Here is a 259,074-nt window from a genome sequence, read left to right as displayed (position 1 = left end):
TGTAAGGATGGAAATTCCACAGGCTTTCCAAAGTACTCCAGTGCTTCACTATTTATATAGTTACAAAGTGTCCATAATGTCTAATGTGAACTTTTCCTATTGCAATTAGAGCTCAGTAGCACTTGCCCTCTCCTCAAAAGGTACATAATACAGATCATTTTATTCCTCTTTGAAGCAGCTTTTGTGTAGCTTTTTACATTTCTTCTCATGCTGCACTTCTTTACCAAACAAAATAAAAACACAAATACACATGTTGTTTAATAAAAACACTTTGCTTTTTTAGGCTAGTTTTATAAGACAAAAGGAAGAGAAACATACAGAGCGATGGAGTGATTACATTGAAAATTCCAGTGATAACTTACTGGCTGTGAATTATTACCTCAGCCATATAGGTAATATGACCTTGGCATACAGGTCTGAAACTTATTGCATGCATGATATTTCAATTTAGTGTCAATTCAACAAGCAGCATACTTGCAGACATGAATGGCATTGCCAGTAGCAATGAAAAGATCTGGTTTCTCACAGGTTTGCATGTATGTTAAAAATAAATAAATAAATAAATAAATTCTCTTAAGTCTCTTCCTTATCACCAATATCAGTCATGGCATTACTCTTTCCTCTCCTACTTGGCTGTCGTGAGGCCATATCTCAAATCCTGTGTTCAGTTTTGGGCCCCTCACTAGAAGAAGGACATCAAGATGCTGCAGCATGTCCAAAGAAGGGCAATGAAGCTGGAGAAAGGTCTAGAGAACAAGTCTTATGGGGAGTGGCTGGAGTTGTTTAGCCTGGAGAAAAGGAGGCTCAGGGGAGACCCAATCACTCTCCACAACTACCTCAAAGGAGGCTGTAGTGGGATGAGGGTCAGTCTCTTCTCCCAAGCAACAAGCAATAGGACAAGAGGAAATTGTCAGAAGTTGCACCAAGGGAGGTTTAAGCTGGATATTAGGAAAAATATCTTCACTGAAAGGGTTGTGAGGTATTGGAAGAGGCTGCACAGGGAAGTGTTTGAGTCACCACCCCTGGAGGTATTCAAAGGGCATGTACATGTGGTGCTTAGGGACATGGTTTATTGCTGGACTTGGTAGTGCTAGGTTAACAGTTGGACTTGATGATTGGAGAGATCTTTTCCAACTTTAATTATTATGTGATTCTGTGATTCTAATTCTATCCACCTAATGATGAGTTTATATAGTCTAAACTAATAATAATAATAATAATAATAATAATAATAATAATAATAATAATAATAAAATTAATTACATAATACAATACACCATATTTTTGCCAGTACCTGTAATTATTATTTGAGATGATTTTGGAGGCCTAAAAAACTTGGTAAGTGAATTGAAATGGTGGTAGGGCTCAGGATCTGCTGCTGATATAGGGAATCTTCTGACAGGGAGCTGGCTGGAGACCTGCACTCGTGGGAGCATTAACGTGCTAGTCAAAGCTAAGACCCAGATGAAAAGCTTGGCACTGTGGGGCTTCGTATTCCTTTGGGAAATTAGGGTGCCAGTTATGAAATTACGTCTTGTGAAATTGGGTATTTGGGGGGATTTAAAATATTATTTATTCTAGAGACTTCAGACAGTGGTATTTCACATATAGATCATCTTCTCTTACATACGCAACTGAAAGTTTTAGCAGCCGTTAAGGTCCAGATTGCACTTACTTAACTTCAATTCTGGGTACCCAAAAATAACAGTTTACACTACCTGTATCATGTACTATTGTTCTCATGAGCCTAATCACTATACCCCTTGTTATTTTTTTTCTTTTTCTTTCTGGCAAGCACCTTCCCCCTCAAGTCAAGTTCACTCTACAGTCTCATATTTCATTTTCCCTGGTTTGAGGAAATGTCATGTTGTGTTGGAGTCTAAGAATAGAAGGGGCTCATCAGTCAACATTTTTATAGTGTGCTAATCATCACTGCAGTGAGCTGATTTGGTACTCTGGATTTTGACCACTGCCTTGGTCAATCACTGAGCAGTTCTATTCATCATCTACCTATTCTTTTGGATTTGTTTCCATCGTGGTCACCTAGAGAAAAAAAAAAAAAAAAAGAGAGAGAGAGAGAAAAAAAAGGGCAAAAATCATTGAAAGTCATGTCTTCTGTGAAAAAAAAAATAATCAGCATTCACTGGATATAATAAATGCTGAAAAACGAACCTTGAGTATGAATAAATATATTTTATGAATAAATTAGGGAATATGATTATATCAAATACAAATTTTGTTTCAAAAATAGTCCATGCTTTTTAGAAGAATTGTTTTCTTTTCTCAAGGACATTCATGGACAAAATTTATGCAGATGTTACATTTTCTCTCTATAGACACCCTTTACAAAAACGAAATTTTGATACAGAATTTTAGTGTTTACCCCTGCTCATTGTACTGTAATTAAGAATCAGCAGTGCTACTCTGATTTTAGCTTAAGTTGCTGTTATATTATACCTGTGCAATTTGTAATATGAAAAGTAATGTTATAAACTTGTTTGGCAGAAAGCATTTCGATCCTGATACACGAATGCTCTCAAATTCTTTTATGAATGTCTCATCTACTTTTAGCAAGAAAAGATAAGTATACTTAAAAAATAAATGTATGGTAGAGAAGACAATATAGAACCATATACATTCATATTTATAAAGTATATATGAGAAAATGAAGACAACAAACTCAGAGACTGCTTTCCAACCCATTTCTTCACCATTACAACCTCCCATGAAGTATCAGTTTTTCTAGTTAACTTTGGTTTCCCAGCTGTTCTGAGGAGATCACACATGCACACTGCATGGAAAGGGTGTCCCTTTCTTAGAGACAAAATTTTGTTCTGTTTTGTCAGACTACACAATGATTATTGGGAGCAGCCAAAATCACTGATATTTTCTTCCTTAGTGGGTTGCTATCAGCAAATTGGTCCTTTCACACGTGCCTCTATGTCCCAGTCATGGTGGGCAGAAAATAAAATTAATGAGAATCCAAAGAATTTGCTCAGATCTGAAAAGGGAAAAAAAAAATCCCTGACATGGTGTGCAGGTCCTTCTCTGGTATATTTGGCAATTGAACAAGTATACCCTGTTCCTGTGTGGTCTGTCTTATCAGTTGGCAAGAGTCTGCCCAAGTCAAAGCTGGTGTCCATAAAGTCAAGGCTGCTGACCCACAAGACAATGTCTGTTTGGGTATGGAAAATGCTACATTTTAAATGAATAAGGGCAAATTCATGAATGAAGATATTTTCTTTGTGAAGGAAGTTGAATTTATGTCCAAGATTTAACTGAAAAAAAAAATACGGGAAAGTAACAAAGGAAGACAACACCATTAATAAAAAAAAAAAAAAAAGGGGGGGGAAAATCAGAGCATGAGCTAGTCAGGTCTACTATAAAATATAAGATGTCATGCCCCATTTGCAGAAACAAGATAAAAATCTGTCTTGGAAGGGATGTCTAGAGGTGATAGCCTAAGACCTGCCTGAGACCAGGATAACTCAAAGTGAGAAAAGGTTGCTCAGGGCATTGTCCAAGCCTTGTCCAGACTGAAATTCTCCTAGAATGGACATTCCTGTGAGGGATTCACCTTTCCATTTCACTTTTTCTTTTACCTCATTTTGGAATATTGTTTATCAAAATGATTTTAGTTTTACATTGAACTTCCAAATATTTTTTCAAAAGTCTCTCATTTGAGATTTGCTTCAGAGGCCTCTCATATATAAGTTGTTCATTTCATTGTGAAAAATGAAGACAGAGAGGTCTGTTGATTGATTTCACATTCTGCTGCAGTGAAACATAACAGTTTAAACCCTGGTCTCCACTTGGTAGCTCATCCCAGCATTTAGATAGTTCTTTTTCCCAAGGGACAGGTGTCAACAAGAACAATTTATTGTCAAGGAAAAGGATTTCAGATAGGACTTTTATTCTTCCTCCAGGAAGAAAACAAAAACAAAATCAAACAAACAAACATCCACCCCCCAAAAAAACAAACAAAGAAAAAAAAAACTGTAGGTGCCCTCATCTGAATACAGATTAAGATTACATTGCCATTTGTAACCAGTTGGCTATGTGGAATTTTACATCTGTCTAAATGTAAGTGTGAAAGTAACTATTTGCAAAACCCATGTATTTGCACTGAAGACTCTCGAAAATTGCGTTTAAGTGTCTGGGGCTGGGGAGACAATTAAGAAGAGACATAGTGAGGGTCCATGCCCCAAAAAGGCACACTAATTCTAAGCCTGAAGTGAGCCTAGTCCAAAAGTAGTCATAGGCAGAGGAAGTGGGTCATAGTCAGAGGTTCCTGGATGTTCATCCAGCATTTCTGGGCACATTGCAGAGGTGCTGCTACTGCTCTGCTGGTGGTAGAAACCTGAAAATGTCACAAGGCCCTCAATATTTAAAAGCAGTGACTAGCTGCCAAAAGGGTTAGAATACGAAAACGTTAGCCTGATGGCGTCCTTCAGTGGCACAAACTCTTCTGGCTCTTTCTGCAAGCCATTACATCTGTGCTACTTCCCAGTATGCCAAGTAGCCATGATAGGAGGATGCAAAATGACTCTGCCCTGTTATTGCTGATTTATATTCTCAAATAAAATATTTTAATTAAATTATTTTAGAATGAAATGTGATAATTTTTAGTAGACAACAGAGTAATTGGACATTAGAAGAGGAAAATGAACTGTGACTGGGGCAGCAGTTTAGTGCTGCAGGAAAATACCAGCAATCCTAATGAGGTGCTAAAAAGCAAAATGAAAGCAGTTCCAGTCAGATAGTTGATTTAAAAAAACAGTTGCTTTAGGGCTTTCATGTAGAATATATCACCCTCATTCTTATCTGCAACACTTTATCTGTTATTGTCAACCACTGTCATGACAGTGTGAGCTTCAGCAAATGAGCATAAAGACAAGGGGAAGTTGAAGTTAATTAAAAATGCAATATTTTTAAAAAATTAAATATTATTTAAGTCCTGGTCAAGTATGGACTCTATTTTATGATATTCATTCTGAAAATAACATGTACAATTGAAATAAACTCTGAAAGGCCTTGCTATTGCATAAACAAAGCACGTATACACGATATCTTCCAGCACAGCTGCCTAACTCACAGAGAAATATTATACTAAATATTCACCAAAATAAATTAACTTATACATTAAAAACATTTGCCTGGCATAATATATAGGGCATTCATACAGAGCTTTAGTTTAAATGCATTAAGCCTACCTAATTTTCAGTGTTTAACTCCACTTCATATATCATTATTTTCTTTGCATCTGCAGTGTTATCTGTTGGCTGAGTTTAAAAACTGTTTTCTCATGCACATAGGTATATGTTTAACCACAGCAATGCAAGTAGACTCAAGTCTTGTGGTTATAGCTGGATGCTGTCAGGATTGTTCTACAGGATCTCCCTGAACCTCCATTATTTCTGGATGAGAATGTGAGAAGTTGAAGAGCTAGGACTCAGAAAAATGAGTTTCAAGGGGCTTTGCCACATTGTATTAATGAGTCTGCAAACAAAGTGAGATGAAAGGAATGTTCTGCTAATTTACTACATTTGGGAGAAAATTAAAACAAAATCGGGGCATGAGTCTGCATATTTTCTACACACTTTCTCTTTGTGTATAGATCATCCCCTGCAAAAATGATTTTTTAATTAAGATGTGCCAGTGAACTGTTGATATATTGTGAAGCCAAAGAATGTCTGACAGCATAAATATAATATGTAGACCAATCAAGTGAGAAAGTGAGTGAACTTGCAAAAAAGATTATAGAGTAAACAGCAAATCATCTTAACTGTCTCTCTCACCCAAAGATTATCTTACATTCTGGAAGACAAAGCAAAGACCTGCCATGCTGCTGAGTACAAACCAATTGCTGGTTGTAATGAATCGCAGGCAAGCTGGTGTTGTGACTCAGCAGAGCATCTGATAAAGGCTGCAGCTCCCACGGTGGTGCTAGCCTGACATCTACTGTATGCTGCATCTCAGGAATCAGCTGGTTATGCAGTGGAAAGTGCTTTTCAAAAAGAAGGTGCTCTTGAAGATACTATTCGTTTCATACACACACACACAAAATAATTATGATTTAAACATTTCTCTTCTCATTCTCTTTTTCCTGACTTGACTCTCCCTTCTGAGCCAGTAAGTATTTCTCAGGTAAACTATGTCTCAGTACGGAAGACTTTATAGTAATTCTGACATTTTCATTATTCAGTAGTGATTTCATAGATATGAAGTATCTAAGGTGAAGAAGATTTCAAGACGATTCAAACATAACTTCAAATCTGCAATTGCGAAATCAACAAGTTATTTCAGTTTGAAATAAAAGCTAATCTATCATTCAGTGAGCCAGAGGACACTGTGACCAAAAAGAGCTGGCCCTGAACCCTTCCTGACCCTTGTGTTCTTCACTGGCTGAGGACCTAGAGCCGGCTAACAAGAAACAGAAGACACTGGATATAATATGGGAGTGAAACTGCCTAACCCCAGCTGGAAGTTTTGAAAATGCTGCAAATTGTCTGCCATATCTTCAGTAGGAAGATACTCTGATGCTTTTAAAGATCTGAGGCCAATGTGTCCAGCCCAATTCCAAAAAGAGTGTAAGATAAAATTCATGAAAGGAACAGCAGAGTTTAAAATGCATTTAGGACATAGAGGTACAAATTGGCCTCAGGAGAGATAAATCAGACTAATCTTAATAGCTTTTGAAGCTTTTTAATTGTTTTAACTTATGTGATTAAGATACCTAAACACAGTTGAAAATTTACTCTCTTGATTACTTTGACATTCAACTCCCACCTGGAATTCGTTTGGATTCCCACTTGGAATCAGCTCTTAACCAGGTAAAATAAATACGTACCTCCAGAGGCTGACTCATCCCCTTATAAGCACTTAGCTTAGGATGGGTTAAATTATCTAAGGAGGTTCTTCGCTTTTTATCTTTGACAGCAATAGGAGAGTAGGTAACTACTTTGGCTCTTATATACATCTCACATACATGACTTTATATAAAGACCACCCAGTTGCCTCAGGAATCATATTAATCTGACAGTTAGTCTGATTGCTCACTACCAGAATAGGGCTCCTTGAATCAGACGATTTCTTGGATGTCCTCAAGTGATATGGAGAGCATGCCAGTTTCTGAAGTTTTTCTGAAGCCCCATTTTCTTGATGGGGCTACTTTTCAGAAAAAAAAAAAAAACAAAACCAACAACAAAACCGTGAGCAGACCCATAAACAAAAGATAGGAAGAGAAAATCCTGCAAATTGACTTAGATCTTATTGCCATAAAAGTTTGTAAATTCTGTGAGCACTGCTCAGTTAATGTTCTGTCGTGATGTAAGGTAGGTAGCTCTGCAAGGCTTCAGCCTTCAGGCTTGTCTCCCATGCAGAGTGCAACCAGCAGGTGTGCAAAGTAGGGATTTTGTTCCTTGTTCTTTCCATTTGGACAAAGAGGAATAAAGCAACATTGAAAATTTTGCCCAGTATGTGTTAAAATCTTAACAGAGCAGAATAACATGTAGACACACACATAAATGTATTATTTAAATGAAGTCATCTGTAAATGCTGTTCTTCGAACCTAATTCAGACTATAGCACAGCACCTGGTGCCATTAATCACTTCTGCTGTTTTCATAGCTGACACTGGGAATAGTCTTGAATAGGTCACAGTTCCCCAGACTGATACTTTATGGGACAGGCCTAATGATTCACTTTAATAATTTTAAATTAATTCTCTCTTTTTTCTCCATTCTCTGATTCCGTTTTCCACTTTCCGGTAACTGTCTTACACTTTTATCTCGATCAATAATGTTGTGAGTAGTCAGAGTACCTGACAGATGACAACATCTTCATTATTTAAGGAGGTCTCTTATGACATGTGACCATCTACAAAGGGCATTTTCAAAAAAAAAAAAAAAGAGAGAGAGAAAAAAGAAAAAAATAGCTTTTACTTTATAAAATACTGCAGATGCAGATGGAAAGTGATGTATTATGTGAAGTACTAAACAAAGAAATAAATAACCAGCTATAGGAATATCTTTTTTCTTCTTGTCACAAAGCAATCTAAATTTTAGCATTTATTCTACAAATGTCTTAGCCTCTTAGAGGCAAATTATGCATGAAATAATGCAATTAAAACTGAAATAAAAGATTTAAATGCAGCCTCTAGAGGCATCCAATGGCACCACACTGTCTCACTCTTTACTGCCTCTTAAAATGAATGTTCAATTTATAGGAAAACCTTTCCAGTCCTAGCTCTTACAATTCTCTGTTTTTGATGGCACCAGTCATAATTCAGTTTCCCTATGCCATAGTAACACATCAACATTTCCTTCATGTTCAAAACCAAAACAAAACAAAACAAAAAACACCAACAAACAACTCCATGACCAAACACAACCTTATTACCCAGTGCAAGAGGAGCTATCTTTAGTCTTGATTTCTTGACTGTCTTATTCCAGCTTTTTCAGAAGTTATTCTTATATCCCTCCTGATGCTCTCAGTCAATACTTTTCTCAAGGTCATTGGCACCCTTGGGAATGATGTTTGGAAAATCATTGATAACACCACAGTGAAGTGAGAGGTCTTTGGAAGTGATGGTTGCCACCTTCAAATCTATCTTAAATGTTACACATCCAACAGTATCAATGACAAGGGTGGAAAAGCCATGCTCATTTGCAGTGGTGTAACAAGTTTCAAGGAGTCTTAACTACTCCCTTTTTACTCCTTTCTTGTTCTGTATTGCTAAAGGGTTTTGATGACAGATGTTCAACACACAGAAACATCAGCAAAATAAGAGCTGCTTTTTTTTTTTTTTGGATTCAGTGGCTAGAAACAATGACTTCACCACTTCTTTGGGGAAGGAAAATTCGTGACAAAAGAGGAAGGGGTTAGGTTAATTGTCAGTTCACAGAACTTAATAAATAGGTTATATTTGTCTACTGGCATGCCAAGATTGTAAATAACTTCACTAAATTCTCCCTGACTGTAGCAAACTGCATTGCATAATCACAGAAATTGATTTTCTCAACAATAACTGAGATCAATCCATGGAAACTTCTCTCTCTGACTGTAAGCAAAGAAGGGATATGATGACATCAGAATAACTTCAGACAATGCATTTATATTGTAGAAAACTCTGTTTTAGAGTATCACAGGCACATCTGACTGCCAGCTTCAGTAGCTGAAATGTCACAGAGGAACATCAGGATTTGTTGTCAGACTATTACCACGGTGCTGAGTTTCTAGAAAAGATTCCAACAAGAAGAAACCTCACAAAGTCTCAGTGATACTATTATTAAAACCAACAAATCTGTAAGACCGTCTGGTTAGAGAATTTCAGAACTTATAACATGGGAATTCTAAAATAAATGCCATAATCATGGTTGACATTTGAAATAGCTCAGAAAGTCAGATTTTACTAGCTTCCAGCAGAAGGGAGTACCGCATTATAATACAAAGACTTGACAATTTAAATACACCAAATGGCAGACCATCAATTCAGCTAGTCTTGTGTGCATTGACTCACCATAGCCATCAGAAAATCTATTTGCATGACCTACTGTCAGTCATCCAGAAGCCTGCTTAATTATGTCCCCATACATTGGGGTAGGAAATGACTGCTGGCAGCAATAATTTGTTGCAGCTGTGGTCAGGTTCCAGTTCTGTAATGCCTGAACATCACCATATGACCATCAGTATCACCACATGCTGTTAACCGTAGAATTACAGGATGGTTTGGGTTAGAAGGGACCCTAAAGATCGTCGAGATCCAACCTGCCTGCCATGGACAGGAATGCCACCCACCAGACCAGGTTGCCCAGGGCCTCGTCCAGCCTGACCCTGAATACCTCCAGGGATTTGGCATCCACAGCTTCTCTGGGCAACCTGTTCCAGTGCCTCACCACCCTCTGAGTGAATAATTTTCTCTAAACACCTAATCTAAATCTACCTTGTTTTAGTTTAAAACCATTCCCCCTTGTCCTGTTATTATCTGACTGAGCAAAAAGTTGCTCTCCATCTGCTTTATAAGCCCCCTTTCAGTACTGAAAAGTTGCAATAAGGTCACCCTGGAGCCTTCTCTTCTCTAGGTTGATCACCCCCTCTTAGCCTTTCTTCATGGAAGAAATGCTCCACCCTCTGATCATCCTCATGGTGCTCCTCTCCACTCTAACAGTCCCACATTCTTCTTGTGCTGGGCACCCCAGACCTGGATGCAGCACTCCAGGTGGGGCCTCACAAGGGCAGAGTAAAGGAGGACAATACCCTCCTTCCACGTGTTGGTCATCCTTTTTTTGATGCAGACCAGGGTGCAGTTGGCCTTCTGGGCTGCAAGCACACACTGCTGGCCCATGTTGAGGTTTTTGTCTGCCAGAATCCCAAGTCCTTCTCCACAGGGCTGCTCTCAGTGGGTTCTTCTCCCAATCTGTTCTCATGTCTGTGATTGCAATGTCTCACAAAATTTTGAAGCATACGAAAGAATAACAGAAACAACTTCCCACATTGCAGAAAAATCTAAACTGGTGTCCCCTTCATCATACCAAGAGGTAAATGTTTGGTAAATATTGGTTTAGCTGGTACATACAGAGTATGTATGTACAGAATTTATTTTTAAGGAGTTCCTTTTTTAATCAATCTGCATTAAAAAAAACATGTTTAAATAATTTGCCTGTTTCAAATATTGCAAAATAATGTTTTAATTGTTAAGTATCATCTCTTTCGCTTTTTCAAAATTAATATTTAAGGACAGAAATTTGTAGAGTCCTTTAAGCAAGACTGTCAATTAAATGAATTAGTTTTTTTTATGCCTAAATGTGCAGCTACAGTATTAGCAAATATGCTAGTTAGTATATTCCAAGTAACATAGTTGAAAGTCTTACGCAGTGTGCATTGCCTTTAACACTCAAAAAGTTAAGTTTTTGACTCCTGCATACAGTAAAATTTTTCTTTGATCAGACAACATTTTCCGAATCTGATAATTAGAACATGCCCTCTTCTGCTTTGTTTTCTTGCTGTGAAAAAAGGCCCCATAAAGCTGCAGGTCTCCACCAGTGAGAGATTCTAAAATGTGGAAGGACAACATTATTAGATACAGGGAAGTTCTCAAACCACATAGAACCTACCTCTAACCCATAGTTAATGGCAAAACTTCAGTAGTGCCAAAACTTCAGTGGATATCATAGAGGAGAGGGAACAAAGCAGGCCAAACATGATGATCCATATTACAGAGAAGTAGGACAGAAGGTATTATTTATCATGCCTGACATAATACCAGGCATTATTATGCCAGCAGCTAGGAATCAATGTGAACTAATGTACTGTCCTTGTCCATTATAAAACCTGTGTGCTAGAATAACTGTTGTTGGCATGTGGCATTCACCTATTACTCACCTGTGGAACTGAAGCAGCTAAAATGCCAATAAGAACCTTGAGGTCATTACAGATACAACCAAATTTATATTGAAGTCAGTAGTACTGACAGTACATAATAATGAGAAACCTGATTTATTGAACATGGATTGCTCTACAAAGGTAAGCAAACAATGCTACAGACATGGTGGGTTTTTTTAGATGTTTTGTCAAAGAGTGTATATATAAATATCAAAGAAGATCATAGAGTGTTTGAGGGTAGAGCTTGATGATGTCTAAATAAACAATTTACAGTGACTCGTGTCATAAAACTGAAGGACAATGCACCAGCAGCCATTCATGTTGGCAGAATTATGCTTGCTTGACATAGCTGTATATTAAAAATACAGATGTATACTGCCAGATAGGAATAACAGAGAAGTCAGAAGAGCCTAGGGGGTTAGTTGGTTTAGTTTTCTGAAGAAGCTTCTTCTCAGCCCATGGGACTAAAAACAAGGTCTATAAATATGTGGGGATTTGGTGAGTCTCTGTAGTCTATAATATTTGCAGCTGAGGTCCACAAAGGAATGAGTGAGGAAACAAGATTACTAAATACAGTTAAAGTTGAGACATTATTATCAGCATTTCCCTCTTGCTGTCAATTTTTCTGCAGAAATACTGCACCAGTACATCCTACAGGAACTGGAAGAGTCACAGCTAAAACTGAAATACACACACACAAAATATTAATTAAAAGAAAAAAAAAAGAGAGAGAAAAAAAAATGCTTCTGCTTAAAGTGTTTCAACTCCTGAAACAAAGTAATGTACCTTATATATTAATGCAGCTAAAGCGTACTGGTGTGGAAAAAATAATCATTGGAAGCAACGACTCTAAAGTATGAAAATTTTCTGTGTTATGCACAGGAATACCTATTTTTCTCTGAAGAAAATTCAACTATTTTCAATAGACATAGAAATGAGATTGGTACAGTCATTGCCAAGGATTTGAGACTGCAGTAATTCATAGCTAAAAAGTTAGAAGCCCTAGTGGTACCTGGGCTTTCATGTGCAATTTCAGCATTACTACTCAAGTTACAAACAATGACAAAGCTCTTAGTCTTAGAATTCTTTATGCCAAATAAGAAATTGGTGATGTGGCAAAATTATTTACTGGAAACTACTAAAGATCTTCCTTATGCAAGCTGAAGTCAATACCTGTCTTTTCAACAATCTTATGAGTGATTGTCCCTTACAAAAGCAAAAGAAGATATGCAATCAATGAAGATGACCATTTCTATTCCGTGTTACCATTAACTATTTGTTATTTTGTCCCCATGCGTTTTGGCAATCTTTTTTTTAAAATCCTTAAGGCAGAAGTGGGTTTTGAGAAGGATCTGGAAGAACAGATGATACTATTTGTAGCGCTCTCAGTACTGTTGGTACTATTTGTTATCATTTCTATTTATCTGTATTCCTGGCTTTACGATATACCTCTGAAACATGAGCACATCGCCATTATTTTATTATTACTATTATTACCATGACTATTACTCCCACTGTATCAGTCTTGTACAACAATCTCATTGTGCTTGGCACCACACAAACATCCCAAAAAGTTGTCACAAAACTCCTGCAGAGGTAGCTGCTTGGCAGTCATCTATACCCTGCAGTTCTTTCTGACATGCAAAACCCTGGGCAGGACGTGGGGCACTTCGGCAAATGTTACAGAGATCAAATGCACTCTGGAATCTTAATCTTTACTCCTTTCCATGTTTCAAATGAGAATTTCATTTTCTTTATTTTTTTTAATCTGTTTTGCAGTAGCTGAGCAACATCAGGAGCACTTACCCTATTTTCCATTGTTTTGACTGGATGGATTTGTAAAGTCACCCTGCTGCATGTTCTCTCACAGTACTTACTATGGAAATACAGAAGCATTTCATTGATTTAGCTTTTTCATTTCAGTCTGTTGGGATCTATTTTCTACCAAGTCATTCTGGCATTTAGAATCAGGGACGTTATCAATTTAAAACAATCTGTGTTTTATTTTTTCTTAAAAATAAATAAATAAATAAATAATCACTGCTTTAAAAACTGGCTTCTCAACCACTTTCCTGCTCATTTTCAAACTCTTCCTCCACATATACTCCTATCTTCAAGTGCAACTGTGACATACTGTATATAACTCATATTCAATTATGGTCTTTATATTTCCCTGTTTCTCCTCATGATTTAATGCGAATGAGGGATTAATGTCTGTAGGAGACATATGAGCCTGCCCTCTCAAAGCAATTATTTTATTAGGCATTTCAAAGACTGCTTTATTATTTTTTTTTTCATAAAATTGGAAACAAATATCAGGCTCACTATGTCTGAGCGGAAGGCACTGTGGATCTTTATCATTCATGCAGCCATTAGGTGGGCTTACAGTTCTTTAGTTACAGTTTCCTTATGCATACTGCCACTGCATCTTCAGCTGATTAAGGTATATTTCATTTTGAGCTTGGAGAGAGTGGAGGGGTTAAAAAGAAGAAAGGGAAAGAGAAGGAAATAATATATGAAAGGAGTGAATTACAATAGATGAAAGGATGCAGGAAGACATCAAAGTCTGCTGGGAATCAGTCAGGATCTTGCTTCCTCTTGGCAAGATTAGAGCTGGAAGACAAATTAAGAGGCAGGAACTGGAAAATGAGTAGTTATTTTCTTGTAAAAAGATTATACCAAAAAATTAACAAAGGAATTGTATGCCTAAGGGTGCCAAGAATCTTTCACATAATGGATACACAGCTGATGTTTCCACATCATACTTTAGGAATACATTCTCTCTGAAACATACGATCTGTTTTCTTATTATTTTATTATCTAAAAAAAAAAAAATCAATCTTTGAATCAACAAATGAAATAACTGCTTAGAAAATGTGCACACAGATGGTATCAAGAAAGCAGTCCATCCCTGCATTTCTGCTGAAGCCAGATCAAGTTATTAAGGTAGCTGCTACCTGCTTCCTCTTTTCTCTGACAGTTTTCCCTCTCTACAGTTCATCCAAAAGCTATGTAACAATTAAAATATAAATATATAAATCCATTTAACAGCACAGTTACAAAATGTTTCTGAGAGTCAACAGAAAACCTTAACTGTAAAATGTGTAATGAAAATATTTCTTCCTGCCATCCATCAGATATGAATGGAAAATAATAGTAAAGACCAATATCATCTGAAAATGTTAGGTGAACTTCAAAACTGATATATAACTTGGTAGGAAAAAAGTGATCAGACAAAAATCTACCCTTTTCTCAGTAGCATGGCTACATCAATGCCTCGTAGCAGCCCTACAGAGAAGAATATCAGAAACAAGGCAAGTACAAAGATAGTTTATTTATTTATATATTATTTAACTCTTGGCTTCCAGCTATAATGACATGGACTTTCTGAGCTACAGATAGAATCTGTAGATAGATCTGTACAGATAGATCATACCATCTGACAGATTTACCCTCTCTTAATTTATCTAATCCTATTTATGTTTTTGGCTTCCATGACATCATATAGCAATGCATTTCAAAATTTCATGATGCATCAAGTGGAAGGCAACTCATTTCTGTGTTTGGTTTTGTAATTTTATTATGTAACTTGTAGTGCTTTTGTAATAAGAAATGATAATGCAGCATTTCAATTCACCTTCTCTATGGTGCCAACAACTTTATGAGACTTTTCCCCTTAAAAGCACCTTTATCATAAGCTGAAGAGTTGTTTATCATATGGGTTTTCAAGCCATACCCTTCCCCCTGCATTATTCCTACCTCTATTATAACATTGTTGATCTCAGCACCTGAAGAGCATGCATAGGTGCCTTTAGTGCAATGATCCATGTTTCACCCTGAAATCCTTTCTCAGCAACTCCTATCATTTAATTTGTCTTCTAGACTACAGCTGAGAACAGATTTGATATTCTCAAGGATTGCCCAAAACTACCCCAAAATTTCTTTCGCAGTGGAAATAATTTGTAAATAATGGCACATTTTCTCACCTCATTACTCATCTTTGAGGAAAAGGATGTCTCAATAAGAGCAAATCCTATTGTAAAAATAAATCAATAAATAAAAAATATTACTCCTACATAAATTGTTATGCACGGGAATAGATTAATTTGTTTTGGTCATCCCTGACTTAGATTCCACCTGAAGACTGGGCTTCATCATCAGTGAATTTGGACAGCCCTATCTGGCAAATTCTTGCACATTCATGTAGTTACCAACCACTTCTAGGCAGATGTCTATAACAATATGTTTCTGAGGTACAGTCTTTATCAGTTCTTTAACTAGCTGACAACAATAGTGAATATTAATGCATTTCTATACATTGAATACTGAGAAAAGTAAAATTCCCATCTAATCTGAATTCCTGCATAGCACCACTCACTGTGTTTCATTCTGACCACTCTGCGGTCCTTTAACAAGCATTATATCTGTTTTTTAAAAAAGACATATAGTCACTGGATGAAATCTACAGCTATCTTCACTTTATTCCCAATTGTTATACCTCCCCCCCCCCAAAAAAAAAAAAAAAGAGTTTAATTTTGCATACTGTTCATCTACATGGGGGCAAAATCATTTTCATGTTTCTCTGTCAGGTTCATGAGTTGCCTGTTATCAGATCTACTCTCTTCTCTCTACCAAAGTCTCAGAGACTGCACAGAATGTGAAATAAGTGTCGTTAAGACTATTAAAACCAGACATGGTTTGTTTTCCCTGAAAGGATTACTTGTCCATTTACTACTTTCAAACCTGCTGCAGCTGATGATATGGGACCATGTGGAGTTAGCAACTACATATTACAAAAGGCTTTAGAAATCAGCACAGATTTCAAAATGGAGCGATACAGGAAATAGTAATAAGCATGTCTACAGAAAGAAAAGGAACCAGGCTTTAAAGGCTACTTACAAAAGTAGCTAGATTTGTACCTAGCAGAATGTACAAGAGCAGTTTTATCTTACTGCAATGTTCCTAAGACATTTAGGCAATTCTGTAAATATCATTAGGCCTCCCTCTGCATTACACCGGCATAGATTTCATCTGACAACACTGACTCTGAAATGAAATCTCTTTTTAAAAGTTCTCACAATGAAATTTATTTTTGATGTTCTCACAAGGAGATCAGGTACAGGAATAGGTGGAATACTCACAAAATAAAATGTGAATGACTTAGTAAGAGGAGGTAATAGAGACTAATATACCAAGACCAAGACACTTTGCTCAGAGATTTTTCTTTTAACATGTGTTGAAATAACCTGAAGTGAAAAAAACAGCTGCTTAAGAAAGAAAGAAAGAAAGAAAGAAAGAAAGAGAAGAAAAAGGAGGAAGGAAGGAAGGAAGGAAGGAAGGAAGGAAGGAAGGAAGGAAGGAAGGAAGGAAGGAAGGAAGGAAGGAAGGAAGGAAGGAAGGAAAGAGAAAGAGAGAGAAAGAGAGAGAGAGAGAGAGAGAAAGAGAGAGAGAGAAAGAGAAATAGAGAGAGAAAGAGAGAGAAAGAGAAAGAAAGAGAAAGAGAAAGAGAAAGAGAAAGAGAAAGAGAAAGAGAAAGAGAAAGAGAAAGAGAAAGAGAAAGAGAAAGAGAAAGAGAAAGAGAAAGAGAAAGAGAGAAAGAGAAAGAGAAAGAGAAAGAGAGAGAGAGAGAGAGAAAGAGAAAGAGAAAGAGAAAGAGAGAAAGAGAAAGAGAAAGAGAAAGAGAAAGAGAAAGAGAAAGAGAAAGAGAAAGAGAAAGAGAAAGAGAAAGAGAAAGAGAAAGAGAAAGAGAAAGAGAAAGAGAAAGAGAAAGAGAAAGAGAAAGAGAAAGAGAAAGAGAAAGAGAAAGAGAAAGAGAAAGAGAAAGAGAAAGAAAGAAAGAAAGAAAGAAAGAGAAAGAGAAAGAGAAAGAGAAAGAGAAAGAGAAAGAGAAAGAGAAAGAGAAAGAGAAAGAGAAAGAAAGAGAAAGAGAAAGAGAGAAAGAAAGAGAGAAGGAAAGAAGGAAAGAGAGGAGGAAAGAAGGAAAGAAGGAAAGAGAGAAGGAAAGAAAGAAGGAAAGAAGGAAAGAAGGAAAGGAAAGAGAAAGAGAGAGAAAGAGAGAAAGAGAGAAAGAGAGAGACAGAAAAAGCTCTAAGTTATCTTTTCAGGGAAAAAAATTACAAAGTAAGCAAAGGGGTTGGTAGTAGGTAAACAAATGTATTCTGTGCAGGCTGGACTAAAGCCTGCAAACTGAATGCAACACAAACTAGTATTATTATCCTCTTCAGAGTGTATATTATATCAACTTATACTCCTGTTTGGGGCAGAAAATATGAAGAAAATTTATGGCATAAAAAGAAGGGATATGAACTGTTTCATTAAGAATGAGCCTCAGATGACCTGAATAGTGTAGAAAGAGAAAATAAAATAAACATTATGAATGAGGTGACCATAGGGTATGAATTATAAGGGCCACAAGTTTACATTGTGTGAGTACTGACTGTGCAGGAGGAAGTTAGCAGAGCCATCACACCATTTGGATGTCCTTCTCCTAAAACTTTGAGCTCCACTGTAGGTGGCTCAGATTTGCAACATTTTAATGTATATTTTATGCAATATATCTACCAAATTCAAGAGTGTCTGAATGAAAGCCAGAATTTTCCCTCAGCACTAAACTCTATTAGGAAAAGTTTTCCTTCTAAATTAATTTCCTAAATTAAAATATAACAACTACATTGGAAGATCTGACACAAATCACTCTGAAATAAAGCATTAAATATGGGTATGTTTCAACGACTGTTAATGAAGAAACGAAGAGCTCGGTGTGCTGCAGCAGGACTGGGAGCTGCGGCTGATGCATGTGCAGCATGGAGCCTCCACACCCTAATCTTCTCCTGAGCTCCTATTTGTATCTACTTAATATTAATTCACAGAAGACAGCGTATCACCAAAAAGAAAACACCCTTATACTTTACTGCACTGCCACTTTCCAAAAAAAAGTATCTTTTTCTTCTAAAGATTCCTGTGAAATCTTATTTCTGGGGCAATAAAAAAATCAGGAATTTTTAAAAGCGTCAGCACCCAACTCTTGGCAGCTGCCCATGCTTGTGCCCAGAAGGGACAAATATTATAAATCCTGTCCTGCTGAAACCAAACAAACTGAAGAAATTTTGCAGGATGGAACTGGAGTTCTTGACATTGAATGCTTTTTAAAATTTCATTCTTGACCTTTGTCCAGATTGCAGAATTTTTCTTGCTGAAGAAGTTGTCAGAGGCAAGCTGAAACTAAGCAAGGTGCTAAGGTACTCTGCAGAACTTGCTGTGCCTGTGGCAGGAGGACAACCTTTTGTTTTTATAAGATAAACTGAAAAACAAAAGTCTTAGAAATGAGCTCTTGCTGAGTATGTAGGGCTTCCATTAACATATCCTACCCCTTCTTAGCATATTTTTCAAGATAAAATTTTGTCACTTCCACTTTCCTTTATCTGCACAACCAGAAAAAGATGTTTTGCAATGACTTCTACGCAATGCAATATACTGACACTAACACCTGCTCACACTAAGAAAATTGCAAGATGCCTAAGCTATCTCCTGGGGTGGCAGAGCCTATCCACTGTGCGTGGCAGAGTCTACCATTTTTACTCTGTTTTTCTGAGGAAATGGTTTCTTTATTATCAGAAAGAGAGGGGGAAGGGAGAAGAAAATTTTTTTTTTGCCTGTTTCTTTCCATTCTTTATTCTTTAAATTCATTATCTCAATTACTTAGGCAAGAGGTGATCAGTTAGAACTGGTGACACCTACTGTGAATTTGAAGTTTATTTAAATGCACAGTTTAACAAAGGACACTAATTTGCTGTGATGTGCCAGAAAGGTCTGTTCTGCTGTACGATGCTGGCTGGTGCCTTTTTCTAGTAAAGAGTAAGATCATGAACACTGTTTTGGCCAAAATGTCCTTGCCTCTTCAGAGAACCCCAAAGTTCCCTTGCTGCTCAGCGTGGAAGCTGGACAGTACACTGGAGGTTTTGTTAGACTACTTCATTATGTTGTTTAATTGCAAGGTGCCAGCATCTAGGAATCTCACCCACAAATCAAATTCCATTATATGAGACATCCAGATGCCCAGTATCAAAAGCTTGCTATTTCATGTTCATTCTGTGTCCTGCCTCCCAGACTACTACTGCCTCCACCTTTGCATTAATGATTACATTTGTTTCTTGGATGTATTGCCTTCATGTGGAACAGCTTGTAGTACTCCACGCTTGAGGAAACTGGGCATCATTTTATTGCTCAGTGCCTCAGTTTCCCTTTCTCTTAAATGGAAGGCAATGATAATACTTCCCTTAGAAGTACTGTAAGTAAATATTAAAGTAGTCTATATGTTCATAGATATGATTTGGTAAAAATGATGATGATGTAAGTAAAGAAATATCTGTTAATGAATAAGACATTACAATCAAAGCATTGCTACAACGAAGACGTCCTAAAAGGCAGTAAACATTTTTAATTAAGAAAGATGAGAAACAAATAGGATGTGCTGTGGATTTCTTCACATTTATTTATATAGTTACAAAGTATTTTAAATATGACTGCCACCGTATTTGAGCATAGTATATTACTTATTTTACCTTCAAGCCATCTAGATCACCTGGCTAAATCTGTGTCCTCAGAAACACTTTGAAGTGTGTATGTGGTCTTTGCACTAGCTCCATACAAGAGTATGTTTAAAGTGAACAGATATACCTACTCTTATACCCTGGACAACAGCTCCAGGCTCTTAAAGATAATTTTTAGTTTTATCCACTTTCACCACCAGTCTTTCTTTCCTCCCCTTTTGAATATACATCACTTCAACTACATACCTGTAAAGAGAGAAAAAGGATTAATCAGGGGAAACCTAATGACAAACACTAACCACAGAGTGCTTGGGAGTGGCTGTCTTGTACATCATCATTTTTTAGTTATGTAGTGAGACGGTAGCACATTTTGGAAAGCCAGATCTACTAAATGCATCTCATAGTATTTCTCATGCAGATGTCAGGGCCAGGCTTTTTGTGGTGAAACCCTTTTTCTTCTTTGCTGCTGTTTAATATATACAAATACATGGTTATTTACTGGCATAACAATATACATCTAGTTGATTTTACTTAATTTAAAGATCATTGTTAGTGTTCTTTCCAAATAAAATAAATAAAAATACTGTGAAATAAGCATTCTCTTAAAGTGTAAGCTTTATAAATGTCCAGGTTGTAAGCCACATCATGAGTCTTAACTGGTATCCTCTTGCAGCCCTATACCAGATGATGTCTTGGTGAAAAGACAACACTTGTTCTTATACTGAAAGAACATATAAGAAGAATTGTATCATATTACATGACAATCAAATATCTCTGGGCTAATGCTGAAGGTAGATGAAATAACATCAGAGGTTTTTTGAACGGTCCGTTTCATAGACATAAAAAGTAAATATTCAGTTATTCATACACATAATTTATTTTACCCTTCTCCAGCCAAGAAGGTGTATAAATCATTTGTGCTTGATGGCACTCTCAAAGATTTATAAAGTCAAAACCTAAACCTAAGGGCTTATGGATCCTTAAAACCCCCTGTACTTAAGTGCTTACACATTAAATGTATTTTGGCCATACCGCCTGTGGCTAAATGCCATATCTGATATTGTTTTTCAATGCCTCAACATAGCTGATAATGATAATTATCAGTTTACATAATTCATTAGAGTAATAAAAATAGAGCCAAATGACCAAAATTTACACTGGTAGGAAGAGGAAATAGTATCAGGTCTAATCCCGCAGCTCAGCAAATTTGGAAGAAAACTGCTACTGTTGCATATCTCATGATTTCCCATCAGATAAAAATACCTAATAAAACTTAGGAATGCTCACTTATCTACTTTTTTTTTTTTTTCCCATTACCTGTGCATTGAACAAATATTACAACCATGCAAGAGATCAAGGATAAAATTATGTTTTTAATACATCATTCTGTGAGGAAGCAAGCAAAATTTTAAGTATTAAGTAACGTATTAATATTTTATTCAGGTGATAAGAATACTTTTCTGAGCTGGTTTTAAAGGCATAAATGAGTCCATATGAAGAGAAGGAAATAAAAAAACTCAAAATCTGAGCTTCAGCTTTATAGTCTATCATCATTCCTCTTTCTTCTGACTAGTGCTCAGGAGAAATTTTGGAAGTCTAACAAGGTCTTGGTGGAAAAGCTGGGATTACAAACCAGAAAGGTACCTTAAAGGAGGCTGTAGCGAGGTGGGTGTTGGTCTATTCTCCCACATGCCTGGTGACAGGACTAGGGGGAATGAGCTAAAGTTGCACCAGGGGAGGTTTAGGTTGGATATTAGGAAGAACTTCTTTACCGAAAGGGTTGTTAGGCATTGGAATGGGCTGCCCAGGGAAGTGGTTGAGTCACCATCCCTGGAGGTCTTTAAAAGATGTTTAGATGTAGAGCTTAGTGATATGGTTTAGTGGAGGTCTTGTTAGTGTTAGGTCAGAGGTTGGACTAGGTGATCTTGGAAGTCTTTTCCAACCTAGACGATTCTGTGACTCTGTGAAAGGCTGAAGACGAAGGTGACAACTGGATCTTAAGAGTCAAACAAGAGTGAGCATGTTCTGGTATGATGTGTGGAGACAGTTGCACCCTGTAAAAAGATATCATAAATATACATACAAACCGAGACTCACTTAAAATTGGTTATCAGAAAACACGAAATGGTATATTTTTCAGAGATTAGATATCTGCTGGACAGCCACAGTCAAATATTTCTATAATATAGAGCACCAAAGGTAGGTGTGTTTTACATATTATTTTAAACAACTGAGCATGACTCATTTCCTTCTTAAAAAGACTGTCAAAGATGATGCTGGCTTTTATGAAAGCGCAGTATAGTTTTTCACTAGCAGAAGGTTTGGGTCTATTGTTCTATTCCTTAGATTGTGGCAATTAATAAAATAATTTCTGCTCTACTGTGAAGAACATACAAGGTTGTGGCAGGACATATTTCACCTTTTCTTTGGCATGACATAGCTCTCAGGCTGGTAGCCCCCTGGGAGGTGCTGAAGGAAGGTTCGTCTCTCTCCTCTGGGACTGCCCTGCTCCACTGGTGTTAAGGCAGCTGAAGGAACAGCTCTCTCCTCTCTGCTGGTGCAGCCAACACAGCCCAGAAAATACTTTCACTTTTAGAAACTAAAGAAGGTTTGGGGTGTTATATAATAAGCACTCACCTCACTTTCTTTTGGGGTATATTACACATATGGTCTCTGGGCTGACCTCCTTTCAGAGTTGTGTGGCATGGTTTTGTGTTAAGTATGACTTGAAAACTGCTGCCATGCAGCAGGTGAAGGGTAATGGAAAAGCTATTGAAACAGAAGGAAGCCCCCAGATCACCTCCTGTTTTTCACAACAGGATAAATTGCTACCACCAGCTCTTGCGCATTTGACACGGGGTTGCGTTTTGTTCAGAGATTTCTGCCCTTTAACAGGCACAGCTTCTTAGAGACATTCCCCCATATGTGAAACATGCTGCATGCACAGCTGTGGGAAAAGCCTGGGCTTTCGAGGAAGATCTCTCTATCACCATACACGCATGCAGAAGCTAGTCTCTGTCCTGAGCTTAGGATGTGCAGCATGTGTTTAGGGGGCTGTGGAGTAAACTGCATGGTGCATTCATGTCACATAGCACTGATGAGAATCCAGATCTGATTATTCAGATGTAAAGAAGGTTTGAAAAGAAGTGACTGAAAGCTCAGTCTTCACATTTTTGCTACTGCAACGCTGGTGTTATATCTCAAAACAATATAAAATACATATCTCATATATTACTGTGCTAATTCCAGCAGCGACTGTACACATCCAACTTATTTTCTGTTGGCTTACATTTTTTTTTCCACATGGGAAGGTGAATCATTTGTCTAAAAACTTGTGACTGGTGACTGCTATTTTGGTTATAAGGAAACCCAGCTGGAGCAAAGGCCTGTTTGAATGTGAAACACACACAAACAAAAGAGGAGGGGGAGGCAATGCTACCTAGAGTGAACACAGGGAGAGGTGATTTTAAGCCAATAGAGATTGCCCAGGAAAGGCAATATGGACATAGCTAGGTGACCTTTCCCATTAGGTGTTCTCCATCATGGAGTACATCTCCAGCACAGCATTAAAAAATATATATTATTTGCAAATATTTCAAATGTAAGCATAGTACCAAGTGTTTTCGTGAGCAAGAATGCATGCTTTGCCCCAGGACAGCCTTCAAAGCTGCTGGAGCTGAAATTTAAAATAGTTCAGCTTTAACATCCTGAAGTTAGACACCAGAAGGCAAAGGCAAAAATAACTGGGCAAACAGGAAAAGGTGAAAGACCCAGTGACTCAGGTATGACTGGAGATAGCTCTCAGTTCAGACAGAATCTGAGACAATGGCCAAATTTACAGGTATGCTCTCTGGTGTGTCCTTTGGGAAACACTAACTTTGCACACCAAAACAAAACAGCTTGGAAAAGCAGTTCTCATTAAGTCTTTCTCATACTGGGTGTCTGGTCCAGTATGGAGGCTGTAGGAAAAATCCTGTAAGTAAAACTTCTTCCTCATTTAAGCAGCCTTTGGGTGGTTGGCCCAACATTCAGAACTGAAAAAATCAAATCAAAAGTAAATATCCGGAGATGATCTCACGCCAGTAGAAAAAGGAAGGAACAAATTTCACTTACTACTGAAGGAGCTAAGTGAAACAAAATCAAAAACAAATGAAAAAAAAAATCTACCACCCTTCTCCAAAATATCTCACGCTACAGAATGATTTTCATCAAGTGATCACATTATGTTGATTAATCACTGCAGGAAATGAGTACCTCAATTCAGGTTTTATGCAGACCAGTAAGAGGGTGCAAGGAAGTCTGTGTTGCATATTGCTACTATACCTTTCAAGTTTTTATGGCCCTCAAGAGAAATGAGGCATTCATAATGTGGGGGGGAAATAAAAATCATAGAGTACATCATAAATCTAAGGGACTAAGTTGTGGAAATCACATCTTTAAACTGACACAGCTGTGATTAACTGGCAATGGCTTTTACAGTCAGAAAAGTTTTTGGTTATAGTTATGTGCCCAGAGAAAGTTTCTGGTGAAAAAGAAAAAAGAAAAAAAGAAGTACAGGTATTTAATCAAATCCCTGTTTGGGGGCTGGTGGGATGGAATATGTTAAACCACAAACCTTGCACCTCAAGAAGCTTAGTTTTGAATCTGTTCTTATCATACAGACTGAAATTTCCAGTGGATGTTGGCTCACTTTTTTTTTTTTTTTAACCACCCACAGGATTCAGTAGCCTCTGCTCAGCAGAGCAGCGGAATAAATCACTTCATGGCTGAGCCCTACTCGCCCAGCTGTCTTTGCTAGTTTAGATGATCTCTGCCTTATATAATACAATGGTCCCAAATTTCCTGTATTCAAACAATGTCTTGCCAGTCAAAATTAAAAAGGATATATGCATATGTATGTATGTATATTTCGTTAAAGAAAACAAAGGTAATTGTTGTTGATATTGAAGTCTTTATAGAGGCCTGAATCATAATTGACTTAAATGCTGTGGAATGACTTGTATTTACTCAGGAGGTAGGAATAATGCTATAAATCAAAATAATAGCATCCTTCATCCATTTTGCATTTGCTTTCCCCACAGGAGACTGTACAAAGTGAAAAGTGAGCATAGCACTGCCTTAGAAATGTAATTTTCCACCAAGGAATAGCTTCACTGCTACAGAGCAGGCAAAAACCTAGGTCTAGACAAACAAACCTCCTGAGTTTGATCAGGATGGCCGTGCCTACACAAGCAAATTGAACAGACTTGAGAACATTGCTGGGCATTGAGGATGACTGTATGTCTCAGAGACTGCTATTGTGATCCTTTGCACGGTTTTATCCTCTGTAAACACTCACAAAACTTACAGGCACAGCTCAGGAGTCAGCACGGACTATGAACCACATCCTTACTGTAGCTTTGTTTCTTTCGTTGCATTCATTAACTCTGGAGTTGGCACGAATATCTGTGAGTATAGATCCACAAAGAAATGTCCAAAGATCCAATGTAAACAAAAGATTTATACAAAATAACATTATTTACATATAACAGAATTAGATCAGAACTGCCAGATTTTTTAGCTTTAATCAATATGTCAATGGTACCTCCCAAAAGACAAAAATAAAAGCAGTCCTCATTTGGACCAATTATAGGTTGTTACAGTACACTAAAGCATCTGCTGCCCAGGCTGTGGGAACTCCAATTAAAAAGAAACAAGTAAAAATTCTCATAATAAAGCTCATTCAAACATGCCACCAAATCTTTCAGTCCTCTAAGGAAAAGTTTGATTCAAGTAAATGGACTTGGGGTTTAAAAATGTAAAAAAATCTCTGCAGGAATAAAGCAAATGCTTGTGGTGGCTGATTGATGAAAAAGCCCGTTTCAAATGAATTTATAAAAATTGTCTAAGCAGATTAATCTAGCAGATCAATAACGTACATTAAAGTAACTAAGACCACAATAAGGCTTCCTAATAATAACACGGGAAAAGAAGAATCTGGAAAAGACCAGCAATCCAACCTAAACCCTATTTAAAGATATAGCCAGAACTTCAGGTAGGGAGAATTTGAAACTTACACCACCAATTGTGCATAGAGGAAAGGAAATTATGAGAGGAAATTGTGTATATAAAACTCCTTAGCCTTTAACAGCATCCTCCTCTGCAAACTCTTGCAGCTACACAGTCTCATTCACTTGTATACGTAAATGGTTTGCACACATGCTTTTCATATTGCAGGACTGTAATTACAATAGTTTTTTTTATTATTTATGCCTGCACATTTTTGCATTTTAGCTGAAATATCCTCAGTATTGCAAGTTAACAGTAATATTTAGAGCTTTTCTAAAGGCTTGACAGGGAAGAGAATTGCAATGGATTAGAAATTCGGGTCATATTAGTTATACAGAACATAAAATCATTGAACAACAAAAAAAATAGCAAAATGCTTATCCCTCTCTAAGTCCTCAATTTTAATATAATTTTTCAACATCAAAGTAGTGCAAGTGATTACAACTGAAGACTTTAAAACAAACCACAGCAAAACAAAAGAAAACAAACAACAAAACCTGGGCAAAAACATAAGCCAGCCTGTGAGAGAGAGAGATAGAGGCAGTGCCATACCTCAGGTTTAGTAAGTTGTTAGCAGACACCCAGATCTATATAACCAGGGCATAAAATGGGCCAAATGCTATTGGTACTCTTAGGAGGTGATGCTGGGAAAAATAAAAATAAAAATAAAAAATAAAATAAAATAAAATAATAAAATAAAATAAAATAAAATAAAATAAAATAAAATAAAATAAAATAAAATAAAATAAAATAAAATAAAATAAAATAAAATAAAATAAAATAAAATAAAATAAAATAAAATAAAATAAAATAAAATTGTTCAAAGCAAACAATCTGAAGGAACCCAAATAAAGGATGGTAAGGGAGACCTTGGAGTTTCCTTCACAGACAATAGCCAAGAATCAAGATGTTTTTAAAGCAGAAAATGATAATAATCATAATAATGCTACAAGTAGGAGCAGCTCAGCAAGCACAGAACAGATTTTAACTCTCTAATATTTACATCCTACTGAGTAGCATGACAGGCATGAAATGTAAGTTTGCCAAAGATAGTAAAGAGGCAGAGTGGAAAAATACACAGATGGAATATTGCATGAAGATCAACGCTCCAGCTAAGGAGTCGCATGTACAGAAAAGGCATGACTCACCCCCTGAAACACCTGATGGGCAGGAATTTAGAAGCCTCTAGCACGACATGCCCTCACCAGAAAACAGCAAATCATATCTACCAAAAGCTACCACAAGTGAGTATTTGTTAAAAAGCCTGTTCTTGTAACAAACTACATTTGTCAAAAGTGTTATAAACAGTCATATCCCAATCCTTACTTTTGAGTTAATAGAACTATTTTTTATTTATATTTACATATTACAGAAGCACATATATTTACATATAAATACATTTAAATTAGTTTGGGCTCTGACCCCTCTCGTCCTCAAACTTCCTCATACTGAATTAATGTCAGCAAATGGTTGTGAGCAGAAGTCCCCCCAAACCCTTATTTGCCTGGTAGGGAAGAAGGGAACAAGATTTTTTTCTCGACCAGTCAGAAAAATTATTTGTTCAACAGCTCACATGGGATGAATGAGCTGATCAGAGCTAAAAATCAGTGAGGAAATTATCAGCCACCAATTCCCCTTCTGTACAGTTTTACCTGTCCAGACTTAACCAAATTTGTGAATAAAATACAAGACAGGATCCAAGGAATTGTCAGCTAATGAGCCATTCTCAGGCTAAATAAGCCTGAGATCTGTAGGAAGGTTGCTGCTGCTGTAAGTACCTTAGCCTGCTATATACAAGTACAGTAGGACATTGCCCCAGGCATGGTATTAGACTGAGCTATACAGCTACAGGATAGGAGCGTGAAGAAAACAAACTTTTTTCCCCCATTTCTCCTAAACAATGGAAAGCTTTCTCTTTAAAAGTTACAAATTAGAATTGTTTTGCTGATGATAAGCTCTGGCTTTTGTTGAGCAAACCTTAAGCCAGGAGTTCCTGTATTTTTTTCCAGACATGATCTCTCGAGACTCATGCTGCTCTTGCTTCTGCAGCAGTCACTGTTCCTGCTGCTAGTGTTATTCCCACTGCTTCAGCGTTTTGCAAAATGCCAGTTTTCTGGAACTGGCTGAAATCCAATAGCTGATGCCTCGCACAGGGGCTTGCTACATTTAGTACTGCTACTAAAAGGGTCTTATGCCCCGTTCAGACGCTTCAATTTCCTTGTGTTGAATTACACTTCTAAACCTCATAGTGGAATGTAAAATGTTTGCCACATTTAAGAAAATCATCCTGAGGGAGCTATTATCTGGGCTAATAAAAAACCCCAATTTAAAATCTACTGTATTTTTTTCACATGCTGTTGCTCTTTTTCACCTGTTTTGATGCTAGGCTTTTGCAAGGCACTGAGCCCTAAAGTAAGCTTTTGTTATACTCCTTAAGACTTCTTCTCTCCTGTAATCAGAGACCTTGCACTGTGCTGAGAGCTGGGGCATAGCAAAGTTGTGTCCCTCACCTACTATTGACTTTATTTAGTTACTGCAGCTCTATTTAAGCAGCCTCCTAATATTTCAGGTTGACAAATCCCTCTTGGAGGGGGTCCTGGCTGTGCGACCTGTGCAAAATTATTTGTTGCAATCTGCACTGCACAGTAATGCACAAAAAAGAAGCTGGCCAAACATGTAAATACAGCTTTAAGAATATGGCATGTACTCTTTCCAACAGCCATCAGATCTTTTCTGCTTTTCCTCCTGTCAAAAAGGTAACATTTCCATTTGAAAGCAGCTCTGCTCCACTGCAATAATTTTGTACTGCTGTCAGTTAATATTTGGATTATTTATCTCTCAGGTCCCACACCAAACTGCTCAACAGGTGAATACCATTGACTATTGATTAACATCAAGAGAGCATGAGATACAGCAGTGTGAAAACAGATCAGCAGTTAAGCCAGAGCTGGTACAAATCCCGTACCTTCTGCTATCTGTTGGTACTGATTTTAGAGGAGCCTGAGCTTTCACTAATCATACAACTCTTGGCTTGTGAGCTTGGAAGTCACCATTTCTTCCAAATTTAAGGTCCCCAAAATAGGAATAACACCTCCATTACAGAACTCAGGTTCCACCCTGTAGCTTCCAATCAAAGGCATGTGATCGGTCATTTGTGCAGCAATGAAATTCTTTCTTCTCTTTTTATATTTGTGTAAAATACTTATCAGCATTCAGAATAGTATCACTTTAACATTTCCAATCCAAATTTTGCAATAATAAATGAATAAACTTTACAAAGCAAAAGCTAAAACTTTCAAAAGATACAGTATTCACCCATATAATTAAAATGAGCTCATAGGCAGAGGGAAAAAAAAAAAAAAGTACACTCACTGAATCAATAACCAGTCCCACAAATGTCTGCATATTTTATGAGTTGCAGATGTGCATTTATACTTAAAACATACCCACATTAAGTACGACATGGTTCTTCATATATTTGCTGTGTTTTCCATGACAAAAACAGTTCTACAGAAACACAGAGAACTTCTTTAAAAGCAGTTATAAAATGCATCTTAAGACATTCTTGTGCATTTTATATGACACCATACATGCAAAATCCTGCTTTAATTCCAGTATCTCTATTTTGAACCAGTCATGTAACACACTCAGATAAACAGAGCATGAAAATCTATTTTTACTGATCATCTAAGTGTTTTTAAAAAGATTACTGCAGAAAAATTTTACTCCAATCATATGTGTAGAAGCATGGCATAAGCTTTAGGTTTTGTTGAGACTAGCAAAAGTCCAGAAAAGGCATGAGACTCCTTTTAATTCTTAGAAGACTGTTTTAACTTCGAACAGAGCTCTCAAAATAGTGCCCAAATGCACAGTGCTTGTTGAACAAATTCTGATTTATTGAAAGTAAACATTTACATTGGCTACAATGTTGTAACTGTTACAAAGCTGGATAAAAGAGGCTTAAAGAGCAATAGAAAGCAAGTGCAGTAAAAAGTGAATAGAGAAAATATTTGGCCTTAGTGATCTTTTGGCAGTATTTACATTATGTACATTTTGTTAAATATTTGTAGTAACTCTAAGGCACCATAGGCTAAATAGCAGGCTGCGGTAATGTTTTGTGCACAGAATTTAACAAATTTATTTGAAGAAAAAAAGGCTGCAGAGTTAAAAGAAACATAGGCATATTTTATGTTTACATAAAAGAGTGGCTGCTTCTTAAAATTCAAAGACACAACACATACTGGGTAAATTTAAAAATTATTTTTAGAACATTAAATGATTTTGAATGTGTATAAGGACTATTTCTACTGACTTGCTGGTAAATGTTTAATGTAATCTATTCTTCAACAGCTTTTTCACACATTACATATGTTCATCTAACTACTACTTTGTTTTTGTTTGAATTCTTTGTTTTGTTTTTCCTGACAAAATGTTCTACCTAGTATATCATACTGTGTACAAAATCCCAATGCAAAGTGTAATGGGTCATAATTTACATCATCGCTATTCCCCAGCAGACGAAAGTGTAGCAGGAACACCCAGCCAAGTATTGCGTTCATCACACCAAACAGCAGCTCAATATTTTATTCTGCACGCTTGAAGCAGCTGCAGGCCTGGAGGTGGCCATAGCTGATGCCATGGTGAGGCAGAGGAGCCTGGGGTCTTCATACCCAAAATGTCCAAAACCAAATCAGGAGACTCAACCTCCTTGTGATAGCCTTGTGCATTGTACATGATGCTACATGTGCAGAGCACTGCTTTGCTTTAAATCTTTGCTTTTTTACTTATCTATCCCACTCTGAAACACAATCCCTCTCCTCAGTGCTTTAAGGAATAAATTTGGTTATAATTACAGCCCTGACTGCCTGAATTCTAGATACTTTTCAAACTGCTTTCACCCTGCATGCTCTGCAAACAAACAGCCTTGTTCACTTTAGTCCACAGGCCCGTCTTTCCCTTTGAGGTAGTGTTTGTAACAAGGAAATCCAGCAGGACACCTGACCGCCCCCTCGGTTTTGTGCACACCATGCCATAGGCCCCGCAGTGCCCTACCAGCCAAGCGTAGGCCCTGCAAAGCATGGGGAGGCTTGGGCCTACCTGCCGGGGTCTCTCCCACCTCTTCTCCCCACCACCTTCACCACTGATGCCTCTGCTGCTACCCTAGCCTTGGGCAGCCAAAGAAGACCTGCCATGGCCCACCAGCCATGGACTGGGCACGCCGATGCCAGCTGCCATAGGTCTTTGCGTCACAGACGCATGTAAAACACCATGAGAGTGAGGAACGACGAGTACAAAAAACGCCTCTATTTATTCAAGGGCCTAGCTCCCAGCACCTGCAGTGGGTGTCAGCACAATGTGGGATCAGCCCCCAAACCTGTATGTTTTGAAAATGCTAAGATTAAGGAGTGCTTCTGCTCTGGTAGAGTTTCTTCTCTTGTCAGTCACAAGAAGTACTCTATTTATTTATCTTACATTTTCTACAGCCAAGAAGAAATCCATTTAAACTAATATAATGCTAAAGTAACTAGACACTCTGTATTTGTTTAGTTTTTTAGTGTTTCTTCTAAAATTATGATTCTCTTCATTCAGTTGTCTGCTAATTATTTCCACAGTAAGAAGTGGTTTATAAGCATAGTATAATTGATCTAAGCACAAAGTATTCTTTTGGAAGTGGTCTTATATTTGTATTAACAAAAGCATAATCTTAGCATTATTTCATCAGATGCATTTTTAGTACCAACAGTTATAATATTAAAATTATACAGCATCAGTAAGAGTTTTTTAAGGGCTTTAGAGAAAACACAAGCATAAACAATTCTGGTGTCATCAACTAGTTCCTGTAAAACGTTAAGCAGAATATTACACAAACTGACTATTTGATGATAAGTAACGCAGAGCCAAAGACTCAGGTGATCAGAACAGTGTAGCACTGCTGAAGAAAATAGAGCTATACTGATTATAGATATAGTAAGAAAATAACCCAAATTGCTTAACCCCTTGAATGCTAAATATCAGTCTGAATTTCAAGAAAGGTTTAGAAGTATCTTTTTTGATTCCTTTCTCAATATTTAAAATACTTATAGAAGTACGAATATGGCAATTTATAATTAGGGTGCAACATTAAGGGATTAACAGATTTTTTCCATTTAACTTTCCATATTTGTGGGCTTGTAATTTGGTGTCTGATGTAGAAGGAAGTTACAAAGCTCCTTCCCAAGAATTCCCTTGGTTGCTCCATGCTGGACATGGTCACTGCTAGATAGATATGGCTTCATGGAGATTTCTACCAAGCAAATAGTAAGAGCCCAGGGCTCTTTTTTCTCAGAGGTTAAACGCTAGTTTTGAAAGGTTTATATTTTTACAGTAGGAGTTATAAAGATTACTCTGTCATCAGTACATGCGCATGACAGCAGAGGAAGGCAAATGCAAGGGCTTTATGGATAACACAGGGCCTTTTCTCAGATGACCCTGGCTTTTTGTTTCTCATCCTCTGGAATCCATGCAAATTATTATTTGTAAGAATTTGACAATATGCAACTCCAGCCTTGGATAAAAACTCTACACAAAAATCATTCAAATAAAAATCTCCTCCTCAGGCGCACTCATTCCAGTTCTTGGTGAGCAAGTATTTGCTTCAGTTTTGAAGTCTGCTACAGAAGGGCTATTTGTTTTTGACTAACAAATCCACAGAGAACCTCTCTTTTTTCCTTCACCTTTAAAAAACGAGAATTAACATTTTGCTAAAGGAACGATCTGAAGATTCGTTTTCACCAGCAGGTAACATAACACCAAGAAGTTTCTCATTAGTGTTTTGGCTCAGGAAAAAATTGACTGAGTTATTGTGTAGCAAGTGAATTGTTGTTTAACTCCACTGCTTTGTGTGTGACACTGGGCTTGTGTCCTTGCAGTGTCCCAGGCATCCTTGCCACCTCTCAAGGTGGCTCAGCTCCCCCAGGGCACAATGCTGCACTTCTCCCCATGCTGCAGCTTTGTTACCCCCATGTTTTCTCACCACACAAAGGGTGGGACCTCAGCTGCTAACACTTTTTGTTGTTGTTGTTTTTAAGCTTTCCTACCAACAAATTACCTGCCCCTTCAGATCCACCCTTCTCCTTTAAAGGTTTTGCCCTGTCCCATTGCCTGTGCTCATCATATTGTCTTTTACTCTTGGTCATCCTCCTTAACCCCCATACTTCAGCCAGGCCCCTTGATAATCCCTGAAACAGGCCCTCTATAACAGCAAGGTCTCCTCCTACATCTCTAGGGCCTGCTTGTCTCCACTTTCCTTTCCTTCCTCTCATCCATTTAAGAAAATCTTCTGAGCAGTCTTAAAATTTGGCAGACGTGTTTTCTCTCCCTTTCCAGTGGTTGTACTTAGGGCACCACACATGGTCAGCATCATGACACCACTGTGCAAAGCAAGGCTAACTCACTCCAATAGCTACACTCAAGGTTTCTTCGAAAGGCTTCATTTATGACCCTGCTGTAACTTGAGGGGACTGGGAAGGGGACTGCTTACTTGGCTTCTCCAGTTCATTCATGGTCATCTTCTGTTCTTTTTTATTTTTTTGGGGTCTCTCAGAGAGGTGAACGGTCAGCCAGCAAGTCAATGCAGGACTTGCAGGGCAATTTGTGGACTTGCTTTCTAGTCTCTTTCCGTGTTCTGCAAAAAGAGAGATTCAGACACATATTGCAGGACAAAATATGGGGGGATGGGTATTCCAGGTTTTCAGCTCTACTTCTGAATTATGCTGATTTTGTGCAGCTACATAACCTAATGCAGTCTTTACGTAGATAGATAAATTTCAGGAATCCTCTTTGTTTCAAGAAGTAAACCTGTGTCACAAAAGATAACAATTAGAGTAGTGGTTCTCACATGAGGTATCCACCAAATGAGAGTGAAAGTCAACAAAAATTCAATAGCAAAATGGGTTTTGAAAATAGAATTGGGTTGACAGGTCAGGTGTGAACCCAGAAAAATGGAGGTCACCAGCAAATAAGTCTGGAACGCTAAAAAAAGACTTTAAGTATGTCCCAATAATATTATTTTACTTGCAGGGCATTTCAATTGCAGCAAGGAATATGGGCATATAACTTGGGACTAAAAACAGGGAATCACCCATTACCAGTAAATGTGAACATTATCTCCCTAATGGAGTTCTGTTTAAAAAAAAAAAACAAAAACACTAGCTGGTCTCTCTGCTATGCTTCTACTTGGCTCTTCAGTATCTTTATTAAAAACAAAAACCACTTAATAGGTGATTCAGTCTCTTTTTACTATCTCTGATGGCCTGTACCACCAGGTGCAGGATGACTACTACTGCGAGAGCTGCTGAGGGCACAGGATATTCTTTATGCCATGGAGACTAGGCCCTACCTATGTTGCCATCATGTTTACTTGGAAAAAAAAAGATTAGTTTAAAGGACAGAGATATTAATTGATTTGTTTTTCCTTAGAAATAAATTAATAAAACTATTTCACATAGAGAAAGTCAGTAAAATTTTGCATTTTTTTATAGTTTCTGATGTACCAACAATCAACCCAATCATATTAAAGCTCTAATTTAGCAGGTACTTTTACTTATTTGGATAAATTTAGCCACAGACCAATCTTGCTAGTGTTAGGATGAAAACATTAAAGAACTTTGTTGATCTGAAGAAACCGTAAAATCCTGTGTATAAAAACCAAACTTGTAGAAAGAAAGAAAGTTAACAGCTTCTGCATTTCCAGGTGTTTGCTAATCTTGTTTAATTAAAAAATATAATTGAGCTGCTTAACGGATAAGACAGAGTTTCCAGAGAGGATAAAAAAACTAAACATACATCGTCAGAGTCATTGCTTTACTTTGTTTCATTCATTACGTCAAAAATATATTGTTGTTTTAACCTTTTGACTCTAAATCCTGGCTATACCTTTGTGAAATAAAATGAATCAAAGATAGCTGCAGGTAACCAATCTCTTTAATTTGACGTGTTCCAGGCAACCTTTTATTGTGTTTAAATATGAGAATATTTTACTTATTGCAAAGTATCCTGTATAATGCAGGTTCTCCACTATAAAATCTTCTCTCTTGCTTATAATTCTCTCATTCTAAATTTAAAATACCAGTATACAGTACTAAAACCTCCAATTGAAGAGTTTAATATAAAAATATCCGCACAAAACTCCTTTTTTAAAGTCTGTTTATTGTGAGCAACCCAAATGCCTGTTTAATTACTATTAGTTGTAGTATGTACTTTGCACCCTACAGTTGCTAATTCATACCATCTCAGGTATTTTGATGAGATAAGAAATACTAAGTAAGAAAACAGTAAGTATTCAAAGGGTTAATTTGCTTAGAATAATAATAATAAATTAGTTTTTTGCATCTTCTTCAGTTCAAAATCCAGCTTTGAGACTGAGGAAGGCTTCCAAATCATCAATTAAATAACAGTGGTCCTTTTAACCAGTAGCAGTTTGATTGCCAATGACTCGAAGAATCTCTTTATGAATGCTTGGTTCCTGTGTATTTATACTTGTATCACCCACTTGACCATCTTCGTAACTAAAAAAAAAAAGTAAAGAAAATAAAATCAAGTTAGTGTTTTATTAATCTACCTAAGAACATTCAAAACTGTTTTATTCAATAATCAAAAGCATTTATTCTATGCTTTAACATGCTTACTATTCAAATGTTCTATTTCATTGTTATATGCAGATCCTAAACTCTAGAGAGTGAATGGTGGTAGGACTTTCATTGGCATTGAAAACCTTAGGCTGAACAGCCCACTGGGAATTCTGCAGTGCTGCCAGTACTGGGTCCATGGAAACACATTAGCAGCTCCCCTCTTGGTGGATGTATAAAGGAAAGGGCTGTTTCTGTGGCTGCTCCTGAACCACCCTGCACAAGGCTAGTACCAAAGCATGCACAAGGCACTGCAATGCCTGTGGCACCCAAACTCTTGTCACAAGAGGACCTCCACTTAGAGGTGACACCATGAAATCTTCCAGGGTTTCATCCTTGTAAGAACCCATCTGCATTAAGGACTTGCATAGATAAAGAAATCCTGATCACTGCAAACCCTCAGAGCTGGTGAATCTGAAGTCTGTGCTTCTCCACTCGTTTGCATGACTTTTTTTGCGGGGCTAAAATCTATGTCAATGTATAATTACAAGTCATAGCTGAGAGAGAAAACGCTCAAATCACAGATAGGAAGCTTTTTCTCATTAATGAATTCTTTAGCTTTCAATCATACACCTGAATAGAAGAGAGATTTTGCAATAGATAGAGAGACTTACTGCAACATGAGGTAATGCTATAGAGTGGGAAAAATCAGTAACGCTCCACTCCTCGCATTTTTTTCTTTATAAAAGTGACTACTAAATCTTTGTCACTAATGTATTTTCTATCAAAATTAATTATAGACATAAATAAAAACTGAAGCAATTCTCTAAAGAATTAGAAAGAAATATCTTTTATCTATTTCAATTCCAACTGTTGTCAGGATCATGGGGACAAAGGCCTAGAAAAGACAGATGTATGTTAAAAGAAGGTCTGTACTCACACAAAGAAAAATCTTGTACACACATGATCTGTATTGGGAACTACCCATATCTCCCCATGTTTGTGCAGATCAGATGAGGTTATCACTATCAGGGAAAGAATAAATTTCATAGTGATCAAAACATGTCAGGAAAACACTGCTTTAAAATATTTGCTTTTTTACACACTTTAAATAGCTTTGTGGGAATGTTGAGTTTTCTAATACATGTCTGTGGCAAAGTGTAGTATCCAAGCTGGCTGTTAGTACAAACAGGCAGATGAACTGGATTCTTGTTTCCAAAATACATTCTACTTTCCAGAACACACAAATGCTTGATGTATGGGAGCCAGTTCGTTAAGAAATGATTTTAAACTAAGGTTGGCTTTTATGATCATTTGGTACTTCTCATAAACAGAGTCCTTTGAAGGCCCAAAACCTGCTCTGGAGACTAGTAAACAAGAAAAATGAAAAAGTATGCTTATTAAAAACTGATTTTAAATGGATATAGGGCTGTTAAGGAGGATCTGAGTCAACTAATGGCTTTGGCACAGACATGTTTGTGTTTGATGATGTCTGAGACAACAGTAAGATGTAAAAGACAGTGCCTGAAACTGAGATGCCAAAGATTTGGGATTTGCAATACTACCAAATATTTTTAAAAACTTAAGCACACCAAGTATAATCAAGGGGATTGTGAAGCTTGCCAAAACTTGCTCAACATTTAGAAAACAGCAATGTATTTAATGATAGGCTGTTTAACAGCATAATGAGAACAACACAGGATCTTATTTCTAGGTAGTAGCTTTGCTATGAATCTATACTTGAAGAAGTTTCTATAAATGCATCTAAACACTGCCATGAATAACTGCATACCAGATTTTTACATTATTTCTTCAATTAATTTTATTTTTTAAACAAACATTTATTTGTTGTAATTTATTTCAAATCTATATTTGATAGACAACTTCCCTCAAACACTTTGCAAAGAAAAGTGAAGTAATAAATATAGTAAATATTTTTATAATAACGTAAAATTTGTTTTACCATATATTTTAACCCTTACAACATTCACAATCCATTGAGAAATGCAAAGGAAGAATGACAGAGATAACAAAGTCCTACATATTCATCTCTTCTATCCCATATTAATACTTGGGAAAGATGTAATTTATATTTAGAAACTTCAAGCATTTTTAAAAGTAAATTCTAGTAAAGCCTAGATTCATTTCATTTCATTTTTTCTGAAAGCTACAGTCATAGAGTTGTATATTTTCCTATCCAGATCATGTTTAAGTTTCATGTTGACTGACAGCCTTAATCATATTAAATATTTTAATTGAACACCTGAAAAATAATTATTTTTAAAAGTAGCATAAAAATAGTTTTCATTTTGAAAGAACATCTTTTCTACCATGTCTTAATTTTTACTTTTTAAAATAAACAAATGCTGAAAATGGAGGTCAAGCTGAGTTTAACATGATTTATTTTCATTTGGCCAATGAGACTCATTACCAATTGTTCTTACTCAAATTTCATATTTTTATTTTTTTTTCTCAGAAGCTGCTGTTTTCATTAATTACTAAAAGAATAGCCAAGTCTTTCAGGAATAATTGTAATCATATGCAATGGATTTTAACTTCATAAAAATTCTGAAGCAGTCCAGAACAACAAGCTGGCTACCAGATGAACAACACATTTGCCTGAGACGTGCAAAATTAATTGAAATTCGATAGGAAACCTTCTGTTTCTCAGAATTTTGTTTTCAACGTATTTATTAAATGCTTGCAAGAAGTCACCATTTCAAATAAAGACTTTTTTTGGACTATATTGATGACTTAGGAATATGATCATATTTGAAAGACAGACTGGATGATCAGTCACTTTGTGCATATGATTATTTCAGAAAAAAATCGGGATGTGTTACAGGTTTTCTGTGAAGAAGGAAGTGTTCCAAACTGAAATACAAAGACTATTAAACAGGTTGTTATATACCTACCAATTGTTTCTGACCTAAGACCAACCAATTCTGGAACTAAAGTTCACACTGATTTACATACAGTGTCACTGTGCCTATGACTAAAACAGTTTTTCAATGACTTTCAGCTTACCTTCACATAAGGCTATGCATTTTAAGTTACGGCTTTGCAAAAATTGTGACTGTTGTCCTTTCTTCTGTGACTGAGATTAAAAAAAAAAAAACACAAGAGAAAACTTAATTAGTGCTGTAAGGCAAACAGTGAAAAAGTAGTAAAGCTGCTATTGTCAGTGGTTTATTAAAAAAGCAAAGATAGCAAAGATAGAGGTTGTCATTCTAACATATTTCTTTTTTTTTTTTTTTGATTATCATAGGAAAGATTTGAACTCCTTTACCCTGAAAGAAAGCTTACTAATTATTATAGAATCAAGAATAGTACTAGAAATATCAGAGTGCGACTGATAAACAAATTACACAAAAACAAAAGAAACACAGTGAATTTAATCACTGATTCTTTGGCTACTACCTTGATACTGCTGGCCTACTCATTTCTGATGGCTTCTGCACTTACATACCAACCTTTCTTCAAAGCAAGATTATCCTATAGTTCTTGTGTGTTAACAATGGAGACAGATGTAAGATGTAATTTCTCAGCATTTAGTCCTATACATAATTGTTATGAGTTTGCTTTAAATAAAGCAGAATTATAGTGGTCTAATGTGCGGAAACTGAAAAACAAAAACAAATAAACAAAAAAAAAAACACAACAAACCAACACATGACTTGGTATAAGTGAAATACTATGCTAATTTTCCAGCAATAACCATTTTCAATTCTTCTTGCATTGTTTTTCAGTAAAAATTCTGGAGTTCAAAAAGCAAAGACTTGCTAATGGTCATAATGCCATCTGTATTTTGTTGTTATTCTCTTCCCAAATACTTCTGCTTGGAAAAGAAGGGTACAGGGGCCTGTACTACACTCCATAAATTCTTACTAAAAACAATTGGGCTGTATTTGATGGTTACAGTCTCTGGACTTGTCGATTTCATTCAATAAAATAAAATTGTTAACCTTCACAAAGGGAATATTGCCTTCTTTTCTGATATCAAGTTCCCAAACATAAAACCATAAAACTTCCAGAGATGGTTGATATACTACTGTACCTGTGATGTGTTACTGCCCTTACTGCTTGAAGCTGGTTCATCTTTAGCTGACACCTTCTGCTGCTTCTTGTTCATCCCTAAGATATTAAATTAACGTAAGATACCCTGTATATAAATGCAACAATAACCAAAATTAAGTATGGAGAATGCAAGAGGTAACATGGTGGGAATCACACACAGTCCTTTTCACGGCAGCCAGAAAGGTAGTTTTTGTTGGTAGACAGCTCTCTTTGTCAGAGATAATTTGATTTAATCCTGCAAATTATCTGTATACCTGCATGTGTTGCAAAGAGCTTGGGAAAGCCAAATTAGCACCAAGCAGGTAGGAAAGTGAGATTAAATGACACTGAATTCAGCTCAGGATGTCTTAGGTCATTGTTTAACAGAGTTGCATCTTAGAATGTCTTGAGTTTAACTGACCCTACTCAGGCTGAAATAAAAGTCTGATTTTCTGTGGGTGGGACAGTAATATCATGAGAAATAACTTTATATATTCATCTTTAGCATTATTTAGACTTTTAGTAAATCCAAATAAAATTTTCAATAGTAGTTATTTAGAGGTAGTTTTAAAGGTAGTTTTAAAGTCTATCTAGGTTTAAATAATTTATCTACAGCTGAATATATTATTAGTCAGCCAGTTTGGATGAAATTTCCATCCAAGAAATTTAAACATCTACGTTTGTGCCTTAGATGTTGTATACATTCATCACATTGGGTTTATGTAAAATTCCTGTACTGCATGCTATTACAGACATCCTTTCTTTTCCACTCTCCCACATTTCTTGACAGTTTGAAAACAGAGACTGAATTATGGCAAAACGTAAGTCTATGAAGTAATGAGGAGTATAGACTCTGTTGTGTTTTTTATTAGCATAGAGTATTATATCGTTCATAGGTATAGACTTCCTTTCTGGAGGATACTGGACGGAAGGGACTGAGAAAGGCAAAAAGAGGAGAAAAAACACACTGAAATTGACAAAACAATGCTGTCCAAACAGAAAGTAATTTTGTTAGATGATGGTGCTTCAACCTGAGCTTTCAGTGAGTCCTAAAATGCTTCCATACTTGTGTAATCTCTGAAAAGCTAAAAGTGCATTTAAAGTCTGCTGATATTAAAACTCAGTAAGTAGTAGTAAGAAATGCTAAGCTCTAAAAACTAATTGTGACATTACCTAAAATCAACAGAAGGTATAACTAACACTCTCAAAATTAAATTTATCTACATGCACACAAACACTTTTATATATGAGGAAATGGTAAATATAACTAAAGGAGAAAATCACAGCACTTTAAAATCTCTACAAATGTTTCTCAATGTACACATTGGTACATCATGTTTCTGTTACGCTTCTATTTATGATTTTATTCTTATATAGAAAACTCTACATGACTCACTTTTGATTTACTAGTGGGACAAATTATATTTCCCGCCCTTGTCATGCTAACACGAACACATCCTGTATCTTTTATGTGACCCTGACATGGCAATACTTGGGGATATTCTTAAACATATGCTGTAGATCATGTCTGTTGATGAATATTTGTTTTGTCAGATCAGGTCCTAAAATCCTATAACTATATGGATAGTTTTAGATGAACTTAGGCAGATACCAATAAAAAAAATATCACGAAGTTGGAATTCCATGGCATAGTCAAGACCTGCTTCATTACAAACTTTCAAGGTACTCAGCACCTTTGAAAATGAGGATAGGTATTTAATAAGGGAAAAAATAATTTATTAAAAAGAGAGAAAATCTAAGCTTGGTCTGCAAAGATAAACACTACAGTGTTGTAAACAGTGAAGCTGGTAAGAAGAGCAGTAGACTAAGACTCCCCCCTATATTTCTCCAATTTTAGAGTGATTTATAAATATCACCTGAGTAACCAAATGATATGCTTGATAATGGACTAAGGTAGATTCCGCTTCCAAACATTGCACCATGGAGCTGAAAAAGAGAGAGCAGAATGTCTGTTTAATAATTATTTGGTTATCTGGACAAAGTAAAAATGATAAACACACGTCTCAATGTAGATCAGTATCCAGCCCATTGCACTGATTTATTGACTGGTAATAAATGGTGTTCAAAGAAGTCTCTAAAAATAAAACAACCAAAACTAACAACAAAACAAAATGCTGTGAATATACAACTATATATTCTGGGAACTGTATCCAAATGCCCAAAGATAATTTTATATCAGATTTGTACATAAAATTGCATTTTCTGTTTTAAAATCTAACATTACCATGAGGGATGCTTACAGAGAGTGCTTCTGGAAATGGCCAAATACACCTCAGCCTTAACAAGGCTGAGCAGCTCAGCATGTGTCTCACATCAAAACCTTTGCAGGAACCACAGCCTAAGCCAGCCTTTGAGGGGCTAGGTCCAGAAGGTTTTTCCAAAGTACACCAGCTGGCCTTGGATAAGCAAACAATGCAGCAACAGCTGCTTTTATTTTCTTTAAGAAATGAAGAGATGGTGATGACAGTACTTATATGCCAAAAAAAAAAAATAAATCAATAAATCAGTCACTAGTTCAACCAGAGTACTGGAAGAACGGGTTCAACCAAGCTTTTGCCTGAGCCAATTCAGCCATACATACTCTATCGTTTCATTACAGTGTTTTAGCCACAGAGCTATAAAATGTCTGAAACGAAGAATGGAAAGGGAAGAGTCTTCTTCACCAACAAAACTGCTCCATGCTACAGAGCAACAAAACAAGCACGTTTTATTAGTAATCTCCTTGTCTGGAAAGAGGGAAATACAGTTTTCGCTTCTCCTCAAGGGACTGACTGCCTTACGTGTATGAGACTTTCAAGAAACCACACAAAGTAGTTGGTGGAGTATATGCAAGAACCCTGAGTATCTCCTCTGAAGGTAAATGTTATGATCACTGAGCTTCCTAGTCATGTTCACCCTTATTTCTTTGCTCTGACCCCATGATATTTGCCTTGTGCCTGCAATGTGCCAGCGCTCCTACAGGAAAACAATCATGCTCTCACTCCTCCAGGTCCTACAGTGTTGCACAGGATCCTTGGTGAGTAGGTGTTTTTCCTGACTGATTAGTACTGGGGTAAGCAGAATGAACCGGGCTCACAATATGGCTTAGTCGTGTGAGAGATCTAAAAATGATGACTTGTATAAAACAGACTTGTATGAACTGCTTCCTCCTATTTCCATTAAAAAAAGAAAGAAAGAAAGAAAGAAAGAAAGAAACAAACAAACAAACAAAAACAAACCAACCAACCAACCAACCAAACAAACAAACAAACCACCAAGCATAAAGGGGTTTACTTGGGTGTACTTTGGAGCTTAAATCCTGCTTTCTTGGTGAAGTATCTTACAAAGATGCTAAGAAAAACATCCAAAGCGTTAAGAGGAACAGCAGAGAGTTCCATTCCTTTTTTTCTAGTGCTTCCTGTTCCCTAAACCTTAGTAAGCACCCTTGAATCCTCCTCTACGGTATCTAATCAGGATCACTGGGGAACAGGTGTCAAAACTGTGATGCTAAAACACTCCGAATCACAGTCCTCTAGTCCCTCTAGTACTGACTACTTTGCTCTGCAAGAGTGGTCTTGCAGAGAAATCAAACTGAAGTTTGCTATAGATCCCTCCTTACCAGTACGCTCGCATTCCCCTCGTAAGAAAACCTGAGGATCTGAGAAGACACTGTAAACCCGGCTTCTGTAAATCTAGTATGCTCTGGGTTCCTATAATACAGGCATAAATTTTAATCTCAGATTGCTTTTAGGCAGTACTGAGCTAAGCCTCCTGGAGGTGCTGCTGTGCAATGTAAAACTGAAACACAGATTCTACCAATGGGATTTTTTAAAGCTATTTTAGCAGATACCTAACTTCATTTTAATTGCTTCAGAAAAGTCTCTTTTCCAGGAAGTCACCACTTTTTGCCACCTACATGACTACCAGAAACACAACCCTTGACAACTCACCTAATTTTAATATGTAATCAAACATGCACAGGTTAGATAAAGTCTGTTTAGTCTACTATTTACCTGCAGCCTCGTATTGGAAGCAACAACCAAGCCGTTCCTCAGGATGGAATGCCAATTTTCAATGTGTGAACCACTGAAAAATTAAAAAGAGAAAGCATTAAAATCCACAGTGTAAAATTCAAAATGAAATCAGTAATCCTTTAAAACAAGACATTCACAGCTGTAAACCTCAAATGGTAAGAATAAAAAAACAGCATGGCATTTTAGTAACCTTTGATTAATACAAAGATATGGACTCACTGAAATGCAAAGGTACTTCCGTAAAGGTTTTTAGCAGCTCGGAAATTAGATTCTTTGGCTGGTGGACTGCTGAGAAGTAGGAACTGGTGGGGAGTGTGCATAAACTTTAGTTGCTGTAAAATATAACAGTTCATATGTGAAAAGAAATTGATGGACACAAAAGAACTGCATTTCCAGAATAGTAGTTCTTAATATATCATGCTGTTTTGCACAATATATGACTGCATCTAAATACCTACACAAACTAAGTTGAAATAGGTCTCATTACCATAGCTTTTATCTGAAATCAAACAGTAAGAACAGTCTTCGGCATATGAAACATACGGAAGTTTCTGAAACAGAGTTCAGCCTAATATGGCTCTAGTAAGGTAATTAATTTGAACGATTTCATCACAGTATTTTGCTCAGAGTTGGCTTTGAATTAAGATTCACATTTGAAAGGCTGCAGATTACTATGCCCTTAAACAGAATATCAGAGGCATACATACTAAGAAATTAATCTCAGCACCATCCTTCTGAAATTCCAGAGCTATATTCTTTTTATGGTATACTCAAGTTCTCTGTAAACTACAAGTTCACAGTATTCTCAACTTGTGTTCTCAGTTTGCACAACTGGTGTATTGTGTAAAAAGCAGTGCAGATGAACACCACAATTCTGTATTTAACATTCTAAATGGTAACCAAAATAGTGAATTTTTCACCCAATCTCCCATGACTGCAGGTAGACACTTGCATTTGAGCTACTCACCTCAAATAGAATTTTTCTGACTATAATTTGTTTGACTTGATTTAGATATTCACAACATGATTCTGTGAGTCATAACCTGAAACTGCCTACTTCTCTCCACTGTTTGTTAATGGGGTCCACGTGACCAGTTTGAACATGTGGCCAGGAGACTCCCATCGAAAAAGAGCCATGAGAAATAAGAAAGTAAAGAACCCACAGACACTTACCCTATTCACTGGAAGCTTTACAATGTGTGATCTGTTACTAGAAATAACCCTATAAGAAGAAACAGTTATATGTATTAGGCATGATAACGAAGAACTTTCCTTTTTAGAAACATTATGCACAGACAGAACAAAGCACTGAGCTGCACGCCTTTGAATCTATCAGATGAATGTAGAACAAATCTTGACTGCAAGATCAATCTGAGGCCATAAAATAAGCCAGCAGTGTTCTCAGTTGCCCCAGATGACATCCAGAAACAGCCCATAAACAAAGCAGTTGCAAATGTTAGCTCTAGTATTAATTCTTAGGGTGAGCTTATACCGAATTAAACTGGTGAAGTCACTATTCATTCGACTTGGTACTTTAATAATTATCATCTCACATGAGTCAATTTTATACCATTGTAGAAGAGGATGTGCAAGCGGGTCTTGTTTATCCATCTGCTTCTTTATTTCCAAGTAAGGTGCCTAGAAAATAGTAATTATGTTCTTTATTGCTAGTTGAAATCATAAGGTTAAATTTTATGTTACATTGCCCATGATTTCTTCTATTAAATGGGACGAATACGTGGGACTCATTATTAGGCTTAAATCACAGCTTTGCTGACATTTGGTGTTGTACAGTTATAAATGTGTTTTGACAACAAGAAGAATCCATATAGCAATTATTTTCCCTGGAGTAAAATAATAAGCATGTAATTAGCAACAAAATGAGTATAATATAGCAAAACATTGGTGATCTCAGGGATAACAGCAGATGTACTTACGTTCAGTTTCTGGGTTAAGGAACTGGACTGGAACTTCACAAAATCAGGTTTCTCAAAATACCCCAAGATAATCCACCCCGGTTTTTTTAAACAGTTACATGGTATTAGCTGGTAAAGTAAAATACTGTTACCAGCTTAAATTCCCTTTGAAAGCATTTATTAATTTTTATCTCAGTGTAAATCATTCCTTTAAAAATTGTTATTTTAACGTTAAGAAAGGTTAAATGTTGATTATTTTTCTCTTTAAGAGATATTATATTATGTAAAAAAATACCTGAAGTTTTATTTTCAATGTGTTTTACTGCTCTCTATACCTCATTCTTCATTCCAGAATCCCAAAGTACTTGACAAATATATACAAAATACAGTTTTTAAGCTCTTGTGAGGTTACATGTATATAACAGTTGGAAAAGCAAGGTATATGGGAGAGATTTCAATAATCAGTTGTAATCAGCTGGGCTGCTTAGGAAATAAAGTGTTGCAATAAACATAAGTACAGCTATCAGATTCTGTCCCATTGTGAATATTGAGAAATCATATGGTAGTAATCCCATGAGACCCAACCTTCCAAGTCCCCAACACACTTAGCTGAACAAGTGTTTTGTTATAACAGAAATAAAGCTATCATTCAGAACACCATCACAAAATCAATTTCTTTTGCTTTGGAAATAAAAGACCCGGTTTGACTTTGATATTTCCAGAAATGCAGCAGTTGGTGATTATCTTGTTACAATGCCCCATTCTGCTGTTATTATCTCTTATTTAAACTTTAAAAGACCTAAATTCTACTTCATCACCTTAATTTCATTGCTACTGTGGATACTGTAGGTTTTTTATTTTCAGCACACATTTTATTATTATTACAGCTCTATAGAAAAGGGCTGATACTATTGCCTTCCCCACCCATCACAGGCCTCATATAAACATCTTCCTAGTTCTAGAAAAAGCTATTATGTTATGTAAAGATTTTTAAACTCACCTGTGTCATCTCTCTAATAGAAGTGATACTATCCAATGCTTTCATGACTCGGTCATAATTCTTCTTCTGATGTAATATAAAATAAGCAAATAAATTAACAGACTATTGGTCTTTGGCTCTAAAAAATTTATTTTTCTGATGTGAAGTCCTCATCAAAGTTAGGATGAATGTTCACCAAGCCATTCCTTTTCTTTTTTTTTTTTTTTTTAATAGCTTCCTTCCACCTTATCTATACACAGACTTCCTCCTTCGTAGTTCACAAAAATTTCAGGAAAAATATTATCATGATGGCTGTTATTTGAATTTCACTAGAATCTCAAATACACCACAGTGTAACTCAAAAGATTAGGTCACTTTTTAAACAAATATTTGTAACTAAACACAGGCTCTGCCAGTTATTTGGATAATATGCTATTAAGTATGCAATGTACAAAGAGCTGTTAAATAAGATGCTAAATAAGCAGATGTGTTTACTTCGTTAGCTGCTCTAGAAAACATCAGAGGTCCCTCAGCTGTCCCTCTGCTTCATCCTGACTCTTGCTTACCTTCTGCCTAGGAACCGCTACCAGAGATTCCTAAGGTCTACCTTTTCTGAGCAGTCTGTGCTTCACCAGCTCCACATGCAACACCACCTTCAAGAGCTCCAGTTCCCTGTCCCTGGGTCTTGCCAACTCCTGCCCATGGGCTTTCACCTCATCCATGCTGGCATTCTTGCTAGAGGAGATAGAGTGGGCCATGCCAGCCTAGGGCTGTCTCTACTCCTCTTCTCACAAGACACCTTTTCATATTCCTTATACCACTTAAAACCCTTGCCCTACCCAGCTGCCAGTGTCCTCATCAGCCCCTTTCCAAGCCCCTCTGGCAATTCTTCCTTCCCATGCACTACAGAATACATTCACCCCTTCCTCTGAGGAAGAACCACTGCTAGCTGGCCTTTGTTCAGGAAAAGTGGGATGCTTCCCCATGCAGGCCATCCAAAGTTCTCATTTATACCCTTGAGGATGGCTCAAGAGAGTTATAATAGGTTCATGGCTTCCCTAGAGTTTCCCTGAGAAGCAGCATTTGCAGTCCGAAGAGCAAACAATTCTTCAAAATTTAATACTTGTACATGACTCGACTTTTATGTCCAACATTTGAGAAAAGTAAATTTAAGGACATAACAGTTTGTAAAGAGAAAATGAAATAATAGCAATAACCACTTTAAGAACGGAAAGTCCAAAACGTACACTGAGAGAAGACACCGAAGATGGTGTTTTTTCATCTATAATTTGTGTCTTAAAAGAAGTTCTTGGCTTCAGTCTAACTTTCAATGCAACTTAAAGTTTATTCCCAAATACCTTCTCAGAGACAATTAAAAAAAAATAGAGAGTTCTGAAAACAGCCACATGCTTGTGCTATATGCTGGAGCTGTATCTTTTCTAGTAGAGGACACTCATGAATAAGGCTTTGCTTTGAAACCTAATGCATTATTAAAACTAAGCAATGACATAATGGAAGACAACTACTTACCCTGGGGTTAAAGGCCAGCATCTGAGGATCATTAGGATCAACTACAGAAGGATATGGCTCAAAAATGACAACTTTCCTAGGTGACTCTAATGCAGACCGACACATGGATACTAGCAGATCAACCACCTAGAGATGAAGAAAAATATTTATTAAATATATGTACTTTCATATTTCATCACCCAGTCTGCTTTCTTTTCTTTTTCCTTTTTTTTTTTTTTTAGTGGATTATAGCAATACCCGATTTCATCACTAGCTAAAAGTATGTTCTGTGGATAGCATGTAAAGACTGATTTTTTCCCATTGACTTCAAAAGGCTTTAGGTCCAGCCCTACTATACTATTCCAGGTGCCTAGGTAAGACCAATATCTAGTCTTAAATGTACGATCATTCCAGACATATTGCTCATAGTCCTGCTTTCTCTTGTGTACATGTGATAATTCCTGGACAAAATTCATTCTGAAAATGTAGTTGTGCTCGATCTGTGTGCCCTTGGGTGGAAGATGGCAATGAAGAATGCTACTCAAGAAAGAGGAAGGTTTTGTGAACTTGTACCACCACCTGCTGTTCTGCTGAACACTGTAATCATAAAAACACTACTAAACATTGATTTTACTAAAGCCAGAACAGCGCAGTGATTTAAAAGTTACTTGCACATCTCACACTGGGAGAATTTCTTTCCCTTCCTTTCTGTTACACATAACTATAACATGAATTTGATTAACTATGATTTCCAAGATTTCACTGTAAGATCACGTGTGTAATGAGTACAGACATTCACAAAGGCACATGTAGACACATACACAATTTTGCAACAGATTTAAGTGTAATTGTTTCAAAATTAGTAAATTAGAGATTAAAAAGAGCCTACAGCAATCACAAAACAGAGATAAAGCAGCTTTCTAGCAGCTGTGAAACCCAAATCCCACTGATAATGAAATTCAAAGTTGCTATGTAAAAACATCACTGCAAATTGGCTCATTTCCACCTGGGTTCTCTGTACTATCTGAAAACGTTCCTCTGTAAAAATGGACTTTTCCATGAAAGAAACAAAAAGGCAAGAATATTTGTACTTATAGGCATCCCTGGTTCCTTCCACAATTCCAGATAAATCAGATCTCATCTCACAGCTCAAATTCTGGAAGTCATTATATGTCTGCTATTGTATCTGATCATATGGAGGAAATAAAAATTATGGCCCTTTAAAGAAGAATGAAAATAAAAATCATAATGAAAGAGAAAAGGAACTGTGCTGCAGTGAGTCATACTGTTGCCATTCTCCTCCTCTGCTCCTTCAGCATGAATGGACAATTTTCTCTACCTGCTTAAAGATATTCTGTTAGTTTCAGCTACTAGCTCACACATATTGAAAAATGAAGTTACTTAAATAATCATTGCTTTCTCCATGGTGCTCTGATTTCTATCCAGTATATAATAGCTACAAATGTGACAAATGTTTCAAAAATAGGGCATCTGCATTAGTATTTGCAAAAGGGACTAGGAGTCTTTATACACAGCCAGGTTGGGCAACCAGGCCTGCAGCTGTGTATTACCATGAAACTGGGCCCTAGTTCATACTTCTCACAGGCACTTCTTTGCTTTCAGTTGCAAAACACTACTAGGGAAGAGTTGTTTGAGTTTCCAGACTGCTTAATACAGTGATCCAAAGTTGTCTTCCTTTATTACTTGCACAGTGGGATGTTGTCTTCAAACTGGCACAGTTCTTATTAGAACAGCATCCCAAAGCCTTCATTTAAAACAAATGTTGACTTCTATATTGTTTCTCACCATGATAACAGCAGGTTGTTTTAACCTGGGGAAAATGTGCATAGATTAGGCTTAATTAATCCCCTGATTTCCCCTGAGATCATTGTTTTGAGCTGATGGAATATACAGCAGCTGAAACTGCAAGATAAGTCTAAGGCAAACATAATACGAACTTCTGCATGTGTTCCTTGGTAGTAGGAAGTGCTGTGGACCTAGTAAGTGTTCTTATAGCTGGGTGTGAGCTTCTCCTTCCTATGAGTGGGCATTGAAGCACCTCAGGTAGGATTTAAATATTTTCAAGGAGGAAAAAATCTCCCAGTACCTCCCTTGCTCTCTACAGGAAGTCCAAACTACCAAAAAAAAATCAGGTGTTTAATTTTCAGGTATTTTGACTATGACTAAAAGAAGGTGATGTGAATTTGATCTTGAAAGTTTTATCAAGCGTAATCTCTTACCATTAAGAAGGAGCCATCAGAACACAGTTAGTGACAAAGTAGGGGTGTCTACCTTAGGAAACTAGATGAAAGCACAGTAGGAAAAACAGGATGTTATTTCTAATAATGGGAACCTATATTCAGGATTCTTCACAAAATGATTTGGAGACTTGGAGGAAGTTTTATCTGACGAAATGTAGAGATTCACAGTGTGAATACCTACATCTTACTAGTTAGCCTAAACTCTCTTCATAATCAATGGAGAAAATAACCTCTGTGCTGATGCCTATGCTGTGACTCACACCATCCTAAACTATTGTCAAAAATAGCTCTGATGAATCAAACCCTAAAAGCACTGAACTCTTTCTGCAAACAGGAAAGAGAGCTCAACCAGATCAGATGTAGTGAGCTGGATGTGATGCTAACACTACAGTGAGACTCAACAAAATTCAGTCACCTCAGTCCCATAGGACACTCAACATAAGATTTTTCTATCTCTTTTTAAGCACCATGAAGATTGTAATCACTTCAGTACTCTTCAGCAATGCTCTGTAGATGAAGAGGTGCTCTAGAGAGCTAGAGAAAGCTCTGCATATGTCTGTAACAGTAAGACCTACATAAAACAAAGCGTGAGAGTTAACAAGGACCACCTCTCCTCTCAGCCATATTTAAAAACAGAAGTGAGAGCTACTTGCTTGTACCTAAATACCATATAAGTATGGTACATTCAGAAAATAAAGTCCAGCACTACAGAAAGACATAACTGAGGTCTTCAGTTATATTGTCAAGGGAAGAAGACATTGCTCCAAGTTTCTTCCTCTGAGGAAATGCTCAAAGACGTTATTCTGGCACTTAGCCAAATAGTTTATTTCCAGTGGCTAGACTCATTAGTGCTAGTTAAAGCTAACTGAACTGAATGTTTGCTCTTCCAAAAAACATGTTGCTTACCACGGAAGTGCACAGTCAGTGACATATATTTAGGTAATCAGAGAGGAATGCACTTTCCCATAAGATCTGGAAAGGCCATTTTAACTTTTGAACATACTGAAGCCCTGTAACTATTGTAAATTAAGGTTAAATGGTGATTTGAAAACATAGTTTAAAATATTGTTTTAAGACACATACAAAATCATGAAAAAAAAACACAAGTAATTATATGGTTATAAATACATTAATAACTGAATTTAGAGTCAGAAAGCAAGGCTGTGTTAAATTCCTAATCCTTGAGAAGATAGAAAAAAAAATCTATGTAGAAACATCAATAAGGACTTTCCCACTGTTATTTAATGATCAAAATAACAGATGCTCAGGGGATAGCTGCATCCAACACCATGAACAGGAAGTGGCTTATTAATTGCTTGAGAGTAGTAATGGCTCATTAGGTGAAAATAAATGGGAATTATCTGCAGATGACAATGTCTGCCTTTATTAACAATCCAGGTGACCTAACTGAATACAACAGAACAAGAAAAGAGGGTTATTATAATTACATGGAAGGAAAACAATGGAAGCACCTCATTACTAACATCTGAAAATGTCATGCATAAACAGTGCATTTATGGCTATAAGAATGTACAAATAAATAATACTTACCAAAGAATACTCATACAGGGAATACACATAAAATAAATGTTAGAAGAGACTGAAAAAACTGCACACACTATAGAAAATCAGATATGTAATAATTATTAGATAATTCTACCTGAGCCCCAGTTGCAATTTCATCAGCAGCTTCGTTCATCACTCCTAATGTTTGGAAAGCAAATACACAGAGCTCCCGTTCACAAACAGTGGGCTACACAGAGAAAGAAAGTTAATTGTATTTTTGTTCTAGTTTGAGGTTATTGGTTTTATCATGCAATACGTACAAAAAAAAAAAAAGCACAAACACATTTAATGTTAACTCTGTTCTACAGATGTTTAACTGCAACATTAATTTCAAATTATGAATACATGTCAATTATTGAGGAAGATACATTACAGTAGCATTTTAATAACGTGCAAAACAAGTGTTGGGAACTCTAAAACTCGTAAGTACTCCTAAAGACTAAACAAAAACGAAATCCAAATACAAATAGATTACAATATCAAAATTACAGTTACAGTACCCAAATGTCCTTCAAACTGTCCTAACAGATAGAAAATGTCTTATATAACTAAAAATTGTAGAGAACAAATCCAGAAACTAAATGGTGGCATTCCCACTTCAAAAATGCAGGCTTCTTCACAGCTTATTATTCTGCTATTGAAAATAGTCAAAAAATTGATCCGAAAGACAAAAACTTGAAGATGCTAGGTTTATTTTTTTAAAAACTGATTTAACAATGTATTTGTACATTTTTAGAAAATACATTACATTTTCATTGAATAAAAACTGTATCAGGGAAGGTTACATGTTATTTTTATAAATAAAGGAGCTGAACCCTTTTTTATGATACCAAAGGAAAGGAAAAAAAAAAAAAAAGACACTGTTGAATCATTTTTTGCTTTTCAAAAGAATTCAATTCACAATGCCATCACAATACGAGAATAAAAAACATATATAAACTTCTGCAAATTGAATGAGACCTGAGCTTTGTGCCTTCATGAGGCATAAAACAGGAACAAAAAATACAGCTTTATGAATAGGCACGCCTTCATATGCTCCCTAATCATTTACACTCCTTACAGTTACTGCACACTTATTTACTAAAAAATAATTAGCAGATCAACTTTTAAAAAGCTCAAGTAATGAATCATAAAAAGTTAATTGTTATAAGCATTAAAAATGAACAAATAATTGAAACAAATATAAGCAAGAAAAATAAATTAAAGCCTTCCTTAAAATTGACCCCAATAAATGAAACTTTTTATTACAATACTGAAAACAAGCAAAAATATTTTTGTATACTGTTTGCTTGAATCCATGTTATTGAATCCTAACTCACTGAAATTTAAAAACAATCTCTAGCAAGCACTACTGAACTTTTACAGCTAAGAATTCCAAGTCTAGCTACCATGATAATCACTAAAGGATTCGCAGTAGTATGCTTTGAAGTTCAAGTCAATGCCTCTAAGAAGCTCTTGAAGAAAAAAAAATATTGAACACACACACAAAAAAAAACCCGTAAAATTTATTTGAATTCCAACTCAGGCAACAGCTTTGTCATTAACAGGCATACTGCTGTATTTGTAGTCACTTGTTTCATAGCCTTTAAAATATGCATTTGTTTGTTTTCAAAGACTGTAGATTTCAATAAACATCTGAAATGGACTGCATTTTCATATTCTTATATCAATTGCTTTACAAGAGCTATCATCTTTCAAGTCTAAGAGTACCATCCATTTGATTTATTTTATCTGCTATGTTACATTGCATTAGGCAGCAGATGAAGCCTAACATGATCCAATTCGCTGTGCCATTGCACACTAGACAAAAAGTATTTATTATTGTCATTATTCAAAGTCTTTCACATTCAGAAGGTGCCTCAATCACTTGCTTAGCTGGGGAAGCATGGTGGCATTGCCATCTTGTCGATAACATTCAATAGTATATGCAGACTCTCTTTAATTTGACAGCAAAGGATTGATAAATAATTTAGCCACGAATAAGAGGGTTAAGAAAATACTCATTGCTGTCATTCTATTTATAACCTCAACAAAATAAGTTACCCTGAGATTTACAGATAGCAAATGGAACATAGGATTTGTCTTTTTTTTTTTTTCTATTTTATTTTTTTTCTTACTATTGTATGATCCCAGAAATGTCTGAGTAGCTGGAAGATGGAAATTAGGAAAATGATCATTGCACTTATGCTTGAGATTTGGAAAGTTTTTTTCTCTCAGGTGGACACTGGAGCTAAGATCTTAAGGCTGGAGAACTGCAGGTATGAGAAACAAGGCAGCAAAATCTGAGCTCTGAAGAGGAACAGAAAATACTGATAGGTTAAATAAAATTCTTTTGACTTTATGTATTTGATGAACCTGTATGCCTACTAAATATTTTTTAGAGTAAAGACTTGATAAGACAATGCTGATAAAATAGTGTTTTAAGAAATGCAGAATGAAGGATCACTACGTTCCCAAGTTAGCCACAGTCTAGTGGCATGTATTTCAATATTCAGACATTTATGGAAAATACCTTGAAATTGAACACAAAATCATTCAAGGGCTCCCAAAACATTTCACAGAAACTCACAGTCCAGTAAGTGTGATTTAACATATAGTAAATGACATAATAATAAAGCCAGATGAATGGCTTTGTCTATCTCTTTCAAAACACAAGAAAAAACTTTTCCCAGTAATGGAAATGGGTTTCACCAAACTCATTTCTATTTCAGAAACAAACATGTCAGGAAGCCACATGGTTTTTCTGTACAAAATTCTAGTAAATAATAAACAGCATTTCCAGATTTTTCTCTCCAATTTTTTAAACTTGTTATTAAAAAATAATGTATCTCTAGTTTGAATTTGTCTTCTTTGATGCTTTCAAGGAAGTAAATTGTCTACCTTCAGAAATATTGAAATCCCTGTCTGAAGTACCTTTGGTTAAAGAAAAAAGCACAGAAAGAACTACCCAGGAAAAAACTGAACTCTGTACAACCTCTGCATTCTACACACTCTCTTCAACTAAAAGCAGAACAAATATGTAGTTTTGCATTACGTGAAAGTGTCAGGGTTCTGTCAGTTGAATGGGGAAATAATCAGGGCCCTTCAGCTATATGGACACTTCAACAGCCTGCCTTCATATACCCACTCTAGATGCCTTTTTATCTGAACTCTAGACATTTTCAGAGCACTTCTGGGTCTTGTTTCTGATAGTTGTCCCAGTTTAACCCAATCAGAAGCTTTTAACTAAATTTTCCCATCCACATTAGTAGAATGTTCTAAGAGATGTTGGTATGGTCATTTCACACTACTTCAGCCACTAGCTAGGTTCAACCATTTAAACTCTTCCCTTTCCCACCAAAAGGAAAAGTCTGGCTTAAAATTAAGCAGTAGACATTCCAAGAGCCTTTCTTTGTCACATGATGATGCCAGTATCACATTTCCTTATTTCGGTTTTGTCCAAAATTGTTCATGCTAGAATCAATGAAAAAATATGAAAAAGAAGGTAATAAACCAATTCTAGAAGACAGAGCTTAAAGAAAATCATAGGCTTTACGGTAAAACTGTAATTCAAAGGAGCTCTTACACTGCTGCTAGCATTTTGCATACTGCCACTTGTCTCTTTTCTTATAATAAGATGTGAGCCCATCAGACAGGAACAGTCTTGTTCTGGCTTTGGAACTTAAATACAAAAAATGCCCTAGCTACAACACACAAAAACAAGAACAAAAACAGTAACAAATATATAAATGTGATGTTGTTCCAATGTCATTTCTAGATACTCTCAATTTGGTTTAAGGCCACATAATTAGTAATAGTAATTCAGCAAGCTGAAGTTTTTAAGAACTTTTATGTATATGAAAGGACTTCATTTCTGATGTGGACCTGTATCCATAAAGGTATATAATAACCAACTTCTTTTATATTACTAGTTTCCATTGTTTTCAAAAAGAAAATACATTCCTAAATAGGATTTATACACTTAAGAATGTGTTCCCAAACTTGAGCCTCACTTAACAGTGCAGTCTTAGGGGCATGCAGAATTTTACCAATTACAACCACCACCCTGAAGGCCTCCAGAGCTGACCGGGAAACTTCGTTTCCCAAATCTAGTGGGCAGTTGTACCTCCCCTTCAACAGTGCTCTCACACATATACCTTATATTTAACTTGAAAGGAGAAAATTAATGTAAGGTCATTGGCTTACACAAAACTGTTAGCTAAGTGAAGACCATTGGTGCTGAAAGACTATTTAGTAGGATAATTATTTCAGTGGGAAAAAGACAGAAGAAAATAAGAGCTGGGCAGTTAACCTGAGACTGAAAATGCTGAGAAGCAGAAGGCACTGATAGAAGCAGACAGCATTTTTTGAGCAGAGTAAGGCCTTCAGAGTTTTCCTTTAGCCACCCCCAATCTTTGCATGCTCAGTAGCACTCATCTACAGCACTGGGAAGAAAAAAAGGTTCGGTCAGAGTTTCTGTGTGAGATGATTTAAGTATCTCTTCTGACAGCAGTGACCTGCGAATGGCAGACGGGCAAACCATCCAGCTACTATGACATATTCTGATCCCTGGACTCATGCATTACTTAAAATATTTTCCAGACATTCTTTCAATTCAAAAGAGTTGAAACCTTCATAACTGATATTAATCTATCTTGCTGTTTTCAAACGTGTGCTGCTGCTGTGCTCAGACGAGCAATGTGCAACCTTCTCCTGCATTCTGGGGGACGTCACGCAGACACTAATGAGGCTGCAGTATGACTGACACACCTAAAAACTCTTGATCTAAAAGGAGAAGCTCAAGGAAAGCTCGGAGGCTGACTCACAGCAAATGTAACAAATGGTAAAGGTGAAACCATTAGAGCCCATCTCACTTCTCCTAATGAAGGGAACAGTCAGGGGAAATGAAAGCTATCTTCGAATCCATGTTTTGTTTCCTGCTTTCAACCATGGTACATGTAAAGCTTTTCTACAGGAGGAACTTCTGTCTCTCTTCATTACACTTACTAGAAGTTTGAGGATAGAGCAGGAATATTCAAAATATATGGGAGGGGGAGGGGTTGAGTAGAAGAGAGAGGGAAGGACAGAAAGAATGAAGTGAGGAAGGGAGATTGGTGGGTAAAGCTTTCTTTCGGAATGGACCTTTCAAGTTTCTGAGGTTCATTTCTTAGTTTGTGTCAGGTATGGATTTTTAGATGTATTTCTTAGCTATATTTGTACGGAAAGGCGGTTTCTAATTCATTAACACCTGACTCCGCGGTGCGGTACCTAAGAATCAATTATATGCAGGCCAACAAGGATACCATTACCACATCTGAAGCCAGAGCTGCAGGAAAGCTGCTTTCCTGGCTCTTTCATAGCTTACATCTATTAGTCATGCTTTCAAATGAATGAACAAATGCTACAGAAATCTCAGTTGTATCTACAGATGTGACATATGAGGCAAATATGAGCATACCAGGAAGGCCAGCACTAACGAGGTGCTTGCATACTTTCTACCAATGCTATTTCAATGCTGTATGTAAACTCTCATTACCTCTAAGAACACTAGAGCAAAATATGTTTATGAATTCAATACTTTTAAGTTTCCTTTAGTACAACAGAAAGGTCATTTCAATTCAAAATTGATAAAACAAAAAGTTTTAGTTTATGTGTCTCCTAGAACACACTCCCACAGAATTAGAAGGTAAAGAGTCCAACTTGTACAATTTCTGTACTTTGTTAAATCATTATTGAAGCCATCCAGAAATACCATTAACTGTAATGTAAGGTTCATCAAGCTTCACAGCTTAAGCAATTTTAATTATTAATGATCAAGATTATTTTGAAAGGCAAGTTAAATGCACATCTGCCTACTCCACCATGGTTTATAATTCTGAGTGAACCAACTGGTACTACCACATTGTGGATTACAAATATAAGATTTATTACAATTAAAATTGTAATTCAGACTTGTATTTTAACAACTTTTATTGACAGGTTCTTATGTTATAGGAAAATATATATTTAAAAATAAACATATTCAAAATTAAGTACTTCATCATAGAATTGTATGCTATGGCTAAACTTGCACTGATTTAAGAATTGCTTTAAAAAACAGATAATTGTAAATAAGTACATCTGTGTTCTGAATTTTCAAACGAAGTCAAACTACTGACCCAAGATCTATATATAGTGTGTATATATACACACTTCCATAGAGCAGGAATAATTTACTAAATAACCTACCTGTCTATAAATATGTAAGGTAAGCTCTCTAAACAACCTCACAATATTCATGTGAAATATGGAACACACTGCTGAAAGATGTAGGGGATACCACACTGGTAAGCAGATATAATCTGTAGAAAGATTAAAGAATAGACTGAGAAAGAACTCTCACTTCTTTTTGGGTTTGTTTTGGTTGATCCAGATTTTATTTTCTGCTTTTCTTTTTAATTCCTATTCTTGGAAAGATTAGACACTTTTTTTTTTCCTCCATTCCGAATACATAAATAGGTGGCAAATAAACAAACATTATAGAGTGCTATCTGGGCAACGTGAGTTAAGTTCTTGGCTACAGGACAAGCTATACATTTTACTTTCAGTAAACAATAAAATGATTGAAGTCCATTCTGCCAAAGTACTGCTTGTAACTGGAATGGCTTTTTTTATAAAAAGAGATAAAACCAGGCTATATGGTGGATTAAAGATAAGAAAGATCACAACGTTATTCCACAAGAATGAAAACATCTCCCTCATCTTGGTTAAACTCCAGTCTATCTAAATAAGTTTGTATATCTACACTTTTCTCTATAGTTCATGTTTATTGTACTGTAGAAACGTCCCACTCCTAAATGGCATACTAATTCTGGAACATCAATACCACTATGTTATTCACTGGTGGCTAAGAAACATATATCCAAAGGATGCAGCAATCCAAGACCTATTCCAGTCGGTGGGAGCTCACCAAGGCCATGATTTTACTCATCATCAATAAATCACAACTGAGCACTTTGTAATGAAAAACACTCTAAAAATGTAAGGTTACAAATATAAATACAGATATATCATTATTACCCCACTGTACTTATTTTTACAGCTAAATACTAACAGCAGGTATTTCAAATATTGTTTTACATTCATATTTTATGGACAGAAGTTTAAACAGTGGAGATGTCTGCACCAGCGTCTAAATTTCAAAGAAATTAACTTCAATATTTAGTTTTGCTATTTTTTTTATGGCTATTTCCTGCTTTGTTCTAAAGAAGTCTTGGTTTGAGATTTCAACACAAGGTGGCAGTGTAAAGAATGCTTTCTTGACTCAAAGAAAAATTACTGATCTCCAGAGTTCCAGAGGTGTTTTTTGTTTGTTTGTTTTAATGATCGTATTGAATATGTTCAAGGAATTTTTTTTCCTCTGAAATTGTCTGGCACATCTTTAAAATCCATACCATGATATTCTTATACCAATGACTTTATTATAGCAATGGTAAATAAGGAAATCCAGAAGGCATACAGACACTAAGATAGACATTAGCTACACATTTTAAATTATACTATTTAATAGCTGAATACGATAATATATTTTTATAATATTTAATCAGATCCTTAAATATAATAACCAGTTTTGATAATCACTCATGATCTCATTATATTTAAATGTTTATCATAAAAGTAATCACATGCTGAATTCCTAAAACAAGATGTCTCTTCGGTATTTTACCAGCAAAACTGTTGCATTATTAAAATAGTAATTTCATCCCCAGAATATTATTACTAGTTCTAGAGTAACACGAAGAATTTCATATGGCATTTTAAAAATATTAATATTTGGTTCTTTTAATATAGAAACAAATAATGTTGAAGTTTCTTTACTACCTTATGACATCAGTTTTGCAAAACACATTTTTACGGCTAGGTGAACCAAATCATATTCATAGAATCACAGAATATCCCGAGTTGGAAGGGACCCACAAGGATCATGAAGTCCAACTCCTGGCACCACACAGGTCCGCCCAAAATTTTAGACCATGTGACTAAGTGCACAGTCCAAATGCTTCTTACATTCAGACAGGCTTGGTGCAGTGACTACTTCCCTGGGGAGCCTGTTCCAGTGTGCAACCACCCTCTCAGTGAAGAACCTCTTCCTGATGTCTAGCCTAAACCTCCCCTGCCTCAGCTTGACACCATTCCAGCAGGTCCTATCACTGGTGATTAAGGAGAATAGATCGGCGCCTGCCCCTCCACTGCCCCTCACGAGGAAGCTGTAGACTGCGATGAGGTCTTGCCTCAGCCTCCTCTTCCCCAGGCTGAACAGGCCAAGTGGCCTCAGCCGCTCCTCATATGTCTTCCCCTCTAAGTCCTTCACCATCTTTGTCGCCCTCCTCTGGACACTCTCCAACAGTTTAATGTCCTTTTTGTACTCTGGTGCCCAGAACTGCACACAGTACTCCAGGTGAGGCCGCACCAGCGCAGAGTAGAGCTGGACAATCACTTCCCTCGACCGACTAGCAGTGCTGTGCTTGATGCACCCCAGGATACGGTTGGCCCTCCTGGCTGCCAGGGCACACTGCTGGCTCATCTTCAACTTGCTGTCAACCACAACCCCCAGATCCCTCTCTGCAGGGCTGCTCCCAGTGTCTCATCGCCCAGTCTGTACGTATAGCCAGGGTTGCCCCGTCCCAGGTGCGGGACCCGGCACTTGTTGAGAAGGACTCTTGGAAGACAGTTCCTTTTATCCTTTCATACTGGACTAGCTCTATCTAAGCTTTATCTGAAGCTAAAAATAGCATTATCTAAAGCTTTATCAAGCCCTGGCACAGGTTGCCCAGAGATGTTGTGGAGTCTCCCTCCTTGGAGGTATTCAGAAGCCATCTAGACATGGACCTGGGCAACCTGCTCCAGGTGTCCCTGCTTGAGCAGGGTGGGTAGGACCAGATGGCCTCCAGAGATGCCTTCTGGTCTGTGATTTTGTGTAAAGAGAAGCCAAACTATCTTTCACACTTGTATATGTATACCTTACGCAGAAGTGCCTTCTCTTTCAAGCCCAAACACTGTATACAGGAGCAGAGCAAGGATATTACCTCCCTCAGCAGCATCTTCCCTGTTGGTGTTTCTATCATTGCCAGTACTAATTCAGCCAGCCTTCCCCTTTCTACGGCAATTCACACAGAGAAAACCACAGGAGGACACACCGCCTTTCATGCTGCATTTGGTACATCATCTAGACTGAAAATTCTTTAGGATAGGTATTAAAGAATCTCTTCAACTTTGTGCATGGACAACAGGGGAAAAAAAGCCTACAACGTTAACAGGAACAGGTCCTCATTTTCCACACATCTCTAAATTCTGTAAAAATGGACAGTAATCAGGAATCAGAATTTCCTATTCCTATTTCCAATTTCCTAATGTTACTTCTAATGTTTAGTCTAACATGTTAGTTTGACAGAAATCAGGATGATTTTACTATTTTTACAATCTATGTGAGTGAGAAACCAACCATTTGAAAACATCATAAAAAAAATTCAAAATATTCTTGAAACAGTTCAAGTCTCAGGAGGAAAATTTGGCCATTAGTTTACAAACAAGTAGTAGTCTACATTTTACTGACCTAAACTACAACTGTGTTCAGAATAAATTCAAAGACAGTAACATGAGGCACTGTCTAATGATTCAAATGAGCAGACTTCTACTGTTTTCAGGATGTTTGCTGATGCTCACCTGAACACAAGCCAGCAGTGTGCCCACATGGCCAGGAAGGCCAACGGCATCCTGGCTTGGATCAGGAATAGTGCAGCCAGCAGGACCAGGGAGGTGATCGTCCCCCTGTACTCTGCTCTGGTGAGGCTGCACCTCGAGTACTATGTTCAGTTTTGGACCCCTCACTACAAGAAGGACATCAAGGCCCTGGAGGGTGTCCAGAGAAGGGCTACGAAGCTGGTGAAGGGCCTGGAACACAAGTCCTGTGAGGAGCGGCTGAGGGAACTGGGGTTGTTCCATCTGGAGAAGAGGAGGCTCAGGGGAGACCTTATTGCTCTCTACAACTACCTGAAAGGAAGGTGTGGGGAGCTGGGGGTCAGCCTCTTCTCCTAGGTAACTAGTGATAGGACGAGAGGAAATGGCCTCAAGTTGTGCCAGAGGATGTTTAGGTTGGAAACTAGGAGACATTTCTTCTCAGAAAGAGCAGTCAGGCATTGGAACGGGTTGCCCAGGGAGGTGGTGGAGTCACCGTTCCTGGGGGTGTTCAAGGAAAGGTTGGACGTGGTGCTTAGGGACATGGTTTAGTGGGTGATAGTGGTGGTAGGGGGATGGTTGGACCAGATGATCTTGGAGGTCTTTTCCAACCATGGACCTTTTTAAAAAAAAAAGAGTGGTACACAATGTGTTAATGTACTTTTCTAAGACCCCTTCCTCCATATCAGAGAAATGAAAGCATTATGTTTGTGTTTTAAAGTTACAGTGTCTACATACTGTATTTTTATATATGCAAACACTTATGGAGTACATGCGGGGACTGTATATGGTGTTCTTCTGTATGTCAGGGAACTTTTGAAGCTCAAAAGAGAACTGGTTGTTTGTCATCCAAAGTCCATAATTTGTTCCACAAAGAAATTATCAGGAGAAATATAAGAATTTCCTCTTTGTTCATCTTCAGTAAGTCACTAAGAACTAACAACTTCCTAACAACTTCCAAAGATTCCTGTGTTTTGACAGGATCCCTGAACTAGCAGGGAGCACTTGCATGGTTAGATTAATACCACAAGCTCTGGAGTAAGACAGGTGTCCATTGTAAGAACGTAGAACTAAACATATGCAATTGTGCTGTGCAGCTGTTGTACAACAGACATCTTCCATACAACGGTACATCTGACAAGTGGATCTAGTGTCTAAATTAAGCTGTTCAAAAATGACACATATTGTCATCAAGTTCCGCTTACTTTATGGGAAATAAGATGTCAAGATTTTAAGAAAGCAGAAGTAAATTAAAATAGGTACTAAAAACAGACCGCCACCTCTAAAATGTATTCTAGGAAAAAGAGTCACAATTCTCAAAAGAAAGCTTGCACTGAGAGAGACTAATTCAAAGGTAGTGTATAACCAAGACAAAAACACAGCCTGTAGTGCAAATCTGCAGAAAGGAAAAGCTTTACCTCACAACTTTGCTTGGTATCTTCAGCTGTACCAGGGTGGGCACCAGAATTGAGCAAGTCATTAATGATCATCACAACAAATTACACCATGGTATGGGAGTTTTAGGTATCATTAAAGTATTAAAATAGTGTCATTATTGTGTGATGGCAATTGTTAAAATTTTAAACTGTATTTCAAGGAAATTAACTAAACTACACCACAATTCAGAAAAGGTCTCAGGCAGACATAATAGAGGACTGCAAAATCAAACTCTTTACTGGCATCACAGAATCACAGAATCACAAAATGGCTGAGGTTGGAAGTCCAGCCTAGTCCATCTAGTCCAATCCCCCTGCCAAGCAGGATCACCTAGATTGCACATTGTGCAGGATGGCATCCAGGTGGGTTCTGAATATCTCCAGAGAAGGAGACACCACAATCTCTCTGGGCAATTAGTATGTCTTTTTTGAAACTGCATAAAACTCCACTAAATAATAGAAAACCAAGCTAGACTGACAAAAAAAAATAAAAATCAAATACATTTAAACAGAAATTCTCAAGCAATAACTTTGCTAACCTTTTTAAAATTCATAATGCCTTGTCACTGAAAAAAAGATCCATGTCACAGAAGTGAAACTCATCATTAAAAATACATACACCCAGACATGACCCCACCTTGATCTGTGTGGAGGAACTATAGAAAGAGAATGGTGATCCATCTAGGACTATTTAATCTGTGGCATCTTTTTCTATACAACCAACTATAGAGAGAGACTAAGTAATGGTTTTGAGACATGGTTATCTGTAGAAGATGGGATCAACACACAGAATCTAAAAATAAAAGCCACTGATTATTATGACAGCTGATTAACTTACTGTGGTATCAAAACCACAAGGACTCACAACATCTTTATGAAGGCTAGGGATACTACATATGGGATCCATGAAGTGACCTAAAGCTAGATCCCATGTAGCTTTACCTTTAATGACAGTCCTCTCCATTCTACTTAATAAAGTACTGTATTTCTGGGATCTGCTGTTGCAGCAGTATTAAATGTATTCTTTCAGTTGGGTCATTCTTTGCTTCCTTTGTATATATTTATATAAACACACACAGAGTTACATATGCATATGTATGTGCAGATGAAGCAGGTAAATAAACCCTACAATTGACTACTATAAGCTGGATCTATCAGAGCTTTCAGAAGAATGAAGCATAAATTTCCCTAAGATCCTTTGGCAAACTCAAGCTACGTTCAAACTAAGATCCTTCCCTTCTCACTTTCTACAGCACTGCAGAATCATTAATGGAGACTCTATATTGCTTATTGAGTCATTCAAGCATACACAGAGCATGCTAGATTTCTTCCTGCTATCTCCATCTCTCCAGGTTATGCAAGGACACATTTGCATTTTTGCAAAGCTTGTTAGATTATGCTGCTTTCAAAGACACTGAGGAATAGGTGTTTAATGGCAAATATATTTTTAACTTTCTTTTGAAGCACTGACAAACTCAAAAGAATGGCGAAAATGCCCTTTCTTTATACTGAGAGATGTCTGAGAGAAAAGTCATTCTGAGGGATTTTGATCTCTAAGGTGGGAAAGCAAGATGATTTTTATTTTTTGTTTTTTATTTTAGAGCAGGTAACTTTCAATTTTGTTTCTTTTTAATAGTTCAATGGTTGTGTGAACAGGAAGAAATCCTGCAGTTTGATTTGTTCTATGGACAACAGACAAAACCTGGTGATTTAAATAATTATATTACCCAAACTTTACATATAACTCACTTTGTCTTATCTCATTCTGTCACAGACAGCACATGTAGTACATTCAAAGATGAAAGAGCAGGAATTGGTGCCTTTTCCACAGGCTTCTATTCAGGGTTTTGTTGCTGACAGATCTGACAGAAAGCCATGTTTTTAAAAGGCAGATATGAGCTTGAGGGGACAAATAGACACCTGATACCATATTCAAAAAGTACACAGGTTTACCTATGGCTTAAATCAGAGTAAACCCAATACGTAGATGCTTTTGCAAATCCTATTAGCAGCATATGTGCATACCCTGCTTGCAGTCAGAATGCCTGACCATGGTGCCACTGAGAGTCACAGGGAATAACTCTGACATGACTTCTGTGTAAGCAGTAACCTTTCTGAATTTAGTTCCATGGGACTATCATAGATGATGCCTGCTTCAACTCATATGCAGTTGTTGGCCACACTGAAAAACTGTAACGAGGTGTTGGACCATTCACACACTGATATTAAATACAATTTTCCATGGCTTTAGTGTCTTTTTAGATTACACAGGATTCCATAGAACTCATAATAGATGAAATGAGAAGGATTCTGAACTGCAAGGTCAGTCCTAAAATTAAGAAATTTTATCCTCCTATATTTTATCCTCCTCTTTCACAATACTGCACTGATCCAGTAGCTTGAGACAAAGTGTGTCTTTAAGGATGAATCTTATTCTTGTTTACTGCATGCACTCCCAAACGGCATGAGAGGATGCATCATTTAGCATGTAAAATTCCTGGTTCTCATTCATATGGGACTGGAAGAAAGGAAAACCTGTGAAACTGGCCAGACTGTGGGCATACCACCACAGTGCTCCTGGCCTCCAGGCTCCACTGCCTGGGTCACTGCTAGATCAGACAATTCAAAGAACGTCTCCTCATGGCTTTTTATCACATTATAGAGAATGTTTCTTTCCAGAAATCCATGAGCAAATAAGGGCCAGAAGCACTTCAAGACCTTGTAGCATTATCACCAGTGTATCATCTGAATACAGCTCAGATAGAAGCTCAAGGACTGACATGACCCTGAGCTTTTATAAGGGTGCCAGAGGACCATGAAAACATCCCAGTGCACTTCCTGTAGCTTATCTGATTATGGCTACTCTAGCATAATAGCTGTCAGTGAAATATATAATTCTTTTAAATTTCTATGATTACTATACAAGCCTACTTTTCATTTCCCTCACTTGCAACGTGTTTGGTTTTTTTTTCAAATTTAGAGTAAAATCTAGTTAATATGCATTACATTTTTGCATCTTAAATGAACAATAGGATGAAACAGATCTGAAATAATTCAATAGTTTAACAACTTTGTATGGTCCACTGCTACATAAGGCATTAGAAAACGCATTGTTTATCCCAGCAAGCATACAACTTACCCTCAGCATAGGGCCATTCTGGAACACATGGGGTTCATCACAAACAACACAGTATTCATTCAATACTGGTATCCGCTGCTCAGCAAATTCAATAGTCTGAGAACAATGAAAATGAGAATAACGACATCTGCTTAAAAATAATTAACAGTCAGCTTGTGCTCCAGAACGTTTCAAAAATGGGTAAGATATGACATCCTACCTGCACAAGAAAGCCACGGTCTCGTACTGGAATGCATTTTGCACCATAATTTTGCTGCAAGGAAAGAAGTTGAGGCAACTTCAGTTTTGGTAGACTAATTATAAGGAAATGGCAAAACGTTTGTAATGTTTGTATGTAAATATATTAATTAAACAATATTTGCATTTAAAAATATGTCTAATTTGCACAAACCATTACAAATAATCAATCCTTTTACTTATTTGCTGAATGTGGGATGGATTTTTAGCTTTTGTAAAATCTGATAGGGTTTTATATTCTAACATCCCCAAAACTTTAATATCAAATGGAAACACCCACACCTTCACTCCACTCTGATGAACTGGCATTTGGTAACTTTCATTAAATTTTAACTGCATATTGTCTATCTAAATATGGGCTATGTGCTTAGGCTTGAATGACTAATGTAATTCACAAAAGTGTTGAAAATCTTTCTTTTATATCTATTAAAATCTCGCCTCTGTGAGCACCATGCTAACAGGTCTCTGTGCTCAGATCCCACTCAGGTTCCTCCTGCCTTTTTCTTTCAATGTAAAACAGCATAAATTAGAAAGTACTTTTGTTATAGGAGTCGGTAAGGTACAGAACTCCCTCTAGGCTGACATTTATTTTAATCAGCCCTTGTTTTGAATAAGAATCAGATTGGCTCCACAGGCAGAAGCAGAAGAATTAAGTGTGAGCTCGATGTCTTAAAATAACAATATGTGCTACCCTTTGTTTTCTCAATCAGTCATATCTCTGGGGAAAGAATGGTGGGCAGTGTGGGCCTAACTCCTTCTCTGACCTCCAGCTGCCACCAATACATTTGAAGGCTAAACTTTTCACAAAGCACAAATGTGCAAGAGGTGAGCTGAACCATGACTGCATTTCTTCCAGTATGATGTTAATTACAGATGAAAAGACCAGAAGGAGAGGTGACTTGGCACCTTAATGAGCCAAAGGATGGCTGATTCCCCCATGAAGCAAACAGGGAAATTAGTAAAGACCTCTGTGACCATGCCAATTTTGCAGCACAGAAGCTCACACTGTCTCTTCTTCCTGCAGCAAGAAAGGAGGTAGGGAAGGATGTGTGTGATTGAACTTTTCCTGTGGCCAGCAACTGTACAGTGAGTTGTATTCAAGGTGAGTTGTGAACGCTGTCTTCACCTAGGCAGATTCTGGTTTTATGACATAAATGTGTATGCATACTTTAAATCCACCTTAAAAAGCCGACTCCACTGTTCTTCAGTTAATTTTAAAAACTTCCAAAATATCCTCTAACATATCCCCTGAATATTAATACTTTTGCATAATAAGCATAACAACATGTTTGGAAAATAATGAGGGGAAAATAAGCAGAATAAAAAAAGAAACACTACGCACAGCAGCTTGTGAAGGTGATGATGAAGATGGTGTTAAGATACCAATAAGCCCTGAGGTAAGAGAGAGCCTCCTGCCCTCTGCTATGTTGGACTCCTTGAAAGGCTCCATTTTGGATGATTTAGGGGCATTGGAGTAGGTCTTGCTGAGTAACTTCTGATTCTTCAATCCATCCAATTCTTCCATTCTAAGATTACTAGAGTAAGACCTACTTAAAAGTTTATGGGGCTTCAAGGTGCTGTTGTGCTCACATCGAGGATCCCCAGAACATGACCTACTTAATAACTTATGGGGCTTTAAAGCGATGCACTCTTCCTGCTTGACAGCTGCAGAGCAAGAACGGTTCAACAGTTTGTGCGATTTAATAGCCATTGTCTGTTCAGCCCTAGGGTCACTAGACAACGAGCGGCCAAAGGTTCTGTGAGATTTTGTGGCACACACATCCTCCGCCTTAACTGTGCTAGAGCAAGTCCTCCTCAGCAGCTTGTGAGTTTTGGAGATGCCATCCTGTTCTGACTTCAGTTTTGATTTATTTTTACCACAGCCAGGTGGAGGATAACTTGGCGACCTTAAAAATAAAGAAGAGGAAGACATAATTGGAGAATAATCAAAAATGTGCATGAAACAAGCAAGTCCAGATATACGTACAAATTTTTAAGTGCTGCCTGTCTTCGTGTATTTAACTAGTGGCAAACAGAGCCCAACATAAAAATAATATTAATAAAAAAAGAAAGAACAACTGTATGTAGGACCAATTTCCCAATACCTTCTTAGTCCTATATATACACAAACTCTCACTGATTGACGAGATGACTATTTAAGTAGAAGTTAGGGCTATATACTTATAGCTGTTGGTACAGGTCCCTATATCTTTAAACAAACTATTCATTCTGGAAAATATTTTTGAAATGGAAAGTGTGTATTTCACACAAGTTTATAATGCATTTATCTTATCAAAATGTGTCTTTCCATCATGGCATGATCCCATTCAGATTATTGTCTTTTGGGCATGGAATAACAATTTCTATGATGCTATGGAAGATATAATGAGCAATTAAACTTGCAGGCAGTAAATCAAATTTAATTCTTCTGAAATTAACTTTTTTAAAAACCTCACAGTAATCTGGATGCTTTGTGGAAGACCACTTGATGCTCTTCTGTCCTGTTTTAAACACATTCTAGCGCTTTAACACTGGAAATGAGAATGATGGGGCTCATATTTTGAATACAAAAATAAAAGAAAAAAAGACATTATTTTTTTTTTTTTTACAAAACAATACACACTTGATCTCTTACATTTCTATAATGTTCACATTCAACTGTCCTTGCAAAGCAAGAACCAGCGTCAGGTATGCCAAATCATTTTTCTATGGTTTATAAGCAACCCCAATCTTTGTAGTATTTTTTGACATTGATCAAACAAAAAAAGACATGAAACCCCAAGGGAAGAGGCTGGCAGCTTTCCCCACCCTGCTACCAAGTGATGACAGTAGAAAATGCATATGGAGGCTGACTCACAGTTGCAGTTAGCTCATTACCACCCTCAGGCAGACAGAAAGTACGAATGGCGCTCTATGGAGGGAGAGAAGCTCCCACATTTGGACTAAGTGATCTCTGGAACTGTAGTACCAGCGAGCAAATCAACAGGAAAAGGATTGGGCTGTCTTTTGTCTGCCCTTTCTGAATAAAACCAAACCCCACGTTTCAGCAAGCACTGGGCAATTGTGTGGCATGGTAGGCAATGAGTAAGCCTACTCTACTTATAACACCATCTTCCTCTTCTACATTTGAGAAGACAGATCTTCAGTCATCTTTGACATTCCTCCCTTCATCAAATATGAGTGATTTCTGTACTAACCCTCTCTATTTTTCTAAATACGTGGAAATTAGAATTGCAAAATTCGTCAAGAAGAAGAAATGTTCAAAGAAGCACTCAATACAAACTCACAGAAGGGGTGATTTGTCAACCCTTTGTAAGCAGGCAAACATGCTAGAGTAAATAGTCATATTCCTGAAAGGGGTAAAATCATAGCCTCGTTTTACAAGCCCTTAAGAGTATGGGTAACATAATGAATTCCACTGAACTATTCACAAACTATTTTCATATGTTTTTAATGCCTTTGTTTTTTGAAATTCTGTGCCTACATTTCAGAAATGGTGAACACTCATTTACTCAAACAGTGGAGAGGAGTGGGTGCTCAACAGCTCTTAAAATCAGTCTTTCATTAAAGACCGTTCTAGATGAAAAAAAAAATAATACACACAGTTGTGGAAAGAACAGCTGGACAACCACAAAATTACATATATATGTTCTTACTCTTCAAAGTAGCAGTCAAATGCTACAAAGCTAGTAAATATATAAATATAACCAAGTTAAGTAATATAAAATTAATTATTTCCAGTTATAGATGAATCATGGCTGTTTCAGAGGGCAGGGCATTGAAATATTCTGCCTTCAAATAGTCTTAGAAACTGCAGTAGTACCCAGTTTGCCTTTGAAGTCATGCAAGGAAATGACTGGAAACACATGAGGTAAGATAGAAACAGAGCACTCCTCTGTGGAGAAAAGTCAACATTTCACCTTTAGAAGTATGCTGTGGATTTTGAACAGGGTACGACAGTAACAGCTCGTTTTCCTTGCTATTACCTGCGCAACGTAGAAAAGATGTGCAGAGGAGATTTCACCTTTTTGTCAGACACCTTCTTATTGTGCGTACAATTAGATTTCTCTTTGCTGTTCTTCCACTGTTGTGTTACAAATGTTTGCATGATTCTGCAAATTGGGAAAGAGAAAAAAGATTTCCTTATCATAGCCAAGTCATATGCAGTTAAATATTAGGGTTTACCTGTGAACCATGTAGGCTAGATAATGCAACATCCTCACCCTAGAGGCAGAGTTTCTCTATCATATATGTGGACCAACGACTAGGCACTTCGGTTCTTTAACAATCCTTGTTTCCCCCCCGCCCCCAGATAAGACTAATTCACATGGAACTCCTATTGAGAATAAAGTCTGCATAAAATACCACCACAAGACTTAATGGACACATGCCTCTCATGGAAATCTAAAGACAAACTGATTCAGAGACATCCCATTCAGCTTTAGGTATCTCTCTCCCAGTGACTGCAGAGACAAGATACAACATCCGCACTGCTCAAGTAGGGGCACATTCTCCAAAGGCATAAATCTAGGCATGTCAAGTATTACACTACTCAGAGGGGCTTACAATGAAGCTAGAGCCAGACACTTCCCTGATGTGCACAGCAAAAGGCAGTGACCACAAGTTGCACTAACGGAAGCTAAGAAACACAAAGGCTATAAAGAAAACACATCCACAGGAAGAGTGGTTAAGTACAACAGATTACCAAGAAAGGCTGCAGATTTTCACACCTCAACTGCCTGAGGTCCTTAGTGAACTAATTTAACTTTTAATTTAGTGTAACTTGGGCTGTGAGGTTGTACTAGATGACCCCCAGCAGTCCCTTCCAAGCTACATTATTCTGTGATTCTAGTCTAGCATTCAGGGTCTATGAGCACTAAGCTAAAGACAAAGTAGAAGTCAGTATAGACATTATTGAAAATTTAGTGAATCTTCAAATATGAATAACCTGGTGCTCACAGCCACAACAGGCCATGGGATTCACGAGTATTCTGATTTCTGCTCATCTGTGATTAATTTACTTGAAAATGTCCTATGGGAGCCTTTGATAATTACCCAGTGCACAAATCAGAGACAGTGTTCATACTAAAATGTTTTAAAAGAATTTTCATGTGTGGGGAGCTTTTTGATTTTTTTCTTCAAAGTCATGTATCAGAGAGATTTTAATAACTGTTTCATTTGCAAGATTATGAAAATGCTGCACTACATTTCTTTAAACACCAAACAGCAAAATTTTTTTTTTTTTTCTTAAGGGAGTCTTACTGTTTCACGGATCAAATATTAAAGCCTATATTCCTGTCATTTCATTACACATACACAAGCACATAAGAAAAGATTACTCAGCGAAATTCTATTAAATTGAATTGTATCAGGAACACGTGAAACTGCTGCTTTTTTCCTACTATTCTTTCTTCTTGTCCTCAAAACTGGGTGGCCTGATTACTTTGGTAAACCTTAGAGGCCACCATGAAAGTATTGCCTCCTTATGGTATTCGTGATGCTCAGAAAGATTCCTGCTACAGAGAGCTCATAATCTAAGCAGAAACATTAAATCAAACACTTAGCTACTGTCTTTTCAAACTTTTGTAGCTTATTTTCTAAATGACAGTAAAGTGACAGAAAACCGTGGCAGGCAGCACAAAACAGGTTCTCTGCAACAACTGTGAAAACTTAACCTAAAGAGGAAAAAATGGTACTTTTACTTGAATAAAACCAAAACACTTTCATCCAACCAATCTGACAACCTGTGACATGGGCCAGGAACTAAAAAATACATAATGTTTACTTAAAAAGAGGGGTTTACACTTTTCCAGACTTACTTTTTCAGCTGATGTCCCAGCCCAAATCTTTCCTTAGTAGAGATCTGAAATACATCCACAGTTGGCACTATGGAAAATGGAGATATTGTTGAGTTTAAATGAATAATCAAGAACTCATAACCATCCAAGTTATATTTAAGGACCCTGTTCTATTCGGACCTTTAGTATAAGTAATGGCATTGAAGCAATGGTGAAAGCAGTCATGTCACCTGAGTCTATGAAGAAATGAAGGGACATTTTTAGAGTATCAACCAATATCATTTGTCGTCTTAACAAACAACTATTTAAAAATTGGATTCCCTAGAACGTATGTCTTCCCACTAATGTTAATTATGTAAATGTATCTTTGTTACTAGAGAGCTTTGTTACTAACTACAGATTAAATGTATCTGGGCTGGTAATCTCATCTAATCTCTTAATTTTTCTTCCAAGTAAGTAGTCTTTACATACACAGATTAAAATGCCTTATCTGTAAATAAATTTATGTATTGAATATCTTCTCAGTTGAGAAGTCATAGTGCACTATTTGTTACCTTTTGTTAATAGCCATGGGACAATCTCAATGAACTGTTAGATGCAGTTACTGTAGTCCAAAGTGAACTTGCTGTCACTGGAAATGTTTTTATCCCTTTGTAACTGAAAACAAAATTAAGCCCTTTCCCTGAAAGATCTGATATACTTTCTTTAGTATATCATATTGGACCTGATGATCTCTCGAGGTCCCTTCCAACCCTTACAATTCTGTGAATTCTGTGATCAAACATATCAGGTTTTCTGCAATAAAATGAGAGTTTTCACACCTAATCTGATCTTCAGAATTTTATAAAGGTGTAGTTTACCTGAGTATTTCTTTTATTTTTTAGAAGACTATTGTATCTAAGAATTAAAATTTCCTAAATAAAAGTAAACTAATTTAAGTTCCTCATAAGAACTTAGAAACTTAACATGATCTTGGATCTAAATGAGGAGAAAACCCCCTTATCTGATCAATTATTTCTCCACACTGTTACAGTTCCTATGACTATGAGGAAAATGAAAGCGGAATGAACTGAATTAACTAGTATCTGGGTTTTCCTTCTATGGGCATTTTTATAGAGGATCCTTAATATTCATCACTTAAGTGCCTGATGTATGCATTCCAGTGGCCAAGTGACCCTGCATTTTACTCAAGACCCATCCTACCAGTGGTATATCCACATTCATCTGTCAGAAAATTGAAAACATAAGGGTTGGAGGCTAGAAATTAGCTCCTGGTATTACTAAAATATTTTAATAACATTTGCTGGATAGAAGAAGCAGGTGTCAGAAATCCAGCACTTGTTGAGAGACCCTCAGGTCCTTGAGGTGGAAAAACAGCCAACACATATTGCAAACACAAATGAGACTATATACTTTGTATTACATAAGGAACTAATGACCATAGTAAAATAAAAAATGAATGAAAACAAAAAATCTGGGGTTCCTTCTTAGAAAATCAGTATTTTTAAATCTGTATTATTCTGATCACTCTTATCCAGAATGCCAGTTTATCTTTTAATTTCCCTTAATAAATTAATTTTAAAAATAAAATGCAGTGTATCTAACCTTGCCATCCAATTTCACTTAGTTCAAAACACTGTAGATGCTTGCCCCAATATTCTTACTCAAACATAGCCTCATCTTTTAAAGTTAAATTGATGATTTTTTCAAAAGGAAGAAATGACTTGATTAGGGGTAGCAATGTCTTTAGATTTTCAAATTTGGGACGCTTGGTGGGGTGTGGACTATCTTCAGTGAGAATTACCACACTTAGTTTCACCACTCTTAAAATCTGATGTCTAGACTGTAATTCTTGTCTAAACTCTACAATCAGAGGAGACAGCCCAGTACCCTCAAAGGCTGATTAATCCTAACCTAAGATAGGTTTCTAGGGCCCGGGGGAGAAACTGCTCTCAGGTAGAACAATGAAAAAAGTAATTAACTAGAAGAATGACTATGTAAAATCAGGATAGTAAACAGCTGCGAGGTGGTAAAAATATCCCCCTTTGTGCTTTGGAGTATACTGAACACAATAAACTTCTGTTTCTTTTATCAGACAACAGAAAGTATTAAAAGAGAAATATACGTGTCATAGAGTTATGACTTGGTAATCTCAAAACAACATATCCAAGGAGCAAAAGGAGTATTCAGAGAAAGAGCCTTATTAACACAAAAGATGGTGGATTTCATTGTGCTTTTTCTGGTAAATAAAGGGGCACGGCTGAAACAGCAGCCATAACAGAGAAGCATTTGCCTCTGGCCCTGATCTCGCCCCTCAGTACACAAGTGCCACCATAATCAGTCAGCTGCAGGACTGAGAACTAAACTTCCTGTTTTAACCTTGTCAGAAGTGCAGAAGATAACTTCTTGTTACTTCTCATTTCACTAGATCATTTCTTATTGCATGATGCTCTTCACGCCTCAATCTCTCTTATTTGCTGCACTTTTTAAAATTACATTTTGATAGAAATATTCTGAATACTAACACTGCTACTTGCTATGCCAAATACATATTTTAAGATCTGCATATTTACAGAAAAGATCAAAGCGATAAAATACAGGCAAAAGGGCCAAAGTAAAGCAAAAAGTAAGGGGTTGTAATGAAATGCTCACTGGAATGAACAGAATATAACTGATAGTTAGCATCAGCAGACAACATATCCTATAAAAATAGCTCATTGGGACAGATTTTGCTAAACATATTATGATTGGAAATATCTATTCAATTCCCAGAGGCAGAATTCTCCTACGGATACAAGCCTGAACTGACAGCTTGCACTGGAAGTCTCCAAATCCAGGCAAGTTATGATCCAAGTTACACACTTCTTGACTTTCCTCTGTAAAAATAAATCTGAAGTTGACTGTTGCATATGAATGTTTCCAACTCTTCTGTCTCAGCTGATTCTTCATGAGTTGGGATATTTTTACTGTCATAAGGAAGCTTTACTGAACAACCAGAGAGTAGGATGTCAGCACAACATTCAAAAATCTCATTCAAATTTGAAGATCCCCAAGAGTTCATATGTTCATATAAAAATCAGAAGCTGACAGCATAATTATCATGGTCTGGTTCTTCAAAAGGTACATGAAAAAGGGTATATTAATGTGCTCCATAGATTTGTGCATGTACACCTAATCAGTAATATCTGCATCTGTGAAGATGATCCCTGATTTCCAAAGTCAGGAAATCATGTTAGTAGACATTTATTCATAAACCCGCAGGTTCCTAGTAGAAACAGCTGCATTTCAAAGGATATCAAGAAAACGAATTCCTAAACTCAGCTTCCAGGAGTTTAAACTAGATACTCATGCCATTATTAGGGCCTAGTCTTGCAAATACATATAATAATTTCACACCAGCAAGACTGCTCTCAGCAATAGATTTAAGTACATGCGAGGTCAAAGATTTAGCAGTAAATGAGTATCTGTCACTTAGGATATGGCTGAGATTGAGACAACAAATAAGGCATATGAAGAATACACAGGTGACTAACCTGGGCCATTTAAGTACTGTGTAAGCGAACAGTGCAATCGCACTACTATGGGCTCTGTGCGAATTACATCCCAAGCCACAGCAATCTCTTCCTAGTTCAAGATAAAAAGAAAACAACAGATACCATTAGATATCATGAAGAATCATTGCATTTTGTCAGTCTATATTAGCGGTTGGTATAAACACTACCCATCCACTTACCCATCATGGGATATCTAATCCAACTTTAAACGTGAGACTTCAGAAAAACTATTGCCTGTTAATGCCCTTAAGAGGAGTGTTAGGCTGTTTCCAGTCCTTGAATATGCCCATTTAAACTGAGCACAGGTTTCTACATGACACTACATCCACAGTGCAGGCAGACACATTTCCATCTAACAAGACATACTGCTTCAAAGCTGAGAAGCAAAGGAGCAAATAAAGATGGAAAGGACACTGAACCCATAACGTAAGGCAAGGGAAACATTTGCTCCTTCTCAAGACTGGTTAAAATTATTCAAGGTATAGTCAAGTTCTCTTAATTTTCAAAGAGCCCAAGAAAAACTATCTTCTGTGCTGTACTGACCTGAGAATATGATATATTTGTACAGAAGCTAATGATACCCCTAAAAGCACTACTTTTCATTCTACATCTAGAGGACAGGAAGTTACTGCACAGATGAGGTGAGGAAGTATGGAGCTAATGACAGCGTAACAGTTACACAAGCCATGCTGTCAGTCGACAGCACCCCTGCCATGAGTCTCCTTTGCCACTCAAGCCTCTCCCTAATCAGTTGCAGATGTTGAGAAGCACACAGGAGATCTCTAGGCAAGGTCGTCTTCTCTCCAGGACTCTATGAAGTGCTTTCACCTAACTAATGTCTAGGATAGCAAAAAAATAAATGTATTTCATTTACATCAGTTAAAACATTTACCATTTACAAAGCACGTTTGAAAGGAAATATACAAGCAGTAAATAAAAGCCTAGAACACATCTTAACAACATGATTGTAAAATGAAAAGGAAACCTTTCCACTGGGTAGCAATCATTAACGTCACAGCCACTTGTGAAGATCCAGCCTCCGAAAAACGAAAGTCTCAGTAGCTGTCTAGAGTGCCTGATGTGTAGCAGAATTAAATGGGTATTAATGTTCATTATGTAATTTTGTGATTAGATTACTTACATCAAGAAAGCTAACATCAATATGCAGATCAATATCTACATCATCAATGGCTCCATATTCCCTGAAAGGAAAGAATTACATTACATTAGAGCTCTTTAAAATACTCTTCAGCCCAGGAGTACTTACAACAGGGAAGATTTTATATAGGATAATCTTGGCTGTAAAATCAGAATGGTTATAAAATATACATTTACATAGATTGGATCAACATTCCCAGTGGGTGAACATCCGCTGCACTGAAACTTTCTTTCTTATCTCGCTTAAATAGGCTATTTATTTTTATTTTATTTAATAATTCCCCAAAATTCTAATTCCATCACTGCCATGTATCTTTGATGTACTGCACAAACAGATCAAGGAAACAATAATGGTCACATACTGTTGTTATATATGACAAAAGAAAATCCTAGTTGATTTTTAGGTTGACAGCCAGTAACCTAAGTAGAGGCTTGAGATAAATAATTGAAGACAAAAACAACAAAGCCCTGACCATGGCACATTATACCTGTGGGCTTGCTTCTTACATTCAGGGTATTTATTTGTCAAAACATGCCGATTGCCCTGTAACGTGCTCAAGGCAATAGCTACCTTACTTTATCTGTCACCTGTAGTATTCCTGGAATCTCTAAGGTGCAGATTTACTTTATGCTCATAGGTGTTTCATTGCCATATGAAATCTCAAAATGTGACTCTTTTCCCTCTTATTTTCTGACCCACTCTCATTGCCCTCCACCAAGGTATGTGAAGACTTCTGAAAAATAAGGCTAGAAAATATTCATTCTTATACCTAAACAAAAGTTACTTTTATTTTAATTACTTGACTTCATAATTCTATAAAAGTGAAATAACTTCCAGTTTTTCACAGATTAGTTGATACACTCCTAGTCCCTGGATTTTGGCTTTACACTGCATTTACACACTTCTCACAATGAATTCCTTGCTCTTCTATTAAAAAGAGTGCACACTACTAAGAGTGCACAGTAGCAATTGTGCATAAATGAAGTTGACAAGGTAACCTTGAAATACAAAAGTATTTTTGTTAGGAGATAGCTATCTCAGATTTTGTTGTTGTTGTTGTTAATTTTCCTGAAGATCCAAAGAACAGATTGCTTTAAACTCATCATTAGTACTTATGAACACAGGCTGGTGTTACTCACATGACAGATTCAAAAGGTTGGAATAAAGTTTAATTTTATGAATTAAACAGGAATGGAGTTGAACCAACTAAACACAGAAATGCTAGTAGAAGAAAGGAGAAGATAAAAATAAGTTACAACTGTGGAATTTCCATATTCACTGAAATACCTTTGCCTGCACTCCATTACCATCATGGAAAACGGATTTTAGAGACATGATGGTTTACTTCCCCAAGCTAAAAGCAAGGAAGAAATCCTGTTTTCTTCTAGTGCCTGAAGCTTATGATCTGCTGCCCACAATGTCTCCAGGAACACATTTTGATTTTGAAGCTCCAGAGATCCTCTGTCTATCAATGCTTAAGTAATGTAAGTAGATACTGGAGAGTTTGGATCAGTTCGTCCAGATGCCTTTCTTATAGGTTGGTGGCCACCTTTCAAAGGGCTGTGGTGAAAAGCACGCAGGTATAGGAATTCCCCTTCTGTATACACATAAAGTTCGCTCTGACAGTAGGAGACTACTGAATAATAGGGTTAACTCTCTAAGAAATGCATTTTAGTGGGTGTCACTGTCAGACAGGCCTGTTGCAGTCAGAGAAGTGTAGCTGTTGGAGAGGGATGAAACTGAATGCTTAATGCTGTGTTTATCATTTCCAAGAATTAATGTGTATTTTCAACTGCAGAGTACAAGAAGCATGGAAGCTTTCCACACACCAAAAGCAACCACAAATGCCAATTTCTAATACAGTGAGCCTGAGGAGATCACAATGCATCCAGCGAAATAGTTGATTCAACATATTAGATGCATTAAGGTTTTGAAAGGTTATTTACCATTACTCAATTTTAGGAGCTTTAGGAAGCATACTATCAAAGGGTATTCTCAATTTCATAGCTAACAGTTTGGCAACTAAACATTATCTAATTTATTTCCTAAACCCATACACAACCATTTGGATTTTAATTCTCCAGGTCCTAAAAATGTAATGAATTTCCACTTAATTTCAAAAGGCATCTTACACCACAGTTGTACACACACTCTCACGCTCTAAAATAACAAAGATTATTGTTTAGAATAATGGGAATTGTTACTTGCAGTATATGTATGCTTAAGGTTATAAACTCTGTATTTTATTACTTTGTTTATATAACAATTTTGTTATTTTAATTGTAATGTTTCTAACCGGTCTGTTACATCTTCCCTGTTATTTTAATTAAATTATTAATAATTACATAGATGGAAAATGAAGTTATAAAAGACTTGAAGTGAATAAAACATACCATCCAGCTATATGCTGCTGCAGAATCATGTACACTCATATATGCCCTACAGAATTTTTGTGTAATTTCTCTTTGCAATTCACCCCTGACCAAGGTTCCACCATTTCCTTGTGTAAGAGTCTTCAGTTTCCCACCTCATTACAATTAGAAAGCTTTCCTAAAATCTAACCAAATTATTGTTTGCTTCTGACAGACTACATTCTTAACGTATCTCTCACAGTGACAACGGAGAACGCTTGATCACTGTTTTTTGAAGGTTTTTCTTGAAGAAGAGCAACTGTTACTAAATCCTCTGCTTTTTTTTTTTTTTTTTTTTTTTCTCCCCAGACTAGACGAAACCAACTCCTTCAATCTTTCCCTAGGGACAACATCTACTAGATCTCTTATCGTACCTCTTGTTTCAACCCCAGGGCAGAAGACAGAATACAACAAATAAAAAGTTTAACAAGGGTTTAGAGTAATGATGAATAGTAATTTTCAACAACATACAACAGCTTGATCAAATGCCTATCGAAGTGCAAAGAACAATATTTTAGAACAAGCTTCCAGGGCCTGTTCCAAGCAAGTTGTTTGAATACTCTGCCACAAAAACGAAGCCAAATACTGCATTATTGCTAGCTAAGAGTGCCCCTTCCTTTTGTCACAATATGCAGAGCTCAGAGAAGACTTGTGTTTTGGCAGTGAGGGAAAGTACACAGAACAGCCTCCAAAATGTGACAGGTTCCACAATACAGAAGGGTAGATGACATACCTGAGAGATACTGCATTAGGTCCATAGATCTCTCTCACTGCTGTCAAATCAGCTTCCAACTGTGGGTGCTTGTGAAGTTCTCCATCATAGCTAACCTACCAAAACAACAGCAAAATTCTAGGAGTTCTTATTTATTTCATTACTGGCATCTGATCTAGGATCTTGAAAGCTCTCCTTGCAAAATGTGCTGCATAAAGATTTCTTAATGCCATGCTCAAAAAGGACATTGTGTTGATAAGCTGAAGCACTGAGGTGGTCTAGCTCTTCTAAGCAATGAGATTTGCAAAGCAGGCACCTCTGTATCAGAACTCCAGATGGCCCAACTCCTGTTTGTGGAAGAAAAGATGCAAAGAACTCATTCCTCTATCCTATCTTGTCCTGGGGGCTGTTCTGGGCCTCTTGACACTCTTGCATTTTTAACCTGGTAAGTAGGAGGAGAATCAGATATCTCCTGTTACACCATTCCAGTCTAACTACCACAGCACAAAGATTTGCTCCCTCTTGCTTGTTGTCACACTCTCATATATTTTGGACACAGAATGGCGTGGGCTCAAGAAGAGAAGCATGACACTATTCCATGCACTAAGTCTCTCAGCATCTAAGTTACATTTGCTACATTTTAAAGCACCAGTGCAATGACATCAGATTAAAAAGAAAAATAATTAAAGACACGTTCCCATTTTAAGCATTTTTTACCACATAAGGTCTAAAGAAACATGTACTGAGATGTCATCACATTTTTTTTCATGAAATCTACATGAAGAGTGGTTATGGTTATGTTTAGTGTTTATACTACAAAGAAAAAACTTGCATGCTTATCTAGTTGGATTGTATGAAGTCAAAATAATTAAATATCCTCTTATCTTCTGTAAGGACAAAAATACCTTATTAGGCTTGTAACAATCTATTAAAAGTCAATTACTACTTTCTCATTAAGCAATATGCTTGTGATTGTATGACCCTGACTCTACTTCTTTACACCAATTAGAAAACCAGTAATTCCACTAAAGTCAATGATCTCGTAATTTGGACACATTCAGAAACGAGAGTAAGACTTGGCTTGTACCTTTGACAAATTCAGACAGCAAAGCACAAGAGTGGAATTTATCTCTTTAGACACATGAATATATCCTTACACATTAATTCCTGCTGAGAATTCCTGCTATTCCAGAGGTCTATGTAACCGCAGTAATGTTTCTTCAGTTCGTACATCCAAATCTGCTTGACCTCAGTGCTGTAGCACTTCAGTTCTGATATCTGGAGCTGTACTTTTCATTATGTTTCTAATTAAATACATTTCAATTGAATTACAATAATAATCACCTGATCACTTTTTACTTATGAAAATTAGCAAATAATTTGATTAGACCTAGACTTCATCAAATATAAGGCAGTTCATCAGCATAGCACGTGAACATACTTTGAGCTATTGATGATATTCCCAACCAGAAAGGTATAAGCCAGCTATCCCCGCTCTGTATGGATAGGCACGTCAGAAAAATTTCCCACCTAGACAAGCATAGGAACAAAACCTTTACTAATTTATTTTTCTTTTACTTCAGGTAGGAGTAAACAAACCTTTGTATATGTAAATATATATATGTATATATCATTACTCAAAAATTAATTGTTTAAATATGCATAAGCAATTGCTGTTCTACTTCCAAAGAGAGCACAGCAATGTTTTCACAGATCAGAACCGTGGTCCAGCCATCACTTTGTCGCTCCCAAAGCACGTTTTTTTTAACCACTCTAACATGTAAGTAATAATAAAATCCAAATGGAACACTATGCAGAACACCGAATTGCTCAGCATACTGCCTTCTCCCATCTATTTTCTGGTGGTAAGAGGTATTGACCTCCAGAAAAAACCAAAGTGGTGTTCTGGCAAACTGTAAGACCACGGGTATGGTATTTTCCACCCCTAAATTAGTGCCACAGACATGCTGATGTACATAGGGGAGATTGCCAGAGTTTTGTGTATCTAAATTTGCAAGTATGTTCTGTAACTGAAGCACAAGAGAGGGAGAAAGCACCAAAAGTGGTAGTATTACTATTTCAAACTGCTATTCTCTATTGCAAATGTAGAAGGTACAGATTCAAAGTAAGAATTAACAAAGAGATGCCCAGAAAGTGAAAATAAAAACTAAAAATCTGATAGCTTTGCTGTGTCTGAAGGGTCTGTGTTTAGAAAGTCCTGGTATTTAATCTGAGACTTAATTCAGATTATTTTGTCCCATATAATGCAAAAGGTTGCATTTTTAAAGGAGATTAAGTGATTTACAGACCTAAATCCCATTGAAAATCAATAGGACTTAGGCTATTGAATCACTTAGCTACTTGAAAGTATTTATCCATTAAATCCTTAGGGAGGATTACAAGCAGGTGCCTAGGAAGCAGATACAAGCTTTTAATTTATGACCAAAAGGTCATATCTTGTTTTCACTGCCCATCAAATGCAATTTCCCATGCTCCTTGTTTCATCATCAGTTGCTTTCTTTTCTTCCCAGCTGTAACCACTTAGAAATGTTAGTATAAACCCTGACCTCCACCTTTTCCAACTGCGTTGCGCAGAGTTACACTGGTAGCCATTCCCCATAGTTGTTAATATCAGCATTTTTGTCCCCCTTCTCTGTGGGCACAGCAAACACTTGTCTCAAATAAAGCAGCTTACCTTACCTGTTCCCTGCATATACTGTCAACTACTTTCCATATAGACTACTGTCTATTTCCATATTATTGAATCCCAATACATGTGGTGCCCACTTAATAACTCTTACAATCACCTTCTTTGAAAAAGGACTGTTCTTTTATCTCTCCAGGAACTTAGCTCACTACCTGGTTTCCTACTTAATTCCTAAGTCCTTAACCACTTCAATCTATAGATTTTCCTTAAAATTTCATCTTTTTGACCATGACATTTTATTTTTTTTCTCCTGATAAATACATTTTTGATGATGTCTTTTATTGTTGTAGTTGTTGTTTGTTTCTTCTCCTTATATCGCTTTTGGAGTATTCTATTCTAAAGACATTCACAATCATCTAATATATTTTTTTTATTACTGATTTAACTACAATTTTACTGTGTTTTTTTCTCCTGTTATCATTCCTTCAATTAAATACACTAGCTCAAAGAACGACAATGTAATGCAGTTCCAACTTCAAATATAAGGCAACCGAATTCTGACCAGTAGTTGCTATTACACAACTCTTTTACACCTTGCAAAATGATTTACTGTTCTCTCTGTTCATATCTCATAGGCAGTGTTAATATTTATTCATCCATTTGGGCACTGGCAGGCATCCTTTACCAAATGTAGTTTCACTGGTTCTAGAAGCAAGCGCTCCCAGCTGCTTGCTGGCTTCTCCTTCACTTTGAGGTTATTGCTCTCTCAGTAGAGTTGAAAAATGACACCAGTACACACAATTCATCACCACAGGGCAAAACTCAGAAGATTTTTCCTCTCAGGCAGATTAAAATAAGATACTGGTCTTTGTACTGAAGTGTGTGTACACAGCCCTTTCCAGCACTCTGTGGGGCTGTACTAATAGGCAGAGGAAGGGAGGCAACTCCTGCAGTCATTTCTCAAGTGAACATGAGTCTGTACCCATGTCAGTCATTTTCTCATACCGAAAATACATTATTTCAGTTCCAGTTTCAGTATCACTTTCTGTAGCTTTTTAGGGGTGGGCTTTCTATACTTTACTGTAAATATAATGCACTTTAGCTCGTATTTTGTGTTCAAGCCCCACCATGCTACTGGAGGAGAGGCTCAGCTATGCCCTGCTCATCAGCATGCTGCACACCCTGCTCCAACCCAACCGGCCGGCACTGCCGACACACTCCTGCAGCCTCACTCTGCACTCCCAGGGCGTGGATGGCTTCAGCCTCCAGGCGGAGGCAGCAACAACTTTCATAAATGCCAGCTGTAATTCGCTAGAATGTTCATCAAAACAAACAGTTCTAAAAACATAAGTGAGGCATGATTCCTTTGGGGCAAACTTTAGACTAAAAAGATTAGAAAAATCTGAATAAAGGAGGCTAGCAGCATGAAGCGTTCTATTGACGTTGCAAAAGGAAAAGATATAAAGATATTTTATTTCCCATGTACATCACAGGGTGTAATAATAACTAATTCTGCTAAGGGAGCAAGAAGGAAAACAGAGCTGCACATTTATCTAAAAATATGTAGCATTTTTCAAGGTGAATTTAAGTGTAGACCTAAGAGAAAGAATGGATCGTTGCCTAGATTAAAGTTATTTTGTAATAACCATTTTTTACCTTTAAATTGCAGTGCTCTTGACTTTACAAAATGGCAACCCTCCAGCAGGAAACAAATTTGGATCTAGCCTGACTTCCCATTTGTATCAATAATGGGATATGCTGTAAAGAGTAAATGTCTATTTCCTGGAAAAAAGCAACTGGCTTCTATTTTCAAACATCCTGAAGAACAGCTGGATTTTCTGTTCTTGTAGTTTTACAAATGCAAAGGAGCTCTCCTTATTTTAAGTTTGACATGATTATACAGTATAACATACTCAATACTTTTACTATAAAATACTATATATATAGACATATTACATTCACACATTGAATAAACATAATAAATTAATTATAAAAAAAATTATAATAGAATGAACCACAGAGGCTTTCAGATATAAATTTGAAACATTTGCAAAATATCCTTCATTACCTGTCCTCCATAATAAAATTCTTCAGAATCATTATCCCCTTCAGAATCTTCTTCAAGTGTGCTGTTGTGCTGTGACTCCTTAATTACAAATGAAAATTAACAATGATAAAAGCAGTATCTCTGTCTTGCATTTATAGTTCTGAGCACAGGAAGACTATTTTTTGCAAATAAGCTCTATTCACACTTAATAAGAGATGACATTTTAGTATTATTTTTCGTGAGGAGTACTATGGGCCCATTTTAAGAATAGTGAAAGAGCAGACAAAGCTCACACACACTATTGGGGCACGAAAAAACAACCCCGAATGTATGTCGGAGAAAAATACTTGGTCAGAGGATACAGACAGCGTGGTATTTTAGGAACTGGACTAGAATATTCAGGATTACTTCACTCTGTGTACGCTAAACAAAGCGTACTTCACCCACCAAGACAGAGGTTCTGTATTTAATCCATTAAGCATTTCAGTGACCTAATAAAGTTTTAATTAACTTGATTCTGGTAGATCAATTCTAATAGTTTAAGGAAATAATTCAAGCCTAAGAATGGGATCTTTTAAGTCCCCTTCTGTGAAAAACTCTGACAAACCTCTGTTTAATTATTATAACAAAAGTACCAGCCTGTTGCCAGGGAACTTAAAACTTAATTTTCTGACTACCTCTGTCCTAAGACTTTGAAAATTAAAGATTAGAAAGTAATATGCTTACCCAAGTAAAACCTGCTCTAAATAGGCTGCTCTGTGAATAATTGCACTCAAGTAAATAGAACCACTCATGGTACAGACTTCAATTCTGCATGAACTGCAGTGTTATATTCTACTTGTTACCAATGAAGCCTTTAGTTATAATTATGTAATTAATTCAAAATATTAATCCTTGTTTCTCACAATACATTAGTTATTTCTAGGCTCTATTCTGACAAGGATCCCATAAAGAATACCTGATAAAATCTTAACTATTTACTTCAATCCAAACACCATGTACTTTTTGCACATTTTCTGTTTATGTCCTACACATTCCTGTGTTGGAGTTAGACAATCTTTAAAGTCCCTTCCAACCCAAACCATTCACTGATTCCATGATACACAGAACTGTCACAGTGGAATACAAATCAGATGTGTGAATCAAAGAAGAGAAGGTACCCCTAAATGCCCTACATTTATAAATGTCAAATATACTCATCACCAATTTCCATGGTCAGACAATACAATCCCACCTCCTTACCTTTACCTCTAAATTCCTTCTGTAGTTACTACATGTATACATAGAACAAAAATTGTATTTCAGCCAATTTCACAGCGATTTTTTAAGATGAGGCATAAAAATCATATCTGCTTCTACTTTACTAAAAAGAAATAAAGTGACTTCAATCATCTTTGTTTAATAATAACCCTAGCTAAAGGGGAAATTTGTGTTAAAACAGAACCCAAGTGAACAAAAAAATCAATGCCAACTAAAGAGAAACAAAACTCTCACATGAGAATAGTGTAAAACCCATCCTATCCTAATTAAAACTTTTGTCTAGCCAACAGTGTTAGAGACTTATTTAAAGGTTTTTTCAGTGTTTTTATACTTAAGTACCTTGTTCAATTAAAAAAAAAAAAAAAAAGGAAAAACTCAAAAGTCTGTCCCATGGAAACTAACTATATCTTAAGGTTTTAATCCAAACGGTAACTTCTGCATCAAAAGGGTAAATACTGCATTTGAACTTTCAATGTTTACAGAGCATTGCATAAAATTATGTGGCAGTAGAATCAAAATACTTCCAAGTGCAGTTTTTAAAATCGAATAGGGTTTCACCTAATGAAAACAACCAACCATATCCATTATCATATCTGATCATACTTAACCCCCCTTTTCCAGAATAAAATACAGATCAGAGCCTAAAAGGTCATTAGTCATAAAACAAATATTCCAAATCCAGAAATCAACCTTGTCAGAGAAAGTCTTGAAGTTAAGCACTTGAATTTTTGATACAGTGCTCAATCTCTTGCACCACTCATGGTGGGAGCCTATGTGGTACTTTCTTTGAGGCCCTAACACTGTCAGCCCCTGAAGATCTCATCTTTTAGTGCCATTTCTTTCTTAATATCATCTCAGTGAGACTAGTTAGGGGCCCATGCCAGAGGTACAGCACAAATACAAGCATGACTGAAAAGCCTTCACACTCCAGATATTACTTACGGTGAACATTGCCAGGAGAAGGTCCAGAGACTCCAGTGGGATTGCTGTAGGCCACAGTAGTGGCCTAAGTAAGCTAAGACATTTCTTCCAAAATGTGTTGTAAGGGTGCATTTGACAGGAATTTTATTCTATTACATATTATTTTCAGTTGTTTCTTAAAATATCTTTTGTTAAAATATACATACAAGAAATACATACCTCTCCATTCTCCCTCTGTAATTTTGATTTTATGGATAAGCAATAGTTGACATCGCTGGTTTTTCTTAATTCTTAAAATAAAAGGGAAAATAGAGAACATCTGTGAAAAATGTGAAATACTTTTGTATATACTGACTTTAAATACTTAGTTGAAATAAGTAAGTAAGTTACAGGTATGAAGGACACCAAAGTGTTTACAATACAACAGTCTAAAATTAACAAGAGACTATGTTTCAGAATACTCATGTTTTTAACTGTGAAATGAAATTCAGCTGGTCCATTTAGGAGATTTTGTTTTCCCAATCAGTAATTTAAACTTCTGTGTAAAAAAGAATGAAAAGAATGAAAGATCAAAAGCCCTCAGCAATAATTAAATCAGATCAACGTATATACAAAATATAGGTTTAGATCTTATTTTAAATGATAGGCTTTACTTCTTTTCAAATTATGTACATACTTGCAAATAAAATTTAATCTATTCAAATTAATAAAATTTAATAAAATCTTAAAATTCAGGCTATAATGACCAGTTTTTGTTAGGGTGCCACTCCAGTAACTTTATTAAAATTATTGTTGATTTACTACATAAATGAGATCAGAGACTGAAAATCATATTGATTTTCCAGTGGAATTCAAAGTAATTCTGTGTTATACATGCACACAAAAATACCTTAAAGCTCTGTAACAATAATAAAAATACCACAAAGTCAAGCACTCTTATCTGCAGAACTGCTAGATTTAAGACTGCTTTACTCAGTTTCTCCTATAGCCTGAAATCATCAAGGAATTTAGCTGATAAAGTCTAAAAAAAATCTGTGTGGAGTATACAGAGATCTTGGTTATATATTGTATATAAGTGCCTAGATCTCTAAACGCCACTTTATGTATTAAATGTTTTGGGTTTTTTTGAAAGTATGGATGTAATTTCAAATGAAGAGGTTCCCAAAATCACTGGAAAAAATATTTTTTCCTGTAGTCTCACTTGTGAAATAGCTGAACCATTTTGTTTGAAATTTTCTGAAATAATTCACCAGAGGCAATGATAGTTATAGACTGTTTCATCCCCAGTGGTACAGATTTCATAAAGGTTTAAGCAAGTGAGCGTGAAAACTTATAATTGGGAAGTACTAAGCACCTCTAACTGTATTTGAGGAGAATTACTTTAGCACAGACTGCAGGACATTAAAGGAATAAAATACATTCTGCCTACACAATTGTGTTGATCCCCAAAAGAAGTATTTTAATTTATTCTATTCTGAAATGTAGGACAACTTACTACAGAGAGCCTGTGAAGAACTAGTGAACTGGACAAGTACGCACATTAACACATCTCCCTTTAAGTACAGGAAATGTCTTGTCCTCCCTCACAAAACATGAACTTGGTAAAATAATCAGGACATAACATTACCTGTAGCAATTTGGTGGAAAATTACTGGAATTGGCTCTGTTGTAACTAACACATCTTCATCGTTATCAGAACTGGAAACATACGTGTTATCTATGAAAGAAAAACACTTTGCATGTTGAAGTTCCGTGGTGCTCTGCCAGCCCCTTCCCTCGTTGCACAACCCACCCTTCTACCATAATGAATCACTTCCCAACTGATGAGGGAAACCCAACACTATCATATTCTTGCTGTGCTTTTTTCTAGAGAGATTGCAGATAAAAGAAAAGTACCGAAAGGATGGAAGATTAAGAACCAAATATTATACAACCAACCCCCCTGCATTCCAACATTATGGCTTTCATGAAGTGTACCAAGCACTGCTCAGAACTGTCCCAAGACCCATAGGGGCTGGTGCCAACCTTTTCCAAAAGGATGACTTGTTCTACATTTTCTGTCATGCTTGATACCAACATTCAGGCTTAGTCTAACATGCAGTGAGCTGGCTGTTAACAGGACGTTATATATATATATGCCTCATATATTATGAGGCAAAATATATATGCCTCATGTTGGAAAGTTACAAAGGATGTTTGAATTATCTTCTAATCAATGGAGAACATTTCTTGTGCCTGATTCAGGGAAAAAAAAATATTTTGTTCCCTTTAAAAACTTTCGGTACGGGTATGAATACTGAAAGCACACTTCAAACTTTCTTATAAAATGTGGGAATAGACTGTGATTTTTTATTTCCAACCAAACCTCCACTAACAACAAAAAAGGAGCAGCAAGTTTTTATGCAGTATGCACAGAAGCTAATTTTGCATGAACTGCTGAACTGCCTACGAAAGTATTAAAAATTTTGTTTTCTAATGATCTGGGCTAAATTGAACTTTCCACTCTATAGCAGAAAGGCTGACAATTAAGATAATCAGAGATAGAGAGGCAAGTAAGAGAACTGAAAGGGCTTGATCTATCATGCACCAGAGTGCTCAGAATCAGCATCAGCAAAGGGCATGAACTCGCATGCACTTTTAAGCACACTGCTGCAACCCCACATCTCAAAGCTTTTGACCACGGTGCTTCCAGTGGAATGCTAGAAATAATGTAAACATTAATTGATCAGTAAATCCAGCAATTTGCCACCTATACTGCAGTGTTCTGGGAAGTCTGCATCCAGACTGAGCCCTAGGGAGGCTGCCCCCTCCTCGCAGCAGCACCAGCAGTTCCCACAGGTGTGCCACGCTGCCTTTGCAGACTGGCAGCTGCATCGCCATGCACAGACAGGCGCGTGGGGCTTTCCCAGCCCGCCACCTGTGAATCAGCCTTTCTGCCACCTCCATGCAGAGCTACCATGTCTGGCGCTACCCCACACCTTTGCCTACTTCTCACTCCTGCACTGTCCCGTGAGGTAACCCAAGTAGTCTGTGCACAGCACAGCAAACACATACTGTGAGCAGGTAGCTGCTCCTGGAGGCTGACCCCACTTTCCCCCGAGTGCTGCACTCCGTGGGCACCGCAACCTGCTCCATCTGCTCAGTCTGCATCTGCTCGGCTACATGCTTGGCACAGGGACATGTTTTAGAGCCACGGCACAGCAAGAGTAAGAGGTGCTGCCTCCAGCCATCTGCCAGCACTCGCTCCTCCTGCCACTTTTGTCAGGCTGTAAGCTATGCACCCAGGGCAGCTGCTTCTCACCCTCTCCCAGACCCCCTGCCTTGCCTCTATTTGCAGGCTCCACCTTGCCATCACCGTTTCAGTGCCAGCATCACCACGTTGGATGGCTCTGGGCATACAACACATGCCCACTCCTTCCCCAAGTCTGGGAGCGTAGCTTTCTGCTGTAGAGAGCATCATTTAGATCTAAATAAATTTACCCAGCTCTCACTATATGGGTGCAGATAAGGAAATCCATGTGCTAGAACTTATTGCTATATGAAAATGTAGGAAATACAACAATTTGTGCTGTACAGAATATATGATTACCAAGAAATATATATATGGAAAAAAGGCTGACTCAATTAAGGTTTTATTGATTTTAATTATATTTTATGCCCATTGCTTGTCATTCTTTCGTGGCAGCTGGACAATATTTCTCACTGCCAAGCTTTTGTTTTCCTTTTCTACTTGGCAACCACTGCTTTTTTTGTTTTTGTTTCTGTGTGTGTGTGTTTTTCCTTTCCTGTCCTTCTGTCAGTGTAATGAAACTTGAAATGAAGACACTGGTTTTGGTCTTTCTTCAAGATCCCATTTCCAACACAGTTAGGTGGAGTCTGCCTGAACCTGTTGCAGGTAGGCAACCAACTACTCGCTGCCAAGCTGGGTGTCCCCATCTCTACTGCAGTCTAACGCAGTCTAAGAGAGGGATGTTTCTGTTAATGTGTCCATAACCCACAAATCACTGGCATAAAAGACCACAGTAGTTCTAAAAGTTTATGGCAGCTAGCAAGTATCAGTCAAAACATATATTCATTAGCAAAATACCTGCTGCTGTAATGGTTCTCACAGGAGTCATGATCCACTCATATTAAAGGGACTTTAGTCTACTCATTGATGGTATATTCTGTAACTGCTCCTTAGGAGCGCTATTCTCCCCCACTTTTGTCAATGTTGTGAGAAAATGGTTACCAAGATATTTTGCTGGAACTGTTGTTACTTGCCTGTAAAATTTTTAGTTATATTTTCACATTTTCAGCAATGTATAAATAACTTTCAGACATTACTGTCTCAACACTCTTCTGATTAACTTCTTCAGTGCACCATTGTGAGCGTATTTTTAGCTTTCGCTTGCAATTATGAAACTTTCAAACACATTCCATTACTGAAAGTTGTCATGTCATATTATGGTTCCCAGAGGTATGATTTAATGCTTAGCTGTTTGTAACCTTTTGATGCTTTATGAAGCAATTCAGCAGTATCTACACAGTTATCAGTGTCAACGTGGTGATGCTGCATATACAATAGCAATGCAGGGAGCTAGAGTATACAGAGTACCCAAAGGTCTTTTTATGGTATCTAAAATTCAGTTGTGGTATCACTTCTGGCTGAATGAACATTTCTAAAGCAGCACTTTTATCTCTCCATATATTTATTACATACACTAGCAATTTATCTGATGATCATTTCTGACAGTCTTCTGCTGGTATTCAAAGTTTGATCCACTGTGTATTACGCACCCTTGATCTCTAAAGGATACAACTTTGATACAGCTACACACTAATTGACTTAAACCATGATCTGCAAAGACTTATCCAGTGAGAAATTTATCTGATGGGCATATACTGCTCTGAACTCTAGTAACAAGCAACAGTGCTTGAAAGGCATATTCCAGTTGAGGAGGAGGATACCAGCAGAGAGTTTCCAATGCTAGACACCACCACGCTCTGATATGCCCCTAAAATATCCCTTAAAATACATGCCAGAAAAGAGATAACATTACTGCTGATCATGGCTACCTCAAAAGATTGAGTACAAATACAGGGGACAAAGACACTGGCTCACCAAATCACAGTGAGTATTTTCAGGATCAACATTGTAAAATGGCAGAGTCACTATCATTCCTAACACACTAGACATCTCTTCTTCACAAAGCAGATGTACATACTGTGAATGCTTGAGATAGAAAAAAACAAACAAACAAACAAACAAAAAAAAAACCCAGTGCTTCCAAAGGCCCGAAGGGTTAGATTTCGATCAGTAAACATGCACAACTGGTTTGCTCCCCGTCACCAAGTCAGCTACAGTGTAAAAAGATCAAATTTTATCTGGTTTTAAAAAATAGGGGATGATGGCAGAGAATACCCATTAAGTTTCAGGGTGAAAGTAATTTAGGCCTGTAGACCATCAGGGCATGCTGCAAAGAGCATCTGTAAGGGAGGTTTGAGGTCTGTCAGACAGAAGAGCTTGCCAGGAGATGAAATCTCATTTGCTGTAGGAGCACCTGCTGGTTCAGTGCTCTGCACTGTCATTTAGTTTAGGGGTTCCCAGAGAATACGTTCTATGGGCTCGTAATAGCTTAATTGCTGAAATGAATAAATCCATTACTGACACTTAATAGAACAAACCATTAACATTTTTTTTTCAACTATTTGTTCCACTTTTCATTGCCAGGCCAACCCAGTAACCAATCCATCAATTTACTAGTGGTACGACTACTTTATGAATCTCACTTTCTATACTTACTACCTGTTGAATAGATTGTTATTAGTAGCAGTTTTTCCTGGTGAAAAAACAATCTCTCTCCCTTTTAAAGGTTGTAACAGAATCAATTGTATTTATCATCACTGTTGCACTAATTTCTCTCTGAATCTGCTTCAGACACTTGTATTTTGAACAGACAGTCTATTCCTGCTTATTAGTGAAGAAGAGTAAAACCTCACTTATTTAGAGTTTCTAGAAGAAGCAAGAAGTATTTCTTCTGGAAATATTACAGAGATGTTATGGATAATGATAAAGAAAGAGGCTTTCATATAATTCATAGTATTTATATTATTAAATATTCCTAGGGTGCAAAATACACAGTGTGGTGAAATCCAGCAGCACTACCATATACCACTGCTTATACAGTGTCCCGTTTCCCTCTCCTGTTTCTGCTAACCTCTGTGCCATAAAAGGAGCTGTGCAGGCTCTTTGTGAAGGAAATCAGGGAAACAACTTAACTGAATATTAGCTTTTGCTCTTGGCTGGTTGTCTTTCACATGGATAATTCAGAACCATACAGGTTGGCCACATGGTTACAAAAATGCTTTCGCCAACCTGGCTAAGGGTATGGCAGGGAGGCAGAAGTGAGCAGCTGGGAACAGCTTTGCAAGCTTACGTTACCAAAGAGACACCTGTACACAAACCCCAACTCCTGCAGACCCTGGGAAGCATCACTGCACAGTCCACAGGTTTAACTTTAAGAACGTGAGTCATCAGTCTCATTAAGGTTTAACACACTGAACTGCTCTGCTGGCCCCGTGCCAGACTGCTCAGTCTCTTGAAAGATCAGACTTTATCTACCATGCCAAAAAAGATCCGGGCGCTTTCTCCCTCCTCTATCACTGTGTTAGCTCCGAACAGGGAAAGCATCACAAGATCTGGTCTCAGTAAGCTTGTGAACTAGGTTTTCTCACCCTGACCCGGTTGATAAATGATACCTGAAAGGAAGAAATGACTGTGAAAATTATCTGACTAATGGAAAGTGATTAGCACAAGGATGCACCTGGAACACATTAACACCCTTTCAAATATTCTCATCTGAATGTTGTAATTTACAGTAACACGTATACATGTGCCATGGACAAGAATGTTGCACAGTACCTGGGTAGTCCTCAGAGACATGCACTGAATAGGATACACTGCAAAGAAGAAAAGAAAAAAAAAGAAACAACAGAATTAATAGTAAGAATAACTGCTGGCATAAGATATTTTTTTTCCTGTTCCTATATTATCTTATGTTTATTTATAGGAACCTGATGGTTTCCAGAACAGAAGGTAACAGCTGATGGCTTTTGAAGTGCACAGCAAGGAAAAAAAATGTCATGCCCATTTTGAAAGCTTACTTGGCTAAATTGGCATATCCTGATTTCAACCTTCTTAAAAAGAATATCAAGACTGCATTATATTTACTTCAGAGTAGTATTTCACAATGTACTTTTGCTAAAGAAAAAAAAGAAAAAAGTTGCTCTGTGAACATCAGAACTAGAAAAGCCCAGTTTTCTCTACATTTCTTCCTGGGGTTTACTCAAAGCTCAGCATGAAGCCCTTAACATGCTGTATGTTCTTGTTAGCTTCAGCCAAGCTCTGTATTGCTTAGGCTCCTTTCTCTCCTCAAACCCCCATATTTATAAAAATTGTGGCAATCTTATTTGACACCTATACCTCTTTGTCAAGGTGAGTTAAAATCAAATTTTAAAGAGCCACAGTCACACTAAAGAGCATCTTCAACACATGGATTACCAGAGCCTGCTTCATCAGAAAAAAGATATACAAACATATTGTCCTCATCCTCTAGGTCAGCCTACATGGGCTTTTCCTAAGACCCAGCAAGATGCTCACTAAATTCACTGCTGAGAGCAAGAAAAATGAACATGGTGGTCTGCTCAGTCATCTAAGAACCCTTTTATTTTTATTTTCATTATCTTTATTTTATTTAAGGGTAACGTACATCTTCATTTAGCCCTAAAAAAAATTCAACTCTGCAGCATGCTGAAAGCTTTCTGTTGTATAACTCATGTTCTTTCCAATTCTAAATACTATAAACTGTGTCAACATACACATTTAAATAATACATGATGCATGTTCGTGTCTATAGTGAGTTACAAAAACAGACAAAGACACGATGGCACAGTCCTCTTAATAAATTCTGTTGTGTATTGTATGTTGTTGAAAACTGATTCGGTGATCTTTTTCAATTACATGAATATAACTCCCGTGTAGACTATAAAATGAATGCACGTACAATATTTTCTTTCTCTCTCAAGAACTTCAGTTAAATGAGCTCTGTTTCCACAATTCAATGACTGCAGGAGGGAATCAATACGAAAAAGTAGGTCTTATACTCTCTTCCCTAAATCAATCTATTGCAGCACAGCTCTGTCACCTGTTTTTGTACATAATCTTTTCTAGCATAATACATTTTATGTATTGTTTGACTAAGAAGCAAAGATTCCCATTTCTTCAACAGCTGCACATGTTCACATAAATGGAAGCAGAAAGAGTGTTTATTATATCTGACAACAGATTTAGCCACACAATTCTTGATAGCTTCAGTCATGCCAGGATTAAATCCCATCACTGTGTAATGTCAACATTTTGTGATTTTTCTTTTAGTTCTTTTCCAGATTTTTGGATAGGCAGCATCTGCGTCTCATCATCTTGGAGCATTCTGCCTAAAGACTTGGGTATTTAAATCTAATCAATCTGTCATGGCATAAAATGCCACTATTTTAAGTAGGGAAATATTCCAAAATAAAGGAATATTATATCTCAGTGCAGCTATGTGTGAAGAATTTTGTCCTGTGATTAAAAATAATAATAAAATAAATAACAAAAAAGCTGTAAGTTAATGAAGGGCCGGTTCTTACTAAAACTATCCTCTAGATGTTGCGTTTGTAACCATTACTTCTTCCTTCTATTACCTAAAGCTGTACTTCAGCCTTACTCTTTTAGACCGGCAGCTTGTATATCTCTTCGCTGCCACCAGAACTGCTGTGTATGGGTTTGACTACTGTCATATTGTATTATCTTCAAGTGTGGACTTTTATTCCATGAAAAGAAGAGTCTTCCTAGAACCTAGGAAATACTCCGTGTTCAAATTAAAAACCTCCCTCAAGTCAGTATAAAAGCTCCAGCAAAGAAGTGAAATTCCATGTATGTATGTACATAAACGAAGTTCTTCACATTTAGGAGAGGAACAGGGGCTGGAGAAGTTACAGAATTTCCATCCATGACAATATTCACAACTCAACTTGATAAGGCTGTCTGCAACCTAATCTAACCTTGAAGCCAGGTCTAACTCTGAAGCTGGTCCTGCTTTGAGTGAGCGGGGGGAGAGGGGACCAGGTAGCCTGCACAGGTCACTCCCCCCTTAAATTACTCTATGCTTCTATGTGCAGAAACTCTGTGAAAGTGTGTTTCTCTTCCTTTTTCATCATGTGGTAGCTGTGACAGCAGCAGCTGTGGTCACATTAAATGGAAACTAATGTGAAAAAATACACTTGTGAAAAAAAATCTCGTGAGATGGAAATAAAATGCAAGGTTCATGAAGATGCAGGTTAGAAATAACCTCAAACCAGCTCCTGCAATGACTGTAGGCAAGTTCAAGGTCTGATACAGAGCCCACTGAATCTAGTAGTTGTCTCAGTACTGTGATGAATATTACCAAAGAGGGGAAAGAAAAGGTAAAAATTATATGAAGTAACATAGTTCTGTAAACCTAGTAATAAGAAGTCTCCCTACGGGTAAAATTTCACCACCAAAATTTGATGTCACCTCCATCTGAAAAGCATTAACAGAAAACCTAGCTGCCAAACAAAAATCAAATGGTAATATGGTTAGAAATAATAATGGAATCTGATAAGCCCGAGCTGCCACTCGGAGGAAAGAATGTGAACAAGATGTGAACCCAAGATTAAACAGTAAAATGCTTGAAAACGGGATATTTACTTCCAGTTATAACAAACCATCAGTTTTTACTAGAAACACTACTGACTCAGCTTAGGAATCGACCAAACTTAGCTGAGTCCTCAACTCAGCAGAATTACTTGTTATGTTGGGTGTGTCTAACCTGAAATTCTTTACACTCTTAGCCTCTCCCATCTTACCAAAGGAAAAAAAAAAAAAGTGAGAAATTGTCTTCTTCCTATTTAAATTCACTTTTTCAGCACACATTGGGATCTCTGTGCTGCCCTCTCCTCAGTGTCCCCAGGACATTGTACGCTGAGACACATCATGCCAGAGGAAGCTCCCATGGGAGCAGCCTTTTAGACAGGCCATTCCTCTTGCACATACTTAAACTCCATTTTGGAGAGAATAAATGACTTGTCAGAGCCCCCAGAGAGAGGCGGCGCTTTGCTTGGGCTGGTAGTGATATGTTAGCTATGTTCGGGACGCAGAATCAAAAAAAGTAATGAAAAAAACAAAGCAGGACTACCAAATAGCGCAAAACTGTTTTATCTGTCCCAGCTCGCCTCTGTGATTGTCATGTGTGATCACACTTCAGCACGCTTTTCTACACCCAGGATAAACTGCTTCCTACCGCTTGTGCACCTGAGTTGTCAGAAACCCAGCTACACCAGGCTCACCTCTTGAGAAGCTCCAGTCCTGCAGCACTGAAATGTTTTCCCATTGACTTTAATGAGATTTGGAGCCAAGACAGAAACACAAGACACTGATGGCTTAAGGCACCTTCAGAAACCACAGGCTCAGTGAAGACACAGATGTTCACCACCTCTCAGTGTTAAATCCTCCCAGAGCCAAAGAAAGCCTGTACTGAAGCTGCCTTCTTGTTTAAGTACTCAGAAAGGCAACTGGAATTAATTTAGGCCTGGCCTGGACACAGAAGTACATGATTATTCCAGCGAGGGATGTGATTTTTCCTTCTGGCATAGCAGCTCCTCTGTACAACCCTAGTGCAGCTATTGCTATAAATACAGCTTATAGTACTATAATTTTTCCCATTCCCATAAACACATTCTAACCAGCCAACCATCACCCTGGCTAGTTCTGTTACATTGCTTCAAGAGCACATTTAAACTCCTGGGTGTAAACAAAGCTTCAATGATCATGTTATTTCTGTTTTATTCAGCTCAGACCTGCTCCAAAAGTCTTCCTACACTACATGTGTTTCTCTTCCTTTAAGCTCAGAACAACCTTCAGACTGTAAAGGGCCTTGTAAATTTTTTGTTATTTAACAAACAGTAAAGCAACTTACAAGAAATTAGTGAGAAATGTCATGTTTCACTGCTTATGTGATCTTAATGTAAACTTCTTATTGCTTGAAATAATATTCACATGCAGAGGGCTCTAGCCTTACTTAGTAACAATTCTATTCATAAAGTATTTCCTGCAAGCATTTTCTAATGTGTTTTAAACACATCTGTTTCTTCTTCAGAGAGATTATCCTGCAAAGGTCTATCTGCATCTGAGAAGCAATTCATAAACCAAATGGGGAGCCACAACATACGTGCTGTTTTTCAAGTGAATCTATCCCATTTTGTTACAGAACAAGCAGATTCACCCGCATTTGATATTACCACATTTTCTCAAAGTTAGTTAAAAAGGACTTTTAGCCTTTGTAGATTCACAGAGCCATTTGCAGAGTCAGGACTGAAATGCACATTAGTGAGTAGACAGAGTGTATGCAGCCATGACCATCAGACTCCAGCACTCTGAGACCCAGGAGAGGTAGGACTGAATGGCCTTCAGATAGCCCACTGAAGCAAAATTTTTGCGATACTAAACCACACTCCTGTACAAGAATCCTTCATGAGCCATATCTTATGGGGTCAAAGTAAAGCCCAAACTGAATATACTACCAGGCAAAACATTACCCCAAAATGTAAGCTTCTGAGAAAAATAAATACATAAATAAAATAAATAAAAATACACACGAAAACTGCTAAAGGAAGCAAAACAAAATTTACTGAGACAAAGCATGTTCATAAAAAGGAAAAGTACCTGTTTACACCCTTAAATGTAACAGTTTTGTTTCCACAGATTTAGTACAGAGAAAAACTAGAAACAGCAATGTTCTTCCAAAGATCATCTCCCTGCCAAATTTCTACCTGCCATTATGCACAGGTCTATCTCTCTAAATACAATTGTAAGATTGTTTTGCATGCCTTGAACTGCAGCTTTTACCTATCATTGTACAAAATCAGACAGTCAGACATGTATCCCAAAGCCACAACAGTGACACCATAGCAAGAGTGCGTGACGTATCTTCCCATCAAACTCACTTTATCTCAACCCTATGCCAGCTGTAGTTTCTCTCTAGGAAAGAAATCCCTTAAGCTGAATTTCCAGCTGTTTTGCACAGCAGGAACAGCATGAAGCATCTGGCGCAAGTCTAAGATTTATGCCCATGGAGTGGTTCTGACAATTCAGCCAGCTCTGTTCCATGGCAGCTGCTGACTTACTGCCTTATTAAGTGTGGAAATTGTGATCTAGTTTCTATTCCAGTTTTAGCACTTTCTACTAGAGACAGAGCTCCATGTGCTAATGTTGCAGCTCACAACCTTGCTGAAGAAAGGAAACAACATTTTTTGTCACCTTATGATAGTCTGAATCCAATCTATAACGAAACGTAACAAGAGAGTATATAAGACTTTCTTCATCTTACTGCACCTGGAGCTACAAAATCCCAAAGCAACTACTTTTGTTTGCAATAGCCAAAATACAAAATCTAGCTCAATGAAGTTATGCAACAAGGTAATAGGATGCACGAAGCTCTATACATGAAAATCGATACAAACACTCAGAAAAGTAGCTTATGTACAAATATATAAGATTAGATGCTAGCGTGCGATTGATTATGTGCCAGGGTCAAATTCTGAACAAGTTGGTGAGTTGAAAGAAAGGTTAGTGAAATCCCTTCAAGAATAATAAAATTACACTGGTGAAAACTTTGGGTTGAGGGCCTGTATAATATTTCTGAAAGCAGAGCATGAAACAGAACTGATATTTTCACTTTCTACTCTAGGTGAGGCAATAAGAAGGAATAAGAACAAGGTCCAGTTGAACAGATGCAACTGAAATTGTAATCTTTTACCAGTTTCTAGTTAGAGCATATGTACTTTTCTTTAGTATCTACAAAAAAAACCCACATGCAACAGAAGAACAGCATTTCATGCCACTAATTGCACAGAAAGTATTTTCACTCCCACCTTTGCTTTGTACCCTGATCTTCAAAAATTCATCCAAATCCTTCAACGTATTCCTATTACTTTCATGCCCTTTAGCCTTCTCTTCCACTTCAACAAGACCACAACTTGTCGCTGAAGCTAGACACTTCCTAATATTTTAGTCTTTTCACTCAAATGAAAAAAAAAAATCCAAATGAATTCTACAACAAACATGTAACACACTCCTTTCTAGTAGTTCATTTGAGGTTTGAGAACCAGTTTGAAACTGAGTAGGTTGGCAATAAACCGTACCACAAACACACGGTGGAAATAATGATTTTTAGAAGATGTAATGTGGGATCCCATCCAAAAAAAGTCTCAAATTGCATCCCTGAAATGTATGACCTTTGAACCAGTGCCTTGAGAACTGGTAGGAGATGGAGGTATTAAGTTATTGGCCAGCTGAAAAACTCAGCAGGTTACTTCCACAGAGAATTTGGAATATTTAAGAACAAACAAAATCTTTTTTTTTTTTTTTTGTAGCTTATTTCTTATTTGAGTCAGCAAATTTTCTGAAGAGAATTAAAATTCAAAACTAAAAGTTAAACAGGCTGTAAAATGCTTCAATGTCAAGTCTTTCTTCCGATTTCTATGAAGATGACGTACATGCAAATAACAGCAGAAGAAACCCAGCAGCCATAAGCAGCAATTTTCTATGGCAAAAATCTTTCTTCAGCTTAATGGACACTGACAAAAGACAAAACCTCCAAAATCAGATAGGACAGAACCATTTTGTTTTACACTGAAAACAGCACAGACAAAATAACCATAAAAACAACTGAAAAAATAAGCAAGAAGTACTACTGTATTACCTACAGTTAGGCCAAACAAACAATGCAAATTCTTCTTTCAGCATTGAACTGTCACAACCACAAGTGAATGATAAATGTGAGGGGCTTTTGACAATTTGTGAACAAGTGAATTAGCAAAATACTTCATCATTTGGCCTGTACACCAAGTGTGCTAGCGTACAGTTTATTACCTTTCTATGAAACTCTTCAAAAAGAATGCAGTGATGCTATGGGAAAAAACAATCTTTCTCTTCTACACAGGACCTTTTGAAAGAATCCATCCCACTCAGCACACATCTAAGGAAGGGCTCTGCTGAAGCCAATTTTCAGAAATGAAACAATGTCAACATTCTAAATGTGCTTGTTGGGTAAATTATTTAATCAACTATTTCTAATATTCTCTTCACAACGTCTTTAGTAAAAAAATATGACAGTCTTAAAATGCATTTGTAAACATACATTTGTAATAACATAATCTACCCTTTTAATTTATTGCAAATCACATTCATAAATGAAGTAAATACTATTAGTAAATATAAGTGTAAAGATTAGCAAGTACCTCATTATATTCATTCATGGTACCTTTACAGTGCAGTCCCAATAATCCAACAAAAGTATAAATAGAACTGAAAAAAGTTTCTTTTATGTAAAACATTAACCACAAAGGGACACCCATCTCCACATTGACACATGAACAGCAGTAAGAATCATGCAAGTTAGAATCATGTCATGTGATGTGCTATCTTCCATATTTCTGAAAATAAAAGTTTGCATAAGACTTGTTAAAACACAAAGAAATATAGGGGCTTTTTGCTCTTTCACACAGTCAAATAACTAGGTAAGTAGAGGACTTGTGTGCTATTCTTTTTAATTTTTTTTTATACAGTGACATAAAAACTGATGTCATTAAATAAAATAACAATTACTAAAAACCAACATTATTACCTTCCAGAACAGACAATCAAGTCTTTACAAATAAGATGAAAATTTAAGAAGGTAGACCTAAGTTCTCCTGCACATAGGACAGTTACAGAAAAAGTGATAGCTGATCAAGGGTAGCAAGAATATTCGCACTATTTTTTTTTTTAAAGAATTTAGAACTGGAACTAAATCCCACTAAAGTCCAAGGGAATCCTTCATACATGACAAAGAAGATTACATACAGGTTGCACAGAATATACAAGACTTCTGGCCCCTGACAATCACCTGGTATTTCTGCAAGCAAGTACTTAATTCTTTGCTAAAAATTTTCAAGATGTATTCCAAAGGGTGCAAGATTTGGTGATTGCTTGTTTTATACATTTGCAGCTTGCTATACAGCTGGACCTGCCACTTTATCCATGCTCGTGGATTTCTAAACAGCTTTTTAAGTACTGTTTAAAATATTTTGAATGTGCACGGGTGCATCCCAGCAACTTGTTTTCAGATATACAGGCCACCTTAAATGTATTTCTGAAACACATTAGTTCAATGAGTGTTTGTATCCCCTGTGATCCAGTAATTGATGACCCAGCATCAGGCACAGCAATTTTTGCTGCTTGATAGAGCCAGGTGCTTGCAAAGAACTGAAATTTGTGCGTGCACTCTTTCTTCCTTTCACTATGTATCAAATCTCCCTGTGGTGCTGTCCTGGTTTCAGTTAGGACAGAGTTAATTTTCCTCATAGTAGCTGGTAGGGTGCTATGTTTTGGATTAGGATGAGAATAATGTTGATAACACGCTGATGTTTTAATTGTTGCAGAGCAGTGTTTACACCAGGCCAAGGACTTTTCAGCTTCTCGCTCTGTCCTGCCAGCGAGCAGGCTGGGGGTGCAGCAGGAGCTGGGAGGGGACAGACCCAGGACAGCTGACCCAAACTGGCCAAAGGGGTATTCCATACCATCTGACGTCATGCTAAACAATATATAGGGGTGGCTGGCCGGGGTGGGGGGCTGGCTGCTCGGGGATAGGCTGGGCATCGGTCAGTGGGTGGTGAGCAATTGCATTGTGCATCACTTGTTTCTTACACATTATTATTAGTAGCACTATTACCATTATTATTATTGTTGTTGTTGTTGTTGTTATTTTCCTGTCTTAATAAACTGTCTTTATCTCAACTCACAGGCTTCACTTTCCTGTTTCTCTTCCCCATCCCAGAGAGGGAGGGGGGAGGGTGAGCGAACGGCTGTGTGGTGTTTGGCTGCCGATCGGGTTAAACCACAACAGGTGCACCTGCAATTATACGGGAAAGAATAACAAATGACTGAGTAATCTTTTCCTTTGGATGTGTAGAACGTGTATGTGTGATGACATATGAGAAATCCCAGGCATATCTACTATTTCTTTTGATGACAAATGAAAACTACTCCAAAGGGATACGGGCAGTGTCAATATATCAAAACTGGCACTGCTATCATTTCTTGACATAACCTGGAGGAACAGAGGTGCTCAGTCAAAGCTATTGCATGTTTGCATTTGTCACTAAGAATAATTGTACTACTGGTCCTTTCACACAACCAAAGCACATCTGAATCAAATGGTGAACGTTATTCATAAAGCACTGCTTGATTTAGCATGTTATTCAAATAAAGGGGACACAGAAGACTGCAGCTCAACCATTTCCCTTTTGCAAAGCTTCCAATGAAAAAAAGCACGACAACTTCTAGTAAATGCACAGAAGTCTACGGGATTAATCATCACTCCAGCAAACATGAGGGCAGTCCTAAAAATAAAAATAGCACTTACAAAATAAGCAAATTAAGGACACTTGAGGAGAAAAAAAAAAAGCATGTGCTGTTTATCACTTATTTTATACATAGAAAGTTAACTAAAATATGGCAATGTGTAATGCCAGATTGTTCACAACCAGACTATATCAAGAGCAGATTATTTCACTCAGAATTACATAACCAGTGTCTTCTTGCAATCACCTTGTCTGACCAGGTCCAGCTCGACATGACTCGCTTCAAACCCCTCTTCAGAAGGCTCTTCCTTCTCTCCACTGATCACACTGGTTTGCATTCTCTCTCCATCCTCCCCATTAGCTCCCCAGACAAGTTCACTCTTCCACAGCATACAGATCACCAAATAAACTGGACACCAACCTCTTAATCCAGCTCAGCTGCAGCCACAGCAGCATAAATGATCACAGCCTTTGGGCATCATATTTCCAGGCTTGGGCCCATCTTCACCCACAATGCGTTTGCTATATTTTAGTTGGGTTTAGTTCAGGGGAAAAAAGTGTTTTCCTCTCTTCTGCTGCTTTCTTTTCCTTCTGGACCATTGCTGCCAGAAGCAACCACATGATATGTTCTTTTTGGAACCAGTTAAGAATTACCTCAAAGCTGTGAGTTTTTGATCCACATTGCTCCTATTGGGAAGCTATTCTGAGATGTACTCTTTTGCCTATAATTCTAGTAACTCTGTTTTCAATTCACATCAACTGAACAGAAAACTTTTCCAGACCCTCTGCAAGTCCTCTGTGTTGAGATCTTTCAAAATGAGAAAAAAAAAAAAAAAAGGACACAAAAAGAAAAAAACTACAATCCCAAGGCAGACACACGAGGCAAGTTGCAGATGGAGCAGTTACAGTGTACCCGTGTCCCAAGGACAGACAAGAGTGTCTTGTCAGAGGAATTTTGATCCAATCATTTAAGAGACAGTTCCAGCATCTCACCAATAATTAAATACTTAAATGAAGTCTATGTAAAACCTTGGAGACATTCACTGTTTAACACCATCGTGTCCCTAACAAGTGTGTGACTCCTTCCCCCTACATGCAGTCTTTATCAAAGAAAGTTCTAGGCAGCCTTCTTATACCACTCTACACATTCATTAATTAGTTAGAATTTTGCTTGTTTATCTAATGCGGTGTGCGACAGCCACTGCTGCACAATGAAGAAGTAACATATTGAAACACGTTCATGCTCCTCAGTTGTATGAGATACTTGACAGAATCAAAAATATTGTTTCCCCACACACACACACAAAAAAAATAATAATAAAAATCCCCAATTCTTCTTGGTATAGATGAAATATTGTAGTTATGGACTAGAGACACGCAGGGATGCGCACACACAGGGCACAGGTGAAATAACACTTCAAACACAACATTCAGTGCAGTGTGTCCTGAGCATTAGAAAGATGCCAGTAAACCGGAGGGAGTTCAGGAATTATCGAGAAACAATTGCCGAACTGGCTGAACAGGCCAGAGAGGAAAAATATGTGAATCGGTTCAGACAGCTAGGTATACAGTGTGGCGAACCAATGAGCAAGCATGGTAGGATATCTGACAGCCGCTGCAGCATGATTTCCAGAGGGTACATATGATGATGGGTATGATATTTATACGGGAGCCCAAGGGAAAATGACAAGCCATATTCAGGTGAAATTACATGAAAAGGTATAACTCAGCCAAAAAACAGAAATGATGAACCCCATTAAACTGCGAATTAGTCTCTTGGGAAAGTGGTAGTGGTCTAATCCCACAGCCATTTAAAAGTCAGACCAGAGAAAGAGCTTAAGAAAAACCTATGGAACAATTTTGCATTGGCAAGGATACTAACATTTCCCATTGCTAGTTTCAAAGAGCTATGAAAATGTTACTCGTCTTCTCACTGGTAACTCAGAGAAGAAAGTTCTAGACTGAATATGACATGAATGACTCCAAGTGTGACTCACAGCAAACAGTTCAAAGTACACTTGCCTGTACGATATTTCAGTAGTGTGCAAAATCACATTCAATCCAAAAACTTTTCATGCATTTGAAGTGGAAAGATAAGATATGAATGAAGCAGTCCTTCCACCAACTGCTCATGAATTTTAGTTGCTCCCGAACATCACATGTGCTCATTTCTTCTTCATGACAAATTGCAATAGAACTCACGCTGCACAATTTTTGTAATTATTTTTAAGCACATTCAGTATCAGCCCATATAATACAGAATAACTCCTAAATATATGGGCTGTTCTTTGGCCAAAGAATGCCTCCAGGTGTGCAACTGCTCACAGAAAATTATATTCCATGTTATACCCAGAAAATCATACCTGAAAATAGTCTGACAGACTTGCCTGTAGAAAACACTCAGTAAACTACAGAACAAGCAACCGAAGCTAATTTTAGCGCACTACCCCAATACACAGGTAGATTTTGAATACTACTTAAATTCGCAAAGATACAATTAAAAAATCCCTCCACTGGTCTTAATTAGATCCCTGTCTTCCCATAAAAGTAATTACATGTCAGCTGAAGCACTGACTTAGGAAGCCCCAGTATTCTTGCAAAGACAGAGGCTGTTGTATTCTCAGTGCTGTTACTGTGACTTGCTATATGCCTCCCAGCAAGAAAAAATGCAGGCATTTTCAAAAGGCAGTCAGTAACTACAAAATGTTCAGAGACTGATTTACCTTTCATGTGTGCTGAACCTCTGCCTCTCCAGCAGAAATCAGTGGGAACCATCAGCAGTTTTGAAAATGAGGCTTTATAGTCCAGATTTAAAAAAATAATTAGGTAATAAAATTTGAGCAGAAATCGCACTTCGATATTTCACCTGTTTATATTCTCTTGAAAATCCCATCAGTACACATCCACTATTTTAGATAATTCAGTGTACTCAGAAATGTATAAAAATGCCCAGTTTATCGTTGATTTCTGTAGAAATTTAGGTATCTTAACAGTAAGTTGTCTACCTTTCTACAAGGCCAGCATGTAAAATACCCTTGAGGAATTAGTAAAATTTCAGGTGAAAGCACTCAAAATCGCTACATACTTTTCAGAACACACAAAGAAATCCTAGCACCATGAAATTCAATAGGCAAAGATCCTACCAACTTCAAAAAGGTGAAGGTTTACCTTTATCTCAGCTTTTTCACCAGCATATCTGCAACAAAAAAATTCAAAGATGATGTATGCCCTTCATCCTTTCTTCACTACTTGGTCTGTTTGTACTATTTAGCATACTCAGCCACCAAAATGATCACCAAAATTTGGAAAGCATCCTGATGATTGGAAACAAACTGTAATTGCTAAGTCCTGTAATCAGTCACTCTATTACAAAGTATTTCCACCATGACTCTAGAATGAAGAATAAGCATGATCAGAAAATTTTGGTCTTCTGGTAATGTGAGAATAAAACCAGTAACTCTTTCACTAATGCAGTGTTCTTAATCTAAAGATCTCCTCAGAGCCTTTAATAGAGAGAGATACAAATACTGATATAAAAAAATCCTAAAAAAAAAAATACTGACAGCATAAAAAGAACAAAAACCTATAGAATGAAATTAAAAAAAAAAAAAGAGATGAAACATCAAAGAATAATGCTCTAGTGATTCTTTACTGACACCACATGTGCTTGCAATGCCTTGAAAAACTGTTTAGACAGCAGTGCCCTAGGCTGCAGAGAAAGCATAGATGGAAGCAGCAATGCAGCTGCAAGTGCTTGTCACCCTGCTTACTGAGGCCATTGTACTGAGGCACCTAAATATAGAGAACCAGAGGTCTGCTTCAGACATTTGTGACTTAAAATCCAGGCTGGTTTCACTAAGATCCAAAGTGTCTTCTCAGCCATGTGAGGACATATAAAACATACACAGCACTGGCTAAGTGAACTGCAAATAATTCAAAGACAGAGTTAAAATAATGTAAATATGTACACATGGAAAAATTATTTCTACTAGTTTGTGGGTTGGGGTTTTTGGTTTTTCCTTGAATCACAAAGAAAAAACTGCAGGTAATACTTCCCCAAGTGTGTGGGTACGTTGCATTTTAATGTCCTCAGAAAATTTCCCCCAAAAAGCTTACCAGCAGACATGGGTCAAACTGCTCACCTGCTTACACAATTGTCACCAGATACATCAGTGATGCGAGTCATGCGAGTACCTAGATCAATAAATATCCTTCCATGGCCCCATCAGGTGCTACAGCAAACCAGGACCCCAGTGGCGGAATGATTATAGTTCACTCCATTTTGAAAGGTCACTCACTTTCCATCATCTGATAGCAGCACTAAGCCCAAGAGAAGTGGGATAACTGTTCAGAATTACTGCCTGGGGTGAAATGAAACAGTGAAGCTGTAGCACTTATTTGCACCAGAGAAATTAAGGGGAAGATAACAGTCCCCCTTCACACCAGGACATGCACAGCAGAGGCCTGAAATATATAGCAGTGTTTTACTGCTTAATGAAATATTTTCAGTGATATATTAAAGCACCAAAATTACTACTGTGGGAGAGTTCATGATGTATTAATCGCAGCATTTGAAAAGCTTCATCGTGTTTTTAAGTTACACTAGGTTGCACGTGATCCAGTTTCATGAGGACTGGGCCACCTCCCGGCTCATGCTGTGTTCCCAGTTCCTGCTGAGAAGCCCATGGGAACAGAGGCTGCTTAGCACCTTGCAGGATAAGGCCCTCAAAGCATAAAGGAAAATCTATACTAAACGTATCCTGCAGCATTCAGTCCTCAGTCAGATCAAGCAGTATTAACTAACAGCATGTAACAAGAACACAGTTAGAAATGTAAGCAAACACATTTCAAGCTTTTGTTTCTTTACAATAAACAAACAAAAAAAGCATAACTAAACACTGACTAGTTCACTTCCCCTATTATTCAGCAGCAAAAGGCTGGTTGATTTGAAGACAGCAGAAACAAGCCTCTCTCCCCTCTCCTCCCTGGTATCCCCCAATTTGTCTAATTGCTGGACCACCAGAGGACATACCTATTGCTCTCTCTGGGTCTCAGCGCTGGGGGAACACCATTGAAAGTGCTGGGGCAATGGTTTCGTGGGAAAGCTGCTGCTATCCTGTTTTACAGGCAGGAAACTTAATACACAGGAATGACACTGAAACGTTCCAGTTCACACAGACAGTCAGGGGCAGATAACAAGAGACCTTTTGTACCACAAGCACCATCTGGAAGACCACCCTTTCTCATATAACGTTCTTCAGTGGTGGCAAAACTGTTGTCATCCATAGGATACACGTCTTTCACATTGACTGACTCTTGCCAAATACAGCTATCTTCTATACCAACTGAAGAAGTAGAGTTGACTGAGTTTTGGCTACCTTTTATAATCACCAACTATATAATCAAAATGTTGTACTTATTATCTGCCTAATTCATCTAGGTATGTTCAACTGTGAGTACGTCATGCGATGAAATTCCTTACAGATCAAAAAATTCTGCTTTTTCCTTCTGCAAACTGCAGAACTTTGCCACTTTCACAGGTTTTTGTGAAGGCAGCTGCTCTTCATTTTCGATGAAACTAAGATTTCAAGTTTTACCTTTGGAGCACCTACAATACACTTTTTCAACACACAAAATTTCCATAAGACAGTCACAGCAACTGACTGAATGCCACTGCTTTCTAGAGCAAGGCAAATTTACTGAAGTCAAATTTGCTGAAGTGTCTACAAAGAGATGAGTAGCAATCAGTATGATTTTTTTAAAGCTTGAAAATTTTATTGATGTCATGCACTAATAAGTGGTATAAAAGGCAACAGGCACAAGAGGGACTTCCATTAGGAATAAGACACATACACATACCTCCTATTATACATTACATTTATAGAAGAGTTTACTGAGCATAAACACTCTTGCATAGTCCTACCGAAAGGACCGATCCTATCATCACCACAAGCTTTACAATAGCAGCAAAGCCAACACAAAGCCAAAAGTACTGCAGAAAAGTGGTAAGCAAAGGTGGAAGAAACATCATACAAAGCCAGTTAAGTGACTTCTTTAGAAATAAAACAAATCCCCTAATTCTAGATTCTCTTTTTCTGAAAACATTCTTTGCACTACAGACCATTTGAATTACCATTGGAGTACTATTCCATTTGAAACTTGGGAAAGGAAACTACTCTTGTACAAGATGCTTCACACAACTAACGGATCTTAACTATAATAAGAAGTTAGGATAATTCAAATTCAATCTCTAAAGCAATTTATTGTCCCTCACCTTCTGTGAATTTACCATGTCATTCTAACTTAATGAACATCAACGTAATGTATACTACATCTTCCTAACATCAAAACCACTTGCCTCCCAAGATGGTAATTAGAAAGAAATGAAGTTACAGAGAAATAACTACATTTTCTTTGATTTGTTTTAAAAATAAAAAGCAGATCCTGCAGGACACTGGATCAACTGCTAAGTAAGTGTGAAATGAAGCTAATTTCATTTGATGTACTATATTTACTTTATTAGATCAGGAAAGAAGCGGAAATGCAGCAGTATACTGCAAATGCGTTTAATAAAGTAAGCAAACATAGGCATCAACAACTTATACAATGTACTTCTGGTAAGCTCTATGTGTTTTCAACGTATTTGTGCAAGGAGAAGCTACAGTCGATCTAAAAACAAACAAACAAAATTAAAATAAACACAAAACATAAAACACATAATTATATATATGGGTATAGCATGTTCAGATAATTAGAGGTCTAGGAATGTAAAATGTTTAATTTAGGAGTCTATTCTTCAAGGTCATGCAACCCCCCTAATTGACCTTGGTGAATCTTACACCACCAGAAAAACAAAATTCTAAGCCAAAGGTTGTTTGCCTCTCCTTTTAGAGTCTCTTCCTTCAAATCCACAGGCACAGAAACTAACCTCGTTCCTTCTCTAAGAACTGAAAACAACCTGTCAGCCCCTCTTTTACAGGAGAGGCCATGGAAAGAGAGAGGCAAGGATGTTTTAACCCAAAGAGTGTGTGAGGCTGTAAAGATGAGGAGAGTGACAAGCACTGTGAATACTTGTCAATTACATTTGTAAATTAAACTGCTGCTAAAACAAGTGGGAGCCCCAACACCTATTTCCATAGAAGAACTGCCTTCCTGCATTTAAAAAGCTTCATGCAGAATCAGGCAAGTGGATGTTTCAGTAGGTGACCATCCAGTCCGAGAGGTGGAAGTGAACTGGCTCTTTATGTCCCATCAAGAGATTCAGACATATAGAGGGAAGAAAAAAAAAAAAGATAAAAGGATTATTTGCCCAAATCAGTCTGCCCTCAAATCAATTTAATTTAAATAAACAGACAAAAGGGTTCAAGGAGTTCATGTCTGCCTAGGCACAAGCGAAAGTAATGCAAGTCAGTTTATTAATAGACAGCTATAGCCTTCCGGAAAGAGCCTGATGAGTCAGTACAGCGCAGCAGCTGGAGGAGATCTCCATGGCCTTCACGCACACTGGGTGCTTGCGACAGCAAGGCCTACAGCTGAAGGCACCGGCAGCAGCAAGCCTCTGGAGCTGGCAGGGGGAGATGCTGAACAGCTGTAACAAAAAATGGTGATACTTCACGTTTCATGGTTAGAGTTAGGTGAGGGGATTAAAGGCACATCTCCAAGCACACAGAGGCACAGCGGCAGGCAGAGGCAAGCCTGAGTCCAGCCAGCGGAGTGACCCACAGAGTACGTGCTTCCCATTAACAGACCTTCAGCCTGAACTGCCAGAGAAAGAGGGACAGGATTAGGCCATTTGTACCACCAGGGTATCCGAATGCTGCTGCTTATTGAGCCCAGTGGGGACACATGCTCAGCCTCGCCATCGGCTGGACTTGGGGCTCTGGCAGCCTCACCGCTGGCATGCAGCCAGGGACAGCAGCTCCTAGCAGAGAGCACCTGTGTGCGGGATTTGCACAATTAACTGCCAACTCTTCATTTGATTTCCAAATAGGAAGAATTATATACCCACCAAATATGTTTAAGGATATCCTAAAAATAATCCTCACAGCTCACAAACTTCCAACGATCAATTATCATGGAACAATACAGAAAGTTTGCAAATTTGCACAGGGGGAACATCTGGAAAACTAAGAATAAATACTAGCCAACTGAATAACAGGTATAATAACATTAACATTAAATACTAACACAAAAGTCACATTATCTTGCCAGAAAACAAGCCTGGGGTGATAAATAAGGGCTTGTAGTTGTAGGTTTGTAGCTTTATATTCAGTTGAGCCATTAGCATCTTTGAACAATTGAGACTGATAGAAGCATGGTCCAGTAAAAAAAAACAACAACAACAACAACAACAAAAAACTAAGATGAGATCTAAGCTTTGCACCTGGCAACTAATAAACTCCTTTACGTGGCTTTGAGGATTGTACTTCCTGTTTCTCTCTGCAAAATGCTTTGAAAACTACAGATGAAAAGCGTATGTTTATTACACATTATAGCAAAGACTTGTAATCCCAAATTAAATACAAACTAAAGAAAAATTAATGGCCAAATTCTCAGATAGTAAACAGCAGCCTCCCTCCATTCCTGGCTGACAGTTTTCTCAAACCAAGAGGACAAATTACAAATCAATTCTTACTTAATTTTCACCAGTAACAGGGAACTTTTCAAAAGATGTTTGCAAAGCTGAGATATGTCAAAGCCTCCACCTCCAAAAGCACCTAATGTCCCTGGCTGCATCCCAGTGGCAGAGCTGGCGAGTGAGCCCCATGCTGGTAGCTCCACCATGCTACCAGAGGATGGGTGGCTAAAGAGCCCAGGACAATTAATCTCTGAGCCTCTTTCTTCAAAACACAGAGGCTGAGATAGCCCAGCAGACCTCTCCCGTCAGTCATGTCACAAAACTACTGAAGTTGGGACTGCATCTGAGCTGTTTGTGAATTCTGGGCAGCTCAGGTTGGTCACTTGTAGTTGTGCCTTTCCGGTGGTTTAAAAGAAAAGAAGATCTGTGTAAGAGAATGCAAGCAGGATTGAACCTTTTGACTGGTAAATCAATTGACACACAGTTTGTTTGAAGATCAACATTTCTCTAATGTCTGTTGCAAAGTAAAAATATCTTTTCTTGATGACTCATTTTCCACACTAAAGAACGTCTGTGGGTGTAAGAACAGAGCTGAAGCAATTCTATTTTTTTCCTCCTGGCACTATTGTAGCAGTTCTTAACTCCAGTGTGAAATAGAAATGAAGCACTTGCAAGATGTTTTCAGCAAGTGAACTGAGCAGCACTATTTTATACCTCTTCTGGCATCATTTTTATCTAGATGCCTAATATATCTGAATCATTTCAGCACTGTTATGCTGACCCTCTGAATATTACCTTCCAAACACAGAAGTAGAAGTGGGTTTTTTATTGCATAAACTGCTCAAATTGATAGTGTGTTACTTGCAAAAACTTACTCACTGTTGTGAGTCCAGTTATGCTTTAGTTAAGTTAGGACCACAGTTCCTATGAATTTAATTACAATTCTGTTTATCCCCAAGGGTTAGACTCTAAACACCAGTCTCTTGGAGTAACGAATGCCTCAGAAAACCCCTATAACATAGCTGGTCTTGACATCTGCAGAGCTGAGCAAAGCCTCCTGCCCCGGTGCCCACCTACTACAATTCACTCAACGTGGAAATGATAACATCAGCCCTTTGTTATAGATGGGTAAAGGCACCTGGGATACTGACACCTACTATCAGGAAAAGTAGGTGATCACAGCATGCTTAGATTGGAGAAACAATTTTCACACACACTGAAGCTGGGCAAAACACAGCCCACAGCTTCTGGAGTCAGTGTGCCCAAAACAGAAATACCAGGAAGTGTAGGAAGACATCATAAAAAGGAGATTTCCTCGCTCCCTCCTCCTTCCCTTGAGTAAGCTGACTCATGGTTTCTCAGCAGCACGGGCACTCCGAGTCTTTCCCAGTAAAGGCAGAGCAAGCATCCTGGTGTGTTGGAAACTAAACTCCAGTGGGTTGAAATGGAGATGACAGAAAATGTGGGGGTTTCTGGAAAAGCACGGGGATTGAAGGAGCTAGTCTCAAGTGCGATCAGAAAGCTCTGGTCAGGCGGTAAGGAGTGGGCACCTCTTGCCCTCTGGTCTCCTACACTGCCTTAAATACCTCCATAAGAGAGGCAGGGTCTCCCATCCACACATCTCCTGCAGACCGAAGAGCTATTCTGCCCCCCGCCCCCTCCACCCCCCCGTACCCATGCTTCCCTTTACCCTCACGTGCCCACCCCACTGCCAAGATGGGGAGAAGCCAGGCCTAGCTACGGCCAGCCGAGGTCAGCACACCTCGGTCCTTGGACGGGGAAGGAGACAGAAAACACTCTACACAAGAGGCAAATGAAATGCCGATTGCCCCAACAGGTCCTATGCGCTGCACCTAAAGGTAAATCAAGATTTGTCTTCTTCTTAACTTAAGACAAAAGGCACTTCTACTCAGATTTCAGTGAAGTATCACTGTGTATTAGTTGAAACTTAACTATCTCTTGTTAAGACCATTTTCTCTAATGCTTTGCTATGTTGCAAAAGCCATTACATTATAAGGTTGCCTGGGACAACTCAAGAATCCCTTCTCATGCTCTTTTCCTATTTGCTAGATAAACTTACTTATTTATTCAGGTTTAAACATCGCAGAGCGCCAGGTACATGCTCAGCCAGTTAAAAATGCAGGTGTTCAGCTAAACCTGCCCAATAACAAATATTTGACATGCTTCATAGATCTCTATCTGAGATAATACAATCTTGCTTTGATTGTACATTTATAAGGGGAAAGGATCAAAGTTTACTCATGCAACGAGAGAGGAAAGCTGCTTTCAGGCAGCAGAAAATTTTCACAAGCAACCACAGTTATACTCAAAAGGGTTGTGCTTTGAGAGCATTAGTGTGAGCAGCCCTAAAGATACAGGCAGAACAACCAGTCACCTGTGGGTATAAAATCCTCAACCCAACAGATGTTTATCTGAGAGCAGATTTGAGGAAGCCTTTTTACACCCTTCATTGATCAAGTCAGTACCAAATAAACATCTACAGATTTGCTTCTCAGATTTCCCAACATGAGAATACGGACATTAACCCAGGCATTTTTTACTGACCTCAGATCCAGAGGTGGGAAACACCAAACAGATTCAATAATGTTTGTATTATATGATGAAGCAATGAAAAATGACAAATTGAGGTATGAGGCACTATGGTTTTATGTTCACTGCTTTTCAAACTCAAATATGAGGTAGTTTTCTTGAAACCTCCTGATGCAAAGAGATGACAGCTGTCATATATGGGTGGTTATTTCTCTTGGTGAAACTTTTCACTTATTAAACCTTGACACATGCAGGGACTAGGCCAAGGAAATCTAGGATGCATGACTACACAATATTGAGCCCAGTGAGGAAACTACTCTAGACACATCTTCCAGGTTTAGGGATATAGCAACAACAAACAGCGTACATTTCCCATGTAAGCCTACAATCATGAACATGGGCTATATGCTGTCCATATCTGTCTGAGTCTGTGCTACAAAAATACTAGCTAAACACAAATCACCTGCCAAAAGGGAGGAGAGAGCTTTCCTGAAGACCTACAGAACTTCAGAAAGCTCAGGTTTCACTGGACAGTTGTCCAAGACTACTGTCTTCACTCAAGATTCAAATTCCAAGTTAGTCATGAGTAGTCGTAATTCATCTAAGGTATCTGCAGGCTTATCAAACCTCTCCTTATCTGTGAACCTCCAAAGCAATGTAACACAGGAGTTGTCCTCACAGGGCTCAAAGATTAATCTGTCTTTCAAGGTAATTGTATTATACTTTATTTCTTTTAAGCACAGGTAAGAACACAGCCCTCAGGCAAAACATGAAAGATCTGCAAATGCTAAGCTCAGAGGGTTTTTCAGTCCATTCACATCCTACAACCTAACACAAACAAGAATGGAGAACGGTTTATTTCTCTTTCCCTCAATTTCAGACTGATCTAGATGACAATCTTGTACTTTAAGCAATAGCATGCTACCTCTTTCACAGAGAGATAAACTTTTCACCCTTGGCACTTCCTTTAGATATGCTGAGGTCAGAAGTCTGGCAGAAATCTCCCTGCTAATAAGTATTTCACAGTGATCACTATAAGAAACAGAAAGGAAACAAAAAGCACTGGAATAAAAATATAAAAAATCCAATGGCAAGTATGACAAACAATACTGCAGGGGTGTCATAGATTATTTTCAAGAAAATAACTTTGTCCCTCTGCCCCAGTACACATCATTTTGTTTAGAATACATACAACACTTGACTTTCTGAGAAGAATGTCACCTGAGTTCTGCTGAGAGGACATGGGGCTCTGACACTCACCACCTGTCGAAAGGAAGAGCTCTTGTTTTCCACATTGCCACCTAAACTGACTCCTAGGACTGAACTGCCTGAATTTCATAACACATACCAACTTGCTTCTATACCCTGCAGAAAAATCTAAGTAACAATAAATTCAGGACTATTTTTAAGTTTAAAATGCGTATGTTATTATTAATTTGACAGTTTCTAAAATCTGCAGGTTCTGTGGACCACTAACGTTTCCGAAGCTTTTTTTTTAATAGTTTATATTTACAATTTTAAAGTGTACACTTATTTTTGAAATAAATTATTAAAAAGATTTTTAGTAAGAATTCCCGCACTTCAGGTTTCATTGCCTTGAAGTTACTGAAAGGCTAACTTTTCTCTTTGGTCTGTTTTCTAATCACTTGCTAATACAGACAAACCTCAATTCATTCTCACGTAAGGCACAAGTCAATGCCTCCATCGCCTCTCTTCCGTAAGAGACCTTTCCTTCCCAATTTGCCTACAAGGTCCTTTTCTTCCTTCTCAATTGTGTTCTGCATTTTGTTTTTTTATCTCCTCTTCACATCCATTGCTCCTTTCTTGCTTCACATAGAGTTCTAAAAGGGCTATAATTCATTATGCTAAATGGAAAGGGTTTAAAAATTTGTCATTATTTATTTAAACACTTAAAATTATGTCATTGCTAAAAGAAAAAAAAATCCATGCAAAGCACATGCTTCCTACAGATGAGTTTTCAATCAAAATGCTAAACAACTTCCAAGAGAAACATTTTTATATGGCCTCAGAGCATTTTGGAGATTGTAGTTGTGGAACCTTGTGTCGTCTGTAGCCTCAACACTGTAAGCATCCCATTATTTAATACAGTGGCAGAACCTCTTGCACTTGATCTGTCACCGAAGGCAAATACCCAACCAACCAAACACACATTTCATTGCAAAGGGATATTAAAAGGAACTCCAGAAGGAAAACAGAAGCATAAGCTCCATGGGAGCCAACGTACAGAATGTCTTGGGCTGTAGCAATAAGTTTACTCTGCAGCAACTTTGCCCGTTGAGCTGCCAGATAACACAAGCACGAAGAATGCAGCAACAACAGCCCAGGGGTCACAAGGAACAGCAACGCTTGTTTGTTTTGCAGTTTCCTTGCCAATAACTCAATAAGGAAGACAAGAAGTAAGTTAGGCCAGTATCTAAGTTGACATGTTTGTAAACTTTTACAATTAGATGACTTATTAAGAAAAAAAAATCTCTTTAGTTTATGAACAGCTTAAATTAATTACTTGTACAACATTAACATCCCAAATTTCAAGCAAGAGTGCTGCCCCCTCTGCCTTGCAGATATGTTAAGAGAGAACCTACACAAGTAAATCTACAATCTCATTTCAGGTGAGGCTTTGTGGTCTCATGCTACAGAAACACACAAATACACAGTAAATCTGGACTAAAAGTCATGATTTTGATGTAAGATCCTGTATATATGCTGGGATGGAGTGTTCATACCAAGGCTCTGCAAATACATAATGCATAGGACAATGTGACTTTTCTGACATTAACATACGTTTGCCTGTGTATCTTGCACAAACCTAGACATTCTAATTATTTTCCTGCCTAGCAGGATAGATGACTTGACAGTGACAGCCATAAAACTCAGTAGTGAGATTGTGTTCACTGACAGGAGGCGCTAAGATGATCTTTCCAAACTCATGCAGATAACCATGGATAAATTTTCACCACAGTAACTAATACTGCTTAGGAGACTAGGCAGTGAAATCAGTGTAACAGCTTTCAGTGAGGTTTTTTGTACGTCATAAAAAATACTGTGCAACTTGGACCAGTTCTCTCTGAGTTCTTAGTAGATGCCATGACTGAGAAACAAGACATATTACATAGTAAATTTGACTTAAGTTGTTAAGGAGGCCCAGTACCACTCCTTCCCTCCAGTTATTCAAAACTTGAGAAAACTTTTCCCAGCACCTCTTTCACTAGACAAGGACTTTTTTTGTCCTCTCGGTGGGAGAGAAAAAAAAAATTCAGCTGAAAATAGCACTTCACAATTAAAATCCTCCCTGAGCTATACTTCTGAGTATTATAGACTATTTACTCAAAAGCACTAAAGGGGATGAGATGCATGAGCCTCATTAGAGAATACACAGACTTCTGCATTAAATTAATATTCTCCTCTTTCCCCCATTCATATTAGGACAGAATGAGCAACTGTCATCTAAGTGGCAACAGTAATAAATAATAAAAATAAATAAATAATAATGCTAGTGCAAGCCCAGGAAACTATCCACAGGGTATAGAAGGTTTATTTATTATTCCCTTGACATTTGCCACATAGACTATATTGGTCAAGTAAGGAAATAAAGCACAAAACCCAAATCCCACTGTCCCCATAATGACTAAATTATAATACTTTGTGCAAAGCTATTAAGACCATTTAATATGATCCTCCTAGAGTTCCAAACAACTGTTTCACATTTTGCCTACTTACAAATACATTAAAACAGATCCTAGCTAAATTATTGTTTTGGTTACTTTGGAGTCTGTTCATTAGCAGAACTCCTACCTTCCCCATGCATTATTAAAATTACTTTCTTAATGAATCTTTCCACCCATGGAAATATATTATTGACACAACTCAAACACAAGTATATACTATGTCAGGAATGCTAAATTATCTTCATTACACAGCAATGCAGAATGGAAACAAAAGCTACAGCACTGCATCATTTAATACAGCATGACAGGCTAAATGGTCCCACTCCAGTAAATAAGTCTAGAAATCAAGGATTTCAAAAAAGAAGAGCACCTATTGATTTAATACAGGAATCCAACAGGTTTACACAAAAAGAGAGATTTGTAACTCCTTGCTTTCTCTAAAATTCAGGAAGATAGGGAAATAGATTTTTTCCTTGAGGAAAACAGAACAGCTGAAGATAGAAAGCATGAAGAAAACAGCTTATTTTGATCATTCACCCTTCATATATCAAACATCATACAAACATCACAGAATCACATGTCCAAACCCAGAAGCCAAATATATTAATGCAAGAAAGAGTTTAAGAGTTATATTAAATAATACACTCTCTGCTTTAATCCCACCTATTACAGCAGAAGTTCCAAGTGAGTACCTAAAGTTAGGTGGAATATATCTGAATGTCAAGAAACCCATTGAAAAATGAAGGCAAGGCCCTTGCACAAAAATAACATGTATGAAAGTAGTCTTGGCTGAGGGCCCAGCCTGGAGCTCATACATTGGTGTGGCTCTAGTGAAGCATGCAGAAATAGCTTATGGCAGGAATAATCCAGTCCTTAATATGCACAGTAGAAGCTTGCAACCTGTAAATATAAATTCAAGTCTATTTTGTCGTATAGTGCATCAGGCACAAGTATGAAATATATAATCAATGAAAAAATCATGGTGGAGCTTTTATTTTTTTAGCCTCTTGTTAGGTAGAACAGATTTACTTCTACAGTCATTTTTGAGATATGTCTGTACGCCATGTATTGAGACTCTCCATCATCAGAAAGCTACGTAAAATACAATATACTCATACATATGTACATATGTATATGTGTATAGACACACACACATACATGCATATACACATATACAGGAACTTGCCTTAAGTTTATCCTAACATTTCTTTTTTTAATATAAAAGGAAAAAGAAAATTACAGCCATCTCATTAACAACTAGGATAGATTTTCCAGATACACATTTTAGTAGCAGAATTCTCTGCAACTTCCTTGCAGTAAAGTCCTGAGGAACTTATTCACAGGGTCTTCCTTCCACCTCTGTCATTTGTGAGTCCACAGCTTATCAAACTACACCATACGTTTTCATGACGGAACACCCAAGTCTAATAAATGAGATTGTTAGACAATACTAGGGAACACCAAGTCCCTTAATTTACACTATTGTCTTTTAATAAGAACAGATGGTTCAAAAGGGAATGCAAACATTCCCTTATGAGATGCCAGTTTAATGGCTGCCACTTATTCAGTTGCTGAACTTTTTCAGCTGAGCAGAATAAAAGAAACACTGCCATAAGCATGTTGAGGTTTCCTCAGCAAGCTATGGCGTTCAGTTAGAAAACTCTAATTTAGAAGTCTCTTTCTTTTAATCATATGCATTTGTCAAAGGTGGTACAGCTAATAAACATTCTGTGCAGATTTAATAGGCTCCACCTAACACAAAAACCTGAACTGCAAAAAAAAAAAAAAGATGGAAATTTATTTTGTGATCTGAAATCAGACCTCATCTCACAGGTTCTTAGCAGTTGTTCCCAAGCTGAATGATTGGGCAGAGGCAGAATCATCCTTACATGACGCCAAGGAAAAACAAGGCTGAGCTGAGTGTGACATGTTTCTGATGAAGTTTCAATAACAACTGTGTGGACACTGGTTCATTACCTACTCTTACGTCAGAAATGAGAAGAGTTTCTAATAATCTAAAGAAAGGTGTCTGAACGTGTGTCTCAATGTAATTAATTTGCCTTATATGGAGCTTTATATATCTACTAAATGGATTCCGTGACAGGGTCACCTAGAAATAACTTGTGCTGTTCAGTGCTACAGAATCTATCGATATCGATACTCAAAGCTTCAGGCAGGTCTCACCAGCATACACCATCCTCACTAAGTCCACCTCATTCTCAGCTACATTATTAGGTAGGAAAACCCCAAAGCCTGATGTTTTACACATGCTCACCCCTTTCCCAGCTCTATCTTCATGTCTGAGGAAGTGGCTGCCTAGTTATCGCAATTATCTGCTTTAGCAGATACATATAGTTAGAAGTCATTCTATCACCACTCTACAGTGATTAATATTAAAGCTACAGAAATTTTCTGATAGTTAATTCTCAACCTGCCAGCTATAACCGGAGCCTAGTGTGAGCAAAACCTCTCCTGAATGCTTAAACGGTCTGCATGCAGTACGGATGTGCCTGCTCCTGCCGCTGCAGCAGGACCGCAAGAGATTTTCTCAATGTGCGCTCTGCATAAAAACATGAATCTGAAGGAGCAAACATTACAGCATGCATCACCTCTTAGAGGAACGAAACACTCTAAGTGTAAGCCTAAAGAAATCCAAACCAGACCACAGGGGAACATAGCAAGATGCTTATGCCTTACTCTATCAGAATGTGTATGGCATACAGATACATCTGAGATGATAAATGTATAATTACACGGGATGAAGCAAAACAACCTACAACCAGAGGGGAGTGAAATATTCTGACTGGCAGAGGAGATATGCAGGAACAAGGATGGTGAGCTACAGGAGTGCTAAAAGAGCTTACAGTTAGCTAAATATTAGACCCCCAAGAGAGAAGCTTCATATTGTGTTTAATTTGACCTAAAGCCTGGACTGCCACCAAAAAAAGAATTACATTCCTTTCTCTCCCCCCCTCAAGATTCAGCAACCCACTGCACTCCCTCACCTGCACTGCATCTGAACATTGTGCAAGCCATAACCATCTGTCTTCTAAGAAATCAACTCACTGATGTAAGGGAGGAGATATAAATATAGCCAGATATCCCGCTTTACCAGAGGGCAATCAAAAAGCTGCCTTTGAGCAACAGTCTGCGGCTAGATTACATTAAGTACAGTGAGGAACTACGCTCTGGAACTGAACAGCTGCATGTTTCACTCATTTCACCCTTGAATTTGTATCATCTGACTTAAATTTTCAGATCCGGATGGTTGTACACATAAGAGACCATACTAGTTATTAAGATGTTTTCCTCATTTAGTCCCAAAACTATAATGAAAAGCTGTCAGATATATCAAAGGATGTCAAAGCTCCCAAGGAAATAACTAGCATGGCCACAAGCATGAACTATGAAATTCTCTTCTTGCAAATTGTGAAAAAGCTAAGCACTGAAATGTTAAGTCCTAAGGTATATATACAAAAAGACTTAAAGTACCAACTGCATATATAGTTCAAGGAAAAAGGAAATGTAAATGTTGTACAAGCAAAAGCAATAAAAGAAAAAAACACCATGAAGTTTGCTAGGCAGATAAATGGTTTACTGTATAGTTTTCGCGCTAGCCTTAGCAAGCAAGCACACACAGTTCAGCAGTGGGATCAGAGATCATCCAGTGTTGAAACTGCTAGTGCTCCTCCTGCCTGAACTTTGGATATCATAATGATGATTTGACAGTTCTGATTTAATATTGATAAAGCGCTACAAATTAATTAATCTCGGAACACCGCTATGAAGTGAAATTACATTATTCCCATGAAATACTGTTGAAATGGAGATACTAGAAGACTTGATAGTTCAAACACTGCTTTCTGGATTTCAGATGTATACTGTAGACTTGCTTTCATAGGCCCAGAAGTCATACATACATACTGCAGCAAGCTGAACTCACCATACTGATCATTTTTTCTATGCCCATATAAAGATTAAGGACATGACAGCTGAGAGGCACAAAAAAGGAAAAATAACCTAGCATTTTCAGTTTTTGCACACAGCTGAACACTATATAATACAAAACAGTGCTTAAAACATATTAACCTTCCTGCCAAATCTCTATTGTGAAGTCACTGTGCAAACAGTTATGCATATAGGAAAAGAAGCCTTTGAAAAGACCTTCTGTGCTTATCAGATTAATTCTGGCAACATACTAAGAGGTCCTATCCATACAGTAATTCCTCTGAAATTGATCATTTTCTTCTCAAAAAGTGCAATGAGCATATAGATGTAGCATCTTCCCTCACAAGTATGTGAGACTTCCTTTCTTGCCTTCACATATAGAGACTGTGTGATTATTCTGTGCAGTGTTTGCTGTGTGAGATGGCTGCCATTACAATTGGAAGAGATGAAAATTGCATAATACTAGATGCATTCTCCCCCTTCCCACCCTAGATTTCAAGTCCACTCTCAGGGACAAAAAAAAACCAAACTTATTTTCTTAATAAGGACAGCAGAAAGTGACATGCAAGAGAGGAAGGACTTTTTTAAAAGAGTATTTGCATCAGGCACCTGAAACCTGTATTTTTTGCAGATAAAAAACCACACGTACAACTAAAAGCATGACAAAAAATTACAGCAGTGTTCAAACTTAGTTAAGAATGATCAATACAGAGAGAAGGAAATGGCACAAGTAAAACTTGAAAATGCTATCTGTATTGTTGTGGGTGAATCTGTATACACAAAACATGAATTCTGTTTTGCCTTTATGAACTGCCTCTATTTTTGTGTTTAACATCTGCTTTTCACTCTCACAGTGTACAGAGCTGTGTTCCTTCCATTAAAAAGGACAGCAATGACAACTAGTGATTTGTCAGGAAAGATACACCAAAAAAAGAAAACAACAGTAACTAAGAGCAAGCAAGTAATGAGTACAGTTACTTCAGCACAATAATGGCTTTTCTGTTTTCTCTGATAAAGGTGTTAAGTTTGGAGATCAATCACTTCCACAGCAACAGAAAAGGAGTCCAGGCCCTAATGCTGCCTTTTGCAGTCATTGGAGGTCTGAGGGGAAAGACACACAGACAGCAGTGCCAAGCTGAAGACATCCTGAGAGATGGGGCTTTCCTGGCAGGCAGGCAAACCTCAGATTTGGGCATTAGCCTGGGTTCTTGGGAAGCAGTTTACACAGACAAGAGTTAGCACAGAGACCCTGACATATGGTCGTAGGATGCGCCACAGCAGCAAAAAAATAAACCAGGGAACCTATATTTGTAATATAGGTTAAGTTATGCAAAACTGAGGCAAGAAACCCATGTTGAACCTACCCTTCTACTTGTTTACGTTACCTCTCAATGGATAGGTACCTGTTAAAGCATCAATCCACCCTGGAGGTGAAGCTCTGGAAAAAAACACTACAAAGCAGCACAGAACCTGAGGCCTAGGGCCTGTAGGGGCACAGTCCCTGGCCTGCAAGGTTAACAACAGAGCACCTATACTCAGAGAGCACACTGAGGAAAAAAACATTAGCCTCTACAAAACGCAAGGAAACATGGAAGCTGTAGTTTACGAGGCCCAAACCCAGTAAGCACACAGGGCTCACCCCCAACGAGGAGGCAGCGGCCCTGCAGCTCTGCTTGCTGTCTTCCACCCTTCACCCTTCCCTCACTGCCGCCCCCACCGCTTCATGTCTGGGGGAGGACTCACATCTGCCGGGAGATCAAGGCGGTGAGCCTGACCTGTTTTTAAAAAGCCTCTAATGATACAAAGTGCATTCCCCAAAAACGTGCATTCCCCCAGGAATTGCTTTGGTTCTCTGAAAGATTGGGATCTAGCTGCAGAGTCCTATTAGCCGCTGCTCTGACAGCAGTGCTTTGCCAAAAAAACACGCATTGCCAGGTTGAGATCTACATCAAAGACAAAGACAAAACACTCACCTGGGAAGATCTGACTTCCCTAGGGCAGGTAAGCTGAATTCACACTCTGAGTGTCTTCAGGACAGCTGGTAACCTCTTCCTGTCAGACAAGGTATTCCTAACACACCCAAAACAACACAACACAAAATGCCTTCTATGCAAAAGGCAGGGCAGTAGAAAAACTCATAAGCAGGGGACTATTCATTATCAAGGGCTACTTTGTATGGAAGAGCCACATATTCCTTAGAAAAATATCTACAGATTATTGTGTTATATATCTACAGAAATTACATAACCACAGTTAGACTGAGGTCACTTCACAGCACAATCTGAGGACTTATGCTCAAATGGGAGCAAAATTAGGAGTCTAAATTTTGATACAAAGAGTATTTGGTTACACATATGGGCTTTCTGTGCAAGACAGCAAAGAGTCTTATGAATCTGAGTACATCCCACCACACAGATACATCAGATCTGCATGGCAGAAACACAGACCAGCTGCTCTGCCTCCAAATGCGACTCATTACAGACATGGGTGGTCATGCAGGTTCAACAGATCTTAATGAAACACTTTAGAGATATGCTGTTAAGAAACAACACTGGCACCAGCCATGCGCATAAATATTACTCCTCTTTCAGAAAAGAGGAAACTCTTCACAGAATGGGAGTTAGACAGCTGATGTTCCCAATGCTGTCTCCAGAGAGCACACAGATGACAGGCTGTAACCCACAGCCGGGTGATGCTCTAGAAGCATGCATCAGACACTCTTCTTTAAGGAATGTATATAGTAAAAAACAGTTAATGGGATCATATATTTTAATTTTAAAGTGTCTCAGCACTGATAGATTAAATAAATGGCACCATAAAAATGTCATTCATCTTTCTTTCAGGTCCATTGAATATCTCTGAGTTCCCATTGCTACCAGAAGTCTTAAATTAAAAGGAAGATTTGAATTAAATCAGATTCTCTCTCAGACATAGTTTCTCCACGTCTGTCAAACAGACATGCTTGAAGGTTTATTTTAAAGTGAATCAGTGAAGGCAAAATAGCTTTTGGCCAGATAAATAAACCCTTTAAAGAATAAAGTGCAGAATGCTATCCTGACCTGACTTCATTTCCCTGAGCCATGAAAAGTGCCTCTGATTTCTGTCACTTTCCCAAAGGTGACCTTTGTTTCATTCAGATTCAGTGGCTACACCCATGCAAAACATGAGGTAATTAAGGCAATCTTAGGAACATATACAAATATTTAACATGCTTCAATTACACTTTAAAACATTTTTACAGATTCTATGCAAATCCAGGTAGGTAAGAATTGTTATAACTTAGGATCAAAGTGATCTACAGTCTAAGATGTGGGAAAGGAAGCATACAGGAAAATTAAAAGAGAATGAGTTTCTTCTTTTTTTGCGTGGTTATACTGCCATCAAACTTTATTAATTTCAAAGGAAATTGTTCGCTATTTAAAGGTCATTACTGAGGGGAGAAAGGAACTTGCTGAACTGCAAAATAATTAGCAACTTATATCCTTCTTTCTGTGGGGGAAAAAAATCACATAAATGCCAATGTCAATGCAGACTGACACATTCTCATACACTGTATGTTAGATATTCCTTGAGTTACCAGTATGAAAGTATGGTACAATGTTTTGACTCGGGTCATAACAGTATACCCTGGGAGTTTTCACTCCTTGCTGTGCACTTCGATTTCTTGCAGCAATATGACTTCAAACATTTCTGTAAATCTTCAAATCCATCCAGATTACACTTTTCTTCTCTCTCTTCTCCATTTTAACTCATGCAGGTTCCAAAAAAACTGTACTTCTCTAGTTTAAAAGGAACTTTGAAGAGCACTGAGGATTTTACCTGATGATGCCAAGTCTTGTCTTGAGTGTTTGCTTTTGGAATATCATGAGAGCTGCTTTGAAAATGTGGAACTACCAGCACCAGATCCATGCCTCATTGCTGCTTCTGCCAGTAACTGTATCTACCACCATCCCCACGTACTCCTGCAGGCCTCATTCTGATTCCATCTCAGTATCCTCCACTGTAACTTTTTTATAAGTAAATTTATGTGAATCAGGATTGCAATCCATATTTAAAATCCCACTGACAATTAGACAGATGTTACAAACCTCTCCATCTCTATGCATACAAGTGCATACATATTTAGTTTCCAGACTGCAGACAGAAGTATTTTAACAAGAAACTTAGGTCATACACATCCAAAAGTATTCCACAAATGCATCCAAAGTATTCCACATCCAAAGTATTCCATAATTAACACAGTCTAAATTTGTTTGTCTGAAATGAAAATGCTCGTTCTGCCAGGAGTTAGATCTAATGATTGCTGTTACAGTTTGTAATCAAACTCATAGGTTATAGAGACACAAATGAGTTTATAGCCAAATTTGAATCTGATCATGCTACATCTTATGAGCACCATTAAGAATGTCCTACAATTCTGTCAAACTGTGCTGTTTTAGAGGCAGTTTCACAAACAGGGTATCTATCCCTTTTTTTTTTTTTAAGTAAAATCTTAAATGGGCCAATTATTTGTAAGACTAAGAGAAAATATGCTCTCTACCCATATGAAAAGAACATACATGTCTTTTGCAAGACCTGAAGGCATGATGCTTGGGATCAAGAACTTAATGGTTCTTGAACCTTTTGGCAAGAAAGAGGCCGTCATACCAACATTATCCTATTACATGTAGATAATGGACATACATATAGACTTTTGTCCATAATGCACGCTGAGAAAACCTGCCTTATTCCACACAGCTGCACAGAATACATATACAGTTTCATACTGCTCTAAGGGTTTTCGGCTCTTTTTTTCTGTAGTCTATTTTGTCCCTGTGAATACAGCAACTAAATGTACTTTTCCTTTTACTCCCCTTCCTATCCTGTTTTAACTATTCTGATGTGGAATGGTACATTTATTTAGAATATAATGCATTTTAAAATCCTTTCCATCTTTCTCAATAAGGTTTCTTTTTTTTCGGACCTTTTCTCACATGTTCTTAATGTTGGTGCTTTCTCTCTGACTCTAGCTCTCACACCTGTCTTTCCATCTCCCCTTCCAAACACACGTGGGCATCTTTTTGTTGCTCCCTTTGTCCTTCTATCAGCATCCAGCCATCTTCTGCTCCCCATTCTCCCCCAGTTTCTCCACCCCTGTTTCTTATCATGCCCTCCTCTACACCATTTCTGGCTCTCACTGCAGGCAGAAGTGCAGCACGTCCCACTGAGGATACAGGTTTTCATGTATACAGGGTGATCTATGGCCTGAATCAGTTACTGGAAGGCATGAAGCTGGATGTGGGACAGTGGGAGAGCATTATTCCTGCAGTGTCCCTGAGCACTCCTGTGAAGCCAGTGACATCCTCTAATGTCACTAAACTCCTGAATTTTAGACTTCATAGTGAAATGTAACAACAGCATTCCTTTAGTTGTGAGACATATACCAAAGGTACACTAGGGCAGGATTTGCATGATCATATTGTTTTAAAGTTGACCTAACAGAATTTCTCACTTTCTAAATCTCCAGATGTCTGCACTGATGCAACTATATGTCACTTTGCACTATGCCATAAATACCTTGAAATAGGACTTCAAATACCTGAATGCAATTATATTCATTCATACTGCAGAACTCCTCAAGTCCATAAGCTCATGACTGGATTACATTATTTCATATACCCATCTTGTACATCCATATACCATTTCATACACTCATCTGTGAAAGATAATCTAGAGCTACTCCTCTATTATTACTAACTTTTTTTTAGACTATCATCTCAAGAAGGAGAACACATGACAGCAGAAATAGGTTAAAAAACATGTTGCACCAAGGCAGTTTAAGGTTAAGTTGTAAGACTGAGATGTGTTTATTTGAGGATCAGAATACACTGACTTTACCAGTGAAACAAAATAAGCTTTTTTTTATTATTTTTTTACTGGTGGAATATATCCTAGATATCAGGGGCCTGATGTATCCTTCACAATTCAGTGGCTCCCAAATCTCACACAGACGGTATGCTGGAGCTGCAGCTGTCACTTTACTCAAAAGACCACAGCGAAGCAAGAGTCTTACAACTGCTTTGTATTAAAAGATGGATATTGAGGAAAATTCCATTGAAAAATACATGAAGCTATGTCAACTGACATCAGATGAGTTTCACTTCACAAAAGGAACTCATTAGCTGACCCAGGAGACAGAAAATTGAATGGTCATTAAAAAGTCTTTTGATACCTATGTTGCTAACCAGCCGTGTCTCCTAAGCACCTACATTTCTGCTCCGGAACCTGACCAGAGCTGCCTGCGTCCAAGCAGCTTTACACAATTAGTCACTGACATACAGAAAGAATTAGGGCTATTGAGACAAAACTTTAGAAACCTTCACAGATAAAACAGCAAACGAGATGGGTCTTGGACAACGCACAGGTTTTAAAGAACTTTTAGGCACTGGGTTCCTCCGGTGGCCCCAGCTCTGGTTTAAGGCCGGAGCAGCCTAACAGGAGGGCTAGAGGGCCTGTCAGGTCTCACCTCCGAGCATCCTGGTAGTACTGCTACCTTGGGCATGAGAGCAGCAACATGCTCTCAGAGGGGATCTGCCCCACCGATGCTGTGAAGGAAAGGGAACCACTGCCACCAAACATTTAGTGACATTTTGCAACAAAAAGGCTGGTGCAGATACCTAATGCTTCAGGACTCTAGACAGGAGGTAAGTACCTAAATTCCCTGAGAGTGCATGTCCCATCATAAGCCCGGCAGCTTTTTCTACCAGCCACCTTAGGACATTCCCTCTTCATTTGCTGAGGCTTGAAAAAGCCTACTCTCAGCAACCTTGGAGCTGGCTCTCAACACTGGCAGCTCCAATACACAGGAAACCAGACACAAAGCCAAGTATGTGTTGTGACGCATGTGCTATAAGAAATGAATAAACTTCATTCCACAGATATTTTAGGAATGGCTCAGAAGGTCAAAAAGTATAGGCTTCTCTGATAGAAACACCACACTGCACTCTTACTAGTTCACTGGTAATTACTCAGTGTGTTCATCTATCTTCACTCTGAACAGAAAATAAAGTTCATAGAATCACAGAATGGTTTGGGCTGGAACAGACCTTTAAGATCATCTAGTTCCAACCCCCCTGCCATGGGCAGGGATGCCACCGACTAGATCATATTCTTAGATTGTATTCTTAAAGATGAACATTTTCACCATGCTGTTTCTCAGGTCACCTCTGCCGTATCACTTGTTATTTTATTATTTTAACTGTGCAGTAGTTGGTTAGGAAATAATGAAAGCTGAAAGTTCAGTGACACAACATCCCATCATAAATATGAACATATGCTAATGCCAGCAAGATGAACGTTACATAGTACGTGTTGGAGAATCCTGAAGAAAATCTCAGAAAAAGCAGAATCCCTCACAAGTCTAATCAATGGACAGTCTGCTGATCATCTATTCTTCTTTCAAAATTCTATTGACTGTGGCATTAACCACGTGAAATGGTCAATGTTGACGCAAGTTACATTAAAAAGGAAACAAAATATAAGTATGAGGAGCGTTTAAAGACTGTTAGCCAGATAGATGGCCGGAGAGATAGATGGGGTTAAGTTCTTCATTTGTAAATAAAACCAGTATCATAGCTTTAACTTTATGAAGATGACAGCAGCTACAGGTATTAAGACAGCAAAACAAACCAAAGCAATTTAAAGCATAAGTGGAATTATTTCCAAATGAAATTTGGTCAAACGTTAAATATCGGCCTCAGTTAATCCAATCATCTCTAACTGAAAACAGTGGAATGATACAGGCAAAATACAACCATATAAAGGAATTTCTACTGCACTTTCTCTTTAATTAGGCTTATGTCATCTCATCAATTTACATAGTCTTGAGGTGAAGAGGAACAGACTAAATGTAGAAACCTTTTCTGTGTTTAATTTCAGCCAAAATACGAATCAGCTGCAAAATGAAAATGTTTATGCAGTAATCTACTGAAACTTGTCAAGTACAACAATAAAAAATTCAGCAGTTCTGACCAACTGACTTCAAAGTAAAAATAATCTATACAGAAAAGTCTCAAAATCACCCCAGGCCACTCAGCCTTCACCTCACAATTTAATAATTTCTCACTAGAGAACATTACCTAGTTGATCACAAGCATATTGAATCATTAGACACTGAAATCACTGAAGTTTGAGAGCAGTAAAGGATTCTCATTTAGTAACTGCTGATGTCCCAGATAACTTGCTACCACTGCAGTGCCATGTGTAGCAACCCAAGAAGAAACTTCAGAATACTAGAGACAGAACAGCTCCACTGTTTTATCCACCTGAGCCTTGAATGCATGTCAGTCAGATACATAAATTAATTAATTAAAAACATATATATATTAGAACACGACATGATATGGATCAGCCTCAACTCTTAAAAATAAAATGAAACAAAACCTGGCAACACATCTCTGAAGGAAGTAACGCTACCATAATACCTAACACACCCAGCTTCAACTTCTTTAAAGAATTATTCATTAGCATTACAAATAAATGATTAGCAACTCTCAGACAAAAGAGAAGTAAACAAATAATTAAAAGAGGCTGCTATTTACATTGTGCTTATTGTCTTCTTAAGTATTTTATAGGTGAAAGTAGATGGATAGCAACAAATAACATCTTATCCTGTCCTCACTGTTTAACTCGTAATCTCTTTAATAAAGATGCCTTTCCATCCACAGCCCAACAGAGATTTATGACATCGCTTCCACTTTGCACCATTGTAACCCAGACGAATCCAAACCCCTGCCTTTTTTTTTTTTCTTCTTACCACTCCTCCGGATTTCTCTTCTATAGTCCTTCATGCAACAGCAGTGACAACGAAAAGGAAACAGCAAACCCCTTCCTGTTACAAGGCTCTGGCGTGTACAGTCACACATTAATGCTCCCCGAGGCGATGGTGCAGAACCTCTGCCACGCTCCTGGCCATTGTGGCAACTTACCAGGAACCTGAGGGGTTAAACTCATTTGCATGTACATATAAAAATGCGCACAGATTTGACTCAAAGAAAGAAAGAAAAAGAAAATTCTTATTATGGAGCGCAACTGACGTATTCAGGGCTATAAAACCTCTGAGAAAGGGCAGAATGCTAAAGAGGGAGCTGGCAACGTCTAAAACCAACATGCATGCACATTTTTGATATGGTCTGGAGTGGCTGCATATGCTGCAGGTTTGCATACAAGATATGAAATTGGTAATGGAAAAGAAATACTCTCTGCTTAGCTCCTCTCCAGCAGCAAATATTTTATGTTCAACCTGAAGAACTCAGAGCCTGCCAGAAAGCAATAAGTAAGGCCCGCAATCCACCTTAAACCTATTTTTTCCAAATTTCACAGATACTGAACTCACAGAACTCCTTCCGCTTGCCTGACGGTCCTCTAGCTGGCAAGAAAAGGGTGTTCCTCCCCGCACCATTACTTCACTGAAGTATTTCATGATTTATTTCCCCTGGCTGACTCCCACCACACGGGGCCGAGGAGCTGGGCTATCTGTCAGCCCGTCATGCATCGTTCTTGCGCTGGCACCAGCAGAGAACAGTCGCTCGGATGTGCAGTGGTGCAGGCCACAGCGACCCAGTGCCAACAGGCACACCTGGTTTTCAAGCCTCACCCTTCAAAAAGCATTGACATACCCACAGAGCCTGGCTTGCACCAGTGAAACTCCGCCAACTGGCCTGCGACATGAAGAGGGACCAGCTTCCACCTGTCACAGAAATCAGTACAGAACAAAGCAGAAGCCAACCGAGGAAAACTTCAAACAGCATCACAGAGGGCAAACAGTTGCCCTACATTGGTTACATTACTGGATAAATGCATTAAAGGAAGGTTTTAATGATTCCCAAAGCAAGTACTCAACACCCTGGAAGTTCAGAGTGACAACAGCACCATGTACCTAACAAATTGTGCGGTGTTACTGATGGAAATATCAGAATATATCCAAGGGAGACTGAACTGAAAGATAAGTTACTGGAAAAATAATCTCAAAGATCCAGAAAGAGTGCTTTTTAAAGAGTAAGAAGCCTGTAAACTGAGGAACAGGACACAGAGTAAAGCAACATCTATTTTATTTACTTTGCAGTCCTATTTAAAACATTTTCTAATATGCCTAAGAGCACAGAGCAATTATTGATTCAAGCTAAAATACATTCTTATATGTGTGCAGCATCTACAGTGAAAGATCTGAAATGCATACTATTTCTAAACGTCTCTGTTGAGTCTTACTTGGGTACAACAGAAATCATAGTTAGAAAAGTTTTTAAATCGAAATCAGCCAACTACTACTCAAGCTGCAGCTGCAATTATTTCAACCGATTTTTTTCCTATCCACCCACAGATTAGACACAAAAGCCAGAATAATGAACAGCAATGAATAAGTGATCTCTCTGGTTAACAGTCTTATCCTTTGTTATTCTGGTGTAACTTCCTAAGAACCAAAACAAACATCTCGGGATATATATAATGCAAATAGAAGTGAAAGATATGCCATCTATAGCTGTTCTGTGTTAACTTGCTTAGTACTGTTAATAATACCAACTAATTCATATCTGTCTGCTCCAACAGGATGATTACAATGGATATGGTTATTGTCAGAATAAACCAACATGCGAAGCAACTCTGGAAAACAAAAAGCTAGCAGACAGAAAAGAGGAAAATGAGAAGTTGGGAAGCAATGCAAAGACAACTGCATAGAGCCCTGCTCGCCAGTGGCACAGCCAGAATGGAAATGACATGGCCAGGACTGGCATGAAACCTCCAACTTCCGCAGTTTCAAGTTATCATTATCTCTCAAGATGGAGTGCAGAGATGGTATTTTCTGGGGAAAAGGACTTTCCTTGGGACAAAGTGATCATGTGGGAACGATTTCATTGCAAACAGACCGGCAAGGGCTCTGTGAAGCTCATCCTAGCACTGCAAGTGGGAAGTCTTGGCCAGCACTTTTGCTGATGCAGTCACACCACACGCAGACCTACGGCCCTAATGCCACACTGCTGAGAACACATGTTTACCATGTGTGTAAACTTCTTTATCAGTTCAGGCATATCTGCCCCACTTTGCTCTATTTAAGATTCTTTAACAAGATGAATATAATTAGGCAGTTCCTCATTGCAATAAGTTGGCATGACTTTACTGAATTCCATGGCAATTTGTCAACTTAAATTAGCTGAGAATATGTATAATGTTACATCACGTAAAGTACAACAGAGGATTAACTTGGGACAAAATACAGATGGGAATATGCTGTAAGCAACCACAGCAATAGCAAAATGCTCATTAATGCCAGCAATTTATGACAATTTTCTCAGAACTGATGTCAAAAGCTCTACAACTGTTACATACTCTGAAATAAGCCGGAGACATGCTTTAAAAATTGCCAAGCCACAGAAGACATGCCATTTTTTCACAGAGCCCTTCTTTGATAGTTCATCAAAGACCTGACCCGCTGCTCTTGCCTGATGACGCCATTATTAACAGAGGATGTGGGGAAAGACTTGGTAGCCAGGGTAAAAGCTTTTCTTTACCCTAAATGATGATCAGTTTATGTCCTCCACAAGCAAAATTGATAGCCTTTGAAATTTTTATCCTTACTCATGCAGCTGCAATTCCTGCTCACTTCGCAGGCAACAAATGCCTAATCTTTACTAGCACACTAGGAGGCCAGTAGCTTCCACACATCCATGCCTGCTTCAAAGTGAGGCAGCACTATATGTAAAAGGTATTAACACTCCATATCTCTGTGTGTCTGTTGTCCTTGACAAAGGTCGGGTTTTAGATGAACTACAGGATGAATATAATTCTTCATGCCTTAAATAAATGGTAACACCTTTACGAAGCAGTATTTTAAATATCTATTTATTGTTGTTTAAACACAGAAACAATATAGTAAGCAATTGTTCAAAAAAAGAGGGATGACGTAAAACAAATAAAAGCTTATCAGTATAATATAAATTCAGGTACAGAAAGAGCCTTAAGTCTTCTTCTGTTCACCTACTCCCTATAGTGTTGTACATAGGGAGGATGTACGTCTTTTGATTCACTATTCTAGTTAAACTCAAAATAAATATACGAATTGGTACAAAGAGCAAGAATACTAAACACAAACATTCAAACAAACAAACAAAATTTAATATCCAAAACATGGAATTGTAGATGTCCTTTCAGATAGAGATTACCTAGTAAAATACCTTAACAAGAACTAAACTGGTGGCTGCTAATCCCATGTAATTTTATTTCAGTAACAAAGGCAGGGCACCTTTAACCAAGACTGAAGTTTGCTGTGAAAGTTCCTTCAATAGCTAAATTTGGCATGGGGAGCATCTAGGAAGCACAACTATATGCCCAATGTTCTGCTGCTCTCATGTTATGCAGATATTTGTAAATAAAAGGTGCAAAAGGTGTAAATAAAGTGCACACAAGCCAGCTAAAGGCAAGAGAGACTGCATCTTTTGTAAGCTGATGATGGTGACTCTTCACTTCATACTCTAGAGACCAACACTAAGCTACTTTAAAAATTCTATTGGCCTGAGTTAACAAAACTAGTACACACCCAAGGTGATTCTCGCAGAGGGTTACATTGCCCCTGTTGCCACCTAAATATATCCAGTTTCAGTCTTATCATCATCCACTGATAAAACATGAGTCCTTTTTCAACATACAAGCCTACAAAATCTTAATGAAATTTTACACCAGGCTTAACAAGCCTTGCTATATAGGACAGTTAAATCTTCATAACAAAATAATTCTCTAACGTTACAACTTCTTACAAGACAAGAATTAGTAAGCTCAGTTTTCAGTTGGAACTTCATTAGAACTACGGCAAAGTACAAAGATTTGATGTAATGTTCATAGTACCATATTCAACCTGTAGAAAACATTAATTTTTGTAATTATCTATCCATACAGTAGGACCATTGATAGTACCCATAACTGCTATAAAGCATTAACTGAATGTACATTTTCCAGAAGTTTTTAACACTTGCAGGTTGTCTTTTTTTTGTCTGAAGTACTGTAAAACTCTTGTTTTTTTTTAATGCTTCCACTGTTTTGAACAAATATGTAGTGAAATGACCAGTTTTCACACTGGGAATGTCGCTCATTTTTAATGTAGACTAAGTTAATACAATCCTTTTAGGTGTATTCACAGAACAGTTCTCTTTAAGAAATCAGCAACTGTTTCAACTAATGGTTATGTGTACAAAAGGCTCTGAAAACATTTTGGGATTCAGTTTAAGATCTAATAATCGTTCTGAATGAGTGACAGGTAAAGAGATTTTCATGTGGCCTAGCAAACTATGTTCTTAAGAAAGGACTGTGACAACCTGGTTTTCAGATGCTAAAGCTGAAAAAGATACAGAACAGCATAGTTTTTACAAGTGGCCTTCTATCTTTGCACTTTGCCATGACAGTGGCTTGACAAGAATGTACAAATGAAAGCTGTGTTTCCTTGGATAAATTGCTGCTCTCCCACCATCCAGGAACGTACCCAAATATGAGAGAATATCTGCAAAGACATCAGTGTTAAAACAGAACTCTGATCTTCCTGAGTCCCCATCTGAAAAGTCACCTGGACTGCTGCTCACTAGGCGTGTCATCAGGAACGAATAAAAAAAAATTGGCAGCATCGCTGTGGACCCAAGTGAGCCCCATCACATGAGAGGAATTACTCTGGATTTACCCTGCTGTAATTGAGATCAAGCAGTTGATCATTAGCAAGTACATTTAAGACAAGGAAGTGCTTCCTGGTCTTAACACCTCTATGAACCCCAGGCCCTACTCTGACAGAAGAGCATCCTAATTATTTTCCTATCTTTCATAATGATATGATTATTACTGGGTGAGAATTCCCATTAAAGATAAATTTTTCAACATTAAGAAAAAAGAATGAGTAAGAATGAGCAAAACTACAAAACAAACAAGCAAAATAACAACCTTAAAATAAATCATTCTATCATTTGTAGAAAAGCTAATGACCTGGAATACCATGTCTAACCCACGGGCTATTTTTCCTACTTGAGAGAAAATGCTATCTGTTACAAACACCTTATTGGGTAGAAACCAGGCAGTTGAGCAGTGCAAAATTATCCTGCCTTCTAGCTTTGCTCTTGAAATATGAAAAATTCTTACCTAGAAACATAAAGTGGAACATTCATTTAAAGCAACAAGATTTCAAGATGGCAACATGTAATACATGAGAAAAATGCAGAATGCTACACAGTTTGAAAGGAACTTATTCTTCAATTATATACTTCTTTTTACAGATGGCGTATCACCATTTTTTGCACTCCCTTCTGGCAAACACTATATTTCATTACACAGGAGGCATGCTGTTTCTCCTTTTATTTCTGATCACTGCCTTGAGGCTGGAAGGAGACATCTAGAGGGCTTCCTTGTTTCTCTGAGCTTCCTCTTTGCCCTCAATTCTTTGCTCCAGACGGGCTCCTGCTAAGCACTACACGAGTCTCCCTGGGAAGAACTCCATCAAGGGGATTCAGCTAGATACTGATTGCTAGGACGGGCCGTGGTCTTCTACAACAGCCAAGAAAAGCCAAAGCCTTTCTGCAGGGCTCACACCAGTACTCTGCCTTCATGTAAGTCATGGAAGGATACTCAGCCCGCAGCCTTCGCCCGTGATTGTTTCCTCCTTGAGAACTAACCCTATGTGAGTATGTGCGAGACTGTGACCTACTCCCACTGGATTAGACAATGCCAAAAGCATTTATGATGTTGTTTAACCCCTGTAGTAAGGGAACACAGTGTCTGATATAAAGCTCCCTCGATGTAATGGGTCCTCCCAAGAGAAGCCTGACTCATAAAAGCAACAATTGTTCCCAGTCATGATGCAAGGCTCTTTCCTGCTCTTCCTCCCATAGAAATAGGCTGGACGCAATCTGGCATTTAGATCTGGAGCACGCAGAAGGCTGTCAGGGGTAGGCATTGGAAGGAGATGTATTTCTGTACCTTGTTTAGTCCCTCTTCTTTCAGTGAGATTTTTCTAGCTTCTGCTGTACAGGATAGCAGGCTTATTTTTTATGAGTCAATTTCACTCTGTTAAAAGGAGCTCCTTTTCCTCAGATGAGGCAAGTTAAAATGAAACATCCGTAAAAATTTTCACCCTCCTGTAGCAAGGAGGACATTAATTCTTAAAAGCTGTACTCGTAAGTGTGATTTATTTAATGCTAAGGTGGAGCTGCACATTGGACCTTTTCTAGATTTATTCACCTTTCATCCCGTTTTTAGCTGTAACTAAACTAACTGTTTTATCTGTAACTAAACTAAACTCTCCCAGCAGTTTAAAATTTGCTTTCCCTCCAGCTGCTGAAGCTTATTAATCTAGGTGTTTTGGCTCAGAGTGATTTGACTCTGACTCAAATAAGAATTCACATTCTGCACAGTAAGTAGTCCATGGAAGAAAGATGCCAACAGGTATCTTCAGCTCGTTATTTATGAGCGATGAAAAATATGGGTAATTATTAGGGACTAGCATGAAAAATCAGAAATGGCATTGGTCCCAATACAGACAAAAGTGATCTAAATTTATTTTGTCACAATGAACTCCACTTTTAAAATTATTTGTCCTATCACATTAAGACTAACAATGACAGCCTACAGGTTTATTTTAGGTACTTAATATGTTAAAATATGTGATGAAAGCAGAAAAAGAAGTTACTGAAAATGTTTTCTGTAGAAACCTTCAAGCACTTTTCCCAGCTCTGTGCTACTGAAACATTGAAACACCACTGCATACAAATACACCTGCATAAAGAACCTGAAGCTTTTGAAAGGTGCTAAGCAGTACATGGTAATACTGAGACTACTATGTAGTGTGGGAGTTCAGCACTTCTGAAAACAAGGCTATTTACATGCCTGAAAACATGTTTTTCTGACAAAAGAATAGATAATAATGATGTGAATGTATTGTTCTTAGTATCAGTACAGTATGTAGCAGAGAGAGGACAGCCCCTCACTTCAACAGACTAGTCTGGGATCTCCAGAAGACCACAATCCCTGAAGAATGTCATTTTTACCAGATGCAGTGACGGTGATTGGGTTCACTTCAGACACTACTGATTTTCTAACAGCAAGGCTAGAAAAATCTGTCAGAAACAAGATCACCAAATGAAGACAAGCTCAATGAGACCGTGAGTAGAATGGATTTGATTTTGCTTTTAATAAACCCTCAACATTGCATTTAATCACTTTTTTTTTACTACAGTGTTCTACTAGATATCTTTTTAAGATGAATCATTTGTTAAATTACATCTACTGAATCTCTTGTAGTATCATCTATCAAAAGCTATCTATAGGAATATACAGCTAAGTTTCATGTATGTACTACACAGCCAATATTAGAAGGCAGTATAGTATCAGAATAGGTAGGTTAGCTGGAATTCATAGAGGGGCTTGTCTTAAAGAGAGATTTTAAAACTGAAACTTAATTAATACCTGACACAAAACTGTTTTTTAAAAGTATCCATGGCAGTATTCAACATTATTGCATCTACAGAATCCTTAACAAAGAAATGAAAATCTCAGTGCATGTCACGTTATATCTAAACTAGACTTCCATCTCACATCACAGACTTATCTTCCAGGAAATGGTGCAGTCCCAGCAAAAATGTTAAGTCATATTTGATAAGAAAGTTCAAATTGAAAGGCAGTGTACAGTATTCCATCTGTTTTGAAACAGTAATAAACAATTAAGTACAAGCTGCGTATCTACTTTTCATATCTATCTTACTACATACAGTAGGGATAGATTTTAGGAATGCAATTGCATATTAAATAACCTGAACAAAAAGTTAAGTGCAGCCATTAGCAATAGAAGATGAACCGTACTTGCATCAGCTCTTCCTAAGGCCTCTATAAAAATGATTCCAGCTAAACTAAAACCATTCAGAGCAATGGATTCCATCAAAACCATTTAAGTCTTAAGTCATACTTTCAGCGACACTTGCATCTGATGCAAGCCACCACGGCTTCTAAAAGGAACAGTCCAACAGCTTCTTCCCAGCCATTACATTGCTCCCTCCCTTAAGCCAGTAAACAGCGAAAAGAGACATAGGAGCTAGGCTAAAATTAACCTATTCAAAAAAAAAAAAAAACAGACAAAAAAAAGGTCTTAAACTAGATCACACTGGAAATGAACACAGAAAATTAAAATGTTCAGAAAAGTGTTCCATTTTGATATTTTTGTATGGACATATTTTTTATGTCTTGGATTAGAAATGTTTTTCAATTCTATCTCTCCTTTTTGATATAGTATATAAACTGAATGTAAATTTTAAGATAAAAAAGACATGAGGTAGTCTGAAACTACTTTCTTCACTTTTTTTTTGTCTTGACTTTCAGCATTACCAGAATGACACCAGGATTTCAAAACTATTCAACAAATGGAAAATCTGATGTAGACAGAATTTTATTAAATTCACGTAAGTAACACTAGAGTATGAACCTGAAAACTCAAAGGGCATACCACTAAAGGGGAAAAAACAATCATATGAATCTATTTACCAACGAGTGGTTCAAACACGTAGCGGACATATAATGTGCCACAAGTTTGGATACACGGGTTATGTCTCTATCTGTAGATAGCCTCAAACAATTTATTACTCCTTCAGTGCCACAACTTCCCAACTGTGAAATATTTCACTGCTATACTGAGGTGGGAATTAACTCATCAGTTTACATCAGAATCTCTGATGTTGCAGTATTAAGCAGTATGTGTACGCCCTCGAATAGAAAACAAAAAGAAAAATATCAAGTTAACAATTCATCATTGCTTTAAGCAAAAATAAACAATTATCTTAGACCAACATTTAACTTCCCTTGCTTCTGCAGAACTGCCATTAATATGATCATCCTGCTTATGTAGAAAAAGCAGACAACAAGAGCCCACTGTGCAAATGAGAGATGTGAACTAACTAGCTTTTGTGTTTAGTTTTTATACGTGTTATCTAGTTTCTTAACAACATGCTGCAATATAAGACCTGTTCTCATGCGCAGATTACTGTCACTGTCCCTCACTGCCAATGATAGTTAAGTACATATTTGAATAAAGAGATATTTCAGGACTGACATGATGTCCTTGGTTAGCCTCAAAAAAAAAAAAAAAGTGGAGGTGAGAAAAACACTAAGAAAATGAAACATCTTTTCTTCAGCACAACCGAGCACTGCTTTTATGTAAACCATGTCAAATGACACATAAAATGAAAACAACTTCAGGGCATCACGCATTTTTATTTCAAAGATGACAGACCACAATTCTGTTCAGTCTGCAGGGTTTCTGGAGAAGCAATGTTTCATTCAGGGGCAGATAATAGGACAAAGGAAACGAGAGATTCTTAAAAAAAAGAAAGCACCTCAACGTGTTCATACTTTAATATCCTTTTTAGATCCTGCGGTAAAAATCATAAGGAATCCAGCCATTTCCAATATTCTGCCAATTATCCAAAATTCTGTAGTTAAAGAAAAGTAAATCTTGCACAGTCACAGCACCCAAATGAACACCTCACTTTATAGGGTACCTATCACTTTCTGACAGTGAAATTAAAAATGATCAAATTGATAATAATTTGCTTCATGTTTACTACCCATATTATGTACAAATATATGCTTTACTAAAAAATTACTAATTACAACCTCCCCAAACTAGGAAGCATCATCTCCACTGTGTACAACATCTCTAATAATTTGGAAGTGTGAGCACAGTGCATTTAAAAAAAAAGAAAAAAGAAAAAAAGAAACAATGTCTGAACATGAAGTACTGTCCAAAATAATCAATCAAACTACATAGGTAAAAGATTATTCATGATAATTCATGCAATACAAATATGTTTGCACTTACAGATACTTTTCCCTCCTAACTTTTCAAGAAAAATCCTGCAGAAGTACAATCTCCTTTAGGTGTACTTATGCCAATGCAGTGATCATTTACACATATCTTATTTATACAATATATAGTAGCTTAATACGACCTAAAGGTCAAATGCTGGAACGAGTCTATATAATGAATAAAATAATAATAATTCTCAGTTTGTTCCCCTGGAACCTCTGTTCTTGAACAAAAGCTAAGTCATGCCCTCAAGGTTTGGTTCAGGACTGTCCTGCGGGAATACAAATTAACTCTACTGAAGCTACGATGAATATGCTCTGGATCAGGTCTATCTACTTGGTGTGATCTGCAAGGTGGTTATGTACCACCCCAGTGTTTGAACAGAACTAACCCAGGAGGGGTCCGTGCAATCAATATGAGCAGCAGGGAAAATCGGGTAAAGGCTGAGAAGCTGGCTCAAGGAAGAAAAATCTCACAGGTGTAAACTTAACAGCTTAATGAATACAGAAATCCTTGGCCCTTCATATACTGAAACAATACTGGTGCACTGACTTCCATAGGCTTACACTAATTTACTAAGAATCTGGCTCTGACTATGTTAAGACCGCAGACAAATGGACTTAATGTGTACTTGAGGCAGCTACAGGATGAAGACGAAAACCCTTAGAGATGTCGAACTTGGCACTGTTGCAACCTATGTATATACAAGAGTAAAGCCAAGAATTCTTCTCAAACAGAAAACACATCGGCTGTTTTTGGGGGGTTCTGCTCTGGTATCTAAACACTATGGATAAAAAAAAGCCACAGCACACACTGACCTAAGGAACATCCAGAGGAAATGAAGCATGGAAAGGACTTAGCTCAAAGGAAAACAAGAGAGTGCTAAAATACTGTAATCCACCTTACACACCATTCTTACTCATATAAATCTATCTCTCAGTTTGAAAATCCAGCATATACCCTTAGCCAGTCACTTGAAAACCCATGTTTTTGTCATTTTGCAGAACAAAGTCATCAGACTGAATATCTGAAGCAACAGAACTAGGCCTATCAGCTGATCCCCAGTCTGTGGTCACAAGCTAATAGAGGTTTTGTCACTTAGGGACGATTCCAGAATGCAACGCTTCATAAACAGCATCACCACTCAGAAATCCAGGGCTACAGCAATATCAGTAGGAAAAAAATCATGGACAAATGCATGAAAAAAGATCCTTCAATAGCCCTGTGCCCTCCTAATGGGATACCGCATGTAAGTTACCACCGCGGACCCTTCCTGAGACCTTGCTGGAGCCCTGTCTGAATACCACAAAAGTACAGGGTAGCTGGTGTTTCGCCAGCACCTCCTATGAGAAGAAACCACTAACTCATCTTTGATGCGAGAAATAAAAGCTTGGCCCTTGACGGTCAAGGCTTGGAGCTTTCGTTTTATGTACTTCACAACCTGGCCACTCAGTACGCCACTGTACACTAAGAAGATTATAAAACACCTTTCCAAATAAACATAAAAAAGAGCAGAGAACCTGAAATCCATAGCCGAAAGGATGCTTTTTAAGATGTCCTTAAAATGTCAAAAGGAAAGTGAAACTCGGGTATCCTTTATGTAACAACCCACTTTCACCAATTTCTGTAAGTGTAACTTCTGAATATTCAAGATCCTGTGCCTAGTTTCCAGTGGACAGTTTCCTAAGCAAATGCTGACCCCAGTTAAAATTCAAGGCTGCAAGATGCACAGCCATCTTCCGTCTCTCGTTGTAGAAGTGACAACATTTTGTTCCAGCATTTATAAACCGGTTTGTTTTCCATCAGCTATGCCCTTAGGCTTTTTACCTTATTCAGCTTGGAAAAGAGAAACAATAGACAGGTTTCACTTCCTGGTTGCTTGCTGCAATATTTGGTTTAGAGATCAGTGCTAAGTAACTTTCAAATTCAATTGTTTTAACTAAACAATAATACTTTTTGTAAGATAATTTTTATTGTATCAAGCCTTTCAAAACTACCTTCTAAAACAAGACCAAAACAAACGTATACTAAAACCCTAAATAAAAGAGCATACTTCAAGCAAGCCAGAAACACATCTCATCCTCAGCTACTAGTGGAACTAATGTACTCCACCGAACATGGCCTAAGTTGTCTTTCCTTCAGTGAGGAAGGACAGGATCCTGAGTGGGGAACGCATTCTCCTGAGCAGCCTACCAGCCTGGAGCCCATCTGGGAGCCTGGCCCTGCAGCCAGGGCCCGAAGCGTGCACCGAGCAGAACCAGTGGTGCGGGAATGCTGCCTGCACCAAAGGGCTCACTTGCAAAGAGCAGACTCCAGAGCACAGTACTTTAACCTGGCATACCCTGGGAAGGAAAAACAATCACCAAACTGGGAAAATTAAAAAGGAAATAATAAAACAAGGATATCTTGCCAAATCTGATAAAATTCAGCTAAAAGATAAGATGACGACCTGGCATGTACTGTAATTATCCTATCAAGTACCAGGTAACTAAGGTCTAGGGAGACAAAATGATGTGTGTTCAACTTACATGAGCTTTTGACTGTTCATCTAATATTTCCTTTTGAAAACAGATGAACACGATAAATGGTGACAGATTCAAATAAATTTGTACATGCACAATCAGGTTTATAACCAAAACCTCACATCCATTTAGAAATGATATTTAAACCACCATTCACTGAAGACAATTTCATAACCTTATAAGCTATACTGACATTTCACTTAGCGTCTCAGTAGTTTAATTTGGTCAATTGCAGACAGTCTTGCATCTGTCAAGGGACTAAACATGGCTCTCAAATGCAAGAGAATAAGGTGCCAATGTGAAATTTGGCCTATTTTTTAATAAAATCATAGCTTTTTCATATTTTTTTAGGATGCATTAACTTTGTATCAAATACACTGATGCCTTTGCTGTGCTTCACTTAAGCTTACGTATGGCAGAAATTCTAGGGACAGGAGCAAAAAGCCTGAAGCAGCGGAGCGCCAGGGAGCAGCACCCAGGCGAAGGAGCCTCCGACAGCTGGGATCACCTTTCTGATCACCTCCCTCCATGCTTCCTGCTCGGTTCACGTTTGCGAGAAGGCAGATGATTTACGGATGGATCCTCCTCGCAAAAGGAAGGAAAAAAAGCCTGCCAGGGCAGCGAAGCAAGGGAGCTCCCTGAGCGCAGGAAAAGAAGGGTGTCGCGACTGTGGAAAGGAGTACCTTTTGGAGCCTCCAGTGTAGGTGAAGGTAAAGGTGGAGTCAGAGTACCTGAAATCTGAAACACAAAGCGCTGCGTTATGACAACTTGGCATCCCGCTCGCTCCTCATTTTGGCCGAAATCGCCGCGGTTTCGCAGCCCGGCGCTCTGACACCGACGGGGGGAGCTGGGAACGGGGCTGGTGGGTGAATTTCTGCGGGAACCGGGGGGAAATGCACCCGGTCCCCCGGCCCCCTGCAACAAGTGCCCGGTGCTATGGCAACAACGGCGAGGAATTTCCATCGCCGGCATCGGCAACAGGCAGCCGCCCGCCGTGCCGGAGCCCCCGCCGCCGTGCACGGGAGGGGACCCGCCGTGCCCCCGGCCCTGCAGGCGGGTTTGGGGGGGGAACGAGGCTTCGGCCACCCCCTGCGACCACCCCCCACTTAACAAAAAAATGGGTAAAACGTCCACGGAGGGGAAGCACGGGGGCTCTGCGCCAGGCGGCGGGAGAGGGGGGACACAGCCGCACGCACACGCTCCCCGGCTCGGGATGCCCCCCCTTTCCCAGCCGGCTCCTGGCCTCCTCTGCCCTCACATGCCCTCGGAAGGAGCGGAGGAGGAGGAGGAGGAGGAGGAAGGGGGCTCCGCGGCGGCCCCGCTGCCGGGAACGGCAGCGAAGGGCACCGGGCTCCGCGGCAGGCTCCCCGCCGCCGACCTGGCTGGCGCCCGGGTGGGGGGAACTCACCTGCAAACAGGCAGTCCTTCTCCGCCTTGCACTTTTGGATCACAACGTCAATATCCTTCTGAATCCGCTCTTGCCTTGAACACATCCCCATGAAATAGATCCCGGGGGAAAGGAAAAAAAAAAAAAAAAAAAAAAAAGAGAGAAGAAAAAAAAAAAAAAAAACAGCCTTTATTTCCAGCCCACCCCACCCCCCCGCGCTGCCAGGTTTAATAATTCAGCCCGAAAGATGGGCCCCGGGGCTGGCGAGCAGGAGCCGCCCCGCGGGGGCCCCGGAGGGATCCGCTCGGCCGGCTGGAGGACGGCGGCGGCGGGCGGGAGCCGATGTTGCATGCCCAGATGTGCCCGCCCAGATGTGCCGCCGCTGCCGCCGGCTGCCAATTTCCTCCTTCCCTGACAATAGATCCAGCGGAGGGTGGCGGCGGCGACACGGGGTCCCCCCCACCCCCCACGCCCTCTTTTTTTTTTTTTCTTTGGGGGGGGGTGGTTTTGGTTTTTTTTTTTTTCTTCTTGTGGTTGCTTTTCGGATAAAAAATAAAAAAAAAAGAAAAACAGGGGGATTGGGGATTTGGGGTTATTTGGGGAGGGGGGGGCGCCGCCAAGGCTCACATCCCTGCCTCTCCCGCACCCGGTCCCTGGCGGCGCGGCGGGGCTGGCGCTGCGGCGGCCGTGCCGCTCCGCAAAGCCTCCCCTCGCTCCCGGCCCGGCACGTACGGGCCCCGCCGGCTCCCCCGGCGGAGGCGGCGCGGGGGGGAAGGAAGGGGCGGGTGCCGCGAGGCCGCCCCGGGGCTCCACGGAGCCGTCGGCAGCCGGCTCTCGCCTCCCCACCCGGCCCCGGCCCCGGCCCCGGCAGGGCGGTTCGCAGGCCGTGCGGTGCCGGGGCAGCGGGGCCTGCTCGCCCGCCGTGCCAGGGGACCGGGGGAGGCTCCCCCGGCCCTCCCCGGGCGGCGGGAGGTGGAGGCCTGGCCCCGCTGCCATGGAAGGAGCGGCAAAGGAGCGACCGCGTGTGGCACCCGGCGCTGGGCACCGTGACCCGAAACCCCCCCGGTCTCCCATCATCTCTCGCCTCACGGGCCCCGGGGCCCCAGGGCTGTGGGTGCAGCGCCCAGCCGCCCGCCCCGAGGCCGCACAGGTGGCAGCAGCCATACATACAGGCGGAAGGGATGGGCAGTGCTGCAACACCCAGCTTTCCTCACCGGCCAAAGTGCAGGCTCAATCCTACCCATAAATGGGTGTGAAGGCAGTGGAAACAGATCCGATGACAAATCTCAAAATAATATTCATAAAATTCAATTTCTGTGCATTCACCTACCTCTCAACAGCACCCATCGATTGTCCGTTACTGAACACAGTTTTTCTAGTGGTGTCTTCATTAGGCGAGTTTGTATTAATCAGGTATTGTTGATTTCAAGGACAGGAGGAAAACCCAGTCATTATTTGGTTATTCGTTCTTAGGTGGAAATGGCTAAAATGAGAAAAAAAAGGATTCTATATTTGCTCCTATCTGGACAAGATTTCTTGTCTAATGGAGGAAGTAGAAGGGAGACTGTAATAAAAAACAGGTAGTGTTTAAACAAAACAAAAATTGGTCATGTTATATAACTCTCCACCTCTAAGAAAATAATTTATCTTTGACAGGAGATTTCCAGACTACTTTTCAATGCTGTTCAGTAAATTCTCTTTTACTCCAGCATGACTTTTCCAGGGTAGGATATAGAACTTGTCTCTGTAATGCACTAAGGCATTGCCATTCTGTCAAGTTAAGCCAGCATGGTCAACAAGCAATGCTTTTATAGAGTTTTTCTTGGATATTGCAGTTTCAGCTTTTTGCTTTTACCTGCTTGCTATGGGTGCCCATTCTGGTTTCGATGGCAAGGTGGCATCAGCAGCCGTCTTTGCTGCCTTCCACTTCATCATAATCGGATGATGTAATCAGAACTCGATTTATTCGGGTGGATTTTTGGTCCCAAACCTTGCAGAAGATGGTCTATGTTAAGATAGAGATATTAGAGATAAAGATATTTACAGGGAATTCATGCTGGCAGTTTGTCTTACAGCTGATTCTGACCACAGGGTTATTCTCAGTGTCATGTCAATTAACACAATTCCTGACTGCCTTTTTAAGTGTCAGACTTCCCATAGAATCAGTAACAGTGAATTATAAAAACATCCACAAAAAAACACTCCAGTCTTGAGGAAAACTAATATGGTTGTTGGCTGATTTCACAGCATCAGCTGAATAGAAAGAGAAGTCTGGAAATATGGTAGGTTAAGCATTTATTATTATTTGTTGTGAGTGGCTTTTAAATTTCTAGATTCTTGGCCACTTTGGCCTTTGATTTATCTGATGACTCCAGTACTCTTGTAGCAGGAATGGTGTCTTTTAGTGAGGAGAAGCTAGATATATAGTGAGTCCATTCTATTGATGAAAAAAAAAATACTGAAAACAGGTTGGAAAATCTAGGTGAATCTTTACATTTAGAATTGATCCATATATATATATATGGATATATGGATATATATGTATATGTATATATATAACAGATACAATAGGTTGCCCAGAGAAGCTGTGGATGCCCCATTCCTGGAAGTGTTCAGGGCCAGGCTGGATGGGGCTTTGGACAACCTGCTGTGGTGGGAGGTGTCCCTGCCCATAGGGGGGGATCAGAACCTGATGGTCTTTAAGGTCCCTTCCAACCCAAACCATTCTGTGATTGTATGTATGATTCTTAAATTTGTAAAAGTTGACAAGCTGCTGACATACATGTAACCTAAATTGTACTGCAACAATGTCTGCATGTGTGCTGTAATCCCTATAATGATATAGATTATACTACTCCCTTGAAGAAACTTTCCAAAGAGTTTTACAAGTAATTTCATGAATGATAGGACAGTCGGTCTTGGAAATAATGATTTTGGCTTAAGGGAATTTGAGGTATGTCTAATTGCTTTTTCAAGACTCGAAAATCAGTTCTTGTCATTTTCAGGTCTATCTCAAGTTCAGCTCAGCTCAGTAGGTTATACGGAACTGATTACCTCAATTAAATAAAAGAAATGTAAGTAAGTTTTATATTTGTATTCCCAGAAACTTAACCTGATAATATTTATAGTGGTGTAAAAGGGGAAAAAAGAAATTGAAATCTGAGGATTTACATAACTAGAAGGTCTATGTGAGAAGGTTGTTTCAAAATATAATGGGAAAAATACAGGGAGAGAGAGAAACCAAATAATGAAAGTGTTGAAATAATGTGTGAGCACTGACTGAAAAAGTTATTGAGGAAATGCACAGTTCGGCCAATTTCTTCTCATTGATGGGCTCTGTCTGCTTTAGACTAAGCAGATTTTTTTTTCAGTTTATGTGGGGAAAAAACACACCTTTCCATCCATTAATAAAATTGTTAGAAATGCACCAGTTAGCATTAAAGCACACTTTTCTGTCACAAAGTATTTTCTTTATTTATTTGTTTTCTAAAAATATTCCTCCTACATTTAAACATATATTTTAAGTCTTAATAACAATGAAAATATGAGGATTTGCCATTGTATGCAATATGCAGAGCACTGTGACTATTTAGCATCCATGCTGTCTTTGTAATATGGGAGAGAGTTCAAAAGGGCAGGGACACTGAAAAGAATCCAAAACCCTCCAAAATATAAAACCACCATCAGCCCTCTGAAACAAAGAAAAAGTCCTCACTTTTACATGCACCAGCCAAAACTCTAGTACAAAACAAAACTAAATCTGAGCTTTTTCTCCAATTTCAAGACAGTCACCAATATGGCAAAGCCTGCTGACTTCTATAGACATCGAGTTCCTGGAGGTGGAACACATAAAGGATCAATACTATTCAATTCTTACAGCAGGAAAACACAATACTATCCTTCAGTTAGCTTTCTTAAAATGACACAGTCATTTTAAAATGGTACTGTGGCATTAAATTCCAAAAACACAGGTGCTCAGTTGTGAGATATGTAGAAGTAGCACTTCATTGTTCCCAGTGAAGTGATGTAGATCATAACATATAATGTTTTGCTTCAAGCATTGGTGTAATTTTCACCATAATTCTAATATTGGCAGTTTCAATCTAGAATTCTGATGTAAGATAGATCAAGGAAATGCTGAGTTGACAGTTAATTGTCTTTAAGCCTGTTCTAGTCTTTGACAGATTTCAAGTCAGCTGACTTCTACAACAATGCCCTCAGCTGTTCATACAAGTAGTCACTGCCAAACTAGGTAGCCACAGTCCACAGGTATCCAAAGCAGCCCATAACAATATAAAGCCATTCAAATCACTCTGGTATTGTTAAATGGTTATTAACAGATTGGTTTCTTGGGTCAGCAGCACTCTAGGCATGACATGGTTTGGATTAAAAACACAGTAGTGTGATGTACGCATCATAATTTATTGAATTTTACTGTGAATAAAACATTTTAACTGATGTTTGGAGTGGGTTAGCACAGGTCCATTGATAAAAAGCTATAGCTTTTTAAAAAAGAATGCCAGTTAAAATGGAATTAACAACATGACTTAAAATACTGGTATGATACATAAAAACATTAAATATTTTTGTGTGATAAAAACTGAAGTAGTGACTTAATTACATAACACTATGAAACAATACCTTAAATTATCACGTCCAGTTCACCATAAGCTTTTGAAAGTGATTTTAAGCCTTCTCATCTAGCCTAGAAGAGAGAAACCTTCAGCTAGCATATTTTATTGATATGTATTCTATTTGCTATTGTAGAATAATAGCGGAAGAGGGGAGGAAGCACTGAAGTGATATACCAGAGGATCGAGGCTTATTTTTTAAATCCATGTTGAAATTTCCAACGTGATTGTATTTATTTATTTAAGTGAAGTGATTTATTTATTTATTTAAATCTCCTGTTAAAGAGCAGCAAGAGTTACCTCAAACAAAACCAAAGGATGTGTGGGTTTTATACACAGATGTGGGAATTGCTGATAGAGGCCTCTAGCTTTCCATCAAAGATGGGAGTACTCATCCTTCCAGACGTCACTGAGGCCCACAATAGCTAAAACTATGGCTGCTGGCATGATAAATGGCCTCAGTAATGTTCAATAAATAATGCAATCAGAGTCCCAAATAACACTACAGTTTACTGTAATTCCTAGCATTGCATTTTCTAATGATGTTTTCAAAATGTTTTTTCTCCTTCACTGATGTCTTCTCATCTTTAAGTCGCTGCATGCCACTCTCATTTCTCCTGTTTCTTTTTCCTTTCCTCATTAACTCTTACACCATTAATAAGCGTCATTACTCTCTCTTTTCAACTCTTGATCCTGTCTATCATATCCATTGAGTTCATCTCTTCCATCTCGCTTTTAGCAGGTCACTTCAAGAGCAGCTCAAAGAAGAGGGGTATAATGGAATTTTGTCCACAGAAATGGAGTTTTTGAAGAGATGCAAGTGGGAATATTTCCAAAACTTTTATCCAAGACTTTCTGAAGTCAATCACAAGCAAATCCAGACAGGGAACCCTCTGCCTCCCACCAGCTTCTGAAGTGAGTTGCCTCTTGCCAGCATCATCGTTGTTTCTGTGAATCATGGGCACGTTTGGTTGCACACTGGCAGTGCTCTGTAAGGCAAGTAGCCGGGGCCTTCCTCTCAATTACTCTGCAGCCCAGTAGCTAGACTATTGCTCTAGGAGATAAGAGCTGTGAATTTATACTCATAGGCTGACAATATTGTCTCCACAATTAACTGTTATCAGAGTTACACCCTGAGCTCAAACAGTGATCAGTCCTGAAGGTACATCATCCTGCGTGAGCAGAAGAAATGGTTTCCAAATCAGGACCAAGAGGCCTATCTCAAGTGCACATAAGCGCCTAAGCCCAGGGGAGAGGCAGAATTTGAGATCCATTTCTCACTTGGCTGTGTGCTGTGCTCACTTTCCAGCATCACATCTATTCTAAATTCCCTTCCCAAGAGCTTTAATGCCTTCACTCACTGAGCAGGCAGCATGTAAGCATGTCTCTCCCAATCCACATTTAGTCACAGGCGATAATGTTTATTGAATGGCTCAAGGGTACACAGACTATTTCTAAAATCCATAGCATCACTGGTGTAATTTACCACAGCTGAACCTGCTACCTGGCAAATTTCTCAATTGCTGAGCAAATGCATAGTTAAAAAAAACACTTTGTTGCCTATATCCAGATTGCAATTTCTTAATTGCAAATTGTCATGCCAGAAAGTACTCAAACTGTAAAATACTTACCTTGCTAAAAATATTCCATATAGTCCATTTTCTGCAACAGTAAAAATGATTCACCATGTCACCATCTGTTATCAGGTACTGATGCTTTCTTGCTATAACAACCTCAATTGCCACCAACCTGTGCTTGCCGTTAACTAAGAATTTGTAACCCAAACTTAAAAGGAACTGCAAAGTACTCTCAGTTCAGCTGAAACTGATAGGGTGGGAAGCACTCAGCACCTTGCAAGATTAGACCTTTGAAACAAAAGACTAATTCCACCAGAAGACTGCATCACATTTATACTGCAAGCTGTGGTGTACTGTTTTGATCTCTGACCTAACTCTAAATGAGAAGCAAAGAAAGGGAAAATTAGCACATGCAGAGTTTTATGCTGCTGCTACTTACACTCCTTCCTGTACCCATGCGAACTCATTTAGTGTTTGTTCAGCTACTGCTGCACAACCAACTGTGTTGAACCCCAGAGATGTAATTAGATTTGGGTGCCTGAATTTGTTCCCTTCAGAAGATCAGGACCAGGGGTTAATGCAATGTTCAGTCAGTCTTCTTAAACCAAAGCACTCTTTAATCTTAAGGAACTAAACATAAAAGACAGTGACATTTACAATAATTAATGAGTGTATGCATCTTTTACCAAAAGCATCCCAAGCTTCCATACAACAGCCTAACTTTCAAATTCTGCATGCTTGTCTTCTTTACTCACTTTCCCATAGTCTCATGTACAGAACCCCAGTGGCCAGAAAAAGGGGGGGTTTCTTTTTTATCTGTTTATAGGCCATCTTCCCTGGCTGTTTCCCCTCTGGTACAATGGCACTATAACCTGGCAGGAGCCAGAGTAGGTATTATTATTTTTTTTTTTCTTCTTTTTATAAATAGTAGCTCAAGTATTGTATTTAACATTAAACTTGTACAAGAGAGTACATGAGTACATTGTGTGGGGTTTTGTCTATTTCTTTAGCTCATAGGAAACCCAGCCAAAAGTGTACAGTATTAATCCCATTGACCATATCTTTTGGTACTTACCAAGATCATTTGTTTGCAAGCCATGTTCGTGATTATTACAAGTCAATCTGTTCCCTGGTTTCTGTTACTTTAACCCTGAGGTACAGTAGGAGCCAACAGTACCAGAATGAAGAAGTCACTACTAAAAACTAAGTAATGCCATAATCTAAACTAGAAAAAAAATTTGCAGTCTTTCCTATTTCCCAACGAGACTAGAACAATTAAAAAATCCTTAGGCAAAAAGATTGTGGAGCTATAAATTAAACCCACCAGAGTATTTGGAAAAACAAATCATTTCTCTTCTATGTATTTGAGGCAGTTTGTACGGTTTAAGTACAAAAACATGCTTGTCGCATATCAAGTGCGTGTCTTTCCTTCTAAAAACATGTGCTAATTTCACAATTATTTTCAGCAGCAGACCAGCTTCTGATATCCAGTGGTTAGACTGCTGCCTGTCTACAAGATAGGAAATTAATGAAACAGGAAAAGTGGCAATGAAAGAACACATGATGCACCCTCAAAGATAGATAAATCAAATGTAAAGCAAAGCCTGTAGTGCTTACAAGGAAAAGATCCCTCAGAGGTGAATCTACAGTTGTTGAGGGTGGGGAGCAGGGAGAGGGAGGGGAGGAAAAAATAAAGGTGTTAATGAAAAAACGTCCATAAATAACTGGGAGAAAAGGAGCAAGATTGCTTTTAGTGGGAAGAAAAGACATAGTTAAGTACTTAACTTGATTTTTTAGAAGGAGATCATGTCAGTATTCTCGCTTCTTATTTAAAACAAAAAAGGCCATCTGTATTAACAATTAATATTGAAGGCTAAGCCTTCATCACAGATATTGTGAATTCAGTTAGACCTTGCTTTTACAAATCACATCTAGGCTTTCAGCATGAGTAGTCCCATTGATGCAAGCAAGACAAGTAATGAATTAAAATGAAGCAATTAATTATTTTTTAAACACAGCTCTTAGTTAACTCACATCCGTTCTTATTCTAATATTTAAAACCTGTGTATGCATATACAACAAGTGACATTTTCTGTAAGCTTGGTGAAGCTCTACCTAGTCTAATAATATCATTCTAATAATATTATTTCTCAATATTTCTAATAGTTTTATTCAGATAAACACTAAAAACAAGTCTCCCTGAATGCCATATTTTCTTGAAAAAGATACCAAATTAATCCACTGCCTTTATTGAAAAAATGAATAAATGATTTTGTAAGGAAAGAGGAATAACCCCACTAATGAAGCAATGACTATAATGATGTAAGGGCTTGAGCTTTCACAATGCTATTTTCTTCTCATTTCCTTCTCTTATATACAAAACATGCAACAAGACCAAGGTTACATACGAAAAGTAAGATAAAGATGCCCTCTTGCACAATTCCTCTACCATAGCCCAGAGGGATGCCTTATTACTTCAAAACCACAAAATTAATGATGAAACAAATACAAAAAAAAAAATAAAAATAAAAATAAAAATAAATGTTTCTGGACTGTGTTTTTCAGATCTTACATTTAACCTCTTTTTCTTACCAATTCTTCCTCAATTCTGCTTTTCTCTTGCTCTGAAACAAGGTCCAGGCTGCCAGCAGTGAAGTAGCCCATTTTACAAAACCTGCTGGAGCCCCATCTGTTTTGGTTGAACTTTGTATTTATTTTGCCCAATCTAACATCTATAAACAGCAATTCTGTATATTATCAAATGTAGATCAGTTGTCTGATAAGTTTTTTTACAAGTTTTACAGTGTGTTTATACTATACCTTTTGTATTATGAAACCAGTTTCTTCTAACATTCACAATATAAGATATGTACTTGTGTAAATAGACTAACTCAATCAACAACATCATTGCTTTACAGGATTAGTATAGAAAAACAGCCACAAATAAAACTAGGTCATTGTTACTGATTTCTAGGTGGCAAAATCAATTATTACATATTTTTGTACAGTTTTTTGTGTTTAATGCTTTCCTTCTTTTCTTCCAAAGTGGTGAAAACCATGAGGCCAACACTTAAATATTTGGAAACATTTCAAGGCTGGAAAGAAATTACTAGTAAAAATAATTAGTTAGTGTTTCAGTGACCTTTTCTTTAAACATTTGCAGTTCCCCTAAATGAAAGATTAATACATCCATCATAATTGTTATGCTATTTCAGTTCTATAGTGATTCTCTATAATGTTTTGTTGTGCAAAGCAGTGTTAAAATGTTACGTAAGAAGATTCATCTTAGTTGTGTCTTGGTGATTTTTTATGTATCTACTGAGAGTTCTATACTTATAAACCCTATTTTTATTTTTTTTATTAAATTAGTTTTTGGTCTTCCTACATAATTATCTAAATTCTGTAAACTATACAGATATAGTTCTTGGCACAGTATTTCACACTGACAAGAGAATACTAAAAGAGAAATGCAGCTGGGTAGACTCCTAAAATACTCAACACTGATTTAAGCATTTCGGTAAAGTCAGTCACAAGAGAAGAGCTGGGTAAATAGTAGGAAAAATTATTCATGGAGACATTTACAAATCCCTTACAATTTGGCTATCATCCCATTGCTTATACTTGCTTGTTTTCAAAAATATCCAGCAAGACTTTTATTGGATGATGTCAGTATGCAGCCATGATAATTTTGCATGTACATTAATATCTTGTACAAGTATTGCATGATACTTGTATAATAAAGCTATTATATCTTGTACGTATATTAGGTGTCCCTGCCCATGGCGGGTGGGGGGCGGATTAGGTGATCTTTAAGGTCTCTTCCAACCCAAACCATTCTATGATTCTATTTACATTTGATCCAGAAATTTCTTTTCTTCTGTTTACACAATCAAGAAATAGACACGACATCATGTCACATAATTCCCACACAAATCATGGATAAAGTAATATAATTGGTTAAAGATATGATTAGAGTGAACAGCTTTCAAGCAATACAGGATTTGATAGCTGTTCTCACAAAGGTGTTTAAATAACGAAGATGTGATATATATGTTCCTAAAAATGACAGGTCAAAGGCCTTCAGCGTTCAGTGGTCCCTTTGACTGGGACTTCTGCTGTTGAATCAAAGAAAAAAGAAAACCATGTTTGGTTTGGATTAAGCTAAACTTATTTCTGTCATCTCTTTCTTACTGAAATAAGAGAGATGTTCTGGTCCATTTAACAGAATGTTGTTCTTTTCAGCCTGAAACAATAAGTTTCACTTTGGGACATTCATTTTAGGAAAAAGAAGTAATAAAACTGCCCTTAGAAGAAATGCACTTTTACTCTGTGTCATACAAGGCCTCATGTTGTTTGTTTCACATCTTTGCCTCCCTGTATCCACTGAAGCAGATGAAACGGCCTCAACAAGAGCACCTCGCCCCAGAAAATTACTCCATCTTCTAGATAAGATATTTGGCAGAAGTCAAGTTTGGTTTTATTCCTGCCTTGAGTGGAACAGAGCTTGCATTTGAGCTGCATATTAAGCGAGAAGCAATGAACCTTCAGCTCCGTTGTTTGAACACTCACTCAGGAGGATTCCAGCCCCTTGCTCAATGAATGTACTTTTGGTTTAGACAAAGAGAAACAGCTTTACAAGGTCTCGTCTGAGAGCAGTGTATTTATGGCACTCAGTTTAGAAGTATAAGATCTAAGTCTCCTGAAGAGGAAGGAACTCAGTTAAACTTTCCCATTTCTGGAATGAATGCATTAGCCATATTACTTAATGAAAGAGAATATTATTTTCAGCTGGGAAAAAAAAAAAATCCATACAATTAACCAGAACAAATAATTCAAGCTCTCCCTTAGAAGGCATTTTTGTTACTCCATAAAAAAGATCAATTGTTTGTATGTCACTCTGACACTCTCCTAAGAAGGTAGAAGGCCAAGTAAGAGGAATGTCCAGGTAAACAACTTACAGTTTAAGCAACTCTGCACTTTTGAAATCCTTGCCTCTCAGAAAAATATATGATTGACAATCATTAGTGATACCTAAGGCCATGTTTCTGGCATGGTGGTGTAGGTTCAAAATTCGATCAATGAAAAGCGATATGAAACAGGAGATTTTTAAGCATACAAAGAGGGAAACAGAAAAGTGAGCTGGTTCAGGGAATGAAACCAAAAATAAGGTGAACATAAAAAAACAATTTCCTGCAAGAACAGCTCTTCAAGTGGCTTATTAAAGCATATTGACTGTGTTAAGCAATGTGCTGGTGTAAGAGAGGGGACAGGACTATGGCAGACCCCACTGACAGATTGCAGCTACTCCAAGTAGTTTCCCAAGTTCAAATCTGATCTCATATATACTGATTACAGTGAAGTAATCAGTACTTACCCCTCGTAGAGGCAGGAACATAAAACTTACGTTCTAAAACATAAACCTTCTACTGAGTACAGAATATTGCCCTTCACATTAGGGTTCCTAAAAAATGCCAGTTGAGCTGGCATCGTGATCATTGTGACCATCATTGAAAAGTGATGTGAGAAGGACACAATAACTCATCACAAATTGGAGTTTTAGAAATCAGAAGGCCAAATACTGTGGTGCAATTACCTCAGCTATTCTTTACCTTAGTGATGATGAGGATAGCTAAGATCTGGAGGGTGGACCATTGCCACATGGGTATGGACACAAGCTAATCAGGAAATAAGGTGTTCTGTGGCAGGGGAAATGGCAGTCTCAAAATCACTTCGCAAACAGTCTGTGAGCACAGAGCCCCAACTAAAGCAACCGCCTTCTCGTGGTCTGTAATAACAAATGCCACCCTTCTACCTAAATAGATGCCAGCGGTTTGGCTGTGGGGAGCTCCTTGACTCTATGATCCGTGGAAGAAATCCTTGTTAAAACCATCCCTCACTTCTGTCCTCCTACCCATGGAGAAGTAGAATGATACTACCCAATATATTATTTTAAACAACACTTGTGAGGAATATAATTCAGAAAAAAGATATTGCAGAAAAAAAAAAAAGGCATAGTTACTCTCCATACAAGCATTTGAGCACAAGTTCAGAAACTCATTTCCTTTAGTAGCATAAGTCCCATTAAATTCTTTCACATTTTAAAATTATTATCCTGTGGCCATATTACCTTTTAAGAAAGTAATGTAGCATTTCTAATTCTTCAGGAAGAAATGATTGTAGAGACTCATATCCTTGTATTTATTCTTTGTCTGATGCAGTATTAAGCTTTTTTTCTTTTTTTTTTTTTTTGACAGTTTATCCAGGTTATTCTGAAATATTTTGTACTTGTAAAAATTGTGTATTGGAATCAAACTTCACCCAGTGAGTCCAAAGAATAAAGCATATTTTGTGCCTCTTGCAGCTTTATTTAAAGATTTTGTGTATTTACTTTCTGATGTACATCCAGAAATAACTGGGAGAACAGGAGTACATTTATGCTTTATAACTTAGTAATACAGAATATAAAAATAATTTGAAGTGACAGTATTTGCTAAATCCCACCTTGTTCTTTTATTGTCTCTGATATCATAATAAATAATATACATCTGTGTGAGAAAGGAAATGTTTAAGGTGTGTACCACTGCCCTCTAACTGTATATAAACAGAAGTATTCATTTAGACAGCTGAGGCTGTGTACATCCAAAATTTCTGTAAGCTAAAAATTGCCTTTCGGCTGTACAGACTCTTGGGGCTCTAGCACTGTCCATCAAGTTGATCTGTGCAATTTTGTTTTGTTTGGGGTCTTCTGGGAGACAGGTGGGGTTGAGATCTTTGGAAGGGGACAGGGTTAAACACAAAATAAGAGGAAGAAAGTAAGTTTAGGTTTTTTTGTTTGTTTATTTTAAGCAATTGTGCTTTTATAACAAGCTGAGTTCTAGATCATAACTTCCAAAACACTTCCTCTTTTTCTCCCTGTTTGTGTGCTGGTCATTGCTACAGGTAAGAGAACATGGCAAAAATTATTGTGGCAGTCAAAGGAGCTGGGGGACAGCTAATAACAGAGAATGAGGCTCCTGTACATGCCCCAGCTGTTCCTCCAATAACCAGAGGCAAGCTGGCTGTCCTACTAAAGTGCATGCATATGTTCTGAAACCCATCTCCCCTGTCCAACTAGTTGCAAGAGTTCCGAGGTTACAAGAGCTTCCTCTGCTGTGGGCTGGAGGTGTCGTCCCCTGACTACCTGTTCATTTCTGCCTGCCACTGCCTTCAGTTTCTTCTACTCCTTACTGTTCCTCTTCCTCTTGTCTTCCAGTCTGTGAGCTCTGCCAGCAGTTTTAGAGATGACTTAAAATCCATTGTGCAAGATTTCCATCAAAATCGGGAAGGGGGGAAAAACTGTGACATTTTCTTCAAATGGCATGAAGACGGGTAAAACGAAATTCACACAGCTGAAATGTGCAGTAGAACAAAAGCATGGACAATCTGATTACACTGTTTTCAGGCTGGTGGAAAATACACTGGAGGAAGAGTTGCAGAAGGAAGCTACAAATCCCCTTTTGAGCTAGTCAAACTCAGTGCTTTGAGGTTAAGTAAGCAAAGTCTCCTATAGACCCTGTATAAGATGTAGGACAAGATAGATTCTGATCCTCTTTTGCTGTAGTCATAATTTAACTTTGATGTTATAGTTGTACCTTACAACTTATTTGACAGGATTTCACTGGTAAAATATTTGTATATTACCTTCCCCAAATGGTTAAATATCTCAATGTAAGTAAACACCTGTGATAACTCTTTTTTTCCAAATACAGTTTCAGATTCGTTAAATTCATTATGTGCATTCTAAGCTAATACTACTTTATATTCTTATAATATGGGATATTTCTGAATTAGATCATTACTATGTATTTTTCATTTTGAGAAAAAAGTCACTCCTGGGTTTCTGAGGAAACATGACCACTTGTAATTTAAGCAAAACCAACTAGGAGGTGTTTCTGTTAAACTATCATCTTGTGGTTAATAAACAGCCATCCATATATATAGACTGTGTTGCACTGTCTTGTAATAACTGTTCCACTTAATAATGCTGCAGGGAGGACCTAACAAAAGATACAAACACTTTATCCAATTTAGAAGCACATGCAAGATTTATTACTGGCAACTGCTTCTGTATTTTATATAAGGTTGATAGTGTCTGTTGCATACAATTTAGCAATATCGTCTTATAGAATGAATAAAAAATGAATGTGTCGAAAGAAAAAATGGGAAAGAGTGCAAGAGAAAAGCCCGTTCAGAAAAGAGAAAGCATACAAACAAGGGGTAGCTTGCTTGTTTATTGTTTTACATTGAAGATACTAATTTTGCTTCTGTGGTTATATTAATATTCTTGGATGCCTGTTCAGGAAATTGGAATCTCAGATCTAATATCATTCTGTTCATCTCTAAAAATACAGCTGCTTATGGCAAGTAATTAGCTTACCAAAGTTATTGACTCTGTGACAGTAGCACATACTTTATTCCTTCTCCAAAAGATTTTTTTTTCCCTGGTGAAACTGATGTCTTGAAACTATGCTAGGGGGACATGACTCAGCCCAGCTCTTCTCAGTATCTTGGTGTTTCAGTACTTGGAATTACTTAGGATCTCTGAGTTATATGACAATTCTAAATATGGTCATAAAAAGGATTGGACATCTTCAAAAGCATCACCCAGCCAAAATCCTGATATAATTATTGACCTCTCCAAATTCTCCCAGTTTGGAATGATTCTATTTATTTGAATGTTATTTTACTTATACCTTCATAAATTACATGAAAATACTTCCTCCTGGAAAAGTCTGGCAGTTTTTCAACATAATGCAAACATGCTGTGGGTTATTGGACAATTAACATTGTGTCAAAGCTTCACTATATTCTCTGAAAGTGAAATGCCATTTTGCTTTACTTAATAACACTTCTCCCTCTACACCTTCTTATGCCTTTTGCCAAGAAACTTCAGGAAGGAAAAACACTTTTCGAAAGGGATGCTGCAAGTGGAAGAGACTACTGCAGAAATCACTGCCAAGCCCTAAAGAGGTACAAAGTGATGACAAATTACATGCATAAAAATATAAGCAAAATGCTGACGTACAACATATGCAGTTGCTACTGGCATTTAAGAGTAATGGGTGAGCAAAACTGTACATACAGGTGTATTTTTACTCCAAGAATTGCTGAAAAAATTAAAATTATAGGTAGGATTATTTTACTTCAGACAGTTATATGTCAGGGGTAAAAATTCACTTCTGTATTTAAAGTAACAAAATCATAATTAAAGGAATAAAAACTACCATGTTTCTCCTTTGCCATTTTTTCTTTAGATAAAGTGAAATACCAAAATCCTGGACTGATATCAAATCTAGACATCCCTGAATGAGAAAAAAAAAAGTCATTTAAAAACTGAACTATGTAAAAACGCTATAGTTTTGAGGATATTTACAATGACAATAACAAAGTGTTTGACTCTCTCAAGGCAACGAAAGATTATTGTTTTGAATAGATTATTACATGAGTCCTTTAGAGAAAACAATGCTTAGGAGATACGTAATAATCAAATGATAGCTAATATAAACCTGGTATGGATCCAAGGAAGAGACAGGTCCTGCACATAGGCATTAGAGATAAAATACTACTAACATTGTTTAGCTGGCACCTTACCTTGGAAACATCCAAATGCCATGGTGCGCCAGAGAGTATGCCTCAGAAGGGCTGCTGCTGCGCATCACGCGTTAATTTTGACAGGACTGACATGCAGAGCAACCCCGGACAGACTCCACTGTAATCCATGCAAGTGTTTCAGGGTTTCTTTTAATGCTGCTAAGAACCAGCTCCCTTCTTCAGGAGAGTCAGTCCCATGACACTCGCTCCATGCAGGACAGACAGGAACAGCCCCGCCGTCAGTCTGTCCCAGGAGCCAAGTTAATGATCAGTGGCTCGGACACTGTCGTGAGCTGCAGGAAGAGCCACTGTGCCACGTCTGCTCTGCTCTGCATCCCATGCCCAGGGGATGCCCTGCCAGTCCTGCCAGCGAGGCTGCCCCGTGGTCCCTGTTCGTTAACTGGATTTCAGGGGCCAGCAGTTATGTAAAAGGGATTTAAGTTCACAAGAGCCTTTTCCTGGTCTTTGCTCCAAGGCCTGTTATTAATTAAACTGTCATTAGATGAAATTCTCATGTAATGACTGGAGCAGGGCCTAACACACAAATGGCAGCATTGTCTGCTTTCGTGGAGGCCGGAGCTGCCTACCCTGGTGGTCTCGCCCCAGCCTGAGCCTGCAGGTCTTCATGGACTCTGCCCGAGTCATGGTCTCCACCCAGGCTGGCCACCTACTCAAAACAAGAAATGAAGATGTACATGAAAAAGGCGGATTCTGGTCACAGAGCCCACCAGCAGAAGACCCACTAGCCCAGGCCCTCCAGGCAGCCCTGCCAGACAGTCTGTGAGGGGCTCTGCCCTGCAGGACATGACAGGCCTTGCACGGGAAGAGAAGAGAAGGGCACTGCCTCTACCACTTCATACTCTGCTGCTCCTCTGCTTTCGCACCAATGAAGAAACGTTCATTTTCAAATTTGTGCTCATTGCTGCTGGGGTTACTGAGGGTGCCATGCACACCTCGGGGTGGGGACTGGCACTTTCCCCACCTGCTGGGGCCGCTTCTGCTTCTGATCACAGGACTGACAAGTATTTTCAGTGCAGGACAAACATGACTTGACACCTACTGGGTAAGATTGTCACTCTGAAATGAAAATTTGGAATACAAAATTAAATGAAAGATTGGATTCCCAATGCTCTTTTTCAAGAACAGATCCTGAACAAAGCACATGGGATTTAAATTATCTCCAGTCACTCCCTAGCAGGTGCTCTGACCACATGGCCACAATTCTTGCTCCCTTTCAGTCCGTCTCTTCTGCCTAATTAACCTTGAATTACGTTGTGGCAAATGTACAAGCTGTGGCAGAGTGGTAGGGGGTGTGCCAGAGTTAGGGAGAGAGGGATGGGCTGGAGTCTTCCCCAGGGAAAGAGCAAGTCTCCTTTTAGTGTCCTCTTGGCAAGGGAATTTTATCCTGCCGTGAGTGTTGAGGAAGTGTCATTTCACAATTTCTCTTTCATCAGCCAACTCAGGTCAGGGTCAGCCCCAGGGACAAATAGGTCCCTATATCTGCTCTAGCTATAGATGCAGTAAGGGCAATGTAGTCGGGATGTTGATATCAGTAACTCCTGCCTTGAGAACAGGCTTGCAGTATCTGGTTATGTACTTTTAGTGCTGTATAAGAGACAAAGACAGACTTGCTTCTTTCAGGAAATTAATATATTCTGAAGTGTCTGTACAAGGACAGCTACCAAAACAATGACAAAATTCACAGAGAACACCAAATAGCTACAAAATAAGAGCATTGTCTTCATTCTTGGACCTGGGACAGATGAGAGTCTGTTAAAAACACAAAGCTCTTCAGAATGTCAGGACAAGCCTGGGGGATAGGGAAAAGAAATGACAGCCCTTGGTGAGGGGGGGCTGTGGGAGCCCTGAGAAGATACAAATGATGATAGACTACATGCATAAAAACATAGTGAGTACCGTAGTACTGAATAGGCAGTTTTAAAAGCAGCATAAAGGCAGGTGAACAGATTTTCATGTGCAGGTGTACATGAATTTCCTTGCTTCGAGAAAATAAAACATTGAGATGAAATCTAGAACCACATTTGAATTATAAACAGCGAGAGAATTTAGTGCCAGCAAAGACAGGAAAAATGGACTCACGTCTTACTCTGGGGTAGTACTTTCTCAAGTCACAACTTTTCTCACCATGAAGGGAAAAGAGAAGGTTTGGGTAGGTGTAGCAAGGAAAAAAAAAAAGAAAAAGAAAAAGTAAAAAAAAAAAAAAAAAGTGCAGACTTTACAAGCAAGGATAGGCAGGCAAAGAAATAGGGACGCAGACAACAACCACTGTTTCCCAAAAGAGGTTTCCCTAGGTTTCCCACTGGTTTCACTAGATGCTTTCTGCAACATGAAGCACCTAGCACTTAAAGACATTTAAGGTGCTGTGCCAAGCAACTGTTAAGAACCTGACCCACACCTTCCTTTTTTTTTTTTTTTCTTAAAAGAAAGAAAAGTTCTCCAAAGCCCCTGTGCTGAAATTTTTGTTTATCACCATCACTAAAACTCTGGAATTACCAACTAGAACTACTTTGGTTTTACTTTGGTAATTACCAGATTACAGGGATGTCATCAGTAGCATTTAGGCAGATGTACTAGCATTAACTGTACCATTCAAATGTTTGAAACAACACATTTTAATGTTCACGAGGAAAAGCCAAAGAATCATTTCTAAGGCTATCTCTTCATTTTGTATTAATTGCTACATAAAGCACTCTTTGCCAGCATTCACTGTTTAGTATCCTCGCAGATTTCTAAGCATGTAAAACAGATCCAGCAAAATCACAATCCAACTTTCTATTTTAAGAGAGAAATAATGCTTGAAAAACTTTGGGTGATTTAAGCACTATCTGAAATAACAGCAAAAAGATCACACAGATCATGTTAGAACATTTACACTTTATCTAGTCATATGACCTATATTCATAATACAGCTTTCAATCAAGAAGAAATGAGACACTCTAAGATGCAATCCCGAATCCTTACAATGTCCTCGTCTCTTGACTGAGCTAATTGCGAGGGCTGACAATTGAAAATGTTTCTATTTTTCAACCTTCTGTTGAAAACACTCTGTTTAACAATGCTTATTTTGTTTCTTCATGGTTGTACTAGTTCTTCATAACCATGATTTTTTGTTCCTTCTATAAAATTCTCTGCAAGCTTAAGTGCCACTTCTGTTTCTTTATTAGAGCTCATTGTGGAAGATACTGAAACTGCAGTCAGATCTAGGCGTAAAAGACCCCTATAAAAACACACACAGCTCCTTTCTTATTCCAGCCTTTCCCCTCTGTTTCGACTGTAAACTCTCCACACCTCCTTTAAAACTACCTGTTCAAGAAAGTATTCATTTTTAAAATGTCTTATACACTGTATTATAGCTTCAACAGTTTTATGCAATACTCAGCAGAACAATATAATGCAAGACAGAGAAAACCGACACTTCAGAAGTTCCATATTATCAGTATAATTCAGTTATTAGAAACATTTATGCTATGACTGTTATTTACCACAGTCAGTCTCACCTGACTCCTGTCCCCTCCACTCACAACAACAACAAAAAAATCTCCTAAAACAACCAAACATGCAGAATCTTCTATCAAGAAGCAATGAATTTTTTTGAACTAGACAGTAGGTTAGGTATCTCCAGAGAATTATCACCTCTTCTTTAATCTTGCAGGTCAGCAGTGCAAAAACAGCCAGTCTCAGCAATGCTGTTACTGTCATAAAAGTATTCAGTGCTCAATATAATGCACCATGAAGTCTTGTTGTATTTCTAAGCTTTTAACACCAGAACATTCTTCCACTCTACATGAAGATAATTTTAGCATTTTTAAAAACAACTGGAGTATTCATTTTTAGAGATGTCCTAACTAAAAGAAAGAGAAAACTCACTGTTCATCTGTTTTTGGATGAAGATGGCTTTAAAATGGAGTGATAAGGTTTCTAGACCAGCTACAAGAGCATGGGCTCCTCACAGCTTTTGTCCAAACATGGCCAGTCTGCAGGGCATTCAGGGCAGCCAGGCTGCTTGCTGCAAGCTGTGCCTCTGTTGCTTAGAGCTGGGATTCAGAAGATCCCAGTTTACATGGAATATCGGGGAGATGAGGGCTGGCTCTACTCGGAGAGGATTTCTAGTCATAATTGCAGAGGAAACTAGATGGCGTGCCAGGAATAGGATATACCTCCAGCTCGTTAGGCAGAACTCAGGTCCAGACATGCACTACTCTAACCAGAGAGCATTAAGGTGCCCTGCATAATGTGCCACAGGTAGTGCAAAGAGGTCAAGCCTGTACTATTTTCTTTTCTAATTTTATGTCAGAGTGATGATAAATATTTGTAACAAAAATTGGTGAAAACTCACAGAGCATAGATTCTGTATGAATTAGAGATGAAAGTTACTCTCTGTTGTCATTAAAGTGAAGGCTTTTGATTAGTATGTATCATTCATTTATACTATAGACATGTTTAACCCACCAGTTAATTGTTGCAGATATCTGTACTTTTCCCTCTTGTTAGTTTAACAGAGCTCACTGAGTTGTAAAGCAGAGACTCCAATTTAAAAATATGTTTAATGGAAGATTCACTGTGATGAAAGTCAATATAGTTCCCAGCTGAGCAGAGACCACCTTCTTTCCCCAAAATAAAGTATAATAAAGTATCTGCCACCACTCATCCAACCTCTCTGCAAGTCAGTATGTTAACATCAGCAGTGACGTCGCCTAGGGATAATAAGGCAGAATTATAAAGAGGAGGTTTACTTCCCAGCAGAGTTGTGCCCCAGGGCAGACTACTGTTATCTTTGAAAGGAAACTAATGACTGCTCATTATCATACAAAAAATAATTTTGCATTGGATAAAGTTTTCTTGTTTTTCTCTAGGCCTGATTTGCATATTCCTAGTTAGCTGGGTTTTATATAAACGTGGTTTGTTTTGGATATGTCTACACTGCCTTCCAGATACAGGCCCAAACCTGCACTCAAGTCCAAGTTCATCTGTGCCAGAAGTACATGGACTTTGGGCGAGATTTGACTGTTTCTAATTTGACAGTGAATCACACGCTACTGTTTAGTGTGATCCCAAGCCTGTTCTCTGGTCAGTGCGTACTGCCAGTGTAACTGCTGCCTCAGAGACACTGTGAAGAACCTAATGCAGTTTCCTATCAGCTGTTTTTTGTTACCGCAGTTCAAGATCTGTTAGCATTGTACACACAGCATTTTCCCTCTACGTCTATGCAGAAAGAAGTGCAATAATGATAAAAATACTATATAAACTTAGAATGTTTTAGCATTAAGGGGATGATATTCACATTTCTTGAGCTCATCTTTTCCAGTAAGAAACAGAGCTAAGGATTTTACTTCTTCATTGAAATTATACTCATGCACACACCAAAAAAAAAGAAAAAAAAGAAAAAAAAAGAAAAAAAAAGGGGAAAAGCCACCACATGTACATAACGTCTAGAAAGCAAGAAACAAATATGCAGACAATAAACATTACTCTCTAGCTTCTGCTGCAGGAGTGGAAAAGTAGCAAATGCTGCACAAAGTCATTATCTGAATAAGAGAAATAAAAATGCTACTTGATAGCAGTGCTGTTCTCAGTAGAAATCTTCTGGAGAAATATTTGGTCAGTTCCCAGAGAAATCCAGTCCTTTTGTCAGATATGTCCCTTTTGTATTTTTCTTCCTTTCAGAAAGCCCAGACGTTTAATTTTTTTTTTTTTTTTTGAACTACAGAGGATGCCTGTTTAGGACTAAATGTGGACAGTCATACTGTGAATCAGATAAGCTGCATACTTGGCATACAGACAAAGAATTGGGAACCATGATGTATCCGGCTTCAGTTGCCTTCAGGTTGCTATTACAAGATCCTGTTCTCTTTTGAAAAGTTCTTCTTTTGAAAAGCTCAAAGTGTGTGTGTGTGTTTTTTTTTCCCCCCATGTGTTATAAAATGTTATGCAATGTATGTTTTAAGAAAATGTAGACAGTAACGATGTCCCCTTTATTCTGACATCATCTTAACACCAAAGAATACTTGAAAATAGACTAATTTTGGCAGTTTTCAAAAAAGAGAGTGAAATTAACTAATTGAAAGTCCATCACTCAGTCTGTTCATTCATGAGATTAAATAACATGCTGTATGGAACATATTATGTTCCATAGTCCAAGACCATCTACAGATGGAATTTCCTTGCAAGGATCTCTGTTTCTCCAGTAATAACACCTGCAGTACTTCTACCCGAGACATCACAAAGCATGAAGGTCTGGTAAAGAGTGCAAACATCTTCAGGAATGAATATGTAGCATAAGGGGGAAACTGCTAAAAAAGTAATAAATGCACATGAATCCATTTTATTTTATTTTATTTTATTTTATTTTATTTTATTTTATTTTATTTTATTTTATTTTATTTTATTTTATTTTTTATTTTATTTTATTTTATTTTATTTTATTTTATTTTATTTTTTTCTACTAAGAAGGACAGATGTGACTTGTAGAGTTTTGGTGGGCAGAGCAAGTTTTGTAGCACAAAACAGCTGAAAATACACTACTGTAATGAGAGCTCCCTTAGAACTGTTTTCTCTTCCACTGTTCAGGGACGATCCTTCAGAGAAGCTCTAGAAACAGTGATGAGATATGCTTCACTGATAAACTGGGATATAGTAGATGATGCAGGATGTTTGTCCATACTCATACAAGAGCCTGTTTTTTCCTTAGGAAGGTTAAGTAGAAGAGTGACTAAAAAAGGCATATGAAAAGAGGATCATGTATTTTCCAACTATGCTAGTCACAGATTTCAGGCAGAAAGAAAAGAGAAAAATAAAGCTTTGAAGTAATTTTGAATTAATAGGCTTTGAGTTTGCAACTTCGTGAGAAGCTTTAGATAATTTTATGAAGCATTCAGGAAGGTTTAAGTCTGTACCAGAAAGAAACTGTAACTGAAATTTTACTTCTGAATATCCCAGGACAGTCCAATGTAGTAGTGAGCATGCCATTTTTATAATAAGGCTGGACAGTATCTATCTGTAAAACCCAGAAATGACATCTCTGTTAGAAGCTTCAGCTTCAAAAATAGCCTTTTCATAGCTGATATACTGTGGTAGCTCTAAGTTCACAAGATCTGTAACTACCAAGTCCTGAAGATCTACAAACGTTCAAATTCCTTGCAGAAATCCTAGAGGATAATAAACCTGTTGCACAACAGCAGTTTTTCAGGTCAGCTGTACTTGGAATCTGATTTCCAACATAATGCCAACATATAAAAGCATTCAAACTTTTGCTTACTTGAAAATCATCACATTCACACTTTCTGCAGACTTACATGGTCACCTTCAACCTGTGCCAGTTGCCCCTGTGTTAGAGTGGGCAAATCAAATTCTTCCCTAGCCAAGTCCAAACAAGCCGGCTGTACAATAGTCATGGCTTGCTCTCTCCTAAACGAAAGAGGAGAGATAAAATAGGCCAGTAGGGAATGTCCCTGACTTTTCATTACACCCTGAATAGCCTTTTCTACCCACCCAGCTTTATCCCAAGGAATCAAAAAGAACCTAACACAAAGCAGAAGAAGCTAGGAAAGAACAGTCAAGCGTAACACTTTTCCTGGGTTATCTCAGGTGAGCTGCTTAGTGTCTCTCTGGAGTTAACAATACCCACATGGCTGGCATGAGGACAAACAAATGTTGTCAAGCATGTGAATGGGGTCCACATACATAGAACAAAATTTCCTCTGACAGACTTGTTTCCAGTAATATAAGAAGTCAGCCAGAGGAATATATGTCATCTGAACAGTCAGAATGACCCAACATCCTCACATCAGACTGCTTTATGTTACTCTCTGAAACCTCAATTTCCGGTAAACAATTATGCAACCCCTAGCAAGATGCCTTCTAAAGTCTTACAAATATCAAATGTAATATGTTACTTACTGCTTTTCTGAGTTATTTAAAAACCAAACAAGTGTTGTTTTTTTTTCTTCTAAAAAGCTCTCTTAGCAATAATAACTTGCTGCCGAATTAATCAATATGCAATAACTACAAAAAAAAAAAGTTTTACACTGTAAACTGAAATTATACAATAGACTATAGTATTGGTTCCAGTGACAATCATAACCAAGAGAAGGTGAAACAAACTGAAGTAATAGAAACTGGAACAATAAAGAATGAAAAGATGCTTTTTTGGGGGCAACTGTGGGATTTGCAAAGCCTGAAATAAACTTGACAATTCAGCTAGGATAAGTTTATATCAGCTGTCTCTGAAGAAATTCATGTTGCCTTTGTAGATTTTTCACTGCTGATATGTCCTATACATTCTTCTCTTTACAAGGAATCTTTAATATTTTTAATTGTTGTAAAGCAAAACTAAGTCATCTTTGCGTAATCCTCCCCCAGCTTACTGAATACAGAAACATTTCAGAATGTATTAACAACTGCAGAATCAGATATGAAAGTAAAATCTACCTATTAACATTCCTTTTTTTCTTTGAAATTCACAACATACACACTAATGTGTTTGAAGCATCTTTCACTTATATATGTATTTTTTCCCTGGAAATATTGGTAACATTGCACAAGTTATAGTGTAACCCTGATGAATCCTTTGTGGAAGCACCTCCCAGATCAAATCTGCTGTTAAAAAGTCACCTTCAGAAGTTCATCTTTGAACCCTTCTGGTATGACATAAGCTCAGCTGAAAAAGACACTTTAACTTCATTTTCACCAGTGTCAAATAAAATTTAAGTATTAAAAGGATGACATGGATAGGTAAGATGACTGTACAACAGCCCAGTGATTCCTCTCTCACAGATCCCCACTGGACACTTGTCCATGGGACAGTTTACAGCACTGGATGAAAATATGGTCAGAGCAGGAGTAAAAAGTGTACCACTGTAGGCATGAGAGAAGCTGAAGGAATTTGATGCACAGTCAGCCTGTAAAAGCCAACAAGGGAAAGTGGTTATGTACAAATATATACTGCACAAATTCTAGACATGCAAAACTTGACTCATGATCTTCCTCCTTACTGAAGACAAATAAGTTCCTTGTAAGAGTTCTGGTAGCTTTCCTTCCTTTGTCTAAACTCTGTTTGCTACATGCAGTTTCCGCTACTCCAACCAAAATATTTGCAGACTGAAAAACAATCGATTTCTGAAAGAAGGCCTCCTACATGTGAAGAACTAGAAACATTTGCGAATTGTTTTGCTTTAGAATGGTGTTTTCTTTCCCACACAAAGAAAAAAGACACCACCTCCCTTTGGATCAACATGCTTATTTTTATGTTATTAAAGTATCAACCTATTCAATTCTGAGTACACATCATTTTAGAGAATACTTAAATAGTTCTGTACCTGTTACATAAACATTACATTAGGGTGAATTAAAAGCAATGAGAATTACCACTGTGATAAACCAAGAAACTGAATTTTCTCTTTATTAGAAATAGTGTATGGTACAAGAGATGTAGGTAAATTCCTGCAGTGTGCAGATTCCAATGTACGTATGTTTGCATTGTCTGATGTGGAATGATTCTGCCAACATGTATGTGCATGCGTAAGTTTTAAGAGAGTGAACACTGACAATCAGAGTCCCTACTGTTAGATGTTTGTAATGCATACAGACTGCAGTCTCAGCCTCTGTGCTGATAAGGATGGAACATTTTACCTGTGTTCAGTGATGTTATGAAGTGATGAAATCATAGCATAGCTCTTCATTTTTGGCTATGACAACTCTGCAGTCAGTAAAAGAGATGAAGATTTTATTACAACTTTGGCGATCCTTTTGTTTTCTTCTTCTTCTCCTTTCCATAAAGCTCCCACTTCTGCAGTTCTATGATTACAGAAAAACATTAACTTTCACTTAATTTTCTATGCCACATTCTTATAAAGAAGAGCTTGAAAACGTAGTTTCACTATACACTAAGAATAAAAAAACAACAACAAAAAAAAACTAATACAAACTGTTTTGAAACTCGGGATTTTGAAATTACAAATGCCTTAGTTTTAGTTACATAGCTTTCTGATTTTTTTTCTGAAGTCCTCTTTTCTCTTTCTAAAATAACAAAGATTAAATGGAAAACGGCCTCGAAAGTGAAAGGATGCTATTAGAGGTAGATTTTTTAAAGTTTATTGAAGATGACTAATAAATTTATAGTGTGCTGTTTAACTTAAATGACTTCTCTCCATTGATTGTATGGATACAATCAATAAGCCTTAGGCCACATTGCTTGTTACTTATTTTATGCTGCCCTTCTGGTCTGATCTTCAGTGTTGCAAACATATTTGGAAAAAAAAAAAGAGAACAGAAAAAAGAAGAAAAAAAAGAAAAAAGAGCAGAGCAGAAGAAGAGAAGAGAAGAGACTCGAGGAGAGGAGACTCGAGGAGACTCGAGGAGACTCGAGGAGGGAAGGGAAGGGAAGGGAAGGGAAGGGAAGGGAAGGGAAGGGAAGGGAAGGGAAGGGAAGGGAAGGGAAGGGAAGGGAAGGGAAGGGAAGGGAAGGGAAGGGAAGGGAAGGGAAGGGAAGGGAAGGGAAGGGAAGGGAAGGGAAGGGAAGGGAAGGGAAGGGAAGGGAAGGGAAGGGAAGGGAAGGGAAGGGAAGGGAAGGGAAGGGAAGGGAAGGGAAGGGAAGGGAAGGGAAGGGAAGGGAAGGGAAGGGAAGGGAAGGGGGAAAAGAGAAAAGAAAAGAAAAGAAAAGAAAAGAAAAGAAAAGAAAAGAAAAGAAAAGAAAAGAAAAGAAAAGAAAAGAAAAGAAAAGAAAAGAAAAGAAAAGAAAAGAAAAGAAAAGAAAAGAAAAGAAAAGAAAAGAAAAGAAAAGAAAAGAAAAGAAAAGAAAAGAAAAGAAAAGAAAAGAAAAGAAAAGAAAAGAAAAGAAAAGAAAAAAAAGAAAAGAAAGAGAAGAGAAGAGAAGAGAAGAGAAGAGAGAAAAGAAAAGAAAAGAAAAGAAAAGAAAAGAAAAGAAAAGAAAAGAAAAGAAAAGAAAAGAAAAGAAAAGAAAAGAAAAGAAAAGAAAAGAAAAGAAAAGAAAAGAAAAGAAAAGAAAAGAAAAGAAAAGAAAAGAAAAGAAAAGAAAAGAAAAGAAAAGAGAGAAAAGAAAAGAGAAATTCAAAGAAGCTAGGTTTGTGTGGACTACTTGAAAAAAAATGCAGTGCAGTAAAGCCATAAAACAGGTCAGTTGAATTAGGCAAAGTCAACAAGCGGTCACCAAAAACACAGAAAAAGCCAGAAGAGCATTATCTCCTGTAGCACGCAGATTACTTCCCCCAGAGCAGGAACCACACATAGCCTAATTTCAACGATGTAAACAAGACCTCAGCTTCACCAGACTATTTACTGCTCCCACTGACCGCTACTAATAATAACTGAGCAAGTACAGCAGAACAACAGAGGAGACTTTCCTGTGTAGTTCGTTGTCCACAGGACCTCTTGTGATTTTTATCTTTGCAACAAGAGGGAAACTATTTTTAAAGAGTCTGAATGGTTGGAAAATGCAGAATTCATGAAAAAAGAAAGAATTATCAGAGGCGATCTTCTTTTTCATGTTATTAAAGCAGCAGTTGACACTGCATGCTTTCAGCATAGTTAAAGTTATGCATAATATCCGTTCCCTAATTGTATTCAGATCAGAGGCTGGCTTACTTTTTCCAGGTACATTACTGTAATGAAAGATACTACTTCCCTCAAAATCTGGTCTTGCTTGAGACATTTAGAATATTTTCTGCACATTTTGAAGCAACAACCTGCAAAACAAACCTTGTGATAGTGTCCTGGTTTTGTCTGGGATAATTTTCTTCCCAGCAGCTGGTGTGGTGCTGTGCTTTGGATTTAGGATGAGAACAATGCTGATAACACACCGATGTTTTAGTTGCAGAGCAGTGCTCGCACAGAGCCAAGGACATTTCAGCTCCTTGTGCTGCCCTGCCAGCAAGGGGCTGGGGGAGCACCAGGAGCTTGGAGGGGACAGAGCCAAGACAGCTGGCCCAGGCTGGCCAGGATGCCCACACACCATGTGGCATCATACTGAACAATAAAACGGGGGTGAAGTGGCCAGGAGGGCCAAGAGGGGCTGGCTGGGCATCAGTCACTAGTGGTGAGCAATTGCATTGTGCACCGCTTGCTTTGTGTTTTTTGTTGCTGTTATTATTATTTTTTCTTATTAGAATGTCCTTATCTCAAACCACGAGTTCTTGCACTTTTCTTTTCAATTCTCTCTCCCCACTAGGGAAAGGGGAGTGAGCAAGTGGCTGTGTGGTGTTTAGTTGCCTTCTGTGTTAAACCGTAACAGATCGGGTGGCATACATTGGTATCACACTGAGGTTTACCTCTACATTAACAGATTGTAGAAAAGCTTTTAGTTGTCTCTACAAAAGATTTCAACCTAAGCTGTGTTTTATGTCTTATTTGGGCTACTGGGGGGGAGGGGAACAAAAAGAACTGCTAACCAAAAATCTACTTGGCTGACTTTTATTTGCCAGTGTCTGATTATAGTACCTTTGCCACTTGAATGAAGCCATTTGAGGTGACCCTCACCACCTAATGTGCAACCCTGCACAGTATCAACCCCCTTACAATAACAAAAAATGTCATATCATGTATGATAAGCATTGCCAATCTCTATAATCACTAATGATAGCAAACTAAAATTTAAGAACAACCCAAAGTTTTGTTTTATGACAGCTCAAATCCTAGCAAGCATTTCATAAATGACAGAATTCTCAATAGGGATTATATGCTTAATCTTGCAAATTGCCTGCTAGGAGGTAACAGGAGATACCAGGACTCAGCCATTCAGGAGTATCCAGACATTGCAGAGTAGGCAACTGCAGAGCATGCAGATTGCATAAGCAGCCGGTAATTTAAAATCCAGCCAAGAGGTCAGTTCAGTTAAATCCTTCAGAGAGAGCAAGCCAAAGATAAATGTTTGGGGAAGACAATAAAATTGAGTTTTGTTGTCTTGTACTTGCATTATATAGCTTGTACTAGCTTTGGCTTTCAGAAACACGCATTCTGTATTTTTACTTTATGATGTAGGATAGCATCTACACCAGCACATTATTTTCAGAGTGCATATCTCCTGGACTTGCAAACCTATCTCCTGGCTTTGCCACTGTTGATTTTCATACTTTTCCACTTAAAAAAAAAATAAAAAATATCTATAAACAAACGTTACCTCCTGTTTTAAGTTATAGGGCCAGTTCCCTTTAATGTTTTCATAAATGACTTGGATGGAGGCCTTAAAGGTATACTAAGAAAGTTTGTGGATGACACTAAATTGGGAGGAGCTCTTGACTCCTTCAAGGGTAGAGAGGCCTTGCAGAGAGATCTTGACAAATCAGAGGGCTGGGCAATCACCAACCATTTGAAGTTTAACAACAGCAAGTGCTGGATTCTGCACCTGGGAGGGGGCAACCCTGGATATACCTACAGAGTAGGGAACAAGAGGCTGGAGAGCAGCCCTGTGCAAAGGGATCTGGAGCTTCTGGTTGACAGCAAGCTGAACATGAGCCAGCAGTGTGTCCTGGCAGCCAGAAAGGCCAGCTGTACCCTGGGGTGCATCAGGCACCATACTGCTAGCCAGGCAAGGGAAGGGATTTGTCCTGCTCTGCTCTGTGCTGGTGCAGCCTCACCTCCAGAACTGTGTGTAGGTTTGGATGCCACGATGTAAGACAGAAAACTGTTAGAGAGTGTCAAAAGGAGGGCAACAAAGATGGTGAAGGGTCTGGAGGGGAAGATGTATGAGGAGAGGCTGAGGTCCCTGGGTTTGCTCAGCCCCGAGCAAAGCTGAGGGGAGGCCTCATGGCAGCCTGAAGCTCCCTCACGAGGGGAGCGGAGGGGCAGGCGCTGAGCTCTGCTCTCTGGGGACAGCGACAGGACCCGAGGGAACGGCATGGGGCTGGGACAGGGGAGGGTCAGGCTGGGGGTTAGGGAAAGGTGTTTCACTAAGAAACACCGGTCGGGCACTGAGTCAGGCTCATGCTTAGTTACCTTTCCACATCGTGAGCTGACTTTACAAAGCATGTCTTCAGCAAAGGAAACAGCTGGATCAGGTTTGTCTCTTGGTTACTTTGCTGTTTTAGATCTTAGCAGAAATAAACGAACACCAATAAATAGGCTTTGAGAACATGTGGTTCTCAAAAAAGATGCCGTAGGAAGTGAAGTGTAATGAATTATCATCTGGATTTTTCTTCAGCTAAAAATCAATACATCACAGCAATTTTCAGAGCTCCATTTACTTTCCTTCTGCCATGAAAACTTTCATCGAAGAACTTCCAGATGAACAAACCAGCAGTTTCCCCTCTAATAGAGGTTTTATCAATATAAATGTTTAATTGTAAACCAGAGTACAGGTCAATGTATAAATCCTTGTTCCAGTACAGCACTTTGTCATATTATCCAACTAATTACCATGTGAGCAAGTCAAAATTTCTATCTAGAAGGGAGAGAAAAGAGATAGCTAGAGAAAGAAGGAGAAAATACTCCGGGTATTTATAGATAGCTCAGGTTAGTCTTATTATTTAAAGTTTAAATAGCGATACTTTTCCTTAAACTCCTAATTACTCATTTGTCAGTGTTTCAAAATACAGGCAAATATGAGAGCTGATGTTTTTTATTTTTGAATGCCCCCAATATTTAGTTTATTCATAATCTGCTATCACAAACCTTGTAATTTCTGAAAACTCTTACTCCAACACTTTCTGTGATCTAGCAATCCAGCATTAGTACTTGGGGAATAATGAAGTCCTAGCATATTATTATGGTAAAACAAATTTTACAGGAGTGAAACTCTTAAAAGGCTGTTAGATTCTTTACTTGAACGGTTCCTCTAAATTCAGCTTCCTGTTTGCTTTCTCCCTCTTCCGTTGCTTTGTGGCTTCTGTATCTCATACTGCGAGTGTCAAAAAATAACAGCTCACTAAGGAGTCGTTTAGTAACTGTTTTTTTTTTTTCTTCCCATTGCAGCATCAGGTAAGGGTGGGATGTACTATTACCAAACAACAAGCCACGAGGAAGACTTGAGAAGGAATCCTGCACAGATATTCAGCATGCCCTTGGATTGCTTTGATGCTCTATGATAACTTGGTGAGAAAGGCAGAAGCCCATCCTAAACAGGACATAATGTACAGTCACTCAAAACAACCTCCATGTTTCCATTGGGCAATCCCTGACGAAGCTAGATCCTAGGTCTGACTGTCCTAGCAGCCCCATTCCTGCTTGCAGGCAGAGCTTAGCCACAGACCTCTATGTAGACTTGTCCAGCACTAGTCCAGCCACACCATTTTTTGGTAGATAAAATCTGCCTCACAAAAAGGTGCTGCATACCTAACTGCTGAATCAGGTGAACATCAGGTTTTCTTATCTCTCTTACAAGGAAGGACACTTCACACCTGCCTGTCCCAGCACCCATTTCAGGAGGAAGAAGAGCTATTTGGAACCACAGACCAGCTCTGTCATACCTTAAAACAGTAAGACAGCCACTACAGCCTTTTTTTTTTTTTTTTTTTTTCCCCTTGTCTAAGAGGTATGTCTCTTCAGGTCTAACTGGTTCATACAAAACAGCTTTCAAGCTCCAGACATTTTTTTCCCATTAAAAGCTGAACATCTTCTGCCATTCCTGAACAGCCTTATCTGAACTGGATTCCCTCTCCAAATCCCATTGTTACATGCAGTTGTAGCAGGCTCACAATTCAATGGGCTCAATCAAAGAGCAGATTAGTATTGTGGGAAACACAACTCCACTGTAGGTTGTAGCCAAGTTTCGAAAGTAGTGGATCCACAGCTGGGCAGGTATCATTGTGCACAGACTGTATACATATATATATATGTGTCCCTACTCTTTGTACATGAGCTAAACAACATTAGAGATGGAGCATGGAAGCCCCCGTTCCTGTGCTCCAAGTGTATTAAGGACATTCATGCTTTCAACAGCAGAAAAGGCTACTATCTGCTTGCGGTCCTGAACAGCCAGCAGGCATACCAAGTCTTCCTCTGACACATAGTAAGGGCTTAAGGAAGCAATTCTGTTCCCAGTCTTTTGCCATTAGTCATATTTCTTAGGGGGGTTCATGATGGAAAGTTTTAATCTGAAGTACACTGTACTGGTCTTGGAGGACATGGATGGGAGCACAAAGATGTGCAGTGCTGGAAAATCAACAAGTGGAAGATCTGATTTACTTACACTCTGCATAAATTTCTACAGCTCTGCCAGCATGTTATCTGCCATGATGCTAGGATGATGTAAAAGCTTAAATGCAGGGACCTTTTTGCATTATTGATACAAACCTTAAGCACAATTCAGCTTCTATACCAGCCGAAGCAGCCTTATTTTGATAAAAAGGAAGAACCTGGTAACCCATCTGGGAGACTGTCCTTCAAAGCATGCCAGCTGCCCAGATTTTATACTGTAATATCCAAACTGAATTATTTATCAAGTAAAAACCATATATATATATTTCTATATGTAAGTGCATTTATATATATGTGCATACAACTATGTATACATTATGGTATCCTGAGCAATTAAATTTTGATTTTAGATGCTCCAGGCAGTCAAGTCCTGAAAAATGTTTGTTCAAAATAGTGTTTTCAGGTGTTGCTGCCCAAGCCAGGAGATTCAGCAAAGACCCTTGAAAAGCCTGCACTCTGATACAGTATAACCCAGCTGCCTTAGAGCCACTGACCCTCAAAGCTGGGCTTTCCAGGAGATCAGCAGACAAAGGGCAGAGAAAGGCCGTGCTCTTCGCTAGGTAATCTTCTCTCAGGAAACCTTACTGGAGCCAGCTGCCTCACAACTCCGTTCAGGCAGAGGTGGTCCGGCGGCAGCAGCCCCCTTTCGGCCAACACCACGACGCCGGCCAACCCCCGAGAGGGCTCGGGCAGCTCCTCAGGCCGCCGCCGAGGCCGCGGTGGGCCGGCAGCCCCCTCCGGCTGTCCCCCGCTCCCACCCCCGCCGTCGCGGCTCCGCATAAAGCCCGAGCGGGGCCACTGACGCCCCGCCGGCGGCGTGTCCTGAGGTCAGCCGCCGCCTGACGTTTGCCGTGCTCGTGGCGTTGTGGGCTTTTTTTTTTTAATTATTATTTTTATTTATTTATTTATTTATTTTTTATTTAGGCTCCTGTCGCATTTGCGGCAGCCGCCTCCCCCCCCCCCCCCCCCCCCACCTCAGAGGCTCTGCGGCCCGCTCCAGGCTTCCCCAGCAGGGCGGTAGCGCGGGGCTGGGCCAGCGGCTGCGGCGGGGCGCGGCGCAGAGCGGAGCGCGGAGGGAGGGCGGGTGGCCGGAGGATCCCGGCGGCGGGGCGCCCACCATGCCTGCGCCCACCGTGCATGCACGCTTCTCCGGGAGCCGCCCGGGGCGGCTGCTGCTTCTGCTCTGCCTCTGCCTCAGCCTCCCGGGAGGGAGCCCCGCAGGTAAGCGCTCCCTCCTCTCGCCGGCCGGCGCCGGGCTCGGGGTGGGCTGGGTGAAGGGCTCCGGGAGCGCCGCCTCGCACCCAGTCCCACGGCCCGCGGAGCATCCCTCCGGGATCCTGCCGCCGCCGGGCTGAGCCGGTGGCGTGCCCAGGAGGTGCCCCTCGGCCCGGCGATGAGGTTCGTCCTTCCGTCAGCCCCCCTCGGGCGTCGAAGCTTTCCCCCGGCACACCGGTTTGCCTCACCCAGCCCCTCAGAAACCGACTTGGGACAAGTGCCCGGGCCTGGTGGCAAGTGGGGTCGCCCGCAGGAAAGGGTGATGGTCTGGTGCCCGGCTGTGTCTGGTGGCTCCAGATCCTCCACCCTGCCTGCCTTCTGCCTCGCAGATGGGAGGATTTATTAGTTCACGAGGCTAGGGCAGGGAGGTTGAGGCATAGCGCGTGGTGGCTGCCATATTTTTAACAAATAGGGCATTAAAGTCCTGAAACCCCCCGAGTCCCTCTGAGTCTGAAGCAGGTAAGCTAATTTAGTCAAACATTAGTATGTTCAGACCCCTGTCAGGGTCTGAAAAATGCCTCTTGGAGGATTCTTACCTAGGACCTTTAAATGCTGCTTTTAAAATATTCATAAAAAGGGACCTGAATGTGCTGGGATGTGTGCTTTCTCTGGTGTTTTTCAGTAGTCCAAGAGCAGGCCAGACACTTCTAAGGAAACATGAGCTTACTTCTAAAATTAGTGGATTTCTACTATTGATCACTGTTTTTTAAAGCCTGGCAGAGTGCCACAGAAGGGTAATGGATGGAAATACCAGATTTCTGGTATTTGCCATAGAGGATGCAGTTGTTTGAGCACATCTTGCCAAGGCTGGCAGTTCTGCATGTTACGTGAACGTCATTAATGCTTTAGCTGCATTTTCCATATGTAGTATATGAGTAAGTAGTTGTACATTTCTTGGTTCCTCTGTTAATCACTCCAACACTGAGAGGAGATCTATGCAGATTCCTCCATGGTGATAATCTTAAAATTTGTAGTAGTTTCACAAGAAAACAGTGTAGGAGAGAAAACGTCTTGCAGTTCTCAAAGCTTGTGTAAAATATGTGTATTTATGTACACACATAAATTAGAAGACCTTTTTAACAGGATCTCAGTTATCAAAAAGTTTTGTGACTGTACATGGCATAATATTTGTAGGAACCTGTGAGTCATGGTATGGCAACCTGGCCAGATGACACTTATTTTTTGATGACTTTTACTACCAGAACCTGTACCTAATGGTGACTGAAAAAATTCTAAACTTACATAAAGCCATCAGTGAAATGAAATCCTCTTCTGGCAAAAACAAAACAAAAACACTCTAGTAGGTAATTTCTGCAAATCTACCGTCTTTCTAAAGTAGTAGATATCATATCTGGTTTTGAGCAGACATCAGAAATGAAACAGTGACTTTAGCCTGTTTTACCCTCTGTATTTATAAAGTGAGGTTATTGTTTCTCAGACTTCATATAAATATGAAAACATTTAAGAAACGCAACTTAAGTAAGTAGAAAGGCTTCATACTATGATTTGCATATTGTCTTAAGTACAGGGAAATAGTGCTTTATTCTTTCAAGCATAGGGACTATCTGCACAGGTGCTCCAAAGTGAAGTTCTTGCAACCTTGGAAGCAGGTGTACTAACACTGCCTTTTGGTGAAGTCCAGAAAACAGTATGTTCTGGAGATGTGCAACTTCAGCAGTCTTCAATCAAAATAAATGTTTGCAGCAAAAGCAAATGGAGGGAGTACCACATGCACAATGACTGAGTTGCAGCAAGTTTGGTGAGATATCCCCCTGCAGCTGGTCAGGCTGATGCCAAAAGGCCTCCTAGATGTTATTTTGAGATAAGTAACTTGAGTGGAGATTTTTATTATTCTGTTACTTTTGTCTTTCAGTCCTGATAAATTTAATTGCTTTGAAAAATTTTAACCATCACTTTTATTCTGTACTGAGTTTAGGGTAATCTCTAATTGCTAAGTGTCAAGACGTAGAGTTCTTCAGAGCTTGCTGCTTCACTTGGATGCTGTTTCAGTTGCCTGGGTTAGTTGGAGCACATGCTGCCAGATTCCTTTAGGAAAAGCAAACCCCCCACATCTCATCTGCTAGCTTCTGCCCCTAAAGGTACCAAGGAGCTCTGTGAGTGGTGGATACACCTGTTTTCTTAGACTCTGCTTCCATGTTCTTGTTTTCTGGTTTGCCCTGAAGGCAGGGCTTTTCATGGGGCATTTGGAAGCCCTTTGTTTGGATTCTCCAGTGCTTCATGAGAGCTCAGACTGCAGCTTTTTCCTTTCTAGTGCCACTGGGAGATTCCGGCTGCCAGTCTTGGAAACTGCTGAATGCATTTCCACAAGAAATAATGGGTATTAAATCCATGGATAATAAACATTAAATTAATGATGCTAAATTATACCAAATTGTATCTTATTCTTTCCCTGTTTAACCATTTTTCTCTGCTGCATTTTAGTGAAGACATTTAAGTGGGCCAGGCTGTTTGTAGAACTCAAAGTGAGCAAATAGATTAAAAAGCCTGAAATTTCTGTGGTGATTACAAGTATGGTATACATCATGCTTTATCTCCCAAATATTGTCTACAGCAGGGACGGTGGAAAAATATATTGGTGTCCTCATATTCGCCTGCCCTTTCTGTGTAGGGCAAGAAGAACTGAGCAGTCCTCATTATTGATTAAAGCTAATGCAAATCAATTATAGGCTAAGGCATTTCAGCCCTGAGTCAATAGTTTGAGAAGTTATTCCACTGGATATGCTTACATCACTGCCTCTCTTGATCACACTGGTCATGCAGTAGTGGGTCATCTCCATAACCTATGCTATTCAGCAGGATGCATATGAAAGGGTGAGGTGCGGTGGTACCTCCATGCCATGCAGTTTTATGTATGGACAGATGTAGAATCAATGGTGACCAGAAATAACACTCCTCGACTGCTTTCACTTGGTATGTTAATCAAGGAGGACAGCCAAGATGAGAATCCTATTAGTATGCAAACCATGTTGCAGGTTATTTGGCTTTGTTGCAGAATGATAACAGAGGTGCTGTAGAGCTTGGCAGTGGCGCCTTTTAAATTTATCATCTTGGGGGATTTTAATTACTATGCAGGTGCTATGTCTACTAAGCTGACCCAGAATCAGGTGATCCATGACACCATGACTCCCTCAGAATGCCTCAAGATGCTGTAGAGATATAAAATTCATGGACCTTCAACCTTAGCCTTAATATCAGGAACATAATACCCCTCCCTCTCATCACCTCTGTAAAGCAGACTTGGCTTTCACACAGCTGGGTCATAAGGCAGCAGGTACTCAGTCTGAACAGATTTCTGTATTTCTTAAGTGCTTTGGGTGAAGGGCAGAGGGGCACTTTTGGCTGTGGGACCAGTGCACTAATTAACTATGAAAAATAAAATGCCAGTTGTGAAGAACCACAGATGCTTCATTTTAAATTATACTCTTCAACTACCTTATTATAATCTTGATCCAAACTGGTTGAAGTATGATGGGCAGATTGAGAGAGCAGATAGTGCGGGCCAGGCATGATTCCGATGCAGTTTACAGTGGTTGTATGCTGGAGATGCCACTGGGAAAGCCTGTAGGCTGTCTGTGATTGTAGTACTGAAATAGCATAGGAATGTTAGTAGCATTGTTCAGGTGTAGGAAACTAGCAGTATGGAATTTCACCTGCTGCTGAAAGCACGTGGCTCTCTACAAGTCTGAATGTGTTCAAACTGATGTAGCTCTTCACTTTTCATTCCATGCTTGATACTCTCTTGAATATCTAGTAGAGATTATTACCCCTTCTGTCTGTACTTAAAACTGCAAAACACAGTGTATATGCCCTTCTTTCCCTGGCTACAAACACAGCTTTGTAACAGTTAGCCAAATCACTTAAAAGCTACTGATGTGAGGTTCCTCTGAGTATAAGGAAGAGCACATTCTACTGCTATGGCAATGGAATATGTCCTGAGATATCTAATCATGTGAAGATAATCTTTATTTTAAGCTAGTTAGTTCTGCCATCCAAATGTGGGAACAGAAAGTAAGCTGCAAGCATCTCTGTTTTTGTAAGTTTTCCAGGGACCTTGAATTCACAACAGAGTAGTCACACAGCAGCATACTAAAACTAAGCAATTTAAAAATTTTTCCCTCTTCCCCTGCTGTCCTTTCTTCAGTAAGGAATGTAAAGCAAAACTCTGGAGTTTTGCCTGAGTCTTACAAAAAATGTATTGTAAGAACCAAATCAGACTTGTGCTGGTGTTGGGGAAATCGGAAATAGTGATTAGCATTACTTAGTGAAGTCGGTGTAGGGTGACGCAGGTAGCTTTTCTTTTGCTCATCAAAGTGATAGTTGAAGGTAACGTAGTGGTTCACTCTGTCACAAGGTACACGTATGCAAGGTTGTAATGGATTTGTTACTGTATTGCTGAATCTGCCAATCTGTTTAAAAATAATCAACTAGTATAAGTATTATCTGCTGCCATAAGCTAAGCCTACAGACAAGATGGGTCTTGAGTGCTGGTTATAAAGCTTACTAGTCTGCTGAAATTTCTGAAGAATAGCTGAGAAGAGTGGTCTGACTAAAAGCTGATTACAGGAAAAGATCTGAACACAAAACTCTCCATCAGGTAATTAGAAAGGTCAAGTAAGAGATAAAGCCTCTTCAAGCTCTCTTGCCTAAAATAAGCGAAAGTCAACTAATTAAAAGTAAGTTTTTGGCATTTTGTCTGTTTATGCTCAGAAGTCAACAAAACAATGGTAGTGGGGAGGCTCTCTTTGAATTCTGTTCATGAACTAGATATTTCTTACTCAGTTGTGAGAGAATAAAGCTTCTTTAAAGCCTTTTTGTTTTTAGATCTAGCTGTGACACCACAGGATGCCAATCAGACTCAAGAGAACTCTTTGACTCGGATGCCAACTGGACTTAAATCATCTCCTGGTAATTATTTTATTTCACTATATCTAGAGTTATTATACTTTTTTCCCAGTGATCCTACCTTACTGTGTGTAGAGTTTACACTTTCAGACTAATTAATCCTTTTGTAACATTCTTCAGAAGAAAAAGAAGCAAATGCATTGTCTAGGCCTTTTCAAGCCACTTCAAAAATGTAAGCATCATAAGCATCTCAAGGACTGTGGAAAAAGCTGACAGTTCTGTGAAATTGCCGTAAAATCAGACAATGACCCTAGAGAAGTGACAATTCCCAAACTAGAAACATTGCAGGAAGTTCTGTTCTAGCACTTAACACTTGACAATTTTTCATGTGAAGACTTGGCTCTTGTATTAGTGAGATGTGCAATAACATCACAGAATCATTTTACCTTCATCTATCTAATTATCTATGTGTCCTAACCTTCTGTGGACCCTGCCCTTTATTTGCTTTTATTTGGGGACCCTAATTGTGGTTGTGATTGGGATTAGTGTGTTCCATACTGGAGAAGAAACTGATGATTGTTTATTCCTACCTCAGATAAGAGCAGCGGGAGTTAAGCAGTGCACAAAAGCTCTTGCTGATTAACACAAATCAAACTTGGGCTAGGTGTATTTATACGTGAACTCATAGCAAGTTCTGACAAGTTATTCTAACCACTCTTCTATCTTTGAAGATAGTGCTAGTTCCCTGATGTTCAACTTTAGTGCTTTTTTAGCAAAATGTGTGTGAGAACTGGAGTAAGTGCAATGTCTAATGGATTTAATAATTCTGCGTGCACATGCAGACACACACCTATACATGAAGTAAAGTACATAAGGTATTTTGCATAATGTGACCTTACCTGACTATGCTCATTTGATAGGCAGTTTGAGGAAGAAAGACAATATGAGAAATCTATCAGTGTGCAAGCCATTTTATGATTTTTTTTTTTTTTTTTGAGATAGATTCGGAAAGTACCAGTGCCAGTTTGTATGGTAGTTGTTATCCATCACCTTGAAGGATTTCAGAAATGAACCAGGTGATGCATATAGTAGGCTCACATAAACTCGGGTGATCAAGAACAACCTTGGCATGCTGTCACAGCATTTGAACACACACAAAGAAAATTATTCCCAGACCTTCTTCAGCCTTCATGTCTTATTTCAGGTGTAAACTTTTGAACTTATTTGTTTCTACTTTAGACAGAGATTGATGCTTGCTTGCACTCCTGTTCGGAGAAAGAGGACTTTCTGTCTAGTACTAGGAGACAGTTTCATAATTTGGTTGCTTAAAAAAAAGCTAATTTTGGACTAGTAGTCAGGATTGACAATAACACTCTACTGTCAACAGCTACCAAATGAACTAGCCTTAAGTGCTTCCACATTGTCCACCTTAATATATAGGTTTATTGTTTCTTTAAACTGACTGAAGCATGAGGGAAGGTGTGAAAGCACAGATGGCACAGCCCAGGCATAAGGCTAATTGCCTGTGGCATAACATTCCTCAGGTTGTGAGTTGACACCCTGACATGGTGAAAAAAAAACAAAACAAACTTGCTTTACAGAATGGGCAAGCAGTTTGAAGGCATGTGGTACTTCTGCTTACATTTGCTCAGAGACACACAAGATGCAAACCACTAGCAGGGACTTCCTTCAGCACAACCAGATTCTGGCAGCAGCTATAGCTGAGAGGCGTGTGTGTGTTTGATTTTTAAACCTTACCTTTAAAATCATTATTTTATGCAGCAAAAGGAAAGAAGAAATACCTTGAGGATGTTTAGGCTTTCAGAGATGAGATTTCTACTGCACAGTGATAAACTCTGCCACCCAGTGCTTAGAGAAGCTGTAGCCCAGTTTTCTCTTCCAGACTCCGAAGGGGAACACTTGGGAACCTTCTCAATGCATAGACAGGAGAGATAATGAAGTATCTTTCCTTCTACAAAACCTGGAATCATTTCCTCCTGCAATGCTGTACGATTAGGCAGATTCAACCTAAAATTATAATTCATCTTAAATTATGTAAACAAAAACTGAGACTAAAACTACTTCGCGAGTATGTAAAACACATGGCTTAAAATACATAGTGTATTTTATTTAACATGTGGATTTTTATTTTTTTTGTCACTGAAATTTAAAGATAATAAAGTCAATATCTAACAGCTTTGTTTTTAAACCTTTCAGAGCCCATGACAACTGCACGAACTGTGAACCGGCAAACTTGGGGCGGCAGCATTTCAGATCACTTGACGCTTGGACCTGAGGCATCTACACCTGGTAAAAACAATCAGATGTCTTATTCTTTCTAAATTTCAGTTACCCCAAGGTTCTGCCATGTCTGTGGTTTTTTTTGTTGTTGTTTTTGTTTTAATTTATCAAGTAATTATGGAGGAATTATATTATTGGTAATTACCAAGTTAAAAAGTTTGATGAAATCAAGACTGTACAAGTTCTGTTTAAAGCTGTACAGAAAGGATCCGGAAACTGAAAAAATGGAAGATTGCTGTAATTGTATTGAATTGACCTTTCCTTTAAGTGTAATTTCCACTGCATTTTCCCAGAGCGCGCACTTCAGTTTACTGGGAACTTGTTTACTGGGAACTTGTGTACAGAACCAATGAAACAATTATTTATGTAGATGTGGAAGGGTGATGTTTCCTTAGCTGGTCTGAATCTGCTGTTAAAGCTGCAGCTTTATTAATTTACTTCATTGCTCTGGTCTTGAAATGTGAAGAGCAGAAGTATAGTGGTAAGCATAAACAGTCTAATCCCACAGTTGCCTACCTGACAGCTGTCTCAAGTTTTGTAGATTTGTAAATGTAGTCCCTTAGCAGTATGTAGTCTCTTAGCCCTACAGAAGAGGCATAAGAGGCATATTGCTAGCCATCTAATCCCTTTTAAATGTCATTTTTGCCCCGAAAAGGAAGGGGCTACACTTCTAGTAAGGTAGATTATAGTATGTATTGATGCACTTTATGTGGGGAAGCAAATTCCCTTGAGTATAACAGGAGTCTTGTGAAGTAGTGCAGAACTCTGACCATGTTCCACTGGAGCCCAGAGCATTCTTGCGTCTAGATTCAGTGTAGTAGTATCTGGAGAAGATGGTCTACCTCTAGCTTTGTGGCTGTTAAATTGTGGTGGTATCAGGAATAACTGTTCTGTCCTTCTGTATTCTCTTTCTGTTTTTCCGATGTTTATTACTTTTCCAAGCCCTGTTTAACTTTGCTGTAGTACCATACAGGTCTAGGATCCACGTCTTCTTAGGAAACGGACACATATAAAAATGACTCTTTGAATTAGGCTGTGAAATATATAGTTGTGCCCTTTTTGGAGTATTCTGAAATTCACAATTAAAGCATTATATAAAAGGTAGAAACCATATTCTAAAATGGCATAATTATTACAAAAATGGCCATACGACCCTGCTACTTAAAGATTGTGGCTACTAACACAAACTGTATGAATGGATCTCCATAGGAGTCAGCTTTGGCAAAGTTTTTTTTTTTTCCTGAAAGATTGCTGTAAGAAACAAATGCAATACCATATTGCTGTATGACTACCTTTATAGTATCATAACATACCACTTCATTTTCCCCACAACCTTCTAGGTCCGGATCTTAACACGCTGGAGTTCAAGCAGGACACCAAGTTGAACACATCTAATGGCTTTTATGTGGAATATGAGGTACTCCTTTCCGGTGAGTATGTTCTCTTCCAGTTATGTTACAAATATGTATGATTGCATGCAGTATTTTCTGTTTGTTTTAGGAGTATATATGATGGTAGCTTTTTACTGAAGTAAGCCATTCACAGCAACTGAACGGGCAAGTGATGAGGTCATTTAGAGAAAAAATGAATTAATTAGTTGCATTATTTACTATTGTTTTCTAATAATTATTTTGCAGTGGAGAATGAAACTCTGAGTATTATATTAACACTATAAGTAAAACAATGCATAGCTATCATTTTTCCCCCCCACAAATCAAGTGACGTTTTCTTTCTTCTGGTGAATCCACTTGAAGAGACAACATAAGGTGCAGTGTTTCTTACCCAACAGGTGCTAGCCAGCTTCTCAGCATCGCAAGAGTTAGAGCACAGAGAAAAGACAAGGCAAACCCCCTCCTAAGGTAGATGCGAAGTTCCTGGTTGCCAAAGAAGAAGTTATAACTATTTTTTTGGTTAAATAAAAAAACTGATCTAACAGGAATTACTTAGAATCGAAAAAGAGATCAATTAGAACTCCTGTGCAAAATACTGGTATGGTATTTTAAGGATAGTCACATAACATTTATGCTGTATTTTCTTACAGCATTATTTTCTTCTAATATAAAATGAGGTAGTTAATAAGATAGTGTCTGTTTCTTGCTCTGGTACAAGTATTCTCGGTGCAGATGCCCTAGGTAGCATCCTTCCTAATGGCTAATCTTCAACAGCATAGGGTTTTCATGTTCCATTCATTTCAAGTATGGATTTAATTTTAGAATAATGAATCTCAAAAGGTACCCTTTCTATTTTTACCCACTGTGATTAGCCTGACTGTAAAACTTCACTACTGTGAAACTAATTCCATTTGCAAAATTACTTTGATCATAAACAGCCAAGGTGAGTTATGCTTGGCTTACTTACTGAGTTTAATAAATGGATCTAATAAATGAGTTGCACTGATTATGGCTCTGCTGTGTAAGATGGATGTGTTGTACCTCTTGAGTTTAACTCCAGTTCAACAGAGCTGTAATTTTTCAGTTGGGACTTGAAGTTCTGGGCACGCTGTTCTGTAAGCTGAAAACGTCTCTGCCAGACCCAAAAGAGTTTAAATATTCTTTGGGAGTATCTGGTGGTTCCACCTCAGCCAGGCTTTTGTGCTTTTCAGGTGTGATTTTCATTAGCAAGTCGGAGGTGTACTTTAAAACTTCCCTTTCTCTGAGAAAGGACTCAAGGTGTGAAATCCAAGTACACTTTTTTTGACTGTCAAGTACTACAGGGTGGGCCTATGGTTGAGGTGAGGTCCAGAATGAATTTTCACAGAGTATTAGATAGGCTAACCTCAGCTGTATCTAGAAGGCATGAAAGAAAAGTCCAGTTATGAAATAAAATGTCAGTGCTGATGAGTACAAAGTCAGAGGTGATTTTTTTTTTTCTTTCATAAAATGCTGTTTCTTTATATGGATTGAAGAAGATAACTTTGCTGTTGAAACCTGCTTTCTGCTTATACATACTTCAGGCTCATGCATCTGGTTAAAAGCCAAAGGACAGTTACTTTTTCTACTACATTGCAGTGTTTTCAAATTGACATTTACAGTTCCAGTGGCTTGTTAATAGGAGGCAGCCATAAATAGGTTTGAAAATGGTTTGGTTTCAAGCTGAGCAGCTATAGCATTAAAGGCCGGATCCAGCAATAATAAGGTTGTGGATTTTAACAACTTCACTGGCAGCAGGACAATAACCATAATTTTACAGCATTGAAAAAATTTGCAACTGACTGATACATAGATGCATATAAATAATGACAAGTCAAGCTCTTTTTGATATTACTAATATAACATCAATATAACCAGTCAAGGGAAGTGATTGCCCTCTTCTGCTCTGCACTGGTGTGGCCTCACCTTCAGTACTGTGTGCAGCTTTGTGTTCCACAAAATAAGGAGGATATAACACTATTAGAGCACCCAAAGGAGGGCTACAAAGGTGGTGAAGGGTGTAGAGGTGAATATGTATGAGGACTGGCTGAGGTCCCTTGGTTTGCCCAGCCCAGAGCAGAGCAGGCTGAGGGGAGGCCTCATGGCGGCCTGCAGCTCCCTCACGAGGGGAGCGGAGGGGCAGGCGCTGGGCTCTGCTCTCTGGGGACAGCGACAGGACCCGAGGGAACGGCATGGAGCTGGGACAGGGGAGGGTCAGGCTGGATGTTAGGGAAAGGTTCTGCACCCAGAGGGTGGTCAGGCACAGGGACAGGCTCCCTAGGGCAGTGCTCATGGCACTGAGCCTGCCAGAGTTCAAGATGTGTTTGGACAACGCTTGCAGACAAATGGTTTGGTTTTTGGGTGGTCTTGTGTGGAACCAGGATTGGGACTCAGTGATCCTTGTGGGTCCCTTCCAACTCAGGATATTCTGTGATTCTGTGACGAACTATACATATATAGCGATACACTTTTAATCCTCTAAGCATGTATTCATTACAAAGTTGTTAAATTTTTTTTTTTTTTAATATCAGATACAAGTCAAAAAGGAGGTTTAGACTGTGCAGACATTGTTACCCCAATCCCTATCCCACCTCCTGTAAGAACAAAGTATTTCATAATTTAACCCAAAACAAAAATAAATCAAATCATAAATCTGTCTTTCTCTCAGTGATATGAATATGAATCTATATTGAGCCTTCCAGGAAAGCTACCTGTATAATTGAGTCACTATGTTGTTTTTGTTATGGGTATGTATAATAACTTAGTTATGTGTTAAAAGAACTGCTGTCAAAAGCTGATTGGTATTGTAATTTTGTTCACACTGGAAAGTATAACAAGAAATAAACATAACCACCTGTAATCCCATGTAATGTTGAGCACTATATTTGAATCTCTTCTTTCCTTAGAACAAAGAAATAAGATATTTTTCATATAAATACTACTTTTAAACTTCTGTTAGGTGAATCTGGTACTGCTGTGGTAAAAAATATCACTTTGGACAGTGCAGTTAGAATTGAGCTCTCATGCAAACTGGATGATAAATATTCCTCTGCGAAAGTGCTTCAAGTGACTTGGAAGAAGGGAAATGAAACAATTGGACACATCAATAAAACGGAAAATAGCTGGAGCATCCAGTAAGTAGCATTCTTTGCAGTTTGACTTTAATGAATTATTACGTTATTTGTTTAGGGCTGCGTATATGCCTGTGTATAGTAGAAAAGAACTGAATGCAATGATTAATCGGTGCTCATAATAGCATACTGAAGCTGAGAAAAGGAAAGAAGATTGCAGTTACCTCAAGTCTGGAGGAAGATCTCCTGTTTCTTCTCCTAGTGCTGGATAAATAATGTTTCTTCAAGACAAGAATATAGGATAATGGCCCAGTTCTTTGAGGCCTGGTAATTCTGTTCAGTAAGCAAAGTAGTAATTTCAGTCAGAAATTGCTAACTGGTCTCATTTTCTTTTCCTACTACCATGTTATCTACCATTCTCTCATCAGTGTTGTTTTGCAGAGGTTTGAATGGCATCAGTGACCAATTTTTTACTTAATCATCAGAATAAAGAGAAGAAGGAATAAGGTTTACAGAAGAGATTATTTGGCTTGGTTTTAAGGTTTTCAGAACTGTTTTACAGCTCTGCACAAACTCGAGAAATAATGCAAAAATTGTTATTCAACTGATACAATTTACATTTTTTTTTTCTTTTTAAGTACGATAGTAAATGGGCTAATTTTAACCAGGTAGTCTCAACTTGATTTCTGTATTGGTTTGTTTTCGTAACATCAGTAATGTCCATATAAAATTTCTATAATAGAAAATGTGATGAGAATGTTCTATCACTGTTCTGCTACTACATGTACATTGCTACCATGTACACAAACACAAAAAATAATTCCTGTAAAATTAATCTAGTCCAGCATCTTCTCTGCTGTCAAACTATTAGATGACAGCTCTTAAGCTGTTCTGTGTTGGACCTAAACTAACCCATTGATGGATGGGCTTTAAAAAGATCAAACCATTTAAATTATTTCATGTCCTGTGTAGCATATGCTATAGATTTCTCATGGTGAAGCCACATCTAACTCAGTAAGTTGTGGATCATACTACTTAAAGACATTTGGTCCTGTGTGAGTGCCTGTGAGTAACAAGGGTAAGAATGGTGTCTATGTTCTCTATGTGCTTTTCTAATTCCTTAAAAATGTTGTGCTGGTTTACATTGCACTGAACCTGGGTCTTACTGTTTCAGCAGTATCTGTTCTCTGTTCCACTACTAAACTCTGCTGGTTTCTTCATAATGTTTATTAGCAGTAATTTACAGCTGTAGGACAAAAAAAAAAAAAAGCAAAACCAACATGGTAAAACTTTTCTTTTTTTTTTTTTTTTAAGATTGACAATCTCAGATAACAGTAAGCTGGGAAGTTACAGTTGTACTGTGCAAGGTGAAGAAAAATTCAGCGTGGTATTTCATTTACAAGGCAAGTTATGTTATATTTTGCTTCAACTGACAATTGAAATCTGGTATTAATGGTTCCTGGATAATATGGAAATTGCAATTTAACTTGATGAGTGGTCACTAATACGGCCAAGCTAAATGAGTATGACTATCAAACACAATTTCTATAGAATTGAGAGAAAGCAAAAGTTTTGGAACAAAAACTAAAAGCTTTTTTAATAAAACCTGATAACAAACAAAAGTATGTAAGCTGATTTTAATTTTTCCCCATAAAAGAGTAACTGATTTTTCCCCTACCTTCCCAATCCCTCCAGAGGGAGTACATATTCATAACTTTTGGTGGAGGTTGGTGAGAGTGGAAAAGGCTCTCTGGATGGTATCTCATATCAGTTCTTCAGAAAGCACAGCCAATGACTTGAAAACTTGGCCTTTGATTTAGTGTTACATGAGTAGCAACAATTGGCAGAATGGGGGCAGGTTTTTGAACAAATTCAGTTGTATTTCTGTAACACCAAGTTAATGCTTCAGTTTGTCTTTCATTATATATTGTTTAAGAACAACCCGTATTATAACCAGTAAGTGTGCTTCATTGGACAGCAGAGTGAAGAGCTGAACACTTAGACCTTCCTTCTCCAATAATTTCACCCTTGATAGTTGTAGGTAAAATCCAGTTGAATGAAAAAACATGGAAATGAAAAAAATACAAGGTACTGAGGGCATACATCTCAGATGGGATTTACTTCCATTCTCTCTACACACCATCCAGAGTTTGCAGTGAGCATGGCAAGCATTTGATTTATGAAAGCTCCTGAGACTCTGTGAACTAGGAGAGATTCTAACTGAACACGGGCTCCTAAAAACTCTTGACTCTTAAATAACTACCCTAACTTCAACTGATCTGACCAGCAAGGCTGTGTAATACTCAGTGCTGCAAGCTGGCTTTGTTCAGCATGGTATCTGGTCATACGACTTCGGGGAAACTCTCATGAACATTCAGGTTTTGCATAATGATGTTGTTACTTGCTTTAAAGCTTTCAACCAGGGGAGACTACCTTGCAGTTCTGTGGAAAGACAAAGTTGTAGTTTATTTGAACCTCTTTTTTTCTGAAAATTATTGTATACTTTCCTTATCAATGCGTAGGTAAGATTTAGTTCAATGGCCACCAAAGTTTGTAAGATTAAAAAAGGTAAGGGAAGCCTTATTCTTTTGAAAGTGTAAGATAACAATTTCAGTAGAGGCAAGAATACATCAACAGGGAAGTAATCTTTTCCAAAACACAGTGCATAGGATTGGTTGATTTATTACAAGGAGGTGGGAGAATTGCCTCACAGCAGTTGAATGCTGCCACTTCTGATGCCATAAAAGTGCTGGCACAACACGTCACATGATTAATGCAAGAGTGTAGGCAACAGGAAAGAAATCCTTGAATCTTCTAGTCAATAATGCAGTGAGAATAATTCTCAAACAGCAAGAGATGGGTAATGTGTTGGCCTAGACAAAATGGCTGAAGTCATCACTGCTGTGACTAATGCCGATAGCTTTTCCACTCAGCTGCTAGGCACTGTTGGATGTGTTTCTTCTTCTGTCACCACTCCCCTCCTGGCTTGGAATAACCCTGAAGACTTTGAGAGGAGTTAAATTCTTATGCAGGTCTGCAGGAAACTGTAATGTTTTGAGAAGCCTTATAGGAAGTTCAGATTATTAAACATGGTGACTCTTCATGGGTATTTTAAAACTAGTATGAAGTGTTGTAACAAAGGCTATATTAATGGCTAGATTAACAAATCATAGTCTTCAGTAATTTAGACTTGCCATTTGTTCATGGATTCTGCTTGCTTCAGCAGCTGTCCAGGTACATACACTGTGAAACAAACCTATTCTTTAAAACAGTGTGGAAAACTGATATAAATACTGACAGGGTCACCCATCTATTAATCTCCAACCATGTGGGGTTTTTTTGTTTGTCTGTAGCAGCAGTGTTTTGTGACCACATTCTGGGTGATTTGAATACAAAAAATCTGGGAGTACAAAGAATACAATCCCTGCATGCAAAATAAACTGCTCTGTTGGAGAGCCAGATCCCAGAATGCATGATGGACATTCATGTCCTTAATCATATCTGAGGTGGTCACATGTGTTGCTGTTTAAGTCTACGATTGTGCTTTGAGACTGATCAGCATGGCCAAGGTCTTTTTGACTGCTATGGAAATTTGTTGGGCTGTCTACAAGGGTTTTTGTATTTGCTTTGGCATGTTCTCTGCTTTTTTTTTTTTCCAACTTGCTTTTTTTCCATCATGTATAAATTGCAGAGGAGGTGGTAGTAGTTATTAGTGAAGTTGTATCTTTTAGTGAAAGAGGTGAAGATATTCTGACACTACTCTTTCAAGTATGCTGTCAAGTCATTCTGTCATAACTGCTGAAAGCAAATTCCTGGCATGTTTTTTCTTGTGTGACCAATAGCATTTAAAAGACTTACTGCATCTATACTTAAGAGAGCAATGAAACTTAACAAATGAAAATGAAATAAAAGGAAAACATGCTAGTAAACATTAAAAGAACGAGGGAAAGGAGGGGGAAGGAGAAATCCTTAGTCTACCATGATATATTTGCTCAGCTCTATCTCTGTGCAATGCCTCAACATATTCAAAAGTCCTTTGTGGGCTTCTGCTCTTGGAAGGCTGCAGGGTATTTGCAGTTGCAATAGCAAGGACAAATAGCTCCAAAGTTGGAACCTGATAACTTGTTTCTTGTGGCCATGTTCTGTGCTTAGCAAGGTTGGATGAAAAGTCCTTTTTACTGGCATATACCCCAAAATTGTTTTTTCTTTAGTTAAGAAAATATTTACAACTATAAAACTCCCTCAATCTAAAAAGATCCTTTCAGTTATACACAAAAAGATCTGCATGCAGAACTTGCTTGATGCCATTACTTGGTAGCATTACAGCTGGAATAGAAGTCTGACAGTTTGCAAATTGAGTGAAATTGCAGAAAAGCTTTTGTAACTTTCTAGTGTACTAAAAATGAAACCTAGCTCCCAGCTGTCAAGGAGGGTAAGAGGAAATGGACAAGGGTAGAAATCACCACGGACTAATTATCACTTAGTTTTCAATACAAGTTGGCAACTTTTATGATTATATATAAACTAAGAACAGTATTTCTATAGTCTTCTGTAGAAATTCTATATTTGGAATATCAGCATGAAATAACTTTTCATTAGTCATGTGGTAAATGGTATAACTATATGTTTGTTATTCAAAGGGAAATAAAATGAATAGACTACTATGAATATGTATCTAAATATATTTTGTCTTTTTGTAGTATAAACCTATAGTTCTCACTTCATGAACTTTTTTCTACCTGTTCTTAGTACCGAAAATTGACGTAAAAGACAAACCTGTAATCACTTATGAAGGAGATGCAGCTGTGCTGGTTTGTAAAAGTCCTGGTTATACTCCCATTTCTTGGACCTGGTATATGACCAATGGAAGCGAACAGGTAAGATTCCCATCTGTCAGCCAAGAAAAACAAAGTGGCAAAAAAAAGTACAGACACTCTGGAATATATAATCACTTCAGGCACTACAGACTGCATTTCCATCAAAGTTAATGTGAATCTCTGTACATTGAGGGAGGGGGAATAAAAAAAAAAAAGGCATTTATGCGATATTTAGAAGTGTTCATTATTACAGAAATGTAGTGTTTGTGTTCTGGCTTGGAAAATAAATATTGTACAAAAAGTCCCTGCTATACTCCTACAGTCCAGAGTAAACTAGTAAATCAAATCAGGTGAGTCTTGCGGTACCTTTTAAAAATAAATAATAATAAAAAATATATTAATGATGGTTACATTTATCAAATCTTACTGTCTGATACCAAAGAATCTTACCATAGCAGGATGATTTTTTTTAGCCATGTAAGGTTTTGGAAACTTAAGGGAGAACAGGAATGTCTCCATTCTTTTTCTACTTGTCTTTACAAGCATGTTCCCATTTCCTAGCCAATAAGACCTTTTTAAAAAATGGACCTGAAGGAAGTCATCCTATGGTGGACAGTGCTGTGCAAATTGATTCCGAAGGAGCTGAAATAATCTTCTCACTTCAGCTCCTGCCTTGAGAGCCTAGATCAGCAGTTTCCCACCATTCAGGTTCCCCATTAGCCTGAGGAGCACAGGCACTTTGGTTTAATCCTTTTCTGGGGGAAACTCTATCAACAGTGGGGAAGTAAATAAGTAGACTGAGTACTGCTGGAGAGAAGTGTTGACTTGCGAGACTATGCCAGCAAAGCAGCATTCCCAGCTCAGCCTGACTGAAGTCATATGATTTGTGCTGTGGTGAAACCTGGGCATCGGATCCTGACACCTAAGGCTTGTCAGTGGGAGAGTCTGTAGAGTCAAGTATACCTTTAATGTGATCTTAAATTAATTGACTAAAGCAAGTCAGGCAACTTGCTCCCTAACAGTGCATATTTTTGTTCACTAAATATAAAGGGAACCCATGGTGGCCAGCTAAGATAAATTCTTCCATTTAAGGTGGACTAATTATACCTCATAAATGCCACATATTCTTAATTAATTTTACATCTCTCTCTATAGAGATGCTATAACTGTTACAAGTAATTTGATTAAACACTTTCTCATTGTATTAATACGACTTCTAATTTTTTTATTTTCAGATTGCCATTAATGACTCTTTGCTGTTGGACAAGTATGTAATAAATAGAGTATTTCCCAACGTAACCCAACTGAAGATACTGAACCTCACCAGTAAAGATGATGGTGTATACTGGTGTGAAGCTGCTTTTGAACTAGGAAAAAGTAAAGGAAAACTGAAGCTTAAAGTTCTGTCACTCATGGTGCCACTCAAGCCCTTTCTAGCAATAGTGGCTGAAGTTGTTGTATTAGTAGCTGTTATTTTCCTTTTTGAGATATATTCGAAAAGGAGAGAGAAACGTGCAGGTAGGCTTTTTTTAGTCTTTCCTAGTTTTCCATTGACATTACAAACAAATGTTGAATATGACCTATACTGCTTCACATACAAGTTCAGTGTGACTTAGTCTGTGTGCTTTCTGATAAAATAATGCAATGTTTTAGGAAAAAAAGTACTTATGAATTTTTAATCTTTTCCATGAATCTTGAATTCAAGTATGAATTTCTTTCAATCTGAAATAGCTCCTCATAAATGATTTGGTACAGTCCTTAATATTTTTTCCCCTTGCTTCCAAATTAATTTTTGTTATACCTGTTTGGAGAATGTCTGGGAATGGAAGCAACTGCAAGTAGTAGGTAAAAAGTAGATATTAAAACAAAATTCAGTGATCCTGGTTGCTGAACCAAAGGCACATAGAGGAGCCAAACTAGATGTGCAAGATGAAACAAGACTTGATGTATAATTGTGTATATGTATTATATATGTGGGTATTGCATGCATAGGTATGCACATATTTTATCTATATATTTATATGTATATACATTAATGTGTATCATGTTATATATTATATATAAAATCACATTAATAGAATTTGATCAAAGTAAGTTTATTAACAGATTTGCAAGTATTTCCACTGGAGAGAGGAACAATTAGAAACTTAAGAAAAAAAAACTCACAATATTTGGTTTTGCTTGTGCATGGAATTAATTATATAATTAAAAATAGAATAACTTTTCCAGTGTCTGCAGTCAAGTAAGATGTTATATAATTCTGTTTTACCTTTTCCTGTTATGCAGAAGTTGAAAAAGAATTTGACCAAATTGAGCAACTGTAAGTAAGGAATTTATATATTACATTTCAATACTTTTTCATACTAGTTGTTATTCTAATTGGTAAGGGTTAATGAATGCTAAAGTACAGTTTATTCCCTTTCTTAAGACTTCGTAATTCCAGATTGCAGAATGCTGTTTTCTACCTGGCACTTAATTTTGGTGTTTGGAAGATAGTTTCCTAACAAAAGAAAATTGAAAATATCTCCTCATTCTAAACCCATTCTACAAGGAAAAACACATGCAAGTGGAAACTTTTCAGAAGAGGCTTTGAAATTTTTTTCTGACATATTTCTGTTTTGTCAGTGTTAATGTTTCTCTAATTTGCATGCAGTCAAAACCGTGATTGTTCTAGGCACCCTGTAAGTTTGTAGTGGCTGGGTGTTGGGGGCTGGTGTTGTCAGCTGTCTTGTTAGCTCCATCTTCAGGAGCAACCCTTCACTGTTCAGAGGGCTTGGGCTCCCTGGACACTGGATCCACTGCCTTGCTGGAATCAAAGGGGCAGCTGCAGGCACTTCTGCTGCTGTTCTGTTAGAGGGTTGGTGGTTCACCATACCTTGGGATGATGTGCTTTTAAAGGGTAGTTCACCTAAATTTTACTTCTCTTCCTTCCCTTGTCCCTTGAAGCCCAGACGTTGTATTTGTCCTGTTAATTTTGCTTTTTTCTTCCAAGATGTCCAGCAGTTCCTTTTTCTCTTTAGATGTGTTGCAGTCTGCTCCCATTTTCCTTTCCCTCAAGGACTTTTTCCCTACTACCGTGGATCTGCTGTTCTTGTTCCTCTGAATAGTGCTTCTCCCTTTTTGAATTTTTGCTGCAGTGACCTTCTTTGTTTCTGTGCACTGTGTTCACTCTCCCATTCTTTTTTCAGTGCTAGCTGAAAATACATTTTAGTGCTTTTCGCCTTATCTAAACAGCTTTAAAGCTGTAATTTAATTATACTATGAAGTGGGGATTTGTCTTGGGAATATAGTGTGCTATTATACTGCTGAATGTTTGGGGATTTGTCTTGGGCTGAAAATTGAATAATTGCCTTTGTTGCTCAGCCATGCTTCTTATAAATGTGCTGAAACTGTATTACAGTAGGACGGTAACACAATATAGTGCACTAAAGTAGTAAGTTTTCATGTTGGATGAAATGCAGGATGTTTTGTGATGCCATAGTTTTTGATCAGCTCCTTGATCTTTAATTCACAGCTCTATCTCATAAGATAACCACATATAAGGAAAATCTATTAACCTATGTACTACTTGTCTGATTCTAATAATTGAAAGTTATTTCAACTACTGGTTGCTTAGAAGATAAATTTGTGTACCACAGAGAATGGCTCCAAAGGAACACTTCTTGTCTGTTACGTCAAGTGATGACTAATATGTATCTAAACTTGGTTCGTGAGATTATAATTGAAATGTCACATCCAGCAATATATTAGGTAGGAGGATAGTGATTCAGAAATAGATTTTTTTTTTTTTTCCATCAAGGGAATTGTTAATTCAAATCTAGCATAAGTCTTGATTGTGACCAGTGTAATATAATTAGTTGTACTGAGGATGTTATCCTGTGTATTGTTTCTGTATTGTTTATGTGGTCATTCACTTTATATACAAATTTAAAAGAACTGAATGAAATGATAGCATAGCAGTTCTGGGAATACTATCACTGCAATGATATCCCTTCTGCCCAGAACTTGGTGGGTTGTTTTTGAAAGTGATTGACTTGAACCGTCACTACTTGGCTGAAAGACTCTTTACTTATTTATTTATTGTAAGTATTTCAGTTGCTTCAGTTTTGTATAATCTTATTTTTTCTTATAACCCAAATACATCTCAGATGCAGTCTGAATCTTGGGATGACTATGCTCATCCTGCATTTTGAAGTTGAGCTTTGAAATTTATCCTCTTTCTTACAGTAAATCAGAAGAAAGCAACGGTGTGGAAAACAGTAGCACTAGACACAGGAAAGTTTAATCTGGTTACTAGAAAGGTAAGTAAAAGACAAAATCCATAGACCAAAGTTTACTTTTTTTTTTTTTTTCTGGAGTACCCTAATACAAGGATAATAAAGAAATCCACTGTGCCATCCCAAATGTTTGTGTTTTTTTTTAAATGTGGGGGCAACATAGTAACAGAATTCCCATTTAGATGGAACAACATATTGTCATTAATTGTTTGATGTCAGCAAGATAGTGAGTCCAAAACTTTGTAGCTGAATGCTGTCATTGTGGTTTAGTAGTTCCATTCACCCATGCAGGCCTTAAACTAGGACCCTGATTAACCTCCTTAATTGCTTGCCTCCTGATCATGAAACATTTCTGTGAATTTCAGGGTAGGTGCTGAGATGCAGAAGGGTTGTTGATGAATCTTTCAAGCTGGAATTTTAGATGTTTGTGGGATTAATAGAGGAAGGATGCAATAGCAAGAGTGGAACTCAAAATGGGGAATGTGACAGTACCAGAGATGTGAAGCAAAGCATTATAGGAGTTCAGGAAAGACAGAGCTTAATAGATAGTGACTGAAGGGACTAGTGGTAGAAGAAAGCAGAGGATGTGTGCCCCTGTGGAAGCTATATAATGAACTAACTTCCTAGATTCTGTCCTTTTTGTAGTTTAATTACAAGCTTCTGCATAGGCCAGCTGGAAATGCTTGTCAGAAGATCTGTCAGCTGAGGACCAATCCTACACACTCCAGCTGCTTCCCCTTTATCATTCCCTCTACATCTGGCACCCTGATCTATCATCTCATGATGAGAGCTTTGAGTGACTTTGCGTTTGTGTCACTGCTGGTACTGTCTTTTTCCTTCTCACAAGTCACCTGCCTCAGGGAAGAACATTTCCATGTCCATTGTTTTAAAGACCAGAATGAGAATAGCGTGAGGCAAAGATCGTATAAAGAGAATAACAAATCAGAAAACAAACAAGAACAAATGCTTTCCAAGAGTATGTTGTCTCCATTTCTTGCATGTTATTGTGCTTGTTGATTGCTGTGACTTAGGCTCCCATGGACTTAACCCATTTGGGATCTAAGCACCCATTTCCATAGTTGTGGCATATGACTCCCACTGAATCATTAAGGATTCACATCTCCAAATCGGGTTTCATTATTTACCTAGCCCCTCATGAAATGTACCACTCAAATACTTTGTTAAATATAAACTGGAATGCAGCTTTATTTCAAACAAACATAGAAAAATATTACACAGCAAAATAATAGAATTGATGTCGTAATGTGTTTGTTCTTTTAATTCAGGAGATTAAGCCTACAGAAGCGGAAATCATCACAAAGCTACAGAAGATATATGCAGCTATGCATTTTAAACATCAACCGTGCTTCTACATAGACTCTTCTACACTTGTGAGAAATATGATGCTTTTAAAATAGCTGTGAAATGACTCATTTTATACAGATAATGAATTCTAATATACTGCATATAGACTCTTGGTGTCTGTAACATTGATGTTTGTCATTTACTAAAAGGCAGTTTGTATGTGGTCAGATTTCGTATTGTTTTGTGACTGATCTGTTTAATTTTGTCATAAATTAGAACTATGCTTGCTTTTATTGAATGAACAGGTAATATAGAATGGGCTTATTATCAAAAAGTGGATATTGAAGGCTTGTTAGAAAGCTGGACTTGCAAGATCAAAAATGTATTTCCACCAAAGAAAATGCCTTTTACTAGCATATAAAGCAAACGTGACATACAACCATTTTTACCAAAGAAATGGTCAAAGGGAAATCTTTATCATGACTTTAAATGAAACATCAACAGTTTCGCAACTTCCAGTGAACAGGAAAATGTCTTCATTATAACTTTTGCTTAGCTTTATTTAAATCAGAAGGAAATATAGGTATGTTTTGAGTACTTAAGAATTTCTTTTAAGATGTCCTGCCATATGGCTGTGGTGCCAAACTATTTCCATATAGGCTAAGCACTTGAATACTGTGCAGACTGGGTGTTTTGTCACTATTTCAGAATAGATGGAAGAAGCAATGGGGGTACAGTATCATACCAAAATAAAATTGAAATAATTCCCTACACTTGCACAAATGTAGACCACAGGATGTATGAGATATGCAGAACCAGTTCTGACTATACTTTATACAGAACACAGAAATTTTAAGAAATTCACCTATGTGGTTCTTAACATATACTGTGCAATTAGTATTTCTACTTGCTTTTGCTTATGGTGTTGCTTGACAAACTCTTATCAGAGAACAGCAAAGGTGTTGAACAACTAAAAATTCTAGGGTAATAAAGTAAAGCAGCATGAGTACCACTAGTTCTGTTCACACACAGAATTGTGGCACTGCTTAAATTGTGCTGTTGTTGTTGAAGAGTTAGCTGCCATAATAAATACACCAATTAATTACATTATATATTCAGCAACTGAAAATGTGCAACTAATGGAAGAACAGGCAACTAATAGAAAAACGGTTGATTGCATTACTAGCCTTTTTTTTTTTTTTTTCTAATCCAAAAGAAAAAATAGAATATCTTTTCTTTTGTGGACAGGAAAAAGTGGACTCTCCAAAAGCATTTCTTCTCCCAACAAAAATGTAAGGAAAAAAGCAGGCAGCATTTGCAAACTCCCTAGTCAAGTGAAAAGAAAAAAAATATAAATTGCATTGCCTCAAGTGGCCATTTCTTTTTGAAGACAGAAAAAGTAAAGGCTAGCATTGGCTGTTTTGTTAGAAATGAACAAAAGGTAGTCTGATCTGTACTTTGTTGCTACTTTTTCACATTTATTTAGCAGCTTTAACAAATAAAGGTTAAAGCTTGAATAAAAAACAATGGGAAGTATATAAACATGAAATGATTGACTGTAAGGGCTGAATACTGACAAAGATTTCCCTTGATAAGATACTATGTTTATTATATTTTGCCTTGGAGTTTCTATGCACTATAAAAGACAATGCATTTACAGGTTTTTATATGAATTTCTTATTGATATAACAGCATTTTTTTTTTTGCTATAGTAAGTAAATGTTTGCAGGTTAAAAATAACTACTTCTGTATATTGATAGTTTGAAACATAATTTTAAGTTTATCATTTGTTATAGAATATGGATTTTTGTAGGAAATGCAGTAGTAAAAAAAGTAAGCTTACTTATAGGTCCATGAATTGGATTCTGAATAAAGCAGAATTCTTTGTAACTACAACGAAGCTAGGTACAGTCCAAAAAAGCATACTATAAGGTGGGGAGGGAACAGGGGACTTCTAATCAGAAACTGGAACAACTTATTTCTGCCTTCAGTTAGCATTCCTACATGATCTTAAAATTGTGGTATGAGGTCTTGGCCACCCATAGGCATGTTACATGAATAGTGTTTTGCCTTAGTAAACAAGGGCTGCAGTGACAGGAGGCAGGAACCAGAGAACCTGAACTGTGTACCTTAGATCTATGATGTGTTCCTCCTATCAGCACTGTATTAGAGTCAAACTGTCTGCTGAAATTGTAGTTTGATCTTGACCTGCTGCCAGCATGTTCTGCTTGCTCTGTTTCCAAGGGACTTGATATTTTTTGGGTTGGTAAGTAGGCTTATTCTTCACGTCTGCCTTGGTTCAGACCTTTTAGGTCTATTCCCCTACAGAGGGGAATAATAAAAAACAGCTATTAAATAATTGGCATAAGTAACTGGTATAACTCTAAAGGCAAAACTACCTTTTTTAGTTTTGATACCATGAAAGAATCTTTAAGGATCTATAAATACATATCTCATGAGAAATAGTTAACCCGTGTTGTATATATTCAAGATGTTCCTACTGCAGTTGTTTTTCGTATCTCTTTTATTATGCAAACATCGCATTTGACAAAACAAAAAAAGGCCATTAAAAAAAAAAGTAATTCTAGGCAAAGAGTTTTTTCATCTCATTCAAGCCAAAAGATACCAAATCAGAGCCAAAAATAGTTCTTAGGTTATTTCCTTCAAACACAGCAGTTAAATCCAAGTGTAAGGATCCACAGTTCTAATTCTAGTAAGCAAACTCCATACCAACAAAAAAAATTAATGTTCCTAAAGTTCCTAATGCTTTGACCTATTCACTGAAAATCCCTCCACTTCCTGTACATCCAGAGCAGCTGCAAGACCAGATTCCTAGTTAAGTTGTACAAATCCTGGACAAATTTACTAGATTGTGAACTTGCATAAAACCATATGAGTAGTTCCTAAGGACCGAGACCTAGGAATTACCTAATAGTGGGCCAGGATAATTAAGCTATTAGCTGTAGGTCTGTACAATCCTGAGAAAGAGAGGAAAAAAGCCATCAGTATTAATGTTGATACCAAAATCTTCATTTGTGTGCACTTGTGTAATTGTTTTTCAGCCAAAGAAAACAAGGTTTATATTCTGACGTGTATTTAAAACTGTTGACTGAGCAACTAAAATTGGAAATAAACTTTCTAATTCTAAAAGAAAGAAAGTTGATCCTGGAAAACTTCACTAGTTTCAAGTAGTTCTGCAGTCCTATTATTTTCTCTTCCAGAACATGCACATATAGAATGCATTGAACTATGTATGAAATAAGATAATCAAAGTTCAAAGGCTTACAACTTTTTACCAAAGTGGTCTTTGAATTGTCTAAATTTATTGTTGACAACTGACTGAGCCTGTTTTTGTTGAACTTTATAAGACTTCAAACTTCTAATGTTTGTTCCATCTTAGCCAAAATAATGACTTTTTTTTTCTTAAAGACATTGTCTGGTTTGTTCGTCAATCAACCTTCCATTTAAGAAAATAAAGATTGTATTATTTTTCATTAGTAGGGTAGTATTTCCATCAGCTGACTTGCTGAATTATTTTCAAGTTGACATTAAGAGTTCTGCAACAGTGCCTTGAAGGAAAGAATTTGTTTACCATAGTTAAGTTAATTTTTTCTCTTTTGCAATGTTTGTTAAGAGTTTCAGAGGAAATTTGACAGCAAAATATATTTTTCTATTAAAAGACTACTGAGCCTACTGCTTTTATCATGCTTGCCTTATTTTACTCTCTGATTTTATACTCTGTGCTCACTTGACTGTTTTATTGTTTTGCCTGAGCAGTAAGATGTATACAGAAAATGAAATATCTTCTCCTGTATGTTTAATATATATGCAATAAGGAGAATATAAGTATGAAACAGCAATATTGTACTTAGAAATAATTCCAATAAACTTAACAAAGAAACTATAAAAGTGGAGACTGAATTTGTGTGTTGCCTTAGAAAAGTGAAATCAGAATTCATTTTGTCTGTATGAATAACCTTTAACATGGAACACCCACAGCTCTTCTAACCTCTTCATCTGCTTGACCACCATACTGCCTTTACTCAGATCTATAACCTTCTATGTAGAAATTGGCAAAGGAAAATGTCCAGGTAGTTCTTTCCTAAATGCACATACTGCGATTAATCCTTTCTTACTTAGACATGTAAGTTAAGAACCTATTCCATTTCCTGTGTCAATGGGGGGAAAAAACTGGTATTTTTCCAGGGTAATGTAACAGCTGAAGTGGAGTCTAACTATGCAGGGTGAGTTTCAGCATCTGAGATAGTGTTATTTTTTATTTTTATAACGCACAAGATATGAAAACACATTTAAAGTGGTTTTATTTATTCTATGAAGACAAATCTCTGTGATGGGCTTGGAAATTGAAATATACATTAAATTCTGCTCTCTGTTTTAAGAGACCTAAGGATCTTCCATATCATCTAGAATCGCTTGGGTAGGAAGAGACCTTAAAGATCACCTAGTTCCAATCTCGCTGCCATGCGCAGGGATGCCACCCACTGCATTAAGTTGCCCAGTGCCCCATCCGACCTGGTCTTGAACACCTCCAGGGATGGGGCATCCACAGCTTCTCCAGACAACCTGTTCCAGTGCTTCACCACCCTCATAGTGAAGATTCCTTCTAACATCTGATCTAAACCTCCCTTCTTTTAAACCGCTTCCCCTTGTCATATCTGCCCATGTAAAAAGTTGCTTTCCATCTTTTTTGTAAGCTCCTTCTAAGTATTGAAAGGCTTCAGAGAGGTCTCCCCTCAATGAGACCAGTGGTCCTCACAGGAGAGGTGCTTCAGCTGTCTGAGCATCTTTGTGGCCCTCCTCTGGACCCGCTCTAACAGCCCCACACCCTTCTCATGCTGGGGGCCCCAGACCAGGATGCAGCACTGCAGGTGGGGCCTCACAAGGCAGAGCAGAGGGGCACAATCCCCTCCCTCCACCTGCTGCCCACCCCTCTGTTGGTGCAGCCCAGGACGCAGTTGGCCTTCTGGGCTGCAGGCACACACTGCTGGCTCATGTCGAGCTTTTTGTCCACCAGAACCCCCAGGTCCTTCCTTCTCTGCAGGGCTGCTCTCAATGGGTTCTTCCAGTCTGTGCTTATGTCTGGGATTGCCCTGACCCAGGTGCAGCACTTTACACTTGAACTTGTTGAACCTCATTAGGTTCATGCGGGCCCACTTCTCAAACATCTCAAGCCTGTCAGGTTCCTTTGGATGACATCTCTTCTATCGTATTAACTGCACCCCTCAGCTTGGTGTCATCTGCAAAGTGGATGAGGGTGCACTCGATCCCACTGTTTATGTTGTGCAGTGGTCCCAGGACAGACCCCTGAGGGACACCACTCGTCACCAGACTCCACCTGGACACAGAGCCATTGACCACCACTCTCTGGCTGCAGCCATCTAGCCGATAATATTTCATTATGTTGCTTTCTGCTGTGCTTACATGTCATGTAATATGTCGATGTAACATGACATCTTAGTACATATTAACGCTTTGTCTCCCCAGGGGTGAGTAACACATCTAAACCTTGCTGATGGCCCTGTTTGCCTGCAGAGTTCATCTGAGATAAAATAATTAAACTGCACAGCAGCAAGTGTACTTTTTGTCAGTTGTTCTTAAGCTACCTAAATAGCTGTATCTCCCTAGCACAGGAGACCAAGATAAGCAGGCAGACTTTTGGAAGAGGGTAGAGTACTCCTTTAGCTTTCATCCTTGATATTTTTGCCAAGACTCGTACTTCTGGACAAGGAATTCTGTGTGGCAGAAATAACGGCTAACTGTTACCAATAAACAGTCAAATCCTGAGCAGCTGTAGGATGTGCAGCAAAGATAATCAGGGCATCTGAGAAAACAACTTACTGTCATAGAATAAAAGAGGTAAGCCATATGCTTGCATTACCAAATACTTTTCTATTGCTTTCTGAAAAACCTGCAATAGAAATTTAGAATGCAGTAAGTAGAAGGGAGATACAGTAATAGCATGGGGAGGCAAAAATTGGAATCTTTCAGAAGAGAGAAATAGCAGTATTTATATCCTTTGCTGTTGATGGTCATAGTGTCTTCTAAGTTCTAAAAGAACATACATAAAATAATACCATATAAAATTTGACAGGTCAACCGTTGTACAATGGATTTGGAAATAAATCATCTCCTCTGTGCAAATACAATAGCAGTAGCCTTTACATATTTTTAACAACTGTAGCTTAATCTCTTTAGTTTTACTGTTGCACAATCAGGACTTGCTAGGATCTCTCTAGGCTCAGGGCGTGTGGTTCTTCCACTCAGCAAGTGCCCATACTAATGTCTGTGACCATAAACTTTTATAGCACAGAAATGAAAAAACTGAGAGATAAGAAAGAATCAGGAAAATGTTCCAAAAAAAAAATCCCAAGAGATATATACACTAATTAGAAAAGTACAGTGTATGTAAATGTTCTTGCTGGCCTCTTTCCATCCAAATATGTGCATATATTACTTAGGATATCTGATGTAATTTGGCAGTGTGCTGTTGGAGAATTAAATAAAAGTATTTCTGTCAGATTGGCTAACCTGGGGGAACTAGCTTCCCAACTGGTGTTTCTTATGTCCGGCTAGACAGAGGGAACTACAAGTATCTGCAGCAACCTCAGATGCCATCATGAGGAAAAAAAGATACTATAGTTAAAAATTACTCAGGTATTTTCACTTCTGCTAAGCCACAGTTTTAACAGTGTGGATCTGTGAGCTAATGAATATTCTTAATCACTTCCTATAACTTACTTCAGACTTCCACACCTTTGGAGTTTCGCTTTCCTTGGCTGTTTTCTGGTGTTGATGGTAGGTAGCAAAGTGCACACAGAGAAGGAACAGCAAACTTTCTGTCAACCCACATTTTAGAAAGAATGGCACTAGCTGCTATTTCAGCTTATGTTGATGATGGGGTACATCAAACCTAATAAAAGGTCAATGGCATCGTCATTATTCATTTAACAAAATTATAGGTGTTATGTAAAGTTATCTGCAGGCTACTTTAGGGCACTGTATCTTACTGCATATAAAGGAAAGCCTGCATACTAAGGAAAAATTGCCAGAAAAGAGGGAGAAGGGGGATAATCCTGGCTTTAAAGAGAAGAGGAGAAGAGAAGGAACAGTTTCCTATTAGCTACTGTGCAGCAATTGTCTGCAAAATTTTACTGTGGAAGTCATATGACTTTGTTTACTAGCTGATGAAATTGATATCAAACTTAGCCAATGAGGCTAATAATTGAGGCTAATAATTTTTCTGCCACACCCTACATGCAGCAACAGTTAAAAACAGAACATTAGGAAAAGCTGTCTCTGCCCTTCCTAACTTATTTTCTAAGATGCTACTTGTACTATGTATGTTGAGTGACAGGAAAAAAAAATACTAACAGTGGATAATTTGACCTTTCCTTTGAATCCAGAGATTTTATGTTTTCTTTTGCAAGATCACAGATACTGTCTATGAAAGCTGTACAGTGTGCCTTTGCTCTTGTCCTCCTAGTGACCTGTCCCCCCCAAAATGTGTGCAAAGTATACTCTGATGTCTATCTATCACAGCGTGGATAAAGTATGTTGTGACTGAATCCTGCTGCTGGCCAGCGTCTCAGCAGACAGGTAAGGCAAGCAGGAGAGCATAACCTGAAAGAAAGGAGGAAAATGATTGTGAACATTAGGACATGATAAGTGGGCAAAAAGGCAGAAGTGACAGGGTGGCAAGAAGGACAGTCTGTGAGAACAGGCTGAGGCAAGGGTGTGCCAAAGAATTGGAAGGCATTAGATAAATTTATAGAGAGATGAACGACTTAAGCTGACCTTGGTCGTGAATTAAAACAAATGTCCTTTAGAAGTGTTCTCCCTCCTGATCCCAGACAAGCCCAGGAATGCCAGTACGAATAGCCAGGAAAGATACCAGGGCAGCGCATCTGTCTCTTACAGAAGCATAAGAAGACGTGGGAAAATATGTCCTCCAGAACAGAGTGTACCCTGTTCTTTATTAACTACAGTTTGGAAAGCATCTGGAAAGAAATCTTTTAGGTGACAGATGTGTAAATTGGTCAATACATCAGTAGAGTAAAATTAAAATCAGCAGAGACAAACGATACAGTGAGGAAGAGTCAGCAGAGGGAGTAGTATCACTGCACAAACTTGTAGGAGGAATTTAAGGAATCAGTAAGCATGTGGAAAAAAATAATTGGTGAATTTGCACTTCCAAAAACACACCAAAAATTCCTGAAAAGACTAGGGAAAAAGCAATAGATCTATTATAGGCCAATATATGGACCAATAGATCTATTATAGACTTTAGCAGTAAAAGATGAGGAATAATGTTGAGCTTCCAGATCATACCAAGGGATCAGTGCTAAGATCTATGTTGTTCAACATACTCATAAAAGCAAGAAGGGTTCTTGGTGAGATGAGAAAGTTTGCCAATAATACAAAACTGTAAATGTGAAAATCAGTTTTCAGAATTATAGAAGAATAAAATTTTAAACAAGTTTAAGCGGTAGGTAACAGAAGTTGATAAGAGAAAAATAACAGCTAGCTTGTATACATATTGTTAGGTTGTAGTTTTCCCAGATGTCATTAAACTGAGAACTAACTGCTGCAGCATATTGTCAGTGTCAAAGTGTAGACAAGCTTAAAAAGTAATTATGTAAATTCAGAGAAGAAAAGTCTATCAAACACGGATTAGAGCCTTTGTCTCAGAACAAGCCTAATCCAAGGATGGTTCAAGCTGTGGTGGGCATTCCTGAAGCATATCCATGTGTGCCAACCATGTTCTTACACCATTTCCTGGTATCTTTTAAGGACTTCTAGCAGAAACATGCTAAATTTTTGTTGTTCTGTTATTCTTATGGGTAGTACATGGGTTTCTTATTATTATTATTATTGTTATTCTTAAGGATTAGTACAATAATTATACTTCAGCTGCATAATACTGACCTGTTTTTTCAAGGTGATGTCACCACATATGACTAAACAGATTCTTGAGAACAAGAGAAATTAAGGCACGGTGTTCCCAATTTTAATTTTCCCCAATGCAAACTGACATTATACTGTGTCTGGCTGGGATGGAGTTAACTTTCCCTGCAGCAGTCCGTACAGTGCTGTGCTCTGCACCTGTAGCTAGAACAGCCCTGGTATCACACTGGTGTTGTGTCTGTGGCTGAGCCGTGCTGGCACAGCACCAAGACTGCCTCCAAACCCCCAGAGCAAGCAGGCTGGGGGTGGGCAAGAGGTGGGGAGGGGACATCGCCAGGACAGCTGACCTAAACCAACCAAGGGATATTCCATAGCGTGTGATGGCACACTCAGCAATAAAAGCTGTAGAAAAAGCAATTAAAGCTGGGAAAGGGGAGGGAGAAGGGAGGGGTAGAGGAGGGTTGCGTGTCTCTCATTAAAAAAACATCTGTGCTTCCCAAAACCACTCCTCTTACTGAGGCCCTTCTTCCCAAGATGTAGCCGAACATCACTTGCTGATAGAAAGCTGAGAATAACTGTTTTGTCTCTCTTTGCTTCCACATGGCCTTTGCTTGTTTTCCTCTATCTTTTCCGTTTGATTAAATCATCCTTATCTCAACCTGTGAGTCTTTTTTCTTCCCGGTCATGCTTTCTTCCCCTGTCTCCCTTTGAGGAGGCGGAGTGAGAGAGCGGGGTGGTGGAGTGCAGCTGCCCAGCTGGATGAAACCACCACAGTCCTTTTTGGTTCCCAGCATGGGGCTCGAAGGGTTGAGATAACAATAGATATCACCAAAGTACTTTAGAGAGAACTTACAGTTATCATATTTATTTAATAGTTGCTGGCCATGTTGTGGCTGGTTTGCTCTCAATATTGTTCTATGTGATCCCATTTTATGTGATCTGTGCCGTGTTCTCTCTTCTATATATCAGGTCCGAGAGCTTGTTAAAGGCTGTGGTTTGTTGGTTTGTTTGTTCTGTTTGTTTTTCAGTTCACTGTGCTCTACAGCATTGGCCTCGAGCGTAATCTGGTATCCAGGCCCTACATTGCTATCCTGTCTGTATTTCAGGAACCTTTTCTTGTAGAATATTAACAGTTACTCTCACTCCTTTTTCTCCTCTGGGAGTCAATTGGAGGATGTAGGAAATAGTACCTCCTTCCCCCTTCCCTATGGGCTAATTACAACAGCTTTTGAATATTTTGAACATCCCTGGGTACTCCTATTGCTAGGTCTGCAAAATGTGTTTCTGTTTTTTCCTAAGGTTGAACAATTAGTTAAGAATACCACCCAGGAAACTGCCCTGAGACTGTGTGGTGGTGGGTGGCAAGGTGTGTGGGAGGATATGGACAGGTACCTGTCACGGTTTTCTCCTCCGATGGTTTTGCAATTCACCCCTGAACAAGTGCAGAATCCTAAAAAGCTGCCATAATTTTTGATAGACGTGTACCCTGACCCTGGTAACGCCAGAGGACTCCAGCCAGCTTGCTGCACTGTGCTTGGGCCTGGCCTGCTCCTATCAAACAGTAGTTAATTCTATCCAGCTCCCTCAAGGGGGGAAGGAGGTCTCTGAAACTGGTAACACATCCTGTGGTTAACCCAGAGGGCCAACAGTCGATGGTGACTATAGTCAAATAATCAGCTCATTTAGTAAGGGAAGAAGCCCCTCCTAAGAGGTTCCAGGAGGGAGAAATGGAAGGGGCAGGCTGCTGTAGGGCAGGGCCATCACAAGAACAGGAGAACAGAAATCATAAACAAGCCAGAAACCACTTGATCCCTATCCCTGAGTGAGCTGTGAGATTTATGAAAGGATTTCAGATCTCACCTAGGTGAGCACTTTCTCACCTGGCTGCCCTAATTCTGGGATACTGAGGCTGGTAGCCAGGCAGCTGGGATCCCTCTCCAGGGAAAGGGCTGTTGACAGTGGCTGGGAAAGAGGCACAAGCCTCTGGAGGTGACTCCTGTCAGGCATGAAGGAAGGATATCCCTTCAAGGAAGATGTTGTATGTCACCCAGATGAGTGGACCACCATGGAGAGAAGTCTTCAGGAGCTGAAGGAATTAGCCATGCTGGAGACAGCTAATAGTGATCTGGACAATTACCAGGCACCCAAAAAGCCAAATGAAATCTGGTGCAAGCAGTCCACTTGGCAGAAGTTTGTACAGAGTGAATCATTGTACTCCAGTGCACTGGCAGCAATGAACTGGAGTGATGGAGAGAAACCAACAGTGGATTTATTGGTTGGCTAGCTCTGGCAATATGAAGAAAATTTCATAAATTTCATAAAATTAATAAAATCTCCCTTTCCCTATGGGCCCAAATTTTGGCTGTGGAGTAACTGTCCCAACAAGTCCAGCACCTTGAAGAACATATATCTTCCTTCTCAGGCATATAGACCAGTATCGCAACTATTATGTGTCAGTGCTTTCCTGCTTGAGGGAGAGAGTATCATTATGTGTGTGACCACATGGAGGACATGGGGAAGTGGGATGTGTTTCATTAAAGGGTATAGACGTTTGGCAGGAACTAAACTCCCTTGAATTCCAGCTTGTCCTCAGATATCAGAGGGGCCAGGGGTGACTGGCTTAGATTCTGAGCAATGCCCAGTTCACCACTGTATGTCCATTGGCATTCAATATATTGAACTACCATGATCATGGATGCACAAATCTTGTGATTCATCTTCAGCCTAGTAGATTAATAACTGGTGCAGTTTATTGAAGCAACAGGAGTACAGGTTCTTTTGGATTGCTGGTGATAAACACACTATCTGCAAAACATGTGCAAAAACCAAAAATATGACTAATACAGCCAACTGCAAATAAGTTAACTTAGGAAACAACTCCATAAAGAATGTTTGGTTTCCCAGGGAAGCACTCAGTATCACCAAGGGCCCAAATCTCACCCAATAGGTATCCGTATGGGGGGAGTGGGGTGGTGGGGTGGTGGGGGGGCAGGGAGGAAGGAGGGAGAGAGAAGAGAGGTTGAGCCCATTGACTGATCCCAGAAGTCAGTGATGTCCTCCTGGCTTGTCTGTGCTATCTTCCCTAACATTCTTCCTCTCTTGAGCTATTTTTACACTGTTTCCTTACTTTCAGGTGGAGCTTGAATGACTCTACTCATACAAACCTTTGTTATTATTGGTACAGAATTTTCTCAATTTTGCTTTAAAGATACAGGCTTAGAGGAATTCAGAGGGCATGCAAAGGGTGGTTGTACTTTGGAGGCGGGCAGCCTTCGGGATGGAGGTGTGTTTTGGCATTATAATGAGATTATAATGAGCGAAGTTCACCCAGAGGACATGCTTTTGACAAAAACAGAAAACTGCTGGCTTAGGTCTGGCTATGCAGTTTATCTGTTTGGCTCAGGGCTGTCCATGCAGTCTGTCAGTTCCAAAGTACCACCAAATTCCCCATCCCTGTGGTGATATCACGGAACCTGGCCACATTGTCTCCATGTCACTCCACCCTCCATGCTATTTCTCTCAGAGTCAGCACACCAAGCTCCCGTGGTGATGCCACTATCTAAGGTTACAGGTTATGTTGCCAAGGGGACTGTCGTGGAACAGATTCCTGGCATATCTGCCACATCTCACCCTGGAATTTTCCTCAGTGCTGAACCTTCTCTTAAGATCTGGACATACCTTTAGTCTCAGTAAGTCACCTCCAGCAATTATTCCACACGATGGTGAACCTTCCTCAATCCTAGAAGCTCGGGTACATGAACTGCAAGGAAAAATAGCAGCCAAAAGGGGTTCTCCTAGAAAAAATACTGCTGCAGTTTCTGTTGGGAGTTCCCCAAAGGGAGTAGAAGGGCTGATGTTACTCCTGACCCTAATGAAAGGACCTCTGCTTCACATTTGCAAGAATTAAGTGATGGATACTCCAGCCAGGACTAGAGGGGCCCTGCCTCTGGCCAGGCAGAGGAAAGGGGTAACTGGCTTTACTGGGCTGTATGGATCTGATGGCCTGTCACATCAGACCCACAGACATATAAGGCTTTAATGGATACTGGTGCACATTGCATCCTAATGCCATCAACCTTGAAAGGGACAGAACCCATCTATATTTCTGGAGTGACAGGGGGATCCCAACAATTAGCTGTATTGGAGGACGAAGTAAACCTAACTGGAAGTGAGTGTCAAAAGTACAACATTGTGACTGGCCTGGAGGCTCCATGCATCCTTGGCATAGACTACCTCAAGAGAGGGTACTTGAGGACCCAAAAGACTATTTACTAGTGGGCTTTTGGTATAGCTGTCTTAAATATGGAGATTAAGTAGCTGTTCACCTTGCCCATTCTTTTGGAAGATCCTTCTGCTGTGTGTGGGGTTGCTGAGGGTTGAAGAACAGCACGTGTCAATTGCTACCACAATGGTGCAATGGTGGCAATATTGCACCAACCGAGACTCCCTGATTCCCAGCCATAAGCTAATTCATCAACTGGAGAGAAAGGAGTGATCAGCAAGATTCACTTACCCTCTAGTGGTCCCATATGGCCAGTGCAAAAATCTAACGCAGAGTGGAGACTAACACTGGACTGTTGTGGCCTGAATGAATTCACACCACCTCCATGCCAGACATGCTAGAACTTCAATATGAAATAGAGTCAAATGCAGCCAAGTAGTATACTACAGTTGATATCACTAATGCATTTTTCCCCATCCCTGTAGCAGCAGAGTGCAGGCCACAGTTTGCTTTCACTTGGAGGGGTGTCCAGTACACCTGGAATTGACTGCCCCAGGGGTGGAAACATAGCCCTACCATTTGCCATGGACTGATCCAGACCACACTGGAACAGGGGAAGTCTTGAACACCTGCAGTACATTGATGACATCATTGTGTGGGGTGACACAGCAGAAGTAGTTGAGAAAGGGAAGGGAATAATTCAAATTCTTCAGAAAGTTTGTTTTGCTATTAAAGAGAGTAAGGTCAAAGAAACTGCACAAGAGATCCGGTTCTTGGGAGTAAAATGGCAAGAGGGACATTGCCACATCCCTATGGATATGACCAATAAGATAACAACCATGTCCCTACCAACTAACAAGAGAGAAACAAGTTTTCTCAGGCCTTATGGGGTTCTGGAGAATGCATGTGCCAGGCTTTAGTCAGCTTGTGAGTCCTCTATATTGAGTGACTCAAAAGAGGAATTATTTCAAGTGGGGCCCCAAGCAACAACGGGCCTTTGAACAAATCAAACAGGAAATAGCTCATGAGGTAGTCCTTGGGCCTGTCCGTACTGGACCAGCTGTGCAAAACATGCTTTACACTGCAGCTGGGGAGCATGCAGCCTCTGGCAGAAAACCCCAGGAGAAACTCAAGGTTGACCTCTGGGGTTCTGGAGCCAGGGGTATCAAGTTTACGCTACACTCCAACTGAAAAGGAGATAGTAACAGCATATGAGGGGGTTTGAGACAATTCAGAAATTGTCGGTACTGAAGCACAGCTCCTCCTGGCACCGCAACTACCCGTGTTACACTGGACATTCAAAGGGAGAATCCTCTCTACACAGCAGGCAACCGATGCTATATGGAGTAAGCGTGTAGCGTTAGTTATGCAACAGGCTTGAATAGGGAAACCCAACTGCCCAGGAATCCTTTAAGGGATCATGGGCGGGTCAGAAAGCAAAGTGATATGGTGGAGTTTAGCTCTTTATCAGGGTGAAAACACCATCATCATCTAGCAATCATTTATACACCTTATCAAGCCAGTGTTTTTATTCATGCAAGTACAACTCCTCAGCTGTAATTCACTTTACTGTTTTTACAGTACATTAAATATTTCAAAATAAATAGTTAAAATAGTGCTGAGTTTCTTTTCTTCAAATTTATTTCTAGAAAGGCTGTGTTATGGGTATACGCCCCCAAAGGCTACACTTCTGTTACGGCTGTTATTAGCAGGCAGCTAAACACCACACAGTCATTAGCTCACTCCCCGCCCCAATGGGATGGGGGAGAGAATTGAAAAGTACCAGAACTCATGGGCTGAGATAAGGACAGTTTAATAGGAAACAAACAACAAACAAACAAACAAACAAAAGCAACCACCCAACACCAACAACATCAAAAAGGTAAGAAAAGAAGAGGAAGGAAAGAAAAAACAACCACCACCACCACAACAAAAAGAATACACAAGGCAAGTGATGCAAAATGCAGTTGCTCACCACCAGTGACTGATGCCCAGCCAGTCCCAGAGCAATGGCAAAACAAAACAAAACAAACCAACCAACCAAACAAAAAACAATTAAGACCCCAGAGATATAAGTAATGATAACACGTATTTAAGAAATATGATGAATACAACCCCCACCTCCTACCCCCACCCTTTAAGGCATAAGGAATTAAGTACATAGAAATAAGTACATGATGTTTCTTGATTTGATTTGTCATTCCAATGATTTCACTGGCCAATATACCCTATGCTTAAATTTGTTTGCACAGAAGAAATATATTGTTATTGTTCTGGATAAATTGAAGAATAATTTCTGCAATAGTAAAAAGGCACAAAAAGTCATTTTTAAGGAGACACAGATCTTTCTTTTCTCCTTCCTGGCCCCTGTTATTCATTCTGAGAAAGATGTGACTCCCAGCCTCCAAAAGGAAATCTACTTTGCACAATGCAGAATGTGACAGAAATGCACATGGCAAAATGTTTGCTCCCAAACTTCAGGGACCAAATGAGCCAGCTGATAAATTGCTTTGACAGAGTGAAACCAGTCAGGAAACATGATATGACACGGTGTTTTTCAGGGAGATGTTTAAACTGTTGGACATTTTAACAAAAAATGATGAGGAAGGAAATCCTACAACCCATTTATCAAGACTTGATAACCAGAGTCAAAATACTGTTCCCTTTTTGCTACTCTAATGCTAGTAATGGTGATGAAAAAGATGATGAAATTGCACACTGCAGTTCTATTATAGACCCTCCAGAAAGCCTGTGAAAAGGGTAACTACTTTCACAAGCCACATCCACCTGTCCCTATCCCTGAAGTCAGGGTCCAGACTTTAACAAAATGTTCCCTAATATAGGTAGAAACGAGCAACAGCAAATTTAGCAATGACATCCAAAACCTACCCTACCTAGATTTGTATTTTTTGTAGTATTATTTTTGCATATCACCCAGATAGTGAAGGTCCCAATTTGTAACTGAACCCCTCAAATACCACAGGATTATAAAGACTTAGTGATCATCATCAACACTGGATGGAAGGAATCACAGAAACACAGTCTGAAGACCTAAATGCAGCCTAACACAAGACATGGTGCACTGGTTTTCCTGAAAGACAGTAGATAGAGATTGTTGCTGAGAAGAATAAAGCAGAAGAGATTTTTGGAAGAAAGTATTAACATGTAATTTGAAAACAAAACAAAGCAAAAAAAAAAAAAAGCTGTATGTGGAAGTGTAATTTCCATACAAAGGGTTGGTGAATAATTGAAGATCCACAAGGAGAAAGATATATAGTTATCTTGGTGAAATTAAGGGCAATGGCAAAGCACCGATGTACCTAACTAGGAGCATGCTTAAGGGCTGGTATTTTGTTACCAAAACACTTTTTTTTTTTTTTTTTTTCCCAGGGTTGGGAGAAGGAGTGGGGAGAAGGAGTATGGGGGGGATGTTTTTTTCTTGCCCCTATCACAGACATCCCCAACCATCTCTTTGAAAAAGAGATGTGCTAGTCTATTTAATTTTTCCCATTTCTGGTGTCACAGCTTAAGGTCAAGTACTCTAAAGAAAGTCATTGATTTACCCAAGTTACTAAGCCCCAGGCAACTTTTAAGAGAATGTTTACAAGTCTTGATAAAGTCTCAGATGATCTTAAATTGGCACATCAGCTGAGACAACCAACAGGAAACAAAAAAAACAAAAACAAAAACCTCTTGTACGATTTCCTCAGCTCTCACCACCAATTCTACTCATCACTGTCTATACTGACAGGTAACATTTCAATCATGGAAATTTTATGGTGACTTTCAAAAGACTTCTAGTAAATTCAGTATGCAGAAGAATAATATAAAAGTTTTCTGAACTAAATTATCCTGGAGCATTTCACCCACTCAGCAACCTAAGCTGTCCATCAGTTTTCAGACACTGAAAGAAATTGGGTGGTGGAATTTGCCATCTGTGTTATAATATATGAACTCTCCTTTGCATAAATTTAGTCTCTGAGTTAGGATGAGCACTTATTTGCACGCCATATAGTATTAGGACAAGATAATGAAGATGCCATTACCATATATCACTACAGAGGTATTGTTCTTTATATTACCTTAAGTAATGAATATTCATTAAAAGTTTTAAAAACAAAAATGGTTGAAAAAAGTGTTTTTTCACTTTTTTAGAGTTCATCTATCTAGTGCAACCCAATTCAAAAACATCAGTGACCAAGTACTAGTAGTAGACTATTAAGATTGCCCAAATTAGGAGGTTCAATGATATCAGTGGAAAATAGTTAGGTATCACCACTAACATTTATTTTTAAAAGCAAATGGAGATTTCGGTAGAGACGATGACGACTTCCTTGCTCTCCCTAAGACACGCGAGCGGGAGAGGTGTCTGCGGGCCTTGCAAATCTGTTCTCTGGCCAGAAGATGTCACCTTCCTACTGCCTTTTTCAGCACTTGGTGTTAAGGACGAGCTGCTTTTGTTCCGCTTAACCCAGTAGCTGTCATTACTGAGAGCACATGCCGGGATTACCCCTAAACACGGACTGCAGGCACCTGCATGTGGTGCACAGTCATGCCTCCGACCAGGAAAGCTCACATGACATTCATACGTGAAGTGATGTGAAACTTAGTAGAAATAAACACATTGCTTCTGGCATCCTGTCACTGGACTACAAATTGCCTACAGCATGAAAGGCAATACAATGAATTTCATCAGAGCACAGAGCTGTTCCTCTGTGAGTTTGCTGAGTGGGTGTTTGAGACCACACCATGCTTTAAATGCTGGTAAACACTCACCAAAATTCCAGGGAGACAAGTTCATTTGTTTTCTTCATTTCTTAGGTATTACATGTATTCCTTTTCTTCTCTTTCAGCAAAAGGTGGTTCCCTGGCAATCCTTGCTGTTTCTCCCCAGGTGTGGGTCATCACTGATCTACTCCCTAGTCATGCCTGCTAATATAAGAAGACCATTTATAAGGAGTCCATCATTTTAATTTCTGATACATTTAAGGGATGTCACCATTTTGTGATATGAGAATTACGTAATATCCCTGAATTACTATACCTTTTTTAGATATTTGTTGTTTTTTTGCAAGCGTTCAGAGACTGCTAATACATACATCAGAGACTTCACACACATCACATTAGATAGGACTCCTTTCCGAAAAAATAATTATGTTACTTAAGCACTAAGTTACTTAAGTTTCTGTTTTTTGTTGCTGTTGTAAACTACAGGAGGTACCATTGCTTTTGACAGATAACAGATCACAGGGAAGTGTGTGACTGAAGAATGCAATGTCACTGAGATGCAGTATGTTAAGTATAGTAGTAGGAGTGTACTCCCAGTAGGAGTTCTCTCTCCTAACGCTGCATACTTAACTCAGCGTCCTAGCTAAGATTTCTTATATCTTGCTCACCCTGCACTTCATGAAAAGACAGAGAGATGTTTCCAGTGACAATTGTGATTTAAAATAAAGATTTAAATTCTAAAGTAGCCTTATGTATACACAACAGCCTGACCTGAACAACTTCTCCAAGTCAAGCATCATAGTAAGATGCACACTTCAGGAAGTTAGCCCTGGGATGAACATGGACTACCTCTTCTTCAGTGGCCCTTTTAAACAAGGAAGACCAAAGATGCAAGGCTTGAATCATCAACTTATATCAGTCATAACAGGTATAGATTTCTCTTTTCCTAGCAAGGCTCCACTTGTTCCCACAGCTGTTTTCCAAATTAGGAACAACAATAAAGTTCATTGAGTATGTTTGCTCTTTTCCAAGGTGACAAGGAAAAGGACAAATTTGCTAGCTCATAAAGAAAAAATGAGAGATATCTTAAATATCTTCAGTACTGCTTCATAGAAAAAATACAAGATGTGAAAAAGGAGAACAGCATTGCCTTTACCATGTGGCAAAATAAATATAAGATTATTATTATTATTCCAGAGAAATATGTAATTCCTCAAACTTAGTTTAGGTTATCTCTTTCTAAAGGTACAATATGTCAAATATGATAAATGTTAGCATAAACAAAATTAATTTTGACTCAGAACAGAATATCTTGAGTTGGAAGGGACCTACAAGGGTCATAGAATCATAGAGTCATGCAGGTTGGAAAAGACCTCTAAGATCATCTAGCCCAGTCTATAACCTAGTACTAAAATCCACCATTAAACCATGCTACTAAGTTCTACATCTACAAGTTTCTTGAAAACTTCCAGGGTTTGTGATTCAACCACTTTCCTGGGCAGCCTGCTCCAATGCCACAAAAATCTCTCAGTAAAGAAATTCCTCCTAATATCCAACCTAAACCTTCCCTGGCACAACTTGAGGTCATTTCTCCTTGTTTTATCACTTGGTGCTTGTGAGAAGAGCCTGATCCCCACCTCACTAAAGCCTCCTTTAAGATAACTATACAGTGCCATAAGGTCTCCCCTGAGCCTCCTTTTCTCTAGGCTCTAAACTCCAGCTCCCTCAGCCACTCCCCATAAGACTTGTTCTCCAGACCCCTCACCAGCTTCGTTGCCCTTCTCTGGACACATTTCAGGGCCTCAATATCTTTCTTGTACTGAGGGGCCCAAAACTGAACACAATACTCAAGGTGCGGCCTCACCAGAGCCAAGTACGGGGGACAATCACTTCCCTAGTGCTGCTGGCCACATTATTTCTGATCCAAGCCAGGATGCCGTTAGCCTTCTTGGCCACCTGAGCACACTGCTGGCTCATATTCAGCCAGCTATTGACCAATACCCCCAGGTCCCTTTCTGCCAGGCAGCTTTCCTGCCACTCCTCCCCCAGCCTGTAGCATCGCGTGGGGTTGTTGTGCCCCAAGTGCAGATCATTGAGTACAACTCCTGACTCCGCACAGAACCACTCCAAAATCAGACCATGTATCTGAAAGCAGTCCAAATTCTTCTTGAACTACAGCAGCTTGCTGCTGTGAACACTGTCCCGGAGAGCCTCTTCCAGTGCCTGACCACCCTCTCTCTCATTGAAGAACCTTTTCCTAACATCCAATCTACAGCACACAGGGAGACTGTAAAATAAGAAAGACATATAACCCTGAGAAACTCTCAAGAACTTCTTCCTTTCAAGGACAGCTAGCAGCTCCAAAGAGCTGCTGGAGGCTGGCTGCTTCACTGCAGGCTGCAAGCTTATTGGGATGTAGACTGAGTTACTGCATGCACAGTGCCTGGCATAATGGCATAGTTTGCTGACAACTAGTGTAACATCATTATACCAATGTATATCATGTGAAATCATTAACTTTTCTACTGTATTCTTTACGTTGTGGCATTTGAAGTAAATTTTGATGATCTTAAACTTTATTCATGTTTTTCTATAGTCTGCCTTATCTTTAGTTCTAAAATGTGTTGTGGTTTTTCTTCCGTTGTTTTAATTTAGCTTTATGAGTTTTCTTAGCACTACCTCGAGAGAAACAAAATTCTTTTCCTGTCTGAAGAAACACAACATCAAGTTTAAGTTTATGAAAGAAAAAATGAAGACACAATGTGGTGTGGTTTTAGACATAGCTTTTGACTTGGTTTGGGCAGAGTATCCTGGCTATAGGTCAAAATACACTATTTTCTGGCAAAGAATCCAAAGTCTCAGCTTTTTTTTTTTTTCCCCCCACCCCCCCTTTTTTTTTTCCATTATAAAATCTCCTAAGGAATCTAAACAAAATGAAAAAAAACCACATTGTGGCCCTTCTTTAATATAAAGAAAACACTTCTTCATGATTAATATTGGTAGAAAGTAGAAAATTAAGAAAGGAAGTTAAAATGCCTACAGAATCTGTGCTTTATAAAAGAAATGCATAATATTAGTGTGAATATTATAGGACCATATTTCATTCTCAGGTATGGAATATATTCATATTTTGCTTCCTTTAATTTCAGTAAATATGGTTTTGGTCCTCTAAGGTCTTATCTAGCTAAATGTGTTGTTTATAGAACAAGCTTCCTTAACTCTTGTTGGTATCCCAAATATAATCAGACATTACTGCCTTTTTGTCATATCTACACTGGAATTTTATTTTTTACTGATTATTAGGTCGGGCTGAGGTTAATGAGAACACAGTGCTCACGGAATGTGACCTTGCCAAGCTGTTTTGTCCCCAGCAGCTCACAGAAAACAGTCCATTCTAGTTTGCAGCAAGTCATTAATTTTAGCTGACAGACCTGAAGGCAGCATAGACATTAGCGTGCAGCCTGCAAGCCACCTCTCTCTGCTGACTTAACCAATGAAATCACTCTTATTTCTACTGTCTTCTCCAATTTACCAGCAGTTCTGAAAAACTTCTCTACCTCCCCAGAGCTGCCTTTTCAAAAATGACTTGAATCTTACACCAGGATATTTGTGAGGGGCTCCCCATCCTAATATGTAGGAATGGTAACTAATATTTTATATGATGATATGATGCATCAGCAATTAAAGTGGGAAGCATCAAATTGATTATAATTTATGGAAGAGAAGTTGAAATTACTCATAGGCTTCAGTTTTTTTTTTTTTTTTTGGTACAATTCCATTGTTTCTTCATGTGGAACCAGAAATTGGACAATGATTAAAAGACTTTCAGCATTGTTCTGTAATATACATTTCTCTCACTTATTAGCATTGATGACTTCTCTTCCCTCCACAAGGTATCACATTATTTGCTCAAAAGCTTAAATAAAATTACAATATTAATATGCATGAAACTTACTTTGGATAGCACTGACATCTGCAAAGAATAGCATACATTGATTAAGCTGTATGATTGATAGCTCTCTCAATCCAAACAGAAATGAATTTGGAAAGGACAAACAGGTTGGGAGCTGAAATATCAAGAAAATGACATTACTATTTGACTGCAGAACTGAAGTAGCAAGATCAGCTGAGAAGTAATAACTTCATAAAAAAAAAAAGGTTCAGAGTGAAACTTTCTAAGTTTACAAATCAGAATGTCTGTCTGTTTTTAAGATATGTGTATTTCCATTTTGCAATCATCTTTTCCAGTCTGTCAAAACTGGAATTTTGTCTACATAGAAAGTTTATATCATTTTAATGTATATAGGGCAGTAAAAACTTATTTGTCTTCTTCCAGGCCAGGAAGAAGAATTAGTTTGCAGGCAATGTCATTTTCTGAAGCCTATCCTAATTTCCAATTTCTAATTTTCCAAAGCCTATCCTATTTCCTCTATCCTAATTTCCTTCTGCCTGAATTCAACAAATTACGTTAGTCTACATGGATGTAAGAGTTCATCTCACTGATCATTCCTTTAGTTTTGCATTTTGAAAACATCAGCAAGTTTCCAAGTACCACTGTCTTCAAGATTTCCTCGCAGAAAGCTTTAGTATACCCTACAGGGCACAGTGGTTCTTTACTTAGTATGATGATTTTTCTCTATAATTTTCTTGAAGCATGTAATTCCTTTCCAGAACTGTACAGAAAACCATTGTGTTTTTCCAGGAGCTCCAGTTCTGCTGGAGAACATCAGTGCCAGCATCGCAGCACTCAGTGCTGCAGATACTAAGCTCTTCTGTAGGTCTAAGCTTCCAGGTAGGCTCAAACCACTGACTCTTGTAACACAGCCACCAGAACCAGTGACACCTAGAAATACCATTGCGTATTTGAGACATGATGCAAGTGTAAGTTAAGCAGCTCTGGAGAAGCCTGATCCAGCTCATTAGCCTGTGGTGTCTCTGTCCCTGACCACTGTGGCTAAACAGAAGACTTGGCAAAGTAGAGAGAAAAGAGGATTTCTGTCTGCTTCTCTGCACAGGAAGATGCAGACAAAGAGGGTAGAAACAAGTCTAAGGAGTCTCCATACATTCATCAACATATATTCTAGTCCTCTAAGAAGGAATGAAGTTCTTAACCTTTACCTTCAGAGAAAAAAAAAAAAAAGAGAAGAAAAAAAGAAAAAAAAATATGCTTTTAAACTTCATCAGTAATACACAGCTTTGCTTCTTAGGGAGCTCCAAACATATATACTGTCTCATTCTTGATGTGAATATCAGTTTTTGGAGTGCCTGGATATTTGCAGTACATGCTTCTGTTAAGCTCCAAGGACTAAGCCCACAATATTGTAACACAGGGTGTCATTGTTTTGGAAATAGTTTTGTTTTGAGAAGGGTTAACCTAGAGCCAGCTTGTAAATAAGAAAATGGGAAGACAGCCTAAAAGTCTGGGCTCACAGAGCACCATAGTTTGTAACACAAATACATAAAATTTTAAAATAAAACGTAGTCTTTACTTCATCTTTAACTTATCCTTTTTTAGCTTCTATTTTTGTGCAGGTTTTATAAAGTACATAGTATATTAGTACAGTAGTACACGCATATAAACAACAACCAATAACAAATTATATTGGGCAGGTGTTCTGAAACATTTTTTGCTGATGGAGTGCATGATCAAAAAGGTTTGGGGACCCCTTCCCTATGGAGTCAGAGAGTTGACAAATAGCAGGAGAACAGCCCATGTTGGGGTAAGCACCCCTTTTGACAATAGCTAGCTAGAAGTTCAGTCAGCTGCACTGTTAAGTCAGTCCTCAGTCCTGATAGTCATTCACCACTTCCTCTTTTAATGAGTGAGACTAAGAGAATGAAAAATAAAGCAACATCTGTGTCCTTGACTTTTTAAACAACAGACTTCTCAGTGCAGTAATCTCTATCAGATGAACTTGAGAGGCACGTGAGAATTGAAGTCTTTTAAACTGTTCTAGCATAAATTGCCAGAAGAGGTACACCAAAGACTTTAGTAGTATATTTATGTAAGAAAGTTTTAAAATGCACCCTTAAATGCACCTTTAAAATAATCTGTTTTGATTTGTTTAAGCATCCAAACATTGGACTGAAAGGGTCTGTTTGGAGAGTAACATTATTTCCTTTCCAGCCTGGACAACTACATTCAGCATGCCATGGTTAGACACATGGTTAGATACAGGATCAGATGTCTAATTTAAAATAGATAATGAAAGAATAGTTAACCTTGTTAGCCTCCTGAGTTATATTTAATATCTGTATTAGAGGAACCAACATGCAAATAGCAGTTTAAGAAGACAAATGTGAAAATACACTTAATGGCTTCACAATATTTTGTGAATGTCATTTTACATCTTAGCAACACAGCTGAAATTGAATTTTAGGCAAAAAAAAAAAAGTAAAAAGAAAAAGATGAAAAAAGACTCACACACATACTATCTAGGAAAACCTAAGAAATAATACATTACGTGTGTAGAAAGAAAAGGGATTCTTCAGTATATCCAGAAATCAGCACCTGTATTTGGATTTGTACAAGTTTTAATTCTTGCTAGACTTACAAATAAGTTAAAATGCACCCTATTAAATTTAAAATCTTGGAAGAAAAAATCACAAACAGTAGTCAGTATTTTCCAGATGAAACTTTCTAGTGGGGAAATTTTTCATTATAAGAAAGAACAATGGTTTACTGCAGTAATTCCAAAGGGCAGTTTCATTTCAAAGATATTACTGTCAGCTTCCATGCTTCACAGGCAAATGACCCAGCAGAGAGAGGAGCACATATTGCTAAAGGGATTTTTCAGCTAAAAGACCTCAAATTAACTGTGCTGCCAGCTTCTACATAAGCTAGACAAGTATGCCTTTACAAGTCAGTTGACCAAAACAATTATGCTCAGTCCTTAGAAGGAAGTCTTTGTCCTAGATGTACCTGATCAAGGACTATGATGCTAATCTGAGTTTTCATGTTTTCCTGGTTTTGGCAAAAGCTTACAGAAAATAAAGCCAGAAGAAACAAAGATTCTGCCAAACTAAAATCATGATAGTGCTGGTCAAAAGGCCTGCATATATCAGAGGTCCATCTAATGTATTATCCATGCTCTGATAGCTGTCCATAATGTATGCTTATGGAACTAAATCAGAACAGAATGAGCATGCACTACTTTTTCCAAATGCTCTCATTATCTTCAAAAACATGCAGGTCTGGTGCTTACTGACCAAGTGCTATAACTCTACATTAAGAGCTTGCAAAGGATTTCTCCCTTGTTCACAAGCTTTTTGAACCAACTCCAACTTTCAGTATGCACAGCAGCTTGTGGCAGTAAATTTCCCTAGTTTAAATGAACATTATGCAAAAGGCCACCCGCTTTGGTTTGTTCTCAGCTTGTCCACAATAGCTTGATTTAATGTTCCCTAGCCTGTGCATTGGAAAAGAAAATGTACAATCATTCCCTGTTGATTTCACAAACTTCCACCTTACTCTCTCTGCAGGCTGGAGAGTCTTAGATCTACTTAGTTGTTCCTGGTATGTCCATTCCTGGCTTTCTAACAGCAGAAATAAAGTGCTTACACTAGGGTTCTTCAGCCCAGAAGTGACTGTTAGAGGGATCTTCTGGAGACCTGTATGTGAGACCTGAACTATGAAAGGCATGAAAGCAGCAAACACAAAACAATTATTTGTTGTCTTTTCCAGTATCAAAATTAGGGGCACCAAGTACCCTATGAAGTCAAATTTTCAAACTTCTTGATGCAGTAGATGCTAAAAGCTTATGCAGGATCTGTAAGAGCTGAACAAATTACAGTTCAAGTAAAATGCATCAGGATACTACATCTGAATCAGACAAAACTTTAGTAATGAAACATTGGCAGCATTTCTTGGGGAAGTGCTGCCCAATCTTTGTCCTTTTGCTTCTTTTCTCCTTTGATCTGTGAGGATCTTTGGTCAGATTTACAACTTTCTCAGAGTGAAGAAGGTTTTAAAGCACAAAACTATACATTTTGTATTTTCTCTGATTCTTTGTCTGTCTGGTTGTCTCAAACTGTGATGATCTTTTGAGAAAGAAATACCTTTTGATAATCAGCATTTACACAATTTTGGACTCTTCAAGGCCTAAAATTGTTATGAATGACTCATATGAGTTTGATATACAGTGATGTACCTTGACTACTTTTCCCTTGCTTTCCTAAACTGAAATATGTTAAACCAAGTCAGGAACTGAGTAGAAATATCAATAACTATATCAGTAGCAATAAAGTGCATGACCTAATGCACTTCATAGATTTCTTGATCATTTGTGGGAATGGTGGGCAAAACAAAAGTAAGTAAGTTGAAAAACTAAAAAACATAGGTTAATTTTAAAATTCTTTTTCCTTATAGTTCTGCAACAAGGGCAGTTGTTTAGACAGTCATATATGTCTGTATCTCTTTTATAACTACTTTGAGACTTGAGCTCAAAACCAGAAATAACTGCTTCAAGGACCTATTTAAATATGAGCTGTACAAACTGAATCATATTTTCATATGACATATTAATAATATTTTAATCTATTATTAACAAATATTAACATTCAATATGTTATTTATATAGCTATATGAATTAATACATTGAATTATTAAGTTATTATGAATATTATTTTACCTTCCTTTTCTTTTCTATTAAACTGTCTTTATCTCAACCTGTGAGATTTTAATTTTTTTTTTTTTCCTGATTCTCTCCCCCATCCCAGTGTTGAGTGGGGGAGTGAGTGAATAACTTTGTGGTGCTCAGCTGCCTGCTGGGTTAAACCAGAACAGCCTTTTTGGCCCCAGATACGGGGCAGACACTATTGAGGTAACAACACATCTGATCAGGGCATGTTAAAACAAATTTGTTATAAGCACTAATTTAACTTAATAGTTGCTGGTCACAATGTTGATTTTTTTTTTCTCTCTTGGTTGTGCTTGTTCTCAGAGTTGTATTGTATAACATGTTAGTTACTGTATGTGTTCTCTGTCACGCTGCTTATCATCTCTGCTGGCTGCTTTCAGGTTATCATTCGCTGTACTGTGTAACATCAGCTTATGATAAAATAAAATTACAGGTTGTGAGATTAATCTGGTATTTGTACTCATTGCCATCATCTCTATACTTCAGTAAATATCTCTCAGAAACCATTAATCATTATACCTTTTACCTTTTCTCCTCAGGGAGCCAATCTGTGGACGGAGACAGGGTGGACACTTTCCCCCACTTCTTCACCCTCCCTTTCTCCTCACCGCCTCCTTCTCCTCCCAGCTAGTTACAATAGCTCTTTAAAACTTTGAATATCCTTGGGATGTTCAAAACAGCATGTTCTTATTGTTATGTCTCCTGAGTGTGTTTCAGGTTTTGTTTAAGATTAAACAACTATTTAAAAATACCACCCAGAGATCTGTCCTGAGGCAGGATATAGAAGCACAGAATGGTTTGGTTTGTAAGGGACCTTAAACATCACCAGACCAGGTTGCCCAAAGCCCCATCCAGCCTGGCCTTGAACACTTCTAGGGATGGGGCATCCACGGCTTCTCTGGACAACTTGTTCCAGTGCCTCACCACCCTCAGAATAAAGAATTTCTTCCTTATATCTAATTGAAACCTACTCTCTTCCAGTTTAAAGCCATTACTTCTTCTCCTATCACTGCACTCCCTGACAAAGAGTCCCTCCCTGGCTTTCCTATAGGCCCCCTTTAGGTACTGGGAGGCCACTGTAAGGTCTCCCTGGAGCCTTCTCTTCTCCAAACTGAACAGCCCCAACTCCCTCAGCCTGTCTTCGCAGAAGAGGTGCTCCAGCCCTCTGACCATCCTCATGGCCCTCCTTTGGACTCACTCTAATAGGTCCACGTCCTTCTTGCCCTTCTCTGGGGCCTCCCCCTGGGGGGCCCCAGAGCTGGGTGCAGGACTCCAGGTAGGGCGTCCTGCTGGTCATGCTGCTTTTGATGCAGTCCAGGATACGGTTGGCTTTCTGGGCTGCAAGCACACATTGCCAGCTCATGTTGTCAAGCATCGAGCTTCTCATCAACCAATATTAGTTATGAGTGTATAAATGGAGGAAATCCCTATGTCATAAGCACTTAGTTACAGGCTATAGAAGCTTAAAGCTTTCTTAAGAAATAGAAAAGCAGAAGAAAAAATGTTTTTTTTGGACTTGATGTTAATTACCATTGTGTTAGACTGGTATGAATTGGTTGTACTGTAAACATTTCCACCACCTTCTGAATCCACATATGGAAGCCAATGGTGACAGAAGCTCCTTGAGAATCTGTGCTATCATCAGAGAATATCTCATTTAACTGTGATCTAATATTAAAGAGTCACTCATTCATCAGCACAGATTCTCACAGACTTTCTAGACATCTCCAAGGCATCTTTGTTTTGGTTTTGGTTCTGTTTTAAGTACCTATGCTCAGACAACTTAAAGTAAAAGATGCAAATAAATTCCCAAGTTCTCAAAAAACCTACCTGCTTTTTCAGCCTGCTCCTTATACCCTTTCCAAATTTTATGTACCTTTGATTCTCATAGTTCTGACATTTTGATCATATCTATACAACCTCTGTTTAAAGTACTCGGTACTGGGGCCTATCTTGTTTAATATCTTTATTGATGACCTAGATGAGGGGATTGAGTGTACCCTCAGTAAAACTGAAGACAACACCAAGTTGGGAGGTACTGTCGATCTGCTGGAGGGTAGAGTGGCCCATCAGAGGGATCTGGATAAGCTGGACTGCTGGGCTGAGGCAAATGGGATGAGGTTTAACAAGGCCAAGTGCCAGGTCCTGCACTTTGGCCACAATAACCCCATGCAGTGCTATAGGCCTGGGGCAGAGTGGCCGGAAAACTGTGCAGAGGAAGGGGACCTGGGAGTGTTCATTGATGCCTGGCTGAACATGAGCCAGCAGTGGCCAAGAAGGCCAATGGCATCCTGGCCTGTATTAGAAACAGTGTGGCCAGCAGGAGCAGGGAGGTGATCATCCCCCTGTACTCTGCTCTGCTGAGGCCACACCTCGAGTACTGTGTTCAGCTTTGGGCCCCTCAGTACAAGAAGGACATCAAGGCCCTGGAGGGTGTCCAGAGAAGGGCTACAAAGCTGGTGAAGGGCCTGGAACACAAGTCCTGTGAGCAGTGGCTGAGGGAGCTGGGATTGTTTAGTCTGGAGAAGAGGAGGCTCATGGGAGACCTCACTGAACTCCAAAATTTTCTGTAGGGAGGCTGTGACGAGGAGGCAGTTGGCCTCTTCTCCCAGATAACTAATGATAGGACTTGAGGAAATGACAACAAGTTGCTTCTGGGGAGATTTAGATTAGATATCAGGAAAAACTTTTTCTCTCAAAGAATGGTCAGGCGCTGGAACAGCCTGCCCAGGGAGGTGGTGGATTCACCGTCCCTCGCAGTGTTCAAGAAGCACCTGGACAAGGTGCTACGAGATATGATTTAGTAGCTCAGTAGGTAGTATTGCTGACAGGAGGATGGTTGGACTAGATGACCTTGTAGGTCCTTTCCAACCTTGTGTTTCTATGATTCTATGATGATTCTATGATTCTAAAATATTGTTAACCTTGAGATAATGCAATTAATAGCCCAAGTAAAAGCATTGCTGTTAATTAAACTATAATCACATACAAATAATTAGAAAATTAATATTTCTCTCCAATGTAAATTTATAGCCTTTTTTAGTTGTAACAATTACATAAAAAGTCAAGAAATCATAGATACAGGAAACTTAGAAATAAAGACAGAAAGAAAACTAAGGAAACACCACTGGGCGTATTAAAAACTCATCTGAATAAGACCCTGAGTATGTTTATAGCAAGTCTTGGAATCGTAGAATCATAGAATGGTTTGGTTTGGAAGGGATCTTAAAGACCACCCAGTTCCAGCCCCCCTGCTATGGGCAAGGACACCTCCCACCAGACCAGGTTGCTCAAATCCCCATGCGATCTGGCCTAGAACACTTTCAGGGATGGGGCATCCACATCTTCCCTGGGCAACCTGTACCAGTGCCTCACCACCCTCAGAGTGAAGAATTTCCTCTTAATCTCTAATCTAAATCTCCCCTCTTTTAGTTTAAAGCCATTGTAAGTAAGAATTACATTGGCAGTAAGTCTTGTTTTAAGCAGGGGTTACAGTAAGTGATTGCAAAAGAACCCTTCCTATCTCAGTTATCCTATCACTATAATCTAAAGATACTATAACTGTCTATGCAGAACCCATTAAAAATGTTAAGACCTGAAGGGCATTCTAGTCCAAATTTTACAAAAAGACATTATTAAGGAGACTACTGAGTCTTGAAATAACCCCTCAAAGAGTTCAACAATCTCTGTGCAAGATACCTGCCTGGGGCCCTGGGGAACAGCAAGCTGTACAGGAGTCACCCTGGAGCTGGACACAGTGAAGATCAGCAACATCTGGCATTGTAGGAACAGGGGCACAGTGAGATGGAGGGAGGTGATGATCCTCCTCAACTCAGCACATCTTAGACCTAGAAGCTGCATTCTCTGGTTTGGGCTCTGTAGTCCAAAAGGCATGTGGTCAAAATGGAGTGAACCCAGCAGAAGCCCACCAGGATGTCCAGGGGCTGAAGCACCTGCCCTGGGAGGGGAGCCTGAGGGATGAGGCTGCTTCTGCCTGGAGAATGGGAAGTTTTGCTGATACCACTACCTATGACCTGCATGTTGAGAAGATGGAGCCAGGCTCTTCACAGCAGCGAATGATGATAATATAAAAGACAGCTGGCATACACAGACACAAGACAAGTTCACGCTGGATATAAAAGGAAAAAATTTCAGAACAGGAACAGTCCAGAGTGGAGCATATTGTCCACAGAGACTATGCAGCTTCCTTGGAGGTTTTTGACACCAGGCTGGAGAAGGCCTTGAGCCCAACCTCACTGATGCTGCTTTAAGCAGGTAAGTTGCACAGTTAAGTTCTTGATGGTTTTTCCAACCTGAATCTTCCTATGAGCCTATGATTTTCCTTCTCTTTGCACTCTGTTTCCTCCCAGACCTAGTTGTATGCAGCCCATTCACCCCTGCCATTGGGCCTTCCCTAAGCCATCTCAGGATGAGCTTTGCACACTTCCACAAGCCCCTGAACAACATCCCCTCATAATGTTCACAAACATCCTTGCATCCCACAAGGACTCCCTTCAGCCTTCAACCATTTTTGTGGCTGACACATCCCAGCTCTGATGAAAGGGATCTGGGTTCAGACTGGAAAGAAGGCTCAGGCTGGATCTCAATGTATATAAATATCTGAAGGGAGGCTGTAGAGAATACTGAGCCAGGCTCTTTCAAGTGGTGCCCAGGCAAGAGGTAATGCACATAAAGTGAAAAACAGGAGGTTCCTCCCGAACATCAGGAAACACTTCTTTACAGAAGGGGGGACTTAGCACTGCATAGGCTGCCTAAAGAGGTTGCAGAGTCCCCCCTATCCCTGGACATCTTTAAAAGCTGTCTGGACATCGTCCTGGGCATTGTCTAGGGCAGGTTGTCCCTGCTTCAAGTTGGGCTGGTAGGGCAAAGGGGGACAAGAGGGTCTTCAGAGGCCCCTTTCAACCTCAACCATACTGCGATCTCTGGGGCTTTCCCACTGGTGGCAAGGTGCGAGATATCCTCTGACAGACCTTGGAGGAGCCAAGCCTGAGGAGTCACTGAGGCACTGAGCGCTTTGCTGGCACTGAGGAGGTCACCAGGATTTCCCTGCCTGCATAGGTCCAGTGCCCACTGCCAGGCCCTTGTGCCCAGGGACACCAGCCTCCTGTCACAGGACCTGATCAGCCTGAGGCTAAACCACCCCCTGCAAGGCCACACAAAGATGGCAAACATCCCATGAAGCAGGCTTTCTGCCCCCCGTCTCCAGGGCATTTGCTTTCCTCACCCAGTGGTCCTGATGTCCCCTGTCATGTCACTGTGGGGTGGCTGTGACTTCCCATGGCCTCACTGCTCTGCAGCCGCAGGGTCCCAGCACCCACTCTGCAGAGGGGGCAGAGTCTGCAACTCCTCCCAGCACAGGGAGAGCCAAGCCGACAGGCAGGGTGAAGGTCAGTCCATGGAGCTGGCTGGCCTGAGGGCTGCTGGTGCTTTTCAGCCCTCAAGGAGACCCTTTGGAAGGCCCTCACCTCCCATCTCCCTCTGCTTACTTGAGCTTTCTTTGCTTTTCACTTCCTAGCACATGGAAAACTCAGGCACTTTGCACATCTTTCTTGCAGGACACGACCTCGGGTGTTGAGGAGACACTGGAGGGAAGTGGCTCTGCTGTGATGGCCACTGGGAGCAGGGCACAACAGGCAGAGCCATCAGAGGCATGAGAACCCCACTGTTGCCCCATCTGTCTGTGTGACATCAACAACGCAGCCTGTGTGCCCTCGTGCTTGCATTGCTTCTGCTTCAGCTGCATCCAGAAGTGGGCTACCAGGACAGCTTTGTGCCCACTCTGCAGGCTGCCTTTTGACCGTGTCCTGCACACGGTGAGAGCCGATGATGACTATCAGGAGTACGTAGTCAGATCATCCACCTATCGGTGTTGGAACAGGGTCAGGAGAGGCCCCAGAACAGAAACCCGTGGCTGCGCAGGTGGTCCAGTAACTATGAGCCCCCAGCTGAGAGTCATCCCATGGGCAGTGGCCAAGTGTCAAGGGGTCACAGAGCTCAAGTGCCCTCAAGCGCCAGCTCCCGTGAGGCTCCTGCACCCAGTGCTCCTGTGGAGCGAACCCCACCAAACACAGGGGAGCGCCTGGTCAGCTGTGGGTATGGAGCGTACATCCTCATCGGCACGCTGCTGCAGCCTCCTCTACATGTCCAGCTCTCCTTTCAGAGAGCCCAGTAAACATCCCAATGCTTTTCATGTGGTGGTTTCTTCAAAACCAAAGAACAGCCCGTTGCAGGGAATTCTGTCCAACATGTAGGAAATCAAGAGGGGAGAATTTCTTGGAATGTGTGGTGATTTTAGTTAGTGTAAATGCTGCAAAAGATCACACTTCACTCCCACCCTCCCAGCCTCCCCTTTCCAAGCACCGGGGCAGGGACGTCCAAACCCTCAGAGCAGCAGCCAGGCTGCAGATCCTGAGAAGCACACAGGAAATACGGATGACCCCTGTCACTCCATACCCCAATGTCCCCTGTTGTACTCCAGCCACACCAGTCGGAGCCACTCCATGACACTTCTCTACAACACCAGTTCCAGCTCCTCCAGCCCAGGACTCTGTGGCTGTGGCTGGGAGGCAGGAGGGGGTTGATCGTATCCTCAAGGGACAGGTGGTCACAAAAAGCACTCCAGGAGAATGAGGCCCTTTTGCTCATCTGCACGGCTTGGCTTGATGCCTGTCAGGGAGGCAAAGCTTCAAAACCTGAGCACCCCAGGATTTCAGCAGCAATGCAACAAAATGCTGCTATTCAAGCAAATCACTTAAGGGGGGCAGGGGGAGGAACAGGTCTTTTGCAGAGAGAGACAGAACAGAAGAGGAGTGGGACGAGATCTTTATGTTAATGAAGCACTTTAAATTGTTGGGATAGTTACAGAAGGAAGATCCCATTTATGTCATTATATTACATTTGTATTACATAGTTTTGGGGAATATGCTGCCCTTTCATAATGTATGATGATGGTCTTCATAACCATGATAGTTTAAGTTTGTCATGCATCAATCCTCTAGAAACAGCAAATAATTAATGCTCACTATTTACATACACTATAGAAAATATTTTGTCCTATTATACATACTGTGATAGAAAAACTGAGAAGAAAATGTTTGTTTTCCTGGTATTATCAGTTATGTTAATATAATATTTAATATTTCACAGATTTTTAATGGTTACATGTAAAACACAGTGAGCATATGCTGTTTCAAATAAATAGATTCATTCTAGAAAAAGCTTACTTATGTACATATCCAGATAAATAGGCTCTTTAAGTTTGACATCTGTGATGCTTGACACTACAAGAAAACATTTATAAATTTCCATAGCATGTATAATAGTTAACATAATTAATGCTAAAAATGTAGGAAGAAATTCTAGTGTGTACTAGTAATTTATTACCATATATTTGTCAAAACAGCTTTAAAAATGTTTTGTAAAATTTCTATCTTTTGCCAGAAGGTAAGATACTGTCTTTCACGATTACCCATGCATTAGGTATTTATCTTTTAAGGAATAAAAAGGGTTTAAAAAGCAGGGAGTGTAGGTGAGACAACAGCTTTGTATGCCACAGCTGCCTGTGTTCTATTGACAACTGTCCACACCAACTGAAATTACTCCAATTTACTGCTTTTGAAGAACAGGCATTGGATCCCTAGTAGTTTAATAGCTCCAGGCAATACATTTTTAATTGCAACAATAACAGAACATAAACTCAGCTTATTTTCCTTTCCTACAAACACCACTGTTGTAGGTTCTTATATATATATATATATAAACATATATATACATACATAAGGATATATATATACCTTTTAGACAAAGAAACTTTAGACAAAGAACTGTTTTTAATCTTTCTTGTAGTTAACTGGGACAGACAAGAAAAGTCAGGCAAGAATCAATCAGCTTCCCTCTGCTTTCTTTTGATACATACCAACAGAACAGATAAGTGAAAAGAATGTTCCCACGGGTATATTCACATCCAACAGCTGTATCAAAGCTCAGATGTTAAAAAAATATGCATAATAACTATTATCTGCAAGCCTAATTTCTGCTGACCTTTTTCCACAGAACACACCACCACTCCCACACAACACTCTCCTGCTCTTCCTGACAACAACTGCAAAGCTTCTGTTCCTAAATAAGCCTGTGGCAAATGAATACCAGGAGGATCAACTATGAATACCACTAAAATGCAAAAATGTAATGGCAAAACACAATATTCAACACATGGATTTGCCTCATCAACATCACATCTATGCTACAACTTCAGAAATTATTATTTCCATAAAATCATTGTCTCTCACTTTGGATACTATGAAGTTGTTTGGGAAAAACTTCTGCATCTCATTTTCAAAGTGTCCAGCTGAGCATAAGATTTATTTATTTTTTTAAAGAATCCAAAACTGAAAATATCATTTTTGAAAATCCTGTTTATTTCACCTCTGTCTTTTGTAATAAGATAGGCTAGGGTAACTGATTACTCTTACACAATGTAAATCACCCTTACTCTGTATGAACAGACAGTTTTCTTACTCTGTATGAATAGACAGTCTCCTATATAGAAAGATAAGACTGACCAAATTGTCTACATAGGAGGTTCATCTCTGGGAGGCAACAGTTTTGTTCCGACACAGTATTCTGATGGTATTTTTTTCCTGAAAGCAAGAAAAATGATTAATATTACTTCTGAACATTTTAGACTGTGAAGAGTCAGACTTTTTAGTGTCACTAATAAACACCAGCCTTGGGCAAAAGGGAGTTGAGCAGCTTTCTCCTGTTTATCTCTTACACAAACTATGTGGACAGAGGTTTACAGGCTTGGTATCAGAGGTTGCCGAGGGAGGGATTCTTGTCTTGACAGGACGGCCCTGCTTTGGCAGCAGAACTGAATCTTGAAGGCCATGGTGCCCGAGTGAAAAATTTTGCTTCATTAGGTGTATAATGAATACTAAAGTTAACGCCCCAGAATATGATAATGAGCTTAATGAAGTACTTGCTAAACATACACGACTATTGTACTTAACTCTCCACCCATAGACGTCACCCCAGGGAGGGAACAGATAAGGTTAGGATATAAACGACTGTTAGAAGTTTGTGTAAGGAAAAAAAAAAAAAGAGTTAATGTTAGGGAAAAAAAAAAGTTAGAGTGAGGAAAAAAGAAGAGTGGGGGAGAGAAAGAAGAAATTTGGAAATCTAGAAGAAGCAGATGACGGGCTGTGCTCCACCAGGACAGGGATGCCTTCTTGGTAAGCTCTGCGTCTTCACCCTTTGGTGAGGAATACCCGGGACAGCGTTTTGCTAGCACTATTATCATATATTAACTCTACTGCAGTAAGTGTATTTATCAATGACAATACTACATCTGTTACCTTATTGAATACATTCAACTCAGTGAAAGCCTTTAGCAGGGCTCTGAAACTGGCATATGTTTGACTGATAAATCCGTTTTAACGTGGTGCTAAAATTGGCATAGTTGGCAGGATTGCCATGGATAAACTGCTGCGAAAATGTAAGTGTGCACCATCAAAAGCACGAAAAGAATGGGTCCAAAAATTTTTGAATGATGACGACAAAGTGATAGAGCTGATAGAAGAATGTAGAAATGAGGAAAAATTTTGGAAAGGTAAAGGCAAAGGCAAAGGAATTGTTAATGTAGTATTGGGGGCTTGCTTGCCTTGCGAGGAAAAGGAAGTTAAAGAATCTCCTCCCCTTGAAAGAATTGCAGATGTGGAATATGCTGCATTAAAATCAGAAAACGAAGGGCTGAAAACATCACTGGCTTTTGAAAATGAAAAACAGGAGAAACTAGGGACAGAAAATAGGGAACTTAAAATGCTATTGGCCTCAGCTGAAAGGCGAGAAAAACAACTACAGGAAAAATTAGATCTCTTACTAAATCAGCTGCCATTCTCTATCTCTGATAAACAAACCCACAAACTAATACACTGTACAAATCCTGAGACATGGGATGGAGACATCTGTTATAGTAGTGATGACAATGAACTAGTAGGACATTCGGATTATGATCTTACCCTGGAACCTGTACCTATACAACCATTAATCAAAACCGAAATTACAAATGATGGAGATGACAATGCCTGTGCTACAGTACAAACCACCCCGTGGTCTCCGGAAAAATTAGCAAAGTTGCAGGAAAAGTATTCTAGGCACCCAGAGGAGTCCAGGATGGAATATGAGTGGCGAGTCTCCCTTGAGGCGGGGGAGAGCATCTTATTAAGTGGGGAAGAGGCAGGCGGCTGTGGGGGTCCTGGAGTGTTTTTAAACATTGCAGAAGATAATCAAAATTGTTCGTTGACTACACAAGCTGCCCATTGGGATGGCGGTTTAGACTCGCAAGAAAGAGGAGATTCCCTTGTTATTAAGATCTCAGGGTTCTCTGATTTGGCTGCATCTGTGCAAAATGCAGCCTGCATACAAGTGATATATGAGAGTGATGTGTTAAGGCAGTACTCTCTGCTAGCAGCTGGGCATTCGGACATTGACAGGGTGGTATCAGACTTGGAAGAAAGAGGTATTATTGCTCGCATGCATTCCCCTTACAATTCTCCTGTATGTCTGGTGGAAAAGCTGAATGGACAGTGTCAGCTTATGAATGATTATAGGCAATTGAATGCCAATACCACACCTTTAACTGCCACTGTGCCAAATATTGCAGCATTGGTAACACAAATTCAGGAAGCATCACACCCGTGGATGGCAACTTTAGATGTTAAAGATATGTTTTTCATGATTCCGCTCCAGGAACATGATAAGGCTCAATTTGCTTTTACTTGGAAAGGGATACAGTATGCCTTTAATGGTCTTCTTCAGGGATATAAACACTCCCCTACTATTGCTCACGATGTCTTGGCAAAGGTTTTAACAGAAATCCCCACCCCACCAGGCATTGTAATATATCAATACATTAATGACATATTGATAGGAGGGGAAGATGCAGAGGGAGTCAGACAGGCCATGGAAGCTGTACGAGAAAAATTGATAGTGTCTGGATTTGACATTCCTATATCAAAATGCCAGGGGCCCATACAGGAGGTTAAATTCCTGGGAGTCTGGTGGATTAAAGGAGCTGCTTCTATTCCTCCGGACACCCTGGATAAAATACAGCAGGGGCAGAGCCCCTCTAGCACAAAGGAGTTGCAGCAAGTTCTGGGAGCTTTAGGTCACTGGCGTAAATATATTCCTTGTTTTTCTAACGTTGCCCGTCCCTTATACAATCTGCTAAAAAAATGGAAATCATGGGTCTGGAGTAAACAGCACAAGGATGCATTAGATTTATTAATAAAAGAACTGAGGTTATTTCAACAGCTATGTTCCTTACACCCGACTGACCCTATCCACGTAGAATGGGGATTCAGTGAGCATGGTTCCCATTGTAACCTTTGGCAAAAAGGACCAGAAGGACCACAGATGCCACTGGAGTTTAGCTCCCACTCTTTCAATGACACCGAAATGAGATTTTCTGATCTTGAAAAAGGCTTGCTGTCTCTAGTGCGAGCAGTGAAGCGGGCAGAACAGATAAGAAGAGAACAGAGTGTAATTGTTCAAGGGCCTTTCTGTCTCCTAGATATAATTCACAAGGGTATGGTACCCCCTGCAGGTATTGCCCAGAAACCCGAAGTCCGTAAGTGGTATGCCTATCTGGAAGGTATTAATGAAATCATGCCTATTACAGAAGGCAATGTTAAGGTATCTAAATTCCAGAAAGATATAAACTGTAATTTACTATTCCAAACCCCACCAAGCAAACCATCTCCAATTCATGTGGCATCTCCTCTGAGGGAAGGCAGTGACCTTAACCAGGTATGGTTCACTGATGGATCATCCTATAGGCAAAATAATGAGTGGAAATATAAGGCCGTGGCTTTAGAAGTAGCCACAGGACAAAGATTAGAAGAAACAGGTAAAGGGAGTGCTCAAGTGGGGGAACTTAGAGCAGTCTTACTAGCTGCACAGCATGGTGCCAGTCATATCTATACTGACTCGTATGCAGTTTATAAAGGAGCCACAGAGTGGGTAGGCCACTGGGCAGCAAACAGCTGGCAGGTAGATAGAGTCCCTGTCTGGCAAACTGACAGCTGGAAGCAATTGCTAGAAATAAGAGAACAAAGGGTGCTGCATATTGGTTGGGTAAAAGGACGTGATCGGTTAGCCACTGTCACTTCTCAGTTTAATCGGCAAGTTGACAACCTCACAGAATTACAAAATACTGATGTCGTGAATGATGACCACAAATGGGCACGGTTACTCGAATGGTTGCATGTAAAACGAGGCCACGCTGGTCAAGCTGATTTATGTCGAGAAGGCATAGCTCGAGGATGGCCTGTATCAGTAAAGCTGTGTGAACAAGTAGTCACTGCCTGTTCACAATGTTGCTTGCGACTTAGCAAAGACCATGTGAGTAAAGCACCTCCCTTACATATCCGAGATAAGAAAATGCTGTGGCACACCTGGCAGATTGGTTATATAGGCCCACTACGACCCTCAAGGGGTAAAAGATACATATTGGTGGGGGTGGAATTAATTTCAGGAATTACCACAGCCAAAGCTGTTACAGCTGTAACCGGGGAAAATACAGTCCATAGTCTGAAGAAATGGTTTAGTGTACTTCCCCTTCCAGAAGAGATTCAGAGTGATGATGGATCACACTTTACAACCACGGTGGTACAAGACTGGGCAAAGGAGGAAGGGATCCGGTGGGTATTTCGCACCCCATACTACCCCCAAACCAGTGGTATTGTTGAACAAACAACTGGGTTGATCAAGCAATATGCTAAAACCTATGAATCTGGGTGGCATCTACGACTCCGTGATACCATCTACCAACTAAACAATAGATGGAGTGAAGACAGTTGCCCGAAGATGAAAGCTTTCAGCATTCCTGCCACAACTGTAGTACCAAAAGCAGACAAAAGAGTAGGGGAACACACTACTGCCTTTTATGCAGGCCAGCCTGTGCTGGTTAAAATGCCTCAGTATGGGACAGTGGCAATGGTGCTAACAATCCCAAAGAACATTTGTGCTTGGGAAGCAAAAGATTTCTCTGGAAAACTCTATCAAATCAATACTGGATGGATACTACACCCCCTTTTAACTTAACATCTGTCGGTCACATACGACCGAGCATCTTCTCTTTTATATTTTACAGGACTACTGACGCCAAGAAACTGCACATGGGACAACAGGTTATCCCACACTGAGCTGGGATGCACTCAAGGGCTGTTAATATTTATGTTTGGAATTACTGTGGTTTTAATAGTGATAGTAATTTAGAAACCAAAATTTTAACATGGGGACAGCTACGTGGATTATTTTGATCATATTATTAGGAGCCTTTCTTGGAAAACCTGAAAATTCAAATCTCATAATGTGATTAATTCAAGCTTTTGGGTACATGGATACTGTTAGTCAAATCACAGAATGCCTTTCCCTTCCCCAGTCTGCCAGTTCACCAGTGACTTGGGGAATAACGACCACGGGACTGACCTAGACTTGGGAGGCTATGTGGAAAACACAAAACCGTACCAATTTAACATGGCACACTGAGGAAGGGAAATACGTCCTACAGTGGACTCTTAAGAAAAATGTAACTGTAGATAATTGGAATATCACTAAGCTACCACTAAAAACTAAGGGTGGTGGTGAAAAAGCTGGGACAATCTACTGTCTGGAGAAAAGTACATGAACACACCATGGAGAATGCATATTCCTAAGGTGAGAGCGCTTCAGCATGATGACTGGTATTACATGCAGATTACTGACTGGTGTATTAATTGGGATGGGACCACTGGGTTACCAAATGATCCCATACAGGTCAATATCTGATATGCAAAATTTAATATTGCTCATAGATAGCTCAAGAGACTATAACTGGAACTGTACTAAAGTTTATAATTGCAGCAGTTGAGAGGCTGGAATTCAAAGATTGGGCCTGGTAGCTCAAGCTTTCCAAATATGCTGCATCTGTTGTAACTGTACCACCCCAATTAATGTCACTTGGTCTCATTTGACTAATAATGATACCTGGTCTGATACGATTTGTTCAGAACTCACTAAAACCTCTACTGGACACACCGCATGGATTAGTAGTGATGGAACATGGACTACAGACTTACCTGTGAGAAGTCAGCGATGCCAATACGTGCTGGAAGTGTTAACACTTTGCCACCTCTGGAGAGAACAACACCTTGCACCGGCTCCATGGGGACGAACCAAAAGGTAATCAAAAGACCCTTGTCAGTACACCAAGACAGGAACTGTAGTTGAATGGGCCCTGGAATCAATTTTCACACCTCAAGTCACAGCATTCCAGCATCAAAGGATGTTGTGTAACCTCACCAGGCAGATTGCAGCACTGGCTAGTGCAATTCGGGTCACGCTGGAAAAACTGAATATGCAACTACAGGCCACGTTGAACATGGCACTACAGAACAGACTGACATTAGATTTGCTATTGTTGCATGAAAATGGAGTGTGTGGATACTTGGACTTGGTCAACAGTGCCTGCTGCATCCATATACCAATAGTAACACAGTACCTTAATGAACAAACAGACAGCATGAGGCACGTGGCAAAAGCGAGTAGAGATTTTACAGAAAGCATGGAAGGAGGATAGTTGAACAAACTTTTGCATGGATTAGGATTCTCACTATCAGGATGGCTTGTTTCTTTATTACTATCTACATTGACAGTAATTATTGTAACTATTCTGTTTTGTATTTTATTAGCTTGCATCAAATCCATGCTAACCTGGATGTTGATTCATCAGTTGTGCATGATGTCTGCATGGACTGAATTAGAGCTGTGTCTAGGTTGAGATAAAGAAAATTTGAACATAAGGGATACCCCCAAGATTGATTCCATGTAAGCATGATTTGTATCTTGAATTGAGTGACTATAGTCACTGGGTGGATAATGTGGAGAAGAGTCAGACTTGTTAGTGTCACTGTTAAACACCAGCCTTGGGCAAAAGGTTGTTGGGCAGCTTGCTCCTGTTTATCTCTTATACAAACTATGTGGACGGAGGTCTGCAGGTTTGGTATGAGAGGCTGCTGAAGGACGGAGTCTTGTGTTGGCAGGACGGCCCTGCTTTGGCGGCAGAACAGAATCGTGAAGGCCACGGTGCCTGAGTGAAACCTTTTGCTTCATTAGGTGAAAATGGATATTAAAGTTAATGCCCCTGAATACAATAATGAGCTTAACGAAGTACATGCTAAACATACATGACTATAGTACTCGACTCTCCACCCAAAATCATGCTAAACATCACCTGAGGGAGGGAACAGATAAGGTTAGGTTATAAAAGAGTGTTAGGAATTAGTGTAAATAACAAAAAGATTAGTGTTAGGAGGAAAAAATAGTGTTAGAAAAAAAAGAGTGAGGAAAAAAGTAGAGTGGGGGTGACAAGGAAGAAACTGGAAATCTAGACGAGGCAGTCAACAGGCTATGCTCCTTCTCCTCCACCAGGACAGGGATGCCTTCTTGGTAAGCTCTGTGCCTTCACCCTTTGGTGAGGAATACCCAGGATAGCATTTTGTTAGCATTATTATCATATATTAGCACTATTGCAGTAAGTAAATTTATAAATGAGAGTTCCGAATCTGTTATGTATGTCACCTTATTAAATAAGTTCATCTTTGTGAAACTGTCTTAGTGAAAGTCCCTAGCAGGGCTCTGAAACAGGTAAATGTTTGACTTGGACAAATCCCCTTTAACGTGACACGGACTCAAAGTATGGACTTCAGAATAGCTTTCCTTTTCCTATCCCCTGTTCTAATACAGAACACTTGTATTTCCACTGCTCCCCATGATCAGTAGGGTAGCTTTTATTGTTTACCTGTTTCTTTTTACACTGTTATATCTTTGTATTCTAATAGTCCCATGAGGGTTTTGAAAGAGAAAACCTTTAAAAATCTTGTAATTTGATACTTACCAGCAGCATATACATCACTCTATAGGCCCCTCATAGCCCTAGGAAATCTCAGTTCCTTGTTCAGTACCTTCCTGGATCATTTTCATTTGCAACCAACCACAGGTTTCAGACTAATCTCATCACTACCTTTCCATAGAAACCATTTTCCTTTTTGCTGACCCGATCATGGTTTTATTGTCATTATCCTCTTATTGTCATCTAAGAACAATGTAATTTCTGAAGTTTTTACCTGTTGCCTTTCTACTGGAAATTCAGGTTTAACCAAAAGCTACTGCCCAGTACATCTTGTCCCCTTCAGAGAACAACACTTTGGCTCAGTGGATTGGTGTAAATGTAGTTAAATAAAACATTTTTTTTTTAATCAATATCTTCCTTATATTCAGATCCTCAGCAGCAATATCTGATAGCTGATCTATATTATGGCCTGTGATCTACAGCTGATCTATATTATGTGATAGATGTGATCTGTGGTAGCTGATCTATATTATGGCCAATCACAAGAGTGAATGTGTTCTGTAATTCTGTGATTCTGTGATTCTGCGATCTCTGTTAGGTATAGCTGTGTGCTTTCCTTTTTGTTCTGTACTTTCATAGATGTGTTGCTACTGTTGCAATTTATGTAATCTTCAATTCAGTTATATCCATATTAAAAAACCTAACATTTAATTAATGCTTGTGATAAGAATAAGCACTGCTTCTAATCTTGATCAAACCAAAGCCTGGAATCAGTCAGTAATAACTGACTCTCTCAGGAGTAATTGAACATTTTCAAAAAATCAAACACGTCTACCAAATCTTCCTCCATCAACTATAACGCAAGCTCCTTGCCTTGCCTTGTCTTGCTTTGCCTTGCCTTCCCTCACCCCTCCCCTCCCCTCCCCTCCCCTTCCCTCCCCTTTCTCCCCCTCCCCTGCTCTCCCCACCCCTCCCCTCCTCTCCCCCATCCTTTCCCCTCCCCTCTCCTCCACCGCCTCCCCTTCCCTCTCCTCCCCTGCCTTCCCCTCCCCTCCTCTCCCTATCCTTTCCCCTTCCCTCTCCTCCCCATCCCTCCCCTGCCCTCCCGAAGGAGGGTGGAGTTTCCCATTTGTTTCTACCGTTCCACATACACAGGTGCATCCTTTCAGGACATGGGCAAAGAAATAAAATAGATGTGTCTATTGCAACCGCAGAGCCAGGTTGTGATTAGAGCTGATTCATTAGAGCTGAAACTAGAATAATGGTATTTTAAAACACTAATGATGAGACAGAATATAAAACGTAAACACATTTGGTGTTTGTGTTGGTAAGCTGAATCCTTCCCCCATTCTGTCCCAGCCCAGCAGCCATGCAGCAGAGAAGCAATAGTCCCAAAGATCACCACTTTTAATGTAATATGTACATCCAGAGTCAGAGTAATTTCCCTACCTGCTTGAAAAACTCTTGCCACCCTGTTAATGTATTTTTATCTTGTCTCTCATAGCCTGTGCTTACAAAGCAAGCTTCTCTGGCACATTCATGAACAGTCTGGAGCACTGGTGACAGAGTTAATATTATAATTGTGCCTTGGCTGACAGGCTCACCAAATGTTACTATCCCAGAGCAGAAATAGTTAACAGTTATGAAACTAAAATTTTGAAATAAACATCAAAGAAATATCACATCTTTCATCTCAGAAGGCACCAAACATTGCAGCTGCTGTGTATGTCCAGTCTAATGCATGGCCCTCAGGAGAACTTCTGTCTCCACAAGGTCTTTGTGAAAGTCATCCTAGCATACCCCTGTGAATAATAACCCACTACCTTGCAGTGTAAGAAATACAAGGAAATATGCTAACTGTTCACATCATCATAGATGTGTGGCTACCTACTCACATCATCACAGAGATAGCACCAGAGTACATCAACGATGTTCAGACGGGGCTCCCAGGAACTTGTGGCTATCCGAGTCTCAGGCTTCAGGGTATGCCTGAGTTTTCTGTCAGTGTCTGACAGCAGCAGTGAGTACACCTGTGGGAGGTGCACCCGGGTAGAAGAATGGCTCAGCCTGGTGACATAGATGGGAGGAGGTGGGCAGGCTGAGGGGCATCTGGGACTCAGAGAAGGAGATTGACTGATGGAACCATACCCTACCATCCCTGAGACAGATGTGTCAGCCAGCCACAACACAAGAAATGAACGATCCCTTACTCTCTTGCCACCAGGCAGGAGGGGACCCAAGAAAAAGGGGGGAATGAAAGCAGGTTTCTGCTCAGAGAGGCAGGTGAATCCCGTCCCTGCCTACCTCACCTTCACAGGCGCCCTTACACGAAGAGTATGAGGCTCTGGACCTGGACAGGCAGGCGATGATGTGGACAAAGGTAAGTCCATGCTGACTTGCACCTAGGGCAGGTCAGTGTACCCCCATATAACAACCACCTCCATTAAAAAAAAAAAAAAAAAAAAAAAAAAGGTAGAAGGGTCGTTGTTATAGGTGACTCCCTTCTGAGGGGAACAGAGAGCCTGACATGCCAACCAGATCCAACCTATAGGGTTGCTATAGGGTCTGCTGCTTTCCTGGGGTCCACATAAGAGATGTTAATAGAGAACTCACTAAACTGGTACAGCCCTCTGTGTATTAACTATTATTGGTTTTGTTTGTCTGTTTTGTATTGGCAGTAATGAAGTAGCAAAGAGAAGTCCAATGGCAATCAAAAGGGACTTCAGGGCCTTGGTACAACTGGTTGAAGGACCAGGGGCAAAGGTATTGTTTTCTTCTATCCTTCCAGTAGTGGGGAACAATACAGAAAGGAATAGGCAGATCCAGCTGATCAATGTGTCTCTCCGAGGCTGGTGTCACCAGCAGAATTTTAGGTTTCTCAGTCATGGTATGGCCTACAGAACACCGGGCCTGCTGGCACCTAATGGAACGTATCTTTCTCAGAGGGGAAAAGGGATTTTTGCACAGGAGTTAACACGGCTGACTGATGGAGCTTTAAACTGGATTTGAAGGGGAAAAGCATAAAACCAGGCTTGCCAGTCATAAACTATGGGATGGCACACCAACATTTGAGGGACTGTGTGCATTATCTCTCAGTCTGCTCCATAAGGTGCTAGGTACACGGCAGCACATTTGAAATATTTCTACACCAATGTATACAGCATGAGGAACAAGCAAGAGGAGACAGAAATTGACTCAGTCCCACAGCTACGACATCACCGGCTTAAGTGAAACCTGGTGTGAGGAGTCCTGTGACTGGTGTGTTATGAAGGGCTCTTACAGGCTCTTCAGAAGGGATAGGCTGGGCAGGCGAGGTGGGGTTGTGGTGCTGCATGTAACGGAGGGGCTGGTCTGTACAGAGCTTGCAGGTGGTGATGACATGGTTGGCAGCCCCTGGGTAAGGATTAAGGGACAAGAACGGCATGGAGCTGGGACAGGGGAGGGTCAGGCTGGGGGTTAGGGAAAGGTTCTGCACCCAGAGGGTGGTCGGGCACTGGAACAGGCTCCCGAGAGCTGTGGTCACAGCACCGAGCTGCCAGAGTTCAAGAAGTATTTGGACAGTGCTCTCAAACATTTTTTTTTTTTTCAGTGGAGCCAGGAGTGGGTCAGAGATCCTTGTGCATCTCTTTCAACTCAGAATATTCTGTGATTCTATGATTTATTTTTGCCTGTATAATATACCCACAATGGTAAATAGATGCTGAAACCTTTGCTGTTTTTTGAAGTGACAGATCATTGCCAGAGTATGATCCGCATTAAATGAAAACTGTTAATAATGCATCAGACACAATCATTCAAAACATTATCAAAGTTTCCTCATGTGGTCATTTGTATTATCGATTCACACAGAGCAACAAATAACCTCTAATATTTTCTGAATCACAAAAAAAAAGCCTCCTTGAAAACACACAGTGCACACAACAGACAGAAGTCACTAACTGTAAGCACTCCTAAGAGGAAAAACAATTCTAGAGAAATGTTGGAAAGTGGAAACTTGTCATCTGTGTGTCAGGTCTGACACTGAAGAGCCTTGGGGCTAGGTAAGAGGTTATTTGCACATGAATAAGTGTGAGCAAATACTATCTCCATTTTTTGTGATATCTTATCAAAGCTTTTGATCTACCTGAGATGAACAGGATAGCTGTTAATCTGGAAAGGAATAGATAAGTAATGTGTCAGAGACTAACTAAATCAGAAATTAAATTTTCTTCAGATCCATGGTTTCCTGATGTAGTTTCCCTTCTCACACACACGTTAGAAGTAGATTAGATTCAGATGCAATCCTTGCTAAGGAGATTAAATTGAAATGCAAACTTACTCTAAAGAAATCTGATGCTCTCTGAATTCAGATTACTTTCATTCCACTTGGAAAAAAATTACCTCTTTGCACTGACATTGTAAGACTATCTCTACAACTGCACTCTTATAGATCAAGAAATTAATATCTTAGAGCTGCAGGGTACGCAACAAAGCATCACATTAAGCTGGTATATTTTCTGATCAAACTGAGGATCTGACATCTGATGGTATAATGAATGGTTTCTCATGTTTTTAGAAAGGCCTGCAAGAGCTTTGCCAGCTAGTACAAAGCAATCACTGTAACATCCTAGAGAAAGCTACTGTCAAATACCTTATGTCTGGAGACATGAGAGGATGCGATGGGATCTAGGAGAGCAATACTTCATTGTCTGATGAAGAGGAACAAGATATCTGAGTCAGCTTTCTGGAATACTTCAATATCATCAGGACAGGCAACAGGGTCCAGCCCAATGCACAGTTCTCTTATTTATTTATTTTTAGCTGAAAAAATACTTTTATCTATGGATGCTATGTTTCTGAGCAAATGATCCAGGGTACTGGAAAGTCACAAGGTAAACAAAAGCATTGGCTTGAGAAGGCCACTGCATTGTGTTGTGTTTTTGTTTCATTTTACTTCTTTTACATTTGGCAAAGTTGAAAATCAGAGGAAAGGAGTGGTGTTAAGCACATACGCAAAAGATTCAGTACTACTTTTTGATTATCTAAACCATAAAGTCATCAGAAGTCCACATATGAAAGTATCAAAGACAGATTTGTGATCAAAGAAAACTTCTTTGGAAGGATAGGTAGTTTTTCTCATACCTATAAACACACACTTACATACACACACTATGTATAAACTACTCTTAACAGTGTGTGAAGGCCTACATGACAGAAAAACAAAGTACAAATGATTTCATTTACATTTCTTTGCTCCAAATGAGAATATAATAATTGATAAATATTTCACTTTTGATTTTCAATACAATGAGCAGCAAGTCAAAAAGTAACTAAATATTTTTTCAAAGCAATACAGACTTTTTGTTAACTCATTACTTACCACTGAAAAACCAAACAAACAAACAAAAAAACCCACAAAAAACAGTTATCAGCCATTGCTGCTGTAAAGAGCTATTTAAATCTCAGAACATTATCAAGAACAGAAACAGAACTATGTATGACTGGATTAAACTTTTCTGCCTGAAAAATTGTGTTTCACAAACACAGCATTCCTATCTCCTTAAAAGCATTAAAGGAAGAAAAGATTACCCTGGTAAAGTTGCAGTTTCCTGGTTTGATATTCAAATTTCTACTGCTGCTTAAATTTCAGGTATTCTTTCAAAAAAAAAATATATAATAACAAAAAGTGAACATGAAAATAAATTACCATTTAACTTCCTCAGAGATGTTTTAATGTGAAAGATTTTTTTTAATTCAGTTTTATGAGAAGTTTAAAAATTAAGTAACAGATTTTCTACATAAAAACCCAGATTTAAAGATATTTCCAGTATCTGAGTACTTAGTTTTTTTCAGAGGTAGCTTTTATTTCCCCCTATTTCTTAAAAATTGTTTATTTTATTTAATTTTTTTTTCTTAGTTTTCAGTTTTACAGTGGTCAAGTTACCTCATTTCAAGGAGGTAGCAATGAATAAATTACCTTAATTTGCAATGGTTATTATTTCATCATGTAGAAAACCCTAGCAAAATACCTAACAAATATAATAATATCCAACACCTTCCAAAAACTTTTTTTTTTTTTTTTTAAATATTGGGCATTGTGTCAGAATATTGGTCCCATCAACACTGCCTATAGAGGAGCTCATGGCAATATCTTTTAATCACTTTTAAGTAGTTCATTTGCGTTTCATATAATCAGAATAGAAAAACTCGTCAAACATCAAGGAAAAATCACATAGTACTTTCTACAGGGTCAGTGAGAGGGCTTAGCAATGCCCCAAGCACTTGCTAGAGCACTATTAGTTGCTTCCTCAATTACTTTAAAATGGAAAGGTGATCTAGCAGACATCAAGTTTTCAGAGTACCAACTTCTCTACAGAAGTCATGCTGATCCTGTATGTAAAAACACACCCACACACATTTAGAAAGCTAGAAAGACCCCATAATACAATTGTTCTTGCAAAAATACCAATGTTCAGATCTGTGGCCTCCTAGAGCCTCTTTCATTTATTAGTAGTTTTTCCCTCCTTGACATTTGAAGGCTGAGAATGGAATAAAGAGCAAATATTTCACCATTAAGATTACTTTTCTAGTTACTCTTGGAAACTGGGGAAAAAAAAGAAAAGATAAAGAATGAAGCAAAAATTGACCGCTCACACTGAAATGCTCTGCTGATTACATCATACAAAGTGCAAATAGATTTCCAGTTTGGGGTTCCTCCCAGCAGCAGTTTTTTTGTAGGCTGAAAATAACATCTTAAATGCTCTTTCACATCCTGTTTTTCTGCATCTAAAGCCACAAATAGATAGAATTTTATAGGATTATAGAATTTTATAGAATTTTTATATTTTAAATAGATAAATTTTTTTTCCCCTCCCTTTTACGATTCATTGTTTATAGCAACAAAACTTCAATGGTATTTTTCAAAACAGCAGAAATTCTGACATAGGTCAGCAGCAAAATGATTGTGGCAAGTGGATCAAGACCCAGCATTGACTTTGAGAATGAAGCAGCCTGCTAAGGAGCAAGACAAACAACTTATATCCAAATGCTCCAGCAGCTGTCCGATTCATACCTCCACCAACTCCTGAAAATTGACAAGCATCAAAATTGCTGGCAACAAACAGTGATATAGGGTTCTGCCTTCCAAAACTTTATTATCCATTATACTATTTTATATAACCACTAAGGCATTTAAGAAATAATAACCAAAATATTTTTATGTCCAGGATTTTCTGTACTAAACACAAGCAGTTTCCCTTCCACAGCTCTACTGCTTTGTACCAAAACAATCAGGTAGGTAGAACTGTGGTAATCTCTGAGCTACCAAGATGAGCCACATAGACTACAAGACTATGGCAAGAAGTTGGTCAGTTTTTAACGACAAATTAAGAGTTCTGGAAATGAAAAAGGTTGTTTTCTAGCTACCATTAGAAAGGAACTTGTGGTAAGTCATGTCTATTAAATCAGTTCCAGATTTACCCCTTTGCATGTCATTCTTGTTGCATTAGGTCCCTCAAAAAAGCCACTACGCATATTACTCTGCAACAATCAGCTGACGATGTATCTTCTTTTTCTTATTCCAAAGCACTTCCAGGTTCAGAGACACACAAGTTTCTTTACAAACAATTCAAACTTAGAATCTTTCTTTATAACAGCCTACTTTAATATATAGAGAAGGTCTTTTAATAGAAACCAGCAAGAGTGAGAAAAACAGAAGACCAGAACAACATGAAATATTAAATCATCACCTCCCTGGTTGTAGGATAAGGTTCTGACACTTGTACTGTTGAGAGGCTGTCACAGTCAGAGATATAGCTATGACTTTTTAATATCAACTCTTTCATCTCAGTGCTTGCAGACACTCAGGATCCATACCCCTCTTATTCTTACTTTATGGCTGGCACAATTCTCAGGGCTTCAGATTTCTTTTTGACACGACGGACTCCCAGATCTATGACAATTTTTTGAAGCACCACCCAAGTCCATCCTTTGATATCTCATTCTAGATTCTCTCTGAAGGTTTCTCAAGAATCCTACATAGTAAGAAATGTGTTTCCTCACAGCCCACAGGATAATTACTTTTAGGAAAAGAATAAATAGATTTAAAGTTATTCCGCAGTTACTTCATTCACCACCTTTAACCAGATGACTTTCATTGTTAACCTAACTATAAAAATTGGGTTGTATAAAAATTACATATAAAAACTATAAAAATTGCTTTATATTAAACTGTTTGTGGAAATTGGTAACTTTAGTGACAATCTAATTTATGGATATCCTTCCTATCATAGGTAAGGTTTTTCATATTGAGGAACTGAGAACTTAACACCAACATGATGGCAATTCTTCGTCAAAAAACATGTAGTCTGAATACAGCCAAAACTGTGAAGTTATTATTTTGTTTTCCTACAAAAATGAAATCTGTGGAAATGCATGCCCATGATCCTGTGACAACCTTTGAACACTCTGGCCAAGATCAGCCATAACTGACAAAAAAAAAAAAAAAAAAAAAAAAAAGGAAAGAACTCATGAAAATTCTGTGAGAACCAATCTTCCAGTGCTCCCAAGGTGGGAAAACTGCTCAGTTGACTGCTCATTTATCAGCTAAATAAATGTGAAGAAAAGCTTCCATGCCGCCTGAGCCATATGAAAAGCTTGATGAGAGTTCACACTTCATCCTACAATCCATAAGAAATAGGCTTACTTGTGGGCTTGACATGGAACCATTTTGTTTCTTTTCCTTTCTGTGGGAAGAAGGAAGGTAGGAGGGGAAGGTAGGAAAGAACTTTCCTCCTACCAGAAGGAAGTTTTCTTTACTGATTTGGAAAACAGGATAAAAGAACAATAATGAAGTCTGCTTCAAGTATGCAGTAGTTTTGCACTTGCATATGTAGATTTACCCAACAAAGTTTTTCCACTTTGCTATATCTGTCAAGGTATTAGAGATTTTAGTTGAAAGGTTTAACATTATTTTCAACACTTTTTCATTCATTGCCTAGAATTTATTTTCAAGATTTCTAAAGATAAATTTTCCTGGTGCGTTGACATTACATGTTTTTTTTTTCTCAGATATCATGCATTTTTTATTTTTTAATTTTTTAAGGAACAGACCAGTCAGCCCTTGGAAGTGTTGCACAACATCCATCCATCTGGCAGTGTTCATCAAGGCTATTACAATTTATCACAGACAGTTGCTTCTGCATCTTACTGTAATTTGGGTCTTTTTTTCCCCCCAAATTATCTATTTTTTCTTGCAATCAAAAAATACTTAAAAAATCAAAAATTGGTTAAAATTCTCTGTCCTACCTACCTGGGGAAAAAAAAAAAGTCATATCATGTTACAATATGGAAGTTCATGTTGTTCTTTAGTTAACAAATTATTAATATTTTAGCATTTTTGTAGCTATTCCACATAATCTCTAAATTTAAACTGCTACAGATAACCTCCAAGAAGTTATAAAACTACACACTTCTTTACAACAGTTTCTATAATCCTTACACTCTAAGGCAAAGATTTTCCACTTTTATCACGTCTTCTTTCTCACACACCAGGACTTTGGAAGCTTTTAAAATGTAAAAGTTCAAGAACTACATGGGTTCTTCCTGATAAATGCTCCCTAGGGAACAAATTCAATGCTGGGAGCTTTTTTTTTTTTTTTTTTTTTTTAGTTCCATGCACTTATCTATTTTTATTATTATTTTTTGTTTGTTTTCATGATTTTAGAACAGAAGTAATTATATCAACGTTGAACTTTTGAGCTTCTCTAAATAAATTGCAGAGATAAAAGCCTCAGATTAAGCACTCTATTTTAGAAAGTTGCTTTTGTTCAAAGTAAAAGAGTTAAGGTTTTTCTCCGTCTCATTTTTAAGACTATTAAAAGGAAGACGATCTATGAAAATATATCAAAAATATACACTGAAATAACATTTACATAGAAAACAGAAGTTCTCAGTAATAAGAGCAAAAATCATTTCAGTGTACCTTCAGTAAAGGGCAGATCTTGGTTAAGCATATCTTGCCTCAGTAAAAGAACATGAACTGAGGTAATTAAGGACTCAATATGCTCTACCTGACCCTTCAGGTATATGCCTGCTACCCCCAGAGGTTTCTAACTTCTCAGCTCCACACTGAGCTTCCAGCCTCTCCCACATCACAGCTGAGGACTGGACATTGACAGCTGTCAGCCTTATCACATAAGGAAATCCTAAAGGCACAGGAGTAGGCTGTCCCCACATGCTAAAAGACAAACTGTTGCAGAAGAAAACCAGGCTGGTTGAACAGAGGGCTGTGGCTAGACTTCAGGAAGAAAAAGAGTGAGTTTATGACCTTTGGAAGGAGAAGCAGGGCACTCAGTAGGACTACTAAAATGTCATAATGCTGTGCAGGGAGAAAATTAGAAGGGCCAAAGCCCAACTCGAGCTCAATCTATCTACTTCCATTAAGGACAAAAAAATATGTTTTTATAAATACATAAACAAGAAAAGGATAAGCAAGGAGAATCTCAATCAAATATTGGATGTAGGGAGAAAAGTACAGCAAAAGATGAGGAAAAGGCTGAGGTCTTTAATGCCTTCATTGCCTCAGTCTTTAGCAGCAAGACCAGTTCAGTTGTTCTCCAGGTACTCAGCCCCCCAAGCTGGTAGATAGGGACAGGCAGCAGAATGAAGCATAATCCATGAGGAAATGGTTAGTGACCTGCTAAACCACTCACATGTACACAAGTCTATGGGTCCAGGTGGAATACACTTAAACAACAAGAAATAGGACAAGAGGAAATGGCCTCAAGTTGTGCCAGTGGAGGTTTAGGTTGGGTATTAGGAGGAATTTATTTACTGAAAGAGTTTTGAGGCATTGGAACAGGCTGCCCAGGGAAGAGGTTGAGTCACCATCTATGGAAGTATTTAGAAGACATGTAGATGTGGTGTTTAGGGACATGGTTTAGTGCTAGACTTGGTAGTGCTAGGTTAGTATTTGGATCTGATGATCTTAGAAGTATTTTCCAACCTAAACAAATCTACGATTCTATTATGAATTAAGCCATTACCAAGCTACAGATGAAAAGTTACTTTTGAATATACCCATACAGATGGAGTCTCATTTATGCATTCATATGCACCCCAATGGCTGAGCATACAGAAATACTACAAAGGATTGTGAAAGCAATCAATGTTATAAGATTGCAGAAAGTTCTAGAGAACAGCAGAATATAGATGTGACGAGTCCCTAAGCAACAGAAGGTTGGAACCAGGGCTGTAGATAACTGATTTTTAATCAGTTGATCAGATAATCCAAGGAGTTGAAAAGCTTGGTTATAAACTTAAGAAAAAGTGGAAAAATGCTGAAGCCAAACTCTATCTTCAGTTCAGCTAATAGACAAGTAATTGAGCAAATAATCTTACAGCAATGGCAACTGTATTTGAATTAGTTTAAAAAAGCTTAACAGTTTCTGTACTGTGCCTTTATCCACATCCTATATTAATTTTAATAAATTACTGTTCACCTTTCAAGTAAAAAGGAAACCTTTAATCTTCATTAACTATTTGAACATTTTCTATTACTTGATATATTAGCTAATTCAAATTTCAGAATCTTACACAGGAAAATATTAGAAATAGTCTCTCAGGTCTATCGTAAGTCTTATGGCAAACCAAAATACTTGGGTGATTAAACTGTATTTGTTTCCTACTGCTAAGCTGTACTAAGACAGCTTTAATTATACCCATTGCTTTTTCACTTTGGCAGTGACTGTTTCTTTCTTTCTTTTTTTTTCTTTTTTTTTCTTTTTTTTTTTTTTCTCCTGTAATCCCATGTACAAAATCATAAGCAAGAAAGGGAATTGATCCAAAAGATATCTTCATGTTAAAGACAGGAAAATACAACAAATATTAAAATCCCCTTCCTACCAATATTTCAATGCACTATTATAGACAGCAATATCAGTGACCAGAGAAGTCCGAGGAACAGAGAACAGATAGGGTATCATGTAGCTAAGTGCCACTGTTTACGCCAGGAGATACAACAAAAACACCAGGTAATATCAGACAGACAGGATCACTTTATGTTACAGTACATATGAGCCCTAACAAACTCAGAGTGGTTTCAAGTTAACCTCAGACAGGCACCTCAGCTGGCTGTATAGGCAACACTTCCAAAGCAGAGGCTATGGAATAAACCTATCTATCAAAGTATCAATACTGTTTTTCATGATAACAGTACAGAATTTACACACAACTATAAAATAAAGTGGACTGTGCATAAAATAGAGGCCATCTGGTGAACACAAGCGAGTAAACAAATGCAAGAGATACAGAAATAAGTAATAACAGGCTCATTCTCCTCTTATTCATCTATCCTTTTTGCAAGGCACTGGTTTCGTTAGTGCTATTGAAAAATCTTATTTTATTTTCCCTAAAACAAAGCAAAACAAAACAAAACGGAGATAGAAGATGAGCAACCTGGTCTAGTTGACCCTGCTTTGAGAATGGGACTTGGACTTGATGACATTTAGAGGTCCCCCTCAACCTTAGCTATTCCATGATCCCATAGCACCATTGCAAACAAATATTTTTTGCTCACATAATAGAACTATTTGCTGCTAAAAAAAATAGTGAAAAACCCAAACTGTTGAAATTTTCCAGCAATTTCAAATGAAGGGACTACTTGTAGGTATCCCAATGTAAAGATTCAAACTAATTTTCAATGTATATTTCTACTTAATATTTGAACTAAGTGATGTCCTTGGGCTTACTACCTCTTCACAAAGACTACCAGCCAAATTTATTTTTCCCTTTTGTATCTAGCTTTATAGGTGCACAGGCTTGGAAATAAGATTTTCTTTCATCCTTTTTGCACCTTGCACAGCACTGACAATGAGGCATTTTAGGACTAAAATGTCTCAGCATACACAGATTTATTACTGAGAGCTTTTTATTGTTAAAAATAGAAAAAGGTTTATTTTGTCTAAGACTCAAGCAGTCTTCTTTTTCTTTTGCCATGAAAAGGGAATAGCATTTGTGATCTGGGCTACATAGTCCTGGAGATGAAGGGCAAAAAAACCCATAACATATTTAAATGCTTCTGAGAAGTAGGTTTGTATCCCTAGTATGCATAGATGCTTGGGGAATCTTTAGTCTTCAGAGTGCAATTTTGTCAACTGCTCTCTCCAACACAGGCAGAACTTGGGCAGCCTTGAAGGAATTGCAGCACAAAATTGCAAATTCTTCTATTTCCATTTTCTAATAGAAACCAAAGACATTTTTTAATCTGAGACCTAACAGTATCATCCAAGCTTTTCTGAAGAAAGTCATACACATGCAGCATGCTCATTTTGATCTGACCTCTGTTTTTCTTTATCAGGGAAATCAGCTCAGCTGTAACGGTCCATCCATCTGTCTGTCCCTCCTCCCTCTCCCCCCTCTTTTTTTTTTCTTCTTAATTTAACAAAGGCAAAGTGAACACAAAATGGATTTATTTGAAAGGTAGGACCTGAAAGGGTTACTTCCAGCTTAAGGTTTTGCTTATATACTCCAGAAGCTTCCCAAAGAATATAGGTGATTATTTTATGGAAATGTAAATAATAAAGAAAGCTAAGTGTAATGCTGTTGATGTTATTTGCAATAGCACAAACACAGTCCCAACGAATATTGAAACAGCAGTGGTTGTGGCTGATATTTTTCCAAGGGCTGGACATCTGAGTTATTGTGCATCTTTAACACACCAGTGTAGCTTTCAGGAAGACCAACACACATGACACATGCTGGAATACTAGATTGCAATTCAATTTAATTTGCAAATGGATTTACTATGATTGTACTAGGATAGCAGCTAGCTGCTTATGAGATGCACAGGCAGCCAATTACAATTGTTTCACGTGCAACTGTCTGATCTCGATATAGAATTGTAGTAATAGTGCAATAAAATTAAACACATGATTGCCTTTCTGCTTTGTTCTTAAGTTCTCTCAAGATGAAGCCTCTTGCTGCTACGTATTGTTATACTGAGAAGAAAACAAGCAAGCAACCAACCAACACAAAAAACAAACAAACAAACAAACAAACATTGTAATGAAGCATAAACAAATTTATTCTTCATATTCCAAGTATTCCACCTAAGGACACCCATGTGGTTTCACCCAATGCATCTGGCAGTATATTCCCTAAGCTTGAAATATTAGCATAAATTGCAGCTGCAGAAAGCTGAGGAAAGAAATTGAAGATCCTGGTTATTAGCTGTATCCATTTCTCCCTGTTTCTCTTCCTCCATGCACCTTGGAGACTCTTAACAAAGCAGTGCTGACACTCTGCCTCTGAACAATATAGGTATACCTGGCAAGAGCTTTAGACAACCCCAGAGACTGTTTTCCTGACTGCTTAACAAAACATAGGATTAATAAGTAGCATCATGCATTCTTGGTAATTAAAAATACTATATGTTCATAGCGTTATCGGGATTTACATGGTAGACTAGAGAGGTTTACTTCAGAAAGAATCTGACACCCCCTCCCCCCCAATAAATAAATAAATCCTCCAAATAAGTTTCCTAAATGTCAGCTGTCAGCAAGTCTAAATACTAGAGCTCAGTCCTTTGCTTAGGCTAAAAGCTGAAAGCTCTGTTATGATTTATTAAACAATGCTTTGATTTCAGGAAGACTGTCAGAGCTGCACTCCGCAGCTACTGCAATGAGATAGAAAGAAGGATACACATTTGGATTTGTCTGGATGTAGTTGCTTGGAAGAGCTCATGAACCAACTGCTGTAGTGTAACACTAGTGAATACCAAAACACATTATGGGATAGACTAGACAAAGCAAGAGTATTATGTTTCAGATGTGAATGGGTACATTCAAAGGGGAGAAAAAGAGAACGCTACCGAATGATCTCATTTATCATGTGTGCTTTACCTTACACACACGGGCTTTTCAGCAAGACAGGCAATTGAAACTCAGTGAATCTGAGAACTACAGCACAGGACAGGTTTGAAGAGCTATCACAGAATTTCATTATTCATCAGGAATACATCACCATTCCTAAAGGACACTGCACTTTTGTGCTTTTAAATCCACATTTAAAGATTCCTGACACAATGAGATGCTGATTAAATAAAATGTTTCTGAAGTTCTGCATATGTGCACTGCAGAGTATTTCTAGGTTCTTAAAATTAAAAGACAAGGCTTTATTAGATGCTCAACGTTACTCAGCATTCTGCAAATTTTAAAGAAGGCTTACCCCTACTTATACAGTTCTTGAATTAATGCTTTCAGAAGCATTCACAGGACATACCAGTAAAGTATTTTTGATACCCATTTGCACCCATTTGCATTTTTGCGTGTATGTGTGAAAGAAGAGCTTAAGCCTTCATAATCATGCTACTATGGAAACTTCTAAGCCTTGCAACTTAGCCATTTAGCTCAAGTGAATTACAGTATCAAGTCAGTTAATATATTAAGAGCACTTTATCAGGCAGTCTAGAGCTGATACAACTAGAAGCTCTAGGTATGGTTGGTAGGGTCCCACTCTCTACATTGTTAAGCAGGCTTAAAATTTTGATGTTAATGAATGCTACGTGGGAGATGTGAATGCCAAACATCCTGCAGACTGCAGTCAGCACCTTGCAAGATCACATCCCAGGTCATTACTGCATCTCTAACTCTTCTCTGAAATCATTCTGTAGTGGATATTCTTTGCTGTTGTTCAGCAATCCAGAGAGCTCTGATAAAGTAGTGCCAAGTAAAACCCTCTGGGCTCAGAACAACCTGTGGCAGAAGACCTTTTGACACACACACACACAAAAAACTTTTCTGCACAGACGGGAGGATTTCATTGCTCTTGTTTTTAAGGGAAAAGCTGAGATTGCAATGTTTGAATGTTACCCTACAAACTGCATTTTTCAATAACACTATTGTACAAGGTTAGGACACATTTATGCTAAACTAGAATGAGTACTTTATCCTTTATCACACAAATCATGAGGAGAGAGCATGGTCAATGATAGTTTTATATACTTCCATTATATGTAATGTCCCAGAAATGAGTGCCACATTCCTTTATTCCCTGATTAACCAGACAACTGATTCCAGTTGCATCATTTTCCTTTCCTTGACAGATAATGTACAGATAGTCCCCACTCAGTTCCATGGTAACTGAGTGGTTTGTTGCATTGCAGAAGGGAAAAATATATTTATTTTGGAAAAAACAACAACAACCAACCAACCAAACAAAAAAAACCTGACTGCATACTCAATCAGTTATTAGAGAATACAGCTCTTCCATAGTCTATGAAAGGTAATATTCATATAGACAGCCAATGCTAGATAGAGTATGAGATGCATAAGACATGTAAAAGGAAAGAAAAATGACTAAGAACCATTCTTGCCACAGAAAGTACCAGCACATTAAAGATTTTAACCAGACAGAAGTTCCGAGGCTGTCAACTTCTCTGTTTTAGTGAAAACAAACAGAAGACAGA

The 259,074-nt window shown here is 38.6% G+C and overlaps 2 protein-coding genes and 3 long non-coding RNA genes across 15 annotated transcripts; 3 read left to right on the top strand and 2 right to left on the bottom strand.

Moving 5' to 3' along the window:
• Positions 1-35,145: 35,145 nt before the first annotated feature.
• PARP8 (poly(ADP-ribose) polymerase family member 8) lies at positions 35,146-147,061 on the bottom strand. Of its 4 annotated transcripts, XM_048051035.2 has the most exons (28): positions 146,742-147,061; positions 146,217-146,369; positions 144,908-144,981; positions 144,183-144,237; positions 93,824-93,861; positions 88,547-88,636; positions 87,139-87,209; positions 84,760-84,837; positions 80,066-80,160; positions 76,904-76,964; positions 75,742-75,832; positions 72,230-72,296; positions 70,397-70,522; positions 67,753-68,317; positions 66,373-66,426; positions 66,174-66,269; positions 52,000-52,092; positions 48,100-48,225; positions 46,591-46,656; positions 45,245-45,312; positions 44,848-44,896; positions 43,894-44,006; positions 43,654-43,726; positions 41,518-41,587; positions 39,642-39,718; positions 38,612-38,681; positions 36,525-36,609; positions 35,146-35,524 (listed from the first exon to the last, which is right to left on the bottom strand). In XM_048051035.2, the coding sequence occupies exons 2-28, from the start codon at positions 146,231-146,233 to the stop codon at positions 35,422-35,424; spliced, it is 2,571 nt and encodes an 856-aa protein (XP_047906992.1). In that variant the 5' UTR covers positions 146,234-146,369; positions 146,742-147,061; the 3' UTR covers positions 35,146-35,421. The 4 variants fall into 4 exon arrangements, with proteins under 4 accessions (XP_047906992.1, XP_066845181.1, XP_066845183.1 ...); XM_066989080.1 differs by lacking the exons at positions 146,217-146,369; positions 146,742-147,061 and adding an exon at positions 145,533-146,050; XM_066989082.1 differs by lacking the exons at positions 146,217-146,369; positions 146,742-147,061 and adding an exon at positions 145,514-145,608.
• On the top strand, positions 136,669-139,987 carry LOC136789155 (uncharacterized). The gene is made up of 3 exons (XR_010827994.1): positions 136,669-136,804; positions 138,071-138,284; positions 139,495-139,987. It is a non-coding gene; the product is annotated as an uncharacterized lncRNA (long non-coding RNA).
• On the top strand, positions 146,167-155,735 carry LOC106048246 (uncharacterized). Of its 4 annotated transcripts, none has more exons than XR_007159092.2 (5): positions 146,167-146,299; positions 147,134-147,168; positions 147,892-147,960; positions 150,257-150,432; positions 155,487-155,735. It is a non-coding gene; the product is annotated as an uncharacterized lncRNA (long non-coding RNA). The 4 variants fall into 4 exon arrangements; XR_001214110.3 differs by having other exon boundaries at positions 155,484-155,735; XR_007159091.2 differs by lacking the exon at positions 155,487-155,735 and having other exon boundaries at positions 150,257-151,835.
• A 21,689-nt stretch (positions 155,736-177,424) lies between these two features.
• Positions 177,425-204,115, top strand: EMB (embigin). 4 transcript variants are annotated; one of them, XM_066989085.1, is made up of 11 exons: positions 177,425-177,448; positions 183,006-183,089; positions 185,244-185,336; positions 186,668-186,757; positions 189,696-189,870; positions 191,122-191,210; positions 194,557-194,684; positions 195,860-196,142; positions 196,911-196,944; positions 198,852-198,925; positions 200,188-204,115. In XM_066989085.1, exons 2-10 carry the CDS (start codon positions 183,062-183,064, stop codon positions 198,907-198,909), a joined length of 978 nt encoding a protein of 325 aa, XP_066845186.1. In that variant the 5' UTR covers positions 177,425-177,448; positions 183,006-183,061; the 3' UTR covers positions 198,910-198,925; positions 200,188-204,115. The 4 variants fall into 4 exon arrangements, with proteins under 4 accessions (XP_066845186.1, XP_047907002.1, XP_066845185.1 ...); XM_048051045.2 differs by lacking the exon at positions 177,425-177,448 and adding an exon at positions 177,873-178,109; XM_066989084.1 differs by lacking the exon at positions 177,425-177,448 and adding an exon at positions 178,183-178,286.
• Positions 204,116-213,412: 9,297 nt separating this feature from the next.
• On the bottom strand, positions 213,413-233,492 carry LOC106048241 (uncharacterized). 2 transcript variants are annotated; one of them, XR_001214108.3, is made up of 3 exons: positions 232,228-233,492; positions 218,130-218,285; positions 213,413-213,756 (listed from the first exon to the last, which is right to left on the bottom strand). It is a non-coding gene; the product is annotated as an uncharacterized lncRNA (long non-coding RNA). The 2 variants fall into 2 exon arrangements; XR_001214107.3 differs by lacking the exon at positions 213,413-213,756 and adding an exon at positions 217,527-218,013 and having other exon boundaries at positions 232,228-233,491.
• Between the last annotated feature and the right edge of the window lie 25,582 nt (positions 233,493-259,074).

Source organism: Anser cygnoides, chromosome Z (genome assembly GCF_040182565.1).
Source record: "Anser cygnoides isolate HZ-2024a breed goose chromosome Z, Taihu_goose_T2T_genome, whole genome shotgun sequence".
NCBI lineage: Eukaryota > Metazoa > Chordata > Aves > Anseriformes > Anatidae > Anser > Anser cygnoides.
The sequence above is the reverse complement of the archived record's forward strand: the minus strand, read 5'-3'. Positions and strand labels throughout refer to the sequence as shown.

Coding starts and splice junctions, on each gene's coding strand:
- PARP8 (XM_066989080.1), bottom strand. CDS start 146,050: ATGGCTGCTGCCACCTGTGCGGCCTCGGGGCGGGCGGCTGGGCGCTGC. Junction 76,965..80,065: donor CCTAATGCAGTATCTCTCAG/GTATGTCATCTA, acceptor CTTTCCTTTCAG/GGAATATGGAGCCATTGATG. Junction 70,523..72,229: donor CTGGGACATCAGCTGAAAAA/GTAAGTCTGGAA, acceptor CCCAATTTGCAG/AATCATGCAAACATTTGTAA.
- EMB (XM_048051045.2), top strand. CDS start 178,007: ATGCCTGCGCCCACCGTGCATGCACGCTTCTCCGGGAGCCGCCCGGGG. Junction 186,758..189,695: donor ATATGAGGTACTCCTTTCCG/GTGAGTATGTTC, acceptor AACTTCTGTTAG/GTGAATCTGGTACTGCTGTG. Junction 191,211..194,556: donor CGTGGTATTTCATTTACAAG/GCAAGTTATGTT, acceptor ACCTGTTCTTAG/TACCGAAAATTGACGTAAAA.